The 288358-nt window shown below is 39.5% G+C and overlaps 1 protein-coding gene across 1 annotated transcript; it reads left to right on the top strand.

Moving 5' to 3' along the window:
- The first annotated feature begins 100073 nt into the window (after positions 1-100073).
- Positions 100074-263759, top strand: LOC114666581 (phospholipase DDHD1-like). The gene is given in 14 exon segments (XM_028821487.2): positions 100074-100925; positions 100927-101206; positions 148575-148751; positions 191482-191610; positions 194679-194826; positions 215691-215800; positions 221676-221782; positions 229289-229548; positions 231211-231283; positions 231781-231930; positions 233514-233578; positions 245401-245579; positions 261845-262039; positions 262477-263759. Coding segments are annotated over 14 exon segments (2463 nt in total). The 5' UTR covers positions 100074-100517; the 3' UTR covers positions 262659-263759.
- The last annotated feature ends 24599 nt before the right edge of the window (positions 263760-288358 follow it).

Here is a 288358-nt window from a genome sequence, read left to right as displayed (position 1 = left end):
ATGCGCATCTACTGTATGTTTATTTTTAGGCTTTTATGCCTTTCTTTTGGTATGGTGCAAATAAATTAAGCCTTTGATTGCTTATCTGATGTTATTTTTACTAATTCTCCTTTATCTTTACTTTATACAGTTGAATGTGTCTTAACCTTTCTCATTACAACACAAAGACAAACTTATTGCTTGACTTACTTTTTCTTTATAATTTGCTTCTCTGTCACATAAGTGCCATTTTATTCACATTACACACCTGAGCTTCAGTTGTTGCTTATATTTTTGCATAATGAAGCTGAAGATTATCTCCTTTTTCTCCTAACATTGCACTGAGTTTGATTTTCATCCTGTTCAGTTCAAATAATGTATGTATATTTCATTTTTTAATATTATGGTATGCATTAGGCTTGCTGTCCTTTCTTTTTGCATTGCAAATCTGTTGATGTTGCCCTTTTACTTGATATCACAAAGTTTGTTTTGTTGCTGTTTCTGTTTGCATTACACATCTGCCTTAATTGTTACTCCCTTCTAGTCATATCACTTGTCTTAATCTGACTTACTTGTCTTTCTCTTCAAATCCCTCTTTTGAGTTTAATATGTTACTCTGGCAAGTACTTTTCCATCTGACATTCATTTAATCCCTTGAATTTTCACAAAAATATAAATTAAAAAAACATTTTTAAAAATTTGTTTTGAAATAGCAATTGACTAAACTAGGAAAATGAATGAAAACTGTGCTAGGTAAAATATGCAAGAAATAAGCATGCAGAATAAATATAAGATGTATTACATGAAAGTCAAATGTCGAAGTTGAAATGAAAAAACGCAAAGTTTGTAACAATAACTTTATCTTTCAGCTTTAAATATGTAAAATGCTTTTGTCTGATTTTTTTGTTTTTATTTTTGCTTTTTTTTCTGAGTGATTTGGAATTGTATTTAATTTTTTTCCTAGTTGCTTCTTGCTCTTTTAACGGAAACCATACATGCAAACTGGGGTTTCGAAGACCAAGGAATTAATTTGTAACTTTTTAAAAATAATTTTTAGTGATGTCAAAGAAGAATCGCCTACTCCCACTACATCATTTTGTTTTCTCTATGGGAGCCGCTATTTTGGGTACCCATTGCTAAGACCTGGTCCTGGATGCTAGGCTTCAATTTCTGACATCACAAGCGCAACACTATTTAAGCTGCTGTTCCTCTAGGGATACACACAATCCCTAGTGTGGCCTTTTTTTATTGTTTTTGAAAGTTTCGGTTTACAAAAAATTACTTCATTTTATGATGAATTTTTTTTCTCTGGTTACTGGTTTATTGATTTCCCAACTACAGTTCTTGCCTGTGTTTTGACTTTGTTTCATCTCCTGATTCCTTATGGCAGTTTTTTGCTTTCCCTGGAGTCAATACGGAAATTAGGTCATTTTTGCAATAAATATGGTGGTGCCTATATATCCACGTACAATAAAACCATGCTCAATCAAGAATATTACCAACAAAATGATGACATGCTGATGTCACGGAAAAAAGTAAAAAAAAATTCAATAATAAAAACACAAATGTGGCATGTTCAGAACTGAGAAAAATTTAAATAACATAGTTTCATGACAGAACTGGTTGTCAAAATCAAAACTTTAGCTTAAGATTTAATTGAAAAGAATTACTAAAAAGTTGATTAACTATCTATAAGTCTTTCCCTAATTAAGTTGCAAATGAAAGATGTGGTACCCGGCTGGGGTTCATGCCCGGCCGGGATGCCCAGGAGGACAGGAGGAGGGCTTGTGCCTCCTCCAGAACACAAGGGGGCGCCCAACCTGGTTGCTTTGGGGGCCACGGGTACAGAGCTTGGAAGCTCAACCCTGTAGTGGCCCGTGGTCTCCGCCAGGGGGCGCCCCGATGCCTTGGGAGCCCTGGACCTCAGCACTTCCGCCACACCCAGAAGTGCTGAGGGGAAGAGGATTGGGGACACCCGGAGGACTTCCGGATACACCGCCAGAGCTTCCACCACACAGGGGTGTGGCTACAGAAGCTCCTCAGGATGCACCTGGAGTCCATCCGGGGTGTATAAAAGGGGCCGCCTCCCTCCAGTCAATGGCAAGAGTCGGGTGGAAGAAGGACGGAGCTCAGAGGAGAGGAGTGGAGGCGGACCAGAGACTGAAGGCATTGTGTTGTGTGGCCAAGGACTTAAGGGGTGATTGGTGCTGCGGCACTGGGTTTGTGCACTGTCAATATTGTAAATAAACGTGTGTGTGGTGAAACCAACATGTCTACCTGTCTGTGTCCGGGCTGTTCCCCACAAAGAATTATTTTTAACGTGTACTGCCATCTTAAGTACTGGCAGTATGATGGCACTGTTCCCATGGGTCTGGAGTCGAACATGGTGACTGCAAGCAACATTTTTCTCTTCTCTATCCTAATGAAAAAATTGATTACAAAATAATAGTAACAATTAGCATTTAAAGTTTATTTGGAATATTTTTTATGTATAAAACCAAGATTCATATACACCACAGTTTTCATCCATGTATTTTCATTTCAAATAAATAGTTTCCTGTAAAGTGTAACTCCGATGTTGGTAATCAAACTATTGTCTCTTAAATTAGCATTAGAATATTGGATACATTAGTAAGAGATTTGCAGTCATCTGATAATAGTTTTTATAAGTCACAAAAATGTACCTTACTTAAAAACAATGAAAACCTAGGAAGGTTAGATAGATTCCTACTTTAACTTCATTGTTTCTTGGAAAAAAAGATTACGGCAGCTGCCTTGTTTTGTCTGTATGATAAAGTAGAGGCAAAAGTGGGCCTTCATCAGTTATTCTGACAGAAAATGATGTTACCCATATTACTGTCTATTCTGAAGCAGCATGTGACAACAATTTAACCAAAGTACATGCTCTCTGAAATACTGAATTGGGATTATTTAATCATGGGTAATCCTGTATTAAATACAGTATATGTCAAATATATTTACTATATATTTAATTTATATTTGTCAAAATACACTTGTTTTTCTATGATATCCTAAAATATTAAACCATATCTGAACTTCGGTAAAGCTGGTAATCGCTCTAATTGATTATTAATTGGCCTTTACTGTGTGTTCTTTGACAGTACGTAATGGGCCACTTGTTCATGGATTTCATCATGAAATTGTTCTCTTCCAATGGTTCTTCCACAGTTTTTTAGGATAGTGGATTGGTTATATAAGGCAGTCCATTTTGTGCCAGTAAAGTAAATCTGCTTACTGAGGAAATTTTCCGACTGCACGTTATTCCAGCTGATAGTGATCTTTCACAGAGCTTTCTGCATTCATTAATGTTAATTTAAAGTAACCAGAACAAGGAACACTTTTTTGTGTTATTGCATTTCTTTCTTTTCCAGGCCAAATATTTCACAAATGTGTTAAAAAGAGTAGTTTTATATTCCTGTTACCAACCACTGTTTTTTTTTTTCTTTTTCCACAAACACATTGTTTGCCACTTGTTTGAAGGTATTGTAAGTTTTAGTTGCATTTTTAAGAAAGTTGTAGATAGCAATTGTCATGCATTGTTATTTTTATTGGGCAGAAGATTTTAAAAAAAGTTTGCACCATATTATATTGCTCTGTATATGATTTTCTGCAATATCATCTTTTTTGTTTTAATGTTTTATTTCTTTTGTAAGTCATGTTACTGTAACGAAGACAATAGACAATTGAGTAATACGTTCAATACATTTATGTCTCATGTTAATGTTTTCCAAAATCGTTTTAAAATATTTTTACTGTTCCATGTCCTGCAGAAATGTTTCTATCTTTCTATGTTTCTCTATTTAAACATGCAGCTCCTTACACATTCTGACTCTGACCTTCTATACCTCTTTCTGGCATGGTGTGCAGTAGTTATGAATGAGGACTAAAGACTTAACATAATATGTTAAGTTCTGTAGTTTATTCAGGATGGTGAACATTATAGTCAAGGGAATATTAAAAATAAAGATTTACATATATTCCTCCTTTTGTTAGCCTTTCTTCACTTGCAGCAATGCCACATAAAGATCTTTCAATTTTCCATTTGTTTAAAGACAATACAGTGCCATCCATAATGTTTGGGACAAATACACATTTTTCCTTGATTTACCCCTCTGCACCACAGTTTAAAATTTCAAATCAGACAATTCAGACGTTATTTAAGTGCACATTGTGGAAATGAATGTAAGGAGATTTGCGTACATTTTGGCGACACTTTTTATACATGGTCCCTCCATTTCAGGGCACCATATTTTTAAGGGATCTGTATATATATATTATAAAAAATGCATGCTTCCATTATCAAAGAACAAAATCTGTGTATTATGAGGATTGTGTTTTCATACTTTTGGCACAATGAGATTTTACCAGGTGGCTCTGTAATATAGAATTTCAGATTCTGAGATTGTCAGGCAGTTATTCGTTAAAGAAGAAATGGAGAGAGGACAGCTGAAGTGTAGCAGCATGTCATTTGGCATAGAGGAAAAGGTTTTGTCTTTTTTGGAGGATATACTTAAGGGGTGTTTTGCCATACAGAGTATGTTAACCTTTCAAACATGAAGTTTGGATAAGCAATGTCGTAATAAAGGAGAAATCACTTGGCAAGAAGCATGTGTACATGAGGAATATTTTGAGTGATGTAAAAAAACTGGAAGATGGAAAAAGCAAGGAGGGGAAGATAAAAATGTAATTGAAGAAACAAACAGTCTGAAACCAACAAACATCAGAACCAGAAACTAAACCCAAAAATCATACTTAAAATGAATGTTCCAAAAATCCTAACACAGGCCTGAATTCCTTAGCACTCACTAGCTCTAATGTTTGTTGTTTAGAAAGACCCAGCCCTAGGGTAACAAGCTACTGTACACAATTGCCTTATACAGGCAAAATGTGATGACACATTATGTGACGTGATCACTGCGTCTTGTTACATGCAACGAGCCCAGGCACTATAAACAGTATGTCTGCCATCATTCATAGACAGCAACAAAATGGCAGCAATGATAAAAAAAATGAAAAAAAGTTGAAAATAGCATACACAAAATACAGACTTCAAATCCTGAGGTTGTGGGTTCAAATCCCGATACTGACACTGAGTGGCCATGAGAAAGTCACTTCACCTGTCTGTGCTCCAAATGGAAAAACAAAAGAAGAGTTAGCTAATACTACAAAGCAAGGAGACCTAGATAGATAGATAGATAGATAGATAGATAGATAGATAGATAGATAGATAGATAGATAGATAGATAGATAGATAGATAGATAGATAGATAGATAGATAGATAGATAGATAGATAGATAGATAGATAGATAGAGATGTATTTGTCCCCAGGGGTAAATTTGGCTTTAAACCATAACTGTTTTCTTTTTTATGGAACTACACTGAATGTTATCTGCCATCATTATCCAAGGCTGAAGTTTACTGTCATTGTTTGTGTTGTGTACTTAATTATTTATAAATATTAGTGCACAAGTGGTGTTTGTGTGTTTTTACATTTATCCCTGTCTTTGCACGATATGTGTGTATTCATAGTTCATGTTCAAGGTAGTACGTAGTCTGATTAATTACAACTTTTGTTAAGTTTATTTACCTCTGTTGATTATTTCTTTGGTCTATGGAGGGTGATGGATGGATAATAGTAATGGAGCTGGTCTTTTCTCTGCATATATTTTGCAGTTGTTCCTACCATTATGAATTATGGTTTTGTTATCAGTAGAATTGATCTTGTGAAATTTTGTTTGATTTTGTTATGAATTTTAGTTTTTTTAATTATTTCATTTGTGACATAATTTCAGGCACCATTTTATGGTTTCAATTTTGTGATTGTAGCCTTTTATATACTGTAATTACAACACCATTGTTAAGTATGCGCTACCAGTACATCCCATATAATTGTGTCAGTTAAGATGACAGCTTTTATATTTCAAAGAAAAATACTTTTTTTGCTAATTATTCATGCTTTCATTTCATTATTAGTTATGGTTTTGACTGTTTGCTCAACATTTGTGAGCCATCTCTTGTTTTGGTTCTGTTTGTTTGTCTTTTTGACCTTTTTATATGGCCATTTTTGACTAATGTTTCATTTAAGCACTCATTTTTGCTAATACTGTATCTCCATGTCAAAGATCTCTTTATTTCATTCCAGATCTTACTAAAGTACGCCTTGGATATGTTACCTACAGATAAAGGGGTCATTATGTAGCATTATATCTGTCAAAAAAGTTGTTGGAGAACTATAGTTAAAAGTTCTTCCTAGAAATGTCATGGTTGCAATGAAAACAGTTGATGTCTTTATTATGTAGTTCTATTTGGGAGCATATTACGGCTGTGTACTCAACTAAAAACAAAAGTGTAAGTTAACTACAAAAGTGTGAATCTTGTAAAGCAAATATGTTTTAGGCCAGACTCTGTCATAACAAAGACCCCCCTAACCCACAACACTCACACATACATATGTACATTTCATACACTTTAATAGACATGCATGTTTATGGTGGGACCACCTGACACTGCAGCTGTACCATCTGTGTTCCTAGTATTTAAGTAAAAGCAGCAGATGCTATAACTGCTATGGCACTGAAACTCTTCCTGTTATTTGGCTTGCTCTGTTCCTTTGTGGATTTCCTGGTTTAGACCCTCTGTTCTTGATATATTATATGTATGATATACTCTTTCCAGATTCTAATTTTGGATTTGTTTGCTTTTAGGTTTTGCCTTTCAGTTTTTAAAAATGTTTGCATGTCTTACATTTTTTTCTCCACTCTGTTGTTTGTTCTTGGTTTATATTTATTGTAATGTTTGCAGTTCTTTCCTAGGCCTAAATGACTCTCAATATTCAGAATTAGTTTTTTGCCTTAGGTTTCAAATATAAATCAAAAATACACCTCCCCTCCAAACTCAAGAACTCTATTTTGCTGCTGTATAGGGCAGCTCTAACAGCTTCTGATTTTTCTCCTCTTAATGACCAATCGTCTGATAAAACAAATACATAATCATGAAATGCATTGTCTGTGGAATGGTCACAATGATGGGTAGTTTACCAAGACTGCTGCATCTCTAGAGTTTTTGAGGGAGTCATCATTCCATTACTGCCATTTAAAGACTAAGGACTTGTTTAAATACCAAGTTTTTGCTCATATTAGAGAGTGTGGGACAGCCTGCGAGATCACTAATGTAGTAGTAGGTGGCTTCACACTCAAAGGCTTCAAAGCAGTGCTAGAGGATTCCATACCATTTCACTGAGTTACTGTTTACAGTGCACTTATCAGTATACTTTATACAGGTAGCCCATCATTTGGATCATTTCCTATGCTGCACCAAAAATGTCTATGCTGTCTTAGACAAAGCTTGACTCCTTTGTGAGTGAGCCACTATTTCAGGTCAGTCTTTTCCTAAATATTGTTTAAAAACACATAGAGAGCACCTGCAACAGTTACATAGTTACCCTGAATCAAGAAATCTTTAATTTCAAAGCCTTTAGCTGCTATAGGGTCACACAAGTGATTGGAGGAAGAGCACAACAGACAGGAAGCAATTTCTTTTCTCAACAAAACAGGCGTACTCCATAGGCTTCTCAAATGTTGGGTAGTAACCAATGGTGTGGGAGGAATTGCCACTGAGAAGGCACCTCATGTCATTTTGAGTAGGAGGGACCTTCCTTCTCTTTGCCCAGGGTTTCTTGCTCTTTAGTGGGTTGCACAGAGGTTTTCGCCCAAATTCTCTAAAGTGGTTGTAATTAGCCTTGCTGTATTGGTGGAACAGTCTTTCAATGCCTATCAACCAACTAAATTAAGTCTTCCATGTTCTTCCTCCCATACAGTGCATCCGGAAAGTATTCACAGCGCATCACTTTTTTCCACATTTTGTTATGTTACAGCCTTATTCCAAAATGGATTAAATTCATTTTTTTCCTCAGAATTCTACACACAACACCCCATAATGACAACGTGAAAAAAGTTTACTTCGAGGTTTTTGCAAATTTATTAAAAATAAAAAAACTGAGAAATCCCATGTACATAAGTATTCACAGCCTTTGCTCAATACTTTCGTCGATGCATCTTTGGCAGCAATTACAGCCTCAAGTCTTTTTGAATATGATGCCACAAGCTTGGCACACCTATCCTTGGCCAGTTTCGCCCATTCCTCTTTGCAGCACCTCTCAAGCTCCATCAGGTTGGATGGGCAACGTCGGTGCACAGCCATTTTAAGATCTCTCCAGAGATGTTCAATCGGATTCAAGTCTGGGCTCTGGCTGGGCCACTCAAGGACATTCACAGAGTTGTCCTGAAGCCACTCCTTTCATATCTTGGCTGTGTGCTTAGGGTCATTGTCCTGCTGAAAGATGAACCGTCGCCCCAGTCTGAGGTCAAGAGCGGTCTGAAGCAGGTTTTCATCCAGGATGTCTCTGTACATTGCTGCAGTCATCTTTCCCTTTATCCTGACTAGTCTCCCAGTCCCTGCCGCTGAAAAACATCCCCACAGCATGATGCTGCCACCACCATGCTTCACTGTAGGGATGGTATTGGCCTGGTGATGAGCGGTGCCTGGTTTCCTCCAAACGTGATGCCTGGCATTCACACCAAAGAGTTCAATCTTTGTCTCATCAGACCAGAGAATTTTCTTTCTCATGGTCTGAGAGTCCTTCAGGTGCCTTTTGACAAACTCCAGGCGGGCTGCCATGTGCCTTTTACTAAGGAGTGGCTTCCGTCTGGCCACTCTACCATACAGGCCTGATTGGTGGATTGCTGCAGAGATGGTTGTCCTTCTGGAAGGTTCTCCTCTCTCCACAGAGGACCTCTGCAGCTCTGACAGAGTGACCATTGGGTTCTTGGTCACCTCCCTGAATAAGGCCCTTCTCCCCCGATCGCTCAGTTTAGATGGCCGGCCAGCTCTAGGAAGAGTCCTGGTGGTTTCGAACTTCTTCCACTTACGGATGATGGAGGCCACTGTGTTCATTGGGACCTTCAAAGGAGCAGAAATTTTTCTGTAACATTCCCCAGATTTGTGCCTTGAGACAATCCTGTCTCGGAGGTCTACAGACAATTCCTTTGACTTCATGCTTGGTTTGTGCTCTGGCATGAACTGTCAACTGTGGGACCTTATATAGACAGGTGTGTGCCTTTCCAAATCAGGTCCAATCAACTGAATTTACCACAGGTGGACTCCAATTAAGCTGCTGAAACATCTCAAGGATGATCAGGGGAAACAGGATGCACCTGAGCTCAATTTTGAGCTTCATGGCAAAGGCTGTGAATACTTATGTAAATGTGCTTTCTCAATTTTTTTATTTTTAATAAATTTGCAAAAATCTCAAGTAAACTTTTTTCACATTGTCATTATGGGGTATTGTGTGTAGAATTCTGAGGAAAAAAATGATTTTAATCCATTTTGGAATAAGGCTGTAAATGTGGAAAAAGTGATGTGCTGTGAATACTTTCCGGATGACAGGCAGTGAACACACCAGGTTTTCTGAGCACTATGTAGTTTGGAATATGATCAAATACTTTGCAGATTATTTAGGAAAAAATATTAGAGCAGAGCTTAGAAGTTTTTCTTTATAATATTTAGATTTTTGACTCTTGTTTTGAACTTTATTGATAGGCTTTCTTTTGCCTTTTTTTGGCCAGTAGATTCATTGCCTGGCCTTTGATATTTCATTTGATTTTTCCCTATAGAAATCCCTGGAGATTTTTTAAGGCCCATGTGCCTTGCTGATACCCTCAATGTCACAATTTTATAGTGTGCTTTGAGGAGGAGGGAAGTGGCAAGTACAGTAACATCACCTGATAGTCAGAGACCAGATTCTTTAAATTCAAATATGTCAAGGGTACTTCAATAATGTTCCTTATTTATTTATTTATTTATTTATTTATTTATTTATTTATTTATTTATTTTTATCTATCTATCAATCTGTCTATTTACTTATTTATTTTACTGTTGGTCCAGTGATTCTACAATTAGAGCTTCATTAGTGCTTTGTTCCTTTCTTTGTTTTTTGTGTTCTTTTGACTATGCCACTCACTTACTTTATTAATTGTTTTCCATCTGTAATGAAGTCAAAATGGATGGGGCTCAATTACAGCCTATGGCTCTCAGGCACTAAAGCTATTAAAGCTGTAGTTACTTGTTTGCTATAAAAAAACACCTGCTTGACATAGTCCTCTGGCAATAGTTGCACTCTGCTGTGTCACTGGCTTCCATGTATTTGAGTTGGTCCTATTGGTCTTTATCAAAAACTTTTTTCAATGGGTTTTAATTTGAAATATGACTTGTTCCTAGTTAAAGGTTTTTTGTTGCTTTCCAGAATTTTATGTTTTAGCCAAGTAATGGATTTTAGCAATTTTAGGGATTAGAATAGATACTTTATTTATCCCCCAAGGGGTAATTAAAAATTTTAGATGCTCCTGTCATTGGTCAAGGTTATGACACGAGTCAAGAGGAAATATTAGGATGCCAACTGGACCACCCCATTAATTTATACATATAGTAACTAAAAATAACATGCGCTCAATGGTGCAATAAGGAAGCAAAAGAAAATACAGTCAATAGCTGTGGTTTTAAAGGCTCTGGAGAGTGGTCAGGCTTCAGGGTCAGAGATCCATGGCATGGGTGGCAGGATCGGAGCTCTATAGCACGGGTAGCATATTTTCTGAATGAGGTACTTCCTTCCCGGGATCACCTTGGTTTTACATTTCCTGGAATGGAAGAGCTGGACTCAGGTGCGTTCAATTGGCATCTTGTCTGAGATGGGTGACAAAAGAGACTGAAGTGTCAGCTAGCACGTCCCCGGGGTACTGGGGTGGTAGCTCTTGCCTCTGATGAGCCCAGATGGTGACGCTCTGACATGCATGCATGACACTCCCAAAAAAATAAGCACAGTAAAACCTTGATTATGCATCAGGGGTCAGGACCGAAGCTGTGACAGATAAGAGAAAAGATGGATAACAGATCAGCTACTTTAAAAATGAAATACTGTAGATTAGTGAATAGTCATATTTATTTACTAAACAAAATATAATATACTGGTAGTATTAACAGAATTAATTAATTCATATAATATTGTAACAACCAGCGTAATAAGGAAACACAACTCAGAAGTGCTGGAGTTTTCTTTGTTTTTCTTGGAGTCTTTGTTCCGTAACAAACGGTGCCCTGTCTTATACCCAATAATCTGGGTTACGGAGCACACCTCTAAAACAATAAAAGAAAGCTTTCCCTACCAATCATTTTATCTTCTGCCACTCACATTCTTTTTTCTCTATACTGCAAACATTCCTGCTAATTGTCTTCTGACTCTCTACTCAAAACTTCCTTTAGCTATACCTTCCTTTGTCTTCTTCTCCTGTCATTCATCTCCTAAGAGGTGTGACCACCCCTTACTGAACAAAAGCCCTTTACCCAGTCCCATTACTTACAGCATTTATTACACACTTTCTGTCCCCCAACAGCGCATCACAAGCTGCCTGCACGTTACAATGTATTAGCAAAACCTAATATATGTAACAGAATTTAAATGAATATTTCAATACAGGAGGACATTAAAGTTAAAACATTAACATTACCATCAGTGGATTCCATTTTCAACACATTTTTCAATTTTGTTAGCATCACACTTGTTACTGGCCCGGAATTAATGAGGAGGTCTGTCGTTTCTGTCAGTCCTGTCCGGATTGCCAGTTCCGTCAGATACCTAGGAGGGACCATGCTCCTCTCGTTCCGATTCCCCTTATTGATATCCCTTTTGAGAGGATCGGAGTCGATCTTGTAGGACCCCTGATGCCTTCGACACGTGGCTATAAGTACATTTTAGTCATGGTGGATTACGTGACACAGTACCCAGAGGCGGTTCCATTGCGCTCTGCTAATACAAAGAATGTCGCATGGGAATTGGTAGCCCTTTTCTCCCGAGTAGATAGATAGATAGATAGATACTTTATTAATCCCAATGGGAAATTCACAAAGTAGGTATACCGAAAGAAGTCCTCACGGACCAAGGTACACCTTTTACTTCAGATACGTTCAGGGAAGCTGCCAAGTTACTCCGTATTAAGCATCTGAAAACGTCTGTTTATCATCCTCAGACGGACGGGTTAGTGGAAAGATTTAACCAAACCTTGAAACAGATGCTCTGCAAGGTAGTCGATGTGGACGGACAGAACTGGGATCAACTTTTACCTCTTGTCCTTTTTGCTTATCGGGAGGTACCTCAAGCCTCTATGGGTTTTTCCCCGTTTGATTTATGGCCGCCAACCCAGGGGTATATTGGATATTGTCAAAGAAGGTTGGGAAGGGGAGGCGCTTCCCTCCACCAATATTTTGGAATACGTTGCACAACTGCGCAAAGGTTAGAAAAAAATTCGACCTCTATTAAAAGAACACATGCCGAAAGCTCAAGCTGCTCAGGCGCGTAATTACAATCGAAACACCACCCTCCGGGAATTTCAGCCAGGGGATCGTATGATGGTACTCATGCCTACTTCCCACTCCAAATTGCTAGCCCATTGGTTGGGCCCATACGAGGTAAAAGAGAGAAAAGGACTCGTAGACTATCTGGTGAAACAACCAAATCATCGACCGAGTGAGAGGATATAGCATGTGAACTTGCTGAAACCTTGGAGGGATCGGGAGGACTGCCTTCATCCAGGAAACACCCTCTCCCTTTCCTCAGAAAAGATAACCCTTAATCTCGGTCTCCATTTGACGGCTCCCCAGAGACGGGAGCTAGAGGCTGCTATCCTGTCCATCCCGGAAGTAGTCAGCGAGACGCCAGGACGCACCTCGCTGATTGAGCACAATATAGTGACAGACCCAGGGGTGGTAGTGAGGGAACGCCCTTATTGACTCCTGGAAGCAAATGTGCCGATGTGGAGCTGGAAGTCCAGAAAATGCTCGATCTAGACGTGATCGAGGAAAGTCACAGCCCCTGGTCCAGTCCCATCATCCTCGTTTCTAAGCCAGATGGCTCATGGAGATTCTGCAATGACTTCAGACGCCTTAATCACGTCTCCAAATTTGATGCCTACCCTATGCCCCGCGTAGACAAGCTCATTGAATGCCTGGGTACGGCTCATTACTTGACTACACTTGACATGACTAAGGGATACTGGCAAATTCCCATAATGGCATCCGCTAAAGAGAAAACAGCCTTCAGTACCCCTTGCGGGCATTGGCAATATAAGGTCCTCCCATCTGGGCTGCACGGAGCCCCAGCGACTTTCCAGCGTCTGGTAGATAGAGTGCTAAAGGCCCACTGGTCCTACTGTGCCGCCTACCTGGATGACGTAGTCATCTATTCCGGCACCTGGGAGGAACATATTTTGCAGGTTTATTCCGTCCTCTTAACTCTAGTGAAAGCCGGCCTCCGTATCAATCCCGCAAATGTTTCTTTGGGTTGAACGAGGACAAATATTTGGGCTACCTGGTGGGCAGAGGATTGGTGAAACCACAAAGCACTAAAGCCCCATCCGAGAACCATGAAACCGGTGCAGGCCTTCTTGGGGTTAGCGAGCTACTACCGCCGGTTTGTACCTTGTTTCTCTGAGAGAACAGCACCCTTGACGAATTTGACAAAGAAACGGGCCCCTTTGTATGTGGTATGGGATCACCTAACGGAACAGGCGTTCAGTGACCTAAAGACGGCCCTGACCACGGCACCAATATTGAGAACTCCTGATTTTTCTCTCCCTTTTATCCTCCAGACCGATGCTTCGGACACAGGTCTGGCGGCGTGCTGAGCCAGAGCATCGATGGTGTCGAACACCCTGTGAGTTACCTGTGCTGGAAACTGTTGGATCGGGAGACCAGGTACGCTGCAGTGAAGCGGGAAGCTTTAGCCATCAAGTGGGCGGTAACACATCTGAGGTACTACCTGTACTTATCGTCGAGGTAACCTGCAAGCCAATGCTGACGCTCTCTCCCGGGTTCACGACCTCTCGGTTCGGGCCACCCAACCTGACAGGTCTGGGCTGAGGGGGAGGTCATGTCACACACACATGCTTGAGGAGCCGCAAAAAGACCCGACGAGCAGCATACAGCATCATGCCAGGGGATGGAGACAGGGTACTAACCTTTCTTTCTCTTGTTCCCGCAGAAAAGCTGAAGCAACGGCACCACCTTAACACTTCCCAGACTCTAAACAACTACCCGCTGTCACTTCCGCATTCCATCCCTTCCTCTGGTCTCACCCTGATGACGTCATGACCCACAAGACACCTCGGTTCCTCCCAGCATTCCACTCACCAGTTTCCGGTCCCTCATTATTTAAGTTCCCCTCCGCGAAGGGATGGTCGCTTGTGTTCTATGACAAGTAGTCAGCAAATCTGACAGTTTTTTTTCTGAAACTTTACAGTATACGGGGCCAGAAACCCCAAACCTTGACAAGTGTGTTGTCCAATTATTACACACTTTATATCATTCACTGTTGTTCTTCCTACTCCGTAGTAATACTTAATACTTTAAGCACTTTTGCCATTTTGTAAACTTTTAATGATTTCAGTTTTTTTCTAACAATTCTAACACCACACACTTACATTTATCAGCCATAACAATATATAGTAGATTAATTATAATAAAGGAGAAAAGCTACAAAATGCTAATAAAACTGAAGTTACGTAACTGACACAGTGATTTCACAATTCGGCCTGACACGTGGTGTTGGGGAAGAACACTATGAGCTAACAGAAAGGAGAGTTGTTCCAATGTGCACAGCTAACCGTGTACTGCATGGTAGTAGTTTTTTTTTGGTCCTAACAGTTAATAGAGACTGACGGATAATGGATAATCAAGGTTTTACTGTACACACATATAATAAAAACAAACAATAACCCCCCAAACACACATAAAACGTCTTACTTGGTTAACAGAGTGCTGCTGCTGTCAATAACTGGCTTGTATAAAAGTTCACAAAGTTCACTTTGACTTGACTTGACTTGACTTGACTTGTAGGTGGCAGCAAGATAAAGTCATTAATATTTGCATAGAGCAGATCCAGCTTGTACTGCCCATGAATGGAACATGCCTAATAAACACTTGATTTTGTGTTTGAAGTCACCAGCATTCGGAATGATTCATCATTAACCAGGAAAGCCAGGAAATGTAACTCACTTTCCTGGGCAGTGACATGGACAAGTTCAGTCCGCATTTCAGCCCTGCTATGTTCTGAATTATTATTGTGTAATGTTAGAACTCATTGTGCTTATTTATTGAACTCTTATGAGTGTGTGTACTGATTGTAACAATGTTTTTTATATGCTGGCTTATATTTTGTACCTATTTTACAATGCCGTATCTTTCATACTTTGTCAGATAAGTCAAGTCAAGTCAGACATTATTTATAAAGCGCATTTACAACTCCCAAAACTGAACCTAATTGCTGTACAAGAATAGGTAAAACTGCAAATAAATTCACTCTGAGATAATAAACATCTAATTATCTACCTACCTATTGATGCAATAAATACATACCGAGACAGACTTAATTTTAAAAGATTACATTTTCTTATTTTCTACAAACGGAAATGTGTACTTTTCTTTAACAAACTAGTTCCTGAAAAGTTTATTCAAGATGTTTATTCAAGATGTCCTAGATGTTCTGTTGCAGAGTGGAGTTGTTGTCCATAATACTTTATGTTCACAATCTGATCATATTGTCATATTGTTTTTGGTATAAGAAAGATCTTATATTGACAAAGTGTTAACTGAAAACTATTTTTTATTAAAAAGAGTACTGTAAGAGCTTTTTATCATCTTCTGTCTAGACACTGTTTTAATATTAACCTATTCATAATATGTTTTAATCTAAGTGAAGAAATTTCAATTTGTGTCAGTTAATTTTGCAAAGTGTACCCTGTGTCATTGTTTTTTCAAAGCATTAATAGCAGAATGTAAAAAGTAGGTTTGGAAAACAGGTGGATGGATGTTTTAAGTCTAATGTAAAATAATATGGCACTCATAAAAGACCCTGCACACTAACCACACTCCTAAACACTGCATGCTTTAAATGGAAATATAATGTTTAATCCGTTTCACCAGTGACACACCAGCTCTGATCTCCAATAAAGGCAAAAAGGCAATATTTGCATGATGGTAGAATAATTATATGGGTGTAAGATTAAACACAATCCGTAAGGTAAAAAGTTTCTGCTCAATGTTCTTCCTTTCCAACTTGAACTTACATGAAACTGAAACCTGAATTATGCAGTGGAACCAAAAAGTTATAGCATTTCTGTTTTTTTCTCTCTCTCATCCATAGATAGACATATAGAGCAAGAGTACAGTATTGTGGTTAACATGTTCCTGATCTAGACTTCCTGCTATCAATGTGGCCCTCAAGGGCCTGGGCAGACAAATATTTGCAAAGGCATTACCTTCCTGTAGAAGGAAGGAAATAAGCCTCTCACGTCCCATTTCAAAGCAGGCTGAAAATTATGTCTATAATAACTAGATATAATCTCAGCAGTTCGTTTTATGGTCTCTTCTCACGTATTGTCATTGGACTTTACAATGTTTTTCTGTTTGATTTTACTGTAAGAGGCCGCCTAATAAGAAGTAAATACTTCTTTTTAGACTCAGGTTACACTAGTTCATTGAAATTTCTTGTTTGGTCTGGCCTTTAATTAACTTCCATGTGGGACATGTTCCCCACGCTTTTAGAAATGTCATCTTTCGTCCTCCACACTTTCAAAAGTTAATTAAGCATTTGAAAACCACAAAGATATTGCATATAAAAATAAAGACCTCATTCACTTGCAGCGTGTGTAAGGTAATGAAAACCAAACCGTCAAAACCTCGTTTGCAATGTTCTGTTTATTTTTGAGCATGGAATAAAGTTTCAGTTTTTTTCTCTTACATATTCTCCATATGCTGCATCTACTATTAATAACACTATAAGGTGTTTCAACAGACATGTATTAGAAAAAGTCACACGTATGGCAAACTGACATGTCCAAGCTTATCTTTTTCAAAAAAATCCACAAGAAGGCCGAGGTTGATGAAAACTTTAACTGACTTCTCTGCTTCATCTTTCTGTGCTGTTTTGAATATGCACCTATAACAAATAACGGTTTGTATCTGTACAGCTTGTAAACTATTAGTATGTTCAGTATAAGTTCTGACCAGGGAGAAGCACACTAGAGATGATGGTTAAAACGTGGTGAAGGGTAATAGCACAACATTTCAGGAGCCATTGTTCAGTCTAAAAAGGGTGAGGTTTCCACCTGTTAAAAAAGAAAATGGAATCTTTTAAACAAGTAACTTTCTGCAGGTTTCTTATTAAAATTCCTAAAATAATGTCTAAACAGTCTCGCCAGTGACACACTAGAGATGATCTCTAAAGGGGAAGGAAGACATATACTTTAATAATGGCCATATAATAGTATTTGAATCATGTTAAATATAATCAGCATGGTGAAAAGTTTCTGCTGAAATGTCTTCTCTTCCAAGTTATGGCAGCGCTAAATTATGAAGTGCTTCATTTATAATTAAGTATTCTGGGACAGTTTTCAGGAAGTCTTTGGGAAATGCAGTGTGAAATTTGGGCCAAAACTGTATATCCAACAATAGCCAAAATCATATTGCTGAAGGTGAGTCGTTAGAAACAGGGAGTTACAATGTAATTCAGAGATGTTTATGAGCTCAGGCAGACATATCTAAAGGTATTCACTCATATGTGTATCTCTGCTAAAGCAAATAAATCTTATGGTTTTTGATTTAATGTTATAAAAATGTATCTAGGATTAATCATAAGTTTCAATATGATAATAAATTTGTTTTTTATACCATTCATATTTCTTGCCCCATATTTGTTTCACTTTCACATGCTTGCATTTTGTTTCATGCAAATCTCCTAAATAGTACAGTATTTAATTTTATTGTGATGTCAGTCACCTATAAAAAGGGACAAAAATTATAAATGAAATAGTCAATAAACGGCATCAGTCTAAACTGATCTGAATATACAGTCAGGTCCTTAAGTATTTGGACAATGACACAATTTTCATAATTCTAGCTCGATACGCCACAACAGTGGATTTGAAATGAAGAAATAATTACATTATTGAAGTGTTTCAGCATTAATTCAAAGGGTTTAACTGAAATATTGTATGAGCCATTTAAGAATGCCAACCATTTGTATTTATGGTCCCCCATTTTCAGGGGCTCAAAAGTATTTGTTCAATTGACTGACAAGCTGTTCCATAGCCAGGTGGGAGCAGTTCCCTCATTATTTCAGTAATTATTAAGCAGTTTGAAGGTCTGTAGATGATTCCAAGTGTGGAATTTGCATTTGGAAGCTACAGTTGTGAACTCTCAATTTGAGGTCCAAAAAGCTGTTGATGCAAGTAAAAACAGGATATCATTAAACAGAGAAATAAAACAAACCCATCTGACAGATAGCAGAAACACGAGGAGTGTTCAAATCAACCATCTGGCATGTTCTTAAAGAGGAGGAATGCCCTGGTGAGCTCAGCAATACCAGAAGGCCTGGACAACCATGGACAACTGTGTTTAGATGATGGCAGAATTCTTTCCTTGGTGGAAAAAAACAATTCACGACATTTAACCAAACCAAGAACACTCTCTGGGAGGTAGGCCTATCATTGCCAAATTGTACAATCAAGAGAAGACTTCATGAAAGTAAATGCAGAGGATTTACCACAAGCTGTTAACCACTGATAAACTCCAAGCATAGGAAGAACAAATTAGACTTTGCCAGAAAATATTTTTTTAAAAGACCAGTCCAGTTTTGGATTAATTTTCTTTGGGCAAATGAAATTAAGATTAATATGTACCAGAATGCTGGAAAGAGAAGAGTATGGACAAGAGAAGGAATGGCTTATGATCTGTAGCATACCATATCATCTGCAAAACATGGTGGCGGCAGTGTTATGGCATGAGCATGCATGACTGCTAATAGATGTGGGTCACTGGTGTTTATTGATGATGACTGACAAAAGTTGAGGGAGAATTTCTGAAGTGTGCAGAGTTATACTGTCTGCTCAGATTCAGACAAATGCTGCAAAACTGACGATGCTTCACAGGACAGATGGATAATGAGTTAAAACACATTGTGACAGCAAACCAAGTGCTTTTGAAGGCAAAGAAGTGGAATCAATCAACTGAACTCAACTCAACTGCATTTCACTTGCCAAGACAAAACAAGCAGTACTTTAAGTCAGCTGCAGTAAAGGCCTGGTAAAGCATCAGTAGGGTAGAAACCCAGCACTTGGAGAAGGCCATGGTTTCTGGACTTCAGGCTGTCATTGACTGTAAAGGATTTTCAACCAAGTGTTGAAAGTGATCATTATATTCATACTAGGGGGTTCATCCCTGCTTGCTTCGCTCACCAACCCCCCCGGCCTGTTCTACGTGCCAGCCACTTCGCGTCTCTGCTGCTCGCATTGTGAAGAGGGTGGTTGAATGCACCCCAAGGAGACGCAGTCGCTCCTATGAAACCCCCTCTTAAACGGTGATACAGTGGGAAACAAATACAGGTCTTTTTTTACCTCCATTTTGCTCGATCAGATGCTGGTTTGCTGCTGCTGCTGCTGCCACGCTACGTGATCTGCACTTCGTGCGGCGCTTTGAACATTTAAAAGCCTGAACAGCAGCTGTCCTACTCTTTGTCTTTTATTTCCGGCCCCGTGCGTGGTTAAATCTCTTGGCGCAAAGTCTCATCTCACAGGACGTGAGTTCTTGATATTTTTTTAGTTTATAATTTAAAAAATATGAAAATCTGACAACATCACATTAAAGTTCGATAAATTCTGAAAAGAATGATACCAAACATATACTGTATATGTAGGTTTTTAAATAAGCCCGATTTAAAGCGTGACAAAAAATGTCACATAAAATCGTTGCACTTTTAGGCTTAGGATTTTAGATATACAGTATAGAGTAGATTTATGTTAGTTGGTCCAAATACTTTTGAGACCTTGAAAGTTGGGGGACCATATATAAAAATGGCTGTGTTCTCTAGTCTAAAGGACTTATACAAGTCTACATTTCAATCACATCTTGTTTGCTTTATTTCAAATCCATTGTGGTGGCACACAGAGCCAACATTTTGAAAACTGTGTCACTGTCCAAATATTTCTTGGTATTTCTGCTTCAACAAAGTAAAATAAAACATGACCAGCTTTGGATGAATGTACAAAGAGCATTTGCTGAAGTGGTTTTATACATTGTGTTTAGGCTTGCACAATATTCTTTTCTAAACAAATTCAAAATTACATAAAAAGTGTAGCAAAATATTACGCTAAATCTGCATTATTGTTGTGATAATGATTGGTAATTAATCTCTTGATTCAAAATATATCCTGCCCAGAGCTGGATTTGAACACTGTTCTAAAACCCTAATGAAAAAAAATGAATTTAGAAAATAAATTGATGGATGGAACTAAAAATTTGACTCTTAGCAAACTTGGCTTTGTGGTTATGTGAACTAAATGTTTGAAATCCTAAAAGCTATTAAAAGACATTAATTCATAGCATTTCTTCATGGATCTAATTTCAAATCCACTTAATCCAGTTCAAGGTTACAAGTGGCTAGAATATATCCCATCATAGTCGTGCTTATTTATACCAGGTCAGTTGTTCATTTCTTATACTGATATGGTGGGACCCAATTCAATATTCTTATTTGTTTAATTAAAGCTTCTTATTAAAAATTATTTTAGTTGCATCAGTTAGTTAAAGCCTACAAAATTAGCTAGATGGCCTGAATGGTTTAATTCTTACTAGTACTCTTTAAGTTACTGTATTACGTTGTAAAAGGGTGTTTCTTTATTTTTTTCTAAAAATATTTTTTCACACAGTACTTCAATGACTTAATAAACAAATTTTTGCTCCTTTTTGCTCCTTTTGATCATTGGTGCACATTAAGAGATGCGCTGCTCTTAATTACTTCTTTAAAACTTCTTGACCAGAGGAAATTGGTGGATATTCATTACTTGGGTCAGCCAAGAGCAATTCATGCCCAAGGCAAGCTTTGAAAAGCACCCTGTGACTAAAATGAAAATAACATACAGAATGTTTTTATAATTAACACTGAATCTATGTTATATTTATAAAGAAGATGACAATGTATATTTTTGGCTAAGAGAATGTTAATGAAATTATTTATATAGAACACTTACTACCCAAATGCTCATCATAATTTTAAAACAAGTAACGTAATATTAAACAGGTTAAATGTTCTTTAGTACTATAGGCTGTGGTGTGAATTTCATTTGGGGCAATGAGATATTTAGCTGGGAAAATAGAGGATTCATTTCCTGAATACACTAAATCCTGGAAGACTGTTTTGCTGAATCTGCAAAATACTAAAATATGTTAAAGAACAAATTAATCACTTTTCTCCACTCCACTGAAAGATCTAAAAAATGGATTAATCACTTTTCCTCCATTCATTCATTTTGAAACTTTTTTTAATACAAATTAGGGTTAAAGGTGCATGTGCTTATTATCTCAGTTATCTGCATAAGTGAGATAGTTGGATGAGATACAGTAGGTAGCTTATCCTTTCTCACCCATGCAGGATTCAAACCAGTCAGCACAGCAGTCAATTATACTGCTCCCTCATTCACACTTTGTCAATTCAGAATTTTCAATTAGCACATCCTTCATATCTTTGAGATGTGAGAGGAAAAAATGACTACTCCAAGAAACTCTCAACAAAAAGACACTGAAAGTGTGTAAATTCCATAAAGACACGTAGTAGGCACACATTTCAGACCATGCTCCTGGAGCTAGGAAGCAGCTGTGCTGACCATTGCACCAGTATATTAACCCAGATGGATGAACTAATGGAATTTAATTTTGCACAGGTTTAAAAATGGCTTAATGTTGATTGACCACAACAATACACACTTTCCTACTTTCAGTAACTTTTGTCAAGAACTAAGGACTTTTTAGAAACTCAGGAACTTTTGTAGCACTCTCACTTCAGGAACTCGGGCCATTTGTAGTTCCTGCTAGGTAGTTTCTGGCACTCCAGGGTATGTACTTATTGTTCAACAAGGAACTATTGTGGGTGGGACTCGGGCAATGACTTGTGCTAAATGGTTGACTACAAGCACTGGCACTATCTTACACATATGTTAGTAGTTTGGACTTTGAAGAGTTATCAGTGAAGGTGGAGAGCTGCACTTCACACCGTATCACTCTTTATAGCCGCCTCCCTGGTGCACTGGGCCATGCACCACATTGAATCAATAATCTCCCCTGTGAACTCCTCTGCATCATTCTTCTTTGCACATCACATATTTTGAATAGAGGTTACGGTTCCTGTTGTGCAGTGGGAACACATCACATGAAAATGTCCAGGGACCACAAGTGTCCCAGGACCTACATTGTACAGGAACTCATTGGTTCCTGAAAACAAAGTTCCTGCTGTTGGAAAACAGCTATTAACAGCTCATTTTACATATAGTAGTCAAGAAAGATGGAGGTTAAAAAAGAACTGGTTATTGTTTTTAAATTTTCATGTAACTAACTAGAACTTTTTGTCCCTGAGTAAGTTTAGAGTAAGTTTAATATGAAGCTTTTGCTGCTCTTTGTCATTTTGATCAGACATTACTTTTGGAAATACTAGAATGCATTTCTCATTTACATAAGCAGCTTTATCTCTCATTATGCTAATTTAACCAGTATAAATTTTACTTTTCTAGATTCCTTACTTTGACTTTTTCATCTAGATTCTTTCTCACTATTCTGTTCAGACAATTACTTAATAGTGAATATAAAGGGGTTTAAATTGTTTGTTCCACCACTTGCTATTTATAAATAAATGATGTTTGCAGGTAGTTGATAATGATATGACTTATGTGAATTAAAAGTGATGATTAGCATTAAAGGATAAATGGGATATCTTTAAGTTGATGTTATTTCTTCATTATCGTGGTATATGGTAATATAACACATAAAATTGCATTCTAAAGTGAAGCATTTCTATAAATTTGAAAAAATAACTAGCCTGCTTCTTTTGCCATTTATAATGGAGACAAAGGGTACCGAAGTCAAAACTTGAATTAAATGTGGATACATTTCTCAACATGTCTGCATCTTCTGTGGCTTGCTCTATAGTATTAATTTGGTGCACACACAGTCAGCTGTGCTTTATGGAGTTAAATATTATGCAATGTACTATCGGCCCACTCTTGCCTACAGGAATTCTGATGCCTTTTAGCTACACTGCACACATGCAATGAGCCCCTGTATATCTGACATGCTCTTCGTTATAAAAACATCACTAGCTGCCACAAGCCACTTATGCATTAAGGTTACATCTTATGATTTAGATGACAGCTTGTATGTGTAAACATTCTGTGCCAAGTTTGTTGCACATATACAGATATATTCACAATGAGTGATGATATGCATAAATATTAACCCACTTTGAACTCAATGGCCAACTTCAATATTTGTTATTGAATGTTGACTTTGTCAAAGGCTTGCTTATATGAGCATTCTGTTTATGAAACAAATGCAATAGAGTAGTATTTCTGATAAAATTTAGAAAAGAGTTGGATACTTCATTCTATTGCGCTTGTTAGGGCAAGTTTGTTTTGTTGAAAGGAATGATAGATTATTGTAAAGTATTGATGATTAAGTACTATGTAAATTCTGAATAAAAAATATACTTATTATTGCTTATCTCACAATGGCTACCTCTTTAGGCACTTGTGTTATTTGAAACATAAAATATAAACAGTTAGTGATAACTGCCAAGTTTTTCCACAAAGACAGAAGATAAAGTTTGTTGATTCCATAGAGGTTATGGACCTGACAGTTTGTTCTCCTAGATATCCACCAGTTGTGGAACCTCATGGAACCTCTCAGTATCCTAATATGATGATGATGACTCAGGCGCCGCAGCGAGTGGCACCCTTTCCAGCAGCTCCGTGTATGACTTTATCTTTCTACCTGTTTCTCTATTTTTCTCTATTTCACTGATCACTCCTACCACTTTCTTTTATGTGGACTCGTTCCCTGGACACTTTTTACTACTTTTTACTACTTGGACATGGATTTTTACACACCAAGACTCGTCTATTCAGGTTGTCAACTTCAAGCTCTGAGAACAAAGGCCCGTGCCGGTGTGGTCCCCTATTTACCCGATGGGGTAAGAAGGTTGTATCGTGGCAGCAGAGCCGGCGCTAAGCTAAAAGCCAAGCGACTAGTGAGAAAGTGGCGATACAAGCCTTCTGTGATCCTGGGAAATGTGAACTCACTACCAAATAAGATCGACGAAATGGCTGCGCTGGTGAAAAATGTCAGGACCTACAGAGAATGCAGTTTGTTGTGTTTTTGTGAAACATGGCTAACAACTAACATCCCAGATGCTAACATGGAGCTACCCGGGTTTAGCACAGTTAGAGCAGACAGACACAAATACCCGCAGAAAGGAGGAGGACTCGCTCTCTATGTGAATACAAGGTGGTGCAACTCTGGACATGTAAACGTCAGAATCTCCACTTGCTGCAGGGACATCGAACTGTTGGCTGCAAGTCTGCGTCCCTATTACTTGCCCAGAGAGTTTGGACACGTCATTGTTGTTATTGTTTACATCCCTCCTCGGCGGATGTGGAGATGGCGGGTGACGTCATCCATTCCGCTGTTGCTAAACTACAAATGCACCACCCCGAGGCGCTTGTGCTAATCGCTGGAGACTTTAACCATGTGATGCTGGACAAAACATTACCTGCCTTCTCCCAGTATGTGGATTGTAACACCCGGGGAAATAGGAGTATTGACCTACTGTATGCAAATGTTAAAGACGCATACAGCGCCACCCCACTGCCTGCGCTTGGGAAAGCAGATCATAACCTGGTTCTGCTTCAGCCTCACTACAAACCAAGAGTGAGGGAGCTACCTACAACCACACACTTATTCAGGAAGTGGTCCCCTGAGGCAGAGCAGGCTTTGAGAGACTGCTTTGGAACTACGGACTGGGATATCCTGCAGGGACTATATAGTGAGAACATTGAGGAGGTTGTTGACTGCACTACTGACTACATCAACTTCTGTATGGACATTGTAGTTCCATTAAGAACAGTACGCTGCTATGCTAACAACAAGCCATGGATTACAAGTGACATCAAGGGCCTTTTGAACCAGAACAGAAGGGCTTTTTAAGGCAGTGATCAGCATGAGCTCAAGCGCGTTCACCACCTGAGGCCACAGGTGAATTTCCCATTGGGATTAATAAAGTATCTATCTATCTATCTATCTATCTGTCTATCTATCACAGGTCCGCCACGCCATTGACCCTCTGCAGTTCGCATACCAGGAGAAGATGGGAGCGGAGAATGCCATCATCTATATGCTACACCGATCCATCTCCCACTTGGACAAAGGCAGTGGTGCTGTAAGAATTATGTTTCTAGACTTCTCTAGCGCCTTCAACACCATCCAACCTCTGCTCCTCAGGGACAAGCTGACAGAGATGGGAGTAGATTCATACCCAGTGGCATGGATTGTGGACTATCTTACAGAAAGACCTCAGTATGTGCATCTCGGGAACTGCAGGTCTGACATTGTGGTCTGCAACACAGGAGCATTGCAGTGGACTGTACTTTCTCCGGTCCTGTTCAGCCTATATATGTCGGACTTCCAATACAACTCAGAGTCCTGCCACGTGCAAAAGTTCGCTGACGATACTGCTATCGTGGGCTGCATCAGGAGTGTGCAGGAGGAGGAGTACAGGAACTTAATCAAGGACTTTGTTAAATGGGGCGAATCAAACCACCTACAACTGAACACCAGCAAAACCAAGGAGCTGGTGGTGGATTTTAGGAGGACCAGGCCCCTCATGGACCCCGTGATCATCAGAGGTGACTGTGTGCAGAGGGTGCAGACCTATAAATACCTGGGAGTGCAGCTGGATGATAAATTGGACTGGGCTGCCAATACTAATGATCTGTGCAAGAGAGGACAGAGCCGACTATACCTCCTTAGAAGGCTGGCGTCTTTCAACATCTGCAATAAGATGCTGCAGATGTTCTATCAGACGGTTGTGGCGAGCACCCTCTTCTACGCGGTGGTGTGCTGGGGAGGCAGCATAAAGAAGAGGGATGCCTCACGCCTGGACAAACTGGTGAGGAAGGCAGGCTCTATTGTAGGCACGGAGCTGGACAGTTTGACATCCGTGGCGGAGCGACGGGCACTGAGCAGGCTCCTGTCAATCATGGAGAATCCACTGCATCCACTAAACAGTATCATCTCCAGACAGAGGAGCAGCTTCAGCGACAGACTGCTGTCACTGTCCTGCTCCACTGACAGACTGAGGAGATTGTTCCTACCCCACACTATGTGACTCTTCATAGTTGACGGGGGGTAAACATCAACATTATACAAAGTTACTGTCTGCTATACAGTAATCCCTCGCTATATCGCGCTTCAACTTTCACGGCTTCACTCTATCGCAGATTTTATATGTAAGCATATTTAAATATATATCGCGGATTTTTTGCTGGTTCGCGGATTTCTGTGGACAATGGGTCTTTTAATTTCTGGTACATGCTTCCTCAGTTGGTTTGCCCATTTGATTTCATACAAGGGACGCTATTGGCAGATGGCTGAGAAGCTACCCAACCAGAGCACGTATTACGTATTAAATAAAACTCCTCAAATATATTGTGAGCACGGGGGCTGTTCGCACCCCTAGAGGATACAGCCGCTCCTCAAAAAACGCTGAAAGATTACCTTCACATTGTTCTCTTCTTTGCTGGGCTTACATATGGCTGCTTTATCAAGCGATATGCTTCCTGCACGGTGCTTTGCATACTTAAAAGATCAAACAGCACGTATTGATTTTTGATTTTTACTTTTCTCTCTCTCTCTCTTGCTCTGACATTCTCTGCTCCTGACGGAGGGGGTGTGAGCAGGGGGGCTGTTCGCACACCTAGACGTTATGGACGCTCGTCTAAAAGTGCTGAAAGATTACCTTCACGTTGCTCCCTTCTGTGCAGCTGCTTCGTGAAGCGACATGCTGCACGGTGCTTCGCATACTTAAAAGCTCGAAGGGCACGTATTGATTTTTGATTGTTTGTTTTTATCTGTCTCTCTCTCTCTCTGACATTCTCTGCTCCTGACGGAGGGGGTGTGAGCTGCTGCCTTCCTTGCAACTGCTTTGTGCGGCGGTGCTTCGCATACTTAAAAGCCAAACAGCCCTATTGATTTGTTTGCTTTTCTCTCTCTCTCTGACATTCTCTGCTCCTGACGCGCACTCCTTTGAAGAGGAAGATATGCTTGCATTCTTTTAATTGTGAGATGGAACTGTCATCTCTGTCTTGTCATGGAGCACAGTTTAAACTTTTGAAAAAGAGACAAATGTTTGTTTGCAGAGTTTGAATAAAGTTCCTGTCTCTCTACAACCTCCTGAGTTTCTGTGCAAATCTGTGACCCAAGCATGACAATATAAAAATAACCATATAAACATATGGTTTCTACTTCGCGGATTTTCACCTTTCACGGGGGGTTCTGGAACGCAACCCCTGCGATCGAGGAGGGATTACTGTACCTGCATTTTTTATCACTCTTTAATTTAGTGTTGTTTTTTATCAACATGCTGCTGCTGGAGTATGTGAATTTTCCCTTGGGATTAATAAAGTATCTATCTATCTATCTATCTATCTATCTATCTATCTATCTATCTATCTATCTATCTATCTATCTATCTATCTATCTATCTATCTATCTATCTATCTATCTATCTATCTATCTATCTGTCTATTGTGATAGGTGGCCGGCCATTTATCCCGGCCAATACCCCCAGGCTGCCAGGTGGAGCTCTCCTTGCAGTATGGAGGTACCCCGAATGCCAGCAGGGAATTAAGGACATTGGAGTTTTCCTTTACAACCCTGCTGGATACCATGGGGGCCGCTAGAAGGCGCTGCTGGGAGGAGCAGTAATTATTTTCCCTACGCCCCGTAAGTATGTCAAAGTCACATGAACAAGAGGAATGACGTGCTTCCGGGGTGAAGAAAAGGATTTTTTTCTGACTCGGAAGTGTTCCTAGTCACATGGACAGAGAGGGCGAAACACTTCCGGGTCAAGGACTGTGGGAAATCCCAGACGTCGAGCTGAGCTGGGTGGAAGGGTGGCAATGCGTCTGGGAGTGGAGGATTGTGATTATTGTTTATTGATTATTGGATTTATGAGTATTGTGGAGTGGAGGGTGCTTTGTGCACATTATTATTATAAAATAAAGTCATATTGGACTCAGGTGTCTGGCGTCTCGAACAAGGGTTTAAGGGAGCGATAGCGCCCTCTATCTATCTATCTATCTATCTATCTATCTATCTATCTATCTATCTATCTATCTATCTATCTATCTATCTATCTATCTATCTATCTATCTATCTATCTATCTATCTATCAATCACCACGTGACCTCGCGCGATGGAGGCCGGGAAGACGGTCAGAGTGGATCCTTCGGTGAGGTCAGTAGTTCCCCGACGGATCCGAGCTTCCTGAAAGGGAAGGGGACGGCGAGCTGTGCAGCGCCGCAATTAAATAAACGAAAAGAGGAGCGGGATGTGACTGAACGATCTGCCGACACAGTAAAAGAGGCAGATCGCAGTCAGCCGCGGGAGGCTCCCCGTTCCTCTTCGGACTCCATGTCCCAGAAGCCTCCGCGAAGCCCAACAGAGCACGTGCCAGGAGCGGACGTGCTAATTGGCTCCCGGCCGGCAGGTGAGACAAACGCGGAAGCGAGATTACCTCCGGCCGAAACAAGTAACTTTGTAAACTTATGGGAGCTCGAGAAATATCTCAAGCCCCTATATATCTTCTTCCAGGGACTAAAGGACTTGAAAACTCGTGTGGAGGAGCTGGGAGCTGCAGCCGAGGCGCCGCTGAAAGGATTACAAGAATACCTGCGGCGATTAGGCCGAGAAGCCCCAGTCTTGCTTGATTCATCGGTGCAGGTAAGCCCAAGCCGTACCGTATATAATAAGGGGACGCAGTGCGATCCGGCCCCGCGATTAATAAGTAGCGAGTGCCAAGTCACTGTGAACCTGACAAGGGATTGTGGCATGGTGACTGAGTGGTCGGGTGAAGATCCGATCGAACCGGGACAGCGGTACGAGACGGCTTCCCGGAGCGATACGGATCTCGAGACCCCGCTCCGTGCGATGAGGGAGTTGTCGTTGGTTACCGGAGGGGCGGGGGAAGTGCCGATCTCCCCGGTACAGCTAAACATTGCTGTTCCCCAGAGAGATACGGTACTAATGACGCCGCCTCCGAAACAACATAGGACAATGGGCGTGCAAACAGCAAAGAGGCTTTCTCTTCTCAATAGAGAGCCTCACGCTGAACACAAGCCCAGGAGAAAGCAGGAGATCCCCGAAATAAACCGCGGGTCTCCTGACAAGGTAAAGAAACAGGTGGAGAGCAACAAAGCGGCCGTAAAACCCTCCTTAGTGGAGGAAAGGGTGGAGCTGACACTAACCGAATTCCTGAGATGTTTCAGGTCTCGGGAAGAGACGCAACCAGGAGGACGTCGGCGGTGCTACAACTGTCGGCAACCGGGCCACGTGTGGCGAAGTTGTCCCCGGAGGACAGGGGAGCGGTGGGATAGAAGATACACCGTTCCCCCAAGGTTCGCTGGGAGGCCTAGACAACGTAGCCAAGGTCCGGCTAACGCGTCCTCCTGGAGGAGGACGTCCCTCGCGGGGTTGGACGCTTCGCCCCAGTTGGCTTTGCTAAGGGGGGGGAATTGTGAAGGACGGCTGGTTACAGACTCCAGTCGACACCCCCAGGCCGCCAGGAGGAGCCCTCCGGACAGCATGATCATGCCCCAAGTTCCAGCAGGGCCTCATGGACTTTGTAGTTTGTATACACAGCCCCGCTGGATACCTTGGGGGCCACCGGGAGTCGCTGTAGGGGGGCTAGTGGGCTCTTATGTGCCCTGTAACCCGGGAGTGCATCATCATCACGTGACAGGAAGGAACGACGTGCTCCCGGGTTGAAGAAAAGGACCATTTACCCTGACCCAAAAGGGAAAAGGAACTGTGGACTGATTGGACAGGAACACCTCCGGGTCAGGGTGTATAAAAGGATTGTGGGAAAGCCCAGACACTGAGCTGAGCTGGGAGGTAGGGTGGCGAAGTGTCTGGGCGAGGAGGATTGGTTTTGAGAGAGAAGTATTGTGTTTATATGAGTGTGGAGTGGAGGGTGCTTTGTGCACGTTATAACAAAATAAATAATTATTGTACTTTCACCTGGTGTTCAGAGTGGTACTTGAGGGTTCAAGAGGTGGACCGCGCCTCTATCTGCTACACTACATAATAACTGCCTTTTCTAGGATTTTACTTAAGAAAGGTAAGTTAGAAATAGGTCTAAAATTATCAAGAACAGAGGAGTCGAGATTATTTTTCTTGAGCAGGGGTTTAACAAAAGCAGTCTTAAAACAGTCTGAGAAAAACCCCAGCATGCTTGATACTTCTTTGAAAAAACTTGTTGGTATTGGGTCAAGGACTCAGGTGGAGGGTCTGAGCTTAGAGATTTTTCTATATAAATCAGGGAATCTATCCTGGTGAAAGAATTTAATTTGCTTAAAATGGAATTCTGGGGTATACTAGAATCAGTATTGGGGGGATGAACTATATTTTTTCTAATATTAATTTTGTGATTAAAAAATATAGCATAAACTGCAGTCTTCTAATGCAAAAAGATAATAAACTTTTCAACTCAGTAAATATTTAAACAAAGTGGGAAACACTCTGACTTCATTGTTGCAGTGGTCACGGTTCAAATTGTTTCTGTTAATGACGGAGTGCATTCTCCACTCACAGCTTTATTTCACTTACCTTTTCCAAGCCAGCCATAAAAAGGAATGGGTCTGTAGCATTCATTTCTTCCTCCATCTTACTATTAACCACTACTACTAATCACCTCCAATGCAGCAGTGCAATAGATGACATCTTGTGCAATAGTGTTTCATGTGCAATTAAGGTCTTAAGTTGAATGTTTGTGTTCTACCTTATTTCTTCTTATCCTTTTGTAATTATATTTATTTACTGTATATTTTGACACCACAGGGACTGCACCTAATTTCGTTGTATTTGTTACAATGACAATAAAGATATTCTGATTCTGATTCTATTCTTCCAGATGAGTCCAGGAAAGAGCTGTTAAACCAGTAGAGATCTTCCATTTTATTTTTGTACAGACCACTGACTATTGAGGTAGCTACAGTACATGTATAATCTCAATGGAATAAATATCCTGTGTCAGAGTGGGCATTAATATAGCAAGTGTGAAAAAATCATCAATATGTTGTTATAATTTGTGTTTTAAATTGGATTGCAAAAATATATGCTTTCTTTTTTCTCTATTTACAGATAAATTTATTTTTAATATTTTTTATTTGTGCATTATAGCAAATGGAGGGCACTACTGAGAAAGCCACAAACCCAGAAAAAAGCTAAGGAGGCCAAAAAGTATATAAATACAGCAGCAATATTAGTGCCCTTCTAGGCCTTCTAAAAATATTACCTTGTCTGTTTTGTGAGGTGGCTTGTCCACTTCTGGCAAAGGCACCACAAAAAAACATTCTATCTTCACCTCCTCTACCGTCTGGCTATTCAGCCTTCTACCTTTCAAACTTTTGTCTTGCTCACCTCCAAGTTAAATGGCTTTTTGGCTAGAGGCAGCTGTAACGTACCAGATAGGAATTATGTCCAGGAACACCTTCCGGAAACATTCTTGGAACTAATTCTAGGGCTAAAGTACAAACCGGTCTTTATTTGTACTCCACACATCAAGTTATTTAATGTAACATCCTATCAGGTTTCTTAACCTTTTCATATGTATTGTGTGGAAAGAATATGCCTTGACTAAGAAAAAGTTTTAGGTCAGCTTTTCCGTGGAGCCTCGGTTCACGGCCATTATTCGTTCCAAACCTCTGGTCGTAAACCGATTTGGTTGTGAACCGAAGCAATTTCCCCCATAGGATTGTATGTAAATACAATTAATCCGTTCCAGACCGTACGAACTGTATGTAAATATTTTTTTAAAGATTAAGCACAAATATAGTTAATTACACCATAGAATGCACAGTGTAATAGTAAACTAATGTAAAAACATTGAATAACACTGACACAAACACCCAGGCTCCCTGCTCAGCTGCATGCGCAGGCTCTCTCTCTCTCTCAGCAGCACGCGAGCCCCCCTCTCCTCTCAGCTGCAGGCGCAGGCTCTCTCTCTCAGCAGCACGTGAGCGCCCCCCCCAACCCCCCCCCCCCCCCCCCCCCAACATTGCAGCAGTTCGCGCTATAGCCTTACAATCCGATGGCTGTATAAACACTTTTTAAATGAGTTTTAAGCACAGGGGCAAAAAAAAGGACCATTTGAACAAATCCGAACTTTATTTAAAAGCCAACCAAGAAAGTAACATTACAGGAGTTCAAGCTAATAGCATTACAACCCGATCGCTGTAAACACACTTTTTAAATGAGTTTTAAGCACAGGGGGGAAAAAGGAACATTTGAACAAATCCGAACTTTATTTAAAAGCCAACCAAGAAAGTAACATTACAGGAGTTCAAGCTAATAGCATTACAACCCGATCCCTGTAAACACACTTTTTAAATCAGTTTTAAGCACAGGGGAAAAAAAAAGGAAAATTTGAACAAATCTAACTTTATTTAAAAGGCAACCAAGACAGTAACATTGCAGGAGTTCACGCTAATAGCATTACAACCCGATCGCTGTAAACACTCTTTTTACATGAGTTTTAAGCACAGGGAAAAAATGAACATTTGAAAAAAGAGAAAAGTAACATTGCAACACTTCTCATAATTAAGTCTCAATAATTCTCACCACTCTTCACTTGCTTAGAAGCCATGGTTAACTGCAAAAGCACACGAAATACTGTAGAGCACAAAGTGTTCACAGGTAAAGCACACGCGTCTGACTGAGAACAATGAACAGGGAGAGGCTGAACACGTGCTTAAATACAGTAATCGGCTCGTACGAACCGGAAGGGAAATGAAATAGAGCACAAACACTTCACAGCAAAAGCACGCACGCACGGAGAACAATGCAACACGTGCGGAAATCATCTGCGCACACAAACCGAAAGGGAAACTGGCTTGTTCGTATACCGAGTGTGTGGTCATGAACCGAGGCAAAAATTTGGTGAACTTTTTGGTCGTAAACCGAGTTGTACGTGTACCGAGACGTTCGTGAACTGAGGTTCCAATGTACTTGGAGTATGGCTTTCCAAAATATGCAAAACAAAAAAGATAAGTATGTGAGTCCAAAACAGAACTGATTGACAGAAGGAATATGGCGGCTTTTAAAATTAGGCAGGGGAAATTATGTCATCTGGACAGGAACAGGAAGTGATGTTATCGAGCCCATTCAGCATTTCCCATGTTTGGTCTGCAGGGACAAAAGAGAAAGGATTAGCGTACACTGCCATCCCCTGGTTTGGCATGGAATAACCTTCTTTCAAGCCCTTAGCTGCCTCCCATCAGGTCAGGCATTCCTGACTGAGAGATCATGAACCCAAGAAAGAGCATCAGCATTGGCTTGGAGAGGACCCCAGCCTGTGACCTGTGTCCGTCTAGAGGATGAAAGGTAAAGAAAAGTTAGGAGCCTTTAAAGACTGATGCTGACATAAGGGCCTTCTTTAAGTCACTAAATGCAGTTTCTGCATTAGCATTCCATAACACAATGTGCGAGGCCCTCGACTTGGTCAGATCAGTCAAGCCTGCCTCTGTCTGAGAAAACCAGGGTACAAACCGGCGGTAGTAACCTGCTAAGCCGAGAAAGGCTTGGACTTACCTCTTGGTCCTCGGACGGGGCCAGTTCAACATGGCATCTATTTTGGAACACTGTGGGTCTACCGTACCCCAGCCCACTAGGTAGCCTAAATATTTGGCTTCTTTTAACCCAAAGGAACATTTCTTAGGGTTAATCTGAAGACCGGCTTCTGCTAGTGTCCGTAATACAGCTCAGACCTCCTGTAGGTATTCCTTCCATGTGCTGGAAAAGATGACTACATCATCCAGGTAGGCAGCGCTATAAGAGTTATGAGGATGGAGCACTTTATCCACCAGACGCTGGAAGGTTGCGGGTGCCCCATGTAACCTAAATGGAAGGACACAATACTGCCAGTGACTACTAGGGGTACTAAACGCAGTCTTAACCTTTGCAGAGTCTGTTAAAGGAATTTGCCATTACCCCTTTGTCATGTCAAGAGTGGTCAAGAACTTAACCTGTCCTAGCCGCTCAAGGAGGTCGTCTACTCATAGCATTGGATAGGCGTTGAATTGGGAGACTTGGTTAAGCCGCCAGAAGTCATTGTGAAACCTCCAACTCCCATTAGGCTTTGCAACCAAGACAATAGGGTTGGACCAGGGACTATGACTGTCCTCTATCACACCTAGCTCCAGAATACTTTTGATCTCCACTTCTGCTGTTTTTGCCTCAGTAAGTCAATATGGGCATGTCCTGCGCAATCAGGGAGGTCCTTCCAGGTTTCTCGTTCCACCACTTTCGAGACAGACAGGACAATTGCTTCTAGCTCCCGTTGCTGTTGGGCAGTTAAATTAGAGCTAAAGTTAAGGTCTATTTTATGACCAAAGAGTGAACGGGGCTGTCCAGAGGCGGGATCTGGTTTCCTATCCTTCCAAAGCTTCAGCATGTTCACATGATATATCTGCTTGCTCGGCTGGTGATTTGGTTGTTAATCGACGAGCCACTTTCTCTCCTTAACTTCATACAGGCCTTGCCAATGTGCCAGTAATTTAGAGTGGGTGGTGGGAGTAGTACCATGACCTGATCTCCCGGGCCGAACTCCCACAGAGACATGCCATTGACATAACAGCAGACCTGAGCTGCTTGCGCCTTATCCATGTGTGTTTTTAGAATGGGTAGAATCTTTGCGAATCTATTGCATAACTGCACAATATACTCTAATATATCTGTGGAGGGGAGGGCCTCCTCCTCCCAGTCTTCCTTTAAAATGTCCAATATGCCCCTGAGGGACACCACTCTAACACCACCTGATTCTGCTTAAGTTTGTCATATCATTTGTTTCATGTGTATTAACCATGTGCCACAAACAACAGTGAAAGTGGTCATGTAGGCACCCAAAGCAATTGGTTGAGGAATGTTATGTGCGAAGTCAGCACCACCCCTGGAGATGCCGTGGATTGGAAGTAATGGAAAGCAACGTGCCAAAAAGCAGACCCTTCATCAATGTGGGACAAAAGAAAAAGTAGAATTATCATATTGACACCAATAAGCAAAACTTTAAAGACAGCATCAAGATTCTATATACAAAACATCAGTTGGAAAATATATACAGTATCTTGTGTTCTTAGCTGACCTTAAGAGCACCAACAGTGGGTTTTCTGGTAAAAGATTTGTAAATGTAGTTTGTCAGGCAGATCTAGTTACAGAATTCCACTCATTTACAGTGACAAATGTGAATGATTTTTAAAGTATTATTTAAAATGTGGGAAGATCAGCATGCAAAATCTCATGTTTCTAACAGGGTACAAAGAGATGACAGGTATTCTTAACTTTTGAACTTTGCAATAGCATAATATTAGACTGGAATGCCATAACTCATTTTATGTGATCATTGGTTTGGTCCACCTCAGGACCCGAAATGCTCCTGTAATCTGTGCAAGAAGATAATTGCATTTATCCAGCCAAAATGTAATGAGTGTGTAATATAGTATTTCTTGATCAGTGGAAGATGTAAGGAAGTCTGGCTACACCCAAGATTAGAATTTCAGGATGCTATCAAGCATATTTCAGGCATACTTAATCTGACATAGTCAAGCTTGTGGAGTTGAGGTAATACAAGAAAGGAGAACAAGCCAGTACTATCTCTCAGAATGCTTAAACTGTGCTTTATTTTCCCAGTTTGTTTACTTTGGCTTAAAAAGTATGCTCTGTGAGGTTACCCACCTTTTTATTAAAACCTTATTTAACATGTAATGGTATTTCCTAACAATCTTTTGCATACAGGGCATCAGGGTCCACTTTTGAAAGAATACAGTAACTGTTTGCTTAGAATAAATTACAAGCACCTGTAAGACCTAGAATAGCACAGTTAAAATGGAGCCCTGAGACCTGACTCTAAATCCCAATTCTCCTTCCTTGAATTGGCATTTCCCTTTCAGAACATCCATCTCCCTAACAGAATGAGAATGAGAAAAGTATGTCTCCTATGAAGAGCTCCCTTCATGCAGAGCTACATTCCAGATCTTGTGTTGGAATGGTAATGGTAAAGCTTGTTATTCAAAGGGAACTACTATAATTAATCATTCTGTTTTAGCAGCTTCTCTGCTTTAGATTCCAATGAAAATATTAGAGATGTGCAGCAGCAAAATTTTAGGTTAAGGAATCTGAAGCACAACAGGAGGGACATAGGTAACAGACTATAGGTATAGTGCTATAACAGCCACAAAGGATGGATCAAAAGGATTATGTGCTTCAGCAGAGAAAGAGAAGAGATCATGGATGAATTTGATGGACAGATGTATGATGAAATAACAGGATGCAGCAAACATACCTCATTTTTGACTCTTGCTAAACACTAGTTATTAAACTGAACATAATGAGGCAGCTTAGATGTTTTCCCACTTAACTGCCCCATTATTGATCAAGACTTACTAAAACCTCACTGTCCAGTGTCAATAGGTGGGTGCAGGGGCTGCAGACCTCATTGGGTGACATTATTAAGTTGCTGTGAAACCAAAATAACTGTCTAGAACGTTTTTGTGCAGTTTGTGAGGCTGAAATCACCGAATGGGACCATGCCCCCTCCTCCCTGTCAAATGAAAAGATGGAGTGTCTGCGTGCTGAAATCAGCAAGGGGGAATGCTTAATGTAATGGTCGATTCACCATGTGCCATTAATAATGGGAATTAACCATTCTGCATTAAACTGCTGGGTGTCTGCATGCTGCATTGTATAAAATATGATCAACTCTCTCTTAAGGAGCTCTGTTCATTAAATCTCCCAGTGGCCTGTGGCCATTGTAATCTGGCCTTTGTTACTGCACTAGGTGACACTAACCCTAATGATGTCAATGCCATTGCCCACCTCTAATCCTTTTACATTGCTTTGTCCCACTGCCAGTTTATTGTTGCCTGACTCACCTCCCAAACCTAAATTGTTGTTGCTGTAGCAGTCAACACCTTTATTTATCCAACACCGGGAATAACTGTTAAAATAATTCTATAGTAATTTCCAGAACTGCTGGTTGCCTTTCAAAGTTCTTCTTAATTCATGTATCACCCAATGAAGAAAGGATTTGGAGGTCACTTATAGTCCACAGCAGCTTCTAAAGTAGTTCTCCTCTAGCCTTTTTCGCTCCAACGAATATATTGCTCTTATCCTATTGTTTGTAAATGCCTTCTCTATAATTATCACCTTTATGTTTTCTGTTGCCACCCTATAGGCAGAACTTGGTGTTGACTGAAATGTTCTAGAGAAAAATGCTGTGCATTCCATGAGACTTGCTCAGTACTGATACCAAGAACAGTTAGAGAAGTGCCCAGCATCTGATGCTGGTCACCATGAATTAACAAAAAGGGTTCCTCACTTGTTGACCTACTTAGGGTTGATCAAGAACAAATTAACCCACTTAGCTTCATTAAAGGAGATCTTGAATCTGAATCTCTCAGAATTCAATATCAGATATCCCAGATCTTGTGTGTTATTCTATTTGTATTGTATAAGCTGACACACGTTTTGTACAAATGCCACAGTAAAGGTTTAAAATGAGTTATAAGTTATGTTATTTAAAAAAAAAATTCTTTATCTAACATCAGTAGATAACACATGCTGGTGTGCCTATGCACAGGTGGAGTATCTTTGTTTGAATTATTGCTACTCCCTGAGGAGCATGCCTGGCTAAAACCCATGCTCCTACATTGTAACTGAATCTTTGAAAACTTTCATCAAATGACACAAGTTTAAATCGATTACTTGGCTTGGCTCACCCAGCAAGGGTCCTGAGACACTACACAGTTGTGATTTCAATGGCCTGTGCTGCCTTGCTTTCGTAAACTCCAGGTCAACATGTGATTTTGATTGCTGCTGGATGGTGGACATGCTGTGCTGCACAGCTGCATCCAGGGGGCAAGGAAATGAAGAACAGTGTTGTGCAGGTGGTGACAGGTACAAAGAGAGCACACACTGGCCCCTCTCAACACTCCAGCACTGTTACCCTTTCACCTTCTGAGCGGCATCAAGGGCGCAGCCAGCCCGCATTACTCACCATTTAAGTTGTTTGAAATTTCAGGATGTCAAGGTCAGAGTAAGCTATGGATTTCTGCAAGCTTACTTAAGAAATCTCTTTTTAAATTGATTAGGCCTTAAGGAATCTTAAGGCCTAATCGCAGAGCTGAAGCCAAAACACATGTTGTACAAGTATAGTACTTAATAGGCAGCACTATGTAAAAATTAACATCCAAACAGTGTGGTGAGTGCAAGAAAACTGTATTTCAGGATGAGAAAAGACAGATTTAGTTAAACAATGAAAACATTGAATGAGGGCCTCTCCTTTTTGCAAAAAGAATGAAGTTTCAAGAACATATCAGCCTGATCAAAAGACAAGTCATTGATCATATTTTAAAGAGTAAACGTATCTATCCTTGCAGACATACATTTTCACCTTCACATTGAAGGTGAAGTGACTTTCCTTTCTTGTTACCTACCACCTCTGCTTCATCTCATCACCCGTATTGAAGTGGAGCAGCAAAAGCAGCTTGGCTTGAATTGCTGCTCAGTTTTCTCACCACCTGCTAGGATGAAACTAAAAGATATTCACTCTGAGACCTGCTACTGTATAATATTAAACTTTAAGATTTTTTTTAATTGTCTAAAAATTATAACTGAATGTTATTTAGCATTTTAAGATATACCGTATTCAATTTTTACTGTAAATTATGGGCTGCTTTCATGTCATACATTGCAAAAAATGCATATGCAAAAACTATACAATAAAATCTTTGAATGGGAGTTGTTTTGCTTTTATTTAGCAAAAAAGTCTGCAAATGGGGTAAGCAAAATTTACTTGGTAAGATTTCTTAAAGTAAGCTAAATAATCATAAATACAATTTTTTAATAAGTCAATAATTCTTACAGCAAAGAACACAAAGATTTAATGTGAGGATATAAATATTTTTCACTTGCTTAAAAAATAAAAAAATACCTGTATGAACTATTGAATATTTTTTACTGTTCACATGCCTGCATGACTTGTTGAACCGAATTCTTCCTTTGGAAATCCTACCCAGGATTTTGTATTTCATATTTGACAATAGTTTTCTATTAAGGGAAATAAAACTTTTCTGTAAAATTGCTGATATAATCATTGATATTTTTGAAAATCGTAATTGAATCTTAAATGTAATTATTTTGGGAAAAGAAAATTATCCTGTAAAGTATCAATTAAAAACCTCCGGAACATATTATATTTCATATTATTTTGTGAATATATTCCTATTCTTTGCAGTTGTTATGTGTGTTTTATTTTTGCATGAGTTTCTTACATGGCAGGAGGATTTGGTGATTATCACTCTGCTGGACACCTTGTCTTATTCACAGCCACCCCCTCCAAACCCACAGGTTCCTAAAATCCCAATACTACTACAAAAGGAAATGTACGAAGGATTTACTAGTTAGGTCCTGACTTGTACACATTCCTGGTGTTGTTTTTTCCTGCTTTTCCTTCCCTCTTCCATACCAAAGGCCTCTAAAACAACAGCCACTAAGGTTGTGACAGCTGGCTTCCAGCAGACTTCTACCGTAAATTTCCAATCCTGGTCCTGCAGCGGGTGGTAATGTTGGTTCTTGTAGCAGTGAGGAAGAAAATCAAACCTGTCTGAGTCTGGCTCAGTTTTAGAAGTGTTTCCTGCTAGTATATGCTGACAAGTGTCAGAGCTAGGTGCCAAAGAGCTTCTGAAAACTCTCATTCAATTTTTATATCTGTTTTTGTATCTAACAGTCTCTACGAACTCTTCAGTGGGATATTCCTTACTGCTTGAGCATCCAGAATAGCAGGAGCAAGTAGAAAAGATGAGGAGATTAGCTCCAGATGAACATATTGCAGATAGAAGTGTAGCATTAAGAGTGTGACAGTAGGGATTTACAGTGGAGTCACAAAGTATTCATACCCCTTCACCTTTTTCAAATTTTGTTAAGTTGCAGCCTTGTGCTAAAATAATTTTAGTTCATTTTCCCCACATCAAACAATGCTTAATATCCCAGAAAGACACATTCCAAAACAACATTTTAGTGTTTTTTTCCAATTTAATAAAGATAAAAAAAGTGAAATATGACATTGACACATGTATTCAGACCCTTTTCTAAGTCCCTTTGGTATCCCATACTATTGATCATCAAGGAGATGTTTTTGCACCTTGCTTGGAGTCCACCTGCGGTCAATTCAATTGATTGAATATGATTAGAAAAGACACACAGCTGTCTATAAAACATCACACATATTTCACAATGTGTATCAGAGCAAAAAACGAGCCATGAGGTCAAAGGAATTGCCTGCAGAGCTTAGAGACAGGATTGTGTTAAGGCACAGATCTAGGGAAGGCTGCAAAATGTTCCTGCATTGTTGAAGGTTCCCAAGAGCACATTTGCCTTCATAATTCTTAAACAGAAGAAGTTTGGAACAATTAGGACTTCTCCTAGACTTGATGGGATTCTGTGGGGTTAATGTTTCTTGCTATTATCTTCTTATATAATACGCTACTTTGGCTGTTCGTTTGTCTGTCCAGGATTTTAAATCACCTGTAGCTCGCAAACCGTTTGAACTATTGACCTGAAATTTGGTACACATATACTACGTGACGTCTACTGTCCATTTTAGGGGTGATGATTGACCTCCAAGGTTATTCTTTTTTTTATTTTATTGTAGAATCAACTCTCGGCAGTGGGCGGCCGTGTGGTGCATGCATATGGTCGCTGTTCTCATCCCTATTATATTCGCCGTCACTTCCCCTACCTCTTCATATCTTAAATCATTCTTGACACAGACTGAAGAATTAAGTGACAGCTTAAGTGAAAAAATAAAAGAAAGAAAACATACTAAGTAATTGCAACACAAACACTGACTTAATCAGTTTTAACACGAAAAGATGCCGACAAAAGAAGGGAAGAAACGGGCCACTAGGGTGGAGAAAACGAGAACTGCTCAGGAAGCGCATCAACCACTGAGCAAACGAATGATAAACGTACTGAGAAAGAGAATGAAAACTATAAGTCAAGTGTATTCAAGCGCCGTTACTGGTATATAATATAATATAATATATATAAAAGGACAAGTATCTGTGTGTCTGTCTGGTTGCAAGATCTCTGTCATTCTAACAGATGGCACATCACAAACATTATCACTGTTTTTAAAAATTCCATACCAAAATATCATATAACGGAGACATGCCTTTTTATTACTACAAATTTTTGTGATGCGCTATCTGTTGTTCTGATCAATTAATTTTATTATTTCATGCATTACAAAATACATTTCAATAGATACTGCACTGCAAACATTAATTCAGAGATCTATGTTGATTACTTAGATTTCAACCCATCTTAGGTGGGTACCACATCTAGCATGTAAATATAAATATGTTAACTCATTGACTCATCAACAAAAACACTATTTCTCGTTTAGGTAAAAAGCTGAAATTTGGCAGGATGGTACATCTAGGGCAGTAGGTATCTGCTAAGAAGTGAAATTCCCCTATATCAGTTTTTAGAGGTAAAAAAAAACAATAGAAAAAACAAAAACTCTAAAATCTAAAAACAGTGCATTGACTTACGTATTTGATTGAAATTTAGTGATATTTTAGAAAAAAGAAAATTAGCTGACACTTTTTTTTATTTGTTGATGTTCATTGTTAATAATGCTCTAGCAAGAGGGACATTGTAACACACAAAGTCCCCCGTTTCAACACAGCACTGACATCAATCGCTGAGAGAAATGGGGCACTCCAGTTTAAGCAAATGACAGCTGTCTGCAAATGTGAAGTTAAAGGAGCAAAGTTTGCCGAAGCTCAAAGAAAACGCGTTTAGCAAGTACTTGCCATGCACTGTGGCTGTGAGTGTTGTTGATTTCACACAACTGATCCAGTAAGAAAGACATTTAATATGTATTACTCCTCCCCTCCTTTATCTTATCTGTAACCTTGTGAAAATAAAATTTTTGAGGGTTTCCTCCTTTGTGAGTAACTTGTGATTAGACGAGCTGATGGGAGGGGTCCTTTTGGTGAAACAAACGCAGTTAGAAACAAGGAAGTATATTGCGTAGGGTTATCAATCCCAGGGTTGTGTCACATATGACAATAAATTTGACATAAACTGATTACACCAGGCATGTCAAACACGCGGCCCGCAACAGAAATCTGCGCGGCCTGCATGACAGATCCCAGTTAGCACTGAACTTGTACAAAATGATTACTATCATTTGTGATTGAATCATTCTGCATCTTCGGTGTTACTTATTGACTTTTCTTACTTCTGCCTTCTGACAAAAGCGTGTTTTCCCATGGCATTACGGTACCGGAAACGTCATCTGCTAGTATAGCCACGAGCCTTGACCAAAGTTAATGAGCCGCAGCATCACAACTGAAGCGCTAGGCTGCAGCAGGGGTAGCCTTAGGCATGTGCAAACTGTGCACCTGCACAGTGCCGCCAATATATATTGAATATAAAACAGAAAGAGAAAATAACGACACAGCTGACGGCAATGTGGCCGAAAAACATTCTGTTTCTTGTTAATTAGTACGCTGTATTTACAAATGTCGATAGAGTCGGCGCAGTAAGCTATATGTAATATTATAATGTTTTGCCGTAATGAGAATATCATGGGCCGCCACTTGGTTTTCAAGTTACGGACACGCGTATATAGAAGCGTGTCATGAGTACGAGGCGGCTATGCAGTGTCCGCAACGGATGTGGCCATCCGCCTTGCATAAGATACCGTATTGACATTGCCAGGCGAAGGGGCCACCGATTCTTTCTCTGCCCAGGGCCGCCACGAGCCACCCCTGGCAGGCTACACTACTGGCTGGGCTGCTGAGACTGGCCACTGGGCAGAACTGACCATCACAAGTAGTAATAGCCCGCATATGTTCACGTTTTTTTGCTCTAGTTTCATGTAATTTTGTGCTAGTATTGTAACGAACAGTTAGTGCAGACTACAGCTGAAGATCTGAAGTGGACGCGAGAAGTTGGTGAGTTGTTTATTAACATATTTTTGTGATTTTGAGTTTGTAAAATTATTGTAGGTCAGGTGGCTTTAAGCATATCGGCTTATTTTACAATATAAACTTTGAAGTAAACTTAGTAAAGTAAAATTTGATTTTTGGAGGATTTGTTTTCCAACTTGAATTACTGAGCAATGAATTCAGTGAGCATTTTCGTGATTTCAGTTCACACAAACGTGCAGGGCATTGCGCTGTTCTCTTACAATGTTGAGAATGCGCCTGAGAATATCCAAATGGAATTGACTGAAGTGCAGTCAGATTCTATTCTGAAGGCAAAATACAACGAAGTTGGTGTGCCAGGCTTGTATGCTTACCTGCCACCCTCGTATGTGCAGATCCGTAAGTTGGCATCGAGAGAACTGTCAAATTTCGGAAGCACTTACCTTTGTGAGCAATTGTTTTCGTTAATGAAAGCTACCAAAACCCCACATCGCTCAAGACTTACCGTCGAGCACCTTTCATCCCTCATAAAAGTTGCAGCTGCACAAGATTTCAAGCCTGATATTGACGAACTGGTTACTAACAAGAGATGCCAAGTGTCGGGACAAAAGAAATAAAAATCACACTGTAAGGCTCCTATATAAGCAATGAATATAATATAATGAATATCAATCATCAAGACACTATATAAATGCGGTCGGGATTGTCCTTCCGTCCCGTGAGTGCAAAGCGTAGCGGTATTCTGCTTATCACAGACTTACTACTTGCGGCTTGCGGTACGAAGCGACGCGATGTGAGCAGAGTTGTGGTGCTCCCATCGTTCCCTTGCTTTTGTGCGCGATGCGCTGGAAAAATAGACAAAATTATGTCTCTGGAAATAATTAATGTTGATGGAATACAAATGCCTCACCGCGTAGTAAATATCAGAGGAGATGGTGCTTGCTTATTCTCATCTATAGCTTATTTAGTGCATGAAACTCCGTCTTTAGCGGTACTGATTCGGGCTGACATTGTACGACATGTTTTAAGTAATTGGTCAAGGTTTCAGTCAATTACAATGATGCAGTCAGGGTTCTCTTATACAAATGAGCTTCAGTATCTCACTGAAATGTCAAAGTCTGAAACTTATGGTACTATTTCTGAGCTAATAGCAGCGGGAGAGTTGTTCCCCTATGAGTTTCAAGTATATTATTATGGAGTCCTACACTCCAAGTTTGGACAGACACTCAAGGGGATAAAAAAACATAGGTATTCGGGAGATGTTATGAATGGGCACTTTGATGTTCTCATTCCCTACACTTACATGCCTGATGTACACATGGAGCGCACACAAATTGAGGATAAAAGTCGGTCGCCTTAAAAGGCGGGTGAGCCTAGTATTATAATAAGGACCTAGCTAACAGGTTAAGACTCTAATTCTACACTGTTGTATGGAGACTGCATGGAAATAAATTGCTTTTCTTTAAACTTTAAACTTTAAGTGTTACATTTTTTAAAGTTTTCAGTATTGGAAAGAAAGCTACAGTAACTTTGTACAACAGTATAATAGTATTTGTTACAGTACGGCCCGCTGACGCACGTATGGCAGTCAAAGCGGCCCACCAATGGTAGTGAGTTTGACATGCCTGGTTTAGGGGAAGGCTACAAAAAGCTATCTCAGAGGTTTAAACTGTTAGTTTCAACTGTAAAGAATGTAATCAGGAAATGGAAGGCCACAGGCACAGTTGCTGTTAAACCCAGGTCTGGCAGGCCAAGAAAAATACAGGAATAGCATATGCGCAGGATTGTGAGAATGGTTACAGACAACCCACAGATCACCTCCAAAGACCTGCAAGAACATCTTGCTGCAGAGGGTGTATCTGTACATCGTTCTACAATTCAGCGCAATTTGCACAAAGAACATCTGTATGGCAGGGTGATGAGAAGGAAGCCCTTTCTGCACTCACGCCACAAACAGAGTCGCTTGTTGTATGCAAATTCTCATTTAGACAAGCCAGATTCATTTTGGAACAAAGTGCTTTGGACTGATGAGACAATAATTGAGTTATTTGGTCATAATAAAAAGCCCTTTTCATGGTGGAAGAAGAACACCGCATTCCAAGAAAAACACCTGCTACCTACTGTCAAATTTGGTGGAGGTTCCATCATTTGTGGGGCTGTGTGGTTAGTTCAGGGACTGGGGCCCTTGTTAAAGTTGAGGGTCAGATGAATTCAACCTAATATCAACAAATTTTTCAGGATAATGTTCAAGCATCAGTCACAAAGTTGAAGTTACACAGGGGTTGGATATTCCAACAAGACAATGACCCAAAACACAGTTTGAAATCTACAAAGGCATTCATGCAGAGGGAGAAGTACAATGTTCTGGAATGGCCGTCACAGTCCCCTGACTTGAATATCATCGAAAATCTATGGGATGATTTGAAGCAGGCTGTCCATGCTCGGCAGCCATCAAATTTAACTGAACTGGAGAGATTTTGTATGGAAGAATGGTCAAAAATTCCTCCATCCAGAATCCAGACAGTCATCAAAGGCTATAGTAGGCATCTAGAGGCTGTTATATTTGCAAAAGGAGGCTCAACTAAGTATTGATATAATATCTCTGTTGGGGTGTCCAAATTTATTCACCTGTCTAATTTTCCAATAATCCAATACACTTAATGTCACTGCTGAAATACTACTGTTTCCATAAGGCATGTCATATATTAAAAGAATGCTCAGCCAATGATAAACAAAAATCCAAAGAATTAAGATGTTCCCAAACTTTTTCATATGACTGTAAGAATGAACAAAAACCTTAACAAGCTGTAAAATTAAATAAGATCTGTTATTAACCAATTAGGCAATCACTAGGGGGCTCCGCCCCCTGCTCGCTTCGCTCGCCAACCCCTGGTGTTGGGAATGACAAAGAGCGTGATGTATGAATGAGATATAGAATAGTGTGACGGTGTAGATGATGCAAATAGAAAGCAAACAATAAAGTGTGTGGCACAGTGTAAAGGTTTATTGGAAAATTTCTTTGTACACGCCGTTTAAGTGTAAAAGGTAATTCCAGCTCAGAACTTGTAAGGTCAATGAAGATGGTCATTATCGTGATCAGAGTCAACTTTGTCAGAGCTTAGAAAGAGTTGTGTCTCTCCAGGAAGTAATGGAATGACTTGGGTATTTATGTTTTCCACATTAATATTTTTTGGACATAATATAGTGCGTTGTGTTAAAAGGGGCATTTGGTCTAATGAGATTGCTGTTCCAAATCTGTCTGTAACTAAGTCGTCGCAGATAAAGGCTTGAGGAATTGTAATAATCTGTGGGTGAAGTCCATCTGTATTGGTGAGTGTACCATCTCTCAGTTGTAATAAGCAATTGTTATGATCTGGTTCTGGACATCGTATCTTTTTTACTAACTGTATCTTTTGAAAGCAATGCCAATTGTCTGCGTATTTTAAGGTGCACTGAACAATAGCTGAGTGCATGGCATCTGGAAGAATAGCTAATCACTGTTTAAAATCTCCTCCTAATAAAAGTACCTTTCCTCCAAATCGAATATTATTATTCATAAACGTTTGTAAAAGTTTATGAATGGTGTTGAGTAAGTGACTTCATGCCATTGAACATTTATCAATAAACAACATTTTTTCAAGACGGATGTCACGTGCAGTGCCACCGTTAATGTTCATAGTGGATACCGATTTGTAGGATCTAATGCAGTTGATAAAGATTTCACTTTTAGGTACATCGTCAGTTAGAATCTTCTGTAGATATTCAGTATATGAATGTAAAGAAGGCAGTCTAATTTGACCCTTTTGACAACAACGTCTAAATGTATTACTTGTATTGCCAGTTGTTTCTTCAGGGAAGTGAACTGAATGACAATGATTGCAAATGACATTCATTAATCCGAATGAATTTTCCCGGTGTATGTTTTGCTTGTGCCGTTTGAGAGGCGCGTTGTTGCATGTGTAGTATTTGGGACGTGTTGTTTTGGAGCTGTAATCGATTTGCCTGTGCTGTGTGAGAAGCCCGTTGTAGCCTTCCTTGCCGTTAACGTATGTCTGAGACGGGAGGTGTTTCGTTTTGAATCCGTGCCTGTTGCGATGCAGCACTTTGATTGATAGTTTGCGTCATGTGGATCCAGGATGTAGATTTGTGCATATTTGCGTTGTTGATTTGTTTCAGGGTGCACTGTTCCAATGCGATGCAGTATTTGTGCACATATGGGAAAGCAGTATGGGCCATTGCCTTTTGGTGGCCTGATATTTACTAAAAGCAAATGAACTATTGTAGGATCTAACGCAGTTCATAAAGTTTTTACTTTTAGGTACATCGTTAGTTAGAAGCTTTAGTTGAGCTTTGCGTTTTTGGAGTCGAGACATTTTTTCTTTTAGAAATATGGATAAGTAATAAGGAGTATTGCACTCACTGTTAATATGGAGACTTTTCTGCGGTTGAACGGTTAATAGTGCCTTATTGTAATGAGATCCACCTATGCCGCATAGCCGTCTATTTTGTTGTTTCTTTCGTGTTCGTGTGTTTGTTCCTGTTATCCTTTCCTTTTCGTTTTGTACCTGTGACCGTGTATTCATGACTTGTTTCTTTCTAAGGAGGGTCGCAGTCACTGTTAATATGTTTCCTTTTCTGCAGTTGAACGGTTAATAGTGCTTTATTGTAAGGAGATCCACCAATGCTGACACCTATGCTGTCTAGTGTGAAGGTGCTGACGTTCACTTTAGAATATGTGGCTTTGGGTGTGACTTCTTATGGATGTGGGGGGGGGGGGGATTGTTGAGGATTGTTGTTGCGCGAGCGTCTTGTTTCTTTTTGTGTTCCTGTGTCTTGTTGAATCCCCCTCTTTGTGTGTGTCCCGTCCCTCGCTTGTAGGGTCTGTGGGGTGGTTTTGTGTTCTTTTTTTTGTGTTCCATGGGCTTGTTGAATCCCCCTCTTGGTGTGTGTCCCGTCCGGTGCCTGTAGGGGGGGGGGTGCCTTGCTGTTGTGCGCGAGCCTCTTTTTTTTTTTTTTTTTTTTTTTTCGGTTCTAGTTTCGTGTGCAATGTGTTTCGTGCTTTTCCTGCGTTTGACTTTGCGCCTCATTTCTCCTTTTTGTATGTGCTCACTCCTTTTTTCTGTGGTCTTGTCCGCCACTCGCGGCCCCTCATCCGCCTTTGTCGCCCTCTTTTCTCCGCCTTTCTCCGACTCTCGCGGACTCTTTTTGCGCCTGCGCCTCTCGCGGCCCCTCATCCGCCTCTTCTCGCCCTCTTTTGTCCGCCTTTCTTGGCTCCTCAGCCGACTCTCGCGGACTCTTTTTGCGCCTGCGCAGTACGTCTTTTTGCAGCTACGGCCCATGGCCGGATGTGCCTGCGTCCATCATCCGGTTTAGCATTCTCGGTTAGTAATATGGATGTTAGAACAAAAACCTGCAGCCACTACAGCCCTCCAGCACTGACTTTGCCTACCCCTGTTTTAGACAGAATAACATTTCTCCATTATGTTTTTCATTAATTATTGCAAAGAGAGGATGGGTGAGAGCTAATACAGAAAACAATGGAAATGTTAAATTATTGAGGGTAATTATTTAGACCACAATAATATTCTATCACTTTAAGCTCATTTAGACTAACCATTAATTTAACTGAATCACCATGCACCATAAGCAATATTTTGACACTAGTATGTCTTTTAAAACAAACATTACATCAAACATTTCCATCTTAAAAAGTTTGGAAAATTAAGATGGTTTCTAAATATGAAGGATACTGAGAAATTTAATTATTACATTTATTTCTAGCTGACGTGACTACTGTGATGCATCATTCACAGGTTGTTCAAATTGTTTTTATGCAGCTTTCAGTTAATTTAAAATGCTCCTACAAAAATCATTACAGGAATTCAAAGTATGGCCACACTGGCTTCCAGTTAAGCTTAGGGCTGAGTTCAGAATCCTCCAACTTACACATTAAGCCTTAAATGGCCAAGGCCTAGCTTACTTATCTGAACTTATGATTACTTACTAACCCTAATGATCTTTAATATCTGAAGATGCTGGCCTACTTAAAATTCCAAGTATTATAAATTAAAAGTGGGAGGTTGACCTTGTAATTACACGGTCCCAAAGATGTGGAACGTAATGCCTGCTGATATAAGAGGCGGCTATTCGGTCTCAGTTTTTAAATCAAGCCTGAAGTCTCACTACATTAGCCTAGTATACCCTGACTAGAGCTGCTGATTAGCTGTACATACTAGATTTCTGTTGTTAGTTATTAGTACTAATATATATGAAAATTTTTTATAAACCATTACTAACACTCCTTTGTTCAGTTTCTCTTCTTGGTATGCTGCTGTGGCACTTGGTGCTAGTGCTCTATTGCTAAGCTGTTTCCGTGCCAATGGAAAGACATCTGAGACATCTGAGATAGTGGGAGCTTTGGAATCAATGGATGAAAAGATTTCCGTTGTCACATTGGACGGCCAGTGCAGATTCCATTGTAGAATGCTCAGGTGGATGACTGATTTGTCTTTGACTTTGTCTGTGATAAATGGCTGTGGACAACCAGAGGTTTATCTTTCCCACTGATATTGTTGACTGGAGTTTCATCATCATTCATTCATCGAGTTTTCCTCTCGTCTTTCAGCAACTGGGCATAGTTCAACAATAAATTAATGGATAAATATTGTTGGTTTCCATTTATGTTAATTAGGTTCAAGCTGTTTTGTTTTCTAGTCTATTTAAACAAATCCGTGTCTTTATGTGTACTCATTATGAAATCTGTAGTTTGTAAAATATTTATTTGCGTCTACTTGTGAATTTGTCACAGCACTCTGCATCTGCGTTCAGTGAAGACTGCTATACAAAAACAAACTGAATGAAATTGAATTGAATAATTGAAACAAAGAAACTGGAATAAGTAAAGACAGCATTTCACTGTTTTGCAACCCTATTTAGTAAGGAAAACACTTAAGGCTTCAGGCTCCGTTTATTCCACAAAGAGAATTATCAATGCCATTTAATCCAATTCAGAGTAAAGGCAGGTAGAGAATATCCTAATGGCAGGAAACAGAGAGTGGAAGTTTGATTGCATGTCCACTAATGCAGACATCCACTCACAGTTTAAAATCACTAATGTTACCCAAGGGGAACCCGTGCAGATACAGAGAGAACATGCAAACTACATACAAACAGTGCCTCTGCATTGACCTCAAAACCCTGGCCGTAGTGAGGCCCATTGCGCTGCCATGTTTCCAGTTTTAATGCTTACAACAAGCACATCTCAAGGTAAGGAACATTGCTTAAACTCATATTAATTAAAAATGTACTGTATTTGTTTTTTTAAATGTTTAATTATCAGTGCATTGTACTCTATTACTTTTGAAAGTTAGATTGCAAATTGTGTACAGGGCAAAATTAGAGATTAGAGACTGAGATTCCATTTTTTTCTAAAAGGACAAATAGCCCCAGTGTATGTTGTTTAAATGTACTTCACGCTTTTCTTGACAGTGTTAACATTGTTTAGCATGGACTGCCACTAGTTACTGGGGGCTGCTTTGTTCGACCTGTCTGATAAGGAGTTGATTTGCCAATAACAAGGCGTCAAAAGTGTGGAAGAGGGATCAGGGTCCATGTTGATTCAAATGTGTCCTATAGTCAATCCAAATTAGCTGCTGATAGATCCTTTCATCTCATCCCACAGGAACTCTTGACTAGTTACTCAGAAGGTCACTGTATTAAGCTGAATTTATTGTCTGTTTCTGAAAATGTTCCAAGATGTTCTCCTCTTTTGTCTGTGATCATTATACTGAAGAAGAAGTTTCTCTAAACAAACAGATAATGGATGCTTCGGAAACTGTGCCAAGATAGTGCTGAGCATACAGCTCCTTCAACAGACATGGAAGTGTCAGACAAATCACTGCCAAAATGGAAGACAGCCTGCCATATTTGTCTGCCCAAATTTTCACATATTACAGATGTAACACTAAGGTTGCAAATTTTACTGAAAGAACTTAGTATGGCATTTCACTATCTATCTACCAACTTTTCAATTGCTTTGATGGTAGCAATTTTTTAAATGTGTTAGTTCAGTTGCAATACAAGTTAAGTTTCAACAATTCTTTCCAGTTGGTGATGGAAGCAGAACTGCACAATACACATGCTGGGAAATTCACCACAGATTTGAAATTGCAGTTCTCTAATTATAGCGTACTTACAGCACATAGTAATTTCTCAGCAATTACCTGTATAACTAAAATTATTAATTTCTGAGCAGCCTTTTTTTTAGATGTGCTTATCCTTAATCTGTCATGCTTGATATTCTAGTGTCTTCACCTTTAAACTCTGTTTATGCTTATCTAAAGTTAGCCTGAAAGTTTTGGCTTTTTTAAGTGCAGTCACATTTAAGGAAGAACAAAAATACAGACAGTACTTTATATTTTATTACTGAAAACAAGTAATGAAAGCAAAAGTAAAAGGTACATTTCAATTTCAGGCAGCTTAAGAAATAAGATTGTTGATTTAAGAAATACAAATTGCTAGAAATGGAATGAGGGAACATAGGTTTATTTTTAGATTTGGCTACATTGCCAATATTCTTTCTTCATGTATAATCTCCTTCACTTGCTTGACTCCTATGTACTTTAAGTTACTCTTCTGCACTGATGATAGATAGATAGATAGATAGATAGATAGACAGACAGACAGACAGACAGACAGACAGACAGACAGACAGACAGACAGACAGACAGACAGACAGACAGATAGATAGATAGATAGATAGATAGATAGATAGATAGATAGATAGATAGATAGATAGATAGATAGATAGATAGATACTTTATTAATCCCAAGGAGAAATTCACATACTCCGGCAGCAGCATACTGATACAAAAAAAAAAAAAAACAATATTAAATTAAACAGTAATAAAAATGTAGGTAAAAACAGACAATAACTTTGAATAATGTTAACGTTTAAACCCCCCCCCCCCCAGGCCCTGGGTGGAATTGAAGAGTCACATAGTTTAGGGGAGGATGAATCTCCTCAGTCTGTCAGTGGAGCAGGACAGTGACAGCAGTCTGTCGCTGAAGCTGCTCCTCTGTCTGGAGATGATACTGTTTAGTGGATGCAGTGGATTTTCCATGATTGACAGGAGCCTGCTCAGCGCCCGTCGCTCTGCTACGGATGTCAAACTGTCCAGCTCCATGCCTACAATAGAGCCAGGTGTGAGGCGTCCTTCTTCTTTATGCTGCCTCCCCAGCACACCACTGCGTAGAAGAGGGCACTCGCCACAACCGTCTGATAGAACATCTGCAGCATCTTATTGCAGATGTTGAAGGACGCCAGTCTTCTAAGGAAGTATAGCCGGCTCTGTCCTCTCTTGCACAGAGAATCGGTATTGGCAGTCCAGTCCAATTTATCATCAGCTGCACTCCCAGGTATTTATAGGTCTGTACCCTCTGTACACAGTCACCTCTGATGATCACGGGGTCCAGGAGGGGCCTGGGTCTCCTAAAATCCACCATCAGCTCCTTGGTTTTGCTGGTGTTCAGGTGTAGGTGGTTTGAGTCGCACCATTTAACAAAGTCCTTGATGAGGTTCCTATACTCCTCCTCCTGGCCACTCCTGATGCAGCCCACGATAGCAGTGTCGTCAGTGAACTTTTGCATGTGGCAGGACTCCGAGTTGTATTGGAAGTCCGATGTATATAGGCTGAACAGGACCGGAGAAAGTACAGTCCCCTGCGGCGCTCCTGCGTTGCTGACCACAATGTCAGACCTGCAGTTCCCAAGACGCACATACTGAGGTCTGTTTGTAAGATAGTCCACAATCCATGCCACTAGGTATGAATCTACTCCCATCTCTGTCAGCTTGTCCCTAAGGAGCAGAGGTTGGATGGTGTTGAAGGCGCTAGAGAAGTCTAGAAACATAATTCTTACAGCATCACTGCCTCTGTCCAAGTGGGAGAGTGATCGGTGTAGCATATAGATGATGGCATCCTCCGCTCCCACCTTCTCCTGGTATGCGAACTGCAGAGGGTCGAGGGCGTGGCGTACCTGTGGCCTCAGGTGGTGAAGCAGCATCCACTCCATGGTCTTCATCACATGTGACGTCAGAACGACAGGCCGGAAGTCGTTCAGCTCACTACGACGTGATACTAGTTTTGATGCAGATTCAGTCTGTAAGCTCTGTCAAAGTCTCAATTTTCCCAGGGGCCTCTCTTGTATTTAAAGTTTTGCTTATGTCTTAAGTTTTCTTCACCATGATCTGAATATGTACAGTACATGTGTCTGAAGGTTACATTAGCCTGTTTGTGTTCATTCTTCTAATGAAGAGGTAGAGCAGGAGCATTGTTTTCTTTAACATTCTTAAGTTGTTCTTTTATTTAACTGAAAATGGCATGAAACTGACAGAGAACAAATAAAATCTTGATTGCATAACTAAAGTTTCAGTTTATATACCCAGATGAAATGTGAAATGTATAACATATCACAGAACTTTTGAGTACACTACGCCTGTGTGTGTGTGTGTGACCCCGCTATGGACTGCCCAGGATTACTCCTGCCTTACACCTGCTAGCACTGGCCTCCATGAAACCAAATTGGATTAAGTGTGTTTGAGAATGTTATATTCTGTTATACTACTTTATAATGGGTACTTATTGCACATTAATGATAAGTTTTAACATACGGAATGATGCAGTGGCATAGCAGATAGCATTGCTAATTTTTAGCTATGAAATGTCTGGTTGGTTCTCAGCTGAAATGGCTTTAGTGAGTAATTTGCCTTTTCTGTTTGTGTTATTGCAGACTTTCCCCTGTTTAGTAGTGTGTGTGTGTGTGTGTGTGTGTGTGTGATTCTGTGCTGTCCTTTGTGTTTAGGACATGAAGAAGGAAAAATATTCCAAAAATAATGAGATTTTTTTTAAAGCAGGGGTGTCGTACTCCTGGCCTGGAGGGTCATAGTGGCTGCAGGTTTTCATTCTAATGCTTTTCCTAATCAGTGACCAGTTTTCACTGCTAATAAGTTTTTTTCTCTTCATTTTAATAGCCCCATTTTTAATTGATTCTTTTCTTCATTCAATCATAGCCAAACAGAAATGAGATTTGAAATGAGCCAACAGATGACCTGCTACGTCGGGGCCTCAAACTTTCTACCAATTTCACTCCAACCAGTTTCTTAATGAGAAGCCAATTCTTGCTGTTAATTAAACCCGTTTTTTAATTCATGGCTTGTTGCTGCTCTCATTCTGCCATAGCAGACATTTCCAAAACTGTTGATTTTCTATTTTTGCTAAGAACACCATCAGAATGTTTTGGTGACCTAAGAGATCAATCTTACTGAGACCTTCACCATTCTTTAATTTCAGATATTGTCTGATGGGCACAGGTGAGCTGGTCATATGGCGGCTTATTTTGTGTCTCATTATTGTTTGGCTGCTAATTAAAGAAAATAAACAATTAATCAAGTTAATTAAAACTAAGGTAAAAGAAGCTAATTAGGAGCAAAAACTGGTTACTAATTAAAAAGATAGAATGAAAACCTGCAGACACTGTGGCCCTCCAGGACTGGAGTTTGACACCTCGTTTTAAAGAATCTGAAAAATTAATTTTTCAAGCAACTCAACCCTGTTGATCTGAGCATGATTTTCAGTAGAACTATTTAAATTTCACTGTGTTTATGTACAAAAACTGGCGAAACAGGAAAACAGAAGTTTGGTTAACATTGATCTCCATGACAGGGTACAAAGTGTATTTGGTGTACATCACACTGTGTATGTTTTTCAGCATAAACAACAAAAAATCAACAGGGGATAACAGTGTGCAAATACCTGATTCATTTTGCCTGCTGTGTACAGAAATAGATGGGGATTGTTGATTCAGTTTTACTGTAGCTATCTAGAATTCTGAAATTGGAAAATCTTTAAAAACTTTTTTATTTTGTATTACATATCTCAGACACCATAGTTTGTTCAGTGCCTACTTTGAGGCCAGCAACATTGAACTGGTTTAGGAGGTTCTGGGAAGACTTCTAAAAGTATCTGTTGTCACACACATGCGCATGAGAGGCAGCTAAAGGGCTTGAGTAAGGGCAGTTCCGAGTCATACCGGCAGGTGGCAGAGTGCACTGACTCTTTTTCTCCCTTTCCTGTAGACCATTCACGGGAGATCCCACCTGGCTCTCTTGACATCACTTCCGGGACCGAGCCTATGGAAGGAGACCTTGCCGGCTCCAGCCCCTGTGATGTCACGTCCGGGCTCGAACCAATGGCTGAAAACCTTCAATTATACGGGTGGCTGCCCCAAACCTTTCCATGACTCTGAGTTTCTGACACTGTTTAATCACAAATGATGTCTGCAGAGGCTTTAATTTTTATTTGATTAGCAAATATATTAGTAGTAATTATAAACACTATCTATCTATCTATCTATCTATCTATCTATCTATCTATCTATCTATCTATCTATCTATCTATCTATCTATCTATCTATCTATCTATCTATCTATCTATCTATATATATATATATATATATATATATATAGAGAGAGAGAGAGAGAGAGAGAGAGAGAATTGTAACAGGGCCCGCTTTTTGATGTTAAGTTTCCAAATGTTTTACATATTTTTTTGGAATTCCTGTTTGTGTATGCATCAACTCAAAAACTCAAATCCAAATAAAGCTTTTCAAAGTTATTAGCACTACAAAATGCTTTATGGAACCTATAATGAGCAAGTCATGGAAATAAAAATATGGACCGCTGTTGTGGGAGTGCACTCAGGGTCAGCTGGTATTGAGTAGGAAAATAATTATTTTGCAAGTGAGTGGATATCCTTGTCTACAACATTGTAAAATGCTAGGAACATTGCACAAAACTAAAATAATTTCCTAAAAAATAATTAAAAAAGAAATACACTGTAATATTGTCACAGCAAGAGGAGCTTCATAAAATACACTCTTCTAGGGGAGCCCCCTTGTACTATTTGAGACTGGAAAAGATCATATTCGCACTTAGAGGATCTGTGCAGAATTTTTTCAAAACCTGGCAGGATCTGATCAATAACATTTTAGAATAAGCTTTTAAAGCACTGAGGAAGCAGATTCTCTCCCCTTTTTTCCTTTTTTTTCTCCATTTATCATTATTCACTTATTAATCCATCTACTTACTTTTTTTTACTAGGCTTTAAGTTTTACCCTGCTGACTTAGCTCTCTTTCTCAGGGGTGGAGGTTGATTTGTTTTCGATCTTATGTTTGTAAAAATTTATATATTTGTATGGAATGATGTGTGATTTTAATAAAATCAATAAAATCAAAAAAAAAAAGAAATGTACTGGGGAGAACCAAGCTGAGTGACCTTCTCTATACCTGTTATGTATTAAAGTGTGTTCGCGTGTTTTATTATTTATTGTTATTTTCCAGTTATTATTTTTTATATTTTTATATATTCTCTGTTTTTGTAAGTGTGTACCTTCTTTTTAAATATGCCTCTATTCCATGTGTTGTGTAGGTGAGGCAACAGGAGGCAGGGCCACAAGGTCATAGGGTCAAAACTGCTGAGTCCAACTTTTGCCTTTTCATCTGGAGGCCAGGTAGGACAATGGATTGCTTTTAAGGAAACCCTTTTTTCGGTCTTTTGAGCATTTTGCTTTGTTTTTCCTATTTTGTTAAATGAATTATTCCTTTATAAAGATTATTTGTTGCCCTTCTGTTTACAAGTCAGGGGTTTTCAGTTATCCCTTACCTTGTACGGCATTTTGATATATTTTGCAACATTTCTTTATATTTTGAATTGTTAGACCATTTTTTGTGACTTTAGGCGTTGCCAGAATGAAGTAGTTGTGGTAAGCAGGACTGGGTGTGTCTTACCTGGACTGTGTAGTAAAGTTACTGGCCTGATTTTATGAATCTTGTTGGAGGCATCTGCCCCTTTTTGCCATGTCAGTGACTTCATCTCACAATTGTACTCTTGTAAGGATACCATATATTATACACCATTTTGAATATAAAAACAAAGTGATTCCTCTCCCAGAATATGTGGAATGCATTCATATGTTGACAGGATATATTTTGGAGAATTATGCCTGAAGAAATACTCACTTATTAAATGAAAAACATACAATAGAAGGATAGGCAAAGTGAGTGTACAAAGTGTCAAAGAAAATGGAACAGAAACTAACCATCTAATTACACAGCTCTGGTCTGTGACCTTCAAACGGAGACAATCACCCACTTGCCCACACTCCAAGCACATTTCTTCAAGCACCAAAATGATTCTTCCATTCACCTCCTGCACATATTCTGTAAAATCTTCTTATAGGTGGCCATACTACCGATTCAAAAATCAATCTTTTACCAAGAATCTGGTGTTCTCCAGAATGTACAGCACAGTTTCACTGGCTCCATGTGGAAACTTCTGGCCGACATCTATCAGTCTAGTATTTTACCATTCCCCTACAATCTCTTTCTTTCTTTGATATGTAACTATTTCTACAAATAGTGGCACTCCTGTGCATCCACAATGCAGGCTCTCTGCTTCCCTGTCTGGGTTCTTTTTATTTAAGTTTGATCTTGCCTATTCTGCTGTCTCCTCTTGCCCTCCTTTTCATCTAATTTTATTAAGACATTCCACATCTGTTAACCCATAAAGCTGCACAAAAACTTTATGAAGCCAATGTAATTGTAAATCTAAAAAAATATATACCTATTTTTCAGCACAATGTTGAAGATAGAAAGCAACCTGTGACCCATGCAATTAACACACTGCATTCTAGGATTCGTCTGCTCCTGAAATCAAGGGCTAGCCACTTATGTCCTGAGACTATCTGCGTCCTGAGTCTTTGAAACTTTAAAAGGTGTTACCAGTGGCTACAATCATCCAGGTGTTTTGTGTGAAAGTCCCCTTTGTTTGGGAGCTCTTAGTGTGTTGATTTTCATTCTTTTCTCTCTGCACCCCCCCCCCCCCCCCCCCCCCCCCCCCCACTTTACTGATGAAATATACATATAACAGGCAGAGTCCATGTAAAGAGGGTGCACAACAGAAGTGGCAAGAAGGGGTCAAGATTTGGGCTCCAAGCACTAAACAGGAAAAATAACTGGCAACACTTCACTTTCAAAAATAAACTCCATGCAGGTGTTTTCTTTCACAAGGAGGTCAGAGTGTAAGTGGAGCAGCATAAGAGACTCTTTTCAGAGGGGAGAGCATTCCATTCACACACGCATGACTACACAAGCTCTCATCCATTCGGCAGTAGAGATCAACGCTCACATTCCCCTCAGCTGAAATATCCAGCAATCAGCACCTCCAAATCTGCCAGCCTATCTGATGCACATCAGTCTGAGCAGTAGCCATTGTGTCCCTCTAAATCCTACAGGACATAAATCCTTGGTTCAAAAGATTACAGACATTTAACAAAGAGACATATAAGATTTACTAGGAATAATTTTTTTTATTTTATTTCAGGGTCATTAGGAGACCTATAGGATTTCCTGTTGTATTTCTTTAATCATGGAAGCACTTAATCTTGCAGTGAAGCAGTGAGTGGGAAGGTGGTGATAGACTGGGAAAAGTGCATGGGGAGTGCAGTCATTTTCTAAGAATGTTTCTCAAGACATTATTTAAATTTAGAGTTTGTGATAATACTTTTAAAACATTATCAACAATAATGTTGGACATCTTAATGTTAATTCCAGCTACTTAAGGATATAAAATAAAAAAACAGGATTTTTTTAAAACTTTACTAAAAAATAGTTATTTTAATAACTTGGTTAAACATGTATAATGTTCTGCAGAATTTTTATAATTAAAAGAACTGGACTCAAATACTCAGAATTAGTGGTGGGAAATTAACTAGCAATTTTGGATCAAAAGTCCATTTTTTAAGTTTCCTAAAGTCAGCAGAGAAAAGACATTGTGTAACTGCGTTTAACCATCACTTATCCTAAAGCAACTCCCATGAATCCATTAGTTACCATCTACCAACAGTTTTACTTGTACACTATGAGGAAATTTTACTAGAGACTTAACCCATACTAATGGAACCACAAAATGGAAAACAGGCTCATCAGGCACTTATTAATTGCCTTCTTTCAAATTCTCATTCCATGTTCATCATTCACAAATCAAGTGGACATTAAAGTTAATTAATAAATGGAGCTGATGACAACTGTGGGGCTCCCAATTAGAGTAAGGACATCTCAGACAGATTAGACATCCACTTCCCGCTATTACCATTTATTTAATTGGGAATTAAAACCAATTTGTGGTTTGCTATAGCCTCCAACTGGAAAACCTTTTACCAAGGAGACAGCATCCCCCTTTCTGCTGATGCCATCTGGTCAGCCTTTTCTTTGTAACTTAGAAGATAGAGTTCCTTCAGGCTAGCATGCACAAGTAAATTTGTTACTGGAAACATGTGTTCTAAAAAAGAAAAAATATGTTCACTATTTCCAGAAAGAAGGATACATTTCCCGAAATATCCAAAAAATCTTAATTAAAAAAACGCATTGCATCTCCCTGTATACAGCAATCCGTACCACCACCCCCTTGAAGTTACCCAAACATTCTCTGCCCTCATCACCATGCAAAGAAAGCTCTGAAGGGAGGAAGAGGTGCGGAACTGTCCTGTTATGTCCTGGTACCTTTGTTAGCTTTATGGTGTCATTTGAGGCCAAGTGAGGAGAGTGGGCAGCTAGCATCTGCAGTTATCATTTGGATCTGCCATTCAGAGTGGGGTGGCATGACTCAAAGCAGAGAAATGGGGTATTTAGATAGGAGCAAGTGTAGGAAATGTACTCTGAATGTACAGCTATTGTTCCTAAAAACATACTGTCCTTAAAATAACCCACAGCCTAGTAGAAGTTAAAATATCAAGTTAAATTTACTGGTGAAATATTATAATTTAATTTATTATATTGTGCTGTAAAGCTCACATTGCTGCAACAATCTGCTTACTTTAAAAGATACTATTTTAAACATCTGTGGATTTTTCAGTTCACTTTTTTGTGTTTTTTAATTCAGACAACTTTATTAAACTGGTTCAGGATTAATATTAAGTAAAGTTATTAGTTTTACCCACACAATGACAGACAAACTTGCCTCCAATTGAACCAAAATTCCCCATTTTATTTCTAATTTAAAGGAGAACCACCAGCCCTTACACAGTTCACCTTCCGTATCTCCTATTCTGACTTTTCTCTCTCAACGACCATGTCTTCTTCTTCTTGATGTTCTCTACTATCAATCATAATTGCTCTCCACAGAGAAACAGCAACCATTCTGTCAAAGTTGATCAGTTTTCAATTGAGTGTGGTTTGCTATTCCATAATGAATCAGATCTATACGTCCTCCATTTCTTGAATTTTTGAAATTTTTCGTCCTCCACTGCCTTACCATTCCTAGATTCTAGGGTTTTGATAGTGTGATAGATTAAGGTCTCCGTGACCCCTTGAACCCTCAGACCAGACGTCAGACACCAGATAAAAGTCCAAATAATGATTTATTAATAATAATAATTGTGCACAAAGCACCCTCCTCTCCACAATACTCAATAATAATAATAATAATAATAATAATCCTCCACACTCCCAGACACTTTGCCACCCTTCCTCCCAGCTCAGCTCAACATCTGGGATTTCCCATAGTCCTTTTATAGTCCTGATCCGGAAGTGTTTCGTCCTCTCTGTCCACGTGACTAGGAACACTTCCAGGTCATATAAAAACTCTTTTTCACCCCGGAGGCACGTCGTTTCTTCCTGTCATGTGATCTTGACGCACCTCCGGGTTATAGGGCACTTAAGAGTCCGACAACTTCCCTACAGCGACTCCTGGAGGCCCCCATGGTATCCAGCAGGGCTGTGCATAGAAACTACAGAGTCCATGATGCCCTGCTGGAATTCGGGGCACGTTCATGCTGTCGGGAGAGCTCCTCCTGGCGGCCTGGGGGTGAGGGCAGGAGTAGAAAGCCGGCAATCCTTCACAGATAGGCAAGCGTTTGGAATCTTGCTGTCCTGTTCCTATTTTTGCTCAGTCTTGCATTAGCTTACCTGAAAAATGTCTACACATGCTACTGTTGCCCGTCTTAAAACACCAAACCCCTTGTTAAATAACAGCAGTTTCGACTTTTATCTCATGCTCACACAATTTCTCCATACTCACTTAAACTTATCAGCCTACCATAAGCAGTAAAAACAGACCAGAGATGGAGTAGTGATGTCACTTCACTGTGAACTTACATAACAATCAAGTCAGAAATTACAGTTAGTACTTGACGATTGACAAAATTTGTCTGATAATTTAATAAGATCTGTTAAACAGGCTACATCTGCTGTATGTGAAAGAAGTTAACTATTAAAGTTTTTGACCAAAAATCAACTTCAGTTTACAAGAACAATACATTTATCCTTCAGTGTAAGATAACAGTATTCTTCCTTGAGCTGCAATAAGGTGGTTAAAGTGAGGGGTTTTTTTTATTTTACTTTTTGGATAGATCTGAACATTCTAGACTTCATAACCGATTTTGGTGAGGGTAACCTTGATTTTGAATCTCTGCAAGTATGACTTGTGATTTCTAGCTTTTCAGCTACTGCTGTCAGACAGCTCTTTGTTACAGTGGTTTATGGGTTAAAAGCTCTTTAGTATTTATGCTCAAACACATCCTCTGTCTGGCACATCATTGCCAGAGTGACTGCTGTTTTCAGGCAATAGCAATAACTGTGAGCTCATCTGAAGCTGCTGTGTTTTCACTGAGAAGTGCTAAAGCAGACCTTCCTCGGCAGGTCACAGATAGACCATGGCTCACATTTCTGATTCTTGGTGTTCCAATGTTTCTTGTTTCCTTTATTTTCACCTTTGTCTCTGGTCTTGATTTTAATATTTTATTCATTTTATGTCAACCTTCTCTATTTGACTCATCAGAGACCCATTTCACTGTTGCCAGAAAGCAGATTCTAGATGCATAAACAAAGGCATGGAGAACCCTTCTGCATTTTTTAAATGTAGAGTGGTGTGTCATGAAAATGGCATAGAACATATAAAACAGAGAAGTTTTTAAACATACATTACTAGATTACAAGACAGGAATACAGGTCACTTCAGAGGTGAGTTGCTGGGCACTACACCACCAACATCCCCATCACAGAGGGAATTTTATAAGAGGGATTCAAAAGGCCACCCAGTCTACAATCAATCAATCAATCAATCAATCAATCAATCAATCAATCAATCAATTCAGGTTTGCTTATTTAAAACCACCGAAATCTCCTCTGTGTTTCCCACAATCCTTTTCTTTACCCATCTCTTTCTTTGCAGCACAAATTGCCCAGTCATCCATATTTCTTTGACCCAAAATAGTCCCATAGTTTATCATTCTTTCTCTTTTGAACAAAATATTTCAAGCCCTTTGTTTATACTCAGTGCCTCCCTTTAACTAATAGTAGTTTTTTCAAACTATTTCATACTTTTTTACTTAATATAAAGTATCATACAACCAAGACATACTAGAAACAAAATCAACAGTTATTCTTAAAAGTATAAAACTGAAATCATTACGAAAATATTAAATAATGTAAACAATATAAAATATATCAATGCAAAGGCAGCAAGGTCTTAAAAGTTTATACACTAACTCATTTTTTCTGTCTGCTTTTGGTATAGAGTCATAACTCTAAAAATAAGGGTTCAAACCATCTTGTAACCTAAATGTCTATAATACACACACTCCTTGTTTAACAACCTTGTTCCATTCCTACAACTATCGTACTGATCGATAAGTGAGGAGCCACCCATTACCAATATTTCAGGCATACTGTACTGACAGTGGGTTTGTGTCAACCATCTACTGAGCTGTCTATGCATATTTATTACACTGGTGCCACTGTTTCAGGTGTCTGTTGCTGCATGCTGTGGGTACTGTCACTGCCATGTTGCTGTCTATGGTGGCGGAGGCGGCTGTGGGCGGAAAGCTCTGTGAGCTGTCTTTGCGCAGCCACTGCCTTCAGAGAAGGTGAATAGGAGCCAACAGCAGTCACAATACGACACAAGTCGACATCCGTTAAAAAGAGTTAAGAGTTAATGTTACCTTTGTACCATTTAAAACATTTTAGTATATTTATAAATGTTTATACAGTAGTGTACTATAGAGCACTGGTCGTAAGTCCACATGGTTGTTGAACAGGTAGGTCGTTAAATAAGGAGTGTCTGTATAATTTCAGATCACAAAAATCAGCTTCAAACAAATGCTTATAAAAACTGTAAAACTGGTATATTTAGATATCCAGGGATATGCTTTCATGTGTTGAGCACTCCTGAGAGTTATTGTCAAGTGTGAACATTCTCCTCATGTCTGTGTGTGTTTTTATCTATTTACTCTGGTTGTTCTCCTATATGTTCAAAGATCATTAGACCATTTAAACAATTTTAACAAGAACTTGCCATTATAACCAAAGACACTTGTCAATCCTTTTAAACTAAATTCTCCAAAAAGACATCAACTCAAGCTCTGAAGGTCCTTAAAGTCCAACTGCCTAAACATGCTACCTATTGATAACTGATTTTTGTGCAAGTAAAGAAAACATTTTCATTGTTTATGCAAAACTTTTGCATTAGCAACTTCCCATTATTTCACTGTGGTCCTGTTGAAGAATAAATTTTAAATTAAAAGCTGGGATCGATTGTACTGATTCCCTTATAATTTTAAATGATTCAGTCATTTCACCTGTGAATCTCAATTTTCTTAAACTGGAAAGCTCCAGATAAAGACACAAGTGTTAATTAGTTATGTGCATGAGTCAGCCCTGAGATGATGTGCTGTCACTGGCACTGGCTTTGCATCTCCCTGAACTGGATTGCATATTGTTAAGAATGTTATGTTATAAAGAACTGTATAGATATTTGAATTTTTTAAGGACAAAAGATGTAAGCTAACTTTTGCATGAGCATTTACCCCCCTCCCCCAAACTCCCCCAAATCTAACAACAGTAACTGGTCTCTATCTGCTGTCCATTGTGACAAAATTAATTTGTTTTTGTAGGACTCCTGTAAAACATCAGCTCTAGATGCAAGTTTTATGATTCTTGTGCCAAGCTCCTATAGCACTATTGAAGGCAATGTAACATACCAAATAAGGTAATCGACCTTTGCCTGTAAGGCTGCTGGTTCAATCCCCTCCATTACCTCAACATGTGATTTAATCTGCCTGTGCCCCATTTGTAAAATAACAGCTGAGCTATAGCCCTGTTCATGTGATGTACCTTGAGATGGTGTCTGCAGTGAAATGGCATCATAGAATAAGTAGACTGTTGACGTGTATTCTAAAGGTAGGGATGCTAACACCAATTAGTTTTTTAACTTAGACCCAACATCTCATAGTTACCATTTCTACATTTCAAATTTTTGTATAACGTATGTTGCCTTATTTTTAACTTCAAAATTTAGCCTACTCCTAAATTCTTGATTTATACTTGTTACTGTTTTGACCTCCAGTTATCTGATAATAATTGCTTCTGCCTTTGCCATGCTTATGTGATCATTTAGCCCATAGTATGTACCCACTGTTTGTCTCAAAGAGCATTTCTCGTGAAGAGCAATGCCAGCACAAAGAGAAGAGAGTTATTATACATATAATTTAAAGTTAAATCACTTGAGCACAAGAAGTGGACAGCTGGAAGATGCGGAAGGGGATACCAGTGCACTGCAACCAACAACAATGTACTGTCAACAGTGAAAAAGATAAAATGTTGCAAAAGAAAAACAAGGCAAAACTACAACTAAAAGCCTGTTTTCATCCTCTTTTTCTTTGGCCATGCTTTGCAACTACAATTGGGTAGTGACTTACTTTGACTCTTTGCTTTGGCATTTAAACAGAATACTGACCTTTTGTCATTGCTGTCCTTGGTGTCTCTGGTTTTATCTTATTTTTACATTCTTATTTTTGTGGCTTTAGCTTACAGTTTTCTTGCATGAATTTTCCTTTTGACTTTCTTTAGACTTTTGATAATGTACTTACATATTTCTTGGCCTGGTCCTTTTTCACTCTTACATAAAATAAATCTATGTCTAATAATATTATCATCTGCTTTAGGCATCCAAATTTCAGCCAAATTATCAAAAATGGTGTCTCTTTATACAAGAACATTTACAGTTGATGAAGGGTGTGGTGTGACAGTACTTTTTTCATAAATACAGTCTTGATACCATGATTCTGTTTATTGGATTTTGGACTTCCTAACCAACCTTAGAAAAACACTCAGCATGTACAGATTGGCAGTATCACATTCTCCACACTGAATGTCAGCATTGCCTCTCAACAGGGTCATGTGCTTGAGCCCATTCTGTGCTCCTGGTTTCCCTTTGGTCATATGGTTAGACACAGCTCCATCTCCTTCATTAAATGTGCTAATGAAACCACCATCATTAGCCTGACCATCAGTGATGAGATACAAAGAGGGGGTCTACCAGCTGACTCAGTGGTACCAGGACAATAATCTCATCCTTAATTTCAGCAAAGACAAGGAGCTGATCATTGACTTCAAAAGGCCTAAGGTAGACCACACTGATATCTACATTGGGGAGGATGCTGTTGAAAGAGTTAGCAGTTTCAGGTTTCTTAGAGTGACCATCACTGATGAACTAAAGTGGGAATGAGACATTTCATCTCTTGCCAAGAAGGCTCATTAGTGCCTCTACTTCTTCTGACATCTGAAGAAAGCTTGCATTTCTCAATTTGTTATCAAAAACTTCTATAGGAACATAGTAGAGTCCATCTTCACTGTCAGCATCACATTCTGGTGCACACCTACTTATCTCAAGAAAGTAAAGCAATGCTGCACAGAATATTTCAAGCACCCAGTTGTCTTCTGTTTCAGACACATACAACACCTGCTACCTTGAAAAGGCAAACAGGATAATTAAAGGCTTTAGCCATCCTACACAGTCAATTTCTTACTATTTCCTTCTAACAAATGGTACTGTTGGCATTGGTACTAGCAACAAAAGAATATAAGGTACAGTTTATACCCACAGATTTTAAGGTTTCTGAGCAGCTATAACAACAAATATTGTAACATATTGTAAAACAATGTTGAAGCTTGAAGCATATGAGCTTCCAGAGGATGACCTCCCTGGTTTCCGTATGACCCAGAAGTGCTTCCAACAAGCCACAACATACCCACCACCATACCTCATGGACTCAGAGTTGGGAGGCAAAGGGTAAAACTCACTGGAGGAGAGAAGGAGAGAGAAAAGAGAGAGAGCAAGTATTCAACTATATATTGGTTGTATTCATTGTCATAATTGAGCTAAAATCTATTTAAAATCTATTTATTGAACCCGGAGTTGTGCTGGGTCTTGTGTGTCTTGGGTTTGGGGGCTCCCCCTTCTGCTTGGGCTCGTACTGGGGAGGCACTCTCAATGAGAGTACAAAACAAATCCATTTACACTGGAGTTTGCTAACATCTAATGTAGATGAAGCATTATGGCTAGAAAGACACACTAAGAGACATAGTGAACGCATGGACACTGATCCCATTTTTTAATTTTTACTTTCTCGTATACAAAGTATAGGGAAAGTATTGTAATTGTCCAAAAACTCGACTCTGAGATTTTGATTAATCTTGACGTTTTAGACCTCCCTGAGTCCGAAAATACTATTTTTGGAATTGTGTCTGTGTGTATTGTGATATTTTCCCAGACACCACCAGTCGGAAACCACATCTTTATAAAACGTACATGTTTATTACACACCAATAAACATAGGTTCACAGTCCCGAACACTAAACACAATGCTACTTGCTTTATGTGGTACCTCTCTAGCTTAATGATTAGCCAGATGTGAAATAATCATATGAACAGTAATATAAAAGAACAGCATTGTATATGTACAGTATAAGTGTATAGAAAATTGACCCATATATGCAATTTCTTATTCCATGTAGTCCAATACAAGATTAAGAGAAGCCAGAGCCTATTAACCTGCTATTTTGGGCACAGTGCAGGAATCAATTGTGGATGAGGATCTACTTTGCACCGAAAGCACTCCAGGCGTCCCTGGCAGGTTCCTCCGCCATCTTGATGAGTGTGGCGGAAGTAACTATTTCCGGGTTCCACAAGGCTTAAGGCGCCCCCTGGCGGTGGCCACGGGTCCCAACGAGTTAAAACCTTTTTCCTCTTTTCCCGTGGTCCTCTCCTGTTCCAGGGCGGTTGCTCCCTTCTGGCCCGGAAGATATACGTGCCACCTTCCAGTCCTTCCAGGCATCCTGGCCGGGTAAGGACCCCAGCAATCTGTGACACTGCCCCATCGGCAGCGAAGAACCGTCCTTCGTAGCAGCCAGTCCCGCGAGGGTATACATTGGCCGAAGTGGGTGTAACAGGTTGTCTCCCAGGGCCTGGTCCTATAAAAAATAAAATAGACACAGGGGCGGAGCCGTTGCCCTGACGCTACTGTCTGGTGTTTTTCCCTCTGAAATGGGGCCAACACTCCCCCCTTTGACCAGCACCCAGGTCGCCGAAACCTCAGCACCTGCTCCAGTACTTTCTTATCCTCCCTGTTGACTTTGGGGCTTCCCTCTGCCCCTGCAGAGGGCTTCCTGTCACGTTATGTGAGCTTACGGACTCACGTCTCATTTTGTAGGAAGAACCAGCTTTCCTCCTCTGATTCTTCCTTTTCCTTTGGGGCATTCTGACAACTTGGGTCTCCCTATGGGAAAGGAATAGACCCCTCGCCGTCTGCGCCCCTGTGGAACGACGCAAGACTGATGCTGGCTCAGGCAGTAGGGCGCTAAGACTCACGGCACTCGTCAGCCGGCACCTTGGCTCAACCCCTTCCAGGTGATCAGCTCTTCGCATCGCTACCACTGTCGGAGACGCGGCTACTCGTTCACCGGAACTGTACGATACCGCGAAACATTCGCAAGCTTCTCCTCTTTCCTTTACGGTACCTGTTTTACTTACCTGTACCACCACGATCCTCTGACCAAAGATTCCAGTGCCGCGCCTCTCTGCCTCGTGATGTAACGTCTGACGTGGTGCAATCGCCTTCCCCTTCAGCTCGTCTATATAGACATGAAGGTCGTGTTCTGCCTGCTTGACCATCTGCATTAATTGAAGCATCCTCCCTGAGTTGTCTTGATCTGCAGGTATAAATACAGTATCAGCCAGTGGAGGACTTACCTTTAAATCAGTCCTACTGTATACTCTGGAGCTTTCTTCCGGGAATCTCCAGACCCTCCCTTTGCTCAAGATGGACGTTCGCCAGTCCCATCGTCAACCAATCACCGACGGGAGCACGGCACACACCGTCCAATCCCTTGCCTATCATGGGGTGGGACTTCCGGTCTGTCGCCATCTTCTCCTTTCTCCCGAGGGGTATGTGAGACTCGTTACAGCCACTCTGCCTCGGCTTCTGGAGACGTGGCGGATCCTCCCCTTCTTCTAGCATTGCCATCCCGGCTTCGCTGTCAGGATCAGCACACCCCAGCCAGTGGCACGGTTCTAGGTAGGCTCCTCCAGACACATCAGTGGTTGAGCCTACCGCAGTCTTTCCGGCGACAACGAACGCTGGAGAATCCCCTTCTCTTCTGCTTTGGCTGGCATTCCTCACCCCCCTCGGGTGGAAAACGACACTTTTGAGAATCTTCGACGGCCTTATGGCGATTCGCGGAATGTTCGCGGTGCGTGTAATGACCGCCTCCCTGCGGTGCGTGTGTGTGGCCGGCTGAGGTCCCGGGCAGCTCACAAAAATTTTATTTATGGGGTCCTCCGCCTTGGAGCAGGCAGAAGGCCCCACGTTGGGCACCATTGTGATATTTGCCGGACACCACCAGTCGGAAACCACATCTTTATAAAACGTACATGTTTATTACACACCAATAAACACAGGTTCACAGTCCCGAACACTACACACAATGCACACAGCAGTAATCACCACTATAAGGGCTTCTCTCTCTCAGTCCTTGACTGCCTTTCTTCTCCTCCCGGGAACTTTGTCCTACTCCCACTCCCGACTCAAGCTCCCCAACTGTAGGAAGGCAGCCCCTTTTATTCCCACCCGGATGTGCTTCAGGTGGCTGATGACGTCCTTCCGGCAGCACTTCCTGGTGTGGCGGAAGTGCTGCCCTTTGCACCGGACGCACTCCGGACGTCCCTGGCAGGTTCCTCTGCCATCATGCCGAGAGTGGCGGAAGTAACTATTTCTGGATTCCACAAGGCTTAAGGCGCCCCCTAGCGGTGGCCAAGGGTCCCAACGAGTTAAAACCTTTTCCCTCTTTTCCCATGGTGCTCTCCTGCTCCAGGGCGGTTACCCCCTCGTGGCCGGAAGATATACGTGCCACCTTCCGGCCCTCCCAGGCATCCTGGCCGGGTAAGGACCCCAGCAATCTGTGACAGTATGTAAATACGATAACTTGAGTACGCTTTCACTTAGGTGAAATTTTGCATACAAGTGTTAGATACAAAACGTACATTTCTATCAACGTTTGAGGTATTTCCACTAACCAGAACTGGTACTTTTTTATTTATGCAGCTACAGAGTCTGATTTATTCAAATTTACTTGTATAATAATTGTTCAATATATTATTAATGTGATTTGATTTGTTGTTGATGGTTCTTTAATGTACATAATATAAAAATATAATCATTGTCTTGCAGTTTACTCCTCAAATATTCATCCCCATATCTGAGTATATGAGAAAGTCTAGGGGAGAACACTTCCAATATTTTATTTTTGTTTTTGTTTACACTGACTTAATGTTTCTCCTGGAGTTTGGGTATTAAAGTGTTTAAATAAATTCAATATAAGAAATATATTTTAAATTCTCCCTGCTAAGCTAAAATATCTATCAGTTTTGAAAGCTGTGTAGGACTGGACTTGTATCATGTGGATTTTCAATATATTTGCATGTTCACATCAATGAACAACTCAGATAAGTGGCATTCATGTAGAGGGAAAAGTGTTTATTTGGTGTTTTTATTATTGTACTGGTTTTTTGTATTCATTCAGTCATATTAACTCCTTTATGCAGGGTTTAATAAACTCCTTGAAACAAGGCTCAATGAATTATGTAAGAAAATGCAGCTGTATGTTGCTCAAGTCCATGTGGAAATGTCTGTCCAGGATCATGTTTTTAAAAGTGTAATTGATTTTTTGATGCTAGTGGATCAGAGGAATTACTTGCTACTTGCTTTATGTGGTACCTCTCTAGCTTAATGATTAGCCAGATGTGAAATAATCATATGAACAGTAATATAAAAGAACAGCATTGTATATGTACAGTATAAGTGTAAGAAAATTGACCCATATATGCAATTTCTTATTCCATGTAGTGCAATACAAGATTAAGAGAAGCCAGAGCCTATTAACCTGCTATTTTGGGCACAGTGCAGGAATCAATTGTGGATGAGGATCTGAGCTGTTTTACTTCAGAAATCCACACTCACTCACAACAAGTGATTTTTAAGAGTCATTAGTTAACTTAACTTATGGGATGTGGAAGGAAACTGGACCACCCAGAGAAAAGTGACAGATGCCAGGTGAACACCCACGCTCCACACAGGTGGCTTGGAATCCAACCCAGGCTCCAGGAGCTTAAAGACAGTAGCATTAAGTAAGGCACATCATGCCACTGATGTACAGAACACAAATAACATGACATTCTTTAATCTTCTTAATTCAATTCAGGGTTGTAGTTGGTGGGTATCTACCAAGACATGAATGTAGGACACTTGCATGAGCCAACACTTAATGGGGTGCCAGTCCATCACAAGGCCCACTCACACACACACACAACCCATAGGCCACCAGTTCACTTAATGTACATACTATTAGAATGTGGAAGGAAAGCTGGAGTACACTGGGACAATCTCACATGGGGAGGATGTACAAACTCCACAAAGACAATAACCAGGGCGCTGAAGTCATATGACAGAAGTACTTACCACTTTGCCTAAATGCCAGAATATGATATATATATATATATAAGTATATTTCATGAATAACAGACAGACTACTAATTTATTCAGATGATTCAGTGTAAAAGGAAAATAACTGATTGCCTTTCCCAGCGGATGTAAAGTGTGCCCTCAACATCTGGAATCTTGTCTTTTAGCCAAATCTGTCTGTGTCTCTCTGTCGCTGTCCTCCCCACTCTGAAGTCTGTTTAAATTCTGCCCATAGTGGGCATTGTTAATTATGTAAACATCAGTAACTCATTGCAGAAAGGCACTGGTATATTTCACAGAAAAAATGGTGCTGCAGGAGAAATACTCATTTCCTCACTCTGAGAATCATCACAAAAGCATTTACTCATTAGCCTGTCACCTCTGACCCCTGTCTCACATTTTAAGAGGCTCCACTTGACTCCTGACATGCCTGTCAGCAATCGGAACACATGTGCGCATCTGTGTGTGTGTGTATGTGTAGGTGGAAACACAAAAGGGTTGTGTCTGGTTTCAGGTAGCCGCATAAAAGGGGTGACTGATTAAAAGCTGGAATATATATACAGTACGAGGTTAAGTTACATGTCCTTTTTTATTTTTTGCCTCAATATTTTCTTGGAAAAATAAACTAGGTGCCAAAGGAAGTCTTGTCAGAAATTGGAATGATTGAAGCCATGACACTTGATTTCCTTACTTCGTTTGCTTTGATATTAAGGCTAATTGCATCTTACTGAAGGGAATGTGGCTTGCAAAGCTCAAGGTGACACCTTCAAGCTCCTAAAACAAGCTGTTTAAACTGCCTGGTCTCCTTTGAGATGCACATCCATATGTTTAACATGAGACTGAACTCTATTGTACAGGTTAAGTACTTTGTGTTGGTATTTGCTATGCAAGCTGCTGTAAAAAAAATACCAATCTGTTATGTATTGCACAATCATTAGACATTCTGGTTCAGATTGTATTGTACTATAGCTTGTTTCTTGCCAGGTGTTGATTATTTATAAAATGCTTCTTTAAACTTTAAGGAGAAGATCAAGAGGTCCAAACTCCTTTATCCATCTGACCTCTCTTTAACCTGAACTGACCATTTTTGTGAAATTATGTCTGAATTTTAAAGAGTCTCCCCAAAGCCCAAATGCTACTTTAGCATCTTCACAGACAGGGATGAGCCACAACATTAGAAAATGTTTGATGAGAACAGTCCATCTGGCAATCTTACCCACATAATTTCTCCAAAAAAATGTTTTTCAAAAAAGATTTGAATTTCACTAAAGTTCTGCTTTATTCCATACATCTATGTTTCTTTAAGTAAAGAAAAACTTTCTAACACATGTGAAATTAGTTTCTAGCTGTGTCCTGGTGTTCTTCATGATCTAATTTTAAAATAACAGTCTTGATCCACTGTACTGACTCCCTTCATATTTTTAAAAATGTAAGTAATATCACCTCTCAATCTCCATTTGCCAAAAGCTGACTTTCTTCTTTCTCCACCAGTGTTTAAGCATCCTCTAAGTTTTTTAATCTACATGTATCTTCAAAGGTGGTTTGCCATTATAACAATAAACCGATGCCACATAATTTAAGGATAAAGCACACCTTTGCTGATTAATGACCCTGAATTACTTCTGTGTGAATATGCTCCATATTACACTGGCATACTACCCAGGGTAGTACTCAGGAGAACCTATAACTTCATGTGAACCTGATCATAAAAATGGCAGGAATAGAAAATGAATTGAAGGCATACAGGATGGCAATGGCCACAAGCAGGGTTTCCAGGACCTAATAATATTCCTGTAGCTTAAGAACATAAGTAATTCAACAGAGTCAATGTGGAAAACATGTTGCTTCCAGTTCGATCTCTGAGCAGGACTAAAGCATGCAACCTCCCGTTACGTCTAAGCTGTACAGTTAGAAATGTATAAACTTCCAGCTAAAGTAGCTTATCGTTCTGCTCCTTACACTTCACCTTTTTGTAAGAGCCAATCTTAGAAAGTTAAAGCTTTAATTTAAACTTATATTAGTGTTTGCTTAAGTATAACAGAATACAATTTTCTTTCATAGCTATAGATTATGATATAGCCTTTCACCCCCTGTAAGTTAACATGAGATAGAACTTTCTTAACTGACACGCTGTATTACAGATATAGCTAAGTCAGTGTGTTTTGGAATAGGCTTATACTTAACATGGACTGAAAGACCCATTTATAGTTTGTACATGGGATAGGCATACAGTTTTCTGACCATTTAGAAATGGTTCAACTGTATGACCAAACTTAAAGAATGAAACAAGATATATAAGCTTTAAACAGAATTTTTATTAAACAAGAACTTTTCTTTTCTTTGCTATATTAATTTTTTCTCTATTATTGTGTGAACTGTTTTACCTTAAATTTTTACTAAAGCTTTTAAAAATGAAGATACTGTATTTTGTCTGTGGAATCATTTCAATCCATCAAGCTATTGCCAGAATCCCATGAAGCAAACTAAAGCTGCAGAACTTTGGTAATTTTGGGCAAACGCAGCTACACCTTTCCTCTTCAGATTTCTGATAGTCATGGGATGTAAAGCCTAACCCTTTACTTGTTAGCGTCCTGTTCAAAACAGAAGTTCTGCACAGACATGATGCTTCAGCTTGACCCGACTTACTTCACTGTGTTGCTTCATTTGCTTTTATGGTAAGAATTTTCACTTGTTCTTTGTCTTGGTTGTTGTAGTCTATTTAGCACCAGCTAATGCTAACATTTGATATTTGGTTTACAGTCCTAACCCTGTATTGAGTTTTCTTGTTCTCCCCGTGACTGTATGGGCTGATGCCCAGGTTCTTCAGTAATCTTCACAGATCCCAAAGGCCTGTGTGTTAGATTAAGTGGCGACCTTGCCATGAGTTTAGCAAGTGAGCCCTGCAGTGAACAGGCTCACTATCCAAAGTTGTCTCCCACTTTCTGCTCAGTGTTGCTGGCATAGACTCCACACCCAATCAAACCCTGAACTGGATATACTTGGGCAATGGATTCATAAATGTTATTGACCTTCTCTGTTCATCTACTTTCCATGAAACACACTTTGTTTTCTGATCTCCGCTTCAAATATCAAAGAGACCAATGCTTGGAAATAGCCTTGTGCAGATGTTCACAAAGTAATATACTGTTGAGGGCTTGACTCAAATAAAGAATTAGTCCAGTTGGTGACAAGCACAGGTTTTTGCCTGAGCAGGTTTATGGGTCTTATATACACAGAACGGAGCAATCTTTGGAATGTTTATCCATACTGGCAGCCCTAGCCAATGTTGAAATTATCTAAATGAAACAGTCATAAACAGCTCATTTGCAATGTGTGAACCAACATGATTATTTGTTATAGACATGTGTGGACAACAGACATCTGAAGCAGTTGTTCTTAGATGGGCAACAGTAGTTGTTATATTTGACAACTAGTGTAGCTCTTAATTAAAGACCAATGCTTTTGATTTTAAAAGGTCACCATGTTTAGATGCTGGAGCAAGAGGTGGTATTTTCTCTTTTACAAAATAAATATCTGATGTTTTTTTTTAAATTTCAATGGAGACTAAACTTATAATAATGGAGTGATGTCAGTGTGGTGCATTCAGTGCGAGTATCGAAAATATAGGCATGAATGGTATGTCTGAAATGCAGTTCATTATTTTGAATTGCCAGCCACTATTTTCTTTTAATTCCCTTTAATGCTATTTTCTGAACCTTCTGTTCTTCATTACAGTGTTCAAGTAAGGTAGCACTCATCTCAACAACATCAAGTAAGGTTTAAATGGCAATAATTTTCTCCACTGTATTATTTTAATTGTTATTTAGCATTTAATTCATATGATGGGGATATATCCATACTACTACATTTTCATTTAAAAAACAGCCTTTCTAAATGAAAACAATCTCCGATCAAACTAACATGTTAACATTGTTTATGAAAATATCCACCCTATAACAACTGAAAATCTGAGCATGCGCACAATATAGACGACTTACACAAAACTGGCAAACCTTGGAAGGGGATGGTAACACTGCTGGCCAAAGGATTTATTGCAAAACTAGGCCTCCCAGGGTCTTACAATACTGTTTACGTATTGTTAATACTTGTTTTTCAGTGTTTATTTCAGCATTTCTTGCACTGAGTTGCACTCTGCACTTTGTATACATATATATATTTACATTCTCTGTCTTATCTCTAATCTCAGGTGTGTGATTAACAGTTGTGTGTATGTCGATTATGTAACTTATACTTGGAGAGTCACCAAAACTGGAATCAAATTCGTTTTAAGCGTGCATGCTTGGCCAATAAATGTGATTCTGGTTCTATATGCACAATCCAAACTCTACAAACACAATTTAGATGCATACAGGTGTGCAACAAAACAAACACCATGGAAAGCAACTCTTCTATGCCCCTTGTGTTGGAATATGGCTTACTTCAATGAAGTGTGACGAATCATGGACTGAGATGTTTTAATGAGCATGGTCCAATCATGGAAGGGCCACATAATAAGCACAAAGCAATCAAAGCATAATTAGAGTCTGTGTTTTCACCCATCCACACCACAATACTGACACTGCATTTTCAGAAGTATATGTGCCTGGAGAGCATTTTCAGTAATCTCTGTTTCTGGGGGATGAAAACACTATGTAGTGTAAACGAAAGGTGAAAATGAAGACTCATGTCTGTGTTTTAAATGAAAATGTTGCAGTGTGGATGGGGCCTTAGTCTAATATAATAGGACTCAATCTTCTTATGTGTTTTAAGCAAGCCATTTTGCCACCTACAGATTTAGTTTCTGATGAAAGATATTACCTGGAATGCAACTTAGTAAACTTTAAGTTTTCTTTACTGTGACCAATTTTGTTAATTGTAATATTGGAAACTTACTTTTTATATAGTGAATAAGTATAGAAATTTTACTTAATATTTATAGAAATCAGAGTAAGAATCTCTGGTTCATGGAAATGTTTTCCCTTCCTCTTCTCTTAAAATTGCTCCACATGGCATAGGGCAACTGCTAATTGCTAATATTTTAGTATATATTTTGCAACCTTTGCCCCAGGAAGTCTACTTGAGATGTCAGTAATACAAAACTGCTAATCTGATAATGAGGCCTGACATGATTGAGGCTTCTGTTCTTCAACTATAAGATGCCAGCCAGGTGGGAAGTGTCTCCTCCGAGGGAAAACGACCTCCTTTAAACATTTGAAGACATCAGTCGGTAGACTCTCTCTGTTTTCTTGGCACATGCTCTTTTTTCCCATGGTGTTTTTTTCTGAATTTCTGAACAGGTGTTTGAAAATTAAGAAGGCCAGATGGCCACATTAGAAAGGGGGCACAGGGTGTGAAATGAAAGCACTAATTGGTTTAGCTATAAATGAAGCCGCCCTTGTTAAATTACAAATGGTTTGTTGTACCAAAACACGGATCAGCTCACTGCTCTTCAATGTCTCATCAGGTGATGAAAATCAGTTGAACATCAGTGCAAGGAGTCTGTCACCCGTTCCATCACTCTGACTTTTACAGAGTGTAGCGTCTTTTATAAGGAAATTCAACAGAGTGCTTTAGCAAAGAGAAGACAGTTTGACGTAAAGGAGAGAAAGACATGTAAAAACCTGAAGGAAAAATGTAATTTCCAGAGCTATATGCTCTATTGTTTTTTTAACGTTCACTGAGAAATATGATAAGAAAAATATTGTTCATTTATTGAAATAGACAACATACCTGCACGGCAAAATCATGGCCTTAAATTTACTTTTTTAGTATTAAGTAACATTTCAAAGTGTATTCATCCAAATAGTGTTTCTGTTGAAAAGCACATAATTACAATTAATTATTTGGAGAATGAAGATGTTTATTCAATTTCACTATGGATTATTACACCATATTGAACAATAATTGTTAAAACAACATCATTTATTCATGGCTAAAAGTTGCCCAAAAGTTCTACTTAGATAAGAAAATTGTAATTATTCAATATAAAATAAATGTGGTCTTTAAAAATTCATACTTTTTAACAAAGATATCTGTAAACAGTATAAAAACAACATAATAAGAATATCTCAAAATAGTACTAAATGATATAACATTCAAGTGCAATGGAGGGCTGTGCAGGCACTGTAGTCCTCAATGGACTAGGTTCAGTAGGTTGAACTTTCTCAATCAATTTCAGGGTTTTGGGGTCCAAAGGCTATCTCACTAGGATTGGGCAAAAGGCTGAAAATAGGCCTGGACAGGACTCTGGTCTATCACAAGGTGCACTTTCACTCACACACACACACCTTATTCACATATAATGCACATATAATAACAATTTGCGATTATCAATCACCTAACCTAAAAAAAAAAAAATCTAATTAAATCCTTCTTTACTTCTTTACATGTCTGGCTGATGTATTTTTTATGAAATGGTACTTGTACCACTATTCAGTATTGACAAATGTTAGGGAATATCAGAAGACAAAGGCAAACATTATTATAGTAAGTGACCATTATGGGTATCAGGTGAAAGTGGCACTCTGATGGTAAATTATAGAGTGGCAAGATTTTCAAAGTCCCAGCCTGGGACACTTGTGTAACATGCATGTCCATGCATAAAGACTATCTTTGATTGTTTAATGTCATTGTCATCAGAGAGGAATTAGGGCACATGGAAAGAAACACTTTGACTAATGAACACATGTGATTCCATACTGTGGCTAATGTGGAAACAAATAAATGCAGTACTCTGTTTTTATTGCGGTGGTCTGGTGCCCTGCCCAGGGATTTGTTCCTGCCTTGCGCCCTGTGCTGGCTGGGATTGGATCCAGCAGACCCCCGTGACCCTGTGTTAGGATATAGTGGGTTGGAGAATGACTGACTGACTGACTGGTTCTTGATGTTTGTCATGTTGCTGCTCAAATTTAACACACAAGTTCTTATTAAAGCTTTCTCTGTCTGAGTTTTGACCACGCCATTGTACATATATTACATCGGGGTGGGGGCTATGGATTGGTTGGGGTATGGGGGGGTACCCCTTGGAGTTTCTTACATGCTGTTCTAAAACTATTGTAAGGATGTTTGTTTTGGTGGAGCTAAGTTTAATTAAATGGGTAGGCTCTTAAAACTGGGACATTTTGATAATCTTCAGTTATTTATAATAATAATAATAATACATTTTATTTATATAGAGCCTTTCCCATGCTCAAGGCACTTACAGAATATAAGAAAGAATGGCAGGGTATACAGTATATAGCATTGTACAAACCAGATAAATAAATAAAGAAGAGTAAGATAGTAAATTCAGAGAAAAAAAAAGCCTAACAGACAACATAATTGATGGCCTAGCACACACACTCACACATACAGGTTACTTGAGCATCTTGACAGAGAAGTAAAATGAGAGAAGGGTAATAAAGTCAAGTAGAGCTAAAAGCCTTCCTAAACAGATGAGTTTTGAGTTGTTTTTTAAAAGAATTCATGGAGTCAGCTGATCTAATTCATTTCGGTAGGTCATTCCAGAGTCTGGGCGCTATACAGCTGAAGGTCCTGTCACCCATGGAGTGTAGATTAGTGTGGGGCACAACAAGATTGCCAGAATCAGAGGACCTTAGTGGGCGGGCAAGCACATAGTGATGGAGAAGGTCACTGATGTAGTTTGGCACGAGGTTATTTAAGGCTTTGTAGGTTATTAGTAGGATTTTATATTCAATTCTGTAAGACACAGGGAGCCAGTGAAGACGGAGCAGGATGGGTGTGATGTGCTCGCTCGCTGCTGCTGGTTCGAGTACGGACTCTTGCAGCTGAGTTTTGAATAAGATGGAGCTGTGATATAAGATTAGAAGGGGCACCTGCCAGTAGGGAATTACAATAATCGATGCGGGATGTGATAAAAGCAATGACAAGTTTCTCAGCATTAGAGAAGGAGACGAAGGAGCGAACATGGGATACGTTATGGAGGTGAAAGTAAGAAAGTTTCTTAATGTGATTTATGTGGGCGGAATAAGAGAGGGAGGAATCAAAAATGACACCAAGATTCTTTACAGTAGAGGCAGGTCTGATGAGATCACCGCCAAGATGGACTGGGAAGGAGCTCATTTTATTAAGTTGCATTTTAGTCCCAATTTGCAGGAGTTCAGTTTTGTTGCAATTTAATTTTAAAGAGTTCTGCTCCATCCAGGTTTTAATTTCACTAAGGCAGGTTGTGAGCTGAGAAAGCTCTGATGAAGTTCCATTTTTAACATTGAAGTAGAGTTGAGTATCATCTGCATAAAAATGATAACCCAGTCCATAGCTACGGATAATGTGACATCTGTTCACCCTAGTAAATTATCCTGACATTGAAATGTTGAGTTATTGTAAATCGACAGGCGATGGTGCTGTGAATGCAACAGAGCAAACCATTCTTAGCTAGATAACCTTTTGTTTTACTTGCTTAAATTTTATACTTTTACAGGTAGGAAGATCATTTAACTTATCTGTTACAACTGAAAGCATCGGGGGACTGATATGCTGATGCATTTGTTTTGTTTTTCTTGTGGTCAAGCTGCTGGGAAGACCTCATAAAACAGAAACAACTTGCTCATATGGAGTTTTCTACACATGCCAAGCTGGACTTGCTAGTGCAGGATTGCAGTCCCAACTTGCTCATATGGAGTTTTCTACACATGCCAAGCTGGACTTGCTAGTGCAGGATTGCAGTCCCACACATGCTCAAGCAGCCCATGACAGCGATTTCCATCTTGTGCATGCAGTCTGCTGGTGCTTCATTAACTTGTATAGAGGATCAGATTGCTGTCAGTAACAGCTTTCATAGGTGAAAAAGAGGAAAATGTGCAAAATATACTAGTTGGCGTAACCACTGTCAAGGTAAATTTGAAATACTAAAGTAAATTGTTGTTGATGTAGCACAAAGTGTTTCTCCGTTTTACGATAGACAAGTTCACAAATTCACCAATGCTTTTCAATGGCAGATTTTGAAATTTTAAAAACTGTATACAGCAAGATCTGTTCAGGATCTCACAATGATAATTGATCTGTCTCAGCAAATTTCCTTGAAAAATAAGTGTCCCGCATTTAAAAAAAAAATTGTCAATGGGGGGGGGGGGCAGTTGTTTTATGTGAACGGACAGATGGACAAACAGACATGGCTATTGCATTAAGTGTTTCATGCATTGTATCTGAACACACCTAAAAAGCAAAAAGACAACTGATTACTATATGTTATTGTTTTAAATAGCAATGTAGTGCATATGAAAATGTTGTATTCAAGGGTCAAAATAATCACAAAATATATTTTCTGTATAATTAAGACTGGAATTGATGGAAGGTGTGAGACACAGTGGCCCAGTGATTTTTGCTGCTGTCTCACAGATGTATTTGTCTTCCTAAGTCTGTGTGGGTCTTTCCTCAGGTACTGCAGTTTTCCTCCCACAAATCAAGACATACATGTTAGGTTAACTGGTACAGTCATCCCTCACCTATCGCGGGGGTTACGTTCCAGAGCCCCCCGCGATAGGTGAAAATCCGCGAAGTAGCAACCTATATTTATTTTATTATTTATACATATTTTAAGGCTTTATAAACCCTTCCCACACTCTTATAAACCTTTCTCACTCTCTTGTTAACCTTTCCCACACTCTTATAAACACTTCCTATGCTCTTAAACACTTTCTACATTCTTAAACACCGCAGACCAACACTGCACACTGCACGCAACGATCAGACGTCGATGTGTCTGCCACTCGCTTTGTGAAGGGGGGCAGCTGAACTCACGCTGAGCAGAAATGGACTTTGTGCTGCTTCTGCCAAAATGCCTGCTTGTCGCTCTGCGCGTTCGGAAGGAGGAGGAGGAGTGGGGGTGTGTGAGGGCTGAACGCACACTCGCTCAAACACCCCTCCCCTGAGGCGCAGTACGCTCCTGCCACTTCGCATTGTCAAGGGGGTGGGGAGCTGAATGAACGCTAAGGAGAAGTGGACTTTGTGCTGGCTTTGTGCTGCTTGTCGCTCTGCGTGTCAATAATTTAAAAGCCTGTACAGCACCTATTTTCCTGTCTCACTGTCTTGTCTTGCGTGAAGTTAAAATGTTTTATAATAGTGAGATGTTACTCATATCCTTAGCCCGACATCCACATATCATATGTGTTAACAAAGTGTGTTTTATAAGTTTACATGTGTTTAAAACATGTGGGATGGGTATTTTAAGGCTTAAACTATAAAATGTTTATTTATATGGTCTTTCTATATCGCGGATTTTCTCCTGTTGCTGATGGGTCTGGAACATAACTTCCGCGATAGGCGGGCAATCACTTGTATTTAAAAACCCGCGAAGTCGTGAATCCGCGAAAAAGTGAACCGTGAAGTAGCGAGGGATTACTGTAACTCTAACTTGGCCCCGTGTTTTTGAATAAGTGGGCCACTGGATGGACTGGCTCACTGTCCGCTGCTGGTTAGCATGAGAGTACCAATCTCTGAAGGGGATGCTCGTCAGTTTCATATGCGACCATGAGGATGCCAGTCTCCAAGATCCCCCAAACCACCACCCCAATTTGCCAATTTCATATCCAATTGCAAGGGCGTTAATCTCCCTGGGGGAGCCCAACTCACTGATGTCTTATACGATCATGAGGACGCAGACGTCTATTTCACCTATGGATCCAACCATACGGTTCTAAATGGGGGACTCACCTTTGGAAGTCTCTTTTTGCGTGCTTACAGCTAACACAGCCTAGAGAGTCAATGTACCTTTGAGTCAGTCCTGGGTGTTGGACTAGAGATAGTCTTAAGTAACAGATGTATATGAAGGGAAATGACCACTTTGGCCTATTGAAGGTGGTACTGTCAGGGGCGTGCACATAAGTATTTATCCATCCATCCATTTTCCAACCCGCTGAATCCGAACACAGGGTCACGGGGGTCTGCTGGAGCCAATCCCAGCCAACACAGGGCACAAGGCAGGAACCAATCCTGGGCAGGGTGCCAACCCACCGCAGACATAAGTATTTATCTTCAATATAATCTATTGTTTATACAAGCATGACAGAAGGTTTGACATAAGATAGTGTAGGAGGAGAACAGGCACCTGGCCAGATCAGAGGACGTTTCATTACCCGGACAGGAGGCCAGCGCAGTGGTGCAAGTGGATTGGCCAGTGAGGCAAGGAAATAAATTTGTACCTGGCCAGTATGTTTTAATACAATGGGGATAAATAATGTATCTATCTATCTATCTATCTATCTATCTATCTATCTATCTATCTATCTATCTATCTATCTATCTATCTATCTATCTATCTATCTATCTATCTATCTATCTATCTATCTATCTATCTATCTATCTATCTATCTAATAGACGAACTGAGAAGAGCCGAGGATTAGGATTGGTTCCATCCCCCATACACTAGGAGGAAGTGGTCCTCGTATGATAACCCAATTAGGACACCTGCAGGGGTGGTTGGAACTTGGTGTCCAGAAGTGCAGCCCTGTCAGGGAACCCTCTGGGATCAATAGAGAGCACTGTCAGGGGAGGAACATCCTACTTTTTGTATGGCCTCAGCGTGACACCAGAACCATTCTTGGGTCTGACTTAAAAGGATTCCGCTGCCTGATTTCATTTGAGTCAGAGTCAGGAGGTAGTGGGAAACTCAGTGGAGGACAGAAGAAGGAAAATTTGGTTGATTTAATTAGATACAGTTGTGCCTCATACTTCAAACTTAATTTGTTTTAGGAGGCCTTTTGAACTCTGAATTATTCAAAGTCCGAATCAGCTTTACCCATTAGAAATAATGGAATGTGAATTAATCCATTCCCAGACCCTAAACAATACCTATTTTGATAAACTTAAACTGCAAATACACATAGTTTAAGGTAAAAATAATATAATTAAATTTCCTAAAAATAAATTAAAACATGGAAACAATTAATAAAATACATAAGTGCTATAATAAAATTAAATGTATGGCTGTGTGCATAGATGCAGCAGCTCAGTGTACTTCCTTTCAGGGCTTTATTTGTCCTTACGTGTATGTGTTGCTGTTCGTCATGATGACATTCTGCTGGGTGAATAACATCTATAGCCAGCAAGATCTTCTAAAAACAATATCCCAGCGAACATAGCCAGACGTCAGGTCTCCCTGTGGATTACCATCCCCACAGGTAGGAGACGGAGGTGGCACAGTGAAAGGTGGCAGAAGTGGGGCTGGCATGCTGGTGAGGCTCTGGAGGAGGCCACATAACCCATCTCTTCCTAGTATTTTTCTCACCAATGCAAGAATTAAAGCTGCAGGTTGCATCAGATAAGATCATTAAGGACAGTGGCATTCTGATAATTACAGAGACCTGGCTTCGTTCACTCATTCCACATACAGCCATTGAGTTAGCAGGCCACACAGCACACTGGCAGAATAGAACCGGACATGCACAGTTCAAATGTAGAAGTATCATTTGAACTCCAAATCATATTTCTCTCAAATTTAGTGTTCGAACTCTAGAACATTCGAAGTTAGAATTGTTCGAAGTACGAGGCACCACTGTACTTGTGGCTAATTACTGGAGAAGTCTTTGGAGAAGTGCTCTATAAGAGTATTTATTTTTTACTTGATTCTAAAAACGTGTGGTGTATTCCTGTGTCTTGGGTTTGGGGCTCACTGGCCCTAGTGTATGGAGGATGAAACCAATCCCAGTCTACAGCACTTATATACTCACTTGGGTGTTCTCCATCAATTGTGTTTTCCTCCACCATTCCAAGGACATGCCATGAGGTTGACTAGCAGTTCTCTCAGTGTGAGTGGCTATGTTTGAGTTTGTCCTGCTCAAATAGCAACGCTTTCTACCTTGCACTGATTGTCCCTTGGATAAGTTCTAAATTGAATATACATGTGGATGGATGGGAGAATGGAAGGTTAGTTTGCTATCTGCATACTTTGACTCTTACACTAAGTAGGTTGCAGGCCTGGTCTGATACCTGCACAGGGCAATAATCTAATATATGACCTATTGTATACATATCTAAGTTAGAAGTCACATATTGCGTCTTTCTGGTTTTGGCACTGATGGTTGAGTTTGTGAGTTCAACTACATCATAAAATATTTTTTTGTGTGCTAAATATTTTTAGCAATAAAATAACATGCATCTTTAGCTTCTTACAGCTTGCACCTTGACTGAAATCACTGTGTTAGTCACTTCGCTCAATCAGTTTTAGGGATGCATTTCAGTGCTTTTGCAGTGGCAACTTAACATAAGAGCAGCAGGGGTATCCAAATGATTTATAAACAGTGGGCCCTTTTTACTACACCAGAAATGAGGGCACAGTCACACAGAATGGACTTGACCTGAAGATGAAAGAGTTACTTCCACAGTCATGGTTAAGATGACTTTCTTGTCAGAATTACCATCCCAAAGGTATTCGCACAGTGAACGAGTCTGGGGAGGGAATGTATGGATTCCAGACTTCTTCCTATCTCTGTTATCTTTCTTTGTCCCCTGATAATCTTCAGTTTCCTCTGGTGCCCCCAGCCAGTTGTTGGTAAGAGCACATGCCACAGCAGGCTTGCTAAAAACCGAGCCTCTGCTCCGTCAACCTTTGGGGATCATTGTAAGACATGGCAGCCCATGAGAGAGCCTTTTCATGGTTGCCTTATTAGATAGGAATTTTGCAAAACTTTACAGGCCGAGTTGAATGGGCCTCTACATCTTTCATTCCTAACACTTTACTGGCCTCTAGTGTAGAGATCAAGAAAATGCAAGTAGATGTGAGAAGTAATTGGATGTTTCAGATTTTGCAGCACTTCAGCAGAAATGTAAAGAGAACATTAAAACCCAGCTTTTCTGATTTCCAAATGAAGTCTCTGTTACAAGAATGGCACCAAGATGTGTTTTGCTGTTGTCTGGTGAGCTGTTCAAATCAATCTATATCAGTTTCTGTTTAAAAATAAACATCAGAAGCCACATGTTCATCCAAAGCCTCAAAAACATTTTGGTGTTGCTACAGACATATTATGAATAGTAACATTAGCTGATGGCTTGTTTTACTGCCTCTGAATGGAGAAAACTTTTATTTCTGAATTTCTAGGTCTAATTTCTAGATTCTTTTTATATAATTTCACATTTAAACATGTGTATACCTTCACACCGTAACAAGTAGTGATAAATTTGCTTTGCTTTGAGAACAACGGAAAACATGAAAACGTCTGGGCATTTCGGTGAACTCAGCAAAAGGCACTGAAGTCAATTGGGAAAGAATAAATTAACTAGTCTTGAGTGGATTATGATAGTGCAGTGGTCTTTTAAATGTCTGTGAGTGCAAGTGAAGTGTCTGCCAACTATGCTTGTCCAATAATTGTGAATAAAATTGTGACCTGAGCTGTGAGACAACAGTGCTAACTACTGCACCACCATATCTCCCTGAGATAAAATTGCACCACAGGTCCACAGCATTCCTTTATCTCTCTCTATGTCTTCTGAGCCAGTGATGCAAAGGAGCAATGTTATATACTCAACGGGCTGTCCCAGTCACTGCGTGATCTGCTCTACATAGTCAGGAGCATAACATGCTTAATGCCAGCAGTGAAGACACAGCATATAAAATAAATATAAACAGAACAACAAGGTATTATTTTGTGGGACACCAATACCTCACTGCAGGTAGCCAACCCCAGTGCGCCTTTAAATACAGTTTATTTGAATGTGCTAAAGTGGAGTGTAATCTTTTTATGAGTATTTGTTTGTTTAATTAGATTTATTAGCTTATTTGACTCTTTTCCAGTGATTGTGGCACACACTCTGGGCCCCCTGGAGGTAGTAGCAAAGAAGTGAACTAAAACATAACTGAGTGCCAATATGAACAATGCTGCACATCCTCTCTCTGACACACTAACACTGAGTACCTTCAGCCAACAAATTGTGTGTCAAACACTACTGGCTCCTTTATACCAATAACAATAAGCCTGCATAATGCCCAACTAGGATTGGGACAGCCAAATCAGAAACTTTCTTTTTAGTTTTCTTTCTTTTCTATCTATCTATCTATCTATCTATCTATCTATCTATCTATCTATCTATCTATCTATCTATCTATCTATCTATCTATCTATCTATCTATCTATCTATCTATCTATCTATCTATCTATCTATCTAAGGATAGATTCATATTAATGGGTAAGCAACTCTATTTGCCTCTTTTTGGTATTTTTTTATTTTTCTGCTTTGTGACCTGAGTAGGCTAAGACAGGCCAGCGGTCCAATTGGGGTGAGGCCTATTCCAGGCAGGCAAGCAGGCCTGGCCTTGCTTTTGCCTTTTTTGGAGGCCTCACATCCTGTTTCACGATAGAGTTGATTCTAGTTTATGATAATGTTTAGATCCATGCATAAGGGGAAAAAATTACGACCTTAAATTGACCTGTCACTGATTTTCAATTGTTTTACCCAATTAAACCCCAATGTGCTTTGGGATCTGGCCAGTTGACCTGGAGGCATTTCTTCAGTCCACTTGTGAAGGTACAGAATAGCTGCAGTGATTGTCCAAATCATAATAACGTTAAGGATGACTGGTCTATGGCTCTGCATCCAGCATGTTTGAGAGATGAAGTGGTAGGTTTGGATGCATTGGTTCTCTTTTCCTTCTCCATACGTTCATCTGTACATTAACTTTGCTCCATGGGCTCATCTTTGTACTTTTTACCAGACACTTACCTTGTCCTCTTCTTTGATGGAGGTGACAAGTGCACATCTTGCACTTTTAATTCTACTGTTGCAAGTCTGTAGAAAAATAGGTTGTGATATGACCATGCTTAGCCGTGCAGATTCTTACTGATGTCAGCGGCCTTTGTTTTTAGAGTTTTTCTTCACTATTTGACATTTTTTCAATTAAATATTGTATTTCTTTTCTTGGTTTATCGCAGGATGTTGTGTATTTATTCAAAAAAGGGGTAGAAGCTGATATAATCCCGGCCACAAATTAAACTATGATTGTTTAAATTTGATTTACTAATAATGTTAATATTGCAAAAAAGGGACCTATAAAAGAGTGGCACCCATGAGAAACAAAATAGCATTAGGAAATAACCTAAATGTTTTCAAAACTTCAAAACAAGTTCTTCTTCTTCTTCTTTTGGCTGCTCCCGTTAGGGGTCGCCACAGCAGATCATCTTCTTCCATATCTTTCTGTCCTCTTCATCTTGCTCTGTTACACCCATCACCTGCATGTCCTCTCTCACCACATCCATAAACCTCCTTTTAGGCCTTCAATAAATATTAGAAATGAATTCAGTGATCCCCGATCATTGCGAGTATAAAGTCCCAATTATAGGCTTGTAAAATGTGGAAAATATTTTTAAACAAAACCTATGCATAAAACATGAGAGACAAAAATTCACATTCTGCTTTGAATTGTCTGACTGGGAAATGAAGGTTGCTAAATGGAGCAGTAAGAATAAAAGTAATTTTACTGGGAAAGATCTGGCACATGGAAAGGACAACTAATCTGTCATCAAGGTGAAAAACAAAAAGGGATATATGATATAAAAGAAACATTGCACTGAACAAAAAGCAAACCAGACAAAAGGGCCTTAATAATATTGTTTTAGGAAAACAAACCTTAAGCACTTAGTGATTTATCATTCAACTGGATAACAAGCACATTGTGCTGCCATCTTAAATAAGGTAACATCATGACATCACAGGTACGTAACAATGCCAATGCTACCACTCATGTGGTATCAACAGCATTGTTTCTATAAACAAAAAGGCAAGTGCCACTTCAATAAAACACAAAATGGCTGCAATGATGGGGCAATATACCAGCACAAAATGATGGTGGAAGATGTCACTGTTACAATGGTAAAAATAAAAAAATAAAAGTACAAATTCATTTAATAGAGTAATGTTTAAAAATGAAAAACACATAATTATGACATTTATGATATTTAAAAATTGAAAAGAAAACCAAAATACAAAAGTACTAAATTCAAAGATCAACAAGAAAAAAATAGCCAAAATGGATTAAAATCAAACAAATTAATAAAAGAAAGAACTTAAAGAAGTTTAAAAATCTCAAAATAAATAACTAATTACCAGAAAGCCAAAACCAAAAAATAGAACCAAGATACAAAAATCAGAAGACCACAAAATGTACAAAGAAATGCAAAGCACAAAAGTGAAAGAAGACAATACTAGGTTAATGCCATCACAATACAGTGGCTGGAAGGACCTTAAATATGTCTCAGTGGCGAATTTCTTTTTTAGGGTCGGAGTGGTGGCTCTGAGGCTAAGGATCTGCACTGGTATCCAGAAGGTTGCCAGTTCAAAACCCCGTCACTACCAAAAGAGATCCTACTCTACTGGACCCTTGAGCAAGACCCTTAACCTGTAATTGCTCCAGGGGTGCTGTTCAATGGCTGACCCTGCACTCTGACCCCAAGGGGTATGCGAAAACTAACAAATTCCCAATACAAGAAATTGTATAAGGCAAAATAAAGAACAAAAAAAAAAAATAGTGCCCAGGGGAACTAAATAAAGCACCTGAAGCTTATTACTTAATAAGGGGTATTGTCATTATGCCATTAAAGACTAAAATACACTCAACAGGACACATAAAAAATAAATCGAATTAACAAAAGAATTAGGGAATATGTAACTGAGAAGTACAAAACAGTTAGGTAAGCAAAACTTGAATAGTCTATTGTAGAAATATTGGGGAAGCAAAAGGCAAAAATAAAAATCTGGGGTGAGATCCACAGCAGACTATTGTCAGTTACTAAGTACACCACTGGTATTCTTCTTTTTCAAAACAATATTCTGTAGACCTTTAAATCTTGATCTGATTATATTTTGGTTAGGTAAGTAGGATTTTAAAAACTCCATTGAGTTGAAAGGCCAATTGAAATTTAAAAGGGTGTTTTTTTATGTTGCTGTGTCTATATTCACAGTGGGTTCATGTCTAAGTGACTTTTTCTTTTTGTTTGATATCCAACTTGCTTGTTTTTCTTTCATAGGTAGCTCTATAGAGCATAAGAACATTAAAAATATTTTGATGAAAACATGCCATTCAGCCCAACAATCATATCAACCTAACTTATTCAAAATAACATAGAGTCGATTAATGAAGGTCCATAAAGTCCTACTTAGACTTTATGTTTTTGCAAGCCTTCTGCATACAAATGATAGGCAAAAACAAGAGTGACAGCTCAATACAACAATGCACATTCACAGCCACTTGAGTGTCGAATCGATACAACAGGAAATACTTCATCAAAAATCACCAGCCAGGTAAAAATGCTATTCTAAAATATTTCTGCATGCAGTATAACCACAGAATTACCCTGAAAAAAAAATGGCAACATCCTGTATGTATAGCTCCTTCTCTTCTTTTCATCTTTAATGCATGCATGTTTTGTATACTGCAGTGGGTTGGCACCCTGCCCGGGATTGGTTCCTGCCTTGTGCCCTGTGTTGGCTGGGATTGGCTCCAGCAGACCCCCGTGACCCTGTGTTCAGATTCAGCGGGTTGGAAAATGGATGGATGGATGTTTTGTATAAATGAGAAATAGCAATTTTAACTTTATTGTCCCAGTAACACCTCTGTAGCAACTAGGGTTAGATGAGAAGTAACCAGAAATGCTGAAAGAGAAGACGGTGTTGGGAGACTGGCAGACTAGAGTTATGTTCAGCTTTTTTTAAAAAGGAAGACATGAAGGTGTATTCCAGTTACCAAGAGATCACTTTAATCAGTCTCACTGGGAAAGCCTATGCCAGGGTACTAAAACAGAGTTTCTATCCTACAGCTGAACTTCCAGGAGACAGAATGTGAATGATGTCCTGGATATAGAATAGTGGACCAACTCTTTGGTCTTGAACTATAGTTATGTAGGGGGTCTTGGGAATCTTGTTTTTGTTATGAACTGGGGTTCTCAAAACACGAAGTCCCAAACAGTTCAAAAACATGAATATGAAACCCAGCCAGCAAGGGAATCCTGGCTGAAGTATAACAGTCTGCATCTGATTTGTAGACACTGTCACAAAAGCAGACCACAGACATAAAAAGGTTTGGGGCAGACACCCATATATTGTGCCTTTGCTGCAAATGGGTTTAAATTGATTGAGATGATCACAGGTTTGAGTCCAAAACAGAACTGAATGTAATAGGAAAAGATGGTGGCTTTAAAGCCCGGGACATCATTGGGACCGGAAACGGAAGTAACGTCTTCTGGACAGGAAGTGACGTCATCACTGGCACCAGAACCGGAAGTGCCATCATCTGGGCCTGAAGTGATGTTATCACTGGCGCCAGGAATGGAAGTGACACCATCAATGGCACCGGGACCTGGTGAGATTTCCCGTGGATGGTCTGCAGAAGATTAAGAAAGAGAGTTAGTGCAGTTCGCTACCCCCTGGTCTGGCGTAGCCATTCAGATGACTCCCAATCGCATGTGTGTGACAACATGTAAAACAGTTATGACCACTTACCCCATGGTATTTTCTGCAAAGTCATACTGGAGAATAAGGCTGAGGCCTATTGCTGCATGTCACTGAGTCCCTGTACTTGTGTGACAAGATCAGTGTTTGCACAAGTATCAGGTGTGTCTCATGGGCTTGTGTTTGACTTAAAATACAGGGAATGATTTAGAAGTGAAACTGCCATTTTCTGCCATATTGCCGCCAGCTCCACCCATTCTGCTTCCTCCACCTTGTAAACCCGCGTCACAGGAAGCCCATTGTCATTCTGAACATGTTACTAGCCAAGTATTCTCTTTACATTTGCTTTTTTTTTGCATTTCACCACTATGGCCAGTTGACAATGGAAGAGAGAAAAACAAAAACTCCAGTCAGCAGCACCATTGGAGAAGATAAACCTCTGGGGGGGTCCACTGTCAATTAAAAAACAGCAAGTTAAAAACAAAGTCAGATACAGTCAATCCTAGGGACTTCAGACAACTGGTGGCCAACTCCCTCCTTTGAATTCTGCAGTAGAATTTGTGGTGTCCATTCCATGGGCAGAAGAACAGCTTAACAGGAGAGCAGTAGCACCAAGTGACACAGCAGAATGTCAAGAAGAGAAACAGAACAAAGGATTGTTAGTAACAGTCCATAATTTTTGTAATGCTTATATTTTTATACAGATAAATAACAAACTGAGTTGCAACATGTACAGCCAATTAGAAGCTCTAATCAGTGTATGCCAGACTAAAGTAACTGGGTTTAAAAGCTGCATCATTTGCACACATCCTTTATATCTCTATTAGTTTTTAAGGTTTGTAACACATGGAAGTCCAGTTTGCAATGGAAGAAATAAAAGAAAATAAATTCAGGTGATTAAATCCTAAAGGAACTTCAGAGAAACATTTTCAAGGTAACCCAGGACAAATGAGTACCCAGGTTTTCCCTGGGTATTGTACACTAAATTGTAGGGATGCCATTTGCATGCTTACACACTCACACACATGAATTTCTATACTCACAAAGGCTTGTATATGCGGGTACAATTTGACTAACGGGAAGCTGGGTGATTTCCACCTTTTCTATTTGTTTCAGAACATTGTCGACCAGAATCCTCCTGACTCACTCCTAAAGTTCCACCAGCTACTTGTTAACTACTCGTAAGCAACGAGATATTGTTTTTTAAATCAAATACATTTTTGGTAAGCTGTTGATACCTCTGTTTAGTTGGTAAAAAAAAAAAAATAAAAAAATCAACAATACAGTATGCATTGAGTGAGGTATTTGAACCCCTGCCTATAATATATGACACATATAATTAAAGAAATGGATTGGAGTGTCTGAACTGCTGGAGTCCCAGCTTAGTAACAAATTCAAGATGTTTGCTTACATACTGCATTGCTGTTTTGATCAACTCTGACTGTGTTTGAACTCCACATAAAGCTGGAATGAGCTGAGCTTTTAAAAGTCAAATATGGAGCTACTGTGCGCTTCCACCCAACAGGAGAATCGGGTCTCTGGGACACAACGATTTTTCCAGACAGTGAGGGTTTTGAGGCCATTTCCGGCTAAAGTGCTGGGGTTGCATGACCCATTAGTCTCTGATGACTTTTGCTCTCCAACTCTTCAAATGATTTAGAGGAAGTCAGTCCACCTCTCTCCGTCTGACCTGCAGGTTGTGGCATAAAAAAAATAGTCAATGTCTTCAAATGTCGGACTTGTGGGGTCACTTGAGAAATCTCCAGGTAAGGAAAATTTATAAGAGGGGAAGCAGGGTTCAATGGAGAGAGCAGATGGAGGACCTAATGGCCCTGAGGTTAGAGATAGGACAGTATGCCTCAAGCCTAACATCAGAAACACAAGGCTTGCCAGTCTGGTGACAGCTAATTCCTAGTTTCTCTTTTTCCATCATATGTAAATCATAATAAATTCAAACTTGTTTTCTTCTATTATGAGTGAATAAAAGGCTGTGGAGTTATTTGGAGTATTGTATGATGGCTTTAGTGAATGTACTACTCTTGTCCGTTCTTGCCCAACACTGTCTTTCTCTCCTTGACCATACCTTAAAGTCAGAATACTCCATATTAATTCCACACAGTGCATTTCAGTGGAGTAAACTGTGACTATGCTACAGCAGTGTTGTTTAGAATAAAAAATTTGATGGGGCCATACCAGAGTTTTTCTTTATGTGTGCAGATTCTCGATTGTTAATCTGTCTCTTTTACTAATGCAAGATGTGCAAGTTCATATCATAAGTGTTATGACCTGAAAATCTCTAAACATGAAAGTCCCAAACAATGACTCTGTTATATCTCAGCCAGGGGTTCAACATCTTCTTTTATGTCCTTTTTGTTCTTTGTTGAGCCATTTATTTATGTTAATCTGACCTTTATGTTGTTTTTTGCTGTGTTCTTTTGCCTGTGTTATGTTCCATGTGTTTGTGAGTTGTTCCCTAAGAGGTGGGGGCCACCTGCCAATCACTATCACTCACTGCCCTCTGAACTATAAATCCAGAGGGTCTCCTACAGTTCCTGGTGGTTGATTTTGAATGTATTAGGGAGTGGTATTCTCATTCTTTGTGTTCTAATGTGTCTTTTGATTCTCTGGATTTTCTTGACTTCATGCTCAGTTTTAACCTTGTTTTCAGTTTACTGTGCTGGGATTTTGGTTGTGTTGGATTGCATTATTGTCTAGGATAAATTCCTTTGTGCTCCACAGAGCTTCATTGTTATTGAAGAGCATGTTTGTTATATTACACTTTTATTTTATACAGTATTCTATGAGGTAATTTTTGTGTCTAGCTTGGATTTTTGATGGGATCTCCACCCTAGTGTGCATTTTTGAAAGTGTTTTTGGGACGTAGGTGATTTTGGGACTCCTAGTTCATGACAGACTAAAAATGCCCACTGGTGAGAAATTACTATCAAACCCCAGCTATTCACACAAAAAGGGTAATGAAGAATCTTTATAATTAAAAGGTTTATTCTAACAGAAATGCTCTGTGGCAGAAAAATAAGCTCAGAGGAGCGCAATGCTAAAAGACACAGAAGGCAATGCCTTCAAAAGGCAATCCCAAAAGTGAACAAAGTCAAACTGAAAGTTGACCTCCACAAACAAACAGCATTTCTACTCAGTTTCAGCTCATCCTGTTGTGTTGATATTATCGCAGACAGGACTGCACGCTGTAAAGATCTGCTGCTGCTTGAGGAAGATGAATTGTTACATCTGTATTTTTCTCTTACATTACTATTTCTGTACATAGTTGTAAAGGTTATTTTTAGTTATCCATCCATCCATCCATTTTCCAACCCGCTGAATCCGAACACAGGGTCACGGGGGTCTGCTGGAGCCAATCCCAGCCAACACACGGCACAAGGCAGGAACCAATCCCGGGCAGGGTGCCAACCCACCGCAGGACTTATTTTTAGTTATTCCCTTTACAAAACAGTCAAACAGTCAAACCATAAAGGCTATAATCCATTGTGCTTCCTTATAATTTGTATTGCAGTTTGTAAAGATCGGCCGGTTTCCCATTGGGATTAATAAAGTATCTATCTATCTATCTATCTATCTATCTATCTATCTATCTATCTATCTATCTATCTATCTATCTATCTATCTATCTATCTATCTATCTATCTATCTATCTATCTATCTATCTAATGTAAGGGGATTTCATATTTCTTTGTCTTGAGTGCCATCTCCTTATCTGTATGATCTGTCACTGAAGCATTGTAGAGATTCCCGTATCTTCATACTTCAGACACTTGGCTCTCTCTACAATGTCTTTCTTTTTTTTTTTCTATGTTGGGTGTAACTTCCTCAGCGCTTACTTAGAACATTTTGACATGTGCAGCATTGGGATGCAATTCTTGTTGCTTCATTGAACATAAATCAGAATTTAGCACATTGTCCCACTTCAATTCCAATATGTCCCATAGTTGCCTTAAATTAACTGCTGGCAAGTCTTTGCTCTAAATAGTTTCTTGCATTTCCTTCCACAGTGGTTCTGTTGGATTGAGGTTTGTTTAGTGGTGGGATGGCTTCTACACTTAGCCCACTTCACCTTCCTGTTCCTGGAAATCCTGCAAAAATCCCCCAGCCAAGCAGCGTGGAGCTTTATCCTACTGAAAAGGACCATTCATGGATGGTTGCACTGCTGCCATGAAGAGATACACCTGATTGGCAATTTGGATATTGTTCTACTTGTATCAAACACATGGCACAAAAGCACACTAACAACTTTACTATACCACCATCAGCCTCTACTGATGACTCCTGACAAGGATGATTTCATGGATTCATGGTGTTTCTAGGTATATCCTGTACCCCTCATATGAAGAAATCAGCAAGAACTGAGATTCACTAAAGTAGGTGACATTTTTCTAGTTATCAGGTTTTCAGTGTTTGTGTTCTTTAGTTTACTGCAACTGCACCTTTTTGTTTTTCACTGACAGAAGCGAAACTGGGTTACATTGTTCTCTGTCACAATCCATGTGTGACAATGTACTATATTTTCAGCTTTGTATTCTGATATTCCTCTTTCTTCACCACTATTGTACTGCACTTTTAGCCGGCTCACTATAGCATGTCTACTTCTTTGCAGGCTCTACAACCATTTCCATCAGGAGCCTGCTTTTGACCACAAGACCATGATTGGCTAGACACTTTACGGGCATCAGCCTATTTCCAATACACTCATGACACAGTCTTGCAACTATTTCTGAAAGACTTATAATGCATTCTATAGTGTTGGATTTTGTTCCTCCTGCCCCCAGGACTGTGCCTGCCTTCCTTCTTCAAATCAGATGGTTTTCACTTATAATATTGTAGGTGAGTAAGCAAATGATTGAAAGGATGGCCAGGTGTACCTACCAAAGATACATGTGATGTATATTCAAATATACAATCAAAAGTAGATTCTTCTATAGCATTAGATTTTATAGTGTTCCTTGAATGTTCATTACATGGCACCATGTTCTTCCAGCCATCTTGTACCTCAAAGACATGAGTTGCTTAATTTCAGATGGTGACCAAGTGTAAAACTAACAGAAACGCCAGCACAGCAGCAAAACACTTTTCTAAATAGGGTCCTCTATCTGAAACAATTCCCAGCACGCTAACCTTTTAAGTAGTACAATATAGGCTTCTTAAAATACTGAAATTAAGCATAAAGTGGTGCAAAAGTAGCACAGCTGTCTCACTGAATAAGAAGCCCGGGTTTTAATCTCAGCCCATCCTCTGTTCGTGTCCGTGGGTCTATATGCGTTATTCTCTATATACTGTCATCTTCCTTCCACAGCCTCAAGATGTGCAGGTTATGCTTGAGCATCTAATGGTGAATATAGTGTAATGGAGTGGGCCCTGTAACAAATTGTTCCTGCCTTTTGCCTGTTCTGGGCCCCAGACACTGCATTCAAAAATGGATGGATGGAAGTAGAAAACATTCAGTTACTGGGTCAGTGATACTGCTATTTAAAAAGAAATACCAGTAACATAATCAAGGTAAAGTCAACTTCAAAATCATATCTCGTCGCCTGAGTATATCAAATTACATAACTAGTAATAAAGTCTAAAAATAGCTAGAAACATTGTTTAACTTCTGTCACTTTCCGGATTTGCCTGTCTTGAATCTATTGATGCATCAATGCATTGCAGCCACTATGACCCTCAAGTAAATAAGCACATTTTGAAGTGAATGGATGGATTGAGTCTATGAAAGTATTCTTCTCCTTTTTTATATGTTTGGATAAAAAATTAACAGTTGCTCTGGATTCATTTGGTATATTCTTATAATCAGGGCTTTAACCTAATGCAGTCATTGTCATGTGAGACAGAGCTAAAAGCAGAATCTAAGAATAGTATAACAGGGAAAGCATCAGCTTCCATCAGGCTGCAGGGACGCTGTCTCCCTCCACATCCCCCTGGAGCTGGACATACTAACCAGTTACCAACAGCAGCAGCAGGGTAAAAGATTGCTGGAGAAAAATTTATTTCATCTCGGCCAAAGAAAGAGACATATATCTGCACTTTGTACAAGGCATTATTTTATTATTGCCAACAATAAACACACAACACTCTGCATGGGTCCATTTTTTCTAAGTGCAGTGTTGACTCATGGGGTCTCTAGTGCATTGTAAAGCAGACGTGGCTTCAGAGAGGCTTGAGCTAGAATGGCAGCCAAGAACAGATTTGCCTGGAAAAGCCTGCTGGAGAACTGTGTCTTTTCATAGGCGCTAAACTGTTTTAATCTCCCTCCTCGAGCACAGGATCCCCAGATGTACACTATGTCCATTCTTGTTTTCTTGCTGGCTGGCCATCATAGGCCAGTCCAGCAGGCTTACATTAGAAAGTGCAGACAGAGGACCCCTAGGGGCACTCATCATGCCAGAATTGTAACAAATTGACTAACTGTGGTGAAAGTGATGTGAGTTTCTAACCCCTTACTATGTGCCTTGTAGGACAACTTTTATGAAATTTCAAGGATTTTAAAAGGCAAATACAGAACCCTTATATTTTAAAGAGTGGCATCCCAATTGTTAAGTGTTTCTTTGTTTCAGTGTATCCCTGTCTGTAGCATCTTCTGTCCTCAGACCCAGCACTTTCAAATCACTTGCCACAGAGTCTCTGCCTTTGTCTTGATCTGCTTTTTCCTCCTGACAGTTGCAATGCTTTTCCAGTTGGATTATTCTTCATACTGTGTGTTATCCTGCAGGTTAAGACTGTTAAAAAAATTGGATGGTTTCATAACTCACCCTCTTTCCGATGCCCCTGAAAGAAGTAATACATCAGCTGCATTGCACAGGCGAAAAAACTGACCTTTTTGGAACTTTTAGGATTATGCTGAAACATTTATTTCTATAGCATGTTTCCATACAAGATATTTAACTCAAAGTGCTTTACAAAAAATTGCAATTACAAGGATAAAATAAAATGAAAAAAACCCACAAACTTACATAACATAGATGTACAAGTAAGGGAATATAAGGGAACGGGTACCCCAAAAATACAAGAATGGGCAAGACTATTCAGAGTCTTATAGACAATGAAAAGTATTTTAAAATCAATTCTAAGATACACAGGTAATTAATATAACAATGCTAAGACCTGTGAGATGTACTCAGATTTTCTTTTCCTGATTAAGATTTTTTCTGTTGCATTTTGAATTAACTTCCATCAATGTATGCCTTTCTTACGTTTTCTCGTGGCAGGGTCCTAGGGTGACCTTTTTCTCCCTTTTGTACTGTTTATTATGTAGAATTTAAGAGAATATCTAAAATCCCATTCTCTTACAACCTTGTCAGGTACTGTAGTGCAACACTTTCTCCTTCCTTATATATCTGACCCCAGGCAATTAGACACAGTAGAAAAGGCAGGAGAAAAAGTTACACATTTATTCATACATAGTATTATAGATAATAAGTTTTTCTTCAAATATTATGACTAGAGCCATGACGTAAAAGCAAATAGAATGTGGCTTTGTAAATCATTCAACCTGATAGTGCTAGATGCTTAGCTTCAGGCAGTGCATAAACTTATTACACTCTGATCAGCTGTCTTCAGGTCATCATCTGAGCTGCGCTCTCCTTAGCCAGCTTATCGTCTGCATAGGGTCAAGCAGCATGGCCTGTCTAAATACGGCCACTGAGAGAGAGAAAGAGAGGTGTTCCTTTCAGTACAGAAACAGGCAGATAAAGCATGCATTTGCAAGCTTCCTTTTATTGTAGCTATGCAGCCCCTGACTCACCAATGAAACAGCTTAGACACAACTCACTTAGTCTAGCTCTGTCAGCATTTTCTCCAGTTCAGTTCCAAAGGATTACATGAAAGTTCTTTCAAACCAACAAGAAAGAAGAGTAATTAAGTTGTATACTGTCCCAGATGTTGCTGTTCTTATCAATGAATCTCTGTTCAGTTCTCCTACCAAGAAAAGGTCTTATCTGATCTGTTAAGTTGTAAATGTCCCCAAACAACTGGACTCATACTGCTTCCCTGAATTTTAAAATTAGACATTGTTATATGTTAACTAAAAACCATTATTAACCTATATAATGAATATTATTTTCATATACATTTAGGTTATCCTTTTAGGAATACATTTTAATAGTCCAGTGGCCTGAAAATAAAAGCACAAATTAATTTTTCAGCATCTTGAGATGTTATAAGAGGTCGAACCTTTAAGAGTTTTTAAACGCAGTGATTCACAAACACCATCATCTGAGATCATGGAGGACATACTTAGCTACTGCTTTTTGTTACAGCCAGTTTCTTAAAAACAGGACAAATCCCAAATGTTTTTATAGTGCCAGTACAGCATGTCTTAAAGATTGGTTCTCTTGTAATCATCACAACACCATCAGGTTGATTGACTTGTTCAAGACCATATATTGACTACTCAGCTCTTTGTTTATGCCTTAACACATAAGCAGGGACAGCCATAGAACCCCAAGGAAATCATCAGGCAAGGCAGGAACAATCCCTGGACAGGGTGCCAAGCCATCACAAGTTATTGTAAATAATAATCAAATAAGATAAGAGACAATATCTAACAAACATTGCAGCTCACTGAATATTCATCTTTTTTGCTGATTTAACATCTCAGTGCTACATTGCAGGGATTCATCAGGCTTTTCAGATTTGAAACCTCTTGCTTTGTTGATTGTCTCTGGATGTTCACACTTGAAAATAGACTTATTCCACAGCTTAAAAGTGACCCTCATCTACATTAATGAAAATTACCTGTACATTGCAAGATAAAATCCAGTCTCATTCGGTATAAAAAGCTGGCCATATGTACCATACTGTATTTGCAAGCAAACCATACAAAAACACACATACAGTAGTCACACAACCATGCGGAGCACAAACCACAGTGACACAGCCACTTCTCACCAACGCTTGCTACAGTCCTCTGCAAAGGCATGGATTCCTTATTTTGAGCTAATTTTCAACATTTTATTCCTCTTTTCCAACAATACTATTTAAAGACCTAGCATGAATGGGATGGATGATGATGTTGCAATATAATGACTTCTATTTACACATCATGATCAGAATTCATGATCAGACATCGTTTGTACTGAATTAACTCATCAGAAAAATAACACGGCTGTAAACGGACTCTCTCCTTCTATATTTTTCAGCAGCTTTATGGATGTATAAGATCCAATGGTCTTAAAATTCCGAGCATGAAAACTTAAAAGCGTGTGTTCAGGAGACTGTTCACCATCTTCAACCATGTGAACAAAAGGGTCTCCCCTGCCAGATACAGTAATTTGTGGCTTACGAACGTTCCCACTCTAAATGCTACTGACATCACTACTGAAAATGCTCGAAAATCCTATCTCTCAGTGGTCTACGAAAAATAACTTAATGATCACGAAAAACCGGCACTATTAGACAGGATGCACTACTTTTACGGTAAAACATGGTCTTCGAAGGTTCTTTCTCTGGCCTTTGAACTTAGTCCTCTGCTCCACTTCTAACACTTGTAAATTCCGGAGTCCAAGGCGGAGTTTCTCCGAGAGGGCGCAAGCTGTTCTATCTGCACATATATCACGCAAGTCGGTCACGAGGCACATGCCTCAGTATGATCTGTAGTGCGTGCGCGTGTCCGAAGGGTATGCGGGCTCGATCCCGATGTGCTCTGTCACTTGTGTGCAAGTAACAATCGATGCGGCCGCCGGACGCAAAAAAAACTAAGGTGACGCGCTGTGGACGTTGTCGGTGGCCGTTAGAGCGAAACGGAGAGGTGAAATTGGTGACTGGAAACGAAGAAAAGACCTCGGTGGTGTATGTTTGGTAGGATAAGGGGAAATGTTGTGAACCGGCACCGCTGCAGGTGGTGGCTGTGATGGGAGGGAGAAGGGCAACGAAAGAGGAAAGAAAGCCGGCAGCTGCACAAGAAAAAAGGAAACGAACCTGTTTCACTAGCATAGGACGGGAGCAGACGGGCAGCTAAGTGACTAAGACACGAAATTCTGGTGTTCCGGTCTGTAAAGCATGAACAAATACTCGGACAAAGCGTCCTTGCTCAGCTCCGACAGAACTAGCCCTTCGGGCGCCGGCGGTGAATGGGAGCTGGGCGGCGATGCGATTATGTGTAACTACGATAGGGAGCACTTCCATAGTGCTGTGAGCTCATTGCCTACGGATCAGGACCCCCATAGCCACCACTTGCAGGACGGTGTGATGCTGCGCTCGGGAGAAAAGGATGACAACGAGGAGGAGGAGGTTGAAGAGGATGCAGCATACCACAGTAGTCCAAGTCCGCCACACTTGGAGCCGGGTGAGACCGACGGCAGCGTGCTTGAGACTAGAAGACGTGTTCGTTCTAGTAGCTCGAGGCACCGCTATGAGGTGGTCACCGAGCTGGGCCCCGAGGAGGTGAGATGGTTCTACAAGGAGGACAAAAAAAACCTGGAAGCCCTTCGTGGGCCACGACTCGCTGAAAATTGAGCTCATGTACCGCAAGTTCTGTGAGCTGAACCCGCAAACCAAGGTCCAGCTGACCGTGACAGACGGATCAGAAGAAGAAATGGAGAATGATGGAGTGGCACCATCAGGGAGCCCGGACGCAGAAGAGCTCGTGCCGGATTCGGTCAGCGTCGATGTAGATCCGGTGTGTGTCAGAGGGGGGCTCTATGAGGTGAACGTCAGGGAGAAGGAGTGCTACCCAGTGTACTGGAACCGTAAGTCATTATTGTGTATTCTGTCCGTGTGCAAGAGTTGTAATGGGGATTTGGAAAACGAATGATTAACACGAATGTCATCCATCCGTTTATATTACTGGCTTATTCATCATAAAAGGCGTTCAAATTGCCCAAATGGCGAACAATCTGCTTAGCATTAAAAGGCATCTTTCAAGGACCTGGCCTGGAAATAATTTGTTTGGTGGCACATAGTGGGCTGAGAGAAAAACTCTAGCCATGTTCTTGATTGAGTAAATTACATGCAAGGAAATAAAGAAGGGAGGTGTTGAGACTCTTAATTGCCACGTTTTACCTTATCATGATAAACAATAACATTGAACATTTTAAGCTGAATTCATGTTCAAATACAACATATAGACACTGCATAGGTCAGGCATCAGGGCTAAGCAAAGTACTGTTGACATCAATGTTTGAAGTTCATTTACAGAAACATGCTCATGTACACAAGAGCTAAGAGATACATATAGAATGTTCATTGTCCACAAATACTGTATTTGTCTCTTACATAGTATGATTCTATGACTTCAAGCATTGTACATCAGTGCTGCTTTTGAAATCTCTTGGTGGTGCAGTTATTTGGGGAGTGGCTGAGAGGCCTCCAACCCTTCAAAGTGGCACTTCCTTTTCATGAATGGCACTGCATTAAAATTATCTACATTAAATTTCTGTAACATCTGATGTCACTTTTAAGTTGTTTTTATTCCTTAAAGTAAGAAGACATAACAGAGTTTAGTCAATTCGTAGACTGCTCTGTAAGATAAATTAAGTGTTGATTGGGTAGACTGACTGTGGAGACTTGTTCATGTGTTTGGCAAAAGAAGCAGTTAATCCGTGACCCTCTGTGAGGAACATAATGGCAGAGGATGAGGAGAAACACAAAAACGACAGTGAAGAATTTAAAACCTGCTCTTTAGAAACTACATGCATTTATTATTTCACAATATGACAGGGCATTTTTCCATTATTAAACTACTTTTAATACAAAAATCAAACTACTGGGATTATGGGAGGAATCCACCTTGTACAACAAATTCAGGTGTCCTCACACCATTTTTCTATGTTCATGTTATCAGAATTAGATTCACAAGTTGCTTCACCACATTTTATCCTTTAAATCATTTTAGGAACTGACAAGCCACCTGATACACCAGGTTTTTTCCATGATGTAAGCCATTGTGAAAAAAGAAATCCTCTTGCTTTACTAATCCCTTAGGAATTGTGGATAAGAATCCTTATTAAACGTTGTGCAGTACAATACTGTAATAAAAGTAAATTAAATTCCTTTACCAAGTGCTTTTGTATGGCATGAAAAATCTGTAAAAAGTCTCTTCTAATGAATGTGTTACAGTGGAGTCTTTCTACAAATGGTCAAAGGTTGCCATCTTCCCACGCTGTTCCTTTAAAGCTCAGGGATGCATGGCCCCGGCTTTGATGGCTACAGTGTGTTAATGATTTTATTTGCCAGCAGTTTATTTCATTCAAAACTTGTTTTCTATAACTTAATAAAATGCTTGCTTAAGTGGACTTGCTGTTTATCCAGTTATGTATTAACCATAGTTTAAAGCTAAAATGTACAGTGCGTGTTATTGCTTTGCCATTTTTCAAAACTCTTTAGTGACAGTTGGAGCCAAACCCAATCCTGACAGCACTGGACACAGGGTAGGAAATGTCTCTGAATGAGAGGCCAATGCAGAGCATTTGTTTAATTTGTCTTTAAAAAAATACTAGTTTTGTTTGTTCATAAAGTCTTCAGCTTAAAACATTTTAACCTAGCTCTCTGACTTGTTTTCTAGCCAGCATTTGGTGAATTTTGTTTCTTTTGTCTACTGTATAGATGGTCCGTTCTTATCAACAGACACAACACTTCCATCCAGTTTTAAGGAGCCATTCACATGCACAGAAGTTATTATCAAAACACATGACCAAAAACAAAGATCTACTTGACATATGTCCATGTCCATTTGAACGCTCTGACCCTTGTAATATTCTAGTGGGTCCATATTTGTTCCGCTTCTTACTGGTGGTCTGTACAGTGTTCTAAAATGCTTGTAACGCCGTTTAAATTCTTTTATATCCCCCCTGTTTTGCACAACCTAACAATAATGTTTCCTCTGCTAGCTCCTTGTGGGCAACATTATGTGTGTACTGTGAAAATAAGAAAAAATTACCCAAATCGTACATTAAAAGTACATTTTGTTTATGCCCAATCAGAATCATTTCAGTTGATGTTGGGTGAAAGCACATTACACTTGTGATTATGTGGAATGTAATTGGTTAAACTTGAACCTGTTTATAATCCCTATTGCAAAGGGATGTTGCGCTTTGGCAGTCAAGGCACTGAAAATGTATTGTTATTTCCAGAATATTTATTTTGCTTAATTGTTGTTGGTTATGAAATATCATTAAATGTGGGAAAGGGTCTGACCTGATTTGTCTTAAATTCAACCTTTTCTAAGTCCCTTGTTATTCCCAAATGTACAATTGTGAAATTCACTAGTTATTGTGGAATATATTATTAAACATGGAAAACAGAATGTAGATAATTTATTATTTGTGAACTTTTCTTATTAACACTGATGTCTGTCCCTTTGTAACCAAACCTGCTTGTCAAAAATACAGATGACTTAACAGAAGCCTCAGTAGACATGTCCAGATTAGTGTAGGGCAGCCCTGCACATACTTGAATTCGATTAAATGAGTTCTAAAATGGATGGATCAATGGGAATGATATATAAGTGATGTGCAGTAGCTTAAAAAAAAAAACTCGACAAACTACACTGCACCCACAAAGTTAACATTTTCATACATGCTTACAGACTTCACAGGAATCGATGAAGAAATACATCCAAGAATCGCATCCAGGAAAGTTAATACATGTGAACCATTCTGGCTTGTCCTTACACTAGAAAAATAGTCTTGAAAGTGTTATTATTGCCTGTGCATTGAGGCTAATGTTGTAAAAGAAAAATGCACACATTCCACCCTGTCATTTTAAAGTCCCATTACCTGCCTGAAAATCTACAATCATAATGTCAGCTGTATTTGCTGCAAGTTCTGTTTGAGAAAGATGAGACAGCAGATCTGCTTTTTGAATGTCATTGAGAAGGTAGGCCAGGCCGCGCTTGTTTGTGGTACAAGTGGCAGATGCACGTTTTCAAGATTTCAAATTTGAAATAATTGTAATAGCATTGTGGTTGCCCGGTAGCATAACAATTGTGAACACTTCAACATTAGATTTGGTTAGACTTTTTACATGTATGTTCTTTTTAAGTAGCATCTGTTGAGCATCTGTTTTATCAGTAGCAAAAAGAGCTTAGCCAAATGTGGAATGTTTCAGTATGGTCAGTTTACAGATTTCTGTTGCCTGATCGATTAGTTTTTAAGTAAAATATCAAGCAAACATGTATATCTGAAAGTAATAATTGAAAGTTCTTTACTGTAACCCTTGAATGATTGTTAGGTCAAGCACGTGCATTTGTTGTTTTCCGAAATCTGAATATTACATTTTAGGTTCTGTTTCTGGTGAATGCAACTCCGACATGGTGTGGCATTACTGGATTTTCTTTTTTTTTGTGTTTAAATTTTTGGGATTCTTTCTTTGGAGGTCTGATTGTCAAAAGGCCTGGTGATTGTAGTGTAACACATAGCACGTGCTATTCCAGATAAATGCTGGCTTTTATGTTTTTGCAAAAGTTTGCAAATCAGCTCAGCCTATAATAGCATGATTTGCATTTGTTTTGGCTTTTATTTAAAACAAAAAAAGCCCTAGGGTTTAATTTTCTATTGTGCCTCTTGGAAAGATGCATTTTCTACAGTTTGTTACCGAATATTTATAGTCTTCTTGTTAATCCTGAACTGAAAAGTATTTATATCTTTGACAGAGTATATGGATGTTCCATCTCTATATATACAGTATGTGTGTGTGTTTTTTAATTAATATTTTTATACTTTTGAATACTACTCAAGTAAATGACTCCTTTAAATGCAGTCCAACCAAAACTTATAGGAGAGAATGCCTTCACATCTCCTCCTCACTTCTTTGCTGGACTAAACTTCCATCATTTCAGCATTTGCCTTCATTTAAATATGATAGTATTTTGGTAGTGTTTTGGTTCAAGGAAACTGTTTTCATCTGTGCAGAATGTCCAGTCTTGCCCTAGCTAAGGTCTTTAGCAAGGCTCTTGAGAACAAACATGAACACTTTTTTGTTGTATGCTTTCAAAGTCTATTTGCCAGGAACAGTAAAACATTAAAGCTGTGCTGGGAGTGTTTGGTGGCGTTTGTTGTCACATGTTAATGTTCTATGGGATTCCATGATGAAGAGTCACTAGCTATATAAGCATCTCTTGAACCTGAAAGGCCTTACATTTTAGCCAGTCTTGCTATTGTACTGTCTGCCCATGCACCTTTAAGATGGTTACTTAAACAAGCAATTGCTAATGTCCAGAATCATTTGTGTTCTGTCAGGCATCTTTATGAAGTGTGTTGAATACCTTAAAATAGAAGAAGATAGAGACTTTGCATTCACTTTATGCTATGATAAACATTTTAGAACATTTACTTAAGTTTAGTTTCACAGTTTTCTAAAATGTCAGTCATCAAATATTAGATTTCCCAAGCAACTCGCTGAAGAGACAAGTGCAACAGTCTCAAGGGACTGTGTAGGCATCAGACCTGCTGTTTTTAGCAAGACCCACAGTTAAATGTTATGATTTGCTCCAGCCATTTACCTGTGAGCATTACCTTTTCTATTTGTTATTAAAATCTTTAAGGTCTCAAGTACTGTAACTGCCTATGTCACGAACACTGCACAAGGGCAGTAAATGTTTGTGATCATTTCCCCAACCATAAAATCAACCCCACACCAGGCCTCCTTAGCCAAAAGGAAACTGTTTTTTTTTTTTTTTTTTTTTTTTTAAGCCATGGTAAAAAGTTTGGTTTTGGATTAAAAAAAGGATTTTTTTCTAACTTCAGCTTATTTTGGTATTTCCAAATTTATATTGAGTTATGTTTCCATAAGAGTTCAGTTCAAAATTATTTTGTGTTGCATTTTTAATATCCCCCAACAAATAATTTGTGATGAAAATGATCTGACATACAGTACTCAGTTCTGATTGTTTTTTCTTGGGGCAATCATCCGATCTTGAATATCTTCTGAAGCAGCAGGTTGCTTCATCGGTATGTGTATAGTGTGTGTGTGTGTATAAACTGTACATATATACATAGATATACAGGTAACTACAATTACATATGTTTTTATATGTATTATCATTGTTGCCTCTGTCTTGGCGGAGTTTTTAAATTCTTTTTTTTTTTCATTTTTTTCTTTTATTTCATTTGTGTTTTTTTCCTACATATCTGAAATGTGCATGTTGAAGTAACAGTATTTGGGCACAATAGTCCCTGTTTGAGTGAATGTGTGCATGAGCGTGCCATGTGTTGGACTACTTGTCTATGCATGGTTGGATCATTCCTTATGCCAGATGCTACCTTGATGGGCTCCAGCCTCCATGACTCAAAACTCCAAATGAAAGATGGAGATATATGTATGTTTTGCACACTTGGTCTGTCTTGAACTTGGGACCAGTTTAACTGATGTGCCTGTGAGTGGTGGACCTAACAAGAAGACAATTTTCATGAATGGTGATAGACCATGTGTATGTATAAAATATAAAACAGAGCAACAAAATGCAGAGTGTTGTAACAGAAAGTGAAAAATCGGGTCCCATGCAGGAATAGCCCCATTTAATTTGCTGTGTTTGGCATAATGGTTGGTAAAAACAATGAAAATAAACTCTTTAGCTTTCAGGCCTTCATGTAGAGACTTGCTACTTCCAATATCAGTACCAGAAAGAACACCAGCTTCCAAGGTGGTAGTTGTTAAAATGTGGTAGTCTCAGGGGGAGTATGACCAGAAGTGATGCCTGTCATTTTCTGGCAGTTTGTCCTCAATTTCAAGAATTTATAGGAAAGATATATTAGTGACTATGCATCCTTCACTCCTTTTCCACCTTTTCTGTTCATCATACTATGGGGGTGCTTCTCGGCAACAGGGACAGAGAGACTGTTCAGAATTAAGGTTTAAAATTGAATGCAGCCAAATAACGACAGGTCCTTGAAGAAAACATGCTTTAATATTGTGACGTGCGAGTCCCTGTATTGCACCCCAAAGCATGAGGCTGAGTCTTAGTACTTTAGCAAAAACAGCTTTATTCAGCCGCAAAACAGGAACAGCACTGTTATTTATTGTAGCGGGATCTACCACTATCCTATACACAGACACAGCAACCAGGCAGGGTCATGGCCAAGTAATGCTGTTCCCTGCATTTATAATGTTCCTTGCATCACCCATCAACGACAGGCACATATAGCGCAAAAGTAATCGGCTCTGACTTGCTTTTGCTGGGAGTTGCTACAGCGCTGGGATCCTGCGGTTGCCCCGGCAACTGATAGGTTGTCATCCACAGATGCAGCGATCACACTTCGGGAAGCTCTATGGTGTGTCCTCCCATTGGGAGGAGTCCCAAAAGAGTTTAGAAACCTTACATCTCCCCCTTCAGCAGTGACCATCCAAATAGGGCTCGGCTAGGTGGGAGAGAACATCAGCATTGGTGTGTGCAGCCCCGGGACGGTGGGGAACATCAAAAGCAAAAGCTTGCAAGCTAATAGACCACCAAGTGAGCCGGGCGTTCATATCCTTCTGTTTGTACAGCTGTTGCAGCAAGGCGTCGTCAGTCACTAGGGTAAACCGATGTCCCCAGAGATAGTAATGGAGGGCCTTCACTGCCCACTTAATCGCCAAGCACTCTTTTTCAATAGTCGAATAATTGTACTACCTGGTGTGATCGATAAGAAAGTCACAAATACAAAATAAAGATTTGGGGACCGTCCCCGTATATTGTCTTACAGACAATATTGAAAAATGAAGCGATTCAAAGTCTTGAAAGTACAATGAACAACAACTGAAAACAAAATGGTGGTTTTATAGAGCAGAAAAACGTGACAGGAAATGGTTGGCAAAATGGTGATGTGGCAACAGAAACCGGAAGTGATGTGGTTTGTGGGTGCCGGAAGTGATGTCATCAATATTGACCGGAAGTGACATCATCATGGCCATTTTGAAAACCTGGAAGTTGCGGGATTAATTCTGTTCTCGTGTCCTGTTGGAAAAAAGAGTTCAGGTAAGTACCACGTGATATCCCTTTATCTCGCGATGTTTCACTCACCTTTAGGCTCTTTGACTGCCTCCTAATCGTACATGTGTGACATGACCCCCCCCTCAGCCCAGACCCGTCTGGTCGGGTGACCTGCACCGCGAGGTCGTGGACACGAGAGAGAGCATCTGCGTTGGCTTGCAAGGAACCCCTACGATAAACAACACTAAAACGATATGGTTGTAAATCCAAAAACCACCTAGTGATGCGTGGGTTAGACTCACGATGGAGAGACATCCACTGTAAAGCGGCATGATCTGTCACCAGAGTAAACTCGCGTCCCAGTAGGTAGTACCGTAGAGATGTAATAGCCCATTTGATCGCCAAGGCTTCTCGCTCCACCGCAGCATGCTTGGTCTCTCGTTCCAACAATTTCCGGCTGAGGTACATAATGGGGTGTTCAGCACCGTCGACACATTGGCTCAGCACGGCACCCAATCCTGTGGCCGATGCGTCGGTCTGGAGAATAAAAGGAATAAAAAAATCAGGAGATTTCAACACCGGTGCTGATGTAAGGGCCAATTTCAAGTCACTGAATGCTTTTTCCACCGCATCATCCCACACCACTTTTAAAGGCGCTCGTTTCTTTGTTAAGTTCGATAAGGGCGTAGCAATTTCAGAGAAGTGCGGTACAAAACGACGATAGTAACCCGCCAGCCCTAAAAATGCTTGAACCTGCCTCTTATTCATCGGATGGGGCCAATTCAAGATGGCATCAATTTTATCACATTGTGGTTTAACAGTACCCCCACCCACCACGTAGCCTAAATATTTGGCTTCCCTCAATCCGAAGAAACATTTCTTTGGGTTGATGCGAAGTCCGGCTGACGCTAGTGTGGAGAGAACTGCTTTAACCTGCAATACATGATCCTTCCATGTGCCGGAATAAATGACAACGTCATCCAAGTAGGCGGCACTATAGGAATTGTGGGGCCGAAGCAGTGTATCCACCAGACATTGAAAAGTAGCTGGTGCCCCGTGCAAACCAAAAGGAAGCACCCTATATTGCCAGTGTCCGCTGGGTGTACTAAAAGCGTTTTTTCTTTAGCGGAGTCCGTTAAGGGAACCTGCCAATACCCTTTAGTCATGTCAAAAGTAGTTAGGAATCGAGTGTTCCCTAACCGATCGAGTAAATCATCCACTCGCGGCATGGGATACGCATCGAATTTAGAGACCTGATTTAGTCGTCGGAAGTCGTTGCAAAACCTCCACGAACCATCAGGTTTAGAAACTAGGACAATTGGACTAGACCAAGGGCTATAACTTTCTTCAATAACCCCTAGTTCCAGCATTCGTCTAATTTCCAGCTCTACTTCCGCTTTCTTTGCCTCCGGGAGCCTATAAGGTCTCTCTCTGACAATCACCCCTGGTTCCGTAATGATGTCATGAACAACCAACGCAGTACGTCCAGGTGTCTCGTCCACAATTTTAGGGACAGACAAGATAGCCCGTTCGAGATCTTGTCGTTGTTCAGATGTCAAATCAGGACCAAAATTCAGATATGCACATGACATAAAAAAGGAACTAGAGTGTCCGGAGGAGGGATCAACGTCCCTGTCCTTCCATGGTTTCAGTAGATTTATATGATACACTCTTTCACTCGGTCAACGATTAGGTTGTTTAACCAAATAGTCGACGAGTCCTTTTCGTTCCTTTATCTCATAAGGACCTTGCCAGTGTGCCAACAATTTTGAATGGGAGGTTGGGACGAGCACCATTACACGATCACCCGGGACAAACTCCCGAATGGTGGTGTTTCTATTGTAATAACGAGACTGCGCTGCTTGTGCTTTTTCTAAATTATCTTTTAGAATAGGTCTAATTTTCTCAAGTCTATCGCGTAATTGCGCGATATATTCGAGAACATTTGAAGTAGGGAGGACCTCTTCTTCCCATCCTTCTTTTAACATATCCAAAAGCCCTCGGGGTTGTCTTCCATACAGTAATTCAAAAGGAGAGAAGCCTGTAGAGGTCTGTGGGACTTCCCAATATGCAAACAACACGAGGGGAAGCAACTGATCCCAGTTTCTTACATCCTCGCTAACTACCTTACGTAACATCTGTTTTAATGTTTGATTAAAACGTTCCACCAACCCGTCAGTTTGGGGATGATAGACTGACGTTTTCAGATGTTTTATACGGAGTAATTTAGCAATTTCCCTGAACGTCTCCGAAGTGAAAGGAGTCCCTTGGTCTGTTAAAACCTCTTTGGGGATCCCAACACGAGCGAATATCCCTACTAATTCCCGTGCGATGGTTTTTGTATTAGCTGAGCGCAAAGGAACAGCTTCTGGAAAGCGAGTGGCATAATCAACTAATACTAAAATATATTTAAATCCTTTTAATGAGGGTTCTAATGGTCCTACGAGGTCTATTCCGACTCTTTCAAATGGAATATCAATAAGGGGAAGGGGAACAAGAGGAGCTCGAGTCCGCCTGGGAATCTGGCGAAGTTGACACTCCGGACAGGAAGCGCAAAATCACCTGACCTCCTCATTAATTCCCGGCCAATAAAATCGGAGTTTTATCCTCTCTAAAGTTTTATCGAAGCCCAAATGGGCTCCCAGAAGGTGAGCATGTGCTAATTCACACACTTTTCGCCGAAAAGTGCGTGGGATTAGCAATGTTGCTCGCACTTCACCCCCGTGTTCTGCCACTCGGTATAACAGATCATTATTAATAACAAAGAACGGCGTGGGTGGCATGGGATTCAGAGTTGTATAACCCTCGGTGGACACTATAGTATTCCTAGCAAATTTTAGGGAATCATCATTCCATTGCTCTCTTTTAAAGGATGAGGATGTTAGAAGGAATTGGGACATTAACTTCTATGGGAGGGGCTACTGCCTCCACGTCCTCCACGTTAACTGTATTAGCTCCCGTAGAGGACGATGGGACATTGATTTCTTCGCACTGGGTGCTAGTATCCGTCCGTGCTACTGAGGGACATGACGTGGAGGCAGTCGGATCAGTTTGTTCCATCATTAAGCCTAAATATTTCCTCGGTACAGTTACGTTTTTACCGCTAATAATTTCATTCCAGTCTCTACCTAGTATAACTGGAAAAGGAGGATCTGGTAACACAGCCATGGCCATACTTGTTAAATTTCCATTTACAGTCACAATACATCTGGCTGTTTTATAATACCGGATATCTCCGTGAATACATTTTAGACTGGTTTTTATTTTAGTCCACTGTTGCGGTAAAACGAAACGGGTAGCAACAATAGAAATGTTACTCCCGGAATCAAACATTGCCCTTACCTTTCTGACATTTATAATAAGTGCACCTGTGTAGGGAAGAGACAAAGGGTTACTCACGGTGGCACAGTACCTTTCCCCCCTTACCAACGAACAATCCATCGGTTCAAAGGAGCAGTTTGGAGACAGATGTCCAACCTCCCCACACTTGAAACAGCGGGGAAGATTAGGTGGTCTATCCCTTCTATGGACGGCAGGTTCGGGAGCTTGTCGGGGGGGGCTCAGGAGCTGCCCCACGTGCCTGTTGGGTTCGGCGAGAGAACCGTTCTGATCTTCCCGATTTGCAAGCCGCCCAGTGACGCTCCACAATTTTTATAAGAGAATCCATGTTCTCGTAATTGTGTTTCCGGACTTGCTGGGCTATGTTTTCGGGGAGAGCATGAACAAAGGTCTCACACGCCAGAATTTCGGCCATTTTATGAGGGTCATTGACGTCAGGCCATAGCCAACGACAGACCTTTCCCCAGGCTTCAAAGCCCTGGGTTCTCAATGGCCTTTCAGGGTCAAATCGCCACTCCCTCCACTCTCTTGCCTGCTGCTCCGGAGATACGCCGTAGCGTTTAAAGACCTCTAGTTTGAGAGCGTCATAATGAGCAGCCTGCTCCTCAGTTAAATCATAATAGGCTCTCTGCGCCGTTCCCTTCAGGTAGGGAGCCAGTTGGTACGCCCACTCCGACCTCGGCCATGCGTTCCGCTTAGCGGTACGCTCGAAAATCAAAAAATATGTTTCAATATCATCCGACTCAGTAAGGGTAGTCAAAGCAATGGGTGGTGCCCGAGCGACCTCCGTCCGTATCCTAGCGGCCGAACGAGCCTCCGATTCCACCATTTGAGTCCTGGTTTCCCCCATCTGGATTTTCAGGGACTGTAAATCTCCCATGATCGTGGAGAGAACGCTATTCAGGTCTTGTTCTTCAGACATCTTGAACAATAACTCCTGCCGACTACGCCAGTTGTGATCGATAAGAAAGTCACAAATACAAAATAAAGATTTGGGGACTGTCCCCGTATATTGTCTTACAGACAATATTGAAAAATGAAGCGATTCAAAGTCTTGAAAGTACAATGAACAACAACTGAAAACAAAATGGTGGTTTTATAGAGCAGAAAAACATGTGACAGGAAATGGTTGGCAAAATGGTGATGCGGCAACAGGAACCGGAAGTGATGTGGTTTGTGGGTGCCGGAAGTGATGTCATTGATATTGACCGGAAGTGACATCATCGTGGCCATTTTGAAAACCCAGAAGTTGCAGGATTAATTCTCTTCTTGTGTCCTGTTGGAAAAAAGAGTTCAGGTAAGTACCACGTGATATCCCTTTATCTCGCGATGTTTCACTCACCTTTAGGCTCTTTGACTGCCTCCTAATCGTACATGTGTGACACTGGGTAGCAGCTTTCTGCTGAGAAACATGATAGATAGATACTTTATTAATCCCAATGGGAAATTCACAATAGGGTGATAGGGTGCTCTTCCCCCTCAAAACATTGTGAGAGCACTATTCCTAAACCGAAAGCGCTAACATCCATGGGCAAATTAAATTCCTTTGAAAAGTCAGAACCGGGAATGATGGTAAAGTGGCTTTTACAGTAGGTCCGCGAAAGCTTTCTCTCACAAGCATCAGTCCAGACAACACTACGATTCTTTCTGGCCTTTGTAAAGTCAGTAAGAGGGGTGGCCTGATGTGCAGAATTGGGAATGACCCGCCTGTAATATCTTGCATGCCCAAGAAAGGCATGAACCTGCTTCTGTGTGGTAGGACGGGGGTACGCATGCACCTCCACCATCTTGTTCATCTGTGGTCTCATTAGGCCATTCCCCATGGAGTAACCCAGTAATTAGTCTCTGACATGCCTAAACTGCATTTCTTTGGGTTGGCCGTCAGTCACGCAAGCCACAAACTGTCAAGGACAGCCCGTAGGCAATCAAGATGAGATTTCCAATTGTTACTGAAAATTACCACATCATTTAGATACGCACCTGGTCCCTCATCTGCTGAAGTGTCAGCGGTGCCCCATGGAGACCTAAGGGGAGTCTGGTGAATTCAAAAAGCCTGTCTGGGGTGCGAGTGCAGTTTTCTTGCAACTAGATTCCTTCAAGGTACCTGCCAGTAGCCCTTCGGTAGGTCTAGAGTGGAAATATACAAGGCCTATCCAAGTTTCTCCAACAGGTTGTCCACGTGGGGCACCGGGTAGGCATCAAACTTGGAAATCATATTTAACCATCTAAAATCAGTACAAAACCAAACCCAACTGACTGGTATTGAAACAAGGACAATAGGACTTTGCCATTCGCTTTTGCTTTCATGAATAACTCCTAGCCAGAGCATCTCAGCCACCTCATTACGAATTATCTGTTTTCTCCGGAAGACAATACAGGGGCACATGTACCGTATCCTGTGTTCCACAATTTCCATCCGACCAGGGGCCTCATGTATAACGCCGTGCGTAGAACTCACACTATAACATGGCGTAAGCACAAAAGCGGGATTGTGCGTATGCACAGAAAAATCCAGATGCAGGAATCTGTGCGCACGCATACTTTCACGTTCTTCTACTACATAAATCCCGATTTAGGTGAAAAGTAACGCACGTGCACACGCCTTCTGTCCCTCCCCAACTCCTCCCAGAATTACGCCTCTTTGAATATGCAAATCAATATAAATAGCCTTCTGTGAAAAGACAATGGGAAAAGCACGGGAGAAAATATAAGAATTTCAGCGAATACCAAGTGGAGGCAAAGGAAAAACGTACTATTTGTTGGTTTAAACAGTGGTATAATCAACAAAAGGAAGCTGATCAAGTGACAGAGTGTCGGAGAAACTCGAAGGCTCAACTTCACAAAGTCGCACAGTGCCCGAAATAAAAAAGAAATCACAAATCTAAGTCGCCGTGAAAAAGCGAGTCGTAGCCCACAGTCTGAGTGTCATATGAAAGCTTATTAGGGTACAGACAAAAAAAGGCACACACTGGGGAAAAAAGCACGAAATGTCAACTTTAATCTCGAAATTTCCACTTTAATCACGTAGTTTATTTTGCCATTAAAGTAGAATATCATAAACTTCATCTTAAAATCGTTTAATTTACTAGTTTCTCAAATCCCATTGTAACTAAAGTGGCATGTTAAATGCTTTGTTCTGTATTTGATCTTCTATGTGCTCTATGTGTATGAATCACTACCTGCTTTTTAAACGGGCTTTCTCTTTCTCCGACAGGACACATAATCCATTACATTCGTGATATTACAGCTCTCTGAATAATTAAAATACTGAGATGTATACGTGATATCTTTTTCATGATGATAGGAATGAAAGCATGTTATTAAACATGGGAACACGGTGGTGCAGTGCTTGTTCATGTCTCACGCAAGAGGCTTGCTGCGCCATGCGCAACCTTCAATGAAATAATTTATCACAGCAGTACTGTCTCTTTCAAACGTACTAACCTCCAATTCCTGTCCTTACTTTTCTTTCTCCAAAAACTCAATCGCCACACAATAAGCTATGTAATAGACGTGAAGCCATCTGTAAGCTTAGAACTTCGATTCTTCAAAACTTTTAAGGAACATTGAAATATCTTAGTAGTACGTGTTTAATTATTATATCCGTCTATCTTTCCAGTGTCGCGTCAGCACCAGCAAGAATACAGCGCAAGGCAGGAACAATTACTGAACTAGCTATCGCTGCGGCACCGTGTCCTCACATGTTTAATTATTAACAATACAGATTATTTAAATGAAGTTAAAAGTTTTATCTGTATAATATAATCAACATGTTTTGCTGCATTTCGTCTTAGAAATGAATACCGTCATCACATGTAAATACGCGCTTTATAAAGTGGCGCAGGTTGTGCAATATTATAACTGTAGTGCAAGTTTACAGTGGGGTAATTGTACTTATAAGTACAAACAGTTCTACAAGGAGCACTTGATGGACTGATTTAGTGCGTTTAGAGTTCTTGGGATGAAACTGTTTCTAAACCACGAAGTCCGTACAGGGACTAAAGCGTTCGCTGTGGCTCAGGCAGCATCTGCTTCATGCTGTGTACCGATAATTCTCTTTCCAATCAGCTGCTGCTGTGATTTCCCACTCAGATACAGTGATATAAATACTCCGAGTGGTGCAGTGAGAGTAATGTGGAAAAAGATGATCTGCTGTGGCAACCCTTAACGGGATCAGCTGAAAGAAGATGCAGTGAGAGTTACAACGCTAAAGCAGTTATGGTATTTGGAATACTGTGGCTATTCCCTGGACCATTATATTGCTACAGGTTAATTACAATCAGATGCATTACACTAATAAACAATATGCAGTTAATTTCAGTGTATTTATAAAGCCGCGCCAGGAATGTGGATCTAAGAAAGAAAGGGTGATCACACAGGAACAGTAGCACTGCTTTGACGCTGGGTGCCGCCAGTCTGCAAAACCGGGCGGATAAATTGCGTACGCCAAGGAATGAGTTACCGTGGAAATGTGCATGGCTTTACGCCAAGTTTAGGTTTTATACATCGCGATTTGAGCGTGGAAAGGTTCGTACGCAACATTTCTGTGCGTACGCACCGTTTATACATGAGGCCCCAGGTGCGGCCAAAAAGACATCCAAGTTCTTATCGATCAGTCTTAGTAGATCATCTTTCTGAGTGTCAGTTAAATCCTCGGCAATAGATTTCCACCTGTGAGACCGCTGTGGATGTGGCAATCACCTCGTACGGTTCATGCCATTCTTTCAACAGGTTGATATGGAGAAACTGGATGGGCTTCTGCCTCCCTGGAATCTGGACTTTATAATTCACGGGGGACACACACTCTTCTATGACTGCTGGACCCGACCACTCAGCATGAAATTTATGAGGGTCTGGCAGAAATAACACTAGAAGCCGATCTCCCCTCTTGAACTTGCACAGTTTACTTGTCCTGTCGTAGTCACGTTTCTGCGCCTCCTTCTCACGCTGCAGAGGCTCCACAGCAATAGAGAACAATCTAGAAATCTGTTCCTGCAGCGACATGAATCAATTGACAAACCTACCCCAGAGCTGTTGCACGAATCTCTGTCCATTCCTCCGGAAAAATGCGCAACATACTGCGCGGATGGCGGTCAAAGACCAACTTGAAAGGGCTTAACCCTAGAGACACTTGTGGGGATTCCCAAATAGCAAACAGGAGAAAGGGCACAACGGTAACCCCACGAGGTTGTGTCGTCATGGGTGACACATCAGATTATTTGTTTTACAGTCTTATTAAATCGTTCAGTCAGGCCATTCGTTTTGCTCCATGATACGAGACATAAAGGGTGTGCCCTGATCAGTCAAAATCTCATGAGGGATACCAGTATATGTAAACATTTCTGTGATTGCTTTTGCAACAGTCCACGCATCTGCACAGCTACTTATGGGTACCTTGTGGCGTAATTGACTAACACAAGCATATAGTGAAAGCCATTTTTAATGTTGGGGAGCAGACCAACCATATCTAGTCCCACCTCTCAAAGGGGACCTCGAGAATAGGCATCGGTACCAGAGGTGCCCTAGCAAGTTTGTGGGCAGAAACTGTTTGACAGTCGGGACAAGCCTTACATTATTGTTCCACATCTTGGCCCATATTCGGCCATTAAAACCGTCTCGAAATATGCGCTCTTGTTTTTTCTGTGCCTAGATGACCCCCCAAAACATGACTGTAAGCAATTCTCAACACTGCTTCCTTGTGCTCACTGGGTACCACTAACTGTTCAAGCCGCCCATCCCCCCTGTAGTCCAAAATCACTCAATACAAGAAACCGTCCTTGATCAAAAAGTGTGGTGTTTTAAAGTTCGGGTCTTCTCTTTCCTCATAATAGGAGTCACTCGCAGTGTATGCCTGTTTGAAAGCAAAGTCTAAGCTGTTGTCAGAATTCGGTTGAAGAGGGTCCCCCTGAACCTGATGCAGCACTTTTCCCATTCTTGGATGAAACTTCATCGGGACCTGCGGTAAACATACAGTCCTCCAGTTCTCTCGAATGTACATCATTCCACATTATCTCATCATAAAGATCTTCATTTATGCCCGACTAAATGACGTCCACCATATGCTCAAAAGTGTCTCCCTGAGACCAGCTTTGAATCGGGTCCACCAAGTCTTGGACCCGTGCTCGTACAGGATGCTCTGGAACTATACACCATGTACGAAACTGGTGTCCCTTGGCAAGTGGGCTCATAGCTGTGTGGAGAAGGATCTGTTGCTTCAGAAGGGGGGGGGAGCGGGATTTTGTATGGCTTAGAGGGCTTCTCCGGTTAAAAACGGGGCCAAAATAGTTGCCCAGGCTCCCCTGTCCCAGTGCATCAGTGTTGCATTACATTCAAAGCAGAATAGGAAGCACTCTGGGTCATCTGAGGGAGCCATCTTTGACAGAACATTGCGGGGTCGTGTCAGCAAAGGAGTGGCTGTCTGAGGCTCATTTTGCTCCTGGGGTTGCTGTTCTTCTTGGGGATCCATTGGTGAAAGAACCCCACTCCTGGTACCATGTGACGCGTGAGTCACTGTCTTACACCCCAAAAACAGGAGGGTGAGTCACAATCTTCAGAATGGTCAGCTTTATTAACAACCTCAAACAGGAACAGCAATCATTTTTATTGAAGCGGGATTTACCACTCTATAACACACAAACACAGCAAGAAAGCAGTGACTTCATTAGTTATTCTGCCTCGGTTCCCTCCTTCAGTCCAGGCATTGATAATCCTCCTCAGGTTGGTCCTGCAGCTGCAGATCCAGGATTGGGATTGGATTGTCCTGAAGGAGAGGGGACAAAGAGAAGTTGGGCCAGGTCATTGCCCGAATTAAAAATTAAATATATATATATATATATTAAAATATATATATAGAATAAGGTATCTGAAGTCTTTTGGGGCTCACCCCAATGGGATGACACGCCGAAGAGCGTCCCGAAGTGCGATTGCCGCATCTGTGGAAAACAGCATATCTGCCGCTGGGACAATATCCTAAAAGACAGCGGCCACGCTATGAGCTCTTTCTGTCAATGAGTCATGCAAGGAATATTGTAAATGCAGGAAACAGTATTACTTGGCCATTAACTTGGTCACGACCTTGCCTGATTGCTATGTCTGTGTATAGGAGAGTTGTAGATCCTGCTACAATAAATAACTGTGCCATTCCTGTTTCAAACTGAATAAAGCTGGTTTTGCTAATGTACTGAGACTCAGTCTTGTGTTTTGGTGTGCAAGACAGGGACTGACACGTCACAATATATGCAGTATGTATGTTGTAAAAGAAACACACAAGAAAGTATGAAGGTTTGGGGTTTCCGTCCCCGTATACTGTAACACAGTTCTCTGATTTTATGGTCAGTTTTGCACATTAAACAACAGACAGGAATCAAATGACAGTCGGACAATTTATGGGGTGGGAACGGAAGTGGACACGGAATGCTGGGAAGGAGCCGCGGTAGTATATTACCCAGGTAATGTATTAGTCTGACATTGTGGTCAGCAACACAGGAGCGCCACAGGGGACTGTACTTTCTCCGGTCCTGTTCAGCCTATATACATCGGACTTCCAATAGAACTCGGAGTCCTGCCACATGCAAAAGTTCGCTGACGACACTGCTATCGTCGGCTGCATCAGGAGTGGGCAGGAGGAGGAGTATAGGGACCTAATCAATGACTTTGTTAAATGGTGCAACTCAAACCACCTACACCTGTACACCAGCAAAACCAAGGAGCTGGTGGTGGATTTTAGGAGGCCCAGACCCCTCATGGACCCCGTGATCATCAGAGGTGACTGTGTGCAGATGGTGCAGACCTATAAATACCTGGGAGTGCAGCTGGGTGATAAATTAGACTGGACTGCCAATACTGATGCTCTGTGTAAGAAAGGACAGAGCCGGTTATACTTCCTTAGAAGGCTGGCGTCCTTCAACATCTGCAATAAGATGCTGCAGATGTTCTATCAGACGGTTGTGGCGAGCGCCCTCTTCTACGCGGTGGTGTGCTGGGGAGGCAGCATTAAGAAGAAAGACACCTCACGCCTGGACAAACTGGTGAGGAAGGCAGGCTGTATTGTTGGCATGGAGCTGGACAGTTTGACATCTGTGGCAGAGCGACGGGTGCTAAACAGGCTCCTATCAATTATGGAGAATCCACTGCATCCACTAAACAGTGTCATCTCCAGACAGTAGAGCAGCTTCAGCGACAGACTGCTGTCAATGTCCTGCTCCACTGACAGACTGAGGAGATCGTTCCTCTCCCAAACTATGCGACTCTTCAATCCACCCCGGGGGGGGGGGGGGGGCAAACGTTAACATCATACAAAGTTATTGTCTGTTTTTACCTGCATTATTATCAATCTTTTTAATATTTTTTTTTGTATCAGTATGCTGCTGCTGGAGTATGTGAATTTCCCCTTGGGATTAATAAAGTATCTATCTATCTATCTATCTAGCTATCTATCTAGTAGATGGATGATAGTGATGTCATCAGATGGGGACAAGGGGGAAACGGAGGGAACCCGAAAGTGTCTTGTGGTTTAGCGCGTCGGGGTGTATTCATGGCGGATCTGCTTCATTCTTCCAGAGGGAACAAAGAAAGAGAGATTAGTACCCCATCGTCATTGTCCACAAGGTTTCGTGGTACGTGTCAGGTCCTTAAGCTGCTCCCCATGCACTAGTGCGTGACAATGTATATATCTCGTAGGTTCCGAAAGTAGATTTTATTATAAATGGGTACATTTACCACTTTTGCCCATCAGCTTACACTTAATACCTCATAATGACATAGTGAAAATCAGTTTTCGGAAAGATTTGCAAAGGTATTAAAAATCACAAACTGTCTTTCATTCATATAGGTATTTAGACCCTTTGCTGTGGCACTCCAGATTGTGGTCAGGTGCATCCTGATTGCTTTAATTATCCTTGAGATCTATCTAGAACTTGATTGAAGTCCACCTGCTGTGGTCTGTACAGACGGCTTTTGCTAATGGCTATCTGATTATTTAGCCCCTCTCTATTCCTCAATGCACTGTGGTACTGACAAAAGTGGATTTTGCTCTAATTGGAATACAGTGGACTGATTTCTGTCTCTGATATTGATGATGATGCTACAACTCTGTGGTTCCTTTACATATAATAATAATATGGGAGAGAAGTGGCTTCATGGCTTACCATAATTTTCGCTCCATAAGACGCACTTTTTTTCCCCAAAAGAAGGGTGGAAATGTCTGTGCGTCTTATGGAACGAATATTGCATCACAGACCATGATGTGTATTACCTGACAAAAGACGACATCCAGGGGTAGAGGGCGACAATCAGCTGTTAATGGCGACAAAAGTCACTGTTAAGTCACAGGCATTCCCTCTCTGCTTGGAGGAATGTTAGACTCATTGACTCGCCATCTAATCCTTGTGTGTGCGAGAGTTACAAAATGTAAACAAAGGCAAGATGGCATCGACATGTCATGAGGGAGCGAAGCGAGTGCAGAAAAGAAAATGCTCAGCAGACGATGTTTTGCGCATTATCGCTGAGTCAGACTCTGATTTTTCAGAATGTGATTTTGTTAAGAGTGATCAGGAGATCGAGCAGGAGAGTGAGGAACTGGCATCAGATGATCGGACACCAGCTGAGCGTATTCGCGCAGCCAATGCACCTACGGCAAGGTTCGTGTGGCAGGAATACCCAGACATTGATCCGTGGGAGCCAAACTGGCTACCGGACTTCACAAGATAGCATGGCTTGCTGTTGGACATGACAGATTACCAGCTGCTGGACTACTTCAGGTTGCTCTCTCCTGAGGCTGCTTTTCAGCTACTGTCAGATGAGACAAACAGGTATTCAGAGCAATTTTTTGAATTGCGGGCTGCGCTTGCATCGCATTCTCGTTTTTCAAAGTGGAAACCCACAACAAAAGACGAGTTGAAGGGCTTTGTGGCATTACAAATAAAGATGAGATTAGACTGGCGATAGAACTTCAGGGAGCATTGGTCCAAATGTGCTTTGTCCCCTGGTGGCTTTGGACAGGTTATGCCGCGTGATGATAGGTACGTGCCGTTGCAAAGTGATTGTGAGCAACTGAGCTTCATAAATTCGACACTGGCGATGAGAAGTTCTTGGGGTTTCCAGAAAACTAGAAGAGTGCTTGAACCTTAAAGTCTCTCCTCATTTGTTAATGACAGTGATGATGGTTCTTAATACCGCTGTTGACTTTACATGGTTTAGATATTATTCTGCTATATTTTATTAAATATATTAGTACACCATTTGGTTCAGAATATTTTTTTTCTTGTGTTCCTCCTCAAAACCTAGGTGCATCTTATGGTCAGGTGCGTCTTAAGGAGCGAAAAATACGGTATGTGTAATTAAAGTTGTTGCCATGTTCTTTGTTGATGCTGAGGAAAGCGCAATCCTATCTAGGCAGAGATAGTATGGCATGTCCATTGAAGTGGTTGTTTTCTTTAATTACAAGCTGTAGAATAAATTGTTTGCTTTTTTGTCTCCTAGAAATGTTTTAACATCTAAAGGCAAGTTCAGCAAAGGCCACCATTGTCTTGAACAGTCTTGTAAAATGTTTTGGTCTGTGGTGGTCTTCTCTTTATTTCTATTGATTTTCAGTTAGCTTTCCAGTATTCTGTGTTGTGATTTGCAAATAAGGGACCATCTCAGGTCTCATTCATATCTCTAGTTTTACGGATTAATAGATGTAACATGAATAGCTGCACATTGTTGCTTTCCTGGCTTGTGCTCTCACAAGAGAGGCTCAAAGCTCTAATCAGATTATCTCACTATTCTTTTAAAATGACACGTGTTACACATTTTCCCATATTTCAAAAAAGAAAGAAGGGATACAAGCAAAAAAACATCTTGTAGAAGAAATAGTTTTAATTTCATAGGTACCTTCCTTCTACCATCCATGGGATGTTTTACATGTGAGCAAAGGAGATATGTAAGACTTGTGTTTGGCCACTTATGTACTTTAGATAAAAACAAATAAAGGGATCTGTTATTATTTGTTTACCTTGTAGATGGCTACTTTATTGGTCCCAAGGGAAAGCAGCAGTGTTCCAGCAGCCTATGCTTATTAACAACAGTCAGATATACACAAACAACTGAAGAGTGAAATAAATAACATATTCCCATAATCCAGCTAAATTAATATATTGAAATAGCTGAAAGCACAGTCTTTCTCAAAAATCTGATGGCACCTGGTAAGTCTCAGGAGCACCATGGTAGAATAGCCTGGTGGTGAAGATACTGCAGTTGTTGACCAGGGTACCACACAGGTAGTGTGAAGCGTAGTTCATAATAATCAGCTTAGTCAACATGGTTAGCTCTGCTTCTCCAGAGAGTCCTGGATAGTCTGCAGAACATAGATGGCCTTCTTTGGTAAATTGTTAAGACTATTGATGCATCACATTCTCTTAATGCTCTTAGGATTCATATTATTACTTTTGTTGAGAACGCTTTCCTTCCTGACTGGCTCTCTTGATTAACTATGTAACAAAAGCTGGTGCAGTTAGCCTTTTTGTTCGTTACAGAGAATGTTATTGTTTTTACAGATGGTGGTTTTCTAATTACGATTAATATCCAGTAACTTTTAATACATTTGGAACACACAGTAGTGTGGTAGTTTATTTACTTGGTCCATTAATTAACTTTAAAAAGCAAAGCCTACAGTGCAAAATGTTCCTCAGTCAAAGGGCAGCAGTACTTTTCTGCCTTTTTGTCTTTTGCATCGTACATCCCCAGTTTTACAAATGTAATGGCTCTAATTAAAATTATTCATTGAGTTTACAGTTAGCTTTGTTACAAGCACTGTATTGCTGCCTGCTTTTAATAATGCATCAGTATTGCGTGAAGTGCAGCAGGAGTTACTGGAGTTAATTTTCCTGAGTGCCCTTTTGAACGTGGACTCAGGCCCATTAAACTTGCACAAACTATGACGCTGTTGCTTTTAATCTCTGGGTAAGTTTAGCGAAGCTGAGAGTAACCACGCATGGTCTGTTTCGCAGGTACCTTGATGTGTATGAGTGATATTTTGACTAGTAGCACATTTGACCAAATTAACAAAATGATTTAGAAGTATGACATTAATACAATAGCCAAGATGAGATCCTTTCCTATCCTGATAAAATTTATCGAATCTAATCTAAAGTGGTCTTGCAATGGGCACTTTTGCATTATTGATTAAATCTATTTTCCACTTTTCACAATATATTTAACATCAATATTAAAGACTAAAATTTCCAAGTGTAGGAGATTTTAAATTGTTTCTTTTAAAATAGAAAACCAATTACAATTGTATTCAACCCTGCTTAATAATTCATTATTAATGACAGCTATGTATTTGTTAGCCACCTTTTTAGGCCGTATTTCTTTCTAGTGTTCCATATTCAAGAACTAACAGCAGACTGTAATCACTTAGGTGTGCTGCTTCCTTGATGTCATTTGCTTTCCTCTCATATTCAATGCTCCTCCTGGAAGAAAAAAGTGGTCTTACAGAAAAAAAATTTGCAATGCATCTTTTTTATTTGCCAAGCGTTTTATTGAAAATGCTCTTATGGTTGTGTTTGTTGTTATTGAAAAGAGGGTGTTAAATATCTAAATAACAGTTTGGTCTGGTGTATGTGTACATGCTGGTCTTTAATGTATATCTCATATTTACAGTACTTAAAAGATTTGTGCTCAAAATTAAACTGACATTTTATGTTGGTAGGCTGTACTATATATATTTTTTTTGGATATACTGTATAAGGCTGTCAGATCGAATATCACTATTTGAATACATTTCCAAAATATATGAAAAAATTCTTATGCTGACTTTTGATTGTCAAGGAACCTAATTTTGTCATCTTTTTACTCCAGACACACTATGCTACAATACGTCTGTATTTTGCATGTGTTTTGCAGAACAGTTCCACTATCAACATTTTTGTAATTTTTAATTGTTAGTTTGTGTTGTCATTTTTAAAATTGACATATATTTTCTACCACAGTGCTCTGCTTTTTGATAAAAAGATGTACTAACAACTGATTGCAACACGTTTCCAGCACCCAGAAAGTATTGTTTCGCTCCTCTGTTCTGTTCCACACTTGAACTTGAGATCCCTGATGTGCTGCTGTTTTATATTAAAACCATTAAACAGTCATCATAGGAAACAATCATAATGTAATTAAACATGATGAGAAATAACTGGTATATTTCTCATTTTCCTTTTATTATTATAACAGCTTTAAAACTGACATTTTAAGGCACATTTTCAGAGTCAGGAAAGCATACTTTGATACCTCAACCAGAATTTGCCTTTTGGAGGTTGCTAGCTTGATACACAAAGTTTCTAAAACAAAGACATAATGAAAATTAATATTTTTATATTACTATTATATATTTATGTATTATAGTTATATTTATGCCAAATCTGTGAAGGTGGAAAAAAAATACTATTTAGTTTAATCCTGTATATTGTTTTTCGATTATTGTAGCCATGCTGTGGAACTCGACTGGTTCCCCCTGTATAAATTAATTAAACTGGGCTGCTCCATATACATGAATAGACTCCCCATGCCTCAACTTGTATATAAAATATACGTGGACACTGACTTTACGTGTTTTTCACCCAAGGACCAAAAAGGCACGTAGTGGAGGTGGAAGAGGGACAGGGTACAGGGAACTGAAATAACTTGCATTTAACATGTTTTAAGTCATCAGGAGAGATTTTGTAAGTGTTTCATATATCTGTATATACGTTGTAGGCATGTAACATGTGCAGTTCTACTTTTATATTTGTGAAGGGTGTTATTTTTGAAGTGGAGGCTGTGGTAGCACACAAGTTATAAGAGGCTCATACTTAGCAGACGCACAGCTAGCAAAAAAAAGCAAAAATGTTAATGAAGTATACAAAGTGAAGGATCCTTCACTCCTTCTTGTTTGTAAGTACAAACATACATTTAGTAGTACTTAGAACATTTAACTTACATTTGAATTTATTCAAATATTTTACTTATTTTTAAGATAAGTATTCAAACCCTAACCAGTGTGTTTCTTCGTGCCGGTCCCAAGCCCGGATAAATCAGGGTCACGTCCGGAAGGGTATCCAGTGTAAAATTTTGCCAAATCTATATGCGGACAACAGTACAAATTTCCATACCGGATTGGTCGAGCACCGGGTTAACAATGACTGCCACCAGTACTGTTAGCCAACAGGGTGCTGCTGGAAATTGGGCTACTGTTGGCCGAAGAAGAAGAATGAGAAGGAGAAGTAGAGGGGGGGGGGGGGATGTGTCCGGAGGCAGGAGGAGAGGAGGAAGGTAAAGAGAGTGGAACTGAGGGTAGGAACTTTAAATGTTGGCAGTATGACTGGTAAGGGGAGAGAGTTAGCCAATATGATGGAGAGAAGGAAGGTTGATATATTGTGCGTGCAAGAGACTAAATGGAAGGGGAGTAAGGCCAGGTGGATTGAAGGTGGATTCAAATTGTTCTATCATGGTGTGGGTAGGAGGAGAAATGGAGCAGGGGTTATTCTGAAGGAACACTATGTCAAGAGTGTTTTGGAAGTGAAAAGAGTGTCACACAGAGTAATGATTATGAAGCTGGAAATTGGAGGTATGATGATGAATGTTGTTAGTGCATATGCCCCGCAAGTTGGGTGTGCGATGGAGGAGAAAGAAGATTTTTGGAGTGAGTTGGATGAAGTGATGAACAGTGTACCCAAGGGACAGAAAGTGGTGATTGGAGTGGATTTCAATTACATGTTGGTGAAGGGAACTGAGGCATGGAGGAGGTGATGGGTTAGTATGGTGTTAAGGAGAGGAACAAAGAAGGTCAGAGGATAGTGGATTTTGCCAAAAGGATGTAAATGGCTGTGGTGAATACATATTTTAAGAAGAGGGAGAAACATAGGGTTACATACAAGTGTGGAGGAAGATGCACACAGGTAGATTACATTCTATGCAGAAGAGTCAATCTGAAGGAGATTGAAGTCTGCAAAGTTGTGGCAGGGGAAAGTGTAGTTAAGCAGCATAGGATGGTGGTCTGTAGAATGACGTTGGAGATCAAGAAGAGGAAGAGAGTGAGGGCACAGCCAAGGACCAAATGGTGGAAGTTGAAAAAGGAAGACTGCAAGGTTGAGTTTAGGGAGAAGGTGAGACAGGCAATGGGTGGTAGTGAAGAATTACCAGACAATTGGGAAACTACAGCAGATATAGTAAGGGTGACAGCAAGAAGGATGCTTGGCGTGACATCTGGACAAAGGAAGGAGGAAAAGGAAACCTGGTGGTGGAATGAGGAATTAAAGGAGAGTATACAGAGGAAGAAGATGACAAAGAAGAAGTGGGATACTCAGAGAGATGCAGAAAGTAGACAAGAGTACAAGGAGATAAGGCACAAGGTAAAGAGAGAGGTGGCGAAGGCTAAAGAAAAGGCGTATGATGAGTTGTATGAGAGGTTGGACACTAAAAAGGGAGAAAAGGACCTGTACCGATTGGCTAGACAGAGGAACCAAGCTGAGAAAGATGTGCAACAGGTTAGAGTAATAAAGGATAAAGATGGAAACGTACTGACAAGCGAGGAGAGTGTGTTGAACAGATGGAAAGAGTACTTTGAGAGGCTGATGAAAGAAGAGGTTGGATGATGTGGAGATAGTGAATCAGGAAGTGCAACGGATTAGCAAGGAGGAAGTAAGGACAGCTATGAAGAGAATGAAGAATGGAAAAGCCGTTGGTCCAGATGACATACCTATGGAAGCATGGAGATGTTTAGGAGAGATGGCAGTGGAGTTTTTAGCCAGATTGTTTAATGGAATCTTGGAAAGTGAGAGGATGCCTGAGGAGTGGAGAAGAAGTGTACTGGTGCCAATATTTAAGAATAAGGGGGATGTGCAGGACCGCAGTAACCACAGGGGAATAAAATTGATGAGCCACAGCATGAAGTTATGGGAAAGAGTAGTGGAAGCTAGGTTAAGAAGTGAGGTGATGATTAGTGAGCAGCAGTATGGTTTCATACCAAGAAAGAGCACCACAAATGCAATGTTTGCTCTGAGGATGTTGATGGAGAAGTTAAGAGAAGGCCAGAAGGAGTTGCATTGCATCTTTGTGGACCTGGAGAAAGCATATGACAGGGTGCCTCGAGAGGAGCTGTGGTATTGTATGAGGACGTCGGGAGTGGCAGAGAAGTACGTAAGAGTTGTACAGGATATGTACGAGGGAAGTGTGACAGTGGTGAGGTCTGCGGTAGGAGTGACGGATGCATTCAAGGTGGAGGTGGGATTACATCAGGGATCGGCTCTGAGCCCTTTCTTATTTGCAATGGTGATGAACAGGTTGATGGACGAGATTAGACAGGAGTCCCCTTGGGCTATGATGTTTGCTGATGACATTGTGATCTGTAGTGATAGTAGGGAGCAGGTTGAGGAGACCCTGGAGAGGTGGAGATATGCTCTAGAGGGGAGAGGAATGAAGGTCAATAGGAACAAGACAGAATACGTGTGTAAATGAGAGGGAGGTCAGTGGAATGGTGAGGATGCAAGGGGTAGAGTTGGCGAAGGTGGATGAGTTTAAATACTTGGGATCAACAGTACAGAGTAATGGGGATTTTGGAAGAGAGGTGAAAAAGACAGTGCAGGCAGGGTGGAATGGGCGGAGAAGAGTATCAGGAGTGATTTGTGACAGACAGATATCAGCAAGAGTGAAAGGGAAGGTCTACAGGACGGTGGTTAGACCAGCTATGTTATATGGGTTGGAGACTGTGGCAATGACCAGAAAGCAGGAGACAGAGCTGGAGGTAGCATATTTAAAGATGCTAAGATTTGCATTGGGTGTGACGAGGATGGATTGGATTAGAAATGAGTACATTAGAGGGTCAGCTCAAGTTGGATGGTTTGGAGACAAAGTCAGAGAGGCGAGATTGCGTTGGTTTGGACATGTGAAGAGGAGAGATGCTGAGTATATTGAGAGAAGGATGCTAAGGATAGAGCTGCCAGGCAAGAAAAAAAGAGGAAGGCCTAAGAGAAGGTTTACGGATGTGGTGAGAGAGGACATGCAGGTGATGGGTGTAACAGAACAAGATGCAGAGGACAGAAAGATACGGAAGAGGACGATCCGCTGTGGCGACCTTTAACGGGAGCAGCCAAAAGAAGTAGAAGAAGAGTTCAAACCCTAATTTTTATATAGTATTAGGGCTGTCAAACTATACAAGTATAAAATGTCAGTAATAGTGATGAGAGAACCCCACTGAATTTGCATCGCCTCAGGTTTGCCAAACTCATTGAAGTCAATAGGGAAGGAGAAACAGAACTCAGGTGTTGAGTGGATTATAATGGTACAATTGATAGCTAGGGAAACGTCTGCTAGCCATGCTGGACCAAGTACTGCGCCCAAAATGTGATCACAGCAGTGCCACCATTCCTCGCAGTCGTAAAGTTAATAGAATTAAATATCATTCATCCATACATCCATTCTCTCTTCCGCTTATCCGAGGTCGGGTCGCGGGGGCAGCAGCTTGAGCAGAGATGCCCAGACTTCCCTCTCTCCGGCCACTTCTTCTAGCTCTTCCGGGAGAATCCCAAGGCGTTCCCAGGCCAGCCGGGAGACATAATCCCTCCAGCGCGTCCTGTGTCTTCCCCGGGGCCTCCTCCCGGTTGGACGTGCCCGGAACACCTCACCAGGGAGGCGGCCAGGAGGCATCCTGGTCAGATGCCCGAGCCACCTCATCTGACTCCTCTCAATGCGGAGGAGCAGCGGCTCTACTCTGAGCCCCTCCCGGATGACTGAGCTTCTCACCCTATCTTTAAGGGAGAGCCCAGACACCCTGTGGAGGAAACTCATTTCAGCCGCTTGTATTCGCAATCTCGTTCTTTCGGTCACTACCCATAGCTCATGACCATAGGTGAGGGTAGGAACGAAGATCGACTCGTAAATTGAGAGCTTTGCCTTGCGGCTCAGCTCCTTTTTCACCACGACAGACCGATGCGGAGCCCGCGTCACTGCAGACACCGCACCGATCCGCCTGTCGATCTCACGCTCCAATCTTCCCTCACTCGTGAACAAGACCCCGAGATACTTGAACTCCTCCACTTGAGGCAGGATCTTGCTCCCAACCCTGAGAGGGCACTCCACCCTTTTCCAGCTGAGGACCATGGTCTCGGATTTGGAGGTGCTGATTCCCATCCCAGCCGCTTCACACTCAGCTGCAAACCAATCCAGAGAGAGCTGAAGATCACGGCCTGATGAAGCAAACAGGACAACATCATCTGCAAAAAGCAGTGACCCAATCCTGAGTCCACCAAACCGGACCCCCTCAACACCCTGGCTGCGCCTAGAAATTCTGTCCATAAAAGTTATGAACAGAATCGGTGACAAAGGACCGCTCTGGCGGAGTCCAACTCTCACTGAAAACGGGTTCGACTTACTGCCGGCAATGCGGACCAAGCTCTGACACCGGTTGTACAGGGACCGAACAGCCCTTATCAGGGGGTCCGGTACCCCATACTACCTGGTCCACTGTTCCGCGACCAGGACGAAAACCACACTGTTCCTCTTGAATCTGAGGTTCGACTATCCGACGGACCCTCCTCTCCAGAACCCCCGAATAGACTTTTCCAGGGAGGCTGAGGAGTGTGATCCCTCTGTAGTTGGAACACACCCTCCGGGCCCCTTCTTAAAGAGGGGGACCACCACCCCGGTCTGCCAATCCAGAGGCACTGTCCCTGATGTCCATGCGATGTTGCAGAGATGTGTCAACCAAGACAGCCCTACAACATCCAGAGCCTTGAGGAACTCCGGGTGTATCTCATCCACCCCTGGGGCCCTGCCACCAAGGAGTTTTTTGACCACCTCGGTGACCTCAGTCCCAGAGATGGGGGAGCCCACCTCTGAGTCCCCAGGCTCTGCTTCCTCATTGGAAGGCATGTTAGTGGGACTGAAGAGGTCTTCGAAGTACTCCCCCCACCGACCCACAACGTCCCGAGTCGAGGTCAGCAGCACACCATCCCCACCATATACAGTGTTGACACTGCATTGCTTCCCCCTCCTGAGATGCCGGACGGTGGACCAGAATCTCCTCGAAGCCGTCCGAAAGTCATTCTCCATGGCCTCTCCAAACTCCTCCCATGCCCGAGTTTTTGCCTCAGCAACCACTGAAGCCGCATTCCGCTTGGCCTGCCAGTACCTATCAGCTGCCTCCAGAGTCCCACAGGACAAAAGGGACCAGTAGGACTCCTTCTTCAGCTTGACAGCATCCCTCACCGCCGGTGTCCACCAACGGGTTCGGGGATTGCCGCCACTACAGGCACCAACCACCTTACGGCCACAGCTCCGGTCAGCCGCCTCAACAATAGAGGCACGGAACATGACCCATTCGGACTCCATGTCCCCCACCTCCCTCGGGACGTGGTCGAAGTTCTGCCGGAGGTGGGAGTTGAAGCTACTTCTGACAGGGGGCTCTGCCAGACGTTCCCAGCAGACCCTCACAACACGTTTGGGCCTACCAGGCCTGACCGGCATCCTCCCCCACCATCGAAGCCAACTCACCACCAGGTGGTGATCAGTTGACAGCTCCGCCCCTCTCTTCACCCGAGTGTCCAAGACATGTGGCCGCAAGTCCGACGACACGACCACAAAGTCGATCATCGAACTGAGGCCTAAGGTGTCCTGGTGCCAAGTGCACATATGAACACCCTTATGCTTGAACATGGTGTTCGTTATGGACAATCCGTGACAAGCACAGAAGTCAAATAAAAAAACACCACTCGGGTTCAGATTGGGGTGGCCATTCCTCCCAATCACACCCTTCCAGGTCACACTGTCATTGCCCACGTGAGCATTGAAGTCCCCCAGCAGTACGAGGGATTCCCCAGAAGGTATGCCCTCTAGCACCCCCTCCAGGGATTCCAAAAAGGGTGGGTACTCCAAACTGCTGTTCGGTGCATACGCACAAACAACAGTTAGGACCCGTCCCCCCACCCGAAGGCAGAGGGAGGCTACCCTCTCGTCCACCGGGGTAAACCCCAATGTACAGGCTCCAAGTCGGGGGGCAATAAGTATGCCCACACCTGCTTGGAGCCTCTTACCGGGGGCAACTTCAGAGTGGTAGAGAGTCCAGCCCCTCTCAAGGAGATTGGTTCCAGAGTCCAAGCTGTGCGTTGAGGTGAGCCCGACTATATCTAGCCGGAACCTCTCAACCTCGCGCACTAGCTCAGGCTCCTTCCCCTTCAGAGAGGTGACATTCCACGTCCCAAGAGCCAGCTTCTGTAGCCGAGGATTGGACCACCAAGGTCCCCCGCCTTCGGCCACCACCCAACTCACACCCGACCTCCTTGGCCCCTCCCATAGGTGGTGAGCCCTTGGGAAGGGGGACCCACATTGCCTCTTCGGGCTGTGCCCGGCCGAGCCCCATGGGTGCAAGCCCGGCCACCAGGCGCTCGCCATCGAGCCCTACCTCCAGGCCTGGCTCCAGAGGGGGGCCCCGGTACCCGCGTCCGGGCAAGGGAAAACACCGTCCAAATTTTTTGTTCATCATAGAAGGTCTTTTGAACCGCACTTTGTCTCATCCCTCACCTAAGACCAGTTTGCCTTGGGTGACCCTACCAGGGGCATAAAGCACCGGACAACAGAGCTCCTAGGATCATTGGGACACGCAAACCCCTCCACCACGATAAGGTGGCGGTTCGAGGAGGGGGAATTAAATATCAGAGCAGTAAAATTCTTTGCAGATAGTGGCAGACAGGAAGCATGAATTCATTAAAGAATGCCCCCCCACCAATTCAATAGCAGGTATTCACCTTTCTCAAACTGAAAAGTGCAGTTAGTTTTATTTTCCCCCACACACACTTTTGCTCGTTCAGTGCTATCAAATAAGTGCAACACTAAAGCACATGGATTCTTCACTCCTTTTTGTTTGCATCAAGTGTGCAGCACTCTGTGTAATATAGAGAAATAGATATAAAATTGTTAAAAAGTGGCATTGTTTAGTAGAATGTATATGTTTAAGTTTAGATAAAGTAACCTATGTGTGTATGCTTGTAAGAACATGTGAAATTAAGGATTGGGACTCTAAAATTAACATTTCCAAAAATATTTTTTTTCTAAAATAACTTAATTAACAATCAACCAGACCATGGGAACATATCAGTTATCCCAGTTTTTTGACTGATTCAGTATCTCATATGAGGCAGCCAGCATGACACTATAAATCCAAATGATTTTAAAACAATCATTGATGAAGAGGAGAGAGAAAAGTAACTGCCAAACAAAGAAGACCACTTGATCAGACTTTCCCACCTGCAGACCACCCCTCCACTCCCAAGCATCATACCTGGTTTAAGAAAACAAAGACTGTTAACAGCCAAAGCTGCAGCCACCTGATACAAAGCCTGATTTGAATCGTTCAGGTTGTATGTTTTGATATCTAACATTTACAGTTGTGCTTGAAAGTTTGTTGAACCCTTTAGAATTTTCTATATTTCTGTATAGATATGACCTAAAACATCATCAGAGTTTCACTCAAGTCCTAAAAGTAGATAAAGAGAAACCAGTTAAACAAATGAGACAAAAATATTATACTTGGTATTTTATTTATTAAGGAAAATGATCGAATATTACATATTTGTGAGTGGCAAAAGTATGTGAACCTTTGCTTTCAGTATCTGGTGTGACCCCCCTTTGCAGCAATAACTGCAACTAAACGTTTCCAGTAACTGTTGATCAGTACCTGCACACCGGCTTGGAGGAATTTTAGCCCATTCCTCCGTACAGAACAGCTTCAACTCTGGGATGTTGGTGGGTTTCCTCACATTAACTGCTCGCTTCAGGTCCTTCCACAACATTTTGATTGGATTAAGGTCAGGACTTTGGATTAAGGTCAGGACTTTGACTTGGCCATTCTAAAACATTAACTTTGTTCTTCTTTAACCATTCTTTGGTAGAACGACTTGTGTGCTTAGGGTCGTTGTCTTGCTGCATGACCGACCTTCTCTTGAGATTCAGTTCATGGATAGATGTCCTGACATTTTCCTTTAGAATTCTCTGATATAATTCAGAATTCATTGTTCCGTCAATGAAGGCAAGCCATCCTGGCCCAGATGCAGCAAAACACGCCCAAACCATGATACTACTACCACCACCATGTTTCACGGATGGGATAAGGTTCTTATGCTGGAATGCAGTGTTTTCCTTTCTCCAAACATAACTCTTTTCATTTAAACCAAAAAGTTCTATTTTGGTCTCATCCGTCCACAAAACATTCATTCTGGTTTGTCCACGTGATCTTTAGCAAACTGCAGACAAGCAGCAATGTTTTTTTTGGAGAGCAGTGGCTTTCTCCTTGCAACCCTGCCATGGACACCATTCTTGTTCAGTGTTCTCCTGATGGTGGACTCATGAACATGAACATTAGCCAATGTGAGAGAGGCCTTCAGTTGCTTAGAAGTTACCCTGGGGTCCTTTGTGACCTCGCCGACTATTACACGCCTTGCTCTTTGAGTGATCTTTTTGGTCGACCACTCCTGGGGAGGGTAACAATGGTCTTGAATTTCCTCCATTTGTACACAATCTGTCTCACTGTGGATTGGTGGAGTCCAAACTCTTTAGAGATGGTTTTGTAACCTCTTCCAGCCTGATGAGCATCAACAACTCTTTTTCTGAGGTCCTTAGAAATCTCCTTTGTTCGTGCCATGATACACTTCCACAAACATGTTGTGAAGAGCAGACTTTGATAGACCCCTGTTCTTTAAATAACACAGGGTGCCCACTCACACCTGATTGTCACCCCATTGATGGAAAACACTGGACTCGGAATTTCACCTTCAAACTAACTGCTAATCCTAGAGGTTCACATACTTTTGCTACTCACAAATATGTAATATTCGATCATTTCCCTGAATAAATAAATGACCAAGTATAATTTTTTTGTCTCATTTGTTTAACTGGTTTCTCTTTATCTACTTTTAGGACTTGAGTGAAAATCTGATGATGTTTTAAGTCACATTTATGCAGAAATATAGAAAATTCTAAAGGGTTCACAAACTTTCAAGCACAACTGTACACCTGGTTTCTCCTTCAAATAGACATCCATATTACTAACCGAGAATGCTAAACCGGATGATGGACACAGGCACATCCGGCAATGGGCCGTAGCTGCAAAAAGACGTACTGCGCAGGCGCAAAAAGAGTCCGCGAGAGTCGGCTGAGGAGCCGAGAAAGGCGGACAAAAGAGGGCGAGAGAGGCGGATGAGGGTCCGCGAGAGGCGGACAAGACCACAGAAAAAAGGAGTGAGCACAGGAAAAATGGAGAAATGAGGAAACGCAGGCAAAGCACGAAACACATTGCACACGAAACTAGACCCAAAAAAAAAAAAAAAAAAGAGGCTCGCGCACAACAGCAAGGCACCCCCCCCTCCCCCCTACAGGCACCGGACGGGACACACACCAAGAGGGGGATTCAACAAGCCCATGGAACACAAAAAAAAGAACACAAAACCACCCCACAGACCCTACAAGCAAGGGATGGGACACACACAAAGAGGGGGATTCAACAAGACACAGGAACACAAAAAGAAAGAAGACGCTCGCGCGACAACAATCCTCAACCCCCCCCCCCCACACACACACACACACACATCCATAAGAAGTGACACCCAAAGCCACATATTCTAAAGTGAACATCAACACCTTCACACTAGACAGCATAGGTGTCAGCATTGGTGGATCTCCTTACAATAAAGCACTATTAACCGTTCAACTGCAGAAAAGGAAACATATTAACAGTGACTGCGATCCTCCTTATTACTTATCCATATTTCGCATGCTGAGAAAGAAACAAGTCATGAATACACGGTCACGGGTACAAAACGAAAAGGAAAGGATAACAGGAACAAACACACGAACACGAAAGAAACAACAAAATAGACGGCTATGCAGCATAGGTGGATCTCATTACAATAAGGCACTATTAACCATTCAACCGCAGAAAAGGCTCCATATTAACAGTGAGTGCAATACTCCTTATTACTTATCCATATTTCTAAAAGAAAAAATGACTCGACTCCAAAAACGCAAAGCTCAACTAAAGCTTCTAACTAACGATGTACTTAAAAGTAAAAACTTTATGAACTGCATTAGATCCTACAATAGTTCATTTAATATGCACAAATCTACATCCTAGATCCACATGACGCAAACTATCAATCAAAGTGCTGCATCGCAACAGGCACGGATTCAAAACGAAACACCTCCCGTCTCAGACATACGTTAATGGCAGCGAAGGCTACAACGGGCTTCTCACACAGCACAGGCAAATCGATTACAGCTCCAAAACAACACGTCCCAAATACTACACATGCAACAACGCGCCTCTCAAACGGCACAAGCAAAACATACACCAGGAAAATTCATTCGGATTAATGAATGTCATTTGCAATCATTGTCATTCAGTTCACTTCCCTGAAGAAACAACTGGCAATACAAGTTATACATTTACACGTTGTTGTCAAAAGGGTCAAATTAGACTGCCTTCTTTACATTCATATACTGAATATCTACACAAGCTTATAACTGACGATGTACCTGAAAGTGAAATCTTTATCAATTACATTAGATCCTACAAATCGGAATCCACTATGAACATTAACGGTGGCACTGCACGTGACATCCGTCTTGAAAAAATGTTGTTTATTGATGAATGTTCAATGGCATGAACAAACGTTTATGAATAATAATATTCGATTTGGAGGAAAGGTACTTTTATGAGGAGGAGATTTTAGACAGTGATTAGCTATTCTTCCAGATGCCATGCACTCAGCTATTGTTCAGTGCACCTTAAAATACACAGACAATTGGCATTGCTTTCAAAAGATACAGTTAGTAAAAAAGATACGATGTCCAGAACCAGATCATAACAATTGCTTATTACAACTGAGAGATGGTACACTCACCAATACAGATGGACTTCAGCCACATATTATTACAATTCCTCAAGCCTTTATCTGCGATGACTTAGTTACAGAGAGATTTGGAACAGCAATCTCATTAGACCAAATGCCCCTTTTAGCACAACGCACTATATTATGTCCAAAAAATATTAATGTGGAAAACATAAATACCCAAGTCATTCCATTACTTCCTGGAAAGACACAACTCTTTCTAAGCTCTGACAAACTTGACTCTGATCACAACAATAACCATCTTAAATGACCTTACAAGTTCTGAGCTGGAATTACCTTTTACACTTAAACGGCGTGTACAAAGAAATTTTCAAATAAACCTTTACACTGTGCCACACACTTTATTGTTTGCTTTCTATTTGCATCATCTACACCGTCACACTATTCTATATCTCATTCATACATCACGCTCTTTGTCATTCCCAACACCAGGGGTTGGCGAGCGAAGCGAGCAGGGGGCGGAGCCCCCTAGTAAGTAATGATTGAAATAGTTTGAGTATTGCTTTGCTGAAGTTGTTCTGATACTGTTACTGACATTTAGCAATGACTGGTGATGGTTAATGAAATGAACTGTGTTCATTTAGGTTACGTTCTGTCGGGGTAATGATTAGCCCTTGACTTCTGATAGATTGTATAATCCTTTCAAAAGTAGCCATCAGGGTACGAACGCCTGAAAGGAGTAGCTGTTCCTGGCTTTTTCCTTGGATTCTGAAGTGTTGCCATTGCAGGGAAAGCAATCTGAAGACAGATCAAGACGTAAGTAAATCCCAGCAGGGACGCCTTGTTAGCAGAGTGCCTTCTTGTCCCTGGTAAGGTATCGAAGTTGAAGTAGCCAGCCTTGGCCAGTATTGAAATATTTTTGCTTTTAGTCTGAGCTTATCTGTGCTAAGTGAATATTGAATAAGTATGTTTTGCGGGACGTTTGTGTGAAAAAAGTCTGATAGTTTAGGGATTACCAGTATTAACTTATCCAGCAATATAAAAAGAACCATGAAGGATAAAGTGCCGTTCTTGGACATTTTTATATCACAAAACACAAATTTACTACATTTACAGAGAAAGAACTGTCTAAACAATCCCAAGTAACAGAATTATGTTTTAAATTAACAGGCAAAAAATACCATTTTTATCTTTTGTAAAGGTGAAGCAAAATTAAAATAATCACTTTCTAAAGAATTTAGCGTGAAAGCAAAACTCTGCAGCCAGTAGTATTCCATTTGAACTTTTATCTAATTTCTGTAATTTTTTTTTTAACTGAACTACTCAGTTGCATTCCAATTATAACATAATTTCAGATATATTTACACTAGGGGGCTCTGCCCCCTGCTCGCTTCGCTCGCCAACCCCTGGTGTTGGGTAACGCAAAATTGTTTGATGTATGCATGAGATACATTAGAGCAGGGGTCTGCAACCTTCACTATCAAAAGAGCCATTTTGCCCCCTCTTCCTCCAAAGAAAAATACTCTGGAGCCGCAAAACATAACACAGCTTATAAACTTTTAAAAGTTTTAATCTTTTTTTAGATTTTACATGTTACAACCACGGAATACAACAAACAGAAGTGCAGTGTGCATGTGTAGGGCTACTTTGAAATAAATTAAACTGAACTATGCAGGCCTATTTGGGTCCTTCCTATACCTGTGTAAAATTAAAATAAAAACTAGCCCACTTTAATATAAATAAAACATTTAGCTGTAGCTTAGCAGCTTTAAAAAAGTAAACATTAAATTCCATTTCAGTGTGCTGAATCAACTGAAGCACCTGAATATACAAAAAACCCTACATCAGCTCCGGGCCCGAAATGAATGTGTTTTGTTTTTCTGAAAAATAATAGCCTATTAAATGCTATTGTTGTCACCTGTTTAAAGTGACTGCTGTTTCTGAAGTTCGCTGCTGATCATCTCTATGTCGGGGCTGTACAATGTGACTTTGACCTTCACACAGGACTGCAGGCTCTCATGTGTGAGGCAGGAGCGATATTTGGACTTTATGAAGTTCATGCTTGAGAAAACTTGCTCACTTAAGTATGTTGTGCCAAAGATGGACAGGACTCCAAATGCATATTTTTTCATGTTCATATACGTTTCGGGAATGGCACTCCATGTGTCGAAAACAAATTTGTCGGGTTTGGGGAGGTTTTCAATATCACTCCATTTGTGCTCTTTAGCGAGAGTAGCCTTCTGACGGGTGACTTCTTCAAGATCCGCTGTCAGGCATTTGAACTTGGACACCCATTAATCTTTATCTGCTATGTCGTCCAGTTCAATTTCTAGATCGGGCTTACTCCTGTGAATGCGGATGTGTTCAGCAGGGATGGGTCGATGTCCAGGGGTGTGACAGGGAAGGAGAGAGTGTGTGTTTTTCCTTTCTGAACTCACTGAATCTTTCTCTAAATGCAGCTTGCATTTTCTGAACAATTTTCCGTTTGTTTTTAAAGTCGGAGAATAGATGCTCTGATATTTTTATGAACGATTCTTTCATGTATTCTCCGTCTGTGAACGGCTTACCCCTCCTTACGATCTGTTGAGCTGCCACAAAACTAGCGGCTGTAGTTGACTGTGTAGAAGTGATCCACTTTTTGAAAGTATGTTTGCTCTGTTCAGCTTTCCGTTGCAGTTCCGAAATTGCTCTCTTTCGCTTATCTTCACTTGGGTATTTTTCAGTGAATGCTGAGAGCTTGTTTTGAAAATGTCTTTCAACGTTACATTTTTTGTTGTTCGATAATTTATCGCCACATATTAAGCACACCGGTAAGCCAGCGTCGTTGGCGGTGAAGGCAAATGCTTCTGTCCACGCAGAATTAAACTCTCTAAATTAGATGTTAAAATGTATAACAGTAGTAGTAGTAGTAAATAAACATATATATATATATATATAAATACAAGTTAAATTAAGAAATTGCCATTATTCATTTTCATGGTTTTTATTTTTTTGTCAAGGCCAAAGGGAGCCACTGCAAGGAGGCTGAAGAGCCGCATGTGGCTCCAGAGCCGCGGGTTGCCGACCCCTGCATTAGAGTGTAAAGGTGTAGATGATGCATATAGGAAGTAAAGAACGTATTGTATGGTAAATCACAAAGATTTATTGGAATATCTCTTTATATACAATATTTGTATTAAAGATGGTTTGTTGTCCTTGAATGAGTTTTCCTTGGTTTGGAGTATTTATAACTTTAACTTTAATGTCAGATGAACGCCGAACTCATGAGAAGGCTACATAAAGTTGTCCATGTCCAAATACGCACTCAGAGAGGTATATGCCAACTTTGTCCATGGTCTGTCCTTGGGATTTGTTGATTGTCATGGCAAATGCAGGTTTAATGGGAAATTGGCGTCGCCCAAGTGTAAATGGTAATTCAAGGGCAGAACTTGTAAGGTCAATTTTAGGAATTGCAACAGTATTGTTAGGATGTGATCCTGTAAGTATTTTTGCTTCAATAACATTGTCATGGTGTTGATGACTAAACGTGTACCGTTGCATAAACCCTGTTTAGTATTAAGGTTTCTTAATAGCATGACAATTGTTCCGATTTTAAGGTTAAGATTGTGTTGTGGTAATCCGGCTGGGTTAATAGTGTTCAGATATTCTAAAGGGAAATTAAGATGTTCAATCTCGTCTTCAGAATCAACTTTGTCAGTACTTAGAAAGAGGTGGCTTTCTCCAGGAAGTAATGCAATGACTTGGTTATTTATGTGATCAACATCAATATTCTTTGGACATAATATAGCCCGTTGCGTTAACAGTGGTATCTGGTCTATTGTTTTGGAGCCGTGAGCGTAACTCCATTAGTTCTTCCTTGTTTAGTGTTAGTAATATGGATAATGGATTGCACTTACTGTTAATACGTAGCGTTTTCTGTGGTTGAATTGTTAATAATGTATGACTGTAATGTGATGATTCACTTATGCTATATAGTTTTCACGTGTGAGGATGACAAACCTTTAATACGGAGTGTCCATTTATTCTTATTACCCATCAGGTGTTGTGCCTGTGTTTTGTGTGGTTGCACTGTTAATATTGTATCACTGTAAAGTGATTCAAGTATGTTGTGGAGTCCGTATTTGTGGGGTTTCTGTACTATATCGTGTTTTTGCTTGCAGGTCATTAGAGGTGCGTGGATCATGCTGTGTAGTGTGTTTGCGTACTATCTTGCGCTTTCCGTACTCCAATTGATTTGTGACCCTTTCTGGACTCCGTAGTTTGTCCTGTTTTATTCTGGGGTGGCGTATTATGTCGGGTTTGATTTGTGAACCTTTCTCGACTCCGTATTCTGTCCCGTTTTACTCTGGGGTTGGGCGCTGACTCCTGTTGTTTGTGTGGTTATGTCGTTCGTAGTCTCTGTGGACTCCGTAGTCTGTGGGGGGGTTTGTGTGGCACACCAAGCAGCACGTTATTCCTAACTTCACTCAGCAGTAGTGCCACGCACAATATGGCGTTGACGCCTGCGCCTTCACTACGCATTAGTGCCACTCACAATATGGCGGCAACGCCTGCGCCTTCCGTATTATGTCGGGTTTCACCATGCTGTGTAGGCGCCTTTGCCTTTCGTACTTTCCCGCGCCTTCCGACGCGCGATGTAGGTGCCTGCACCTTCCGGGTCTGCCTCCGCTGTGTGGTGTGGACGTTTAACTGTCGTTGTTTCCGCCTTTATATTCTGTCCCTCGCTGTGCATGTGTTTCGTGCCTAGGTTTTTTTGAAGCTGATGCATTCCAGTTTTCATCATCTGTAACCTGCTCTCCATGTGTTTGTCCCCGTTCTTTAACTAATTTATGACATTTTACTTTGTTTCCTACTCTGTCTTTTATTTCTGACCTCGCTTTATCCTGCTTGCGGCATGTCAGACGGTTCGTAGTCTCTCCCGTTTCACTCTGGGGAGGGGAGCTTTGTGTGGCGCCTGCGCACTATGTCTCCTGCGTCCACGGGCAGGTCCCTGCGTCCATATCCGGTTTACCATTCTCGTTTAGTAATATGGATTAAAATGCTTTTGAATACTCTAAACATCTGAAAGACTCAGAATTTTACCTTATGATGGTGTACACTGAAAACTGGAATGACTGACAAAGCAAATGCCAGACAGGTGTGCCTCAGAACACAAGGGCTGTTGGTGAACTTAAAGATACGTATAGCTTTGAAACTTTAAATTTGTTAGTTTTTCTTTACTGTTAATAATTACAGAACATGTGTTTATCAAATAGAAATACTGTCATCAGTTAAAAAAAAAAAAACTGTACCCCAATATATATCATTATTAATTAAAAGCCTATGTTAATACAAGGTGAGACACAAAAATAACTGGACTGGGCTTGGGGCTTTTCTGAAAAACCATCTGGAGGTCGGCCGAACATGAATCTTAGAACTATATCCCCTCCTACACACCCTCTCAAACTGCCGACCTGCTAGGTATATCCTGTGAATAGCCCAGTCAGTATTTGCACAACAATCGCTACACGAGTCACTGCGATAATGTCAGCTGAAAAAAATCGAACAGTAAATCAACTTCAAATTTCTCACGAAATTGAACAAAATGGCTACAGAAACTTATCAAATGATAAACACAGTGTACAGTGATAACAGTTTGTCTTGCGCACAAGTTTTTTGAGTGGCACAAATGTTTCAAGGAAGGATAAGAAAATGTGGAAGATGTTCAACACCCAGGTCGCTCACGCTCATCTTGAACAGATGAAAACATCAAAACGGTGAATCAGATTGTTTGAAATGATCGTACTGCTTATTCCATAAAGCAGTTTTGACTGACAAAAACATTCCTGTCCACAACCACCCTCCCTATTCACCCAATTTAGCTCCCTGTGAATTTTAGTTGTTCCCGAAAATCAAAAGTGACCTGAAGGGAACACATTTTTCTTCAGTGGATGAAGTGAAGACAGAAACGGTAAGCCTGTTGAAGCACTTCAAGCAAAAAGACTTCCAGCACTGTTTCAATCAATGGAAGATACGTTTGGAGCAGTGTAGATATCGGGAGGGGGAGTATATAGAAGGTCACAATGTTTAAAATGCTGCAATTCATCAATAAATATATATTTTTTTTACCAATACGGTTATTTTTGTGTCTCGCCTCGTATACAGATTATAAGTGATGTTATAATCACTTTGGCACTTCAACAGTTCTAATTAATACTGTATCTAGACGATCACTGAGCTAAATCTTCACTAAAAGCATCTGGCTCATTTCATATATTGTCAAAAACTCCTAGCTAAAAGGGAGGAAGGAATGCATAATTCCACAAAAATGGTTTAGATTTGTTCAGGAAATGTGAGTGATTCATATTTACTGCTGAGTCTATGAGCTTTTTGGAAAAAAGTCCTCTATACTTATATTCACAAACAACCAAAAAGGACCACCTGGAAGCTGCTGATCCTCCACAACTGTGAAAGCCAATGAAGTGTCTCACCGAATAAGACACAATTGTACAGAGCCATTTAGAAACTGTCATGCTACGTATGTGTTTGATCCTTATGCCTGTAAAAGGTAAGAGCGGATGCTTAGCTCCAGGGAGCTAAAAGGAAGTCTTTTATGGTTGTCTTATGGATGAATTATTGAAAGTATTGTTGGAGTCCTGCATCCCTAATGGGTCAATGGTAGCAAATCTGACCCACAGTGTATTAGTTTCAATACGTAGTAACCATGGGATTATTAGAAGCAGGCTTTGGATCATGAAAGTTAAAATAAGCAGACTGTAAGTGAAGCCTGGAGTATTGCTACCACAAGAATCTGCTTAGGGTGTGGAGTTTAAAAAGGACAAGCTCAGTTACTGGATGCACTCTGGACCCCCAGAAGTTTGTAGCAAAAGAGACAATTAAAATAAAACCAAGTGCCATTATGGACAATGCTGCACATCCTCTTTGTGACATACTAACAGTAAGGACTTTCAGCCAATGAATTATTTAGCAGAAGTACATGAAGAAACACTACTGGGGCTCCTTTACACCAACAGCAATACGCCTGCATGATACCTCACTGGGACTGGAATAGCCAAGGTGGAAGTTGTCTTTCTTTTTAATTTTCTTGCTTTATAGTCATAATGGCGTATGTTCAGACCAAAAGTGTGTATGAATATGTATTTATTTATTTACTTATGCATTTGTTTATTTATCTGTAAAAAGCCAACTTTCCCACTGGGGACAAATAAAGTTCTATCTATCTAAATCTTTGATCAGAGCTTCAGGAGCTTGGCTCTTAAACTGCCTGTTAGCATGGCCACATTCTTATAGATAAGATGATGTTTGGGAGTTGAGTTGTTAGTAAACTTAATGTCAAAGGAGAACAAGGTTAAAGGTTTTTTTCCATGCTGAAAAGAAACATAGGCAAAAGACAAAACATTTTGACTGTTTAGCCTTCGTTGGGTATGCAACTGAAAGGGCAGGTAACATAAACAGAAGGGGAAAGAGGGAAGAGAGCCAGGGCAGATGAAGGAAGAAAAGGTGAGAGTATGTGTGAAAAATCTGCAATTAGAGATGATGAGGTGAGAAATGAAATTTCAGGTTAAGTCAGTCATTAAGACCTGTACAAATATGTAATGCTAGGCTAAGAATAAGCTTAGCTTCTTTTGCTGTTTGTTGAAAAGTGTCTGTGAAGCCCTGTGAAAGAACACAAACAGAGAAATGAGTGTGGCTTTGATTAAGGGGGTGAAGTTTTCTACAATTTTAGCAGCTTGAATGTATTTCCAGAAATGGTCTACTAGCCATCTCCCTGTTTGACCTATGTCGATGGCTAGACACTTCTTACAAGAAATTCGGTAAATAAGATTTGTAGACTTCCAAGAGGCCTGTTCTTTTAATATTGAATTTACCAGAGGGAGCAGATACAGTGGTATTGTTGGACACATATCTGCAAGTAACAGCAGTTCCTGTTTCAGCTCAAACAAGCTGGTAGGGACTATGACTATACTCTGTGTAGTGAGCTGTGGACAAGAAAGTTGCGTAAGTTAGGAGATTGACTGAAGAAGATCAAGGAAGGATTAGGGGGGGAAAAAGCCTCATGTTTACGGTTCACTCTACAAAATGGGAACATTTTGTTTAATAACCTGTGGGAGAGATTGAGTGTTAGGGTGGAATGGAAGGTTGAATTGACTGTGAATTTCATTAATGAAGCTCCTTTTTGAGAGGATGATACGAGGTCTGTTTCTGCTTAATTGAGGGCCCTGTCTGCAACACGCAAAGGGTAGCTTCTATTAATGAAGAAACTCCTGTTCTGTGTGTTTCTATACAGAAAGGTATTCTCATCACAGTGGTGGCAGAGTCTAAGGAACTGTGAAACAGGTAAAGATGCCGGAAATGGATGGAGCCATAGAGAAGTCTCATATCTATCTAAGACTGTCGAGGAAAGCTGAAATATGAGTAGAGGGACAGTTGCATGTAGAAACAATTGGGAGCCCAGGATTGTCTGGTTTATGGATTTTGGGACGAAGATACATTTTGAGATATCTGTGGGTTTTCAACAATAAGGCAGTTTGTATAGGGATGCACTTCTTTTCAGCTGATGGAAGAGGAACAGTAGAACTTACCTCCTGCTGGTAATCATCATCTGTCAAGTCCTGGGAAGATAGGCAGCTATACTGGGGATGCAGTCCTACCATGACTCCACCTGATCAAACTGCTGCCGTTTCTTATAACATTGAGCTGTAGTTTACAAAGTACACTGTGGTGAATTTTTTTAATCTTTTGTTTATTCATCAATTAATTTTTTACTTGCACTGATGTGTTTTCTGATTTCATTTGTTTAATTATAGTTATCCTTGCCTGCCTACTTGGTGTCCCAGAATATTGGGCTTTGACAAAATATTGCATTATGGCTGAATCTATTCAGATGATGCACCTCCACAAAAATGAGAAATTTACTTCAACTGAAGAGATACGGAGGTCACTTTTCAGTTATGCAGAAACATTTATAAGCTAGTGTGCAAAGTGTACAAGTATGTTTAATTATTTCCCGAAAGAAAGAAAGGTGTTTTATTTTGTTGCTTTATTGCTTTTGAAGCTACGTTTTTTGCTCTTTGAACCTGCCCAATGGAATGAAGAAGGAAGCAACCCTGTCTTATACAGTTCTATAACACACAGTAAACCAGAACAATTTTCATCTATTTGACATAAATCATAGTACCATAAGACTATTTATTTCATTATAATTGAGATATACCAGTTAACAACAAAGGTAGGAAAAGTAAAATGTCCAGTGAATACCATTTCAGAAAACAGTAAACTTCTGAGGAGGTTCACAGTGGATTATAGTAAGCAAACACACAGTCAAACTCAGTTGCAAGTCTGATGAAACACAGTTCACCGCCTATTCCCTGCTGGACATTCTACTGTTATATGTACATGCTGGGCAGTTTAAAGAGGCTAAATCATTTCATCTTAATATTCCAAGGTTCCTAATATTTCTGATGTCTCTTCCCATGTTCATGAGCAACTAACTAGTAATACTGAAGTGGCACAAAGTGAGAAGAGAAAGAGAACAGAGAAGAATCAGTAACAATTCGTAATGATTATCATACTTGTATTTTTGTACAAATAACTAGGATAAAGTAGCTAGTCTACGGCCTAACCTGGAATGTCAGGATGCTGCATTGAGCATGTGCTACACAAATAGGAAGCTCATGTACCATGTCTCAGGACCTGTAAGTATAGGCTAAGCCCCTCCCCCATTGTGCATTAATCCTTGGAAACTTTAGCAGGCCATCACCTTCATAATGACAACGTATTGTTTATCTCGGTTTGCATGTATTGATAAGTAAGTAGGGCCCAGGCCAGGTGTGTTAGCCTCGGATCCTGGAGGGCTGCAGTAGCTACAGATTTTCATTCCAGCTATTTTCTTAATTAGTAACTAACTAGTACTATTAATGGAACCCGCTTGTTTTTCCCTTAATTTTAATAGACTTGCTTTTTCAGATTCAGATTTTTTTTTTTTTTTTTTTAATGTTTTAAGCAGCAGCCAAACAATAATGAGCTTCAAAGTAGGCTAATAGTTTTAGAACTGTCTGGTGTGGCAGATGGTGCCACTGAATGAAATAATATACTACAGTAATAAGCAATTGCCTGCAGAGAAAACTGTAACCCTCCCAAAACTAAGCTGAGACCAGTGAGTTAAGGCCATGTCACATTAAACAAAATCTCTAGCGATTTTTCAGTCATAGCCTCCATTTACATAATGTTAATGAGTCAAAGGTACTCCCATGCAGCCAGTTGCGTAATCTGACTTCCTGAACAACTCATTCTGACAAAATAGGACAGGTTTAATTTTGTGTTTGGTTGTAGGGGTGGGCGGTCTTTATTCATTTGTTGACAGCTCTCATACACAGAACTTGGGTGTTTTTGGACCTCTTAGTCAGAAGAGAAGCTCTTCTTTCTGATGTCTCGTGTTCTACATACCACAACAGAATGGAAATGGAAAAAAGGGGCCAAGATTGCACCTGAAGTTGTTGTACCTGTTAACCTCTTATTACAGTGCCAACTCTGTCAGGCAGCACTTTATCGACTGTCAGAGAAAAGAGGTGAGCATAGCTGCACTGGGAGGTTGGCACACAGTTTGATATGCCCAGTGATTGTCAGGTGTTTAAATTGACATGATCCAGTGTCGAGATCAGTAATTGCAGACATGTAATTTGACAGCAGCAGTCATTTGTTGTCTCTCTCTGAATTTCATTAGTGTTTAACTGCTGAGTAAGGGGAAAAAAAGGGGCTCTAAAATTTAAAACGCAAGTTGGTTAAAAATAAAGTAGCATATTTCTCGTTTGTTCGCTTGGCTGATTGGTTACTAATTAAGAAAGTGGATGGAAAAATAACCTGCGGGCACTATGGTCCAGGATCTCATTTTGATGCCCCCAGCCTAGGCCATTTAAAGTTTATATGTAAGGAGAAGAATTTTAAAAACAGGCCTAACCTTAACTGGAAGCCACTATAAAGACTTAAGAAGAGGACTTATGTGGGTGGACTTCCTAAGCCCAGTGGTGATTTTTGCAACTGCATTTTCAAATTACCCGAAAGCTGCAAGTAGAATGATTTGAGCAGCCTGTGAATAACACTTTGCAGTAATCCGTTCTTCTAGAAATGAACGCATGAATTAACATCTGTATGTTCTGTTTACTTAGAAAAAGTGTCCACCTTGTTGCTGCAGTATTTGTGTAAGTGCGCATGTCCCGCCACTTCCCAACTCAGAAATCCCAAGCATTGATGGTGTTCTGCTGTCTGTAGCCTTAATTGTCATCCTCACTGGAGAAGCCATGCAAATAAACTAAGACAATATTTTACAAAGAAGTGGAGACCATTCAGTTCTTCTTAGCTCACTTGTTTACCTACCAGATGCTTTCTGGAAGGAAGTTTAAATCTTATTTTTATTATAGACACAATCATATTGACACCATGTATATATTTTTTCCTTTAATGCATTCATTTCTATATTGTGTGCCTTGTTCAGCAGTTACAGGGCTGCATTTGGCCACGTTGATTCATGTTTACTTCTTTTGAGTCCTGTTATCTCCTACAAGGCACAATCTTCTTAATATTTCTAGCAAAAACTTGAAAATCCTGACTGCACAGTTTTACAATTAAATGCTTACAAGAAAAATCTTATTATCCAAAAGTTCTTGAAAACGACATAAACCAAGAAAATTATACAGAAGATGTCAACTGAGCTGAGTTGATTTGTGTCCACCGACCTCCAAAGTTGATAGGTCTTCTAGTTGTCTTCTTGGTGACAGGTGATATCTATTTGCTTCGACTTTGTAAAACTTGCTCTAGGTGCCTCAAGAGCTTAAGATTATGGGAAAAGCTTTTTGATAAAAATATATTTATATTACTGTAATTTAAAAAAAAATGTTTAAAACAAACCAACATCGATCTCTGTGTGTTCACTTACTTCACTGCATATGTGTTTACATTGCTATGTTCCTCTGTTCTTGTGAAATAAAATATTTCTTTTAACACAGAATTTATCATTTTCTGTTGTAGAGCAAGATCGAATCCCTGTGATGCGGGGACAGTGGTTCATTGATGGTACCTGGCTGCCTCTGGAGGAAGATGAGAGTGACCTCATAGAGCTGGAGCATTTGAGACGCTTCCGAGGGCATCAAGTACAGGACAGCTTTGATACAGACATAGTGGCAAAGCCTGTGGACAGTAAGGATGGTAAGTGTAAACTGTAGTCACTTTAATAGCCATTAAATGATCAAGGTATTGGTAAACTTTATTATCCAAAAATGATAATTCAGATGATTGTATATGCTACAATTTAATAAAGGGAAGCAAAAGCATACGGTAAGATAACAGGAACCTGCTATATAATTTTTTCTGAGCTGCTCTTTTCCATTGGGCAGGATAAAACACTAACAATTGCAGATAATTTCTTATGCCATGATGTAGAGATGTTTCCACATTGTAGAATTTTATTACTTGTCAAAGTACTGAAATTGACTTGATAGTGCAAAGAATGAGAACTATCATTTACATTTTGGGGCATGGTCTGTATATAGTTCTTCCAAAGGTAATTGATCAGCGTGGATCACAATTCTTGCTGTTTTAGTAATACATTGAAGTTTAGTTTTCTCTTCAGCGTGAAAGTTTTAAGGGAGGTCAGCCCAGAGGACAGAACAGAACACTCTGCCTTAAAGCTACATAGTACATACTTCACTGAAGGTTCAGTTTACATAAGAATCCTACATAAGAATATCCTATATTGAAATTTCTTCACTGTACCTGGGGAACTATAGTAAAATTTCAGTTAACCCATAACCTGAATTCTTAAATATTTATCAGATGCAATGTGTTCAACCATTCTCCATTTGCTTGAGAATTCTGTTTCATTGTTTGTTTGTTTCATTGTTTCAATTATCAGTGTATCAGTAAATTAAATTTTGACATCTAACTTTTAAAGCATTCCTTGATTGAAGTGTCAGGTTATAAACAAATACATACAGTACACCCATCTCTAGTTTAGTATCGTCATATTTAAAAATTTCCAAATCAGTGATTACCCCCAACAGTATTTATTTGTAAAATGTATCATATTGGGAAGAGAATTCATTCTTGTGAGTAAGTTTGAAAGTGTAGAGTTCAGTCTTATTCTTTGGCTTTCATTCATAAGAAAATCATATAACCCTGTGATGAGTGGACCATGGCTCAGGGTGACTTTTTAAATAAATAATCGTACTCCCATAAAGGTGTAGAACCACAATCAGGTGTGGGTGTGCGTGAGTGCATTTTGATCCACGGTTAATTGAGGTTATGCCGCAATCACATGCATAGGAGGGCGGATCAGTCAGGCACCTCAGTGGGACATTGGAGAGAATGGCTCCTCATACCTGCACTGAATTAGGCAGCAGAGTTAAAAGGAACCTGCACATGACGAAAGGGGAAATGAAATGAAAGGAGAGCTTAGAGAGAGCAGAAGTGAAAGGAAGAGAAGGACAGGAGCGAGCGAGAGTCAGTGCGATGAAAAGGAAGCAGGTGGACGGGAATGGAGCCCCAGGGAAAGGAGCGTGTGGCTGAGGGTTACTCCTGTTGAGCATGGGAGCAGGATCAACGCACTACTCTTTGTCTAGAATGCTACAGTTTATTTGAGCCCTTAGGGTAAAATTTCTCTCAAGATTTAGACAAGCTGTTACTTTATACCAACAATATTTCCAGCTCTTACAATGATGCTCTTGACAATTTCAAACAAGTTTGTTTTTTTGTGCTATTTTACTTTTTTACATGAAAAATTCACACACAACTATCACTGTAAACAGGAGTGTCTCTTTACCTTAGGAAAAATTGTTTCAAGACTGTATATTAAAATATGTTATTTTCAATTTCCTTTTGTCATTCCTAACATATCTCAGAAATACAGAAGTCATGTTTTCTGAAATTGAAACCTTTCACATATATGGACCGATGCGTACTGACTGCATTTTAAACCACAAGACATGCAGTATTTTTTAATTAAAAAAAGAAAGCTTCATTTTTTAACACTGTTTTCTGTGCCAAATTCATGTATATCATTATTTGTTGAAGTCATAACTTGTACTTGAAAAATATTGCACTTACCCTTCAAACCAAATAAGTCATGGAGACAATATTACAGGGGTCTCCATCCTTTTTTCCCCTGAGAGCTACTTTTACAAAATGTTTTCTAACGTTTATTCTCATAGCTTATTTCAGCCCAAACAAACTGAATAAACTTGTTTTGCCCAAACATTTACAAAATTTTGGTGTCCACAACTCACATTTTGTATTAAAACATCACAAAAAATATTTAGTTCACCTGCGAGTGCATTTTGTACATCTGTATGCATTTTCTAGTGTATCTCACACTGAGATGAATGGCATTGCATGGAGTCAACAAGAGAGGTGTATGGTGGAATGTAGCCACTTAGGTTCACACTTATGGAGTCATTTAAATGTTCATCTGTCAGTCTTGTTCTGAACTTTGGTTTCATGACATTCATGTCAGAAAAGGCAGACTCACAGAGACCCAATCAAAGCAGACATTTTCAGAGCTGCTTAGTGAAGATTCTTATAGTTATCTGGCTCTACTAAGCTCCAGAATTGCTGAGAATGCTTTTGAGACTTTAACTGCACATTATTTTGAAGGTTTACTAATGTATCTTCTTCTATAATATGCTACTGTGGCTGTTCGTTTGTCTGTCCAGGATTTTAAATCACCTGTAGCTTGCAAACCGTTTCACCTATTGACTTGAAATTTGGTACAGATATACTACGTGACGTCTACTATCCGCTTTCGGGGTGATGATTTTATTACTATTTTTATTTTAATTTCATTTTATTGTGGAATCAACTCTCGGCAGCACGGTGCAGGGCAGCCGTGCAGCGCATGCGTACGGGCGCCATTCTCATTCCCTACCACCTTCGCTAATCATTCTTGAGGCAGATTGAAGACTTAAGTGCCAGATTAAGTGAAAGGTTAAAGAAAACGTACTAAGTAATTGCAACACAAAAACTAACTTAATCAATTTTAACGCGAAAAGATGCCGACGAAAGAGAAGCAGCGGGCCGCTAGGGTGGAGAAAAGAAGAGCTGCTCATGAAGCAGCAAGCACATCAACTTCTGAGCAAACGAATGCTAAACGTACAGAGAAAGAGGATGAATACTATGAATGTCCAAGTCAAGTGTATTCACTGCACGCTGTTACTGGTAATATATAAAATCCAATGTCTCTCTGTCTGTATGTCTGTCCACTTTTCACGAGAGAACTACTTAACGGAATTTAGATCGGGTTTTTTTTCTATAATTTGCTTGAACATTCCGGTTGATTTTGCGACTTTTCTCATTTCGCTATGTATCATAGTTCGCTTGAGGTACCGATTTATTTGCGCGAATCCGACAAACACAAAGCGGGCTGAGGGGAGGGGCCTTCCTCACTCACTCGCCAGCTTCAGGGCATGTTCCTTAACTCTGCTTAGCTAGCGAATGTGAGAACAATTGAATTCAACTTTGATATTTAAAATAAAGTGTTACTTAGGTCCTGCGGTGGGTTGGCACCCTGCCCAGGATTGGTTCCTGCCTTGTGCCCTGTGTTGGCTGGGATTGGCTCCAGCAGACCCCCGTGACCCTGTGTTCGGATTCAGCGGGTTGGAAAATGGATGGATGGATGTTACTTAGGTCTTGATGAGTTTGAGTCCAGATATTCTCTTAAGTGTATGCCGCATTGAAAAGATAGATTGAAATTCAGATTGTGGATCGTAATTTTGTGTTCAAAGGATCGTGATATGATTTTTTTGAAAGATCACCCACCCCTAATTTGACTAATGAAGTTTTCAAATTTATGTAGGATTCATTAACCCTTTGGCAAGCTACTTAGAAAGGGGTTGCCAGCTACCAGTAGCTCACGAGCGACGTGTTGGAGACCCCTGCCATATTATATGTACTACTGAGTAATCTAGAGGAAGATTCACCAGAAAATTACTGCCTACAGGGTTAAGTAATGCACTTTGATAATTTTTTATTCACAAAGTGACTCCAAGACAAACATTTCAGCATAAGGGAAATTTGTTTATACTTCAGATGTAAGAGTTTAGAAAATCATAGCTTTCTACCAAACTTAATTATTCTGAGGTCATCATTCAGTTATATGAAGTTATGGATTATGTTGTGTACATCAGTATACACATTTGTAAAGTTTTTAATTGAAGATTTGGAGGAAAATGGTAGAAATTTATCATCTCTTATTGTGTACAGTAGTTTACTTTTAGAAGAGGTTGACAGTTGAACACTAGAAGCTTTTTTTCTGGCCTGTTTGGATGAAATATTTCAGAGAATAGAGTATTTTTTCCCTGTCCTCTGAGTCACTTGTAATGAAATGGACTGAAAAAAAAATTAATATGTAATGAAATGAAAACTGTGGAAGTCCTTGTTACACAGATCAAACTATTATAAATTCATAAAAGGGACCTACCTATTGGGTGTGTTTTCAATTTAGATAATAGTTAGGCGTTGCTCAGACACAGCCAATATAATGCTTTATATTACTCAAAAGTAAAAGCGCATAGTGTGCCTATCCCCTACTCCTTTTGGTAGGTCTTCCAATGCTTCCCCTTGTCTTTCCTCACGATTGTATTGAACAAAGCACCTAAAGAAATGTCTGTTTTCAAGAATTTCTCTTCAAATTTAAAGGAGCATGTTAAAGTAAGCATTTTTTCCATTTCTTCAGTTATCTTGCAAATGAGATTTCATGGACACAAGTAATATCTTGAGATCACAAGTTATATATCATGAGAACTATATAATATATTTTGAACCCACAAGATATTGCAGCAAATTCTTACGAGGGCAATTATTTAAATGCTAGAGTGACCCTGGCCATAAAAGTTCCAGATTAACTGGAGTAGACAGACTTGGATTTCAAGCAAGATCTCTTGGCCTGCGAAGGTTGAAGGTAGTGGTACTGAGGTCTTGCTGTCCCTTGTTATGTGAGAGCTAATAAAAGAGGTGCCTGCTTTCATTCAAACAGAGTATTTTTGTTGCTACCTTATAAATTCGAGCTCAGGGAAAGCTAACAGAGCATAACATTTATGAGCCATAGCAACGTAGGAAAATACAGGTGCCTTATTAAGTGAATATTCTTGCTTTGAGTACAGGTGTGAACTTTGAGTAAGAACATATTTTGTCTTGGGAAAGTATTGGATAATTACTGCATATTTGTTATTCTGTCTTCCACTGAATTGCAAAGTGTGTTGATTTTTCTTTTCTCTGAGCTGCCCTTTTAATTAGTCCTTTAAATAATTTGGAAGAAAGCATTTAAATTTAACAGAATTGATCTATGTCCAGAAGATTCTTAAATAGAATGTTGACTGTCAGATTTGTAATTGCCATTTTATTACCTGGTATTGAAGCTGAATTATTGTAGTGTAATATTAACGCAAGTTGGTTTAATGCTTACATGTCTGGGAAAATGTTATTCGTAGAATTTAAATTGTGAATAGGAGTGCATTATAAATAGAAGTCCATATTATGAGACAATCAACTGGTATACATATGGTTATGCTGGAGAGTTAATACTATGCCTTCAGTTTAATTGTTATTAATTCCATAGTTTACATGAGTGCTTGTTTGGGTAATTGAAAGATAAAATTGGGCACCAAACTGAGCAAAGGCAACCATAGCTTTCTTAAGAGAAATTCTTATTAAAGACAAACATCTCTGAAATTATTGTATTACTGTTTAATGCAAAAGTCTGGACACCCTTGGTTAAAATGCCTGTTACTGTGAATAGTTAAGTGAGCAGAAGATGATGAACTGATCACCAAAAGGCATAAAGTTAAAGATGACACATTTCAGCATTTTATGCAAGATTATTGTATACAGTTGTACAGTAAAAAAAGGAAAGGAGCACCATGTAAGAGTTTGGGCACCCCAATATATGTGAGGTCTCAGATAACTTTTCCACAGGTGGTCTCAGACCTTCATTAGCTATTTAGAGCTATAGCTTGTTCACAGCCATCATTAGGAAACCCCTGGTGATACAAATTGCAAAGCTATATAAATTCTTTGACTCCTAAAACCTTGTCCCAACAATCAGCAGCCATGGGCTCCTCTAAGCACCTGCCTAGCACTCTAAAAAATAAAATAATTGATGCTCACAAAGCAGGAGAAGGCTACAAGAAGACAGCAAAGCTTTTTCAGGTAGCTGTTTCCTCAGTTCATAATGTTATTAAGAAATGGCAGTTAATAGGAATGGTAGAGGTCAAGCTGAGGTCTGGAAGACCAAGAAAACATTCTGAAATAACCGATCATTGGATTGCTAGAAAGGCAACAAAAACCTTCATTTGACTGCAAAAGACATTCAGGAAGATTTAGCAGACTCTGGTGTGGTGGTGCACTGTTCTACTACTGTGCCGCGACACCTGAACAAATATGACCTTCATGGTAAAGTCAGCAGAAGAAAACCTTTCTTGCTTCTTAGACACAAAATTCGGCACCAGAAGTTTGCAAATGAACATCTAAACAAGCCTGATGCATTTTGGAAACAAGTCCTATGTACTGATGAAGTCAAAATAGAAGTTTTTGGCCACAATGTGTAAAGGTATATTTGGAAATAAAGGGTGCCAGATTCCAGGAAAATAACACCTCTCCAGCTCTTAAGCAAGGGCATGGAACGATCAGGCTTTGGGCTAGTGTTGCAGCCAGTGGCAAAGGGAATATGTCAATGATGGAGGGAGGAATGGCTTCAAATAAATACCAGCAAATTCTGGAAGCAAACATCACGTCATCTGTAAAAAAAAAAAAAAAAAAAAAAAAAGTTGAAGTTAAAAAGATAATGGGTCCTACAACAAGATAATGATCCGAAACACACCTCAAAATCTATAATGGAATATCTCAAGAGGCGCAAGCTAATGGTTTTACCATGTCCCTCACAGTCCCCTGACCTAAACATCATTGAAAATCTGTGGATGGACGTCAAAAGAGCAATGCATGCAAGACAGCCAAAGAATCTTGCAGTATTGGAAGACTCTTAGCTGGCGACAGAAAATGTTTATAAGCTGTGATACTTGCCAAAGGAGGGTTTTACTAAGTACTGACCATGTCGGGTGCCCAAACTTTTGCTTCAGGCCCTTTTCATTTGTTTGGTATTTTGTACCTGTGAATAATGGAAATAAAAATGTAACCTTGCTTAAAATATTAAAGATATGGATCCTCTTTAATTTTATACCTTTTGATAATCACTTAATTTTCTGCTCACTTAACTATTCACAGTAACTGACATTTTAAGAAAGGGTGCCCATCCAAACTTTGACATACCACTGTAATAACTGCTTTTCTAAAATCCATCTTTACATCAGTGAAGTATAACAATCCCAATCGGTATTGATTCTCACTCAGTTTTGTTATATTGTGTATCCATTCGAATGATAAGGTTGCAGCTGTTTATTTAAATTTTTATTATTTTTGTATTTTATTGTGTTAATATTCTGAGGGGTGCCTCATCTATTGCTGCTGGATGTCCCAATAGAGAAGGCGCAGTGTCAGTCATCAACACTCAGTACTACCACACCTCAGGTCCTCACCATGATACTGACTGTAGTTATCTACTCATCAAAGGCAGGATTGCATTTGTAGGATTCATTATTTTTAGTGAATTTCTATAGAAACATATTTTGTGAGTGTTGCATAAAAATAAAATGTACAGTGGAACCTCGGTTCACAAACGTCTCTGAACACATACAAATCAGGTTATGACCAAAAAGTTTGCCAAACTTTTGCATCTGTTCACAACCACACACTCAGTTGACAAAAAAGCCAGTTTCCATTCCGGTTTGTATGCGCCAATGATTTCCACATGTGTTGTATTGTTCTCGGTCAGACGTGCATGCGTGCTTTCGCTGTGAACTTTTTGTGCTCTATTTCGTTTCCCTTCCGGTTCATATGCGCCAATATGTTCCTCACGTGTTCAGTCTCTCCCTATGCATTGTTCTCGGTCAGACGTGCGTGCTTTCACTGTGAACTCTTTGTGCTCTACAGTATTTCGTGTGCTTTTGCATTAATTTTGCAGTTAACCATGGCTTCTAAGCAAGTGAAGAGTGGTGAGAAGAAAAGTTAGAAGAAAATTGAAATCGAATTAAAGAAAGAAATTATTGAAAAGTATGAGCGTGGCGTTCGTGTTACTGATCTTGCCTCTGAGTACAAGAGCAGAAAGAGGCCATTAAAGCAGCTGATGTTACAAAAGGAGTTACAGTGTTAACCAAGCAGAGGCCTCAAGTGCTGGAAGAGGTAGAAAAACTGTTGCTAGTGTGGCTGAACGAGAAGCAACTTGCAGGGGATAGCGTAAGCGAGGCAATGTTAAGCGAGAAAGCTAGGAAGATTCATGGCGATTTGCTGCAAAACTATCCTACGAGTGGCTAGTTCTTCCTCCTCACGTCCTTCATGCCAGAACACGACTCATGCAAGGTTAGTTTACTTGGTTGTTTATGGTTAGTTTTTGTATAAATTAAGGATTTTTCAAATGTTCATGTTTTTCCCTGTGCTTAAAACTCATTTAACCCTTTAATCGCCAACTCCCTAAATATTCCCCACGCCAGGCGAAATCTGAACAATTTTCGTTTTTTTACTTTTTTACATTTGTTTTTACATTTTTTACATTTATTCAAGCAGTATTGACCACTAAATGTTGTGCAAGTTCTAGAAATGGGCAAACACATAATAAAACACAAAATGTACCTTTTCTCAGGCTTCCACAACAATAAACTTTCATCAACTGTAACTGACGGTCCTGGCATGTAGGGCAGCTGAAATGCTTCAAATAAATGGTCAATCAAAGGACGTAGCTTGAACAAGCGGTCGCGGTTTGGATCTTTCTTATCTGGCTCATTTCTGTTGTCATTCAAATGAAAGAATTTCAGCAGCAAAGAGAATCAGTTACATGTCATGATAGCTGCAAAAATAGGTGTTGCATACATAGGATCCGTAGACCAGTACATCTCAATATCTGGTTTTCTGATTATTCCCATCAACATCAAAATCCCAATGATTTTTTTCATTTCGTTTTCATCAGTGTCTACCCAAGCACGAACACGGGAATGTGGAGGTAAATTGGGATTTTTCTCAATAAACTGTGCTGCATACAGATTTGTCTGATGAGCAAAATGTCTGATCAAATCAGGTGACACAAACAGCTCATAAAACTGCTCAGCAGTGTAATTGTTTACATCAACAATAAAGCCACACGTTGCCTCAAACGGATGCAGAAAAGGTAGTTCACCTCGGGCAGCAGTCCAGTTGAGATGCTGGGGATACACCCACTCATCGCCATCATCCGATGCGCCGTCATTCACAGTATCATGCAGCGTGCGTTGCTGATCATCATTGTCGCTAAAATCTTCTTCAGAACTGCTACAATCATGATCAGAATTATTGTCCAAAATCGCCTGCAAAACCTCACTTGAAGTCAGTTTACGTTTCGCCATATTCACAGCTTTCACTTTCGAATCACATCACGTGATCGGCCAATACAAGCGCAGAGTTGTCGAAATACAACGTAGTAATAATACCCACGCCAAACTGTCAGTTATACTACGCACCAGGCATTCACATAACCACAGGCAAATGTGCCGGATAATTCCGGCAGTATGGCGTTAGCAATAAAACATCGATGCCGGATATATCCGGCAGAGGGCGGTTAAGGGGTTAAAAAAAGTGACAGCAAGTGGTTCGTAGCGTGATTTGTTGCAATGTTAGTTTTCTTGGTGGTTTATTAAATTACGGATTTTTCAAATGTTCTTTTTTTTTCCCTGTGCTGTGCTTAAAACTCATTAAAAAAAGTGTTTACAGCGAGTGGTTCGTAAGGCTATAGCGCGAACTCTTGCAATGTTAGTTTTCTCTGTTCAGGGTTTTCTCAGTGTTGTTCAATGTTTTTACTTTTAGTTGACAATTACGCTGTGCATTCTATGGTTTAATTAACTATATTTGTGCTTAAAAATCTTTTTTTTAAAAAAATACATTTACATACAGTTCGTATGGTCTGGAATGGATTAATTGTATTTACATACAATCCTATGGGGGAAATTACTTTGGGTCACAACCAAATCGGGTTACGACCAGAGTTTTGGAAAGAATTATGGTCATGATCCGAGGTTCCACTGTATTGTCTTCCTTAGATAAAGCCTTACACCTTCTCATTATTGTAAAATGTACTTTTACTTTTGGTACTTGTGTACTTTTTTTTTTTCTTTCTTCTACTCAAGTATTTTTTAAATGAAACACTTCTTACATCAGTAAAAGTAACATTTTTTTCAAAGTGCTTTGACTTTTACTCAAGTACCATTTCCGAGAACATTTTACAACTCTGTTAAAGACTATATTGTAGGCATATTATTATCATGGATAAATATTTTTGATCTGTATTTACTTTAGGTCAGTATGAAAAAGTAATGTGATTTCATGAGTCAAGGGGGAGTGCCCCAACAGCATGTTCTCACTTGGGGCTAGACTTCATTTTCTAGTTACTCTTTGCTGTATCGCAGAAAGAGAAATGTATGTGGATAAGAAGGGACAGAGTCTCTTATGGCTTTCACCACTCACTAGGATCTAACTGTTCTTTAAGTGACACATATCCAAAACACTGTACTCTGCTTTTGATATTCATAAAAGCAGGGAATCCATATTACTAACCGAGAATGCTAAACCGGATGATGGACGCAGGCACATCCGGCCATGGGCCGTAGCTGCAAAAAGACGTACTGCGCAGGCGCAAAAAGAGTCCGCGAGAGTCGGCTGAGGAGCCGAGAAAGGCGGACAAAAGAGGGCGAGAGAGGCGGATGAGGGGCCGCGAGAGGCGCAGGCGCAAAAAGAGTCCGCGAGAGTCGGAGAAAGGCGGAGAAAAGAGGGCGACAAAGGCGGATGAGGGGCCGCGAGTGGCGGTCAAGACCACAGAAAAAAGGAGTGAGCACATACAAAAAGGAGAAATGAGGCGCAAAGTCAAACGCAGGAAAAGCACGAAACACATTGCACACGAAACTAGACCCGAAAAAAAAAAAAGAGGCTCGCACACAACAGCAAGGCACCCCCCCCCCCCCCCTACAGGCACCGGACGGGACACACACCAAGAGGGGGATTCAACAAGCCCATGGAACACAAAAAAAAGAACACAAAACCACCCCATAGACCCTACAAGCGAGGGACGGGACACACACAAAGAGGGGGATTCAACAAGACACAGGAACACAAAAAGAAAGAAGACGCTCGCGCAACAACAATCCTCAACAACCCCCCCCCCCCCCCCCCCCCCACATCCATAAGAAGTCACACCCAAAGCCACATATTCTAAAGTGAACGTCAGCACCTTCACACTAGACAGCATAGGTGTCAGCATTGGTGGATCTCCTTACAATAAAGCACTATTAACCGTTCAACTGCAGAAAAGGAAACATATTGAAACAAGTCATGAATACACGGTCACGGGTACAAAACGAAAAGGAAAGGATAACAGGAACAAACACACGAACATGAAAGAAACAACAAAATAGACGGCTATGCAGCATAGGTGGATCTCATTACCATAAGGCACTATTAACCGTTCAACCGCAGAAAAGTCTCCATATTAACAGTGAGTGCAATACTTCTTATTACTTATCCATATTTCTAAAAGAAAAAATGTCTCGACTCCAAAAACGCAAAGCTCAACTACAGCTTCTAACTAACGATGTACCTAAAAGTAAAAACTTTATGAACTGCGTTAGATCCTACAATACTTCATTTGCTTTTAGTAAATATCAGGCCACCAAAAGGCAATGGCCCATACTGCTTTCCCATATGTGCACAAATACTGCATCGCATTGGAACAGTGCACCCTGAAACAAATCAACAACGCAAATATGCACAAATCTACATCCTGGATCCACATGACGCAAACTATCAATCAAAGTGCTGCATCGCAACAGGCACGGATTCAAAACGAAACACCTCCCGTCTCAGACATACGTTAACGGCAAGGAAGGCTACAACGGGCGTCTCACACAGCACAGGCAAATCGATTACAGCTCCAAAACAGCACGTCCCAAATACTACATATGCAACAACGCGCCTCTCAAACGGCACAAGCAAAACATACCCCGGAAAAATTCATTCCGATTAATGAATGTCATTTGCAATCATTGTCATTCAGTTCACTTCCCTGAAGAAACAACTGGCAATACAAGTAATACATTTAGACGTTGTTGTCAAAAGGGTCAAATTAGACTGCCTTCTTTACATTCATATACTGAATATCTACAGAAGATTCTAACTGACGATGTACCTGAAAGTGAAATCTTTATCAACTGCATTAGATCCTACAAATCGGTATCCACTATGAACATTAACGGTGGCACTGCACGTGACATCCGTCTTCAAAAAATGTTGTTTATTGATGAATGTACAATGGCATGAAGTCACTTACTCAACACCATTCATAAACTTCTACAAACGTTTATGAATAATAATATTCGATTTGGAGGAAAGGTGCTTTTATTAGGAGGAGATTTTAAACAGTGATTAGCTATTCTTCCAGATGCCATGCACTCAGCTATTGTTCAGTGCACCTTAAAATACGCAGACAATTGCCATTGCTTTCAAAAGATACAGTTAGTAAAAAAGATACGATGTCCAGAACCAGATCATAACAATTGCTTATTACAACTGAGAGATGGTACACTCACCAATACAGATGGACTTCAGCCACATATTATTACAATTCCTCAAGCCTTTATCTGCGACGACTTAGTTACAGAGAGATTTGGAACAGCAATCTCATTAGACCAAATGCCCCTTTTAACACAACGCACTATATTATGTCCAAAAAATATTAATGTGGAAAACATAAATACCCAAGTCATTCCATTACTTCCTGGAGAGACACAACTCTTTCTAAGCTCTGACAAAGTTGACTCTGATCACGATAATGACCATCTTCATTGACCTTACAAGTTCTGACCTGGAATTACCTTTTACACTTAAACGGCGTGTACAAAGAAATTTTCCAATAAACCTTTACACTGTGCCACACACTTTATTGTTTGCTTTCTATTTGCATCATCTACACCTTCACACTATTCTATATCTCATTCATACATCACGCTCTTTGTCATTCCCAACACCAGGGGTTGGCGAGCGAAGTGAGCAGGGGGCGGAGCCCCCTAGTCACTCCTAAAATTACTTTAAATTACTTAGAAATGCAAAACAGAGAGCAACAATAAAGGTTTAGCAAAACTGGATGGATAGGCAGTCAATTAGTATTTTATTTGTTCCAAGCAGAAATGAACTAGGTTAGTTATTTGGTTTGTTAGTATACTCCGTATAACTTTTGGTCAGTGGGGTAGGCAAAATTTACTTGACAAGATGTTGATAAAGAAAACAAGATTTAAGTGTGTGATTTTGATGTTGATTTTTACAATATTATGTATATTACACTTTGCTTTTTTGTTTTGTTTAGCTTAATTGTTGAGTTTACGTACACATTTTTTTTCTGTGATGTTTTGCCACAAGTACTTCTGAATCTGTAATGTCACCACTGGTCAAGAATTTTGTTCCTCTTTAGTTTGTTATTATATTATATATTTTTTTTATCATGTAATTTGTATAGTGTAATATGTGCGTTTCAATCCTCATGTAATATTTGCCTTCATCTTAAGTTTTACTACAGGGTGAGCAAAAATGAAGTACCACATGTCTCAAGGTCATTGCGCGAGGTAGAGGCAGCCGAGTGGGTTGGGGTGGAGGTCCTTTAATAGGCGATCCCTTGTTGTTTTCAGTCGGCAACATGCCTTGGTCTGGTACGCACGGTGCTTTTGCTGTTGAAGTTTACTTCAAAAACAATGAATCCATCATTGCCACGCAACATGCCTTCCAAACCCACTTCAGCATTCCTCCTAACGTTGACGTCCCAAATCGGAAAACAATTCTTCAGTGGGTGGCTAAATTTAGACAGACGGGTACAACATTGAACAGAAAATCTCCAGGCCGTCCTCGGACTGTACGATTGCCTGAAAACATCCAAGCTGTAAGGGCATCAATTTTGCAGTCTCCTAGACATACAGTGCGCAAACATGCTTCTGCCTTAGGCATTTCCAACATGTCTTTGAAGAGTATTTTCAATGAGGATCTTAATTTCCATCCATACAAAATGATGGTAGTGCAGGAACTCACAGGGAGAAAATGGGAGAGCAGTAGAGAGTTGTGCACAAACATTCTGCAAACCGTTCATCAAGATGCCGTCGTCATGTGCAGCGACGAGACACATTTCCATTTGAATGGTTGTGTAAATAAGCAAAACTTTCGCTCTTGGGCGGAAACAACCCTCTTGAACTTTATCAGAGTCCCCTGCACAGTGAGCGTGTTACAGTTTGGTGCGCCATTGCAGAATTTGGCATTGTAGGCCCTTACTTTTTTGAGGAGGGGTGAACAATGGTCACCGTCACTTCAAAATGTTACATTGAAATGGAAGAGAACTTTTTACGGCCCCAACTGAAAGAAATGGATGAGATGAATGCATGGTTTCAACAGGATGGAGCAACAGCTCATACTGCGCGGAGATCCATGCAAGTTTTACGGGAGATGTTTCTGGGGAAGCTGAACACACTGCACGGCGATATCAGGTGGCCTTCACATTTGCCTGATCTCGCTCCGTGCGATTTCTACTTGTAAGTCAATCTCAAGACGAAGGTATACTAACACCGACCTGAAAACCTTGAAGCCTTCAAGGACAATGTTCGCCAGTTCCTCTGTAAATCCTTATCACATATTCCTTGTACTGTCCTGGTCAGCGCATCATTTCTTCAACTTGATGTTACTGCATTAGTCTTCCTCCATATCCTGTCAACCCCTGTATAATAGCTAATGGAATGTCCATGGCTTATTTTGGCAGTTTATAGTGCAGTGTAGCCACTGTGATCTGCAGGTTCTTCCTGATCACGATCAACCTCTGTATTCATATATGGACTTTTATTAGGGCTTCCTCACTTCACAACTAATTGTTATTAATGTATATATCACTCTCAGGCCAGACACTGTTGTTTGTTCTTCTTCAGATTTAAACAGTATATCCCCCATGGAGAGCTGTTAAGATAACCTGTTAATCACAGTCACTAAGGGAGTAATTATCATGAATGAGAAGTGTGCCATGACACTACATCCAGATATTACCGTTTTTCAGAATGAACCAATATTCTGTAGCCTAAACGGTTGCCAACCATATGGAGAATCGTTTCACAGAATGAACACATTTGTGTTAATGTACTCTGATCAGAAATTTCATTATAATCATTCTGTTTTCTTGAAAAACATACTTCTCAAGATTGTTCCTATTGTGAAAGGGTCCAGTGAATGATGAATGTGTGTTTCTTTACTCTCCCTGCCCAGCCTAAACTTTTTTAAGTTTGTAGTCCTCCTCTGCCTTTTCTCTATCTATCTTACTAAACCACAGTTAATATATGCACGGTGGACGCACCGAGGCGCATGCGCACTGCGGCCTTGGCGCCCGCCCCAGAGTCCAGAGTCAAACACAGCGGCTTCCCAAAAACGTGGCAGATTCCCAGAGTCAGTAGGTGGCGCCCAAACAACACAACCTGTAAGCGCCCAAACAACACCACCTGTAAACTAGACTTGCTCTAATCCACTGTGCCAGTAATGTAGATCACATAACGGTCATTCAGTTTCGCGCTCGCCCCAGAGTCAAACGCAGCGGCATCCCAAAACACGGCGGCGCCCGCTGCAGAGTCAAACGCAGTGACTTCCCAAAACGCGGCGGCTTCCCAGAGTCAGTAGGTGGCGCCCAAATAACACAACCTGATGCGCCGTGGCGCCCACCCCAGAGTCAAACGCAGCGGCTTCCCAAAACGCAGCGGCTTCCCAGAGTCAGTAGGTGGCGCTACAAACAACACAACCTGTGAGCTACACTTGCTCTAATCCACTGTGCCAGTAATATAGATCACATAACGGTCACAGACTCTAACCCGGCGGCTTCCCAGACTCAGTGGCTGGCACACGAACACCACAACTTGTAAACTAAACTTGCTGTGCTCCACTCTGCCAGCAGTCGGTGTCAGCAAAGGCAACGGAATCACGTCTCCACAAAACGAAACCGCTTTAGTACAGATATGCTTATGTAATTAAATGACATTTCCCCAGATGCACCCACCCTCCATGATATGTCATCCATCCAGATATCGGATGGAACAGAAACTGATTGCCATTCTTGGATTTCTGATTCGCTAGCGAATCGTGGGCTTACTTTTTGAATAAGGTAACAGAGAGCGTAAATTTACATTCTGTTCAAAGCCTTATAAATCCCAATTATATACAGTTTTGAAGAGGCTGGAATATTGTGTCACATCCTTAAAATAATAAATGGCACACAATATAGCATTCTTTGAACTCTCTTAGTCCAGTTCAGGGTAACAGGAGCCAGTGTCTACCCTGGCAGAATCCAGTGGAAGCCAAGCAACCAGTCATGGACAGGACCCCAATCCATCATAGAACTAAATAAATAAATTGTGAAATAAATAAGCAAATTTCTTGTTTTGATTTTTTGCTATGATCCCAAAAGCCTGTGTTTAAAAAAATGTAAGGTGTGCTAAGCCGTGTTTGTTATATGTGCATTTGATTTGCTTAAGCTGCTCTAAGAAGAAGACCTAGAATAAGAATTAAAAATATAATCTAGGCCTACTTGAAAAGTTTTGTATATCATTATTTAGTAGTGGGGAAATATATTACTTTATTTAAAGGACAACATTTAAATACCAACTTGAAAGCATTTCTTGGTCACAGGATGTGGGAGCCAATTCCAGCAGTGCTGAACACAACACAGTAAACAACCTGGTCAGGATGCCATTCCACACATCTTTGGAAATTGGCATAACCACGTAGAACCACATGGACAACAGCCCTACCCAAGATTGAAACCCAGGATGCTGGGTCCACAAGGCAGCAGCACAAACCACTGCAACAACATTGAAACCTCAATTGCAAATGTATTGTTCATACATGTATACATTTACAAACACATACAACATTTAAGGGGTTTTCTGTCTGTCACTCTTAAACTCACAAACCACTGGGCTGTGAAGTTTGATCTTGGTCTCAATCAAGAGCTTATGCCATGATATGAGTAATGCAAACCATGAATTGGACATGTAAGCTAGCTCAGCCGTGAAATTGAGCTTCTGTTCCTTGTCACTACAAGTAGAGAGGCTGCTGTGCTGCATGCTGTGGCTGACGGAAAAAGCACAGTGGCATGGACACACTTCATTGATTTGTGAGACCTTGTGCAGTACAAATGCAGTACGAATGTGGCCATCAAACTACACGCTGGGTGTTGGGGACCAAACAGGACCAGCAGAAGACACGATGTAAGAGTCACAGACAAAAATGTTGTTTAAACACAAAGGTGCAATATATTTACAGATGCAGGGACAAAAACAGTGTCATGCTGGTTTGTAACACAGTCCAATGACAATGATGCACAAAAACCAGTAAATGAGAAAAATTATCTTTATTTCCAGTAATTACAGTGAAATCCCAGTGTTCCAAATGCAAAATAATAGACGTATGAGGGAACTAAAGTGATCTTACTCTAATAAACACAGTTCAGAAAGTTAATCATTGAAATACAAAAAACAATCCACAGTTGTGAGGTCTGAAAATTAGTAGTAGTATTAATTTTTCACTAATTTTTATTATTATGATGTATTTAGTTGACACCTTTATCAAAGATGACTTAGATGAACAGGATTCATTATGTTACAACTGTTTACAGATATTTTTTTATGAAGCAAACTTCAACTTCTGAGCTTTGAGTTTTGTTGATTCGTTTCACTCATTTCCTAAACCACTCTTCCCCATTCTTCTTGGCAGAATTTGTAGAGATCCTCTAAGTTGGTGGGATGACACCTGTGGAGAGCAGTTTTCAAATAGTGCCATAGATTCTCAATAGGGTTAAGATCAGGGCTTTCACTTGGCCATTCCAAAACATTCACCTTTCTGTTCTGAGCTATTTCAATGTCACTTTGGTCTTATGTTTAGTGTCATTGTCTTATTGAAAGATGAATCTTCTCCTGAGTTGTAGGTTCATAGCAGAATGGAAGATGTTCTGCAATATTGTGTGGTATTTGTGTTTATCCATTGCCCCTTCATCTCTGACAAGATTCCCAGTCCCAGCACATGAAAAGCATGATGCTGCCCCCACCATATTTTACCGTAGGTGTGGTGTTTCTTGAGGCATGGGCAGTGTTAGTTTTATTTCACACATACCTCTTTGAAGTGTGGCCAAAAAGTTCTATTTTGGTCTCTTCTGATCATAAAACCTTCTCCCACATCTTAACTGTGTCTTTCTCATGCTTTGTGGCAAATGCCTTACTCACTTTTATGTGGATCTTCTTAAGGAATGGCTTCTTTCTTGCTACCCTCCCATAGAGGCCCGTTTTATCGAGAGCTCTTGAAATTATGGACCCATGCACCTTCACTCCAATTTCAGCCAAAGAGCATTACAGGCTTTTGAGAGTGACGGTTCAATTTCTAGTAGCCTCTTTCACCAGTCAATGTCTTGATGTGATGTTAAGTTTTAAGGGACAGCCTATTCTAGTAAGAGTCTGGGTGCTGTGGTGAACCTACCAATTTCTGTTAATGGATTCAATAGTGCTTAATGGGACATTCAAAATCTTCGATATTTTTGTAGCCATTTCCTTCCTGCCTTGTGCTTTTCAATGACTTTGCTTCTCAAATCAGCAGAATGCTCTTTTTTATCTTCTTTTTTACAATGATTGTCCAACAAAGACTATGGCCCTTACAAAGTGGGCATTTTATACCTAGAGAGGTATAAAGGACTTGCAACTAGTACCCAATTATGTTTAATTATGTTCAAATGGCTGTCTCCTTTGTGCCATTTGTGATTAATTTCTCATTTATGTAAACCAGAAGATTCCAAAGCATAGATGTTTAAATACTTGTGCAAACACAAACTTTTGAATCTTTCTTCTTCAGCTAAATATCAGCAGAAAATGGTTGGACTTTGTAAATGTAAATGTATAAGTACAGCATAAGAGTTCATATATAAATACTATTTGGATAAATATTTGTACAAATCTTCTGTCATGCAGAAAATGATGTTGACTTTCAAGGTGGTTGAATACTTTTGCACGCCACTGTATAAAACTTTTTTCTCTAGTGCGTGATCCTTTTTTCTTTTCGTTAGGACCCTTCAGTCTTCAAGTCCAAATGAATGAATGCTTCTATTTAACTTAAAAAGAAACATTCTTATCTTTAGTCTGAGTCTGATGTATGGTCTTTTCTTTTTTCTTGACTCTCATACAGTTTTAAGATGGTCTTGTGCTGAACTGTTAGTTTTGTCTGCTGCCTGTAATTAGTTATTTTGTGTTACTCTGGTGCTGTTTGGTTTATGATATTGTTGTTCTGCCACAATATTTACTGCAGAATAATGATTGATGAAAATCTTTAGCAGAGTGTTGGTTATATATATTTTAGAGATGTTTTGTTAATATCCTTTCTTTTTTTTTTTTTTTTTTTTTTTTTGCAGGACCCAACATATGTGATATACGGGGTGTGATTTATGTACCTCTTATATTTTAATGATATTGTTTCTCTAGTTGTGTATAAGGTTTGTAGAAGTTGGTCACAGGTGATAAGTATGGCTAACATGGACACCATCAGTGCAAAGTCTAGATCTTACTATGTGTGCTTTTGTTGGTCTACCCTGATCCTCTAGGGCTCCACGCATACTTTAGCCTCTCCATTATTTAAAAAAATGCCTTCTAATATGAATCTGTGTTCTAGTAATTCCTTGAAAGGTCAGTTTCTTAGCAGATTTCTAAGAGGAGACTTTTGGCCCTAGAGGATCAGAGAAGAAATATTTTGTGATTACTGATTAGCGACCACTGCCACAGAGCTCACCATCTCTTAATTTGTTAGTTTTTTCTCCTCTCCCTCAATTTTACCTCCCGTTTCTGTTCAAATGGAGAGGATATCAGCTGAGAACTGACACTACATGTCACAAGCGAAAGCGTAATCAAGGTACAGTAACCCAACATTTATTTGAAACCACTTCTGTGTAGGTGTAGGTGCTTTGTTGTTTCGTTTCCCTTTCTTGCTCAGACTGTTGTCTCCAGCTCATTACTTAGATGGGGCACTTTCGGTATCTGCTTTGTACTGCTTCTAGACTGACTGCTTTTTTAATTTTCTGCACTCAAAAGTGTTTTACTTGACTAGCAATTCTTTTGCTGGGAGCTATTTTGTAGATAATTGTTTCTTCAACTTTCAATCATACATACAGCTTTTTTGCCAGTATTAAATTAAAAGTGAATATATGAAAACATTATTTCACTTATACACTCAAAGTGTTAATTTAACTTTGGCAATTTTGCTGTGTACCTTTAAGTAGAAATGTTGTTCCAGAAACAAGACCAAGTATACTGCCAAAGAAAATAAAAAGGACTTTTGAATTAGAACTTTGTGATTAGATACCACCACACAAGGACAGGCTTCACTAGAAATTTATGGTAAAGGTTGTGCTATCTCTGATCCTTATAAATCAGCTGTGCCCTTCTGAATGTGTGAAAGGCTGCCAATTAGCTGTACTTAAGTTTTGTTAGACATTTTAACTTGGACCCCAAACCTCTCACATCTCAAAAAAATCTTGCAGTAACAGTGCCCATAAAAAGTATTCACCCCCTTAGAAGTTTTTACATTGTATTGTTATATAACTTTGAATCACAGTGGATGTAATTTTGCTTTTTGACTCTAATTAACAGAAAAAGAGTCTTTAATGCCAAAGTGAAAACAGATCTCTGCAAACTGGTCTAAATTAATGACAAACATAAAACACAAAATAACAGATTTCATAAGCATTCACATCCTTGTATATGAAAAATTTAAATCATCACTGGTGCAGCCCATTGGCTTAGAAGTCCCATAATTAGTTCAGTAGAGATCATCCGGCCATAGTTAAGGCGTCTCAGTTGATTGTACTTTAAGTGCAACTTTTGTGAAAGGTTTTGGTGAGTTAATATGGTAGTCTAACTTCCTTAATAAAGACAAAAGAACACTGCAAGCACTTTTCTGAAAAGGTAATTAAAAAGTGAAGATTAGGAGATAGAGAAAAGAAAATCTCCAAGTAGTCACTGAATATCCGTTGGAGTCCAGTTAAATCAGTCATTAAGAAATGAAAAGAGTATGGCACAGCTCTAAATCTGCCTAGAGCAGGTCATCCGCAAAAGCTGGGTGATCTTGCATGAAGACTAGTGATGGAGGCCATCAAGAGACCTGTAAGAACTCTGAAAGAGTTGCAAGCTGCTGCGGCTGAGGCTGGAGAGAATGTGCAGGGAACAACTGTTGCCCAGGAACTTCACCAGTTTTAGGTTTATGAGAGAGTAGCAAAGAGAAAGTCATTGATGAAAAAAATGAACATGGAATCTGGACTAGAGTTTGCTAGAACTTGGTCTGTTAAGACCAAAATTAAGCTTTTTGGCAATTAGTCTTAACACCATGTGTGAACACTGCACATTGTTGACAATGCGCCAACACCACCTTGAAGCATGGTCATGGCAGCATCAGGCAGATGAGATGATTCTCTGCAGCAGGCCCTGGAAGTCTTGTGAAGGGTAGAGGGGTAGCACAATAGAGGGAAATCCTGGAGGAAAACGTGACACAGTCAACATGAAACCTGCACCTTGGATTACTAATTTTTCAACAAGACATTGACCATGAGCATAAAGCCAAGTGTACACAGGAACAGCATCAAAGCAGTAATTTTAATTGCTGGAGAGGCCGAGTCAGAGTGCCTATCTTAATCCAAATGAGAATTTGTGGCTGTTTACTCATGATTTCCATGCAGCCTGACAGAGCTTGAGAGTTTTGTGTAGAGGAATGAGAAAAACATTCAGTTTCTAGATGTGCAGAGCTGACAGAGACTTGTGCATAGCCTCAAGGCTCTCATGGCTGGCTAAGGTGTATCTACTGAATAATGACTTTGGGAGTGAATACTTGTGTAAGCAGTTATTTTGTGTTTATAGTCAAGAAAAAGAGAACAGAACAAACCCATTTTTCTGAGAATTAGGATTTTTCATTGGCTTGTACTTAAAGGTCACATGTTTACAAAGTTTAAGTAACACTGAGCTTTTCTCAGATTTTTACTGCTCAGCGTGGTTTATGTTTTTATATTCTCAAATGAATGATTATATAAAATCAGAGTAAAGTTAAACAAAGTCACTTTTTAAGGGTTACATTGGCTGCTGATTTTCATTGCATCTTTTAAATAGCAGTTAATTCTGCCACCCGTTTGCCCTTTTGTTTATGAAATCTTTAAATGTAGTTTATCACTATTTTCCTTGTGCATTCTGTTCATTAATTTTAGTATAAAAACTACATTTGTTTCAAATATGTGCTTCTGTATTATTTAAAGCCATTTTAGGTATAACTGCTATTTGTACATGTACAAACAAGCGCTGTGATGAGATCCACTGTTCTTCGTGTACTTGTTGCCTTTTTACTTTACACAATAAAATAATAGTGACATACATTAATATTATTTTCAAGCTCTGCTTCAGGAGGCCTGGATGGGGGAACACCCATATTGTAGATTTCTCTGTGCTTTCTCTATTCATATTCCAGAATTTTGGGGATGTACCTGCTAAGGTTACACTTACAAGATTATATTTCATCCTGGCTCACAGAGTCTGGAGCCTTATTCTGCCCAACTCTTATGCCTGGATCACAAATAAGTGAAATCCATTTCTATAACCCTAAAATGTGCAGGAGTAGATGAACATGTGTATGTGTGAGCTCTTTGATAAGTCCAAAGCATTACACAGTCCCTGTGAAACAGATAGTGATTTTATGTAGCTATTTGAAATTTTTTTTGTTTAAAGTGAAACTGCTAATGTAGATTATTTCCCTCTGTATAAAGCAAGAGTAACAATAGCAATTTGGTCTGTGTACAGGTCAATAGATAGATTTAAATTATGATAACATAAATAGGTGTCAACTGTGTTGTGCTTTATACAGAAAAGTCATGAGGCCAATAAATGAGCTAACCGTTACATTCTCACCTGTGCTGTTGCTTTCAAGATTTTTTGGGAGGGTCAAAGGCACAACTCGGGTAACATGGGGAAGGGTAAAGCAGCACGGCTTGTCTAATGATCATTTAACTGCTTGCAACTGTCAAGGAAAGGGAGAAAGAATATCATCAAACCAAGAGTTTTGGGTACTGAGGCTTTATCTCTTCAATTCTGTCCAGTTGGAGTGGCTATGAGGTATATGTGGTCCAAAAGTTCTTTAGTTCAGTTAACCCCATCAGTCAAACAAAAAAAAATGTAAACCATTGTAATAGGCAGACAGATATTCGACAGGTGAGCAGTAAGGTGTTGTGGGTTTTCTTTTTTAATCATCTTATGAAATATTTACAAACCTAATAAATGTGTGTATATTAATATATATGTATACAAATTAGTTAACACATTGATTTAGCTTATCTTTGTATAAATAAAGCAACAATTGCATGTGTCATTATCATTATATTTGCTGCTGAGTACACAATCTATATATATTATTCTTTAAGCCGCCGCCAGAGCGGCACAACACCCATGAAAGCACGCAGGAAGGATCCATATATAGATTCTCTAAGCCGCCGCCAGAGCGGGCAAGACACCTATGAAAGCACGCAGGAAGGAGCCACGCCCACCAACTCTAAGACCATTGGATACGACAAAAACTTGCACAGCCACACCCACCAACTCGGACGCGACGCCTCGGAAAACATGCCGTCATTTCTGTTTGTCCACATGCAGCTGTGAGCCACGTTGACTTTTCATTAGTCAATCTCAGTGGAACCTTGGTTCACACAGAGGCAGCACCAGAGAGAGACAGAGGCACACACACAGGCAGCGCGAGAGAGAGAGAGCCGCGCACACACACAGGCAGCGCGAGAGAGAGAGAGCCGCGCAATCCTTTAAAACTGAGGTTAAAACACAATGAAGGAAGCAGTCTTTAAAAACCAATAAGCCCTGTGCCTCTTTTTCATTAGCGTCTCACCTGCTTCACCGATGCAGGCCCTGCAACAGTCGAGACACTCTCTCAGCAGCTGACCTTCTCTGTGCCTGACTCCACTACTGTCAGTCGCCTGATTAAAAATGGCCTTTTGAAGGGGAGCTATGGACCCGCTATACCACAGGAACACATTGCCTTCGAGCCTGCTCTCGCTCACTCTAACGTACCAGCTTTCTCTCTATCCTCACTTGCTCGCACACTGCACAGGGCAGAAATGCCCGCAGCACGACTCCACCCAGAAACCGTTTCAGCCACACTTCCACGCCCCTCGCTATGCTGTGAGTGCGATGATTATTTATTTAAATATGGCCTTTTGAAGGGGAGCTGTGGACCCACTATACCACAGGATCACCTGTGACATTGCCTTCACATTGTTTTCCTTTTATTTATGATCTCATTGAGCAGATCAGACACCCAGGCAAACAACACTGAATAATCAATAGCTGCAATCACTTTGCCCACCCCAACTCCTCACCTGAGTCGGTTTCGTATGTGTTCAGCAGTGTTTCCCAAACTCGGTCCTGGGGAACCCCTGTGGATGCAGGGTTTTGTTCCAACCAGATTCCTAATCATTAATGCCGGTGAAACTCATCAGGGATAAGTCGGTTTATCAAACGCAGCTGTGTAGCAGATTAGTCTAGCAGGATGTAATAATCCGAGATGAATGCACACCCCCGTGCTGAGTGAAAAGCCAATGTATATTGAGTCTAGAAAACATGATCAGCAAGTCTTTGATAGGCTGCAACAAAATGATGAAAGAACGGGCGCATTTTTTTCTTACAAGCTGGGTGGGTGGGTGTTAGTTAGTTAATTAGTTACTCGAAGGATATCAAGATTTAATATGCACAAGCGGTAACACTGCAAAAGCAGCCCAAACCAGAAAAGACAGCTGGCAAAAAGTGGTCGACAAATTAAACGCGTGTGCATTGTACTTACTGAAAGCAGCGTTATGGATTTTGCAAATGTTCATTTTTTCCCTCTGCTTAAAAAACATTAAAAAAGCGGTGTGATTATGCGGCGTATACTACGCCGCGGGTTGGTATGCAGCGTGTAAAACAGTTTGTCGCGGATAATTTGCCTTTTACTTTAACAAGAAGACAATTTCCTGTTAGATTTGCCTTTGCGATGACAATTAATAAAGCACAGGGCCAAACTTTCAAAAAGATGTGCATGTATGTGCCAAAACCAGTTTTCAGTCACAGACAGTTGTATGTTGCTGTGTCCAGAGTTCTATCTTTTCATTCACTTACTGGTATGCCTGCAGGAACATGTGCAGCGAGCGAGCGACACACACACACAGGCACGCGCGCGAGAGAGAGCGAGCACTGGACGCATAAGAATAAGAATACTTCATTACATTGATATACCAGTGTTTTCAGTATTCAAAGCGCTATCCACACAGGGAGAAACCGGGAAGCGAACCCAAAATCTTCCACAGTCTCCTTACTGCAAAGCAGCAACACTACCACTGCGCTACAAGGCAGTTAAAGAATGCACCGGGCTCGATTTTGTTTTCACTTCTGTTTACAGCGATCGGATCGTAGCATGCATTATTGCAATGTTACTTTTCTTGGTGGCTTATTACATTACGGATGTTTCACATGTTAATTTTCTTCGCTGTGCTTAAAAGACATTAAAAAAGTGTTTCTCAACTGTGACTCCGGAACAACTCAGTATGCAAGCTGTATTAAGCGTCAACAACGAAGACTTGCTACCCGTTAATGAACAAGTGCTGAAACTTATCCCTACCGACGAAGTAACTTACACCAGCGTGGCCTCCATCGTCACAGATGATCCCGCTTTCAGTCACGGACAATTGTATGTTGCTCTCTCCAGAGGTCCATCTTTTCATTCACTCACAGTGGTATCCACAAATCCACCCCATTTGGACAACTGTGTCGTTCAGGAAATGTTCACCCATCAATAAATAATTATGCGGCGTATGCTACGCCGCGGGTTGGCTAGTAGCTGTTAAAGGGTGATCCATCCTGGTGGGGCTCTGGGCCAAGGGTGTCAAACTCCGTTCCAGAAGCGCTGCAGGGGCTGTGTATTTTCATTACAGCCATTGTCTTCAATGTAAGTTAGGTTTTGCTGTAAATTAAACATGTTCTTTAATTCTGTACCTTGTCAGACCTCTTATTCTGCCATTTCAGACATTAGTAACATTGTAGGTGTTGCTTTTGTGAGAGCATTGTTAAAATTTTGGTGAATCAGAACAAGTCAGCACTTTTTTCTCATTTATTTAGAAATACTTTATTGAAAGGCATTTTGTGATAAAGTTGTTAACATTTTTGTGGGCAAGAGACAGTAATCTCTCTTGTTTCTTTACAAATAGATTATTAAAACAGATACTCCATCCATCCTTCCATCCATTATACAACTCGCTATATCCTAACTACAGAGTCATGGAGGTCTGCCGGAGCCAATCCCAGCCAACACAGGGCGCAAGGCAGGAAACAAACCCCGGGCAGTGCGTCAGCCCACCGCATGGTGACAGATACTACCTGCAGAATGAATATACAAAGCTGCAAAGTTAGCTGGTTATCACCTGGTTCACTGATTATTTGCAAAGTTAGCTGGTTAACTCTTGGTTCTCTAATTATTTGTATCTCACTGTTGAGGTCTTAATCTTAACAAATGAATAAATATTAAGGCAGAGTGCATAATCTGTTAGTGACAGTTACTGGCTCTGTCTAGGGATGTTACAGGATGTCAAAGAAAGAGATACATTAAAATTAGATAAGAATACTAATGAATACATAACATACAAAAATAAACAGTATTCATATAAAAAGGTATTATTAGTAGAAAAGTAGAGTCATTATAGAATATTTTTATTTATTTATTTACTGTACTTATTTATTTTTCAATTCTCTAAAGATAAGTCTGATGTTAAGGTCTGATGGTTGGAAAGGACAGGGAAAAAATAAAAACTCCAGAAAGTAGAGTAAACTTCACACACTAACATTTTTCCAGTCTTTTTTTTTTTTTTTGATTCTGGTTCCACAGTAATCACGTGTTTCTTGTATTATGTACGCCTGACGTTGCACCAGAAAGATCTGCTTTCTCTCTTCAATTCTATAAATCTAATAGTGATTTGACTTCCAGTCACCTTCCTGTTGACTTGTTATTAAAAAAATGTAAGGAGCGAAATACTTTACATAATATGATGTAAACTACACTACAAACATGCCTCAGGGCCTCTGTTTCTATGTGAAGTGCAAAAGAAGAGGGTTCTTTTTTTTAACTGATTGTGTTTTTCACTGAAACTAGGCCTTCTGTTGACCGAGTTATTTGTGTAAGGTCTATACATGCTGAGTTGTGTGTGTATTGCCAGATGGATGACAGATAAGTGTCAGTGTTAGGCTAGTTTGAGCACTGTCTGGTTCACATTAATACACACGGACTGTCAGGCTTAGGTGAGTCACGCTCACATGGGCTTCATAAGATCATCCTCTGAGGAAATACTTACCATGTGTTACGTAACGGGGTCAAGACTATGTTTTATACAGGATTCATCATCCTAAAATACAAGATCTGTTGTCACTGAGGACTTTTGAAATTTTAAGATGAGAGTAGAATATCCAGTAAAATTCAAATTTCTAAGTAATAAAAACTATATCTGCAACACAAATTTAACCATTTTTAGCTAAATATTTAAACAGTACAACCAACAAGTAACTGCTACTTAAATATTTAAATCAGGCATTTTGTCTGGAGCTAAACATTGTATCCTTCTATTTTGTCACCTGCTTATCTATTTCAGAGTCACAATGAGCTGTGGCCTATTCTAGCAAGACAAGATGGAGCTACAGTCCATCACCCAAAAGTGTGATACTATAAATTATAGTGATAGTTTTTAAGACAAAATGTAGGAGTGTTAATTGAAAAAGAAAAACACAATTTAGTAAAGTTTCTTGCGAAATTGGCCTCGGACAGTAGATGGAAGAAATTAACACTTAAAATGTGTAATGGACTTTGTTGTTTTCTCCCAGCTGTTTATCACTTGCTTTACATTTGACTTGGAGCTAATTGTCCACAGTTTGTTTGCCTTTTTGTGTTTCTGTTTGCCTCTACTTAATAGACTGAGCTCAGCTGGTTATTTCTTTTCAACGGTTTTGTTGTGTCCCTAGCTATTCGTACAAATACCAAGATGTGTTCCATCTGCAATATTTGCCTTTTGAGATGGATGTATTTTTTAAATGAATCATTTTCTTTTACAAATGCAATGTGCTAATATGACATGTTTGCAATACTAAAGAAGACAGGCAGCTGTGTCAACATCGCATCTAGAAATAAACAAAAATGTTAACACGCGCTGATGGAAACTCACAGACAGTACATCTACCATTCATAGGTCTAGAAAAGGACAAGATTAGACATTTGCTTTTAGTTTAATCCCTAGCTGAACACACATAGCTGAACAGTAGTGAGAACATTTCAAATTTTTTATATAATTTATGATTAAAAACCTTTGTTTACACCAATATCAACTAAATAAAACACAAAAAATTGAACTTTAGGGATTTCTTTTTTAAAAAACTGGATTTTACAGTACAGGACCACAACATTTTATGATGTATCACCCTGGAATCAATTTTCTTTTGTGCTTCAGTCTGTCAGGCACCATTGTACTAAGTTTAGATGTCATATTGCATAACATTGCAAAATTATACTGTTTGGCACAAAGTGTCCCCCTTTTTGGAAATATTTAGTGTTCGGACCTAAGATCTTCATATGCCATATCACTAGCATTCTGTAACTTTTCTTGGACTTCCTCGACCGTATGTTTTCTTTTTTTGAAGAAGAAATTTATTTCCCTAGTACACACTTGAAATTTTGTTGTGCATCAACTAACATGTCAACTATGACGTGTAGTACAAATGACCAATCACAGACAACTGTACATCATTGGAAAGGTCTGAAACTAGGCTATCCAATAGGAATGAGTCTTTCACAGTAAGTGGCTCAGTGTAGGTGAGATCTTTGCTAAAAGCAGATTCACTCAGCTGTGATATGCTGCTCACCTTGGCATATAAGTGTGCAAATCACATATTTTACTGATGAAAGAGAGCACACAACACTGAAACTTATGATTTATTTAGAAGAAGTAAAAATAACATTATTGCTTTTGATTGAGTTGTGGGTTTATTGCAGCGTACACAAAAAACTTTGATTTATGGCTTGTGCATAAGTAGTTAAACAGTTTTACGGACAGATTTTACCATTTTGTTGTTGGATTTCCAGTAAACGCTAATTTCTAACTTTATTCTCATTATCCAATAGATATTCACCACCATTTTTAAAATTATCAATAAAGTATGTAAAGTGACTTAATAGCAGATGCAGTTTAGCCTGACTCAACTGTACTTTTTCTTCAAAAATACACCTCTGGAATCTATTGGAAATGTTGTCATTGCCAATATTGTAATTTACCTTTTATCGACATTTACTTAGAAGCCTAATGAAGTGTATTAAACTGACTTGGCCCAGTATTGGTGTCTCTTGGGTTACCTTGGCTTGTTTTCAGCACTGGATTGAAGCCAGGCTGACATTGATTAAAGGCTCCACTGAAAAAGACTGTAGTCATGTTTTACATGTGCATTCCACTCTGCGTGAAGATAATAGTACACAAGACTTTGATAATGTCTGCTAGCAGGCCATTTCAATCCGATTGAATTGATGTTTCATTCAAATAACTATACAGTGAAATACTTGTAAGTTATGAGTGTTATTCATAAGCAGACATTTACTTTGGTGCCATTCCCTAAGGTAGGAGCTATAAGACAGCACAAATATGCATATTTTTTATATGATTAATCTGATTTGATAAGCTTGCAGATGCTAGAAAGCAAACTTGGTGGAGGTCAGAAGCAACTTGAAAGTTAGTTGAAATTTATCAGCTGCTTTAAATGGCTCAGCTTAATTTATTATTATTTTAAGCACATGCCCATCTATAAGTTGCTGATCATATTTACAGACATAGTCAAAACAAAACACAAAATATTATGAAACAAAATACAAAAATGGAATATAAAATGCAAAAATAACAAGAAATACATGTCCAGGGATCTATTTTCTGAAACATTTATTCTGATTTAGAGTAACACAGATCTAACGTCTATATAGATGTAAGCCACATTCACAAGGCTATGCATCTTTGCCATGTAGACATGTATTAGTAAACTTGAGTACTGGGTGAAAGCCTATGCTTTACAGGGCACTAAGAAGAGAAAGACTGCAGAAAAATCTCCATAACATAATCAACCACCATGAATGCCTCTTGTATTAAAAAGCAACATGAACAGCGACTCCAACTAGAGTACCTATTGTATACTGCAATCATAAGTCTTCCCCTTTGATTGAAAGGCTGAGTCTGACTACATGTACATGTTTTTCTCCTCACATTTTGCTAAACATTTCATGTGTAATACTTTTCTTTTCTGGAATCATGATACAGTTCAAAATATTATTATCAGTATGTTTTATATGAATAAAACCTGCACATATAAGCACAATTCTTATTTCTGTGCATTCCTGAAACCAAAATGACGAATGCAGTGCAAACTATAATGTATTTTTGAAACAGGACAAATTCAGGATATGTCAGAGTAGTGAAAAGCTTAACATTTAATCACAGATTGAGGTGGAGGGATCTGTTCCACCTGAAGTTTTGATTCTGTCTTGCAGTGGATTGACTCCTCATCCATCTTTGTTTCTTGCCATGTGCCTGATGCTGCCAGGATACACTCCCAACACCTTTGGTCCTGAACTGAATTAAGCAGGTTTAACCATGTAGTGATGGACCTTTTTATTTTAAGAGCATTTAACAAACTTGGCATGCTAACTTGGTCATATGAGTAACCCATGGAAATGATATTACACATGTCTTGGATCAATATTAAGGGAGATTTAAGCTAACAAAATTTGAATTTTGGCATAGGGTTATGACTTTAACTGGCTATATCTCCTGTGGAGACTGGCTCGGACACAGACAGGCAGACACGCTCAAGTCACCCAACACACGTTTATTTACATTAATGTTTACATTGTCCATACCGTGCTCACAAGCCCCAAAGACCCCAAAGTCCTGGCCACAACACAATGCCTTCTTCAGGCCGCCTCCTTGTCCTCCTCCTGACGTCATCCTTCTTCCTCCCGACTCTTGAGATAGATAGATAGATAGATAGATAGATAGATAGATAGATAGATAGATAGATAGATAGATAGATAGATAGATAGATAGATAGATAGATAGATAGATAGATAGATAGATACTTTATTAATCCCGATGGGAAATGACTCTGACTGAAGGGAGGCGGCCCCTTTTATCTACACCCGGATGTGCTCCAGTTGCTCCCCGGCAATCTTCCACCGACACTCCCCAGTGTGGCGGAAGTGTCGGCTGTGTACCCGGAAGCACTCCGGGTGTTCCCTCTTCTCTTCCCCCCAGCACTTCCTGGTGTGGCGGAAGCACTGGGGTCCAGGGTCCCCAAGGCATCAGGGCACCCCCTGGCGGTGGCCACGGGCCCCTACAGGGTAGAGCTTCCAAGTTCTGTACCCGAGGCCCCCAATACAACCAGGGAGGACGCCCCTTCGTGTCCTGGAGTAGGCACAAGCCCTCCTCCACTCCTCCTAGGCGTCCCGGCTGGGCATGGACGCCCACCGGGCACCACACTCCTTAAATGTAACTTGCACAGAAATGGTTCCCATATTGTTTTAAAGCTCTTTTCCAACTGTATATTTTGCATAAATACTATGCTATCCTCAAAATGGAAAATTACCATGTTATGAGTGATGGTAATATTAAAAATTGAATGGAGAAAAAAACCTAGATTTTAAAATTAAGTTGGTTTTTTTTCTTCTCACTAAAGCTAACTTATAATGTCATGAACATCTCCAGGAAATTTGGTCTTTGGTTATTGAGTCGTCGCTAAGCTATCATTACATATAGCTGGCCACTTAAAGGTGGCATCACATAGTTTCATATCATTAATGGGCCTTTTTTATAGCAACCATATTGACATGAAATAGTTGAGGTTGAGGTTGGGAACATGCACTGATACGGTGCGTTGCCATAAACCACCACACAACGAACCACCTCAGGATCCCAAATGAGGACCCGAGAGCAGCCGTGCAATGGGTGACACATCAGTACCACACTAGTTTGAGTGAAGTGGAACAGTGTGTGGTTTTTTTTTTTTTTTTTTTTTTTTACTGTGGCTGGAGTTTCAAACCTGCCACCAACCCCCATGTTTTTCCCAGCAGTTTAGAGAACCTGCTTGCTGGGCTTGGATGCTGGTTAAAGTCATACCCAGGACGGAGCAATTGCAGGTTTGTTAAATAGTATATACAATAATATAGTGGGGTGCAAAATTATTCAATCCCCTTGAAAGTCATCATCAGATTTGTATGCCTTAAAAATACATTTACAAAGTAAAAATAAACCATTTTCTGTAGATATTTAACTGAAGATGTTAGTGTTTGCAAAAGTATTTAAACCTCTGTGCTTTGGAAGGTTTACACAGATGACAAATTAATCGCAAACAACAGAAAGGTGATAGTCATTTGAGCGTAATCAAACATAATTGGGTACTACGTGTGAGTCCTTTACATCTCTCTGAATGTGAAAAGACCCTTTTGCAAGGCCCATAGTCTTTGTTAAACAATCAGTACAGAAATAAAGACAAAGGAACATTCTGCTGATGTGAGAAACAAAGTCATTGAAATGCACAAGGCAGGAAATGGCTATAAAAAGAATAGAACAGAAAATAAATAGAAGAGTCTGAATGTCCCATTAAGCACTGTTGGATCCATCATCAGAAAGTGGAAGGCTCATCACAGCACCTAGACTCTTACTAGTACAGGCAAAAGGCTACTAAAATCTCAACTGTCACTGTCAAAAGTCTGCAATGTTCTTTGGCTGAAATTGGAGTGAAGGTGCATGGGTCCACAATTTCAAGAGCTTTCCATAAAGCAGTTCTGTACGGGAGAGTAGCAAAGAAGAGGCCATTCCTTGAAAAGGTCACATAAAAGCGTGTATTGCATTTGTTACAAAGCATACAAAAGACACAGTTAAGATGTGGGAGTAGGTTTTATGGTCAGATGAGATCAAAATAGAACTTTTTGAGCAGACTTCAAAGAGGTATGTGTAGCATAAAACTAACACTGTCCATGTCTCAAGGTTAAGGCCAAAGTGACAATGGAGTGGCTCAAAAAAAGGTGAATGTTTTGGAATTTTGTACAGAAAATGGTTTATTTTGATTTTGGAGATGTTTTGTTTCAGCATAAGAGTTCACATTAAAATACTTTTGCGTGCATGTGTGTGTGAGTGCGTGTGTGTGTGTATACATATATATATATATATATATATATATATATATATATATACATACAGTATATATACATATACACAAGAAAGTTCAAAAAGTTTCTGCATTTTTTTAATTCAATTAAGAATTTCAAAAACAAATTACATCACTTTTCTACATAGTCACCTTCCTTTGCAATGAAATTTTCTGAGCATCGTACCAACTTTTTAATGTCCAATTACTCCTCCTCCCGCCTTCACCATTTCCAACGAAAATACCCCCATGTTTGGTTTTCCGGATACACACTTTTAAGATTTTTTTTTCTTTGAATTGTTGCTATTTCATTAGTTTCACTTTTATTTCAGAACTTCTGTAAAAACAATATTTGTAATCTTGCGAGTCCCAATATGCTGAATCTTTTTAATGAGGTCAGGACAGGTTTCTCTGTTTGTAATTTCAGCACAGACAAAACGGTCTACATCATCAGCAGTTAATAATTTTTTTTTACAAAGTAAAAAAGTAAGTAGAGTTCTGCATTGGACTCCTGTCTGTAAAGTCGTGCTATTTTCCTCTCACAGTTCCAAAGGTACATGGGGTTACCAAGGTGATACCCCAGCTTTTCTCTAGGTTTTTGTACAAGGGCTAGACAGAACGTTTTTGACTCCTGGGGTAAATGTAGCTTTTTAAATAAGCAGACAGATAAATATATATACATGAACAAAGTAACCAATAAATGCATGTGCGGTAAACTCCGTTTTTGAAATTCTACAGGACAACACGCAGTGAAATGCATCCTGATCTGCTTATCAAAAACTGTGCAAAGTTAGAAGAATATCAGTTAAATTAACAAAAAGTCATAGATTGAAAGATAACAGTATAGTAGAACATAACAAGTAAGCCCGCGACTTGCTAGCGAATCAGAAATCCAAGAATGGCAATCAGTTTCTGTTCCGTCCGATATTTGGATGGATGACATATCATGGAGGGTGGGTGCATCTGGGGAAATGTCATTTAATTCAATAAGCATATCTGTACTAAAGCGGTTTCGTTTTGTGGAGACGTGATTCTGTTGCCTTTGCTGACACCGACTGTTGGCAGAGTGGAGCACAGCAAGTTTAGTTTACAGGTTGTGGTGTTCGTGTGCCAGCCACTGAGTCAGGGAAGCCGCTGGGTTTGAGTCTGTGACCGTTATGTGATCTATATTACTGGCACAATGGATTAGAGCAAGTGTAGTGAACAGGTTGTGTTGTCTGGGCACCACCTACTGACTCTGGGAAGCCTCTGTGTTTGACTCTGGGGCGTGTGCCATGGCGCAATATGCGCCTTGGTGGGAAGCCGCTGCGTGATGAAATATCATGGAGGGTATATGCGGTGGTGTGGGCGGTCGCATCCGGGCGGCTGTACAACCTGGCGTGCACGCTTTACCTCAGGTATAGTTCACAGGTCGTAGGCATGGTAAAGTTTCCATTTAATTCAATAACCCTATTTGAACTAAAACGGTTTCTTTGTGTGGGCGCCTTCGTTCATTGTTTGTATCCATATGGGCTTGTTTACAGGTCGTAGCCATACGGGCTCGTGTTTGTATTACTAATCGTTGAGCTCCCTCCATTTTGATACGTGCCTCCTTTGCCTGTGCTGTGTCAAAAGCGCGTTGTGGGCGCGCTCGTAGTTTACAGGTGGTGTTGTTTGGGCGCTTACAGGTTGTGTTGTTTGGGCGCCACCTACTGACTCTGGGAAGCCGCCGCTTTTTGGGAAGCCGCTGCGTTTGACTCTGGGGCGGGCGCCACGGCGCAGTACGTTGTGTTATTTGGGCGCCACCTACTAACTCTGGGAAGCCACCGCGTTAGACTCTGGAGCGGGCGCCGCCTCGTTTTGGGAAGCCGCTGCCTTTGACTCTGGACTCTGGGGCGGGCGCCAAGGCCGTAGCGCACATGCGCCTCAGTGCGTCCGCCGTGCATAAATTAACTGTGGTTTAGTAATAGAGATAAATAAGTAAAATTATGTGAATAAAGTAGAATTAAGTGTTAAGGTGCAATAGTGTAGTAATTATTGTGCAAAACCAAAGTTAGACTGGTGCATAGTTAAATGAGGCAGTTTGTTTGTTTGCGCTACTGCGATCTTTACTTTCTTTTTTTAATTTTTCTAATTTTCCTACTTTCATATCCTTTAACTTTCTCCACATGTGTATAGCGCCGTTTTTTTTTTTTTTTTTGAGCCTTTCTAATTTCACTGGTTTCATAGTCTCTAACCTGCTCTGCATGTGTTTAGCGTCAACGTTTGTAAACGTCTTTATGAAGTTCTAGTTTGTCATTTTACTCATTGTCTTTTAATTCTGAGCCGTACAGTACAATACATAGAACAGAATAAATCCTCAATACAATATAAAAATAAAAATTGTAGAAGTACAGAGTAGAATTTCACATTAGATGATATCACATACAGTGGAACCTTGGTTTGAGAGCATAATTCGTTCCGGAAATGTGCTCGTAGTCCAAAGCACTCGTATATCAAAGTGAATTTCCCCATAAGAAAGAATGGAAACTCAAATGATTTGTTCCACAACCCAACATTATTCATATAAAAAAATGATTAATACAAAATATAAAGTAAAAATACATAAAACAAATTAACCTGCACTTTACCTTTGAAAAGAATCATGGCTGGTGTGAGTGAGTTTGTGGGATTCCACCCAACGGGATGACACACGGAAGAGCGTCCCAAAGCAATCGCAATCTCCCAGCGCTGTAGCAGTTCGCTGTAAAAGCGAATCCGAAAAGATTGCGGACATGCTATAAGCGCCTGCCGTCGATGGGTCATACAAGGAACATTTTTCAAGCTGAATAAAGCTGGTGTTGCTAAAGTACTGAGACTCAGCTTTGTGTTTTAGTGTGCAAGACGGGGACTCACACGTCACAGCACACACACACACGCACGTGAGCGCGCACACACACACACACATACACACACACGTGCACGTGACCGAGCACACACACACACAAGCGCGCGCACACAGTCACAATGCTAATGCTGTAGTAAACAGTATACGCTCATACAAATGTTTACTATGAGTGAGGCACGCCGACTCAGACGGAGAATAGGAGACGATTGCACACAATCCCGCAGCGAGAGAGAGAAGAACCATCAGCTCAGTTGTGATCACATGATGCTCAGCAGACAAAGAGTATACATACTACTCGTACTGCAAGACCTCGCACGTTTATCAAGTCAAAATTTTTAAAAAATTTTTGCTTGTCTTGCGAAACACTCGCAAACCAAGTTACTCGCAAACCGAGGTTCCACTGTAATATGATTTGGATTTGTTTTAAGTCCTGGAGACCTCATTCATCAAGCTGCCTCCTCCATTTTGCCATTCAACATCTGAAATAGCGCTAATCCGATGAAAGAACCCCTCATTTCCACGTCCCCATTCATCAGGGATGACTTTACCTTAGGCAGGCAATCTACAATTTAAAGAGATTACTTTCTTGTGAATTGTTACATATGCATTATTTTCACTTTTAATTTAAAACCTTTTGTAAAAACAATACTTGTTTCTTTATTTCCTGCCCCGTGCGTGTTTACATCTCTTTCTTCCCAGACGTATAATACTGCTCGTGTTGTGAAGGGTGTTGCGGCTGAATGTACGCTAAGGATATGCCTTTGGATCATTTGCTGTCTTTTTGCTGCTTGCTAGCTGCCTCTTCTGCCTGTCGCATGTCGTTGTTTTAAGAGCTCCGAGCACATGATGCTTGCCTGCCAAAAGCAATCCAACAACTGCTAGATTAGAGGTCTGTTGACTTGTTTTAAATGATGGCTCACTGCCTGGTCTCGTATGACTTTGTAAAAGCCATACCTGTCTTTTATTTCTGGTCGCGGGCATGTTTAAATTCTTTCTTGCAGGATGTATAACGCTGCTCACGTTCGTTTGGGGTAGTTGCCGTCGCGCTACCCTTCGATCTTTTTAAAGCCTGTACAGCCGCTGTCCTTTTTGCTATGGCCCTGAGACAATCTCATAGGACCAAGTCTCATGTTTACGGTCCCCGCGAGACGCACCGTGGCAAGTCTCCTTGGTCTCGCGGGTCTTTTAAATGTCTTTCGAGATTATCACATATCGTAGCCTTGCATTTGGTTTCCATTCCAGGATTTCCTTTTTTATATATATATATAACTAGGGGGCTCCGCCCCCTGCTCGCTTCGCTCGCCAACCCCTGGTGTTGTGAAATTACAAAGAGCGTGATGTATGAATGAGATATAGCATAGTGTGAAGGTGTAGATGACGCATATAGGAAGCAAATAAAGTTGTACATGTCCAAAAACGGGCTCAGAGAGGTAGATGCTAACTTTGTGTATTGTTTGTCCTTGTGATTTGTTGATGGTCATGGCCAAGGTAGGTTTAATGGGGAACTGTCGCCGTTTAAGTGTAAAAGGTAATTCCAGGTCAGAACTTGTAAGGTTAATTCTAGGAATTAGAACAGTATTGTTAGCATGTGATGTTGTAAGAAGTTTTGCTTTAATAACATTGTGTGGCATGGTGTTGACGACTAAACGTGTCGTTTAGTGTTAAGGTTTCTTAATAGCATGATTATTGTTCCGTTTTTAAGGCTAAGATTGTGTTGTGTTAATCCGGCTGGGTTAATAGTGTTCAAATATTCTACGGGGAAATTAAGATGGTCATTGTCGTCATCAGAGTCAACTTTGTCAGAGCTTAGAAAGAGCTGTGCAACTCCAGGAAGTAATGAAATGACCTGGTTATTAATGTGATCAACATTAATATTTTTTGGACATAATATAGTTCGTTGTGTTAAAAGGGGTATTTGGTGTAATGAGATTGCTGTTCCAAATATCTCCGTAACTCTTTTGAAAGCAATGCCAATTGTCTGCATATTTTAAGGTGGACTGCAGAATAGTCGAGCGAATGGAATGTGGAACAATAGCTAAGCACTGTGTAAAATCTCCCCCTAATAAAAGTACCTTTCCTCCAAAGGGAATATTATTATTTATCAACGTTTGTAGAAGTTTATCAATGGTGTTGAGTAAGTGACTGGATGGCATTAGATGCAAAAGCAAATGAACTATTGTAGGGTCTAATGCAGTTCATAAAGTTTTCACTTTCAGGTACTTCGTTAGTTAGAAGCTTCTGTAGATATGCAGGATATGAATGTAAAGGAGGCAGTCTAATTTGACCCTTTTGACAATAACGTGTAAATTCATTATTTGTATTGCTAGTTGTTTCTTCAGGGAAGTTAAGTGAATGATAATGATTGCAAATGACATTCATTAATCGCAATGAATTTAGTATGCGCCGACGTGTATTGTTTGTTTTCATGCGGGTTCGTGTGTTTGGTCCCGTCACTCGAGCCGTATCGTTTTGTACCTGTGATCGTGAATTCATTACTTGTTTGTTCTTTAGCGTTAGAGATATGGATAAGTAATAAGGAGGATCGCACTCACTGTTAATATGGAGCCTTTTCTGTGGTTAAACGGTTAATAGTGGAGCAGTATAATGAGATCGACCTATGCTGCCTAATTTGAATGTGTTCAGATGACGTATGTTTAATACGGACGGTTCGTTCAGTAATGGGCAGGGTTGCCACCCGTCCTGTAAAATACGGAATCGTCCCGTATTTGAGAATGAAATTGCGCGTCCCGTTTTGAATCAATACGGGACGGGTTTTGTCCCTGATTTTTTTTAAAGCAGCGTCTCATGCAAATCATCCCACACGCATTTTATGAAGATGCCTCCTTTCCTACTTTTGATTGGGTAATACTTGATGTCATCGTTAGTTTGATTGGTCATTTTAACTGTCCAGTGAGGAGGGCGGGTCTTTTAAGTAGAGTCTGCAAAGTGTTGGCACTGGGATGTGGCCCCCGCTGCAGTATGCGTCCCTTATTTTTTTGTATTAAAAGTGGTAACCCTAGTGGGGCTTTGTGTCTCATTTCTTATTTATGTTAGTGTGGTCGTGGGTCCGAATCCTCCTTTTTGTGTATGTTTCGTGTGCTATGTCCTAAGTCTGTCCCGTTTTGTGTCCAATGGGTTTGTGTGGCGCTCGCGTCTGACTTCTTTTTTTTTTTTGTGTGCTAGGGGCACGTTGCCTCACTTTTTTTTAATCTCTGTTAGTGGAGGGGGTGTTTGTTTGTAGTGGGTCTGAATCCTCTTCTTTGTGTGCATAGCGCTTCGTGTGCTATGTGGCGCTTGCGTCTGACTCCTTTCTTTTTGGTGTTATAGGAGCGCGTCGCCTCATTTCTTATTTCAGTTACTGCAGGGGGGCTTTGTGTGTCGTGGGTCTCAATTCTCTTCTTTGTGTGTGTTCCGTTTCGTGTGCCATGGGCTTCGTGCGGCGCCGGCGTCTGACTCCTTTTTTCTATGTGCTATGGGCGCCTCATTTCTAATTTTACGTTGCTTTCCATCGGGGGCGCCTGCGCAGTACGTCTTTTGCGTCCACGGCCCATGGCCGGATGTCCCTGCGTCCATCCGGTTTATCATTCTCGGTTAGTAATATGGATATATATACACATACATAGTGCCCTCCATAATGTTGGGGACAAAGACATATTTTTCCTTGATTTACTCCTCTGCTCCACAGTTTAAAATTACAAGTCAAACAGTTCAGATGTGATAAAAGTGCACAGTGTAGATTTTCATGTAAGGGTATTTGCATTCATTTCAGTCATACCATGTAGAAATTACAACTCTTTTTTCTACATATCCCCCTCATTTCAGGGCTCTGTAATGGTTGGAACATAGCAATGGCAGATATTTTAAGCAGTCAAATTTAGTACTTTGTTTTAAATCCCATGCATTCAATGACTGCTTGAAATCTGTGATTTATAGACATCACCAGCTACTGAATGTCTTCTTTGGTGATGCTCTGTCAAGCCTCTAATGCAGCCATCTCTAGCTCCTGCTTGTTTTGGGGGCTTGTCCCCTTAAGTTTTGTCTTCAGCATATCAAAGACATGCTCAATTGGATTTAAATCGGGTTACTGGCTTGGCCATTGAAGAATTTTCCATTTTTTATCTTTGAAAACCTCTTGTGTTGCCATAGCAGTATATTTGAAATCATTATATTGTTGGAGGATGAAGTGCCATTCAATGGGTTTGGAGGCATTTACTGGAACCTGAATAATTCCTTTTCATCTCCACACTTTGCTTTTGCTGTCCCTCTGATACAGTTTCATCTTTTTCTTGTCTGTCCACAAGACATTTTTTCCAGAATTCTGAGTACTTTTTTGCAAACTGCAATCTGGCCATCCTGTTTTTGTGGCTAACTAGTGGTTTGCATCTTGCAATGTGGACGCTGTATTTCTGTTCATGAAGTCTGCTTCAGATATTTGTCTCTGATACATACACATCTGCCTCCTGAAGACTGCTTTTTATCTGTTGGACAGGCATTTGGGGCTTTTTCTTTACCATAGTGAGGATTCTTCTGTTATCAGCAGTGGAAGTCTCCCTTGGTCTATCAGTCCCTTTGAAATTATTGAGCTCACCAGTGAGTTCTTTCTTCTAAAAAGATTTTAAAGACAGTTGATGAATTCTAAGGATTTGCCGATGTCTGTAATGGTTCTATTCGTGTTTATCAGCCTCATAATGGCTTCTTTGACTTTCATTGGCACAGCTCTTGTCCTCATGTTGAACAATGGCAACTCCAGACTCCAAAGGGTAAAAGCAAGCTTAGAGTGAAAGAAATGCACGCAAAATATGATAAGTTAAAATCTGCAATGTGCACTTTAATCACGTCTAAATTGTTTGATTTGTAATATTTAACTTTGGAGTAGAGAGGTAAATCAAGGAAAATGTTCTTTGTCATTATGGAGGGCACTGTGTATAAATAGAACAGACAGATAGTTAGGTTTATGCAAGGCAGCCAGAGACTAGATATATATGAATAAAATACTTAACTCATGTTTGTTTTTTTATAATGTTATAAAATGCTTACTAGATTCACTGGTTCATTCTTAATTAGTTCAGTTTTTGTGAAAATATATTTATTTTCTGTTCCATTCTTTTTTTGTAAATTGTACATTTAGAAATCTCCCAAATGTGATTAAGTTATAGCCATTAAGTTTCATGTACAGTTTATCATAATGAAGATAATGACATTAAATAAATTCATAACATGGTCTGCATGTACTAAAATTCATAGGAATTTGATTTTTGGTGTGTAAAGAGATTTTTTTTGTGGTTCACTTCAGGTTATTGTAATGTTCTGGTTGCAAAAAAAATCCTCCTTGCTTAGCATCCATAAGCCATCAGCAGTCAGCCTCAAAATTTAAAATGTAACCTTTGATTGCATGCATTTGAATTTTCACTTAAAAATTTGCTCTGAAATGCAAATGCTTGTACTCCAGTCCAAAGGCACCCTCCTTGGAACTTGCATCTTTAAAATTCCAAAATATGCACACCTTTGCTCATACTGTACTTTCTAAGAAATAAAGCGAGTAACTCTGTGTAACCTTTTATATTTGGGAAATTGCTAGTACTCTGTGAATTGCATCTAGCTGTATTGCCAGAATCCTAAAATAACATATTTCTGAAAAGTTCACTTTAATGAACACATACCTAAATTGTATATGAGTTTCCTAAAAACTTTACTGGAATAAACTACGAGCAAATGTCATGCTAGGTGAAAATGTCTGTTGCATGACTGGCAAAATTAAGTTGAATTCACTGTGAAAAATGTTTTGTATTTGCTGAGCATCTCCTAAAAAATAAAATGTAGATTTTAGGTAAGGTGTGACTTCTTTAAACGGAAAGTAGAGGGCATTAAACTGAGATCTCTAAAAAATTCCTATTTACTTGTATATTGAGTTTGTTTGCATGTGGTGTGTGTTTTTAACACTGGTTGCATTGCTATGAGAAATACAGCAGGCTATGCAGAGCACAGCTGCAATTCTTCAGAGGTATGCAAGGTTTGTAATCAGACAAACAAAGATTTTGCTCTATGTGACAGTATCCTTTTCAAGTGCAATTTAAATGGTACATTAATGCAAAGACAGTAGTAAATGCACAAGATATAGAAATGCTATTTGAAACAACTGTGTAAGAATAAATTTGGATGGATACGATACAAAGAACAGTATCCTTTTTATATGAACGATGAGATGTTAGTGTCAGAAAAATGGAAAACAGACATAAGGAGTGTCAAAAATCAATTAAAAATTAGAGGAAATAAGATCCTGGGAGAATAGTGTGCCAAAAAGCTGAATGCGGTTTTATATGAGCAGCATCACGATGCATTAGCCCTGTACTCCTTGCTGAATCTACATTCCATATTTTTATTTCTAATTGTGGTGAGAATCAGCTAAGTTGGCTTCATGAATCAATGGGGGAAATTTAAAAGGAGAGTGAGCTATAAAATTCACAGTTGCAAAATACTCAGAAAAATGTCACAGTGTATGGAGAGCGTCTTAAAATAATATTCCATTTCTCTTTTACAGTCTTCAAAATTTTAACTAGAACCCTTCATGTCACAGATTCATGTTTCTCATCAAACCTATAAAATAATATGTTTTTATTATTTTTTTCGCCAGCTATTCATTCTCTGAAGCTGAGTCGTAGTCATGTGGACTGGCACTGTGTGGATGAAGTCTACCTTTACAGTGATGCCACCACCTCAAAAATCGCTCGCACAGTTACTCAGAAACTTGGATTTTCCAAAGGTAAGTTCTTCTTACAAAAGACAGCATTCAACTAGCATACTTCTTTTGGAGATAAACTTATAAATTGTGGTAAGCCTTTATTTCAGAAATCATCATGTTTGGTTGTAAAAGTAGGACTTTTTTCTACCTGGCTCCATATCCTTACAATAAGGCATAAAATGTATGTTTTATTTATTGTAGTGAACTGCTCTTTATATCGGGCCATAACTAACTATGGTGTAGTCCTCACCAAGTCCTACGTTTAGATAAATCAAGTGAAGTAACATATTTTACTTTGTCATTATTTATTTTGAGAAAAAATAAGCAATACTTGTGAAGTAAATACAACTGCTGATTAAGTGGATTTTAGATCTGCCTTTAGCATCAATAACTTGGAAGTAGTTATTTCTGTATAATTTTTTATTATTGTTTTTATTATTACTTATTATTTGGCTGATGCCTTTATCTAAGGTGACTTTCAACATTTGAGATATAATTGGTTACATTTCTTTTGTTTTTCTTTTGGAGTACTGGCAGATGAAATGACTTGCTCATGGTCACACAGTGTCAATAATGAGATTTGGACCCACAACCACGGTCTGAAGTCCAAAACCTTAACCAATATGCCACATTGCCTGTACCATTAGTCTTTTACATGGCATCAGGAGAATTTTATTCAAATAATCCTCACAAGGTCTTCAGCTCATAGATATCTGAGGCCATTCATTTATGCGCAGATCTCTTAACATCCCACCACAATATTTCAATGGAGTTAAAGTCTGTAATATGACTTTGCCATGACAAAACCTTGATTCTTTTCTCATTTTAGCCATTCTGTTGTGATTTGCTGGTGTGCTTGAGATCATTGTTATCTTGCCTGATCCATTTTCTTAGCTTTCAGGCAGATGGCCTTACATTTTCTTCTAGAATACTTTATTATAAAGTGGATTGGACATATTGATGGCAAGCCATCCGGATTGTTTGGCTGCAGAATAAAACTAAATCATTATCCCATCACCATCATCATGCTTGATGATTGATATACTGTTCTTGAGATGATATGAGATATGCATTACTCCATCCATCCATTATCCAACCCGCTATATCCTAATTACAGGGTCACGGGGGTTATGCATTACTACTTAACAAATTCACTTTGATTTCCTTTGTCAAGAGGACATCATTAAATATGTCAGATGTCCAGTACGTTGTTCATATGCATCTGTTAGGGCGCTCACATCTGAAAAGAACTACAACTATCATAAGTGTTCTCCATGTGTAAATAATTCTTTTTAATGTCAAAGGATGGGCTACAAATACCTATACCTTGGGAACAGTCTTCATATCTTTCTCAGACCGACAAGCAGCAACAATTAATTCTCTAACATTACAACCAAAGTCTTTTTTCCTTGACATGGTGTTGTCATAAGTCTTAATAAGGCCAAAAGTGCTTTTTATCCAGAAGTGTTAGAAATTTCTGATCTTCAGCTAATGAAATGCAATTGATTAGCAGATTCCAGCTTACTTCATAGTGGATATGAAAGCCCTAAAGGTATACTATGTGATGCTTATTTTTGTCAAATATATTTTGACAGATGGCTCCAGGTAACTTTTCTAGCCAGAATGTGAGCAGTCTATGTGGGTCACCTGGCCAACAGGCATTCACTTGTGAACACTACTACTAGGCCTGGTTCCAGAAGTTAGAAGTTGATCCTTGTATGCATGTTCCATATGATCTATCTTACTAAACCACAGTTAATTTACTGCGTCCTTGGCGCCCGCCCCAGAGTCAAACGTACGCATGCGCACTGCGGCCTTGGCGCCCACCCCAGAGTGCAGAGTCAAACGCGGCGGCTTCCCAAAACGCAGCGGCACCCGCCCCAGAGTCAAACGCGGCGGCTTCCCAGAGTCAGTAGGTGTCACCCAGACAACACAACCTGTGAGCGCCCAAACAACACAACCTGTACTGTCGTGGATACAAACAATGAACGAAGGCGCCCACACAAAGAAACCGCTTTAGTTCAAATAGGGTTATTGAATTAAATGGAAACTTTACCATGCCTACGACCTGTGAACTACACCTGAGGTAAAGCGTGCATGCCAGGTTGTACAGCCCCCCAGACGCGACCGCCCACACCACCGCATATACCCTCCATGATATGTCATCACGCAGCGGCTTCCCACCGAGGCGCATATTGCGCTGTGGCGCACGCCCCACAGTCAAACGCAGCGGCTTCCCAGAGTCAGTAGGTGGCGCCCAAACAACACAACCTGTTCACTACACTTGCTCTAATCCACTGTGCCAGTAATATAGATCACATAACGGTCACAGACTCAAACCCAGCGGCTTCCCTGACTCAGTCGCTGGCACACGAACACCACAACCTGTAAACTACACATGCTGTGCTCCACTCTGCCAGCAGTCGGTGTCAGCAAAGGCAACAGAATCACGTCTCCACAAAACGAAACCGCTTTAGTACAGATATGTTTATTGAATTAAATGACATTTCCCCAGACGCACCCACCCTCCATGATATGTCATCCATCCAAATATCGGACGGAACAGAAACTGATTGCCATTCTTGGATTTCTGATTCACTAGCGAATCGCGGGCTTACTTGTATAGTTAGGATGTCTGCTGGGTGCCTGCAAAGGGAGGTGAACATGGCTTGCTCCACTGGGAGTAAAGATCAAAATGCAGATCTAGTAAATACTGGAAAGCTTTTATTTCTGTTGTCCTTTGGATGTCTGGAGAAAATCACTAGTGATTGTGAGGGCTAGTTAGTCCTGCTCAGCATAGTGATACCACACCCTTAACCAGGAATAGCAGAAAGAAGATGATGATGAAGAAATTGCTTGTCACCTGAGGTTGTCTAATTTTAGAACTTGGTGGACCATATGTAATCAAATTAAAAAGAAAACAACCACTTATTACATTCCTTTTATTCCTCAGTCCCAGAAGCTACATAAAACATTTGAATTTACCAAACATAATTTAGAGTAATATCAGAGTTCAAACCTTTGCAGATGTTTTTAATGAGAGAGCAATCTTTGACAATAACTTATCATAATTAAATTTTGTTCTTTAGCATCTAGTAGTGGGACACGGCTCCATCGTGGCTATGTGGAGGAAGCCTCTCTGGAAGATAAGCACCCTCAGGCCACACACATTGTTTTTGTTGTCCATGGCATAGGACAGAAGATGGACCAGGGCAGAATCATTAAGAATACAGGAATGTGAGTATATAGGCACGTTTAATATGGTCTGCGGGCATCTTTAATTTTAATGTTCAGATATTACAGACATGACAATCTGATATTCTGTTCTAGAATATATGAAGACCATAGGGCATCTAAGTGGTGTTCTGGGTGTTATTTTCATTATCTAGCATGAAAACACTCATGTTCTTTTGACATCTGTATATTTTTGACTTCATCTTAATGTTGTTAACTTAAAATGTTTTGCCTTGTTTATTTGTAGCATTTTTGCATGTAAACTCAGCAATGATTCAGTGAAAAGCAGTGAACCTTAAAATGAAGGTGTTAGAACACTTTCTTACAACCTTGTGCTTATTTCCCGTTCTGGTTCTCCTATTAATTTATGGAAGAGCTAGCAAGAATTCTGCTGTCTTTGGTGTAATTACCATTCAGTTTTGTCCATCCATGGCTTGGCCTATCCAGTCTGTTTGTACACTTCTTATAATCAATGACGGTTGCTACAGAAAATCTCTTGCAAAGACTTTATTGCACATCTGTCGCTGTCTGTAGTGCACTTTTCCAGTTGACTTCTACTTCTTGATAACTGGCTACACCGTGCAGATATCAACAACTCTGACAAAACAGATATAGTGTAAGAATTTTAATGCGTTTAAGTTGAATAAAAATGGATTTTTGTTGTTTTCTATGGATGGTCTTGTTTCCTACCACATTTTAAAGTTGTGTGTTTTCATTTAATTGGTAAACTTAAATTGACTTGATCACTTTTTTGCCCTCTAGAGAGAAAGTAGGACCAGCATTTAGATACCAGAAATGAAGCAAAATATGACAGGAGCATTTGGCTGTATAAAATGCTCCCAGTTATATATGGATATGTTTATAATAATAATAATTCATTACATTTATATTTATGTATACAGTGGATATAAAACTACTCACCCCTGACAAAAATCACAGATTTTGTGTAATAAAAAGATGAAACCAAGAGAACTCCTGCCAGAACTTACTCCGTCTTTATTGCAAAATTGCAATCTCTACAAAGAAGGTGAAAACAAATCAGAAGCTGTTAAGTAAAAAAAGGAAAGAAAATCCTCCACAAACCTGGTTGCATTAGTGTGCACAGCCTCTAAACTAAAGTATCTTTTGATTTTATTACAGCACTCAGTCTTTATGGGTAAGAGTCTATCACTTTGGTACATCTGGATTTGATGATTTTTGCCCACTCCTCTGTGTAAAACAATTCCAAATCTGTCAGCTTACAAGGGCATCTCCTGTGCACAGCTCTCTTCACCCCACAGATTTTCATTTTGATGGAGGTCTAGGCTCTGGCTGGGCCACTCCAGAACTTTGATGAAACCATTGCTTTGTTGATTTTGATATATGCTTTTGGTTGTTTTCATGCTGAGAGGAGAAGTTCATCTTCAGCTTCCTAGCAGATATTTGAATGTTTTGTGCCAAAATAGACTGATGCTCATGATTCCATCCACCTTGACTAAAGCCCCACTTCCAGCTGAAGAAAAGCAACCCCAAAACATAATGCTGCCTCCACCATGCTTCTCTGTGGTTATGGTGTCCTTTTGAGGATGTGCTGTTATTTTTGCACCAACCATACCTTTTGAAATTATGGCCAAATAGTTCAACCTTGGTCTCATCAGACCATAATATATTTTTCCACATAGTTGTAGATGATTGGGTGTATGTACCTTTATGCAAAGGTGTATACTAACTACTATCTGAGATGAAACTCATTATGATTGGTTGATTCTGAACGCAGGGTCTGCACACTAAAGCAACCAGCTTTTTGGAGGATTTTTTTTCCTTTTTTCACAAAATAGTTTCTGATATGTTTTCACTTCCTTTGTATAGATTACAATTTTGCAATAAAGATGGTATAAGTTCTGTCAGGATTTATCTTGGTTTCCTGCAAAAGCAGGAACATCTGGCTTTCTCAGGACAGCTACAGATCAGTAGTATAAACTGAAATTTTCTGATTTGGTAGCATTTAATCTGAATTAAGAATTGTGTAAGTGTACATTTTTATATAGGCAGTTCCACGTTCCTGACAAACAGTATTTTAATATTTTCTGCATTATAAGATGCTGGGACTGGTCAGCAGTATTCTTCAGAAATGTGTGCCATTTACAGCACCTTCAAAGAGTGCTTTATGGTGTTTTTTTTAAACTGGTGAATGCAGTGTTTGATTTTGTTCACATATACAGTTTAGAGCCACTGTAGGACAATTTTGATTCTTTTGTTAATATAACATTGTCCCAGGAGTCTTGAGGATTATCCTGGTGCATTTTGACAAGCTCTCTTGGTCATATTAGTAGTACTGGATTATGGTTCGCTTTTTTGCCAGTGCCTTTCTAATGGTAAGGTATCGAACACTGAACTTAGGTAAACAGAAGCAAGGCTGTGGATCTCTAAACTTTGTTCTTTGGTTCTTTTGGACTTCATTTAAAGTTAACGCCTTGTCTTTGGAGACATTTCACAACTACAGTACAACCTCAAAATTTGCGGGGGTTACATTCCTAGAGCACCCGCAAATTGTGAAACACCGCCAATTATGGATGTGGTTAAAAAAATGCCTATTTTTATAGTTTAAACCCTAAATATGCCCCCAAAACACTTTAATTTCATTTCAGCCTCAGCTTAATACATTACCTAAAAAAAAAAGAATGTAACGGTAAACCCGTATACTGTACAGTACTGTACTGATATGTCTCCCACAGTGCTAGAATGTAAAATACCGATGTTACCGCTATATGTACTGTAATTCATGAAAGCATGTGTTCATTGCCAGAAGCCTTTGACGGCATCTTGGGGCTTTGACCCTTAAACTGCCACATAATTGGGGGTTAATGCATCCCTGGACGCCAAATACTTTTTTGCTGCACTTTTTAAGTAAATGTCACAATTCACAAAGAAAAAGTGAAATTTTAATGGAACACATTTTTTTTCATGCAAAGAGCATCACAGTTACTGTAACACTAATCATTTTACACACTGCCAATGAACTGTAAAAACTATTTGAAGAACTACTGGAACAATGTGTACAAGTTGCAACTAACGCCATTGATTAAATTCAATAAATCACCGAGTCAACTGCGCTTGAACTGGCTGCACGCAAGCACACAGAGGTATACGCTGACGCTGGCAGGCTAGTCTAGTGGGTTTAAGGATTAAGAAGAACAAAACAGAGAACAATCCGCTGGAGATGCGTTACAGGACAGCAGTCAATCAGCAGCAAGGAGAAAAGAATAACGCTGTAGCAGTCCGGTGCTGCCAAGATTCACACCATCAAAGACGGTGATTTATTTATTTTTATGGTGGAGATTCCAGGGATGCACCCAACCTTGACCTGACCCGCACGCACTCACAAACAGAAAGAAAAACAAAGCAAATCGGTAATCTAACAGCAAATAAAGAATGTAATGAAAACAAATGAAAACAACGATACCACCCCTGTTCCCCTTATGGTGATTATACATTAAATACAGCAAAGCACCAACAAAACACACACAGTATAGTCCATGAAAAACGTCAACTGATGAAATGTAATGATGACGATAGATAGTCCAGAGATCCGCATGTTGAATGGGATTGTAAAGATAGTCCTACCGGTAGTTCCTGAAATGGTGAAGACGGGTTCAGGAGCGCTCCTTTCTTCGCAGGATAGCAATGAATCGACTTACATTCCTCATGTACACAGGCAGATGGCAGACAATCCAGACCCCAACCACGAAACGATCCAGGACAAAATGAATAAGTACCCCAACTGATGGCAAGCAGAGAGACAGGAACTTGAAACACAAATTACAAAAACTTTTTTTTTTTCTTTTGGTCACCAGTCCCCTTTTTAAAAGCCACGCTGACATCCTTTGACCCCAACATCCCTGCACCCTCAGCAGAAGACCAAGTGGAGCCACTGCAGGGACTGCTGGGAGTTACAGCTTCAAATTCTATTGGCTACTTTCACCATCCCAAGCCACATTTTCCTCTACGGTTGCTTCCTGTTCTCTCTACAGTGCAGTATTGCTACGAATAAAGCCATAAAAAATTGCGGAGGATATTTGCGGTTTCCGCTAACAATTATTAGTTAGGTTCTAAGGAAAATCCGCAAACCCTGAGGCCGCGAACCCTGAACCGTGTCTTCGCGGGGGTCTGCTGTACTCCCACACACTATCCTCATAGGGACAATATGGCTCAGACTATGGATAGAAGAAACCTCAGAGTTAAAGAAATTTGTGTTCTTCTAGGGACTGATGGACAGCAGCATTTGATTGTGGGCTAATGTGCATTTAGAGCCTATGTCCTGGTAACCTTGGTATTATGATAGTTAGATTTGTGTTTGTCAGAGCTGAGTATAGTGAGGCCTTATTATTCAGATATTCCTGTCTTTTGAGTTTTAGTAATGAACTCCGCACAAGTGAAACATGGTACAAATAGCAGGTTGTTTGTTTGGCAAGATATGATAGTATGCCTGAATGAAAACTTGTTTGAACAGCCTGAAGCATACATATCTGGTTCTTTTTCTTGTTTAACTATTTGTCTTGCTAATACAGGAGCTTTGTTGCCTACGTTGAGTGCTCTTGTTTTACAGACAGTAACATTTGCATATTTTCCTGTGCATTACCTGAGAAATCCAAAATGTCATGGTTGTGATAATAGAATTTAGCGAAAAGAAAACAAGCAAGATTTGTTAAACAGAATATTTTTATTTCAAAACAAAGGATATATATAACATTTTCTAGTTTTTTATTTCAAACTTGAGTTTACTACATATATTAACAATTGTCTTAAGAAATGCAAGGGATGAATAGATCAATATACATATAAATGACTCATCCTGAGGTATGTTGATGGATGTCACAAAGACAGGACACACTGGAAATTGCAAAATTTACCACCGTCTGGCCTCTCCTCTGTCCTATTCTACCTTGGTACTCGCATCAGCAGCTGGCAGCCCTTTCAGTATGTACTTGTTCATTTTATATTTTTTAATTATTTGTATTTAACATGTTCATTGATTTTTCTTGGAATTTGCTTCCATCCTTTGCAGTTGCTTAATCAGTAAATAATATAAAAAAAAAATCACCAGTCCCATGTGACTTGTTAATAACATAATGCTTTGATTTCACATAACATGCTGCAAGATACCTTCCTTTTGTGCTACAATTTAAAATGTACACATAAGAAAAATAAAATAAATGTAACATGAGTAAAAGTGCAGTAAACTGGAGCCATCAGTATTCTTGTATTTTAATTTGAATATAACTAGTTAATTAAAAATCCCTGAAAACGGCAGTGATGTTTTTCTAGGATTGTAATAGGAACACAAATAGTTGTTATTACAAGCATTTTATAAAGATCTGTTTAAAACATATGTTGTTTATGATATAAAACTATGAGAGAAAGCAAAAACTTTTTAATAATCCATCCATTTTCAGAACCCAATTATATCACTTCTACAGGACACTGGAATCTGTCTGGTTAACTCTGAGGCCAGACTTCACCCTGGAAAAAGTATTGGTCCATTATATGACACATTTATTTTCAAACTACTCATTACTGGCCAGCTCAGTTGCCAGGTAATGTAACTGATCTGAGTGCTTAGAAACAAATAGGAACTCACAGAGAAAAACATGCAGACTCCACTTAGTCATTTGTCATCTGGGATTTGATCCTGGTTTATTGGAGTTACGAAGCAGCACTAACCAATGCACTGCCCTGCTACTTGAACTCTACCACCACTCTACCACCTTTATATTTCCAAAGAGTTACAGCTATATTATAAAGTATAAATCACTTTTATACTGCCAGCCTGGCAATCATGTTTGTAGTTGTGGGTTTAAAACATTTTTATAGTGACCATCTCCAGGCATAGTAAACGTGCTCTGTTATTTTTCCTTTCCACTTCATGTTTCTTGTTTTCATGCTTTGCCCCAGGCCTTTCTTAAATACATTTTGAAGATTCAGTTTCTTTTTGACTGTTTAGAGATGTTTGATAGAAGATCAATTTAACAGCAGTAATTTAAAACCTCTTGTTTTTTTTTAAAACACATGCCTGCCGTAATATCAAGTTTATACACTGTTCATAAGTAATGACGAACGTAGTCCTGTCATATTTACCTAGCTATGTATACTGTATGTTGCTTTGTCCTTTCCTAAGATGGCTATTTTCCTAAGAAGACTATATACCATATGAAAGCACAGGTACATGTTACTTTATAAGCTAAACTAGGGGGCTTCGCCCCCTGGTCGCTTCGCTCGCCAACCCCTGGTGTTGGGTAACCCGAAATACATTGATGTATGTATGAGATTTATTGTAGTGTAAAGGTGTAGACGACGAACAAAGGAAGTAAAGAACCCATAGCATGGCACATGAGAATTATTTATTGGAATATCTCTTTATACACAACATTTGTAGTAAAGATGGTGTGTTGTCCTTGAATGAGTTTTCCTTGGTGTAGAGTATCTATAACTTTAACTTTAATGTCAGATGAACGGCGAACTCTTGAGAAGGCCACATAAAGTTGTCCATGTCCAAATACAGGCTGAGAGAGGTATATGCCAACTCTGTCCGTGGTTTGTCCTTGGGATTTGTTGATTGCCATGGCAAACTCAGGTTTAATGGGAATTTGGCGTTGTTTAAGTTTAAAAGGTAATTCCAGATCAGAACTTGAAAGGTCAACTCTAGGAATCAAAACAGTACTCTTAGAATGTGATCCTGTAAGTACTTTTGCTTCAATAACATTGTCTGTCATGGTGTTGATGACTAAACGTGTACCATTGCATAAACCTTGTTTAGTATTAAGGTTTCTTAATAGCATGACTATTGTCCCGATTTTAAGGTTAAGATTGTGTTGTGGTAATCCGGCTGGGTTAATAGTGTTTAAATATTCTAATGTGAAATTAAGACGCTCATTCTCGTCTTCAGAATCAACATTGTCAGTACTTAGAAAGAGGCAGCTTTCTCCAGGAAGTAACGCAATGACCTGATTATTTATGCGATCAACGTCAATATTCTTTGGACATAATATAGCCCGTTGTGTTAATAGTGGTATTTGGTCTAATGTGATTGCTGTTCCAAACACCTCCATCACTAAGTCATCGCAGATAAAGGCTTGAGGGATCTGAATAATATCTCGGGCTGGTTTTTGTAGCTCCGTCAGTTGAGCTGGATCGTTTTGGAGCCGTGACCGTGTCTCCATCAGTTATCCGTTGTCTACCGTTAGTAATATGGATAATAGCACTTACTGTTAACACGGAGCATTTTCTGTGGTTGTACTGTTAATAATGCATCACTGTAATGTGATTCACATATGCTATATGGTTTGGACGTGTGAGGATGCTGTACGTTTAATATGGAGAGTTCGTTTATTCTTATTACCCGGACCATGCTGTGTAATGTGGACGTTTAGTTCAGAAGCGCGTTATAGTCGACCGCGCCTTTCGTACTTCCTCGCACCTTCCGTACTATCTTTGTGGACCTTTGCGGACTCCGTAGTGTCATTACGTTTGACTCTGGGGTGCAGTGCAGAATCCTCCGTGCCTGCTTTGCTTCTACAGTTTCAGATGCGCGTTGTAGGCACCAGCGTTCATTGATCTTATCCAGGTGGGCTCGTGTATGTATTGTTGAGCTGTATTGTGTTTGAATTTGGTGTAAAGCGTTCAGCGGTTTGTACAATCCCAAGCAGCACATTATTCCTAACTTCACTCCGCAGTAGTGCCACTCACAATATGGTGGTGACGCCTGCGCCTTCCGTACTATCTCGGGTTTCACTATGCTGTGTAGTGTGGACGTTTGCGGCATCCGTACTCTCTCCGGTTTGACTTTGGGCGGGGCGCCGAATCCTGATGTGTTTGTTTGTTCTGGGGCCGTGTGTTAGTTGAGCTGTATTGTGTTTGAATTTGGTGTAAAGCGTTCAGCGGTTTGTACAATCCCAAGCAGCACATTTGTTTTATGTGCTATTTCCGTTAGTTGAGCTGTATTGTGTTTGAATTTGGTGTAAAGCGTTCAGCGGTTTGTACAATCCCAAGCAGCACATTTGTTTTATGTGCTATTTCCGTTAGTTGAGCTGTATTGTGTTTGAATTTGGTGTAAAGCGTTCAGCGGTTTGTACAATCCCAAGCAGCACATTTGTTTTATGTGCTATTTCCGTTAGTTGAGCTGTATTGTGTTTGAATTTGGTGTAAAGCGTTCAGCGGTTTGTACAATCCCAAGCAGCACATTTGTTTTATGTGCTATTTCCGTTAGTTGAGCTGTATTGTGTTTGAATTTGGTGTAAAGCGTTCAGCGGTTTGTACAATCCCAAGCAGCACATTATTCCTAACTTCACTCCGCAGTAGTGCCACTCACAATATGGCGGTGACACCTGCGCCGTCTGTACTATCTCGGGTTTACGTTAGTTGAGCTCTTTCGTGTTTGTGGCTGCAGTGTTTTAGACGTGCGTTGTAGGCGCCTGCACCTTCCGTACTATGTCGGGTCTGACTATGCCGTGTAGTATGGGCGTGAATGCTTCCGTACTCCTCCATGTGGTCTCGTGTCTGTGTGTTCGGCGCCTGCGCACTATGTCTCCTGGGTCCATCGCCGTGTACCTGCGTCTGTGCCTTCCGGTTTAGCGAGAGACCTGCGTCTGTGCCTTCCGGTTTACCATTCTTGGTTAGTAATATGGATGTTGTGAAAGCATTTGTCTATGCCTCTTAATTTTTCTTGACCTTTTAAAACATTTAATGTTTTTTATAATTATACAGCACATGCAAACAAAAAATAGAAACATGCTAAACAAAAGGAAAAAAATCTTCTTTTTGTAAACAGACCGTGAGCAATGCAAGTTGCCATCATAATAGTTGTTTAATTTTCATGTGACTCTGAGGAGTTCCAAACTAACTCAAACAAATGGAAGTTCAGTTATTTCACAATATGATGGCTAAACTACAAAGTACCAGAGATCTGCAATTTGAGCTGTAATCTAAAAACAGCCATTTCCAAATTTAGCACAAAATGCTGATTGAAGATGCTCAAAGACATCTCCAAGGCTCTTAGGTTAATATGTATGTATATATGTTAAGGCCACTGTCATTATCAAGGTAGACGATTCAAGAACATAGGAAGTTTGGACAAATGAGAGGAGACTATTCAGTCTATAGCCTCAAGTTCTCAAAGAACATGTGGGTGTTGAGTAAGTATTATGGACAACCAAGTCAAAGAAGGAGCTATTTGACTGCATTATCAAACATCATTTTCATCATGTTTTGCACTGTCTTTCTGAAAATCGACCCTTTGTTTATATAAAGCTAGGTCCTTCAGAATTCTCCCTAATGATTGTGTAGAAATTTTACCTATATTGGGAAACTAGATGCAAATGGTAAACTGTTTAAAAGATGATTTGTTCAGGAGGATTTGTGATATTGACCTTGACATACCAAAAAATACAAAACAGTTTTGATTGAATGATATTTTCAGGAAAGATAGTTTATGGTATGTAATAATATGGATATACAATATTGCATTTAAAATGGCCCATGTTGTTAAACTTTAGAATTCCAATTCTGTGGCCTTCGTTTTTTTTTTTCTATTGGATATGCTTTTATGAAAAAGTTTTTTTAACAAAGCCCTTCATGTTTTTGTCCTTTTTAACTTTTACACCTGCTGTACAGATACATTCTGTGTCAGAGTTTACATACTTGTAATGATCAGCACATGATAAGTATCATTCCCTAGGTGACCATCAGCTTCTAATAATATTCTAATAGTAACTGCAGTAAAGATTTACAAATTTTTTAAGCAATTCAGTAATATGGGAAACATTTAGAATACTGTACTTATTGTTGGATCAGAAATAATGTTTAACAAGTCAAAATGATGCTAAGATCAAGGGAACAGATGGGGTTGGAGAGTCTGTGGACAGACGAGCTGAACTATTCAGTTGTAATATATCAGCTGTTACAAGGTACTTAGTGAGTGAATTAAGTGTACTGGAGGGCACCATAAAACTGTGAAGCAATATTTCAAATGCTCAAAAATATGAACAAGTTTGCGCAACATTACATGTAGTAGGTCATACTGTGTGGACAATTTTTTTTTTTTAATTAAGTTTGAATTACGTAAGAAATTAGCTATAGAATTTCTACCTAAATAATTTTAAGTGCTTCACCCAGCATGCCAGATTAAATGGACAAACCTACATTAATTTACAGAAAACAAATAACTGTCACAGTAAAAGCTATTCATCCCCAGCTCCAACTCTATATTTTGCTGATAGCACTACCATCATAGGCCAGATTACCATCACTGCTAAGGCAGTTTACCTGCCAGGACAACAGTCTCACCTTTAAAGTAAGCCAAACTATGGTGCTGGGGAAGCAAAAGACAGACATCACTATCGTTTTCATTAGAGGGGATACTGTTGAAAGGGTGAGTAGCTTTCAACATCCTGGTACTACTACTAACGTCAACACAGCATATACAGTGGGGCAAAAAAGTATTTAGTCAGCCACCAATTGTGCAAGTTCTCCCACTTAAAAAGATGAGAGAGGCCTGTAATTTTCATCATAGGTATACCTCAACTATGAGAGACAAAATGCGAAAAAAAAATCCAGAAAATCACATTTTCTGATTTTTAAAGAATTTATTTGCAAATTATGGTGGAAAATAAGTATTTGGTCACCTACAAACAAGCAAGATTTCTGGCTCTCACAGACCTGTAACTTCTTCTGTAAGAGGCTCCTCTGTCCTCCACTCGTTACCTGTATTAATGGCACCTGTTTGAACTCGTTATCAATATAAAAGACACCTGTCCACAACCTCAAAGAGTCACACTCCAAACTCCACTATGGCCAAGACCAAAGAGCTGTCAAAGGACACCAGAAACAAAATTGTAGACCTGCACCAGGCTGGGAAGACTGAATCTGCAATAGGTAAGCGGCTTGGTGTGAAGAAATCAACTGTGGGAGCAATTATTAGAAAATGGAAGACATACAAGACCACTGATAATCTCCCTCGATCTGGGGCTCCACGCAAGATCTCACCCCGTGGGGTCAAAATGATCACAAGAACAGTGAGCAAAAATCCCAGAACCACACGGGGGGGACCTAGTGAATGACCTGCAGAGAGCTGGGACCAAAGTAACAAAGGCTGCCATCAGTAACACACTACGCCGCCAGGAACTCAAATCCTGCAGTGCCAGACGTGTCCCCCTGCTTAAGCCAGTACATGTGCAGGCCCTTCTGAAGTTTTCTAGAGAGCATTTGGATGATCCAGAAGAGGATTGGAAGAATGTCATATGGTCAGATGAAAAAAAACTCTACTCGTCGTGTTTGGAGGAGAAAGAATGCTGAGTTGCATCCAAAGAACACCATACCTACTGTAAAGCATGGGGGTGGAAACATCATGCATTGGAACTGTTTTTCTGCAAAGGGACCAGGACGACTGATCCGTGTAAAGGAAAGAATGAATGGGGCCATGTATCGTCAGATTTTGAGTGAAAACCTCCTTCCATCAGCAAGGGCATTGAAGATGAAACGTGGCTGGGTCTTTCAGCATGACAATGATCCCAAACACACCGCCCGGGTAATGAAGGAGTGGCTTCGTAAGAAGCATTTCAAGGTCCTGGAGTGGCCTAGCCAGTCTCCAGATCTCAACTCCATAGAAAATCTTTGGAGGGAGTTGAAAGTCTGTGTTGCCCAGCGACAGCCCCAAAACATCACTGCTCTAGAGGAGATCTGCATGGAGGAATGGGCCAAAATACCAGCAACAGTGTGTGAAAACCTTGTGAAGACTTACAGAAAACGTTTGACGTCTGTCATTGCCAACAAAGGGTATATAACAAAGTATTGAGATGAACTTTTGTTATTGACCAAATACTTTTTTTCCACCATAATTTGCAAATAAATTCTTTAAAAATCAGACAATGTGATTTTCTGGATTTTTTTTCTCATTTTGTCTCTCATAGTTGAGGTATACCTATGATGAAAATTACAGGCCTCTCTCATCTTTTTAAGTGGGAGAACTTGCACAATTGGTGGCTGACTAAATACTTTTTTGTCCCACTGTATGTGTGTGTGTGTGTGTGTGTGTGTGTGTGTGTGTGTGTGTGTATATATATATATATATATATATATATATATAATATATATATATATATATATATATATATATATATAAATATATATATAAATGAGATATCTTCAATATGGGACCCAAGTCTAGACAAGAAATTTACCCATGCTTCATACAGTTATGACCTAATCGGAACCTACTGTTTTGTAAATTAAACCTGTTTTTTTATCTTTGAGCAGAAGACTTAAATGAGTCCTGCCCTAATTACGTACCTACTCAGCTGCCAACTGTGATTAAATCACATGGGTTTGTTGGTGGGATGTAAGTTATAATATATAACTTGTAATATAACTTGTTATATAACTTGTTTGGATTTTGGGGTAGAGAGCGAGAAGAGAAGGACTTGCATTTAACAGAGCAAGCAAGGTATTTAGAGTAAGGTTTGGGCAGTCTGGCTTTAGATTTTTTTTTTTTTTTTTTTGCAAAGTAAAAGAAATGTAATTGTTTTTAAGATAGCCACCCTGATGGCAATTGTGGAATGTGTGTAGCTGTGTAAATTGTGTTTAGCTAGATAGCCAAGTTAGTGTTGTCCCCCTGTCTTGCTTCTGTTTTTGTGTGTAACTGTCAAGCATTTTTTGTGACTTTTTTTGAAAATAAATGGAGTCTGTTTTTTTTAGGTAGTTTTGGTTTTTTTTTTGTCTCTCTCTTTCTCATTTGTGTGTAGCCTATTATGTACCCCTAGGCCTTTAGTAGTCCATAACAATATACACCTTATACATGTAGCCTTAAAGTAATTTTATACAATATTTTTAATAATTTTGTGCATGAAACAAAGTGCACAGTAGTGTCATCAGAATACCTGTATCACCTGTTAAAAGAGTAGCAACAACAAACAACATCAGGCAATCTTTCAGCACCTACAATGCTATGTTTTGATTAAAAGGTCACTATATGCAGAGAATAAGCCAAAAGCACAATGAATAATGCATGTAGGTCTGGCTCTGATGATGGTTGATAGCAAACTGATGCCAACAGAGTGTCAGAACCACACATGGGCCAGTGAGGACAGGTGTGAAATCTCCCACTTGTTGCATCATGTTGGCCCTCAAAATGTTTTGGACTTTGGAGCATTTTGGGTTTTGGATTAGGGATGCTCAACATGTATTTTTACCTCTTTGTGTGGACGTTAATCAAAATTATGTTTGTGCTCTAAAGATATCTATTAAAACAGGACATCAATTTTTGGCGTTTTGAGGTCAGATTTATAAAGCTTGCATATCCATAAAAAGAAGACAGAATGGGGTGTACGCAGCATTCCATGCAAATGTCGATTTATAAAAGAAAATTTAAGGGAAGAACATGCATATATTTATGGCAACTCTGAAATACCTGTACGCAATATTTCAGAGAAACTGGGAAATAATGACAACCTTGTTTAAGTAGGAAAATGCATCTAAACAAGCTAAATGATGACTCACATGTATGATAATTCATATCACCAAGCCGTTATTAGAATGTGCATTGATGTGACATACCTTGAAAGTGATGAATATGATGTACAGACTGTGTTTTAGTTCTCTTTTAAGAGTGTCAATCTTTTTTGGGGTTTTGCCCGTTTATACCTACCTACTGTCACTTCTAAAGGAACTGGTCAACAAGTCAGCAATATCTCAGAAGCTTCACTCCACCTTACCAACTGTGCTGGTAGCCACTAACCGACTGACAAGGCGCTACATTCAGGTTTCATTTGGTGTTGAAGTACATACAGTACATAAAACAAAACAGGTTTTTTGGTGGTGTACGCATTTTCCCATTTTTTGGTGTAAGCATATTTCCATGGTCGAATCCACACATTTTATAAATGAGACCTCAAGTTTGTGGTATAAATGATTTTAAGACATGAATATCAAAGTTAAAATTTCACTGGGTTCTTCAATTGGGAATAAGGCAATGCAGAGATACTGCCTCATATTAAAACAGGCCTGTTCTGCCCAAATGTCTTTTATATACTGCCTTGAAATTGTATTCCGCCCTTATCCCCTTTTGCACATTTAAGAGTCTCATAACCTAGTATTTCAAGTCATTAGACTTTCTTTGTTTGAAAACTACAAAAAATAGTAAACAGGTGCCTTCATTTTTTATGTATTTGTCATGCTAAGTACATTGTTGAAAAACCTCTGGCAGCTACAACTGCCAATAAACTATTCAGTTAGCTTTTTCATTTTGCACTTTTGCACCTTCTAGGTAAGGTAGTTATGTTGGATAAGGAAGACAGATATTTTTGAATTAAAGCAGTAATACTCCCTGATTAAGGTGCCTGAGAATGATAATATGCTGCATGTTGATTACCATATGTAAGACAGACATGTCATAATATTGAACCTATACACATTATTAGTAATTTATGACTATTATATTGTTGCATTAGTTAGTTTGGAACAATGATGAGAAAACCAGTTTGAGGTCTACTACAAATATTTGTTGGGATTACAGTCACAGTTTTAGTGTTCTTTTTAAGCATGTGTAGTTTTGATAAGTGAGTGTGATTTGAATCAACGTCCTGTTGTAGTCTCAGTTTTGTGTAAAAGATGGACAAGTTTTTATGCACTGTTTTGCTGAACTGAAACCCATTCCTTTTTATATAATTTTTGACACCCGAAATAATCAACATAGCATGATGCTGCCACCACCATACTTTATGATGAGATGATGTGACCTGGCTAGTGTGCTATATCTGATTTGTGCCACACACACCACTTCACATTCTCTCATCAGATATCAAAATGTTAGGCACCTGAGGCCTCATTAAAAAACATAAAATACCAAAAATAAAAAGCAAAAATCATGCTAGGTGGAAATGTCAATTTCATAAACAATTAAATAAAGTTGACTAAACAAATTTAAAAGCTTGCTCAAATAAAAGAAACCTTGAGTCTTGTTTTAAAGACCTCCAAGGACTGATGCTGTCTAATTGAGCTTGTGTGTGAGAAATATTGGGACCACAATGACTAAAGGCAGTGAACATGCAATGAGCCACAGAGTAGTTGTTCATTGCCATTGAAACCTCATTTTGCATACAACACTGGCAAGGCAGCCCCAACCAATTCACTCACCTTACACAGCACCTTGAAAATCTACTACATGCCTTTGCAGTTACTTTTCTCAGACTGATTGTTTAGTAGGCTTTGAGATGGGAATTCATTGGGAATTATATGCCATTGAAATGTGATGAGTCAATAGTGTTCTTTTACATTGCAATAAGAAGTGAAATAAGTAACAGCAGGTAGATCATTCATCACAGAATTCACACTTGGAATAACTTTAGTAATTTTGCAACACGATCATATGGCAACCCATCACAAACATTCAAGACCCATAATTTAAGAAACACTGCCCTGGTGCGTCAAAAGGGGTAGGGGAGGATTTGTCCCCTGTGCAGTCTACAGCATATTGGAGTGAGGAAAAAACTTTTAAAAGTCCTTTTTTACTCCTAGTACAGAAATTCCCTAAATGCTGGTACTGTATTGTTTTTAAAAATTTGGTTTTCAGTATTAGAATCACACAACCCTAGTATACATACTACATAACATAATGAAAATCTTACTTGCATGTCACCACAGAACAGTTGAATTTAATACAATACCTGAATACCTGCAATGATGCATACACAGACACACAATACACAGCATGCAACATACTGTATATACTGTACATTATATAGTGCTTGTTATGTTCCAGTATTTTATTATAACTGACAGTTCTGTAACCCTACAACTTGTGGACAGAAACCATCCTTGAATCTGCTGGTTTCAGTGTCCAATGGTCCTGCACTGTTTGCCAGAAGGAAGGAATGAGAAAAGCAACTGTTAAGGATGGCTGAGGCCTTTAATTATACTGTTTGCCTTTCTAAGGCAGTGAGTGTTGTTCATGTTCCGAAGAGACCGCAGTGAGGCGTCGATAATATTCTGTTCTGTTTTCAGGACTGTCTGCAGGGCTTTGTGATCTTGAGATGAGCAGATGCCTTAACATGATGTTATGGAATCCATTGTGCATCTATAGAAATTAGTGACAGCAGACCGAGAAATCAAGACTTTCCTTGGACATCTGAGGACATAAAGATGACGTTGAGCCGTCTTGAAAATTTGCTGATACAGTGGAGCAAAAAAGTATTTAGTCAGCCACCAATTGTGCAAGTTCTCCCACTTAAAAAGATGAGAGAGGCCTGTAATTTTCATCATAGGTATACCTCAACTATAAGAGACAAAATGAGAAAAAAAAAATCCAGAAAATCACATTGTCTGATTTTTAAAGAATTTATTTGCAAATTATGGTAGAAAAAAAGTATTTGGTCAATAACAAAAGTTCATCTCAATACTTTGTTATATACCCTTTGTTGGCAATGACAGAGCTCAAATGTTTTCTGTAAGTCTTCACAAGGTTTTCACACACTGTTGCTGGTATTTTGGCCCATTCCTCCATGCAGATCTCCTCTAGAGCAGTGATGTTTTGGGGCTGTCGCTGGGCAACACGGATTTTCAACTCCCTCCAAAGATTTTCTATGGGGTTGAGATCTGGAGACTGGCTAGGCCACTTCAGGACCTTGAAATGCTTCTTACGAAGCCACTCCTTCATTACCCGGGCGGTGTGTTTGGGATCATTGTCATGCTGAAAGACCCAGCCACGCTTCATCTTCAATGCCCTTGCTGATGGAAGGAGGTTTTCACTCAAAATCTGGCGATACATGGCCCCATTCATTCTTTCCTTTACACGGATCAGTCGTCCTGGTCCCTTTGCAGAAAAACAGCCCCAAAGCATGATGTTTCCACCCACATGCTTTACAGTAGGTATGGTGTTCTTTGGATGCAACTCAGCATTCTTTCTCCTCCAAACACGACGAGTAGTGTTTTTTCATCTGACCATATGACATTCTCCCAATCCTCTTCTGGATCATCCAAATGCTCTCTAGCAGACTTCAGACGGGCCTGCACATGTACTGGCTTAAGCAGGGGTACACATCTGGCACTGCAGGATTTGAGTCCCTGACGGCGTAGTGTGTTACTGATGGTAGCCTTTGTTACTTTGGTCCCAGCTCTCTGCAGGTCATTCACTAGGTCCCCCCGTGTGGTTCTGGGATTTTTGCTCACCGTTCTTGTGATCATTTTGACCCCACGGGGTGAGATCTTGCGTGGAGCCCCAGATCGAGGGAGATTATCAGTGGTCTTGTATGTCTTCCATTTTCTAATAATTGCTCACACAGTTGATTTCTTCACACCAAGCTGCTTACCTATTGCAGATTCAGTCTTCCCAGCCTGGTGCAGGTCTACAATTTTGTTTCTTGTGTCCTTTGACAGCTCTTTGGTCTTGGCCATAGTGGAGTTTGAAGTGTGACTGTTTGAGGTTGTGGACAGGTGTCTTTTATATTGATAACGAGTTCAAACAGGTGCCATTAATACAGGTAACGAGTGGAGGACAGAGGAGCCTCTTACAGAAGAAGTTACAGGTCTGTGAGAGCCAGAAATCTTGCTTGTTTGTAGGTGACCAAATACTTATTTTCCACCATAATTTGCAAATAAATTCTTTAAAAATCAGAAAATGTGATTTTCTGGATTTTTTTTTTCGCATTTTGTCTCTCATAGTTGAGGTATACCTATGATGAAAATTACAGGCCTCTCTCATCTTTTTAAGTGGGAGAACTTGCACAATTGGTGGCTGACTAAATACTTTTTTGCCCCACTGTGTGTATATATATATATATATATATATATATATATATATATATATATATATATATATATATATATATATATATATATATATATCAAATATTACAAAATCTGAATATATCCAGAATACTTCTTGTCCCTGGCATTTCAGGTTAAGGGTGTTCAACCTGTATTTACAGCTTAATGTGCTTCTGTTGGCATCAAATTCCACATTATTTTTATTTGCCCTTTTCACATGGTGAAGTGACAGGACGTTCTTAAACTTTGTAGGAATATAGCCCTCTTCTTCTATAGTTCTAGTGTATGCACTGTTTAGGAAATCTGACCTGTGCTTTTGTGGTATGGTCAGGTCCATAAGTATTTGGACAATGACACAATTTTCATAATCTTTGCTTTGTACACCATCACAATAGATTTAAAACAAAGCAATCTAAATGTGATTGAAGTATAGCCTTTCAGCTTTAAGACAAGGGGTTTAACAAAAATATTATATGGGGGTGTTTAAAAGGCAGACATTTTTATACATTGTCCCCATATTTTCAGGGGCTCAGAAGTATTTGGACAAACTATCATAATCACAAATATAAATGCATATAAATAAGTAAATAAATAAATCATCTTCAATATTTGGTTGAAAATCTTTTACAGTCAGTGCCAGGTTTCCACTCTAGTGATGCTTTTCCAGGCCTTTACTACAGCTGTCTTCAGTTGCTGCTTGTTCATCAGACTTTCTGCCATCAATTTTGTCTTCAGCAAGTGATATGCATGTCCAATTGGGTGAAGGTCGGTTGATTGACTTGGCCATTGAGGAATATTCAAGTTCTTTGTCCTGAAAAGCACTTGGTTTTCTTTCACAGTATGTTTGGCTCATTATCCATCTGTATTGTGATCCTATTAGTTCTGTAGGATTTGGCTGAATCTGAGGAGATAGCGTTGCCATATACTGTACACTTCAGAATTCATCCTGACACTTCTGCCAGCTTTCATATCATCAATAAACACTAGTGACTGACTTCCATTGGCAGCCATGCACGATCATGCCATAATACCACCTCTACCATGTTTCACAGATGATGTGGTATTCATTGGTTCATGAGCCATTTCTTCTCTTCTCCATCCATCATTCTGGTATATATTGATCTTTGTTTCCTTTGTCCAAAGAAAATTGTTCCAGAACTGGACAGACTTTTAAAAATATTTTCTGCCAAAGTCTAATCTGTGCTTCCTATTCTTGAGGTTTGCCAGCTGTTTGAATCTTGTGGTATACTCTCTGTCTTTACTTTCATGAATTCTTCTCTTAATCGTTGACTTTGGCAATGATAGGTCTACCTCCCAGTGAGTGTTCTTGGTTTGACTAAAATTCACCAGCGACCTAATTCTGTAATCATTTAGCACAGTTGTATTCTGTGGTTTTCTAGACCTTTTGGTGTTGCTGAGTTCATCAGTGTTTTCCTTCTCTTCAAGAATGTATGAAATGGTTGATTTGATCACTCCTCATGTTTTGTTATCTCTCTGGAGGGTCTGTTTTGTTTTCTCAGCTTAACCCCTTCACCGCCCTCTGCCGGATATATCCGGCACCGTTGTTTTAATGCTAACGCCGTACTGCCGGAATTATCCGGCACATTTGCCTGTGGTTATATGAATGCCTGGCAAGTAGTATAACTGACGGTTTGGCGTGGGTATTATTACTACGTTGTATTTCGACAAGTCTGTGGTTGTTTTGGCCGGTCATGTGACGTGATTCGCATGTAACAGCTGTGAATATGGCGAAACGTAAACTGACTTCAAGTGAGGCTTTGCAGGCGATTTTGGACAGTTCTGATCATGATTGTAGCAGTTCTGAAGAAGATTTTAGTGACAGTGATGAGCAGCAACGTGCGCTGCATGATATTGTGAATGAAGACGCATCGGATGACGGCGCTGAGTGGGTGTATCCCCAGCATCTCAGCTGGGCTGCTGCCCGTGGTGAACTACCTTTTCTGCATTCGTTTGAGGGAACGTGTGGCTTTATTGTTGATGTAAACAATTACACTGCTGAGCAGTTTTATGAGCTGTTTGTGTCACCTGATTTGATTAGACATTTTGTTCATCAGACAAATCTGTATGCAGCACAGTTTATTGAGAAAAATCCCAATTTACCTCCACATTCCCGTGTTCGTGCTTGGTTTGACACTGATGAAAACGAAATGAAAAAATTCATTGGGATTTTGATGTTGATGGGAATAATCAGAAAACCAGATATTGAGATGTACTGGTCTACAGATCCTATGTATGCAACACCTATTTTTGCAGCTGTCATGACACGTAACCGATTCTCTTTGCTGCTGAAATTCTTTCATTTGAATGACAACAGAAACGAGCCAGATAAGAAAGATCCAAACCGCGACCACTTGTTCAAGCTACGTCCTTTGATTGATCATTTATTTGAAGCATTTCAGTTGCCCTACATGCCAGGACCGTCAGTTGCAGTTGATGAAAGTTTATTGTCGTGGAAGGGCCGCTTACAGTTTCGACAGTATCTACCATTGAAAAGGGCACGGTTTGGTATCAAGATGTTTTGCTTAGCTGAGAATTCAGGTTACATTTATAGATTTCGTGTATACACTGGCAACTTGCACAACATTTAGTGGTCAATACTGCTTGAATAAATGTAAAAAATGTAAAAAAAATGTAAAAATGTAAAAAAACAAAAATTGTTCAGATTTCGCCTGGCGTGGGGAATATTTAGGGAGTTGGCGGTTAAAGGGTTAATGATGGCCTGCTTTTACTTGCATGGACAGCTCTTTAGATCTCATATTGAGAGTTCACAGTAACAGCTTCCAAATAGAATTCCACACTTGGAATCAATTCCAGACCTTTTTCCTGTTTAACGAAATAATGAGGGAACTGCTCCCACCTGGCTATGGGACAGCTTGTCAGTCAAATGTCCAAATACTTTTTAGCCCCTGGAAATGGCTGTCATTCCTAAACTGCTCATATGATATTTTTGGTAAACCCGTTAAATTAAAGCTGAAAGTCTACACCTCAATCACATAATGATTGCTTTATTTCAAGTCTATTATGGACCTGACTGTATAATCACATTTTTTCTTTTTTAGGATGAGAGATGCTGCAAGAAAAATGGAAGAAAAGCACTTTGCTGAGCGCGTTTCTGAGCATGTCGAGTTTCTGCCAGTGGAGTGGAGGTCAAAACTCGCTCTCGATGGAGGTACTGAAGTGAAACATGTGGAGGGGAGGAGCCATGTATAAAATTCTGAGAAAAAATGCAAAAAGTGTGGGGACAAATGAAGTCTGCCTGTCTGTCTATCAATGTAATATAAATCCAATGGTAGTGAATGTAATGTAGCCTTTTTCTGCTATTGAATTGTATCAGATTAGATTGTTCATCCTGGTATGGTTTCCAGCTACTTTGATTTTCCACAGTTTCTCTAACATCAAGAAAACAAAACCAACAAAACTGATCAACACTTAGGGTTTGACGTACAATCTGTGATATTTAAAAATCTCAAAATAGGACCAAACAGCCACCACTGGTTTTGCTATTCAAATTTCACACAGTGTGGAAAATCACTGCCAGCCCTTGCTTATTTAGTAGTAATGGCTGCTTCCTATCTGTGTGTAGGTGTAGGCATTTGGGCAGATTAAAAGAGACATTTATTGTAGCCAGTTTAGTCTTGCATATTAATGTTCTCAGTGTATTTTTTCGAATTGGCATAACTGACCAAAACCCACTTTTTTGCAAAAAATGAACTTGTGCAGTACATTTTCATTTGTTTATTGTAAAAAGTGAAGTATGACAATGCACTGTAAATCAGAAACAAGCAATTTACAGAAGGGGATGAAAAAATGTATGCAATCTGAAATGATCCCACAATACACAGGAACATCTGCAGTTATATATTCATGCAGTTTACCATTACATTTCAAGTTAAATTTCATGCCACTATTGCAGCATTTGATAAAAGCATAGGCTAAATTCCAAATATATTTTGTTATTATTTACACAGGGTGATATGTTTTTACTCTTCTCGACATGTTGTCTTATATCTTTTCTAAGTAACTAGGGGGCTCCGCCCCCTGCTCGCTTCGCTCGCCAACCCCTGGTGTTGTGAAATTACAAAGAGCGTGATGTATGAATGAGATATAGCATAGTGTGAAGGTGTAGATGACGCATATAGGAAGCAAATAAAGTTGTACATGTCCAAAAACGGGCTCAGAGAGGTAGATGCTAACTTTGTGTATTGTTTGTCCTTGTGATTTGTTGATGGTCGTGGCCAAGGTAGGTTTAATGGGGAACTGTCGCCGTTTAAATGTAAAAGGTAATTCCAGGTCAGAACTTGTAACAGTATTGTTAGCATGTGATGTTGTAAGAAGTTTTGCTTCAATAACATTGTGTGGCATGGTGTTGACGACTAAACGTGTACCATTGCATAAACCCTGTTTAGTGTTAAGGTTTCTTAATAGCATGATTATTGTTCCGTTTTTAAGGCTAAGATTGTGTTGTGTTAATCCGGCTGGGTTAATAGTGTTCAAATATTCTAAGGGGAAATTAAGATGGTCATTGTCGTCATCAGAGTCAACTCTGTCAGAGCTTAGAAAGAGCTGTGCAACTCCAGGAAGTAATGAAATGACCTGGTTATTAATGTGATCAACCTTAATATTTTTTGGACATAATATAGTTCGTTGTGTTAAAAAGGGTATTTGGTGTAATGAGATTGCTGTTCCAAATATCTCCGTAACTGTTTTGAAAGCAATGCCAATTGTCTGCGTATTTTAAGGTGGACTGCAGAATAGCCGAGCGCATGGAATGTGGAACAATAGCTAAGCACTGTGTAAAATCTCCCCCTAATAAAAGTACCTTTCCTCCAAAGGGAATATTATTATTTATCAACGTTTGTAGAAGTTTATTAATGGTGTTGAGTAAGTGACTGGATGGCATTAGATGCAAAAGCAAATGAACTATTGTAGAATCTAATGCAGTTCATAAAGTTTTCACTTTCAGGTACTTCGTTAGTTAGAAGCTTCTGTAGATATGCAGGATATGAATGTAAAGGAGGCAGTCTAATTTGACCCTTTTGACAATAACGTGTAAATTCACTATTTGTATTGCTAGTTGTTTCTTCAGGGAAGTTAAGTGAATGATAATGATTGCAAATGACATTCATTAATCCCAATGAATTTAGTATGCGCCGACGTGTATTGTTTGTTTTCATGCAGGTTCGTGTGTTTGGTCCCGTCACTCGAGCAGTATCGTTTTGTACCTGTGATCGTGAATTCATTACTTGTTTGTTCTTCAGCGTTAGAGATATGGATAAGTAATAAGGAGGATCGCACTCATTGTTAATATGGAGCCTTTTCTGTGGTTAAACGGTTAATAGTGGATCAGTATAATGAGATCGACCTATGCTGCCTAATTTGAAAATGAAATTGCGCGTCCCGTTTTGAATCAATACGGGACGGGTTTTGTCCCTGATTTTTTTTATCATTTTTTTTTAAAGCAGCGTCTCATGCAAATCATCCCACACGCATTTTATGAAGATGCCTCCTTTCCTACTTTTGATTGGGTAATACTTGATGTCATCGTTAGTTTGATTGGTCATTTTAACTGTCCAGTGAGGAGGGCGGGTCTTTTAAGTAGAGTCTGCAAAGTGTTGGCACTGGGATGTGGCCCCCGCTGCAGTATGCGTCCCTTATTTTTTTGTATTAAAAGTGGTAACCCTAGTGGGGCTTTGTGTCTCATTTCTTATTTATGTTAGTGTGGTCGTGGGTCCAAATCCTCCTTTTTTGTGTATGTTTCGTGTTCTATGTCCGTAGTCTGTCCCGTTTTGTGTCCAATGGGTTTGTGTGGCGCTCGCGTCTGACTTCTTTTTTTTTTTGTGTGCTAGGGGCGCGTTGCCTCACTTTTTTTATCTCTGTTAGTGGAGGGGGTGTTTGTTTGAAGTGGGTCTGAATCCTCTTCTTTGTGTGCGTGGCGCTTGCGTCTGACTCCTTTCTTTTTGGTGTTCTAGGGGCGCGTCACCTCATTTCTTATTTCAGTTACTGCAGGGGGGCTTTGTGTGTCGTGGGTCTCAATTCTCTTCTTTGTGTGTGTTCCGTTTCGTGTGCCATGGGCTTCGTGCGGTGCCGGCGTCTGACTCCTTTTTTCTGTCTGCTATGGGCGCCTCATTTCTAATTTTACGTTGCTTTCCATCCGGTTTCCGTTGCTTGGAAGGGGAGTTTTGTGGGGGCACCTGCGCAGTACGTCTTTTGCGTCCACGGCCCATGGCCGGATGTCCCTGCGTCCATCCGGTTTATCATTCTCGGTTAGTAATATGGATTCCCTTTCAAAAGTATGGATGTGAACTTACAACATAAGTTTATAGTTAGCCAAATGTCTGGTGATCGTGCAAGTCATATTTTGGATTTCATTGCACATCAGCACTGCAGCCTTTGCTTTTTCTTGACTTCAATGCTGAGGCTTACAGACTAAAACATGTAGGACATGCAGATAGTTTCATAAGAGAGAATTATTACTTTGTTTTTAGTTTGAAAATTTGTAGCTTGACATACAGTTGTAAAATTGTAAAAAATAAAAAAATAATAATTAATAATAAAAAGCCAAGGTACAACACATCTCCTTGATAGATCTAAATGCATAATGAAAAAGAAACATTATGAACGTTAAGAACAGGAGAAGTTGTAACCACTGTGGGGTGTTCAGACACCTTGAAAGAGAATTTGCTCTTCAGACATTCTATATTTTTTAAACAGAAGAGAGGTTACAAGTTTCCAGCCTAATCTCCTCCAACAATCATATTGGCTATGCCTGCATTTAGCTTCAAGCTTTTTGTTTCCATAATAGGCTTCCATTTCAGTATACTATAATAGAGTTGTCCTTTCTTTACTTCATCAGTACAAAACCAGTAGTATACAAGAGCTGTTTTGGCATTTTCTCGCATACCACAGTTTTCACCATGTGTAATACATCACTGTCATACATAGCAAAATAAATCGCAGTTCATTCTCAGTCAGACTCTAGCTTTATTTGTAAGCCTTTGACTGTCCAAGTCTGTTATCCTGACCATACATTAACATTGCTGTCAATGATTTCTACAAATTAATTTCTGAATGTCTTCTCTTCTAGTACCCTGTCACAAGCCTTCTCCTGATCTATGTACGCAGGACAATCAATCTTTGTCATCTTCACCTTGCTATTTCCTATAATTGCCTTTACAACAAAGTTTGTGTCCAATCTCTCATTTCCATCAATGAAATCCAAACTGCATATCACTAGTTTTCATATGAGTACCAATTCTTTTTCCTAATGCATTGTCAGTTTATTACTTTCTTACTTTAGAATGCTTAGTTGCATGATTAATGTGTCTTATATAATTGATCACTCCTGGTGCACTTGATTTAACTCACATTTTTAATTTTTCTGGAATCTTCCTTTCTCTCACAATGGAGTTAGTCTGACTTTTTACTCTTTAGTTACTTTTACAATTTTCTAATTACAATAATGTTTTTGGGGTTGGGAATCTACCACTCTAATTTCAATGCTTTTGTACAGTCCTTCTAATTGTACGTGGTCCTTCTGTTACTTTTTGAAAGCAGTTCAAACCCTCTACTTCCTCTGTGTGCATCAGATGGAAAAGTAGAAGTTTCCAAGTCAGAAATCGCACACAAATCCCCATTGCAGTGGGAACTCTGGGTTGGATATTCAGAGAAAACACCACTAATCAAAATTTCCATGAAACACTGACCATTCACCTTAGTCAGTCAATAATTTAATTTAAAATAAAATAAAAAAGTCAATCAGTTTTTTTGTAGCTGACTTGTATTTGAAGTGACACAATAAGTTTTTAATGTGTTTAGAATGTTTTTATTTTCACCAAAAAATGACACCTTATCTGTTTAAATCCTTTTTGGAAGTCAACATCAATCTGATGGTTCTCCTAAAAACTCAGGCTAGAAATTCAGGTGGTGCAAAGATGAGATGTCACAAATGTGAACTCTGAAAACACAGAGCGTATGAACATGTCATTAATTATACACTTGTTTTGTGCTTAATGCCATTATAGTTTTCTTATACTGTGCATTTGAAACTGCTTTTCTAGCTGTTTTTTACTTCTTATGAATTGGCTTAATGTCTTATACCTTCATTTTTTTCAATACTACTTCTCCTTGTCTGTCTTTACCACATTCATTCTCACCTGTATGTTCTTCGTAGCTTCCTATTTCCATTCGCTCTAGATGCATCTGATACTTTGATGTTATGTTCAGCCTAGACGCAGTGTATTTTTTGTCTACTTTTCTGTCACTGATTACAAATTCCAGCCATTGTTTTTTTTCAGCATAAAACCTTTCCAACATCTTTGTCTTCTACTTAATTACACATCAGTCTAACTGCATCAGTGCCCTCCATATTATTCTTATTGTTAGGATTCCTTTGAACTCTCTTTTCAAAATTAGCATGGTTTCCACAACTACTCAGGTTACTTCCTAATGAAATAGCAATATGAATATCTGATGTTATGGCCCATTGTCTGCAGTGTTAACTAAAATGCAAAAAACAAAAAAAAGATCAATATAGCCTCCATCATCACATTGTTTATATGACATCACATTGACGTCGCTTGTCTGAGGGGTTGTTCAGGTGTGCATGTCATTTCAGAGTATTGCCTATGTAAACACAGGGAAGTTATATTAATAAGTATGAAATGACAAAGAAAATATCAGATCAAAAAAAAAAAATTAAAAACACATTATGGTTTTAGGTCTGTAGCATAAATGTACCCCTCTTACTCTGTTTTAACCACCAGGTCACAAAAATTATGAAAGAAGAGTTGAAGTTTGATGTAAGTGCAACAATAGGTACCGTGTTGTTAGGACTGTCGACATAAAGATAGTTTACTGTCAAAATGGTGTATTGGGGACTTCTAAAGTAATTCTGAATTGATGCTATTGAAAGTGACATGCTAAAAATGTTAAACCTTTGCATATTCGAAAATAATCACTATAAAAGTCCTTCTAATGCCACCAGTGATAACAATGTCATTTTCTGTGGTTGTAAAGCTTATATTTACTTCTCATTATATTGGCAGATACAGTGGATTCCATCACTCCTGACAAGGTGCGAGGACTGAGGGACATGCTAAACAGCAGTGCTATGGACATCATGTACTATACCAGCCCTCTGTATCGAGATGAGGTAAGTTTATTCTGCTGACATCTTTTATTGGTCATTTTATTACTGAGCTTTTAAAGCATGGTACACTATTAGTAATCTGTTTTAACCAGACACTGCATTTGTAGCCAGAACCTTTTCTAGCAGCATTAGATATAATGCAGTTATATCAACTCTTCTTGGTAAATTATTCCTTCACCCTGTACATGCACATTTATTGGGCCCATTTATGGTTGCTATTCAGCGTTCATGTTTTTGAGATATGGGGTAAACCTGAAGAAAATCAATGTGAACATAAAAAATGTGCACAAATCTATACATATTAATAAAAGGCAAAGCCCTCACTGACTGACTGACTGACTCATCACTAATTCTCGAACTTCCCATGTAGGTGGAAGGCTGAAATTTGGCAGGCTCATTCCTTACAGCTTACTTACAAAAGTTAGGCAGGTTTCATTTCGAAATTCTACGCGTAATGGTCATAACTGGAACATGTTTTTCCTCCATATACTCTAATGGAGGAGGCGGAGTCACGTATCGCGTCATCACGCCTCCTACGTAATCACGTGAACTAAAAACAAGGAAGAGATTTACAGCACGAGTCAAACGCGGGAACGAAGGTAAATGACGTTAATTTTTGAGTGTCTTTTAATACTGTGTAAGCATACATATTAACACATGTGCAATTAAACGTGTGCATGTACGGGGTGATTTCTCAGGCTTAAAAGCTCGCCTTTTATCAAACGCGGGAACAAAGGTAAATGACGTTGTTCACTGTCTTTTAATACTGTGTAAGCATACATATTAACACATGTGCAATTAAACGTGTGCATTTACGGGGTGATTTCTCAGGCTTAAAAGCTCGCCTTTTACTAAAAAGGTAAATGCAAAACTATTTTCAATCATTCTATGATCTGCTTCTCACAACTAAGGCACCGTGGCTGATGTTACATCACTTGCTGGCCAACCATAAGCGTTACCTGGTAGATAACCAGCCACTCACTTCACTCCCTTACGGGAATCGAACCTCTGAGGTTTTCTTTTGTTCTTAATTAAAATTTAAAAGCAATACTTCACCGCTGCTAAGCCCCTCTAGCGCTGACGTCCGAGGTTCGATTACCGTAAGCAAGTGCAGTGAGTGTGTACGCCTGATGAGCCAAGAATAAGGGGGAAAGACGTGTCGCGTACTCTTTGCATTATTTGACAGTAAACTATTTTCAACCATTCTATGATCTGCTTCTCACAACTGAAGGCACCGTGGCTGATGTTACCTCACTTGCTGGCCAACAATAAGCATACCTGGTAGGTAACCAGCCACTCACTTCACTCCCTTACGGGAATCGAACCTCGGACGTCAGCGCTACAGGCAAAGCCCCTAAAATTGCGCCACGGCGTGTGGTTCGTTTATTTGACAACATGTAGATCGGGGTAATTACATTCCGCGCCACGGCGTGTGGTTCGTTTATTTGACAACATATAGATCGGGGTAATTACATTCATGGCATTCGTAGTCTGATTCACAATCTGATTATATGGGTGGTTACCTACCAGGTAACGCTTATAGTTGGCCACCAAGTCAGGTCGAAGTGATCACTCGAGTGAAGGCAGCTTCACAAAAAAACAGATCCTTAACAAACTGTTATTAGTATATTTTCCCTCAATTTAAAAAGGTTTTGTTTTCTTCTTAATAAAAATTTAAAAGCAGTACTTCGCCGGTGCGAAGCGCATGGATTTGACCGACTGACACATACAGACATATTCATGAGTGCAGGTACTTCGGAAAGAAAGCACCGTGTAAACCTAAAGTTTAAATTAAGTTCATAGACCTACAAAAGGTTGCCATTCATTTGAGGCAAGATTGCTTTTCTTCTGTACAACTATACGTTGCATTCTCAAGAGTGTGCTTGCACGGCTTCGGATATAGATATATATATATATATATATATATATATGTATGTATGTATGTCTATATATAAATATGTAACCTTATAAGTACTGCCTTACTTCTCTTTAAGAAAGGAAGATGTAATGATACTTGATTTAAACGATTCCATGTCTTCCTGGGTTTGCTTAGCTTATTGTCAATATCTTTACACCTTTTTTTAAGACTTATTGACTGAAACGGGCTTTCACGAAAAAAGTTAGGGCTTTGCTACAGGATACACCCTCCACAAGTTAAGCAAGTAAAAATAAAATATATATTTCTGTTTTATTTAAACCTTTTAAGTTCGTATGCATAGCCCCATTTGGCTGTTTAATTTTTTTTTTTCTTTCTTCAGTAATACAGTATTTAATCTCCATAAACTTTTTTTGTATCTCTTTAGTAATATTTTAGTGTAAAAGGATAACCAGTATTTAAACCTTTTAAGTTCGTATGCATAGCCCCATTTGGCTGTTTAATTTTTTTTTTTCTTTCTTCAGTGATACAGTATTTAATCTCCATAAACTTTTTTTGTATCTCTTTAGTAATATTTTAGTGTAAAAGGATAACCAGTATTTAAACCTTTTATGTTACTTTATAAATTTATTTTACACAATGTTGAAAAATTAATAAGAAAGCTACATATTTTGGCAGCTGCTGCTTTAATTTTCAATGAAATGAAAAAAGCTCTCCAAGAGAAAACGTCAATGAAGAAGAAACAGTTTGCACTATCTAAAAATGAGAAACCCTCATTTATAAAAGTTTGCTGCAGATGACTTAACTGAAAATAAATGAATAGTTCCTATGTGTATAATACATATTTATCTATTTTACTTATGCCTTTATTCCAGCAACTTGCAACATCTGAGGTACAATTTGTTACATTACTTTTGTTTTTTGCAGCACAGGCAGGTGAAGTGACTTCCTCAGGGTCACACAGTGGTGTCAGTACCAGGATTTGAACTGACAAGCTCCGGGTTTACTGAAATATTACTGAAGAAAGAAAAAAAATGAAAACGGGCAAATAGGGCTATGCATACAGATGTCCATCCATCCATTATCCAACCCGCTATATCCTAAATACAGGAGCCAATAAGTAGATATGTATATATACAGTATATATATATATATATATATATGTGTGAATGTATATGTATATATGTATGTCTATATTTATATCTATATATATATATATATATATATATATATACATATATATATATATATATATATATATATATATATATATATATATATATGTAGATATGTAAATTTGTATATGTATATATATATATATATATATATATATATATATATACATATATATGTATATGTGGATGTGTATATGTATATGTAGATTTGTGTATATGTAGATATGTATATATGTTTATGTATATATATATAGTTACATAACCTCTTTAACACACTACTTCTCCGCTGCGAAGCGCGGGTATTTTGCTATATATATATATATGACAGCAACACTCATAACAATAACACAGTTACATATATATATATGTAGATATGTGTATATACATATGTGTCAATCTATCTATGTATGTATGTCTAGATATATATATATATATATATATATGTATATATATATATATATATATATATGTATATGTATATATATATATATATATATATATATATATGTATATGTATATATATATGTGGATGTGTATATGTGTATATATATATGTAGATATGTATATATATGTATATATATGTTTATGTGTGTGTGTATATTATATATATAAAAGACAGCAACACTCATAACAATGACAACACAATTACATTGACAATCATGTTATGTTATTTTTAAAATGTTTCCTTTTTTTTTCATAACATCTTTAACACACTACTTCTCCGCTGTGAAGCGCGGGTATTTTGCTAGTTTAAAATATACAGTGCCGGGGTAGGGATTTGAACCTATAACCTTGGAGCAGTGAGGCAGCAACATTAACCACTAAAGCATGTAAAAGATAAACATTGTAATACATTTTTAAATGACCTTCATTTGTTTGCATTTTAACGTCCATAAGAGGAAAATAACGAAAGGATAACTGATAAAGGAATAAGTGCATTTTTTATGTCTCATTACTCAAGCTGTTATCAAGCAGGTGTATGTTCTGCTGTAAATACAGTGGGAGTTCACATTAAATTGGTCAGTCTTAATGCAGCATCTTCCTACTAAAATCCAAAGTTGTTATTAGATGGAATCGTAATAAAGCCAAGTTTCACTGGCTAACTAACTGGTTTTCATTACATTTAATTCTGCAAAGACCATTAACTTAAAGAAATTATGAACACTTTAACAATAATCTGAAAAAATAACTTTGCATGTAAATTTAGATGGAATTGAAATGCTTGAATGATTATCCATCCCGCTATATCCTAACTAGAGGGTCATGGGGGCTCTGCTGAAGTCAATCCCAGCCAACACAGGGCGCAAGGCAGGAAACAAACCCCGGGCAGAGCGCCAGCCCACCGCAGGGCGCGCACACACACACACACACCCACACCCACACCAAGCACAATTTAGAATCACCAATGCACCTAACCTGCATGTCTTTGGACTGTGGGAGGAAACTGGAGTACCTGGAGGAAACCCACGCAGACACGGGGAGAACATGCAAACTCCACGCAGGGAGGACCCAGGAAGCGAACCCGGGTCTCCTAATTGCGAGACAGCAGCACTACCCACTGTGCCACCCGTCTTGAATGATTATGTGAATGTGATATCTCACATTTATTTTTCTGATCTTTTATGTCTACTTACTATTTAATGTTTTTGTGTCCATTTTCTTCCATTATATAGGCTTTTATCATGTGAACATCATATTATCAAGACACATTTATAATATCAACTTATTAGCCAATGTGAAATCCCAAGGTCTTTCTACTTTCTAGGACCATCAATGATGACCACACCACAAGATCACCCCAGCCATCATAAAAATAATCATTCAGGGCCTTATATCTCATCATATTTTAGTTATCCAAAATGATAAAAGAATAAATAACATTATAACTATTTCAACAATGAATATTTAACACTTGTGTGGTTGTCCTTTGTCCAAATAATAATAATAATAATAATAATAATTTTATATAGCACTTTATCATACATTTACATGCAACTCAAGGTGCTTTCCGCAGATTTATCAACAAAAACAATAGATATACCATAGTTACTTGGATATTATCATTAATTAATATTACGATCATTTCTAATAAATAAAGGTATACTAAATAGAAAATCAATCTGGACATTGTTAAACATAATTTAAACACTAAAGTGCAAAACAAATTTTCTCTCTTATCAGAAACAGATTTCATTATGTTTGTGTTGCACATTAATGTATTAAAGAAGAGAGCCATTAAAAGTACCTGTCCGTTTTGAAAGAGTATTCAAAACATGCCATTTATTTCAGGTGTTAAGGACTTTTCCAGTAGCAGTAGCCAGCCTCCTCTCTCTGGATCACTTTCTAAACATTCTTAATCATCCCCACTGTACTTTTTCCCTCTTTTTATCCCGAAGTTCAGCAGACCTTGATATATAATTAGTAATTATCAATTTAGGTCTCAGCCTGCCCTGTTCAATCCAGTTACTCAATTATGCCTTCATACAGACAGATTTGAATTGGAATGGGTCTATAGAGACAGTTATTATTTTAATGAGATTATTGAGATTCTGAATGCTTCCATTTTATACTTGGACTGATTTGCATTAGCATCCTGAAATTGAAGTATTCACATCAATTAACTAAGGAGCAAGATGCAAAATATCAAGTTGTCTAATCAGAGATGAGAGTGCACACACACTCGGCCCATCCGTCACATTTATTCTGTTGAGCTGATAATAGTATGTGACTCGGAGAACTTGTATATCCCACCCTATACTAATACTGCTGTTCTCATTGCAGAGCCAATTTCTATTTAGTGCCATACTCCTGAAACATGGTTGTCTGTTCATCTGAATACAAATTTGAGGAGATTTGTGGTAGGTGTAATGTAATATAAATATATTTATATTGCATTTAGGAAGGAAAAATGTTAGACTTGAATACACAATGGCAGGTCTGAATCATAAATGCACATTTTATGCAAGGGACCAAGGGGTCACAGTGAACTCTTCACTGTCCTCACCCAGACCATTGCATTCAAAAAGACTAATAGGATGTTAGATAATATAGCCCACTGTGTGGGTAATAAATTGCTGTATAATACAGTAGTGAGGCCTCATCTGGAGCACTATTACGAAAAAGATGTGGAAGCAATAAGGACGGAGAAGGGAAACTAGGCTAATTCCAGGACTGTAAGGTATGAGCTGTGAGCAAATATTGAAGGAGCCAAAAACCCTTTTACTTTAAGCAGATAGGGATAAAAAGGTGACATTATTGATTTTTTTTAAATAATTATAAAGGAAGTTAGTGCAGAGGATCACAACTGTTACTTGAAAATAAATTTTTCAACAAGAGCAAACATTAGAAATAATTTCTTTACACAGAGAACTATATGTACATGGAGCAAATTACCAAGTAGTGTGATAGGCAGTAGTACTTTGTGGACCTTCAGGACTTGATATTACTTTGTAGAACTGGATTGATACGTTTCCTAGGTTGAATGGTCTATTCTTGTCACGATTATTCTAATGTGCTTTTCACCATTTAGAATAATTAATTGCTTTATATTCAGGCACTTATGGAAACTCACCCTTTGATTTCTAGAACATGGCCATAGATAAACTCATCTGTGCTCTAGAAATGTCCTTCAAATCACAGAATGCAGAAATACATAGTAATTAAAGCAATGGTCTAAAGTGAGCAAAAGCCAAACAGTTAGGTAGTTTTACTTATCCCAAAGTGAAATGGCTGTGATACTGCTGATGAAATACATAAACTACACAGAATGTACTTAAGAATATTTAATAACAAAATGTGTCCATAGTCTACTTACAGTTATCATTTTAAAATGTCAGAAAAGCAACTCCATGCTCATGCCAGACCACACCACTGCATAAAAGAGTACACTTAGAAACAAAGACTGATGGAGAGTATGCATAAGTATTTCAGCCATGCCAAAGGACCAGAGCCGCCTCAGGAAGTGCAATCAGTTATGGCTGTATTTGCATATGGATTCTGTGTGTAATGCACAATGCTGAGTTCTCTCCAGTTGACACCCAGGAGATTGTATAGCTGAGACAACTCAGCCTCTTCTCCTTGTGTTAATACTGATGCCAAGAAAACCTTGCACTTTCTGACATCCACTGCCTCCTTGCTTTTTTAATACTGAGCTTCAGATGGTTCAACTTGCACCAACTGAAAATCTGGAATGTTTCAAAATAACATTGAATTTTTTGTTACTCTAATGTGTGCAGCATTGCAAGATTGTTTAGGTTACCATCTTTTATTTTTGTACATAATTTCCAGGAACAGCCTGATAGTATTTTTGTTTTGAATGGCTACTCTTCAAATCAGTGAAACTGATAGACTTCTGATAGCATAATTTTTTTAACCCTTTTCTGAATTTATTAAAAGGGAGACATTTTCTCCAATTCAAGATACCTTCTTTATTTCCTCTTTTTCTTTTCTATGTTGTAGATTACTAAGGGATTGACTCAGGAACTGAACAGACTATATTCCTTGTTCTGCTCTCGAAATCCTGACTTTGAGGAGAAGGGAGGAAAAGTATCTGTTGTTTCTCATTCTTTGGGCTGCGTCATTACATATGACATCTTGACAGGTTGGGATCCAGTATGGCTCTATCAGCAAGTACAGCAGGACCTTGAGAGTGTGGACTTTGGATGGTTGAACTATGAAGAACGGCAGCTAATGGAGGAATTGCATCGTAGTAAGCAGAGGTACTACACACTTTGTTTAGTGTGGCTCATATTATTAAAAGGCACCAATTGTATAACGATAATTTGATATTCCCAACAGATCATTTTTTGGTATGAACATCTCACACATATCTTAAGTCTTTTTACGTAGTTTTATACCATTTACAACTGCATATTTAATGTATTTTCACATATCAAGTGCATAATAGTTTTTTACTTTTATAGATTTCAGGTGATTGTTCAAGTAATGCAGTTTTTCTTAAGAAACAGTCACTTGCTAAGTACTGCTAGCACAGTTTGATAAATCTTTATTTAAATCTGAACTCTCATTTACTTAAAGAATACATTGTATTAAATTTATGAGTTAACTATTTTACATATACAGATGAACAGGGATTAAAGCATTTCATGTTTAGTGCCCTAATAAGCAAGTTATAAAACAGCATCAAGTTGTGATACTCTTGAGAGATACTGCAGACTTGCAGGTATAGTCATCTTAGATTGTGTGATGGATTAAAGTAATAGTTTAATTTGTTTTATTATTGCAAGTTTTAGAATCTGTATAATAAATTATCAATAGTGAAAGGACCAGAGGAGAGAGCTTATTCAGGATATTATCTCCCCCAGAACGCTAGAGGGCAGCCGTGGAACCACAGATTCCTGTATGGCAATCTGGTAGTTGAAGTCTGGAACAGCCCTTTTTGTCCTGTGGTGGCCGCAAGGGGGAGCTTTAGAGCCCTACAGTGGACTTTCACCATACCTGGTAGTGATTCAGGTAATGCTGATGAGCCACCTGGAGCACTCCGAGGAGATGGTTAAAAGGAGCAGCCTCACTCCATTTGGGGAGCCAGACTTGGGAAGAAGTGGACAAAGTTTGCCGGGAGAAGAGTGGAAGAGAGAGAGAGGAAAGGAAAAGGACTGTATATTGTGCTTTGGGCTGCTTAATTGTACCGTGCTGCTGTATGGGAGACGAGACAAAAGCGTTTCCCCATAGGAACAAAAGTGTGTTGTGTGCTGCACCTTTATCTCTACCTGTCTGTGTCGGTTGTAGCAGCTCTACACGCCCCAGTAGTCCACATCCTCTGTCCATCATTTTTCACAACCTGATTAAAGCAATTCAGATTAATGCAAAACTGCAGTCTTATCCTGGCATTGTCAGGCCAAAAGAGACAAAAACCTTGCATATCGCTTCACCAAAGAGCACTCGCACAGGGACAGTTTAGAGTTGCCAGCTCTAATACACACGGTTTTTTAATTGTGAAGGAAGACTGGAGTACCTGGAGAAACATTCAGACAGATACTGGGAGAACCTGTGAACTCCACACAGGTGGTGGTCATACTAGGACTACAAGCTAGTTTTCTGAAGATGTGAGTTAGGAGTGCTAGCTCCTTTAACATTGTGCAGCCCCAAATATACTATATATAGTGATTAAATAAGAAATTATTACAAGATACAGTATGTCATGTGTCTCCCACCCATCAACTGTGCTGCACTTTGTAATATTGAGCAATAAAACTAGATAAGGATTAGTGTTATGTTAAGTCTGTTATTATCCAAACATAAGAGTTGAATTTTTAAATTTTAGACTACAGATTTTTTTTGAAGTATAAAATATATTTTATACAATCATTATCAGTAGTATTTATTATTTTTGATGCTATGTGCCTCTATTTGTCCTGCAGAATGAAGGAGATTAAAGAACAGCTGTACAGATTTCATGAGTACTCATCAGCTCCCCCACCCTTGAAATTCAAGGTAAGAACATAATGAGAAATGGATTTTTTTTTTTATAGAGCACACTTCTGCTTATAAGCCCAGTACATTATGCTCTGTTACCCACCTTTGTATTGTATGTAGGAAAAATTGTTGCTATTTTATGTTGTTCAAAAGTGTGCAACTGAGTGAAGAACTGAGTTTTGGGTATAAAAAATACAATATATTTTAAGAACAACAAAATCAAATCATTTAGAGGGATTTTCCAACTCATAGAAGATTACTATCGGTGGTTAATATAGTTAAGATAATATAGATAACAAGTCACTTCTGGAACTTTAGCAACCCTGATGTAATATTAGAAGAAAAGAATACCAAAAGAATTCTTTAATGGGTCATAGTTAAATTTTAATGCACAGGTTTTATATTGTATAATTTAAACAAACAATTTTTTGTTAATCCCGTTTAGTATATAGATGAGCATTAATTCTTAAAGCCTCATATTACTTTTGTGCAACTTGCTTTACTTTCTGTTTCAGGTTGAAAATTTCTTCTGCATGGGGTCTCCGCTGGCTGTGTTCTTAGCACTGCGGGGAATTAGACCAGGAAACAATGGCAGTCAGGACCACATAATGCCTAAATCAATTTGTCATCGGCTTTTTAACATTTTCCACCCTACAGACCCAGTGGTGAGAATGTCTTACATCAGTGCTTTAAGTGAGTTAGGAGGTGGGAAAAAGGAAACTTAAGGTTTATTAATACATTTTGCTGATCTGCAATGAAATAAGTCTAATGTTGTGTTTATCAGTCCTTTCATTGCTCATCATGCAGTCTAATGTCCGCTGTCAGTTAATCTAAAGTTTTAAACTAAATTACAATTACAGGCTGTCTTTTGCTTTGGGCCTGCTAGTGGCTTACACTATGTTTTACTTCCTGATATAGAAAGAATGCTGTCAAATTGAAAATCCATATTCTTGGAGAAGGTTATCCTTAAGCTGTACAATACTCTTTCATCTGCGATATTATGTAAAATGTGAGCCTTTTTGTTACAAAAAGACAGAATTAGAGAAAGTCTAAAGAAGAATGAGCTGACTTTCTTGGACTGCAGGGTATGAGGTAAAAAGAACTGAATTGAAGTATTTGGAACTGCCTGTATCTTTTCTGCTGAGAGCAGGATCACTTCAGGCTTTATTAATTAGCCTTGTATTTTACAACTTACTCTCTAGGAGTGTTCACAGTTTTTATTCATTCTTTTACATGTAATATTTCACAGAAAAAGTCTTGCTAAATTGTGTCATTCATAAAGAATGCTTTTCAGCAGTACTATCAGCTAAATAGAGGACTGGAATCCGGTATTCTATATATATAAAATTGTAAGGCTCTTCTGTCTGAATGACTAAAAAGGAAGAAAATTTAAAAAGAAAGAAAAGTTCTGACTTGGCTGTCATAGTGAGACATTATGCAGACATATTGCTGTTCGTATAAATAAATAAATAAATTAATATTCACTTACAGTTTGGTTTAAACTCACTCCATAATAACTATAAAGTAAAAAAATTTAAAAGAAAGAAAACTTCTGCCTTGGTGGTCCCAGTCCCTGTGAGGCCTTATGCAGGCATATTGCTGTTGGTATAAAGGAGCCCCAGTTGCGTTTACTGACACACTTCTGCTGAATAATTTGTTGGCTGAAATTCCTCAGTGTTGGTGTGTCAGAGAGAGAGGATATGCAGCATTGTTCATAATGGTTCTCAGTTTTGTTTTAATTCTGACTCCTGGGGGGTCCAGAGTGTGTCATATAACTGTCTCAGCAAAAATTAAACTGTTCCTAGTGTAGGTTTTTAGTTTTAACAACTGTCCCTGAGTCAGCTGATTTACATTTTGATTTACAGAATCATTTGACAGACTGAAAGGGTATGAACAATCCAATGTTACTACTGTTTTCTTGTATGCCTCATAGTGAAACATTGGGGTGATGCAGTTAAAAAGATTTAAAAAAAGTGAACATTCTAAAAAAGCTACTTCATTAGATGTGACAAAAGTATTTAAAGATTATTCTTTACCATTTGTCACTATTTTGCATAGTTTCTTGCATGGCAAGCAGCTCTATCCAGAGGTGCCTTACCTGGCAAAGAGAAGTTTTTCAATCACATTTTATTGACTTTCAGCAGAAATTCAACTTTCCTGTGTGTTGTGAGCTCTGATGCAGGTTCTTGTAGCATAATTTTGCAGTACTCTTAACCCAATCATATTTTTCCTGTTTTTTCTTTTAAAGGCATACAGATTAGAGCCTCTTATTCTGAAGCATTACAGCAATATTTCACCTGTTCAGATCAACTGGTGAGTGATCCATTGTGAAACTTTTTGAGCAATTCGACACTAAGGTCATAGTCAGCCTTTAAAACATTGTTTTGGTCAGAAAAGTTACGTTAATACAATTAAATATTTTTATTCAGTAATGTGCCCTCCATTTCAAAAAGCCACCTTTTCTGCAGAGAACACTTTCTATCAAAGAGTACCACACTTGTTTTGTGTAATTTGTAAATTAAAAAATTCCTATGCATTTTATTTTGTGATGCTTCATCTTAATTGAAGCTCACTAATGTCTGATCAGATGGGTAGTGTGTTTATGAAACTTAGGCTCTCATCACAGGTCAAAGGTATCCATTATCCTGAACCCACTTTCTGTAACACAGGAAACTGTCTGGTGGGATCAGTCCATTGGAAGGCATATTCATGTATATACTACAACGTTACCAAGCTAAGCTAGAGCCTTCTATTTAGCTGTAATGTACTGTATGTACATCTGGGGAATATGCAGGAAATCTTGAATAAATGTAAAACATCTTTGTGAACACAGGGGTCAAGGGCAAAGTCCACGCAAATGTTTATTTGGGTGGAATTTAAACCTTGCTGTCTGTAACAGTAAGGTAGCAGCAGCTACTTGTGCACTGCCTTGTTGCCTGAATGTGCTCTGCTTATTGCAGTTTGACATGTTCCTGAAAGTAATGGTATTCCATATTCATTTTGCGTAATTATTTTTGACACTTTGTAAGATTCTGTAAACCAAATTTAAATATTCTGAAAGTTTATTGTGATACATAGAAAAAAAAACCATTTTTGCTAATTAGGATTTTTTTGGCTTTATTATATATATATTTAATATATATATACATATATATATATATATATATATATATATATATATATATATATATATAATAGAGAGAGAGGTGTGTGTGTGTTTTTGGTTCACGAGACTTTTAATACCTTGGAAGCTGAATTTTCAAATGTATTTTCATGTATGTGTTTGATTTCTTTAAGAAATTCCTTACATTTTAGGTTGTCCGACAATTATTTTAGACATCTCTACTGGTGGGTGATGAGTGGTAGGTTGCTAGTGGACCTTGCCTGGTTGCTAGGGGCCACCTCCACAACTCATGTCACAAAGTCATGCAGCAACAGGAGCCCCTCATCTGAGATATGGGTTTGAATAGTGAACAACTGTGGTTTAATGATACTCTGGTCAATGATGCTTAGCTCTTTTTACGGTTCAGTTTTCTGTCATATATACATTGGCTTCAGTTAAGTCATAGCACTCTGGTAAATGAATTGTTGCAATCTTTGTCTAACTATGAATGTGGTTTTAGCCTTATGGTTTTCACAACAAATCACAACCTTTGGAAAAAACATTTTTGTTTTCGACTTCCCTTCTGGTCTGTTGCTAATAACATCTTAGCAGTTGCTGAACAGTCAGAATGGTTTTGTCGGCAATCCTACATGATATATTTAGCACAAGTCAAAACTGACCCTGAACAAAAAAAGCTCATACCAGCTGTAAAGTAGCATTATAGCGTCGGGCTACATGGTGCATCTGTGTTCTTGGAAGCTTGCTTTCAGCCATGAATGCCAAAATGAACCACATACGATACTTGAGCTAAATGTGTTATCTATCAAATGCTGATGCTAAACCAAATATGGATCTTAGAGCATGGCAGTGATCAAAGCCACACAACAGAATAACTCAGAAACAAGAAACTGACCGCTCTTTAATGTCCAGGTATGTTGTTTGTGGGTCTGAAGCGAGTTGTACATACAGGATTGCTCTTGAACATTATATAATTTTCTGTGGCTGACTGGGCAAAAAATTGCTCCCAGTTGATATCTGTCAGTCACTTACAAACAGTTATGTGGAGTTATTTCTGTGAAATAGGTCAAAATAAGCCTTACTATATCTAAAAGAATGAAAACAATTGGTAATTTGTATTTCAAATGAAAATTAAAAACCAGAAGAAAGGAAGATAAACAATACAGTAAGATAAAAAAGAGAATGTTCCTTTGTAAACAATTTTGTTGTTTTAATTCTTGCTATTTACCATTAAAGAGCAAAATTCCCAAAGGTATGGGTGATCTTTAGCATACTGCTTTTTTCTACATTTCAAACTGCTAAAACCAAATTCAGCATGAAGAAAAATAGCTGGATCATTAAGAATTTAATCTGTTTTTTTAGGGCAGGATTTCCATGTAGCTATTCCACAGATATTAGATCAACCCCAGTGACGCATTCCAAAAGACTATTAAACCTGAATACAGAAAACTGGACAAAATACATACCTGGAACTTTTGTAGTCACTCAGTTTGTGTGTACGTTTGTGTAAGAAGGAGACTTCAGGCCAGATTCGCAAATATTTGTAGCACATCTCTGTCTCAATAAACTATACATATATTCCTAAATATTTACCTTTAGAAAAATTTAGACTATGTGTTTTCATCAGGGCAGCACTTGTGTCTGTTGTAGCACAAAGTCATCTTTTCCCCATTTTACTAAATCATCAGTGGCACACAAGGCCTGTTAAGAGTGCATAGTTAACAGGGATTCAGAAAGTCAGCTGCAACCCATTCCTACACATTTCAGAGGGAACACTAAAATGAAAGACTAAACTACAGTTCTGCCAGCATTTTGTCATCTTGCTTTTTGAGTTTAACCTGTTAATAATAGGTGTTAGTAAAAGATAAGTTCGCACATCTATAGAGACTCCCACAGATATAAAAGGCCTTTCCTTCAATGCTTATAAGTGCCAGCTGAACTCATTCTAATGAACAAAATAACACATCTATAAATGGTCACTGGATGTGTAACTAGATATGATCCAACCACAAGTGGCTATGCCTTCCCTTAAAAAGATAGGTGCATGCATATCTTCATTTTCTTTGGAAGAGGAAACTGACCCACTCTTTGTGAAGCTGTCTCACTCTCTTTGGAGCAAAGCAAGCAGTTTTTCTGAGCCTGGAAACTACTCTCCATAGAGCCTTGGACCTGGATACCCTGAACTAGCAGTAAAATCCACTCCTCCAAGCTTACATTTTCTCAGTTATTGTACCCAGACTTAGAACCCTGAAAAGCAGTGTTACTTGAAGAAGGAAATATAAATGCCCTCACATGCATGACAGAATCACCCTTTTCCCTACAAACTAGCAGAATTCAGAGCAAAGAATCTAACAAGTGAGCCGTGGAACACAACACCACAGCACAGACAAAGGACCACATGGCAAGGTTAAGAATGTTCTCAGTCACCAGAAACGTTGTTCACTGAAACCCAGAACAATGATCCGCAACACCAAACAGCATCAGGTATTATCCTTAGAGGCTTGGTATTGTAAAACTGCTTATATCTACACCAGTATAAATTACAAATTTTGAATAGCCAGCTAAGGACCTGCTGTTTTATATACTTGTATCAAATGCAAACTCCTGCAAGGTTGTTGAGCTTAAGGAAAAAATATATCCAAAAAATAGACATTAGAACTAGGCATACCAATCTATGTTCTATTCTCTGCTCCACCTGTGCCTTTGAGTGTACCTCATAAATGATTCAGAGCTTCAAAACTGTCCAAAGAAAAATTGGTGAGCACCAAACTTTACAAAATGGAACCTGTTAAACTTCTGATGCATAATATGAAAGCATGCAGTCTATTTCTGCTATTAATAAGTGCAGAACTTTCCAATGAATTGTTTCAAAATCTGTTCTCTGCTTTCATGATGCAATGCTGCCACTGTCACTAGTCAGGCTGTAGATGGCACTCTTTCACATTTTTACAGACTCCATTAAAGTTGTTTTTACAGATTCTAAACTGGAACATTGTTTATGGATATTATGGTCATAATGCAATAGGTCCTTAACTTTCTAAGAATTATGTTTACACTCAGAAAAATGAGTCAAATGTGTAGAATTTTTTTTTTCAAGAATAAAAAAATATTATGTGTAAAAGTAACATGTAAATACTTTAACGTCACTGTAAATATAATAGGAAAGGTATGTCTATTGCTGTACTGATATATATTTCGCACATGTCCTTTATGTGATATAGCCTGACATGGCAATCAGGACATTAGAAACATGTTCCTTTACACAGTTTTCTTTGAATATTTTTTCTGTTGCTTGAACATGAGATGGTAGAATCTCAGTGTCTGATCTCCATGATCGACGCACCCTTTGTTTTTATTATAGTCTACCACAGTGCAAGGCTTAGTGACTTCCACATTTCCCAGACAAAAAACATTGACAGTTCCTGCATTTTTCAAAGTGCTTAAAGGGCTAACATCTTTCTTGTTGTTTCACTTGCCTTTTTCCCATGCACCTACCTGCACTTTGCTGCAGTGTTACATGACTAAAGTCACCAGGTATATTGCCACAGTTTGGTTGTACAGATTTGTATGCATCAGTTTTGCTATTCACATTGCAAATTCACATTGTCATCGCTATTGCTTGATTTGACTAATGGTTTAGTTTCATTTTATTCTAAAATGAACTTCAATGCTTCTTGTTTACACACCAAGTCAAGTCAAGTTGGGGAGCATGCACTGGTACAGTGCGTTGCCACACCCACTACACAACAAAACAACTCGGGATCCAGGTTTTCAACCCCCCAGGCAGACACGCGGTCCAGTCCCAACCTCCAGAAATGACCCTCTATCTGCCGCAACCAGGTGTTACGTGGGCGACCCCTTGGTCTGGTCCAGCCACTCAGGTCCCCAACAATGAGGATCTTATGAACCGGATCACCCTCGGGGAAACGCACCACATGGCCGTAGTACCGTAACTGACGCTCCTTCATAATGCAGATAATGTGCCTCATTCGGGACTCCATGAGCAACCGCTCATTCGACACAAAGTCAAACCAACGGCACCCAAGGATTTTCCAGAGAAACACAGTACCAAAGAAGTCCAGTCTTCATCTCAGGTCACTGGATAGTGTCCATGTCTCGCAACCATATAGCAAGACAGGAAGCACCAGGACTCTAAAGACTTGGACCTTCATCCTTTTGCATAGATATCGGGAGTGCCACACACCCCTTTCCAGCGACCTCATGACCCCCCCATGCTCTCCCAATCCATCTACTGACTTCATAGGTAGAGTCACCAGAGACATGAATGTCACTGCCAACGGTAAGTAAACCTCTCAACAAGGTCGACACTCTCTCCGCAAACAGACACACTGCTGATGGCTGTGCCCAAGAGGTCATTAAATGCCTGGATCTTGGTTTTTATCCAGGACACTTGCAAGCCCAGACACTCAGACTCCTCGCTCAGTCTCTCGAGAGCCCCGATCAGAGCATCCATTGACTCTGCAACTACACACCATTTTGTTTACACACCATTGTGATATTGTTGAAGGCTCTGTTTCACTCGTGAATATTGATGAGTTACCTCTGAGTGACAAAATGCTTAGAAATATTCATGATTGTTTGCAGCATAATGTTACTTAATCCACTAATTGTAGCAAAATACTGTACAGAGCATTATTTGGGTTTAACAACAACATTTATTTATATAGCACATTTTCATAAAATGTAGCTTAAAGTACTTTACAAGATGGCAAAGAGAAAGTTACAAAAAAAGAAAAAAAATACTGTAAAACATATCATTATATGTCACCCTGATTATGACTTGGGAATAACCACAGTTACATAGAATTCTGAACCTGAGTCACTTGTGGGGTTAACACCAAGGAGGTTAATCATTCTCTGAATGGTGCCATCCAAAGTTACTGAAAATTTAAATAATTATAGCATGTCTTCCACGTTACTTTCCAAACAACAAAGCACACGTTTACTTAATCAGTAGACGGATGCATGGGATATTCTTTATTTATATCCAAGCTAAACTTCAGTTGGTCCAGCAATATTAATATTTTTTAAGCTGTGACCCCCTCCTCGCTATCAACAACTATATATGAGATGTCTATGTACTTTTGCAATGTTACAGTAATAAAAGATTATACCTTTCATATATGTATGAGGTAATATTACACAGCAAAATTGATTATGGTTGATATGAGTTCATAGTTATAATTTGGCTTTACACCTTATTTTTGGAATTTTTTCATAACTCTGCATCTGTGACATTTCTTTGCCATATAGTAAGACAAACTGGATTGCCCAAAATATTATTCAAGAATTGTTCTTTCTGTCTCTTGGCCAATGCTAGTGGTTACTGTTAACTTCCTGACTGGCCAGGATAGGTGATGTGACACATGAGTAGTTCCTTATACCCTCCTCAATTAACTTGAAGTATGTGATTTACTTAGAAATTTAGATAAAATTAAAAATGTTCAAGCTTATTTCATCACCTGGATGCGTTGCCTAAAAAGCTGACTATATCTGCAATTGTGTAAATGTCTTACCCTGTTTTGCTCTGCAGATTAAATTCTTAATCCACAGATTTGTACAGAAAGCAGTAAAAAAATCTACAGTTTCCGCATACCTCCCAGTCACAAAGTGTATTCCCCTATGAAAGCATTTAAATGTTACATGAAGGATCATTCCAAGCATTTTGTTTTTGCTTTTGATATTATTTTTATAACCACGGAGAAGGGGTGATTTTTCATAACAGAGTTAAAAATAAAGATCTTTGTGTGTACAAAGTATTTTACTTCTTTATATGTGGATCACAACTCAATTATATTTTGGAAAATGTATGCAAAATCTAAAAATTGAATTTCAGACTTGATGTGAGCACCATTTTTAGCTGTAAAAATGTTAACAATCTAGTCCATTTTAATGTAGGTACAACAGGGCATTTTTGATGTGATTGTAACTACGGCTATAGTGATTTAGCCTTTTATCTGTTCCAAGTTATTATTTTTTTGTGAATAATCAGTGTTTTTCACATACCAGTTATCTGACACAATGCTCATTCTCTCTGTATCTTTGTGATTTGTCTTTCTGTTTGGATTAAGACATGTACTAGTAATATAAATAGAACTGTGCAAAACTGTGCCATTACAAATGCGTGGCATGGCCATTGTGTTACTACCACTAACTTGAGAAGTTCTGGATACAAATATCTGGCATATTTGCATATTTTAATGCACAAATAATGTTATATATTGTACATTTAACCTTTAAATTGTACTAAGCACAACATTTTTCTTCAAGGAGAAACTTTGTAATAGAAGTGAAGAACCTTCAAATTACCTTAAAATATTTTAACATACAGTGGGTATAGAAAAGAATCCCCCCCTTTGAAATATTCCCTTTTTTTATGCTTCACAGCCTTAAATGAAAACACACATAAAAAATATTTTTTCCCAGCTTTACTTACTCGATGTAACCTATAACATCCAAGTGAAAGTTATCATAGCTACTGCTCAGAAAAATGATAAAAAAAATCAAAAACAAGATATACTGAGATTAATAAAGGATCAATCGTCAATTTTTTGTTGACCCACCTATTGCTTTAATGACAGCCTTGAGTCTGTTGGGATACTTCTGTATCAGCTTTGCACATCTAGATTGAGCAATATTTGTCCACTCTTCTTTACAGAACTGTGCAAGTTCGGTCAACTTGGATGGTGAGCGTTGGTGGACTGCTATCGTCAAATCTTTCCACAGATTTTCAATGGGATTTAGGTCTGCGCTCTGACTGGGCCACACGAGGACATTCACTTTTTTCTCCTTCAGCCTCTGTATGGTCAATTTTGCTGTGTGCTTCGGGTCATTGTCATGTTGAAAGGTGAACATTCTGCTTATCTTCAACTTTCTGGCAGAGGGTAGCAGGTTTTCCTCAAGAATTTGATGGTATTTTCCCCCATCCAATTTTCCTTCTACCTTAACGAGAGCCCCAGGCCCTGCTGCAGAGAAACACCCCCACAACAGGATGCTGCCACCTCCATGCTTTACTGTAGGTATGGTGTGTTGTGGATGATGAGCTGCATTGGACTTCCGCAAAGTGTACCATTTGGTATTGAGGCCAAATAGTTCGATTTTGGTCTCATCTGACCATAAGACCTTATTTAGCTTAAAAGGCTAATGCTATACCCTATTAGCTTCTTAATGAAGGTTCTGCTAGTACTGATGAAGACCAGGATACAAAATGTTTAATTGGTGTTGATTCAATTGCAATTGGAATGAAGTTGTGGTTTGCGCCACAGATTTCTGAGCACTGGCCAAAGACAATTCCTGGTCGAGTGGCGATAAATGTGGCTTGATTAAGTCGTACTGGCACAGCTTATTCCACTTGGCATCAGAATCTTCAAGGTGAATTCTGGCAAAGCACAAACGAGCCTTAATGTGGTCTTTCATGAGAAGTGGCTTTTTCCTTGCGACCCTCCCGAACAAGCCACAATTGTGGAGCGCTTGTGAAATTGTTGTCATTGTGTACATGTGACCACTCTTTGCCATAAAATCCTGTAACTCCTTCAAAGTAGCCATTGCCCTCTTGGTAGCCTCTCTTACCAGTTTCCTCCTTGCTTTTCCATCCAGTTTGGAGGGACGGTCGGATCCAGGGAGCGTCCTAGTAGTACCAAGCACTTGCCACTTCTTTATTATGGACTTTACTGTGCTCCTTCGAGAATTTTTTGTATCCATCCCCTGCCCTATGTCTGTCCACAACTCTATCCCCAAGTTCGTTTGAAAGTGGCTTGCCACCCATAGTCAGTTGTTTACTGTCAGTTGCACTACCAAGCAAGGGAATGCTCCAGAAACAGCTGTTTTTATGCTTCACTAATCACACTGATTAAAATTGATGACAGGTGGAAGCCAGTAACCATGGTCTTCAATGGAAATGGTGGTTACTTACACATGATTGAGTTGACAAATATTGTTTAGGAGGGGGGTTATCCTTTATTAATCTCAGTATTTCTTGTTTTTGATTTTTTAAAATTCTTCTGAACTGTAGCTGTGATATCTTTTCACTTGGATGTTATAGATTGCATTGAGTAAGTAAAGCTTGAAAAAATGTTGATTTGTGTGTTTTCATTTAAGGCTGTAAAGCAAATAAAATGGAAATATTTCAAAGGGGGGGATTCTTTTCTATACCTACTGTAATTGGTTACATAAACACAAAACCTTGCTCTAAACTTATATCCCCCCTCACAAATTAATGTCATTTTGAAGTATTTAAAAGGTCATATTGCTTAAGATATAATAAAGCAGTTATGAGGTTTTAAGAAATTCTAAAGAATTCTAAAGAACTATTTAGTTATATTTCAGATTTCTATAGCTACACATTATATCACACAAAATAACACATATGTAGCCAGTGTTAAAATAGGCAATAGATATATATTATATATGCTTTCAGTGCTGTAAGGCTTATATACATAGTTGTCCTACTGAAAGCCATTTACAGTAACTGTTGCCAAAAAAATACTCTTTAAAAAATAATTATAAAACGTGTTAGGCTTGATGATCAATTCATCTCAACAAATTCAGAGGAAATGTGGAAAATTAAAGTAGTGTGTGAGGCTCCCCTACTGAATGATTGTGTCCTGACCTGTTTCTTTAAGTCACGGGTGTTGGTTTCTGAGCTAATAAATTGATCGCATTTTGCATTTCTTAGTGTTTTTTTCTTCATTCATTTATTTGCAAAGGAGTGAATCGATATTTGACATAATGGTGGCCATTTTCTTTATTTGTGCTTTCAGAATAATTTTATAATTTCCACACTAAGTCTTTGAGAATTTTATTTGTTGCTTGTTAGTGATTTTCTGTAAAATGCATTAAGGAATCTGTGGCAGTCCGAGTTTTTAAATTAAAAAACAGAGTTGTTCAGGCTCTGGCTACAGGTGCTGCTGTAGAGGTGGGTGGCAGCAGGGTGTTTGGTGTGGATATAAGCTGATGCTTGATTAGCTCTGCTGTTCCACATCAGCACTTTGCAGGTTGTAATTGGGACAATGCGCCCATAGGCATACAAAGTGAGCCTGAGGATAGAGGGGGAAGACGAATCATGAAGTGAAACAAAAAGATAAGGGAGAAAGAATCAGAGAGCAAACAAGCAGCAGTGAAAAGGAGGCACGCAGTCCCTAGCTCAGTGAGGGAGCAAAGGGAAGCACCACTTCAAGGGTGGATTTTCCCAGCTAAGCACTATGGAGGAGCAAGGAGCGATTGAATGTACTGTTAAAGATCCTGCAGATGCCAACAAGGGTGCAGGGAAGATAGAGGTCTGGATCCAAGCATCCTGCTGAAGGACAATGGTCTAGATAAAAACCAGAGAGAGGGGCTACAGCTGTCAACGTTTCCACCAGCTGAAGAGTCTTGAAAGGTAGACTAGGGAGATGTAGTAGTAGTAGTAGAAGAAAGACGTGCTTGCCTCACAGTGGTGGATTTTAATAGGAACACAATTCCTAATTGTGTTTTATTTGTGGATTTTAATAGACCCATGTTTTGATTGTTTTAACTTCTTCAGAAAGCCCTGAGTTTTATTGGATTATTTATGAAGAATTTGGCACTGCTCTGTGTTCTCATTTGCCCTTCTTAGTTTCATAACTATTGAAGACCTGGGTGCAAGAAGGTAATGCCAGCTACATGCAACCCGAACATCACAGTATTTTGCTACATGTTTTATGCCTTTTCCATATTTTTTTGCTAATAAAGTCTTTGGTTTCAGGTACTTACAAAAGGTGTTAAGCATAAATGTTTTTCTTGGACAACTGATGAAGTAAGGTCTTTGCTAAATATATTATGCCCTCTTCAGGTCATTACCTTAAATAAATTCAAGAAATGCTATGCTTCTAATCCTGTCTGCAGAATTGTCTCCAATGTAAATAAGAGTGTTGTCTGTCTTCCTTGAACCTATGACCAGCTTCTTGGTTTTGTTAACAATAGGGAAGAGGTTATTATCCTGCTACTTCTCAGTTTAAGCCATAATGATGGTGTCATGAGTAAATTTGGTGATGAAACTGAATGTGTGTCAGGCCTCACTGTCATAGGTGATCAAAGAGTAGAGCAAGCAGCTCATCATACTACCCTATAAGATGCCTATGTTCAGGATTAGTGTGGTGAAAGCAAAGCTTCCAGTTTGCACATGCCCTGGTGCCTTCCAATTATGAAGTCCAAAATCCATAATTGGAAGGCACCAGTGTGTGTGGCAGCAAGTCCCAAGTCTAGGATGGTGGTCATCATTGATAGAACAGTCTATAAAAAGTATTCTGACATAGCACCATTTTTTATCCAAGTGTAATAGAGTGATATTAAGTGAAAGGGTATGGCATCCTCTGTGAACCCACATAACACATATAATCATAACAATACTATGTGATTTTCATGTGCCTTTACATGTAAGATGCTGTGGTACAATGTTTAGTCTGAGTGCCTCACAGCCCTATGGGCCTGTGTTTAATTCCCAGCTTGCTTAGTTTGAATGTTCTTTCCATGTCTGTGCGAGTTTTATCACCATGTTCAATGTTTTCCTCAATCTTTCCAGTGATGCTCACATTAAGTTCTTTAACATCTGTAAATTTCTCCAGTGTTTAGGGAGTGTTGCTGGCTCCCAACAAACCTATACTAAATATATATGTTCCCAACATATATCTGCTACATATTACTAACAATGATCAGAATAAGAAATACATGCTTAAATGGGAAAAATGCTGTTTAAATGAAGGGCATTATCATTGCAACACTTATTTCTTGGAGGGTTAAAAGACAGGAAAAAAGCCAGTCTATTTTGTGCAAATAATTGAAAAGCGAAAATCTGTTTAGGTTAGTAGCCAGCAGGTGGCACTTTGGTATTCATGGCTCTCATTCTCACTGCTATTTCATCCTAATGACAGAACTCTAAAACTGTACGTAGCTTTGGCACATAGAACGTTGATACTGCCTTACTGTGGTGGTGCTGCTGAATTAAAATACATGCTGCAAATGTTCTTTTCTACTGCAGGGCAAACACTATCAATCCCATACCTTATGAGCAGGTGAAGCAAACTCTCATCAATCCTGTTAAAGAACCTACCTCAGCATCAGACAATGAGAGCACTCCCAGCCCCAGCACGTCACCAGTCATGGCACGTCGGCACTACGGAGAGTCAATCACCAGCCTTGGCAAAGCTAGTATCTTAGGTGAGTTCTTGTTTAAATTGTGATTTCCAATGAATGTGGTCAATGGAAAGCAGCCTCATGTATTCTTTGAAAATCTTTAAAATCAAATCTTTAAACATTGGTGAAAACTAGACGTCTGCTATCAATTTGTTGTTATTTCTTATTTTCCACCTGGCAGCTCATGCTTCACAAGACCACATCACTAGCAGCTTGTGCACCATGTTTGACCCATTATCAGTGGGGTATGTGTCCTCTTTGAGTTGCTTATCTCTTGCTGGATAAGAAAATGTGAGCAACATTTTGTTTGCATATAACAACGCACAAAGATGTATTAAGTACAATAAGAGTGTGATGTTGTCTTGTACTTATTAAGAGCAGGTATTCACAAGCACATTCTCTATCTGGAGACAGTGCTATAGGGAGTAGGTGTAATCAGCTGTATGCACTCTGCAAATTGCTGTTCACAGAGCTTAATCTGTGACATTTTGTCCTGAGTATTAATGGAATGGACCAACAAGAAAATATGTAGGCTAGATCATCGAAAAGTGAATAATTATCTGACCAGACTATACATAATACAGAGGATCATATGACAATTTGAAAGTCACCCCACTTCCTTCACCTTATAGCAACTTCTCCAAAAAGAAGGCTAGAGATGCAAGGAGTTTTAATCACAACCAAAACATGTGCCTAATTGGTCTGGTGGCAGGGTGATAATTTTTTTGCATGTTCTTGGTTCTGCTTTATACTGTAGATCACACCAAAAGCTCCAGTTCATTTTTAAATTAATCGGAAAACTGATTCCTTAAAGTAAAAACACATTATTTTAGCAAGGCATGCATTGAAACTCTGTATTGAAAAACAGATTAGTTTATACTCAAATCTTGGTATGCTCATGTATTTCCACATGAGCACAAAAGAGCCCTTTTACTTGAGAAAGGCTTTGAAAGTTAACATGGAAATATACATCCCACCTCATATCAAGCTGCTGGTTTAGCAGTGTTTAAGATTTCCAAAGGTGGTAAACAAAACTGAAACAGAATGCCCCTTGTACCCATTATCATTGTGCTGTGACAGAAGTTCTTTCAGGGCTTTATTTTACTTTTGTTGGGGAAAAAAGAAAAACATGAAACAAAACAAACTTTCGATGTTGCTACAGTGATAGGCTTGTTCCCTTTTAAATCAATCTTGTGGCATTTTAAATGAATCTTGTCACATTCTCACAGGTCAGGTCCCAAATCACCACCTTCTGGGAGCATCTCCCTTTTATACTGGATGGAGTGGAAGAGGCAGGACTTCTTTTGGCTCCTTTGACCACGAAGGGCAGTTTCTCAAGGCTGTGAAGAAAAAGGAGATGAGACTGTTAACACTAGAATCCTTGAAGCATATGAAAATATTTTCAATGCTGACCCACCTTAAATTCCCTCACACCTTCTCATCAGCATCTTTGTTGTGCAAATGTGTCAATCAGCACAAGCAGTAAGTGGCCTGCTCACTCATCCCCCACCGAGGTAGTTGAAGTCAAGTCAGACGTGATATTCTCAGAGCTAAAGTCTCTTTATCTGGGAGTTAGATGTCTTGAATTGTATAAGGTAAATAATATATCGTTATTTGGAATACATAAAGTACATTTCATGCGTGTTCCGTGTCTATGTTCTGTGTAAATGTAGGATGACAGGAAGTGCGAGGCAAGGAATGATGAGCATTACAAATATTTCCATAGGCTTCAGGGATTGTAGTGTTAATGACAGTGCCCTTCCTCGTCTTGAAGTGGTACCACATACATTAGGTGAACCTGGAAGGCAATCCTCTGGTGTGCATATGTATGACACCACCTTTGATCTGTTGTTTTAAAGGTGCTTCACATCATTTTTGCTTACACCCGCATACTAATCCAGAATTAGCCATGGACTGGGTTGACTTGAACGGCTATAATTAGCATTAATGTTGTATTCCCTACAGTTCAAATATGTGTTGTATATATTTGCACTATGTTTTCATATTTTAGTTGTTACACTAATGAACTTTACCTTGGATTCAAAAACCCAAGAAAGGTTCCATTTTCTGCTATGAGTTATGCCATTTTAGCATCCCTGCCAGACTATGTGTCTCTGTGATTGTGGTTCTGTAAACACATTACATGTAATATATATGACTTGTCATTCAAAGCACTTTGAGCTGAGCCACACAAATATCTGGCCAGTGTGGAAGTTTTGAACCACAAACTAAGTAAATTTTATTTTGGAACTGAAATACAGAGCAGCTCATTTCGTCATCATTCTAGATTTGTTTTGAAATGTGGTTTGAAACTTTGCTTAATTTTTACTTGTTACAACTTTAACTGGCACTGCTCAAGTGGAGTTTCCTCCAGGACCAGGTACTCCCATAACCTAAAAATATAAGTTTTTAATTTTTCTGATAGTACTAAATTCACCCCATATGAGTATGCATGCATATGTATGAATGAGGCATCCTCATTCAAATGCATGACACCATAAGTTAACACAGTTGCAACAGGCAGCTGATTGATAGCATCCTCACAGTATTAATGAGTCATATATTTTTATTTCTAAACTACTGTACTGTAACTCCATAATCCAATGAAAGTGACAAGAACAAAAGCATTATTTTGCCTTGAAAGCACAGTGGAATTTTTCTACTTTACTAAGTTAGACCATGTGTGATTTTTTTTTTTTTTTATATATATATATATTGTTCATGATTTCCACAGCACTACACTAAAATACAAGCCCCGTTATTATCTCTCTCTCTCTCATGTGAATACATAGGTAGCAAAACACTGCTGTGCCTGACACTTTTGAATCATACTAAACAGTTTAAACAAATCTATGCATAAGGTATATGCCAATATTTAGAAATGACATATTTCAAAGTTAAATACAATATAAACCTACTGGACTTTGGGCTGATTGGGTAGATCTAGGAGCAAACAGGGTGATCCTGGGCCCATCCTGGCATATAAACTGTGGGATGTGTCACAAGTGTATTGTACTCTCCAAAGACAGGTTTTGCCATCCAAGCCACCTGTGCCTCAGATTACCTGAATCATCAAGAAAGGCACTGGAAGAACAACCTGTGACTCTTCAGGTGAATGTTATTCTATTCATCCATTAGCTAAAGATTAACAGAACAAGGGTCATGCAGCACAGCAACCATCCTAAACACACAACTCAATCTATAACATAGTGATTAAAGCTCAAGACAGTTTGCATTTTAGATTAGCCAAGTCAAACTCCTAATCAAGGCTGATTGTGTCAGGACATGAAGCAAGTATTTTGGCTCAAAATATCCATGAGTTTAATCCATTTTGTAAATGCACCAGAATAATTACTTCCACAACAAAATACAAGATTGATCAACAGACAAAGGAAACATTTACTTCAATTTACTACTAATAATGGAGGTGCCATGAGCTACAAAGCTTAAAGCTTTATATTTTTCCTCTTGACGGCAGGCACTTCAGATTCAGTGTGTCCAATAAAGACATATAACATTTTGTGTTATTTTTGACATTATCTGTTGTTATGACTTAAATGAAAAATAAAATACAGAAAAATAAAACTTCTTTTTCATATAAGATTAGCTACTAGTAGCACATTGATCCATTAAGTCCACCATAGTTCATCAGCCATTTGTGAAGGCCCTGTTGTCTCCCATGTTCAAAACAGTGATGATATCAAGATGAAGAAGAAGAAACAGCACTTAACAAGATCTTGTATCCACAGGAAGGAGGAGATCATTTGTAATGTGAATGATTGCTCTCTGTTCTGGTCAGTCTAGAGTAGAATAGTAAACAGTGTGGTTATCAGTTATAGTAATTGTTGAATTAGATCATCAGAAAAAAATAGATATTCAGAGGTTTTAGACAGGAAAGTAAGGCACAGAACTGGGTGAAAGTTAATCTAAGTTCAGTAGTCACTCTCCTGCAAGCACCTATACTTGGTTGAAATTGGTCAAGTTTTAAGGTGCAGAATATTCTAACAATCATAGAGCAGGTTAGAGATAATGGAAGTAGGAAAATTCAAAAGTCTCAAAAAAAGGAGAGTTAAGATCACATTAGCACAAAGAAACGGAAAATATTACTCGGTGAAATGACGGAACAGCGAAAAGAGATCGAATAGTGTTTGAGGATGTCTGGCAGGAGAAGAGAGACAAGGCAGTGAGACAAAAGGACAGCTGCTGTACAGGTTTTTAAACATTTGAAGTGCCGCAAGAAATGCAGATCATTCGGCACGGCAGCAGTAGCAAGCCAGCAGCTGAACGAGCAAAAATGGAGGTATAAAAAAAAACTATTAGTTTCCCATTGTATCACCATTTAAGAAGGGTTTCAGAGGAGCGACCACATCTCCTTGGGGGTACGTTCAGCCCCCCTCTTCACAACAGCGCGTAGTGCTGGCGGGGTGGGAAAGGGGTTGGCGAGCGAAGCCCCCTAGTATCTCTTTATGATTGCATCAGTACAGACAGAACCAACCACAGGACAGAATAATTTTCTAAAGAGTCCAATTCATTGTAGATGCAAAACATATATAACATTACATTACATTTTACTTCACATTTTTACAGAGTGTTGTAGTCTTGGGCTGCCATTTGCCATCATTAGTTCTAGACAAAAAGCCTCATTAAAATATAATTTATTTTCGAAGAAAAGTAAAACCTTAAGTAATTTATTCATTTTTCCAAACTTAAAGGTCTGAGCTTCAACCAACAACAGTGCACACAAGATAAGAATCAATTACGGAGGGCATGCTAGTTCATTGGATGGCTTTCTCACGCATACAACTGCATTTACTTAATGAAGCATCATACGATTGGATATTTTATAAATGGCGTTAAATGGATATTTTATAAATGGTGCTAAATAAAATAAGCATTAATTGATTCAAATCAGGCCAAATATAAGTCAGTAATAATCATTATCTGCCTGTCTTTGAGATAAAGGAAAAAGAACTTGGAGAAAATGCTTCACAGATTATATGTTAGCCCACTGAGCAAAGTTAATTCAGGAATGTTAGGGCTATAGGACTAATCATTGTGATGCCACTATTTTGGAAATCTTCCCATGAACCGTCACCCTTCTAAGGCTATGTCCACACTACTGTTTTCATTTAAAAACAGTGTTTTCAAACAAAATGTGTGTATTGCTAGATAAATCTTTGAAGGGACGGTAACACTGGCATCCACAGGAGTTGTCACAAAACTGTGGTGACTGGTAAATTGTCCTTTGTGCATGCATGCAGCAGTGAATCTGTTTGAAACAAAATTTACATGCATACAGGTAAGCAACACAGTAAGTGCCATGGAACACAACTCCTCTGTCTGCTATGTTGGAATATTTTCATCTTCCGTGCAGGGTGGCCAATCAGGGCATGAGACGTTGTAATGAGCAGGATCCAATCAGGAAAGGGCTGCGTAATAAGCACAAACAAATCAGAGTGCAACTACACTCTGCATTTTTGAAAGTCTTCGTTTTTACCCATGCACATTGCAACACTAAGGCAGTGTTTTCAGAGGTTTATGGCTCTGAGGAGTCTTTTCAAAAGTCTTCGTTTTCAAGAGTTAAAAGCACAAAAGTATTGTGGAGGAGAGGTGAAAACAGAGACTAATATCTGAGTTTTTACACCAAAACATTGTAGTGTAGACATAGCCTAAAATTCTTTATTGTAGGCCATCACTTCAGAATTTTAATTTTACTGCTTATGGAGAATTTCTACAGGAGTCATAAACATTAGCTAAATAGCTTCCTAACAACTTCAGTATAACTCTGCTTGAAACCAGTTCACCCTCTGTACACTTTTAGGACTGCTTACTGATATCATCAACTTACTTATAAGCAATCACTGCAGTTGGACCTAATCCAGTATATACAAAATATGCATTACGAGAATGCACTGTCGTCGTAGGATGTAACATCATTGTGACCTGCTGTAGCTTCTAAGGCAAGACCTGTTTGATACAGGTGATAATAAGCCAGGTGTTGTCATGGTGGCTTACTAAGGATGTGTTGCTATGAGATGTTTCTGCCTGCTACTCTACTAGCCTTTCATCCACCTCAGTAGTGTTTCTGTTACTGCAGGCCATATTGGGCAGAGAATCAAAAGTGATCTACCATGAAACCACTAATGAGGTAAATTTATTAAAACCACAAGTAGTTGCTTCATGCAAATGCTGTGTAAGTGTGAGTATGTTGGTTACACTATGCATGTGCCTACAGCAATGAAAAAGATTAAGAAATTAACATCAAGTAAATCTGTTTGTAATAATGAGGTATTTTTGATGCTGAATACAAACAGCCTTGTCCTTAACAAACAATAAAACAGTGCTGCCCAATTCTGACTTCACAATCCCCTTGAGTGTAAGGCAAAACAGAGAGGCTCTGTTCAACGAAGCATTTTCAGATGATCAGGGCATCTCTTAGAAAGACATTGTGACCCCACCCAGGAAAGACCCTGAAGCTTAAGCAGAGATTTCCTTCAGCATGTGCGGCTAGAGGCTGGAGGCGAGCCAAAGACCTCACTTTAACTCTACAAAGTTCAGCCATGAGAAAATTAGCTGCTTAATGTTCCCACTCACCCCTTCCACCTTTTAATTTGTTTATTCCTATCCCATATGTTCATCTAAATCCCTCTGTGTAATTTTTTCCACGTAGACTTTGTCTTTTCTAATGATGCACAAGAAACCAAACAGCATGGACAGTATGACTGTTACTTTCATTCAATTAGTATGCTTAACAGATAACTTCAGACAAGCATCTTTATTTAATTTAAACAAATATTGGCACTAAGGAAAGAACAAAATCTGCATTTATCAGTAATAGTTTAAGCATTATGCACTGACCAGGGCTTTGAACTCAGAAGCAGGAGATAAGAGAAAGTTGAACATCTAAATATTCAAGTTCATTTTGAGGCTCATTTGTTGCTGTGTTTTACAACGACTTTTTGTCAGAGGGCTTTGAAATCAGGCTTGCTGTATCTGTGGAGTTTTTGTTCCATAAGAACTGTGAGCCTTAACGAATAAGTAGTATTATTGTGTGGCTGCTTATGTCTTAAATCTGGCCATAAATAGAGATGATGGACAAAGAAGTCAGTTGGATGCCTCATCAACAGAATACAAGTAGAATATTGTATTTAGTTCTTTTATGTAGTGTTCTTTATTTACAGCACTCAGTATTTGAACATCAATGACCAATGTACTCAACTTTTCCAATTTATTCGTGAATGTTAGGCTGTTTAATGAGTTTAAAATGGGCCAACATGTAAGTAGGCACTGCCATGGGCTGTCCCGTGTCCAGGTTTTGGTTGCCTGTCTTGCACCCAGTGCTGCTGTAAGGGTAGGCTCCACGCTCCTGCAATACTGGATTGGATGAAGTGGGTTTGAAAATATTATACATTCTGTTATTTACTACAAATCTGACTTCTTTCTTGTGTGATCATATTAATTAAATCATTAAATTATTTTGTGCACTATGTTAGAATGAAATAACTGTGTTTTAGGGTAATCTTATGAACTGTTTACTCAGTAACGAGTGAGTCTTTTAGATCTTTTGGACTTTTTGCTAAGTGCATGGATTGAAAGAGGCTTCTGACCAGATACAGTGCCTTCTGTAATGTTTGGGACAGAGACATATTTTTACTTGATTTACCCCTCCGCTCCACAATTTAAATCAAATAATTCAGACATGATTAAAGTGTACATTGCAGAGTTGAATTTAAGGGTATTTGTATACATTTCCATCACATCATGTAGAAATGGCAACACTTTTTATACATTACAGTCACACAAGTGAATAGAAAATATATTCTCACCTCCAGGAAAATACAAAGAATGTTTGATAACATTATTATTTCCAGATCCCTTTTGTTATGACAAGCATGCATTGGAAAAATGGAAGGCATGTTTTCTTATATCAAAACTTTTTCCATTTTAAAGAGGACATATTTGATATGTTTTTAGGCTTTTATTTTCTGGGGTGTTCTGTGTGTCCTAGGTTACATTACAAAAGGCCAGGACAGTTTGTCTGGTAGGACAGACTGTATTTTGTTAAATTTATAGAAAATATTTAACTTTAGAACACTACTTTGTGTAGCAAATGGTTATATACCATGTTTGTGAAGAAATAACTTTGACTTGAAAAATATCCAAATTACTCTTTAATTGGAAGTACTAGGGTGTTGTACCGTGTTAGCCATTATGAATGTAGAGAAAGTCAAGCAAAATGACACCTTTTATTGAAGGGGCCTAAGTTGCCTCAAAAGCTTGCATATTGTAATCTTTTTTGTTAGCCAATAAAAGGTGTCATTTTGCTTGACTTTCCCTTTAATTAGAAGAAATCAACTTTTGAAGATCTAAATTAGGTCCTCACACAGTCTTTAATTCCCTGTGCCTGTCACAGTAGGCCATATACAACCTTTGAGTCCTGGGATGCACTTGGTACCTGTGCTCGGCACAGCTAATAAATGTCCTGTTATGTTCATTTGTAGTGTGGTCACAAAAACTGTACACAATACTCCAAATGCTGTCTCATTAGTCCATTACACATCTCTTGATTTACAGTTTTATCATAGAACCTAACGTTAAGTTTGATTTTTTAACTGCTTCTGCAAATTGTGTAAACAATGTGAATGTTGTGTCCACAAAAAAGCTCTTCCTTTTTCACAGATTCTTTTCTGTAAGACAGTGTCTGCCATCTTGCCCTTAGGATTAACATTCCATTTTGTATTTATAACATTGAACTTTTCTACATTAAATTATATTTACTGAGTTTTAATGATTTGAATTGGTTTTTCGGCCTCTTTGTTATCTGCTATCCCTCCAATTTCAGTTCCATCTGTAAATTTCACAAAAAAAAAATTTTGTCGTTGGTAAGAATTAGAAAAACAAAATAACAGCCTAGACACAGACACCAGAGTGACCCTACTGGTGACCCTCCGTAGATGTGGAACATTCTACTTGTTTGTATTAACCAACTTGGAATCAGTTTTAAGTTGCCTACGATGTAAGGATCTTCTAGTCATTCAATCTTTGGTGTGGAACTGTATGACAGGTTTTTCCAACGTCTCAGCAACATGTGGCATATGCTTTTTTTTCCATCTCCTACTGCAGTTGCCAATTCAAAAAAGTCTAACGTGATTGGTTTGTCACGATCTTTCTTGTATAAACCCATGCTGTCTATTATGTGGTTTACTATTTTCATATAGGTAATTTCAAATGTATTTCTTACTATAGTTTGCGTATTTTTGCTTGGCATAGAAGTAAGACTTACTGGTCTTTAATTACTAGGATCCATTATGCCTCCCTTCCTGCAGATTGGAGTGAACTTGCAACTTTGCAGCCATTAAGTACTTCAACCATCTGAATATGCTTAATAAAAGTTTTCATTTTTTTCAGTATAACTGTTTAAAGTCCCATCAGATTCTAGAAGTGTTTTGTTTGGCTACAACATATCAGCACCATACCATATATCTGGCTGTCCTATGTTAAAATCTGTAAACTTGTTTTTATTTCTGCCTGAGGCATTCCATTTATTTATTCTCTTACAAGTACTTGGCTGAAATATTTCTTTAGGTCATTTTCAGTGTTTTTTCTGTGTGCATCTCTGAGGTTTCCTAAAGTCTGTATTAATTTAAATTGGTTTCTCTTTATTTTAACTTTACTAAGTATTCTTTTTTCAGTTAGTCTTCTGACCTTTCACATGCCTTCTTTGACCCGTTACTGTAGTGTCTGGTATTCTTCAAGGTCTGAATTTTATAGCTGTTTTTTGTAATGTTCTTGTTTTCGATTGATCTTTTCAGTTGAATGTTTTCTAATGATGTCCTTAATTATCCATTTTGCCAGTTCTTTAGTGTTTTTATGTCATTGAATTTTATATAATGCTTATCTTATTTTATGAGTTACCCAAGTAAACTTGTTAATCAATCATAACCCTTCTCCTAACAGAGCCATTAGGGGAGTAGGGATCATTATTGTGATTTTAAGAATGTCTGATAAATAAACAACTATTTTATTCCTATAAGGTCTGAAGATTGAATCCCAGATCAGTAAAGCAGGGTGCCAGTTAGGATTTTAATGTAAAAAACATTTTGGGTAGGTCAAGTCAAGGAAGATGAGCACAGTATGTAATAATTCATTAATAATAATTCATTACATTTATATAGCACTTTTCTGATTTTGAATTGACTTAGACCATAACAAATCCATTTTCTTTGTGCTGTCCAGGATAATCTAGAGACACTCCCTTTATTTTTATCACAGATACAAAGGTTAATTTCTACACTAGACATTGAGGGAAGATTCAGGAAGTTGGACAGGGTTTGTGTTCGTGTTTTTGTGAAGTCTCTAACTTGTATATAGTGAAAGAAATGCTTTGATGAAAGGTTATATTTGGGGTAGAGTTGTTAAAATGATGAAAATCTGTTGACAATATACAGTGGGGCAAAAAAGTATTTAGTCAGCCACCAATTGTGCAAGTTCTCCCACTTAAAAAGATGAGAGAGGCCTGTAATTTTCATCATAGGTATACCTCAACTATGAGAGACAACATGAGAAAAAAAATCCAGAAAATCACATTGTCTGATTTTTAAAGAATTTATTTGCAAATTATGGTGGAAAATAAGTATTTGGTCACCTACAAACAAGCAAGATTTCTGGCTCTCACAGACCTGTAACTTCTTCTGTAAGAGGCTCCTCTGTCCTCCACTCGTTACCTGTATTAATGGCACCTGTTTGAACTTGTTATCAATATAAAAGACACCTGTCCACAACCTCAAAACAGTCAAACTCCAAACTCCACTATGGCCAAGACCAAAGAGCTGTCAAAGGACACCAGAAAAAAAATTGTAGACCTGCACCAGGCTGGGAAGACTGAATCTGCAATAGGTAAGCAGCTTGGTGTGAAGAAATCAACTATGGGAGCAATTATTAGAAAATGGAAGACATACAAGACCACTGATAATCTCCCTCAATCTGGGGCTCCACACAAGATCTCACCCCGTGGGTTCAAAATGATCACAAGAACGGTGAGCAAAAATCCCAGAACCACACGGGGGGACCTAGTGAATGACCTGCAGAGAGCTGGGACCAAAGTAACAAAGGCTACCATCAGTAACACACTACGCCACCAGGGACTCAAATCCTGCAGTGCCAGACGTGTCCCCCTGCTTAAGCCAGTACATGTGCAGGCCCTTCTGAAGTTTGCTAGAGAGCATTTGGATGATCCAGAAGAGGATTGGAAGAATGTCATATGGTCAGATGAAAAAAACTCTACTCGTCGTGTTTGGAGGAGAAAGAATGCTGAGTTGCATCCAAAGAACACCATACCTACTGTAAAGCATGGGGGTGGAAACATCATGCTTTGGAGCTGTTTTTCTGCAAAGGGACCAGGACGACTGATCCGTGTAAAGGAAAGAATGAATGGGGCCATGTATCGTCAGATTTTGAGCGAAAACCTCCTTCCATCAGCAAGGGCATTGAAGATGAAACGTGGCTGGGTCTTTCAGCATGACAATGATCCCAAACACACCGCCCAGGTAACGAAGGAGTGGCTTTGTAAGAAGCATTTCAAGGTCCTGGAGTGGCCTAGCCAGTCTCCCGATCTCAACCCCATAGAAAATCTTTGGAGGGAGTTGAAAGTCCGTGTTGCCCGGCTACAGCCCCAAAACATCACTGCTCTAGAGGAGATCTGCATGGAGGAATGGGCCAAAATACCAGCAACAGTGTGTGAAAACCTTGTGAAGACTTACAGAAAACGTTTGACCTCTGTCATTGCCAACAAAGGGTATATAGCAAAGTATTGAGATGAACTTTTGTTATTGACCAAATACTTTTTTTCCACCATAATTTGCAAATAAATTCTTCAAAAATCAGACAATGTGATTTTCTGGATTTTTTTTTCTCATTTTGTCTCTCATAGTTGAGGTATACCTATGATGAAAATTACAGGTCTTTCTCATCTTTTTAAGTGGGAGAACTTGCAAAATTGGTGGCTGACTAAATACTTTTTTGCCCCACTGTACATATCTGTAATTAACCCAGTATCTAAAAGTATTTGAAATGTAAAATGTTCGGTACTTTAGAAAGACATGACTGCATTAATGAGGTCCAATTGATGCCAACATCAAATGTTTCCTGCACTGGTCTCATATTTTCATTGGGTGTTGATCCACCGGATTTCTACTTTGTTCACAGCAATTATTGGCAACTAGTGGGTAAGGCAAAGCCTACAGCGAAGATTTACTTCAGGATTTCCTGTCCATGGCTAACTAGCCCAAATTTGTTTCTGATTCCTTTCATAGTTTCATGGTTCTTAAGTTCACAATCCAGTGTTAGAACTGAAAGATAAATAGTGCCACCCTTATCCCTCTTAGATATCCTGAAGGATTTTTTCATCCTTTCCCTTTTTAGCATTTTAAATAAACAGTTACAATTGCATTCTTCTATATGCAAACATTTCAGATTTCACATCTACAAGGGCAGGAAAAGCTTTTCTTTGTTTTCATAAGTGTAAATGATGTAATAAGTAATTCTGTTATTTTCTTCCTGGGCTAAACTTATATTTTTCAGAACGAGTATGTTTGGAATTATTTGCACTATATTTACAGGAAGCACAAAGAACTTTCTGCTGTCTGTTACTGATAGGCACTATGACTATTTTAAATGAATATAGTAATTTTATTCTGTTCCTTTAGTGAGTCACAAACATAAATAGTGTCCTCAGCTGGTTGATGTGACTATTGCTGCAAAATTTCCTCTTATTTGTTAAAATGAATGTCAAGTATAATAGTGATCTTACAACTAAATGACCCATTGGACTTCCATAGCTCAGTATAGAAAGGTTATCCTAAGGATGTTTAATGCACACATGAACTCACATATATAAATGTGCTGTACATGTGTCTACTGCAAAGCTGAATTCCTGGTTTGCATCCATCCTGATGGTACATACACAACCATTGTATTCAACAGCATAAACTTATTTGAAATGCCTTGCTCTATTGAGCTGCACAAGCTAAAACCTCTTAACAACATAAGAATATGCATTTATGGTGCAACAATTGGGTGTTGTATGTTTAGAGTCCATTACTGAAACAGATATTCTAGACTTGATGGGGGATAAAAGAAATTTACACTAGGGAGAGATGAACAGATGTGAAAATTTTCTTTTGTTGTTTTCAAGAACATGTTCAGTGTAAGTTAATACTACCTGCACTTATGCCCCCTCCACATCAAGCCTCTTTCACTGTAGTATTTCCACCTGGGCTGTAGCCCACTATTGCCAACTGTGGGCACTGCTAAGTGTGAAAAAGTAGACTGAGTACAATGAACATAATTTTAATCTTTTAACAATGACTAAATTAAGGTTTTCATTGTTTCTCTTTAAATAATTCACTTCACATGTTGATTAGTATTTTTACATTAAATGACAACAAAAAAGGGGTATGAAATGGCAGCAAAGCTACACTTGGTGTGACCTTTCCTTTGTAGGAACCATTGCCAACCCATCTCAGTGTTTTCATACTACTTGGGCTTACAGCAGTCTTTTAGTGAATATGGACTAATGAAATAGAGTTGGTAGGCCAACAGTTTTGTGTTTTTGGTGGCTCAGTTTTGCAGTAGTTGCCGCAGGGTTTTTGTTTGAAAAAACAGTTACCTGAGGATCTGATACCCAATTACATACAACAATCTCATTGTTTTCAGGTATGTGATGACAGATGTTAAAATACTTACGTCAATAGGTCCCTCAGCAAGTGACTGTTTTTCCCTCTTTTTTTATTCTTAATTGCCTTGCCATCTGGAAGTTTGTTCCCTCCACTCAAAGAAAAAGTTTTATTTCACAAAATTATTGCATTACTTTGCTAAGATATTGCCTGCTTGCCAACCAGTGTAATCACGCACACGCGTCTTTCAGATGTTTACTGGGAGTGGGAGAGACACATAATGTATGTTCATAGCGTGCAGTCAATTACAGCAATACTAAACTTAAACATGATTAAAACAAAATGTAAGTTTATATGTGGTTACATTTAAAGTGTACATATGCTTTATCATGGGGAAGGTGGTACCTCAGGGATGTCATTCTACACAGCACCAGAAGCCCAGGTTTCATTGCTAGTTTGGTCAGGGTCTCCATGGAGGCTGCCTGTACCCTCCATGTATTTTTGTAGAGTGACTGGTATTATTGAGTGTGCTTAATTTTGGAGAATTACCCATTTGAAGACTGAGTGTTGAAAATGTGTCAGTAATACTTTTTAAAGAACAAACCAGATCCATCCCCAGCATTGTCAATATTAGACAGCGTAAGAGAATAGAACTTATTTGTTGACTTAGTGAGGAAATTAATTTTCTCAGAAATAGTACTCATCCCTGTTAGACCTGACATAGTGTTGTGGTCACTCAGCTGCAGGAGGGTAATAATGACAGACCTTACAGTACACTGGGAAACCACATGGGATGAAGCACATGAGAGAAAGCCTGCAGAGTAATCGACGTTGCAGAGGAATACCAAAAGAAAGGGTGCCATGTGTGGATGTTTCCAGCAGAAGATGGTTGCAGGAACTTTGCAGTAAAGTCAGTTTAGCACTTACTCTGTAGCATAGAAGTAACCAGGAAGTGTAAGAGAAATGTAATAGCGAGACTTTGCGAATGGGCAGGAAAGGCATTGAATTGTTTGTGGCTGAGGAGAGAGGATCCAGCTGGGAGGTTGTCTACCAGCATGTAACATGCAGTGTCTGATCAACACTACAGACCTTCCTCCACCACTACAGACTGGTGGTGCATAGCTGAGGACAGCTCTGAACTGTATTTTATAACTCAATTACCAAAATATATACAGTGAAACCTGCTGAAATTCACTGGCTCGTGCAGATCTGTAAGCTGTTTGGGTACACATCTTGCAAAAACTTTATGGTACCCCAAGTTGTCATACATTATGGCATGTTCAGATCCAAAGCTGATATCCAAATGCACAGTAACAGCAGACAATGCAATCTGTCGGAACTGTTAGCTTGTGTACACGAGATTGACGGTCAACCAGTTTGAGGTTTGTTGGCTACACTTGTTTACTTTCCAATTTGAACCTTTCTACCCATTCATAAACTTTTCATTGAGTCAGGCTGTTTTCACTTCCCTACTAAGCCAACATCCTTTGAATTTTCACCAGGTTTCACTCCCTCTGCCGAATGAAATTTTACTATGGCACATTGTTTAACAATGGTGCATTCCTGCAGCAGAGCATCCATGTTCATTTGACCTTGGCTTCAACTAGATCTATGCTCTATGTGTTTGAACTTTGTAAATGTGTTGTATTGTGATTACCATGTCATTTTCAAATTGCCTTTATGTTTTGATTTGCCCTCATAGCTTCATATATATTGATAATTTGGACGTGCTACAACAAAAGATATCTGTCAGTTTTACCTAAACCTCTTATTGCTTGTTTCCTTCTGCAGAAAGCTGTAATGAATTGAACGTGTATTCATTCACTACACCAGTCACCTTTTAAGCATTAATTAATTGATGGTCATTTTATTCTTGGAGTCCTGTTTACGGATATGTCGTAATAAATTAGAGCTTGAACTTAGACAATCTTGATGAACTATAAATGTGTATCTAATGCTTGAATATAGTCTGATGCAGTGTGTTATATTTATTCTTATGTCCCGATGCAGACAATTTCATATATTCATCCACTTTCCAAAATTTGTGTATTTTTTTCAGGAAATTCTTACTTTGCTTATTTATTTCCAAAGCTATCACTCTTTGAACAGTGTTTAATAACAGAAAGACACAATATTGTATTACTATACACACACACACACACATATATATATATATATATATATATATATATATATATATATATATATATATATATATATATATATTAAACTATAATATTAAAACTAAACTGATGCAGTTTCTGTTTCTCAGCTGCATGCAGCATACTTTTCTGTTTGGGTGTGTGACTGTGCTCTGCAAACAACTGATGTACTGTCCATCATAGTTGCTTCTTGCCTTGCAGTTGTGCTGCTGGCTTAATCACTGGCTTCCTAGGTCTTCAAATTGAATGGATGAAATTTACTACTCAGCACATGTAGAAAAAAATGTATATGCCTATAAAGTCTGTTCAGGATTACCAAAGTACAAGTCTGCTGAATGAAATCAGTAACAAGCTGGCAATATCTCTGTGAAATAACTCGGTTCTTTTGTGAAATAATGCTTCCACACTGCTCGTTGTTCATTTGCTTAAAACAATTTCTCTTTCTCCCTAACAGGCGCAGCAAGTATTGGGAAGGGGATTGGAGGTATGCTGTTCTCACGATTTTCCCGTTCTAGTGCCAATATATCCCAGGCAGCAGAGAGCAACAGTGCTGGACTGGAAGGGGAGGATAAAAGATCCCTGGAAAGCCAGACGAGTTATACCATGCCAAGTTTGTCTCAGTCCTCTTCTGCCATTATGGACTCCTCAGGTGAGTCCCATCTTTTTATTTATTGCACATTAAATTTGCTGACTTTTTTGTGGTAGATGTTTAGGAAAACAGCCCGTTGCAAAGGGGAAAAATGCCATGAAGTCATTAAAAATGTCAATTCAAGTGAGCCTCAATACAGATATTATTAATGAGCATTGTTAAAAGTGCATTTAATAACTGTTAGTGTAAACAAGCAGACTCAACAGAATGAATTGGGAAAGAGGAAGCTTGTCTTTTATGATCAGGAATGCCATTGAGGGGGTGGAAATGGAATAAGCAATCTTATAAACAAGTTGTCAAATTGACAGAAAATTAATAGTTGTGTATTTAAAATGTATAGCAACCAAGCATTTTAACTGGATGAGACCAGTAACAAGCATGTTAAAATACTTGGGATGAGATCAATATTCATTTGTTTGTTTCTTTTCTTTTTTTAGTGGAGCTAGAACACAGAATTGACTTTGAACTGCGTGAAGGATTGGTCGAAAGTCGATACTGGTCAGCAGTGACTTCTCACACTTCTTACTGGTCCTCACTTGACGTGGCGCTGTTTCTGCTGACATTCATGTACAAACAAGACACACAAGAGCTCTCTGAGGACAGTCCAGACCCTCTGTAGTACATTGTGATCTCACTGTGTTACTGCTATGCAGCTCAGACCTCATGCATCCTTTGCTGTGAGTTGCCCAACACTCATTTGCACGAGAAACACACTAGGTAACAAGCACCTCTTAGACAGAAGGAGCACAGTTGGAAAAATGGCTGTCTACTGTTGTAGCTGGAGCAAAACCGGTCAGTGACATTCAGTTCTCACCTCTACAAATATGGTCTGGTTATTTGTTATTCCAGACCAATGAGAGCCAGACATGAAATTTGCACCTGAAAATGTTTAATTTATTTTTTTAGCTTTGTAGCAGTCTGGACCCAAATTCAATTGGTTGATGCCTGCACAGATGAGGATGCTGGGTAAACTGTCACTTGCGTATGCCAGTGGTTTATCATTGGAGCTTTTCTTTTGCTCGATAGGTGGGACCTGCCAAACTTTCCTCATCTCTTGTTTGAGGCCACACAGTTCATTCCATTTTTTTTTTTGTTTTTTTTTTTCCCCTGACTGCAGTATGCAAATTTAAAAGCTTTGATTTGCTTGGGATTTTTTAATGTTAAAAAGAAGGATGTATTGTACATAAAAGGTATATTTAAAAAGTGGTGTGGTGTTTATTTTTTAAAAGCAGGTGTCAAGGGTTCAACATACTATAAAATAAACTATTTGGAACAGGCATATATCAAATTTTAAGAACAGTTTTATAGGAAAAATAATATATTTTGTGTTGCCAAAGTATTTATAATTCATTACACAATAATGATTATAGGTAAATAAACATTAAAACAAATGGAGATTAAAACAACACATGGGTTCATCATCCAACTTACTTAAAAGCAGAGATCATAGGAGTTTGTCATTCTTGCAGATTCTTAAGGAAAAAACATCAATGTTTGGTAACAATTAACAAAACAAAGATTTCTGGGATGTTTCAGTGGGGGCTGTGGATATCATATTTCAGACTCTGAATGCAGGATGTTTTCTGGAGCTGTCTTCCTGCCTGGAAAGGGAGGATGCGTGTTGAATTGAGGTGCAGCTTTTCACATATGTTTCTCATTACTCCACCAGAAGAAACCAAAGCCATTCCCATGCCTGCTATAATGGAAGTTATTTCTCATCCCATTTATTTTCTTGGTACTGTTCATGTTGTTTGGTCTTTATTTAACTGCTAAATGTTCTATCCACTTGTACTGACAACATATGTTCCCTTTCATTCATGCTGTCCAGCTTGGAGCACACAAGCTGATTTCTAAAAATGTTCAAAGCAGGTTAAAATCAGCTGGAACAAATTTCTATATAAACAGTATGATTAACTGCATAAGTTCTACACATATCTTTTATTGGTTAATCTTCTTGTCTTATTGAACATGTGCAATGTTCTGCCAGCCCACAGATTCTGCACACTCTTTGAGGTGATTCCAGGATAACCAATTATAGTAATGAAGATTTTTTTTCCATTTCTGTTCATTGAGGATTAATGAGGAACTCCAAGTAGCTTTGCCGAAGTTCTTTAGGTACGTTAAGAAAATAATTTGCAAGGACAGACATTCTTGTGTACCCTGTGACCCCGCCCTGGTCCAGAAGATGGATGGATTATCTTGTTTACTTTGGGGGTATACTTTGGAAATTTAAAAGGAATTTTTGTACATGTGAATGGGCATTTAGTGAACTGTTTTACTGACTTTTAGAATTCATCCATTTTTTTTAGCTCCAGGAGATTTTTGTTGGAAGTCTGAGCCCTGTCAGATCTTTCTTGAGTTTAAATGCACCCCCCCCCCCCCCCCCCCTTATGTGTTAGTGATAATTTCCTTACAGCTGTTTCTGGTAGATTATTTGACAACCATAGTCCGGCCCGTTATGAGGGAGTCTGGGGGTTTGCATGTATGTGCCCTCTGATATTCTTCTGCTCTTTTCAGGGTGATTCCTGCCCTAACATACAAACACTCTTGCGACAGGCTTCAGCCCTTTAAAACCTTCCACTGGACAGAGTTTGTATTGGTAATGGATGGATCTTTGTGTCAGTCCTTGTTTAGTGATTGCCTGCTCAATGAAAGACACAAGTTGGTAGAGCTTGTGAGCTTTGAAAGCAATTTGTGTGTTTACAGTTTCTGAAGTTCAAAGTAATTTAACATTCTCAAAGCTGCTTAATCAAGTTCAGTGAGGAATCAATCCTGGGCAGGGCACCAGCTGACCGCAGGGCCTACTCACGTACACAACCACAGGGCCAATTTGGAACTGTTAATTAATCTAAGGCTAAATGCAGACATTGCCCTCTGTTTTCACCTTTCATCCACACTACTGCAGTGGTCTTAACCCACAGAAATGGAGGCTTGTGGAAATGCTCTTCAGAACCTGCATACTACTGAAAATGCAAACTAGACAGTTCTGTTTGGAAGGGTTAAAATGTATTGTTTTAAAAATCCAGACTATAGTTGTAGTGTGCATTGTTCATATTTATAACGTAGCCCATCCAATCCATATTTATAACGTAGCCCTTCCTTGATTGGATGCTACTGTTTGCAACGTCTCACTCCCTGGTTGGTCAGTCTTCATGGAAGAAAACCCAATTCTTAAATAGCAAGCATAGCAGTTGCTTTCCACAATGCTTATTCTTCAGTGCTGCATAGAGTGCACAAAAGGCAAATAACATACCAGTTGCTAAAGTTTCGCAAATTAATCCTATTGCTGACGACATTGCTGTCCCATCAAGGATTTTTTCCATCAATGTGCACATGCCCGGCATAGGCAAATTCAGTTGTTTTAGTGTGCACAGAGACACTTCAGTAGATAATATGAAAATGCTATTATGAACAGAGATTGGCTTTGTTTAAAAATGCTGCTTTTAAATGAAAATGTAGTGTGGATGTAGCCTAAGTTGCATTCATGGTAACAGGATATTGGGGAAAAAGCACATGGACATTGGATCAATAAATTAACAGTGCTAACCAAAGCAGTACCATGAAATGAAAAAGAGGCCTAAATATTTATTAGCAGTCCTAAATTCTGAACAGTTTTGCAAAAATTTTCCCCTGCACAGCACTAAACACCTAACACACCATTGACTAAAGCAGGGCTTCCAAGGCAGTCTAAATATGTGGAGAGTGAGCCTCCCAGAAGGAGCCAGCATGTGTCTTATGAGACAGCAGACATCTCAGGCAGTCCTGCCAGCAGCTTCACATGCAATGGACGTAACATTTGTTCTTTACACAGTGTCCTTGATTTAAACATTTTTTTCATTCTTGCAGGTGATTTTTTTCTAATCTAACAATGGAGATATAATTTGACGTCTGTGCAGAATTTATTACAGGGAAGCTACATTTGTGTAAGTAACATCACTGTTGTATCATTCCATTCACAGTAAGCTGCTGTTCTGAAGTTTCTGTCTTCAAGATGTGTTTATTTATTAGGGTGTTTTTCACAAGTCAGTGATCAAGCCAAAGGGAACTTGCAAGGCAAGTGCATGTGACAGAGCATCTGTATTGCAAACTGTAAAATTTTAGAGAAGGCAGAGTTCATCTACAGTATGAAAGTGGCCTTCTGAAAGTTCATCTGATGCAAACGATCAGGATATTTACAAAAGCGACAGAATGGGGAGAAGAAGCAGGCTTTGTTAGTTTTAGGCCATATACAGTAGTGACCTAGAATTATACAAGGGAGTGCGTGAGAGGGCCCTGCAGGGGTGCGGTGCTGGATTAGACTTCATCAAATGTGGCCCTTATGTGGATGTGGATTAAATGGGCTTAATATTGGATGGAATGATAAAAGTGGAAGAGCCATGAGCATAAAGGAAGTGGACATATGAAGCAAAAAGACACCATATTAGAGGAAATGTAATCATTCTGATATTATCCATATTACTAACCGAGAATGCTAAACCGGATGATGGACGCAGGCACATCCGGCCATGGGCCGTAGCTGCAAAAAGACGTACTGCGCAGGTGCAAAAAGAGTCCGTGAGAGTCAGCTGAGGAGCCGAGAAAGGCGGACAAAAGAGGGCGACAAAGGCGGATGAGGGGCCACGAGTGGCGGACAAGACCACAGAAAAAAGGAGTGAGCACATACAAAAAGGAGAAATGAGGCGCAAAGTCAAACGCAGGAAAAGCACGAAACACATTGCACACGAAACTAGACCCGAAAAAAAAAAAAAAAGAGGCTTGCGCACAACAGCAAGGCACCCCACCCCCCCTACAGGCACCGGACGGGACACACACCAAGAGGGGGATTCAACAAGCCCATGGAACACAAAAAAAAGAACACAAAACCACCCCACAGACCCTACAAGCAAGGGACGGGACACACACAAAGAGGGGGATTCAACAAGACACAGGAACACAAAAAGAAAGAAGACGCTCGCGCAACAACAATCCTCAACCCCGCCCCCCCCCCACACACACACACACATCCATAAGAAGTGACACCCAAAGCCACATATTCTAAAGTGAACGTCAGCACCTTCACACTAGACAGCATAGGTGTCAGCATTGGTGGATCTCCTTACAATAAAGCACTATTAACCGTTCAACTGCAGAAAAGGAAACATATTAACAGTGACTGCGATCCTCCTTATTACTTATCCATATTTCGGATGCTGAGAAAGAAACAAGTCATGAATACACGGTCACGGGTACAAAACGAAAAGGAAAGGATAACAGGAACAAACACACGAACATGAAAGAAACAACAAAATAGACGGCTATGCAGCATAGGTGGATCTCATTACCATAAGGCACTATTAACCGTTCAACCGCAGAAAAGGCTCCATATTAACAGTGAGTGCAATACTCCTTATTACTTATCCATATTTCTAAAAGAAAAAATCTCGACTCCAAAAACGCAAAGCTCAACTAAAGCTTCTAACTAACGATGTACCTAAAAGTAAAAACTTTATGAACTGCATTAGATCCTACAATAGTTCATTTGCTTTTAGTAAATATCAGGCCACCAAAAGGCAATGGCCCATACTGCTTTCCCATATGTGCACAAATACTGCATCGCATTGGAACAGTGCACCCTGAAACAAATCAACAACGCAAATATGCACAAATCTACATCCTGGATCCACATGACGCAAACTATCAATCAAAGTGCTGCATCGCAACAGGCACGGATTCAAAACGAAACACCTCCCGTCTCAGACATACGTTAATGGCAGCGAAGGCTACAACGGGCTTCTCACACAGCACAGGCAAATCGATTACAGCTCCAAAACAACACGTCCCAAATACTACACATGCAACAACGCGCCTCTCAAACGGCACAAGCAAAACATACACCGAGAAAATTCATTCGGATTAATGAATGACATTTGCAATCATTGTCATTCAGTTCACTTCCCTGAAGAAACAACTGGCAATACAAGTAATACATTTAGACGTTGTTGTCAAAAGGGTCAAATTAGACTGCCTTCTTTACATTCATATACTGAATATCTACAGAAGATTCTAACTGACGATGTACCTGAAAGTGAAATCTTTATCAACTGCATTAGATCCTAAAAATCGGTATCCACTATGAACATTAACGGTGGCACTGCACGTGACATCCGTCTTCAAAAAATGTTGTTTATTGATGAATGTACAATGGTATGAAGTCACTTACTCAACACCATTCATAAACTTCTACAAACGTTTATGAATAATAATATTCGATTTGGAGGAAAGGTACTTTTATTAGGAGGAGATTTTAAACAGTGATTAACTATTCTTCCAGATGCCATGCACTCAGCTATTGTTCAGTGCACCTTAAAATACGCAGACAATTGGCATTGCTTTCAAAAGATACAGTTAGTAAAAAAGATACGATGTCCAGAACCAGATCATAACAATTGCTTATTACAACTGAGAGATGGTACACTCACCAATACAGATGGACTTCAGCCACATATTATTACAATTCCTCAAGCCTTTATCTGCGACGACTTAGTTACAGAGAGATTTGGAACAGCAATCTCATTAGACCAAATGCCCCTTTTAACACAACGCACTATATTATGTCCAAAAAATATTAATGTGGAAAACATAAATACCCAAGTCATTCCATTACTTCCTGGAGAGACACAACTCTTTCTAAGCTCTGACAAACTTGACTCTGATCACAACAATAACCATCTTCATTGACCTTACAAGTTCTGAGCTGGAATTACCTTTTACATTTAAACGGCGTGTACAAAGAAATTTTCCAATAAACCTTTACACTGTCCCACACACTTTATTGTTTGCTTTCTATTTGCATCATCTACACCGTCACACTATTCTATATCTCATTCATACATCACGCTCTTTGTCATTCCCAACACCAGGGGTTGGCGAGAGAAGCGAGCAGGGGGCGGAGCCCCCTAGTTTGTCTGATAATAAACATCAACACATGCTGCAGTAGAATGGGAAGGTTGAACAATATGTTTCTGAGTGTCTCTTTTATGGTAATGTTGCTTCAGGGGTGTAATGACAAATTCCTATAGAGTAGAGACTTGTTTCCCACAATGAAGGATTCTGGAATCTCCGATACGAGATGCTGCTTTATCCTGGAATGCTTTAGGCATAATGATTTCCTAGAAGGGCAAAGTAAATGCCAATAAAAAAAGTGGAAGTGATCATATTCATCCTGTAGTGAAGCATTTTTATTATAATGGTTGTGGAATTGTGTAGAATGACATGTCCTTATCCACAGGGTACAAGGGGATAGTGAACTTTCCAGAGTTCAGCCCATGATGATTGCTTACCAACGATTCTAGTGGTGTCTGTCATTAAAATACTAAATGATTGACTAAATGATTGATTTTCTCTGAAAGAATGGTGCCATAGATCTTTAAAAGATTTGCAGATACTTGTAGAATGTGCACCATCATGCATTGGAGGTTATCAGGTGGCTCTTGATAGTCCAGTATTATAAGAACATCAAGGTGGGTGTTTTCTTTGGTTTGTTAATCACTCATATGTAACGCTTTGTAGGATCTATTGTTTTAACACTTTCAATATGAAGAACAATTTCTGAAATACTATAAATTACTTAATAAAAACATTTGGACTGCATAAGCCCAGGTGCTTTACCAAAGCTGAAGATTCAGTTAAATACACATCATCTAATGCAAATCCTAGATTATGCGTCAACCGGTTTCTGCAAGAAGTTAATCTGAGACAAAGTTCAGAACATAAAAGTTAAAACTTCATTGCCTTTGAATGGTCTTAGGATCTCAGCCACGGTCAACAGGTATATCAGCCTAGGCTTAGACAGATACGGAAGTGCTGATACAGTTTATATCTTATCAAAGTGCAACCAAGTAAACCACCAACAAACTGCCTCCTACTCACTAAGATTACATACTGTAAATGAAGGCTATGGCTGAAAATTGCCGGAAAAGCCACATAATGTGCCATGGCCTTAACACAACTTCATTAAATCACCAATCACACAACAGTGGATGACCTTTCACTTTATCTGACTTTTTTCCTTGTAGATGCAGTCAACATGAATACTTTTTTACATGGTTGCCATCCCAGATGCTTCACCTGAAAAATAAACATTTTAATATTAGATAGACAGATACTTTATTAATTCCAAGGGGAAATTCACTTACTCCATTAGCAGCAGTGGAGAACACCGCGATCGTAAAAGGTTTGCACCTTGGTCCTATCATGGACCCAGACGTATGTCTGATGCTTACTAGCTCAGTGGCAAAGTGGGAAGCAAGTGAGCTCGCCAGCTAAGATAAAAGAATATTCTTCTAGCCTGGGAGGCTGCAGTCATCATCCTTTTGGGTGTCGCTGACCTCTGACTGCAACAATTTCACGCCTTTACTCTGTGTGCCTACGAGGAACCACAACAGGTGGACTGTTAAGACTTTGCCACAATGTTGTCCTAAATAGATTCATATCACTGTCCATGGTAAAGGATGTAGTTTATAATCTCTCTCAATAATTTTGTATTGGTGTGCTTTATGTTATGCAGCTAGGATATGACAAATGTGAGATTTTTTAGGTAAAGAAGACCAGACGTTTCAAGGTAAGGTAGTTTTTCTCGCTAACCATGGCGCTGGAGAGTGATGACGTGTGGCAAGTTGATGAGCACATGCAGGTAAGAATTACACTGCGCTCTGTGTGTGTGACAAGTCTAAAATCTCATGTGTAGCCATTTAAAAATCAAACTGTGGACATACTGGGAAGTTTCTGTGTCCCATTGAGCTCACTTTGATGACACCAGTGCACCGCTCAATGCCATAGATTCTCTCCTCAACTCTTAAACAGAGACAACTTAATATTGATTCTTAACTTTTGGTAAATTGAAAGTATTCTAGAGATACAGTGGATTCTGAGAGATCCCACAGTTGATTTTTAATAAATTTGTAAATCTTTCTGAAAACCTGTTTTCACTTTGCCATTATGGATTATTGAGTTTAGATTGAGGGGCAGAAATGGAGAATTTATCAATTTAAAATGAAATCTACAGCACCATAAAGTGTGCAGAAAGTGAAGGGAGAGGTCTGAATACTTTCTGAATCTGATGTACTCCACAGACCTGACAATACATTTTAATTTAGTTTATGAAATAAAATTATGAGGGTTATTTTCCCTTTTAGTGTTAAATCAAAGCTTGAGAAACACTGACCACGCATCTCTTGCCCATCCTTTACTACTATGAGTGGGACTTCAGGCCCATCTTGATTCACATAGCCCTGTGGGAATTTGAAGTGGGAGTAAACTCAAGAACATTTTGGAGATCATTGGCCTTTATTTCAAAATGAAAACTTTTATAATAAAACCCTGAGTTTTGGAATTATATATGTGCCAATTCCACAGAAATAAAAGTTGCAAACAATGCACTGCAATATACAAGTAGAGGAACTGGAGGACAATCTTTGTGAGGGTTACTTGAATTTGAAGTTAGTGAGTGAGCAGAAATTGTATCTTGGGCCTGTTTTCTTAGATTTGGCTTTTATGCAATATCCTTTTTTTGCATTATCATTACTTTTCAGATTGTTTTATTAGTCTAGTCTCTAAACATTTGTGTGCAGATTGAATAACATTAGCAGTGTGCACTAGTATTAAGAGAATTGACGTAGAGGAAAACATTGGGCTCCTTCTACAAGTCTGGACCAAAGTGAATCCTGAATCCGGACTGTAACTTCCATAGTGAGTGAACCATAATGCCGCTGATGCACATTCCCAAAACAAAATGATGTCCTAAGGCAGCCTTGGTGGCAATGGAACAAATGACGTGCAAGTGTTGTTTGCTGACTGTACATGAGGCCTGTATGAGTAAGTCTTGCAATGCACTGGCATTCTGTCCCGGTTTGATTCCTGCCTGACGCTTAATGATGACAGAACACAATTACGCTCTGGCCGACCTTTAATTGGAATAAGCAGGTTCACAAATGAGTGTCGTAACCTTAAATGAGAAGTTACCAGACGTTTCTTGTTTATAAATGATAAGAAACCATAAAAAAAAAACCCAGTCTGGTACTTGTGGTGCTACACTATATGCTGTACATGTACATCTCTGTGAAAGGAGAGTGCAAATGTAGGATTCAGATTGTGTGTAAAAGTGTACAGTCTCATCATATCTGATCTGAAATACAAAGCAGCCAAAGGAAAAATAAAATGTGAAAATATGCCAAGGTTAGAAGACGAGGATTTCATTCAGAAGTAAAGTTGAAGTATCTAAATAAAAATGGACTGAGTGATTAAACAGTGGGACATTTTCCTTCTGATAAGTGGGAGTAGAGGGTCTACACTGGCTTTAAAATATTATTAATGCCTTCTCACTGGCCATGCTTATATTATATTGTGTACTGTATTGTTATTGTTAAACTCAAAATATCAAAGTGAAAATCCAACAGGTGCATAGTAGTTAGTAGTAGTCTTCCATCGATCCCAGGGCTCATGGTGGACTGGTTGTAGCATCGTCTGCTGTGGCTATGGAGTTCAGTATGAGGGTGGCAGTCCTTGTATAACAGAATGCTGAGGAGCTCTAACATCATGGGCATGGAACGTCCTGTGGGCTCGCATCACTTTGATCCCATAGCTTAAGAGACCCTTCATCACCTCCTGCTTGCAGGCATTCCTCTTTGACACCACCAAATGCCAAGTGCTGGTGTACATGCCAAGAGCCTTGAGGTCACACTGGCAGGCATCCTTGTAGCACATTTGGGGTCTTCCTGTTGGCCTCTTGCCAGATACCAGCCCTCTAAAGAGGTATCCAACCATCAGCCAAGAATGTAATGTGATGTGACCCAGCCAGCACATATGTCTGTGCTTGAGAGAGGTGATGATGGAGGTGATGCCAGCCCTCTGGAGCACTGCATTGCTGGTGACCTTCTGTCTCCGAGTGATGCTGAATATACACCTGAGGCTGCACATGAAAGAAGAGTTGTGCCGCTCTTCTTGCTTTGTGCATAACATCGAGGTCTCACTGGCATACAGCTATGTATTCAGCATAGAGTCAATGTACCCCTGGACTTTGGTGTTCTGTGTGCTTGCTGTTGGCCCATTCTCTCTCTTTGTCACCCAGGTAGGTGAACTTATGGATGAAGTCGAGTTTATAATTGACACCTTGGCCCACCATTTACATCATTTTCAGGTTGAAGATCTATCCATATTTGGAGCTCCCTAAACAGTAGCCTGTCCTGGCAAGAACCAAACCTAGATGGGGGTGCGAGACCACAGAACAGCATGTTCACACACAATTGTACTGGGATAAGTTCTGGATCAGTTTAACTTGTATGCCTTTGAAAAGTAAAAACAGAGGATGCATTAAAAAGATATGTGGACTAACCTGCCAACAGCCCAAGGGCACTGAAAAAGCTTAGAATTTGAACCTTGTGCCCTGGAGCTGTAAGGCAGCAGCATTAATGACACTGAAAGAAAGAATTTTAGGCTCACATAAAATGTCCTCTTAAACACCTCAGGGTGCCTTATGTATAATCGCTACCCAGTCCGTGCCAGAGGGAGCTGCTACATTTGGTGCCATAGTTCACATCTGGTTTTTAATCAACATCCAGTCTTCCAGTAGCTTTCACAATTTTCACTTTCCTTGCCACAGACCATCATGCTGATAGACCCCACAGATAAGAGTGCACGACTCAAATATAACAGGTTATGTATTTCCTTATATACAGTATATATATATATATATATATATATATATATTGTTTGAATATGAAAGTTTTATGTGGCCACTAAAGACTATGGCCTTCTTTTTTATTTGCCATCAGATATGAAGATTGCTTCCTCTGTGTGTGCGCCAGCAGCCAAGTCCTAGTCACTTTTTGATCTCATCACACCCCACCCCCACTATCTGCCCTCTACATCCCCACCAGTTTTGTGACATCAGCACTTTTACTGCCATAAACAATCCAAATGACTTGCTAAAAATGAAGAGTCAAGCAGAAACAGACTTGAGAGCTTTTCTGTTATTTCAAGCTATGACTAAGGAGGGCTGTTCCAGCCAAATCAGGGGAAAATGTGGCAAATCTGCAGCTCGTTTTCTTTTCTGTTTACGTAGTCTGCTGCTGCTGGAAATGTTGACTTATTGAGCTGCTAAGTCCTTTACTCTTTGAACAATTTCTTATGACACAATGTTTACAGCTTGACATGAGTCTCTATAAAAGGAAAAAAGCAGGAGAAGCCCTTGGCTGGAGAATGCTGAGTGGGGCGGGGTTGGACATGCTGTTCACACTGGTGATTGGCTGTATGCCACAGTAAACTCCTCCCACACACAGTGAGCTGTGGTGTCTAGTCTGGCCCTGAACTGCTGTGATTAATGGAAAAAAAGATTCAGGCGGTCTGCTGGGGGTGGCGCAGTGGTCAAAGTGCTGGATTCAAAGCTCATTTTGGGGCCTGTCTCAGTGAAGACTGTACAGTCTGCCCATTCCTGCATCTTTTTTCCTCCTGGGGATGTTCTGGGTATCTCCTAGGGACGCATACAGTAAGTTAATTGCTGACTCCATTCTGGCCTGGTTTGAGACAGCGTGTGTGCTCTGTTATGAACTGCCACATCATCCAGGGTTGGTTCCTGCCGTGCAAGTCAGTGCTGCTGGAATATGCTCTAACCCCACCATATTTCAGCCTTGAATGAAATCCCTTTGCAAAGTAAATGAATTTCGGAGGAAGAAACACAGTGAACCAGAAGGCAAATTAGAACAAAAAACAGCAGAATGGAAGTTGCTTCCTTTGCTAAGCATAACCGTTTTTAAACCTGAAATCTTCCCTGAGCTGTCTCACAGTGCTCTGACCACAGTCCAGTTTCTGTTTATCCTGCTTTCTATATGAAGGTTTCATGTTCTGCTACGTTCACATGAGTTTCTTCCCACACACAGGATAACTCCACAGTCCTGAAACATTAATGACAGAAAACTTACCCAGTATGGACCTGCGGGGTATATGTTAATATGGCCTGCTACGACATGTGTTCTGTTTGGAATTTGTTCCATGTTTGGCCCTTGATCTTCCATAAAAAGTACTGTAATATAGGATTATGTGGGTTTTCTCTGGATGTTCAAATTTCATCCCACATTCAAAATGAAGACTGGCAACTCTAAATGGTGTGGGTGTGATGGATTGGTGCCCCGCTCTGAAATGGTTACAGCCAAGCTGCCACTTCTTGGATAGACTCTGACTTGCCGCAGAATACCAATGGAATTGGAGCTTTTAAAAAATGAATTAATATAAGCATTAAGTTAAAACATTTAAATTTGTGATCATTTGATTTGTTAACATTGCTACCTGAAGGCTTCAGGCACATGGGTTCAAATCCCAGCTTGGTCATTCATTACCTGTGAGTGATTTCTTTGTAAGTTTTCACCCTCAATGGGCCTTCTCTAAACTGACCCAAAGTCTGTGAGGGTACCAAGCTGGGCCCCTGCTTTGTCATTGCTAGGTACCCGCCACATTCCTGATCCCAACTTTTTTTCTTTTTTTGGCCTTTAATGTTTCTCTTTTTCCTTTAATTGTTTCCCTGTGCTTTGTTTTCTTGTTTATTTTACTTAATAAAGGGGATGGGGCATCTAGTTAGCCGACTTCCTCAGGTCTCACGACAAACAGACGCACAGTCACCTGAGGCAGACGCAAGGGCTATCGTTCCACAGTGTGGCATGGCTTCTGGTTCTCTAACTCCATGTAGGTCATTTAAAGAATCTTCACAGATTTATTTTGTACATGCTATGGTAACCTGCTGAAGACAGATAATAGAATGAATATGTTGAACTATTTTATATGCCTCAAAATATGTAGCCCTGCAATGTACACTTTGAAGGTGACTTAGGTTGTACGTTGTTGGTATTTGGCAGCCGGATGTCGGCTGGTAAGTTGATTTGTTGTCATTGAAATTCTCCATTTAATAATCACAATCAGCAATTGAACTTTGCACCTCTAAACTATTGTGTCATCATCCCTGCCACGGAGCAACCGAAATGAAACTGACCAATCAGACCAAAGCCAAACTGACCAATCAGATTGCGTGGAGTGATAGAACACACTCAGACAACAGTAGCATTTTATTATATAGTGGATTGTTTGGCATTTTCAGATCTTGTGGTAATGTTATAGTTTGGTTGGTGTCTTCTGCTGTGGTGTTTTTAGTAATTTTTGTTTAATCAGTAATTCTCATTTAAAGATTTCTGGTTTGACCATTCTTTCTGTGTTAGGGACTTTGTATTTTTGGTTTCTGTTTTTGTGTGTTACATCAATAGTTGTTCTCTTTAGCATTTCTCATTCATTCTTTCCCTCAGGTCCATTTGTTTGGAGAATTTCTGTTCTAGGTTTTATATATACAGTTTATATATATATATGTATATATATATATATATATATATGTTTAGTTTATTTTAAATTACTTAATTATCACTGATTTTTGGTTCTTGTTTATCATCTTGCCTAAGTTAATACTATTTTTCTTTCTTGATTTTGTGTTAAAGTAGTTCCTAACTTTCTTTAGGGAATGATAAAGTAGTTCCAGAAGAATTCTTTCAACTCGCTAGTGTATCACGTACTCAAAGATATCAGTGAAAATTAATGAGAAGTGCATTTAGGACTGAAGCCAGGAAGCACTTCTTTATGCAAAGAGTTGTGGGACTCTGGAACAAACTACGGAGACATGGAGCTGAAGCAGAGACCTTGACAACCTTTAAGAAGTGGCTGGACCAGGTATTGGGACAGCTTAGCTAGTAGCTAAACACGCTGGCTTGATGGACTGAATGGGCTCCTCTTGTTTGTTAAATTACTTATGCTCTTAAGTGTCTAGTACATACTATTTGTGGCTTGTTGCTTTCGGAAAGTTTATATGATTTTGGCGTTCACTTTTTAAAGCTTTATACACAACTGAGATAGACTCTGGATTTACACAACTTTGACATGGTGAAAGCAGGTTCAGAAAATGGATGGCTGGTCAGTGAATGCAGTTTATACAACGTAATCCCTCCAACAGCCAGTTCAGGGTTTGCGTGGACCTCCCCATATCTTAGTAGCAACAGCCACAAGGCAGAAACCAAACTTTTCATGGGGTGATCAATGCAATAAAATGTGCTTTATAAGTAAAAATAGTGAAATAAATATGTTGTGTTTCTTCACTTTAGCTGGATAATGGCCTGACATCAGTCACAGTTTCACTAAGCTGCAAACCTTTCCCACTGGCTGCAGTTGCATAGAACCATTTGGAATAACTGGTGAGATAACTGAAATTCAACCAGGCCATAAAAGCTACAAATAACTGATTACTAAAGTTAGTGGACCAGGCCAGGCATGAGCGCCCAACCCCACTCCACCGACAGTGATTCATGAAGAATTGCTCTCCTTGGGTGGTTTACTCCTAAGCATGTTGAACCTAAAGTAGATGAAAGGCTGAATTCCTTCTTGTGTAAGTGCACGAGTGACTTGGGGGGGTGGAATGGGAGCTTTCTGGAATCATTGAGTTTGATTTAGGTGATGATGACATTCCACCAGGCTCAGCAGAATTCCTAGGCAGTCCTAAGTGACGCCTTTGCAGATCATACTGGTGTTTACACTCCGTAATAGCTCTGTGAAGACACTCGGGTTTCACAGTGTGGACATGTATAGCATCAAGATGACTTACTTAACAGGCTGGTATCTCCCAATCACCAATGTTGTCCTTGATTATTTCTTCTGAAAAACCCAAAGGTTTCTGTATTGTATAAAATTTGAAACTGCATAAACAAATCTCAAAAGGGTGATAATTATCATCCCCCAAGATGAAAAATAGGGTGTTCAAAAAGGGACAGTTGAAAAACTGAATGAGAACAGCGCCAGCCATAAGAGCAGTCCAACACTATAACACTAACAAGGGTTCATTAGCTTAAAGTCACAATACCAAAGTAACTAAATCCGGAATGTGACACAAAAATCTGGCAAACCAGCTACTGATCCAAAGTGAGGCGTAGCCACAAAAAAAAAAAAAAGAGGTATCGTGTTAGACTGAAAAGAATCCAAAACATCAGACACTGTAGTTGATGAGCTTCCATGTTTTATGTTGACATCACTACTTGATGTCCTGTGACCAGCAAGAATGAACAATTTAGTAAACCCAACGGAAAATCAACACAAAATTCATCTGCCCGTGAAATTTCAAAATAGCAGCAAAAATGATAATAATCTTAAACAAAAAAATGAACAATGTAGAAATTAACCAAGTAGTCTCAGATCCTGACGTCTATTTTTATCTTCTTCTGTTGCCAGCCTTGAAGGAACCCCTGAAAGTAGACTGAGCTTTGAGCTTAACGTGATTCTCTCCCAGATCCTTAGCTTACCTCTTCATGATGGGTGCTGGGTTAGTCTAGGCTCCCTCTCTCCTTAAAGGATTAGCATATTATTTTTAAAGTCAAATTCATTTTTTCACAATCATTGTTTGCTCTGTAATGTGCATTTTTATTTGTAAATATAAAAACACATGTCTACCGCAGTGGTGGTCTATGGGCCAGTAGAAGAACCATTAAACAAAAGCCTTAAAAGAATACTCCACCCAAAAATGATTCATTGTTTCATCTGTTTCGTTTGTATTAATGACTGAAAAATCTATTTTTAATCACGTTTTTATGGTGAATGACACATCGGCGTTCTACCATTAAATAAACAGCCAAGAATATGAAACATCCGTAAAAAAATCTTCATTTACTTGCGTCACATAATCCACATATTTGACATCCAGTTGTAGGCTCACAACAACCCAAACATATATTTTTTTTAAATAAACCACCTCTGGAAAATCGTGGACAGCTGGGGCGCACGCTAAACCAAGAGTGACCTTTGAATTGGTGACTTTTTTTTGTATTGATTTTCCTCAGCTGTCTGATTTTTTTTAAATTTATAAATAAGGCTACACTTAAGAGTTTTTATATGACACAAATTGCAAAAAAAAAAAATAAGTTTGACTTCAGAAATAATTTCAGTATATTTGAAGTGTTCTTCTTCCAAAGTATGAATCAACTGACTGGTTGAAGTAGTCGCAGTTCACCTCCTGAAATGCAGCGGAGTCCATGAGCACATAACACCTTTTTGTCGTCTGACGACAGCAGTGCCTTTCTGCTTTAAAACTCTGCATTTCATTCAGAAAGCTGTCGAAACCATTTACTATTTATGAGCCCAGTTTCCACGTGGCAGCAGAAATCTTCAGGTTCTCCACCAGTTTAGAACCTCCATATTATCTCTGGGCCTCGGAAAATAAATTTAGAAGAAGATCATCTCCTTACGGTCCTTATCTGAAAGGTGAAGAAGACTCCAGCTCTAGTGAAAATGTCAAAATATGTACACACCTGGGACCTCGTGTATAAGTGGTGTGCACGCACAAAAATGTTGCATACGCCTGTTTCCATGCTCACATCGAGGTGTTTAAAAACAAAACTGCGCTTAACAATTCACACATTTTCACGGCGCCTCAGACCATGCATACGTACATTTCTGCTCAGTTTTATAAACGGCTAGCACCCAGCGTCAAAGCAGTGCTACTGCTTCTGTATGGTTTCCCTTTCTTTTTGAGATCTGCATCCATGACACAGGCTTTATCGTATACACTGAAATTAATTACATATTGTTTACAAATTTAAGGCACTTGATTGTAATCTTTCTGTATCAATATAATGGTGCACTGAATGGCCAAACTATTCCACCTACCATGGCTTCTTTAGCATTGTTAGAAGACATTGCAAACGGAAGAATTAGAAGACAGCGTGTATTTAGAGATCATACTGATTTCCTGGCACATGATGATGACTGGCTTCTAAGCCTATTTTGATTTTGAAGAGCTATTCTCTTGGAGCTGTGTGATGAACTGAAGCCGACTTTACAAAGGCAGACTTTGAGGAATTGTGCTCTACCTGCTCCTTTGCAAGTTCTGTCCACCCTTTGGTTTTTAGCAACAGTAGCTATTCAACGGGAACTGGCTGACCGATTGGGCATTTCTCAGTTATCACTGAGTCGGATCTGTATGGGATGGTATTATACGCTTGCCATCCAGATATATAAGATTTCTTTACACTGTGGTTGAACAGGCAAACATGAAAGCACAATGTCTGGTTTTCCAAATGTAATTGAAGCGGTCAACTGCACACACATTGCTATAAAGGCACCTTCAGAGAATGAATTTGCTTACGAAACTAGAAAGCATTTTCACTCTATTAATGTGCAAATGATCTGTGATGTGAAAATGCATTTCATTAATTTTGTGGCGAGATGGCCTGGCTCAACTCATGAGTCATTCATTGGGAACAAACTTGAAAATGGTACTGTGTTTGATGGCAGGCTTCTTTGTAAGATAAGACATTTAATATTACCCTTTGGTCAAAATTGTATGAGGTAACCATATACCATGAAGGAGACAGCAGGTACCCGCTGAAGACGTGGCTTCTCTCCCCGCTCGTCAACCCACTGACTGGACAAGAGCAACGTTTTAATGACCTCCATTCTCAGGCTCAGACCTGTAGTAGAACGTACTATAGGGCAAGTTAAAGCCTGTTCGCGCTGTCTGGATAAGACTGGTGGAGTGCTGCTCTATAGTGCACAGAAAGTGTGTCGCTTTGTTCAAGCATGTAGCGTGCTGCATAATGTGGCACACAATCATGGCTTGCCCATACATGAAGAGATGTGGTATGATGAACCTGACCCTGACCCACGAAATGATCAGCCAAATCAGACAGCGTTACAACTTTGTTTGAATGTATTTAGCAGAATGTAAAATGACATTGATAAGTAAATGTCTCGCCAACAATTGCAGGAGTTCGCTGCTCAAACGGTGTGAGCCCCAGAATTCCAGTATATCCTCCAGTGGTGTTGAAACCCAGACAATGAGTTGTGTCTCCCTTTTTCATGTTGACTTTGATAACTGACCACTCTTTTTTTTTTTTTTTTTTTTATTTATTTCGGGTTCTGGGCAACTTTTTGAACTTGAACTTTTAAGTGTCTCCACCCAGCTGTGCTACCCCATCAGTTTTCTTTTGTTGCTTATACCACTTCTTACGCCACCCAATAGTACGTTTTTACTTGCCTCCACTTCTCTGATCAGGACCTCCATTTTGGATTCGCTGAAATCCTTCTTTTTCACAAGTGCATTTGCCATTGTCTTTTAAGAATCAGGGTGGGGCTGTGGGTTTGTGTATGTGTGTTAAAATTCACGTTAATTGGGACTCCTAAACACATTCCCTTTATAACTTTGCTTATGCACAGTTTTATGCATCTGCATTTTTTGTGTGTGCACACACACTTTTTCCGTACACCATGTTTTAGTGTGAATTCTACGCAAGGCGTTATACATGAGGCCCCCGACAACCAAACCTTCTTCATGTAATTGCCAGCCTGAGGCTGTCTCCACAAACATATTCAATATCACTTTAGCCTTTTTGAATAGTATTTTTGATAGAGTCATAGTTGAATTTTGTTTGTTTCTGACTGTAACCTTGCCTGCTCCTTTGGTTCTTGTCTTTTGCTTATTTTATAATTTAAACTAGCACTTCCAAACACGGTGGCGCAGTGGTAGCACTGCTGCCTCGCAGTTAGGAGACTCGGGTTCACTTCCTGGGACCTCCCTGACTGGAGTTTGCATGTTCTCCCCGTGTCTGCGTGGGTTTCCTCCCACAGTCCACAGACATGCAGGTTAGGTGGATTGGCGATTCTAAATTGGCCCTAGTGTGTGCTTGGTGTGTGTGTGCCCTGCGGTGAGTTGGCACCCTGCCTGGGATTGGTTCCTGCCTTGTGCCCTGTGTTGGCAGGGATTGGCTCCCGTGACCCTGTGTTCGGATTCACCGGGTTGGAAAATGAATGGATGGATGGACTTCCAAACACTTCATTGAGTTTTGATGGTCCCCAAATTAAATAAATACTTTCTGTTAAGCTGTTTGGTAATTTGTATTTTATGTATCTCTAACAGCAGGATTCTGACTTCAGAGACAAGGGTCAGCTAACAGTGTCCATCTTACTGTGTGTCCAGTAGAACAAGCATGTGAGATAAGATGTGAGGGTCTCCTCAGGTGACACAGTCAACGCAGTGCAGTAAAAAAACACCCAGGCAAAATGGAACGGGGAATTCCTACCACAGCTTTGTGATTCTATCAAGAAAATGTGTTTTGTGTCAGAACTGCACAAGTGACACTGACTCCCTGTGACTTTGTGTTTAAGTTGGTTTGGAAGATTAAAGAATGAATATTTGTCTTTACTGAAGTAAGAACTAATTCTTGTATGAGAATTTAAATTAGCTGATTCACAAGCAATCGGGCCTTCAATAGAAACACAGAAAATGAGGACCCACTATGGGATGTGGGGATTCTAATAGCATATTAGACTTTGTCCCTACATATTATAAATATGTTAAATAATTTAAAAATAGCGTTTTATGTATGTGAGTAAAAACGGCTCTCTTCACTTGACAGCACATGCTAAATTCGCAACAGCAGCAGTAGTACTGATGACGTTTTTGCTGTTAATGACATGTTAAGCTGCGACTGGTCCAACATGACCAAGCGATATTTGCTCACCGGCTTTGGCAGCCTAACCAATTTAAATGCTGCTTAACCACCACCCTGACAAAATCCATAATGTTAACAAAATTGCTGGGATTGTCCCTCTTGAATGCTCCATGTCTAATCCCGGCCTGTTAACTTCTAAATTGGAGTACAGCAATCCCTCCTCCATCGCGGGGGTTGCGTTCCAGGGCCACCCGCGAAATAAGAAAATCCGCGAAGTAGAAACCATATGTTTATATGGTTATTTTTATATTGTCATGCTTGGGTCACAGATTTGCGCAGAAACACAGGATGTTGTAGAGAGACAGGAACGTTATTCAAACACTGCAAACAAACATTTGTCTCTTTTTCAAAGTTTAAACTGTGCTCCATGACAAGACAGAGATGACAGTTCTGTCTCACAATTAAAAGAATGCAAACATATCTTCCTCTTCAAAGGAATGCGCGTCAGGAGCACAGACTGTCAGAAAGAGTCAGAAACAAATCAAATTGGCTTAAGTATGCGAAGCACCGCCGGTACAAAGCTGTTGAAGGCGGCAGCTCACACCCCCTCTGTCAGGAGCAGGGAGAGAGAGAGAGAAACAGTCAGAAATCAATACGTGCCCTTTGAGCTTTTAAGTATGCGAAGCTCCGTGCAGCATGTCGCTTCATGAAGCAGCTGCACAGAAGGTAGCAACGTGAAGATAATCTTTCAGCATTTTTAGACGAGCGTCCGTATCGTCTAGGTTTGCGAACAGCCCCCCTGCTCACACCCCCTATGTCAGGATCACAGATAGTCAGTGCAAGAGAGAGAGAAAAGTAAGTTGGGTAGCTTCTCAGCCATCTGCCAATAGCGTCCCTTGTATGAAATCAACTGGGCAAACCAACTAGGGAAGCATGTACCAGAAATTAAAAGACCCATTGTCCTCAGAAATCCGCGAACCAGCAAAAAATATATATATATATATATATTTAAATATGCTCACATATAAAATCCGCGATAGAGTGAAGCCGCGAAAGGCGAAGCGCAATATAGCGAGGGATCACTGTACAGCAATCTGAACAGAGGCTCCAGTTACAAAGGCCAAAGTCATTCGCTCATTCATTCCCTTATTCCAAGATATTCACCAAGTAATCCTGTGTGACTTGGACACAGGAGGACCCTGGAAATCCTATGTGCACATATACAGAACATGCAAACTCCACATAAGAAGTGACCCAGGCAGAATTTGTACCAATGTGCCTTGTGTTTGGGAGTCGCTGCACCACCATGCCATGCAAAGTCTGAACCAGTAACCCATTCTGTTTACGGTATATTACTGGCAGCACATATGGTGGAGGGCCATCACAAACGTGTTGAATGAGAACCTTCTAGCATACATTTTAAAATGCAACACAGCTTTATTTGTGACATGTGGTATAAATGTTATGTTTGGAGTGTGTGCAGTGTACTCCTGTTCCTTGAGCAGTACGTCCGCTCTTTAAAAATGTATTGTGATTCAAGTTCCCTCATACAGGGTGAGGGATGGAGAGTGAGCGAGTGTGAGAGGTTCTTTAGATCTGGCTGAGACACAGGGTATTTAATGTTGCTCAACCTCTGTTTCCCACTGTAAAATGACGGTGTCTCCATATAAAGCTAGAAGAGGACATACCTACAGTATATGCTAATTAATAGTTGAATTATTGCTGCTTATCATTGCACATTCTTTACAAGCACACATACCGACTTCTCCTTTGTGTATAAGCTAATTGACACGTTTATCAAAGCAGTGATGGTATAAAGTCAAAGGTTTATATGACAAGTGGATGGTAAAGCATGAAAAAAAAAAAATAACCCATATTATGTCTGCTGAAGTTGTCAGTTTTCAAAATGTCGCCTGTGTTTCTGTGCCTTGTGAGTGGAGAAGGTCAGTCGATCATTTTCATACCTGAAAGACCCCAGCCCTGGCTTGGATTAATCTCAGAGTCAGTGGACACAAGACACGAGAAAAGAGTGGAGAAAATGCTTCTAGTAAACGTAGTCCTGACATATCTTGTCAAGCCTGGATCCTGGTGAGCCACAGTGGCTGTAGTTTCGTTCCAGCCTCTTTCTCAGTTAGTAGATGATTATTGCTGTTAAAGGACCATCCTTGATTGCCTTAGTGTTACTTAACTTGCTTTTAAGATTCAGACCCCTTATTTGTTTCTTTTTTTCCATACTATAAAAAGCCAACAGGTGACCAGCTACGTCAATGGGTTTCAAACTCATTTTTAATGAGTCACCATTTTTAATGCAACTAATTTTTTAAGAAGCCAACTCCTGCTGCTAATGAACACTTTTCATTCTTTGCCTTGAGAAGTCAAACAAAATGACACCTGTTATTGGCTAACTGAACAGATTACAATATGCAAGCTTACGAGGCAACTTAGGCACCTTCTTCAGGTGTGACACTGTGGTGTGAAATTAGGAGCCATCATTCAGATAAAATGTAAAGCCGTCATTAAAGATCTCTGGGCATTTTTTGAAGAGGGTAGGGTGATTCCCAATGTCCACAGGCTGGTCATGTTCCCCCCTAATCATCTCCTGTCTTTAACTGACTATTCTTTCTTACCCCTTCATCACCTAATAGCTAATGTTTGGTGAGTGTACTGGTGCAAAATGGCTTCCATCTTATCATCCAGGTGGACGCCAAATATTGGTGGTGGTTGAAGTGGCTCCCCACTCTCTATGTAAAGCATTTTATGAGGAGAAAAAGCATTATTTAAAAGTACTTATTATTATTATTCTGCACACCAAACAATTCCAAAATTGTTCATTTTCATTTTTCTGAGAGTACCATCAACATGTCCTGTGGCTCAGAATTGATCAGTATTTCTCAGATCTGTTTTTTTCTTTTCAAATATTTTTCTCTAACAGACTTTGTATGATAAATGCAAATGAAATTACCTGTATGTCCGCTGCTCATCTGCTGACTCACTTTGCATTTCATTATTGTTTGGCTGCCGGAAACAGCTAAGGTTTCTGAATTAAAAACAAAAAAAATCAGTTAAAATCAAAGCAAAAGAATGATGTTCCATTAGCACCACTAATTGGTTGTTAATTAAGGAAGTGGTTGGAACAAAATCTGTAGCCACCATGGCTTTCCAGGATCGGAGTTTGACATCTGTGTCCTAGACCACCACCACCACCCCTCCTACAACCTTGTGCTTCTGTGATTCTTTGAGCTACCATACAGTACATCCGGAAAGTATTCACAGCACATCACTTTTTCTACCTTTTGTTATGTTACAGCCTTATTCCAAAATGGATTAAATCCATTTTTTTTCCTCAGAATTCTACACACAACACCCCATAATGACAACGTGAAAAAAGTTTACTTGAGGTTTTTGCAAATTTATTAAAAATAAAAAAATTGAGAAATCCCATGTACAGAAGTATTCACAGCCTTTGCTCAATACTTTGTTGATGCACCTTTGGCAGCAATTACAGCCTCAAGTCTTTTTGAATATGATGCCACAAGCTTGGCACACCTATCCTTGGCCAGTTTCACCCATTCCTCTTTGCAGCACCTCTCAAGCTCCATCAGGTTGGATGGGAAGCGTCGGTGCACAGCCATTTTAAGATCTCTCCAGAGATGTTCAATCAGATTCAAGTCTGGGCTCTGGCTGGGCCACTCAAGGACATTCACAGAGTTGTCCTGAAGCCACTCCTTTGATATCTTGGCTGTGTGCTTAGGGTCGTTGTCCTGCTGAAAGATGAACCGTCGCCCCAGTCTGAGGTGAAGAGCGCTCTGGAGCAGGTTTTCATCCAGGATGTCTCTGTACATTGCTGCAGTCATCTTTCCCTTTATCCTGACTAGTCTCCCAGTCCCTGCCGCTGAAAAACATCCCCACAGCATGATGCTGCCACCACCATGCTTCACTGTAGGGATGGTATTGGCCTGGTGATGAGCGGTGCCTGGTTTCCTCCAAACGTGACGCCTGGCATTCACACCAAAGAGTTCAATCTTTGTCTCATCAGACCAGAGAATTTTCTTTCTCATGGTCTGAGAGTCCTTCAGGTGCCTTTTGGCAAACTCCAGGTGGGTTGCCATGTGCCTTCTACTAAGGAGTGGCTTCCGTCTGGCCACTCTACCATACAGGCCTGATTGGTGGATTGCTGCAGAGATGGTTGTCCTTCTGGAAGGTTCTTCTCTCTCCACAGAGGACCCCTGGAGCTCTGACAGAGTGACCATCGGGTTCTTGGTCACCTCCCTGACTAAGGCCCTTCTCCCCCGATCACTCAGTTTAGATGGCCGGCCAGCTCTAGGAAGAGTCCTGGTGGTTTCGAACTTCTTCCACTTATGGATGATGGAGGCCACTGCGCTCATTTGGACCTTCAAAGCAGCAGAAATTTTTCTGTAACCTTCCCCAGATTTGTGCCTCAAGACAATCCTGTCTGGGAGGTCTACAAACAATTGCTTTGACTTCATGCTTGGTTTGTGCTCTGACATGAACTGTCAACTGTGGGACCTTATATAGACAGGTGTGTGCCTTTCCAAATCATGTCCAATCAACTGAATTTACCACAGGTGGACTCCAATTAAGCTGCTGAAACATCTCAAGGATGATCAGGAGCAATAGGATGCACCTGAGCTCAATTCTGAGCTTCATGGCAAAGGCTGTGAATACTTTTCGGATGCACTGTATGTTGTTGAGAGCCTCATACTCTTGGTGTAGTTACTTTCAACAAACTGGTTTATATGATGGGGCCACAGTCCCAAATTATGATTTTGTGATGGTTCTTGGGACTCCAGAACACACTCCTGGTGCCAGGTGTAGCAGCACTGATTCTTGTGGCTTACTTAGCCTCGCTGACCTCAACTCAGTAAGATCACAAAGCCACTATTTGATGATAAGAGGTGTACAGGACAGACTCTGACAGAGTCAATTGTGGAAATGGAACCTGAACACTAGAATGCACAACATGATTTCTTTAGAGCTAATAGGAAAACAACAAAAAGAGTTAAGTATTTAAAGCTATAGCAAAAATAGAAATATTTGTAATATAATGTAAAAATCGTATTGCTGTACTTTTCAGAATGCAGAGTAAGAGGGGAAAAACACCAGCTAACTAAATTAGATCAAGAGGCCCCAGGTTTGTGCATAAGTGTGTGTGTGTGTGTGTGTGTGTGTGTGTGTGTGTGTGTGTGTGTGTGTGTGTGAGGATATAATCGGCCACCAGCTGAGTGCCATGCAGTTGGTGTTTTAATGATGAACAAAAGAGTCGTACCAAGGCAACATCAAGTTGCGGGGAGGAATACTTTATTTTTGCATGTAAGCACAAAACGACTTTTTAGAATATTCAGCCATTTTAGAGACACTGGATTCAGTGCTCAAAAACAACTGCCTGTTGACTTTGTCATCTAACTGGGAATATTTAACTGACACTTTGGGAATGACTGAGATACTAGAAGGAGTGTAACTTGAAAGAATGGCCTGCCTAATCTGAATCCAGCTGTTGAATGGTTAGTGTATATCCATCCTAGTTTGTTGGGTTGCACCTGGTAACTTGGGCCACAGATCGATGATGGACTTTGCAATCATGCATTCACATACTGTATGAGTCATAAACTAATCACCAGCTGGTACTGTGTTGGTTCAGATGGTCAGCTGTAGGTGTAGTCCGGTGCTCTGAGCTCACTTGGCAGCCACCTCTGTTCAGGATGAGTTAACCTCTTACCTCTGAAGGAGATTTTCCTCCATAATAGGAGATCACGAGGATGGAGTCTGAATGAACTCTGTTTAAGGCCTCAGTAGTAGAATCAGT

Source organism: Erpetoichthys calabaricus, chromosome 16, assembly GCF_900747795.2.
Source record: "Erpetoichthys calabaricus chromosome 16, fErpCal1.3, whole genome shotgun sequence".
Lineage (NCBI taxonomy): Eukaryota > Metazoa > Chordata > Cladistia > Polypteriformes > Polypteridae > Erpetoichthys > Erpetoichthys calabaricus.
The sequence above is the reverse complement of the archived record's forward strand: the minus strand, read 5'-3'. Positions and strand labels throughout refer to the sequence as shown.